Source organism: Cydia amplana, chromosome 21 (genome assembly GCF_948474715.1).
Source record: "Cydia amplana chromosome 21, ilCydAmpl1.1, whole genome shotgun sequence".
Taxonomy (NCBI): Eukaryota; Metazoa; Arthropoda; class Insecta; order Lepidoptera; family Tortricidae; genus Cydia; species Cydia amplana.
In genome coordinates, this window is record NC_086089.1 from 9,787,565 (window position 1) to 10,000,000 (window position 212,436).

Genomic DNA, 212,436 nt, shown 5'->3' on the forward strand with positions numbered 1-212,436 from the left:
AATATCTTTTATCTTTTATCTTTATCTTTTATCTTTATGAAACTTTTTGTACGTGTCGAAGTACCTACCCATCTAATAACGAAGGGTCGTAGGAGTAAGAGAGTGAGAGCACGTAAGAACGTCTTCATCGTAGGCATTTGATTTGATCATACACGGAGGCCCTCAAGCTCATGGCCAAAAAATCTTGCTGTCGGGCTTGCGGCCAGCCGAATTTTTCGACATAGATTACCGATTATAAAGCGAATTTTGCTCTCTTGCACGCCAGATTTGTCGGCCTGGCCGAGTTGGTGCATAGCCGGGATCCTGCGACCTAATTGTCAAAGTGTTATAAGGGGCCCCGCGAAAGCCGAAAACTAAAAGCATCCTATCAAGTTGCGCTTTCGAGTGATTCCAAAGAGCGAGCACTAGGAAGGAGAGTCGTGATTAGATAGATTATAGATTCGTTTTCAAGCCACTCTTTTGCAGTTCGGCGTTATGTCTTATGCGAGGCCTTCCACCTCACACCTGATCCAAATCCAAGCTTTCCTCTCTAGTAGCTTGGCTTTCTGCCTTGCTCACACTTCGTCATTGATTGTAAGTATGATAACGTACCGTGGTCGGACGCTCGGGACGTCCAGCCTTATGCGGTGCTAGGCCTTAGGCCTCATCCAGTAAAAATGTACAATTGTCTATCGAATTGCGTTTTTTCTATCGAAAAAATTTCGCGCTCGCTACGCTCGCGTTTTCAATATCATTTTAAAGGTTACTAGCGACCCGCCCGCCCGGATTCGCACGAGTTAACAAATATATCTACATAAACCTTCCTCTTGTCTCCCTACATCAAAATCCGTTGCGTAGTTTTAAAGATCTAAGCATACTAGATATGAGCGCCGATAGGCATATAGCCGGCGGCGGCGCGCCGGTCAAAATTGGTCGGCGGCGGCGGCGAATCGGCGGCGTGGCCTTGAAACACCTTCGATTAATGAAAAAAGAATTCAAACCAAAATTTTACCGAAAAAACATGTTTTTGCTGTAAGAAAGTTATGAAATAAATGCATTTTTTTATTTTCAAGGATAATTTATTGAATAATGGTACGAAAAAAATTGATATCGTATAAACTGTGGATAAGCGGTATCGCGCGGCATCAGAGGCGGTCTTAATCATGGCGAGGCTTTGGCCGGAAGATCTTAGGCCTCGGCCTTTATCTTTTGTGCTAAGTTAAAAATTGCCGATTGACTGTATCAGGGAAACGTCTTGTCGACAGTCCAAAAAAAAACGAGCTCCGTCATTAACCAATATCGACCCAACAAAACCGATTTATGTCAAAAAGTGAGGCCCTACGCCGAGCTCCATGTAACACTGAAGACTTTATTTCGACGCCTCCCAATGCGAGGCCAGAGGATGAGCTGCAGGTAAGCATACAGCTAAGAATCGAACGCCAAGTGTAAGCTTGGCTGACGGCTGAACGCCTGGAGCGCCGATTGCGGCGCGCTTCTGTGCGAGGCCGAGCTGCAAGAGAGCAGAGCGACGGTGCAGGCCGATAAAAACTGAAGCCATAGTGTTAAAGATCTGGAGCTTTCCTGCGGGCGCATTCGTGCGACGCCAAAGGCCGAGCTGAAATGGAGCTAAGATCGGATAAGGACCAATGCTCAAGCGTTTTAAAACAGACCGAAAGTTGAGCTCCAAACAGGGCCAAGAACTTGCAGGTTCAGATAGCGGCTTAATTCCATGCGAGCGATGCAAGGCCAAAGATTAAGCTGCGAGAGAGCAAAGCTTGAAATTTCAACAGTGGCCAAGTTTAATTGAGACCCGATTCCGACGCCCTTCCGTGCGAAGCCAACGGCCGGACATTTGGACGTGGAACCGCTTAATATCTCAAAATTAACCCAATTTTATACCTTTTAAAGACGTTTAACCACAGAACAAGTAGAATGGCGATGCGAGTAGGGTACGTGTCGCCGCCGGTTATGAGCAAACGCTCGCATGCTAGTTCTCGCCCGCGCTGACCGAAAAACGTAAACATGCCTTTTGCGCCACAATAACGTTCAGATTAAGAAGCCAGACATCAAATCTGTCTAAAGGAGGCGTATCCATTCACCAGACACAAGTTTTTACTACCGTTGCGCGAGAAATGTGGAAATGTGGAGAGGAACGAGCGGCGACACCGGTTCCGATACTAACTGCGCGCGATAGCCGTTCTAACCTCTTTAATATGTTTTGTGCGTTTAACCATGCTTGCAATGGTTAAATTCGCGGTAAATGACGGATGGTTAGCTGGCAAAATTAGTTATGCATTGGATCGGTAATCCAAAGATGTCGGTTCGAGTCTCACGTGAGCCAGAGTTGATCACAGTAAATTTGTTCATTGTGATTGACATGTCTAGTGTATATATACAATCTATAAATTGTAATGTGGAACGTTCCACAATAAAAATGGAAGGAAATCAGTATGTTTATTACAAGCATATTGATGTTAAAATTGATATTAAATAATTTCGTTTCCCCAAGACTAGTAGCGCGGTTACTAGACAGATAAGTTTGCATTTGCCTTCGATATTTTTGAATTATATGGGCCTAAAATACCTTTTGAATGCCTATAAACTATTCGAAGTGGCGCCGTTAATGATCTAAACTCGATTAAAAATATATTATCTGATTCTGAAAGTAGTAGTAACTACCAAGGTCACGCCGATGCCACGCCGATAGAGCAGCGTCGGCGGCGGCGGCGCGAAAATTTTGTCGGCGGCGGCGGCGCGCCGGCGCGGCGCTCATATCTAAAGCATACATAGGGACAGACAGACAATGGGAAGCTATTTTGTTTTATACTATGAGTGCAGCCAACTTTGAGAGGGGTGACATTCGGATGACGACTGCAGCAGCATTCCTGTTGCAAAGTTACTGCTGCAGCACTGTCAATTTCCGTGATAAAATGATGTGACGGATTGAAAATGACCGCGTCACTCAATTTACCAAGAAAATTCAATGTAATCTTTATGACCCTAGGGAGAGGGGGCACCATGGTCTAGAAATGCTTAGGGCACCAAAATATCTTAATCCGGCACTGTATTTAGCTGACTACTGAGGCACAGGGGAGCGATTTTTGAATTTCGATCGCTCGATTTCGTCTCTCGAAAATCGGTGGAAAACGGTGAAATGCTAATTTTTGAAATACGAGTGATAGAAATTTTGAATCGAGTGGTATCGACCACTCGTTTTCAATTCTATTAGTAGAATTTAAAGTCTATTTTTTAATTCGGTAGACTGAAATGACAGTTGATAGTATGAAATGACATTTTATGTTCATACTATGAACTGTCATTTCAGTCTACCGAATTAAAAAATAGACTTTATATGCCTAGTACCTAGTGGAGATATTACTGAACGAAATACACGAAATCGAGTGGTCGAAATTCAGAAATCGGCCTCCAGGGCGGACACGCCATACATCAAAAATCATTTGCGTTTATATGTGTGCGCTACACGTCTGTACAGTACGCGTCATTGTGTATGTGTGGGTAAGTCGCTTTACTGAGAGGACGCTAGAAGTACGGCAGCCAGTCGCGGGGCGAGGTAATGCGCGTCGGGGCGGGGCGGGGCGGTGCGTGGCCGTTCTGTATGATAATACTATTACTTATTCTGTGCCTGAGGCTAGTAAATACAGAATGATTTGTTTGTATGTCATGTATGAGGGTACATTGCTATTATTTTCATGTGTAAGTATGTACCTATATAACGGGATCACGGAGCACGCGTTTGCGCTTCGACGTAATTGCTCATACAAAAACTACAGGCGCTATAAGAGAGTCAGTAAATATCTCTAAAAAAATACCGAGAAAATCTATTTAGGTATTAATAAACAAAAAATGAGGAAAACAATCAATCTTTATTCAACAACAAAACAATTCAACGATATCTTTGGTTTTTACAAAATACAGCACAAACTGAAACAGCGCCATCTATACAACCAAGCAGAAACTAAAATTAAATCGAGGTTTCACTAAACTAAACTATAATCTAATCTATTGATACTTATATAATAATAATAATAATAAATGTTTATTTATTTAGACAACAAGATCCATCTTATGATCCAGATCTTATGTTTCCTTTAATTTAACTTAATTATACTAGTCATACAAATGTACGTCTATAATTAATTACCTATCATAAAAAATGTTTATGGTAGTTATGGTTCAAGTAGAGTCCAGAGCTGGGCAAATCGACCGACTTGATCAGGAAAATAATTGGCGCCAATCTCATCTACCGTCCACGCGTACACAAATTTAAAATCACCAATTTGCATTCCATAGATACTAACTACGAAAATTGGCATTTTTGTGTCCGCACCCGCTGATTTGACCGGGGAATCAAATTGGCGTTTTCGTCCGCACGGCCTGATTCCATCGGACAATTGCATCAGATTGGCGAAAAATTGTCTCGTCAGTCAAAATTGTGTCTGGACTCCACTTCACGATTCACGTACCACACGTACTAACTAGTAGCGCCATCTAGCGCTAATCGTCGGAAGGCTGCTTGACCCAAAAGCCCCATGGTGCGTATCCGTCGTGCTTGGTGGGTCCTCTGTAAACCTTTATTTGTACTCGAGCTACGTCATCTGTTGAAAAATTAATTAAATTAGTAAATAATTATACCGGAAATACAAAAAGGAAACGAAATCGAAGTGGAACTGCCCGGAAATAGTCTCCAAGGGAGATTAATGGGGTTGGCAACTGTCAAAGGTTTGCGTAGATGGCGCCATCATTGCTTGCCCCCTTTTCATTTAGCTATGACATAGAGAAAAAAATACATAGAGTGCTCACTCCATACATCAGTTTTAGTACCTACCAAAAAGACTATTAGCATCTAGCATCGAGTAGCGGAACTATCAGTACTGCTACTTTATTTTATTTTATTTTATTTTCTTTATTGGGGAAAAAAACAGACATAGGCAGATAATACAAAAATAGGACATAGGTTTATACATTAATAGGTGCAACCTACATCCTGGGACAATTCCCACTGAGATTTATAAACTAAGAATATTTAAGTGGCATTGTCTTCGGATTGAGGTATAAATTGTGTGGTATAATAGATACTAAATTAATATTGGTACATTGTTGATAATAATAGTAATTACAGTACTTGAGAATAGATGTAGTACCGACCGGAAAGTCTTACGCTGTTGAGATAAGACTTTCCGGTCGGTGCTACATCTATTGTCAAGTAGCAGTACTGATAGTTCCGCTACTCGATTCTAGATGTAGACACTGAAATTAATAGTCTGAACTGATGTATGGAGTGAACACTCTTGTCTTACTATATTTCTCTATGGCTATGAGATTTGGCTTAAACGGCGACATCCAGGGCATTAAAAAAATACTACAATAATGTTTATTTTACCTTTTTTCTCTTCAGCTTGGCTATGGTCCTCATCTTCATCAAACTCCTGTGGTCTCGCAGCGGAGAGGACGACCAGGGACAGCAATAATAAAATACATAAGCGTTTCTGCAATAACAATGAAATAGTTGACTTAAAATTCTGCTACTGGTCACTAGATGGCGGTGAGAGTCAGGATGGCGAGTGTAACTAAATAAAGGAACATACCAAATGTTTGTACCTAATTTATACTGTTTAGTACCACCTTAAATTGTACCTCCCCATACTTAAAGTAAGGTACATCTTATGTTCTTTTTCTGTCAGTCAGAATGGTGGGTGAATTCTAACAGTAAGTTTGGGAATCAATATGACTACATGAAACTGAATTACACAGAAATCAATTGGTTTATTAGAAACATTGTCCCTCTAATGAGTGCGCCACTGGACAGTAGCAGGCGTGGCTCACACCGCGATTTCGTCGCTTTGCTACAGGTAGCTAAAAGTACATCCGTTCCACACCAATTTTGGTGGCTAGCCATAAGCCGTGCGTGGCACTGTCGCCACCTAGCAGCCATATCTGTGCTGATCGTAACAGACGGGTTTTGTTAGAGAGTGAGTCTTCTGTAGTACGTAGTACTATTATTTATTCTGTGACAGTAGGCACACATCTTACCTATGACGAGAAAATTAGTGAAATGAAACAAGGCTCTTCACTTAATACTAATTTATTTAAAGGGAATCATTAACTTTACAAGCAGTCCAATAACCACAATCTTAAATATGTATCAACTTAATTAAATGTTACAAATATCAATATACAACAGTGGCAGTGTCTTTAGAACTCAATTCCCACCAGCATGCCTAATTTTCAGCTAGATGAGTACTTTTAGTATAGCAAATCCTTCATGAGTATTTTGACACGCCACTAAAGTCCATTTTTTTATTCGGTAGACTAAAATGACATTTCATAGTATGAAATGACATTTTATGTTCATACTATGAACTGTCATTTCAGTCTACCGAATAAAAAATAGACTATACTCATACACAGTTAAATCTACACTTTACTGCTTTCCGAGACCTTGTCCGACTCATTCCCACTGTCCGTAGACACAGTCTGCACCGGGCTTTTCCTTTCCTCTTCTTCCTCGTCTTCACTTAACGAAGAACAGTCTGACAACTCCGCGTCTATCCATAGCTTCTTCTTTTTGGCCTTAGTTTTTTCTTCTACAAGCTTTCTTTTCTGGCCAGTCTCATTTGATGACCCTGCCGCTTGCCAGCCAGCATCTAAAGCCGCGCTTACACGCTCCGGCAGCTCCTGACGCTCGCGTTCGTAGCTAGGATGCAAATTCACGTCAATCTTAGGCTCGGCTATAAGACGTTCTAATTTCTTTTGCTTTCTCTCGGCCGCTTCTTTTTCTCTCTCATCCTGCCCTTCCAACCACTTCCTGAGACGTTTTTCTTCGTTAATATCTCTCAAACGACGCCCTGATAGATCGCGGCAAGCTTCACGATTTGTGGTTTTCTCAATTTGGGCCCCGATAGCACGTAACATTGACCCAAAACCACCTTTGCCTCCGACGAGTTTTGTGAAGACTCTGACCACATTATCAATGTTTTCTAATGTGGAATCACTTGAAGCAGCCTTTCCATTGATAGTCACGAATAGATCTTCACTTGGAATATCATATTTTTGAGAAATATTGCACTTCAATGACGCCACATCGTGGACATTGTTCATATCCGTTACGACGGTGTCCTCGAAGTAAATCTGGCACGGCATTTTGATGAAACAATTATTTAATGACTACTTTTAATTAAACTTATTGGTGATATTTAGAAAATGTGTACAAAACGAAATGAGAATCGAAAAACACAACGTAGCTCTTGTGCAAACACAAAGAATAAATCATATTGTCATTTTGACATAGAATTGGTTGAAGGAAAAATCCATAGTTGAATGAATGAATGACAATAAATCGTATCCAGACGAGCTGGGCAAATCGACCGATTTGATTAGGAAAATAGTTGGCCCCAATCTCATCTAGCCTCCACAATTTAATCACCAATTTGCATTCCATAGATACTAACTTCGAAAATTGGCATTTTTGTGTCCGCACCTGCTGATTTGATCGGGGAATCAAATTGGCGTTTGCGTCCGCACGGCCTCATTCGATCGGACAATTTCATCAGATTGGCGAAAAATTGTCTCGTTTGGACTCCACTTTATGCATATTTTTTAAAACAGTATTGCCAGATCCAGCATACCGTACCATATAACAAAATAACTAAAAAATAACGATAACGGCGACATTGTCCTTTTTAGGGTTCCGTAGCCAAATGGCAAAAAACGGAACCCTTATAGATTCGTCATGTCTGTCTGTCTGTCTGTCTGTCCGTCTGTCCGTCCGTATGTCACAGCCACTTTTTTCCGAAACTATAAGAACTATACTGTTTAGTGTTGAGTCGCTCACTCGTGAGGCACCTCATTTGTACCACTCATTTTGTTAATTTGTCGCAGTACTTCGTACCGCAAAAATGTCTTACTTCACTCCTCTATTCATTTTACTTGATTCTAAAATTATCTTTCTCCTAAAAGTTCTATTCTTAACCTCCAGAATTGCACTCCAATTAAATGTTACTATTTATTTATTTATAAAGGAAGTTATGAATACATAAATATGTATATACATTAAATATTTTTGTCGCCGTTGGAATTAATGGAATAGTCGACGCTGAAAATATGCTAGTACCTCACCTCATTTGAAGTAAGACATTGTAACACCTCATTTTAGAAAATGAGGTACTCATACAAACTCATTTTAAATTGATGTCCTACCCATCACTAATACTGTTGAAACTTGGTAAGTAGATGTATTCTGTGAACCGCATTAAGATTTTCACACAAAAATAGAAAAAAAATTTTTTTTTGGGGGTTCCCCATAGAACTGAAACTCAAAAAAATTTTTTTCATCAAACCCATACGTGTGGGGTATCTATGGATAGGTCTTCAAAAATGATATTGAGGTTTCTAATATCATTTTTTTCTAAACTGAATAGTTTGCGCGAGAGACACTTCCAAAGTGGTAAAATGTGTGTCCCCCCCCCCCCCTGTAACTTCTAAAATAAGAGAATGATAAAACTAAAAAAAATATATGATGTACATTACCATGCAAACTTCCACCGAAAATTGGTTTGAACAAGATCTAGTAAGTAGTTTTTTTTTAATACGTCATACATCCCCTAAATACGGAACCCTTCATGGGCGAGTCCGACTCGCACTTGGCCGCTTTTTGCGTCAATGAGTTTCAAAAGCACGAATACTAAATATTAAACCGGATAACTGAAAATAAATATATGAACATTATTTACAAAATACTCACTTCCATAATTATTGTGGAGTTAGCTACCTACGACGAAATCTTTATTGTTACTGAACTCTACAATGATTGGAAGGTCTTAAATAGACAACCGTTTTTTGTTAAATAATAAGAACCCTGCTCTCTTTTTTCACGCTTCAATGAACATCTAATAGTCGGAAGAAAGTGAAAGCACAAAGTAATTGTGCAAAAAGAAAGGCCCGAACAAATCCAATCTTGGATGTAATCGAAACTTTATTTATGCTTAATTAGGTATTTGACATGATTACTTGGCAACGAACAACGAATACATTATTACATATAAAATGTAATTTATGTAATCCTACATTGCATAACGCGTTATCTAGTAAAATAACAACAAAATAACAATTAACGTTGAAACTGCTTTACCATGAAGTCCCAAAGATACCATAGATGGCGCCAAAAATTTGTTACGTTGATTGACGCCATTACAGTCTCCTGTCAAATGAGCAATTTGATTGGAGCTTTTTCAAATTAACAGGAAGTCGCCTGTCGCCTTTTATAACAGAAAATTGGAGACACCTGATTTTGTTGCTCGTGTTATTATGGCTCAAAATATCAATCCACACTACGCTTCATCGTCAAATCCGGCTAAACAGAATGAGGATACAATAAAACTGAAGGACAATCACGCAGTAAGCAAACGGTAAGTTTTGGAAACAAAGCGTTCGATTTTCTGTTTTCTCCCAAGGCTTTGGTCACGAACGAGTGGTTTTCCGTGTTTCAGATTGCAGAAAGAGTTGATGGAGCTGATGCGCTGCGCGGACAAGGGAATATCCGCGTTCCCAGAAAGCGAGAACCTGTTTAAATGGATCGGTACGATTAACGGACCCCTGGAAACCGTTTACGCGGGACACAAGTACAAGTTGTCTCTGGAGTTCCCTAATTCGTACCCGTACGCGCCTCCCGTGGTGAAGTTCGTGACGCCGTGCTTCCACCCGAACGTGGATACTTGTGGGTTAATATGTTTAGATATTTTAAAAGACAAGTGGACGGCTTTGTACGATGTTCGCACGATATTACTGTCCATCCAGAGCTTGTTAGCGGAGCCCAACACGCAGAGTCCTCTGAACCAGCAAGCATCATTCCTCTGGCCCAACCAGCCCGCCTATAAGAAACATTTAGACGATTTCTATAGTAAACACAAAGACTCTTAGTTTATTTAATGATCACGGTTTGATTTGCGTTGTATTTTGTGTTGTGAATGTTTGTGCGTATGCCGAATGGAGTTGACGGGAGCTTTTGTTTTAAGTTTTTCTGTTTGTGATTATTTTCTATAAGTTGTTAACAAAAATCTCGTATAAGTTTTCTGACCGGGGCTGTTTCTATAGCATTCCTTATGTTTTAGTTTTCATCAAGTTATTCTTTTTATTTTGTAAACTGTTATATGACGCGAGTAACTTTCTTTAAATAGTAATTATCTTTAACTTCTCTAATTGTGTAGCTAACATTATTTATTTTTGTCAATAAGCCCGTCTCTTCAATTGTGGTTTTATTCCGAAGAATTAATTAAATGTATATTGAAAGATCATTGACAAATATAATTCTTTAGTGCAATTCACTATTTGCTTTTTCTTTATTCCTAGCTGTCCAAATAATACTACAGAGTTGTTCATAGTATGATATTATCATTAGACATCTTAAAAAATTCCAGATACTTATCTAACTCTTAGAAAAAATTATAAAAAGAAAATTAGGTCATTCTTTCAATCCTTTCATGACTAGTATTAGGTGAACATTAGGACTGCACCATGTTTGAACCCCAAGCCAAGAGGATAGAGAAATTAGTTTTGTAAAAAAAGCGGCCAAGTGCGAGTCGGACTCGCCCATGAAGGGTTCCGTATTTAGGCGATTTATGACGTATAAAAAAAAACTACTTACTAGATCTCGTTCAAACCAATTTTCGGTGGAAGTTTACATGGTAATGTACATCATATATTTTTTTTAGTTTTATCATTCTCTTATTTTAGAAGTTACAGGGGGGGGACACACATTTTACCACTTTGGAAGTGTCTCTCGCGCAAACTATTCAGTTTAGAAAAAAATGATATTAGAAACCTCAATATCATTTTTGAAGACCTATCCATAGATACCCCACACGTATGGGTTTGATGAAAAAAAAAATTTTGAGTTTCAGTTCGAAGTATGGGGAACCCCAAAAATTTATTGTTTTTTTTCTATTTTTGTGTGAAAATCTTAATGCGGTTTACAGAATACATCTACGTACCAAGTTTCAACAGTATAGTTCTTATAGTTTCGGAGAAAAGTGGCTGTGACATACGGACGGACAGACAGACAGACATGACGAATCTATAAGGGTTCCGTTTTTTGCCATTTGGCTACGGAACCCTAAAAAACTACACATTCTATTTTCTCTGCACCTATAACAATTTTAAGCAATGGAAACTAGTACCTATATGTTTAAAATGTTCATACCAAGTTTCTTGTAATTTAAGCATGGTGTTTTAAAATGAGTGTAACCAGGCGTGTCTCACTCCGCGATTTCGTCGCTTTGCTACAGGTAGCTAAAAGTACATCCGTTCGGCCCCAATTTTGGGGAAAGCCATAAGCCGCGCGTGGCGCTGTCGCCACCTAGCGGTCATATCTGTGCTGATCCTAACAGACGCGTTTTGTTAGAGAGTGAGTCTTCTGTACTTAGTACTATTATTTATTCTGTGGTGTAACTTCAATTCGACTCAACACTATTGACGCTCTATGCTATATGGCACTCCCAAGTACGTAGGTATGTGGGTAAGCCAATGTTGATTAAAATATTGTTGTGGGTAAGTTTTGTAAATTTTAGTGAATAAATATATGTAGGTACTTTTTCACTATTGACAATAAACTAGTGATAGTTCGGGTTCGGGCCCACAATTGCCCACTAAGAACTATTATATTATCTGTGTTTTAGGTAGGTATATATTCACTTTTAGTAGGTAGTTAGTTGTTAATTTCTTTCATTTAATTAGCATTTGTGGTAGTATTAAAATAGTATGAAATAAGAGTAGGTATTTGTTATCATGTTATCAATTTCATATATTTTCATTTTTATGTCACTTAATATAAATAAATGAACAAATCGCAACATATATGTACAGCTATTTACAAACAACATACAAGTTTAAGGTTTTCCATATTCGAACGCAGACAAAATACAGAAATAATTAGGTACAGTCACCTGCAATATTATGTTACACAACAAAGGCCGCAAAAATATCTGACACGATCTTATTTGTAAAGCCATAAGAGCGTGTCACATATTTATGCGGCCTTTGGAGAGTAACATATTATTGCAGGTGACTATACCTACAGGAAGTTTAGTTTTAGCAAAGACTTTTGACAGCTAAATTAGATGGCGCTTTACGGCTAACCCGTTAACCCAGTGTCAAATTGTACTGGTAACTCGAAGTTTAACCGGTTAACCCCGGGTTAATGAATGGTGTAGCCCTAAGAATCCTAAACGCATACACATACAACATATTACTGACTTCATTTTGTTTACTATGACAAGGTTTTACTTTACAGTATCTATATCTATATATTTTTTTGTAATTTGTGACAATAAATAAAATAAAGACATAAATTGAACATTTTACAATATTATAATATATTCACAGATTCACACACATTGGCACACTTATACAATCACCACATCCCAGAATATTTTCGGCTAGAATAGAATCATTTAGAAACATCTTTGACTCGATTATTTTTATAAATTAAGTATCTTTTTATCTCACTGGTGAAAATATGGCAAAAATAAAACCTATTCGTTATTTTCACCTTCACCATAAAATTTAAAACTATACGAATATTTAGGCGATATCTATAAAAATAGTTTAATATATACTTAGTCAACCAGATCTTGACAGTAGAAAAAGGCGGCAAATTTGAAAAATGTAGGCGCGAAGGGATATCGTCCCATAGAATCCTTGAATTTCGCGCCTTTTTCTACTGACAAGATTTGGTTGACCAGCTACAGATGATCAAGCAAATTTAGAAGGCGCGAAATGGGACGATATCCCTTCGCGCCTACTGTTTTCAAATTTGCCGCCTTTTCTACTGACAAAATTTGCTTGACCATCTACAAAAAAATAATACAAAACTTAAATGCATTTTTGGGTCTTGCCGCCAAATATTACCGTAACTAAAGTAAGGACCCCAAGCACGAAGAATTTCGTACATGACCCCGGCACGCACAGTGTGTAAGTGTCATTACCTACGTTATATTTACATAGAAATTGTACGTTTAAACGACATTCCCACACTTTGTCATTGTCCCTACAGTCAGCTTGGTCTGCCTTAAGGCCCCAGTACACAATGGGCCGTCGCCATGCGGTAGAATGAGATAGCAATATCACTTGCTCCCTCTAACGCATAAATGCGTCCCTTGGAGTGGCCGGCGATGGCCCATTGTGTACTGGGGCCTTTACAGAAAAACGCAAAATCACGTATCGCATAATTTTTTTTTTTACTTGGGTTCCTTATTATGGTATTTTTTGGCAAGAAAATTAAATTTTATAAGTAATTAGTATATCAATTAAATACATGACAGCTTAAGTAAAGACTAGAAGTCACGTGCGAGATTTAATACACGATAATTTTGCAGAAATAAATTTTTGATTAAAATAGATAGTTGACACCAAAAGTTAAATTGAAGGTATCTTTCCAACCCAATTATAACTATTAAACATTTACAGTCAGGTTGGGATGAAACCTTAATAAAATACCTACAGGGTTAAAAATAAAAACATATTAACAATTTAAAAGGATACTTAAATAGGAATGATTTTGTTAAAATTTAAATAACTCAAGTGCTAAGCCTATCTACTTAAATTACTCCGATCAACAAGGTCTCAAGGTCAAAATATATACTTATCTGCGTATTATTTTAAATGTGTACACTCTAATGTAATTTCAAAGATAATGGACGAGAAATTAATAAAATATTACAAACAAACAAAAAGTGTTGGTTAGGGTATATTTAAATATTTATTTAGAATTTAACTACGTAATATAAGGCAATGTTGAACCTTGAATTTGTCAGTGCCTATAAACTTTAAAAACAAATCTATGTGAGTACTTTTTACATGAATTATGTTTATCATGAATATTTTGACAAAGTAATTTAATTATTGACTTGCACAATAAAGTGGAATAATTAATGATTTATTTATACTAACTTTGAAAGACAATTTGTAACAATAGCTGGTAATAACTTTTTGTCAAAGATTTCATTTTTGATACAAGGTTTTATCGCTGACTGTACTTTTCATTTAACAGGCAACTAATACTCATAGAGACAATTCTAACAAACCCAAACACAGTTATGTTGTGCTGTTTCACCACAGAGTTCCTATGGCCACCTCCTGTCTCCATCATCAGATCAGCTCGATGGTACCATAATATTGCATAATCACCCAACTTACATATGTATGTGAAGTTCCAGCTCAATCGAATAATGGAAAGTGGCGTCAACGCAAGCTCCTGATGACACTACTCGGTACTGAGTGAAACATGTCGAGCGTTTTCGACTTAAAATACGTGAGTGACCCGTTTTTAATATATTTAATGTCTGTGTCTCACGGGAGTTTTGTTATTAAAATGGAAAGTGGGTCTAAGTCAGCTTGCAAGATTTGAGCTGAACATACAAACATTACAAGTTAAATAAAAGCTTGTATAACATAATAAGTTTTTGGCAAAAATTTCATTTTTGGTACAAGCTTTTATCGCTGACTGTACTTTTCTTACGACAGACAACTAATACTCACCGAGACAATTCTAAAAACCCCTAACACAATTAGGTTGCGTTGTTTCATCACAGAGCTCCTATGGCCACCTCCTGTCTCCATCATCAGATCAGCTCTATGTCATAATAATATTGCATTGTCATCCGATTTATACGCATGCAAAATTTCAGCTCAATCGGAAACCGGGAAGTGGATCAAATTTAACTTGCAAGACTTGGTTACAGACCGACAGACAGACAGACAATGGGACAGGTGAAGTTAAATAAAAGCTTGTAATAAATAATGTAAAAAGCACTCCCAACAACAAAATTAAAACAACAACTAACTCTTAACAATAATCAACAACACCACCAAAATTATAATCACCACCGCTAAAACTAATATACAATGCATTTTCCTATTCTTCCGCTGATACCGCTCCGCCTTTTGCAACTGCTTATAACCTTCCTGCACTTGCACTTGAGTAACTTCAATATTATAATCAATCCTATCTAAAATAGTTCCCTGTTCATGTACCATTTGACCTAAATCTTTGAAAATCTCATTCAAATCGACTATAGACCGAACAATTTTATTCACCTCCTGTTCTCTCTCGGCTACCATTCTAGTATTTTCTTCCTGCATTAGTAACAACTGTTTTTGGTTAAGCGAAGGCTTTTCAAAATCATTCGGCTGCTCATAATCATCCATGAAATTATTTTTCTGCGTACCCGAAGTGCTGGGTAGTGAGAAAAGTAAGTCCGTTTGGTTGCTCGTCAGATCTGGTAGTAGGTTGTCGTCTTCAAGACTTAGTTCTTCGAAGTTGGGTAGGTCAAAGTAGGCGTTTGATCGTTCTTCTCTGGAAGTTAGGGATTTTAAGTAGTTGGACTGGGCGGTCCGGAATGTGACACTTAGCTCTTGGAGTGTGGTTACTAGTGCTAATACTACGTTGGTTGCTAGTTTTTGCTCCGTTTTGTTACCTGAAAAGAATTTGGAATATTTTAATTCATTAAATTATTCAACCTTAGAGTACCTATAGTTCGTTTTTTAGACGGAACCCTAAAAACGGGTACCCAAAGGGTAAAAACGGGACCCTATTACTAAGACTCCGCTGTCCGTCCGTCCGTCTGTCACCAGGCTGTATCTCACGAACCGTGATAGCTAGACAGTTGAAATTTTTACAAATGATGTATTTCTGTTGCCGCTATAACAACAAATACTAAAAACAGAATAAAATAAGATTTATGTGGGGCTCCCATACAACAAACGTGATTTTTGACCGAAGTTAAGCAACGTCGGGCGGGGTCAGCACTTGGATGGGTGACCGTTTTTTTGTTTGTTTTGCGAGTCCGACTCGCACTTGGCGGGTTTTTTAGCATTAGAAAGAAAGTAAGCAATCTTGGGGTGTCTTTTAATTGAAAAATTATTTTAAAAATCAGTAACTATTACTTATGAAAGCATTAAGGGGCCCACTGATTAACAGTCCGCCGGACGGTTTCGGTCTGTCAGTTAGAACAAAATTTTGACAGCTCCGAACAACTGACAGGCCGATACCGTCCGGCGGACTGTTAATTAGTGGGCCCCTTTAGAATGTAAATACTCGTATACGAGTATGATTCATAATTGTTATATATTTGCCGTGACTTATTTTTCAAAAGTGTTTTTCAATAATAAGACACGTCAAGATTGTTTACTTTTTTCTAATGCTAAAAAAAACAAACTATACTGTACACAACACATAGGTAGGTGTTGGCAAGTTTAAGTAATGACTAGGCCAATCTTTCCTTTCTTTTCCGCAGAATTGAATACATATAATATTAGGTACATACCATGTCTGACTTGAGCCTTGATGAGTCCATTGTGAGTCTGTCTGTTCTCCCGTGTCTAACACTGTAGCTCGGATCTGACAGTCAATAGAATGTACATACCATGTCTGACTTGAGCCTTGATAGCCGTAAGATGAGTGTAGGCGTGTGTGAAATGCCGGCCGATCTCCGTTGGTGAGTCTGTCTGCCTGTTCTCCCGTGTCTAATACTCTAGCTCGGATCTAACAGTCAATAGAATGTACGTACCATGTCTGACTTGAGCCTTGATAGCCGTAAGATGTGTGTGAAGTGCCGGTCGATCTCCATGGTGAGTCTGTCTGTCTGTTCTCCCGTGTCTAACACTCTAGCTCGGATCTGACAGTCAATAGAATGTACATACCATGTCTGACTTGAGCCTTGATAGCCGTAAGATGTGTGTGAAGTGCCGGTCGATCTCCATGGTGAGTCTGTCTGTCTGTTCTCCCGTGTCTAACACTCTAGCTCGGATCTGACAGTCAATAGAATGTACATACCATGTCTGACTTGAGCCTTGATAGCCGTAAGATGTGTGTGAAGTGCCGGTCGATCTCCATGGTGAGTCTGTCTGTCTGTTCTCCCGTGTCTAACACTCTAGCTCGGATCTGACAGTCAATAGAATGTACATACCATGTCTGACTTGAGCCTTGATAGCCGTAAGATGTGTGTGAAGTGCCGGTCGATCTCCATGGTGAGTCTGTCTGTCTGTTCTCCCGTGTCTAACACTCTAGCTCGGATCTGACAGTCAATAGAATGTACATACCATGTCTGACTTGAGCCTTGATAGCTGTAAGATGTGTGTAGGCGTGTGTAAAGTGCCGGCCGATCTCCGTGGTGAGTCTGCCTATGTGTTCCTGTTCCCCCGTGTCATCTAACGCCGGTCTTCGGATCTGGCGCGAGTGACAGGATTGCAGTTCCGATAGTTTTGTTCTTAGCCTGAAGTTATACGGAATTATGATTTTTATCCCTTAAGTTAAGGTATGGCATCAGAATAGGGCTGCCATCTCTATTAATAAATTCGCCGAATCCGGACAAAAACTTTAAAAACCCTTTAAAAATAATATTATTAAAAAAACAATCGCTTTATTTTTCATTTCAAATCCCCCTCAGACGGCCTTCAAACTAGACTAGTCCATTTACAATAAATATAATGTACGAACCTAGTGATAATATAATGGGCCTCCTCTAAGGCGTCTGTCCAGGGCGGTGGTGTGGTCTCTGACCGTATCTCCAGCCCCGCCTCCATGTCATTAGAGCTGCTCCGCATGAGCCTGACCCGTTCTGACTCATTCTGTAAATTATAACATTCATTTACTAATTGTTTTCATCTTTATTTTTCTTGACTTCTACTGGCTAATTTTGTCCAAATGATATCTGGAAGGTAGTGATCGTTTACATAAATTAATAACTTCAATTTAGCTTTTTTCACTTAGCAGAAGCAATGGTTAACACACTCATTGCACAAAAATTTCTTCATATAAAGGTGTAGTACCATGATCCCGACTATTGAGTGGTCCGGCCTGGGAACGAAATCATAAAATACCCGATAGTTGGGTCGGGTTTTCGGCACTGAATGTGTTAAGCTTCTTTTCACTTAGCAGAAGCAATGGTTAAAAAACAGATCACATCAAATAGTAAAATAAAAAAATAAGAAAATAAGAAACTGTTTACCTTTGTTTTCCACTTTTCAGTATACATAGCTTTAAATGGTGTATACGCAAACCAGTAATAAACAAGTAAACTGCTGATAGGAGATGATGCAAGCTACAGCTACATCATATAACTAGGTATAACTTTGCTTACTAAGTCATTGTAACAAACATCTAGACATTAAATTAAGGTCCTACTTACTTTATCACCTTCAGAAACATTCTAACACTACTTAGATCTTGCATTTGACCGAGTTATTGTAAATAGAGCTTACTTAATCGTCATTTTAATCAATAAAATATGTACCTGTTCCGAAAACAATTGTCGACTGTGGATAGCATTGTTGCGCATTAGCACGAAGACTTCGGTGAGACTTCGCGACACCATTTTAATAATAATTCACTACTATATTCGCTAATAAATAGGAATTATTCGTTTATTTCACTTTATGTCTGACACAGATCGGTGCTGACATTTTGGTGAATGGGTTTTATTTGACAGCGGGCAGTTGTATTTTAATTTTGTACCTCAACTTTGTCGATCCTAATTGGACTATTAAACTCATGTTATTTTATATTTATTTATAAGGATTTTATGAGAGCTTTGGTGCATTTTTATTTGTCATTCATATTATTTTTATAATACTCTATAAACTTATGGTTTAAATTAAAAATAAGACTTTGTAAAATAGAATAACCACAACTACTAAGACCATGTGATAGAAATTTTAACATTTACTATTTGGACCAACATACTAAAAAGTGAAAAACTGATAGAAAAATAGATCTGTATATTGTCATCTGTCACTATACAATGGTGTTTACAAAGTTTGATATAGTTTTATACAATTTCTTTTGAAGAATTTAAGTAGAGGATAAACAATAACTATATTGTGTAGAAGTACTTGAGTATATAAAAAACTATAATACTATTTACTAAAATATGTGGTTTAGTAAAACTTTCATCAGAAAACTTTAAAAATATTGCTGCACTAATAGCAAAAAAAAAACACTAAACGCTCGATTGACAGATATAATTTTAGGTTAGAATACTTAGAATAGTCAATAGAATTGTTTATTCGTTCGACAAGCAGATTGATTTTAAGAAGAATTTCAATGCAAAGTGGTATTCGTATTCCTTTAAAGTTATTACAGCGTATGTTCAATTAACGAACAGCCTAACTTTATTTCAAAATGAGTATGCCATCGCACGACCCCGGCCCAGAGCAGTTCCACCAATTTCCATCCAACAGGATCATCGTAATCCACCCCGGATCCCTCTATGTCCGCATCGGGCGAGCCTCCGACCTCCTACCAGTGAAGCAACTCCACTGCATCGCGAGAAAACGTCGACCCGGAGGCAAAATCTATCGCGATCCTTTCGTACCGCCAAGCGTGCCGAAAACGAAAGAATTGATTGAGGAACTAGAAGAATGCCGCCTACAAATATCGCATACGTTGCAGTCTTGCATGCAGTCCAACGGGGCGCGGCGATACGCTACACCTCCACAGCAAATCGCGGCTTTTAATCGTAGATCTCTACCGGAAACAGTCAGTGACGGAGAACCTTGGGCCCAAGTGGAGTGTGACATCGTCGTCGGCGACCTAGTGTTAGATATAGACCCAGATTTACCTTTCAACATACATTTCCCGTATAGAAGAGGAGATTTTAACATACACTCTGAAGTTGGAGGCTCAATATCCTCCGTACTCAATGATTTATACATCATTTGGAGTTCCATAATAGAACACAAGCTCGGGATACCTTTAATAGAACTCGTAAAGTACCGATGTGTACTTTTAATACCCGATTTATATTCTAGGAGCCATTTGAAATACCTAATGTCTCTGTTATTGAAAGATTTGGGATTCGGTCACTGCTTTTTGGTTCAAGAAAGTGTTGGTGCAACTTTCGGGGCGGGAATCGGATCAGCATGTGTAGTTGACATCGGTGACCAAAAAACTGCCATATCCTGTGTCGAAGATGGTATTTCTCATAAAACCACAAGACTGCGGATGGATTATGGGGCTGGTGATATATGCCAAGCGTTATCTTGGATGTTTCATAAAAGTGCATTCCCTTATAAGGATTGGAACGAAAATATACCAAGAGACGTCGTTCTAATGAGGAATTTGTATGAGAACTTCTGTCATGTAAACTTAGATGTCTGTGGTCCGTTAGAAAAATCATTTCTAGTTGATCATCCAGGAGATATTGTCAATAAATATACACTGCAAGTTGGGGACGAATGCATCATATCTCCTTTATCAATGTTTTACACGGACCTGCTTAAGATAACAGGCTTGAAAGCCACTAAAATACAGAACCGACAGCCTAGTGACCCGGAAGATCCGTTTGACGCTGAATTTTTAAGGGAGACTGGCAGAAAGAGGGAAACAGCTGACCCCAGTGCGAATGAGAGTCAGCAGTTCGAAGCTGTTAACGAAAGTCAGCTAGCAACGAACCCCGATGAAGATATTGTGGTAGATACTTTAGAAGTTGGTCCCGGAGATGCCGTCTTAGCTCCCGGTCAAGTTTTAGCTTTAGACGCAGCTATATTGCAAAGTATAGACCGAGCTAGCAGCGAGGAATTGAAACGTAAAATGTACAGCAGTATTCTAATAGTTGGTGGAGGTGTTAAAATTCACGGATTATCCATGTGGTTGCAGAATAGACTAGCATTACAAATACCTTACGCTTACAAGACTGAACAGCTAGAAATTGTGACATCACCGAAAGATATAGATCCTGCGAGTACAGTATGGAAAGGTGCCGCAGTTATGTCATGTTTGGAGTCTGCCATGGAGCTGTGGATTAATCAGACGGAGTGGAATAAGTTTGGTTTAAGGATACTGAGAGAAAGAGCACCGTTTATTTGGTAGCCTCAGATATAAATACTTATATAAAAAGGATTATCCTGTTGTTTTCTTATGTCCCTAACAGAATAAATAATAGTACTAGGTACAGAACTCTCTAAGTGTAAGGCCCGAGTGGACGCTCGAGTTGGGCGTGCAGCGGGGCGGGGCGTGCGGCGTGCATGTTAAACAAATGCAAGCGTATAGGAGCGGCCTTAGTGCACGCTGGTCAAATCACTTGTGAGCCCGACGCCACGCTGCACGCCCCGCCGAACGCTCCGCTCCGAGCGTCCACTCAGGCCTCTAACAAAACGCGTCTATTACGACAAATATGGCCGCTGGGTGGCCCAGGCGCGAGCAGGCGTCCGTTCCGTAGCGGTGCGCGGCAACTACTATGGCTAGACACCAAAATTGGTGTGGGCCGCATGTACATGTAGCGACGCGACGAAATCCCGGAGTGAGCCACGCCCGCTATATGGAATGGTAATTGTAATGTAATAAAACATTGTTTTAAAAAGTACAAAAATAATTTATTACGCAAAATACTGTAAATTTGGCAATATTAACTAAGATATTAAGTACTTACAATTTAAAAACACTAGTAATACCTATGCTTTTGGCATAATTAGCAACATTCATTAACATCGGAAATAATTAATTAAATAATAACCTTTTACAGTGAGTTGAAAATGTATCCAATCTAAGAACTATCTAGAATTCTAGACAGACAACATGTTCGATTAAAAAATACTAAATTTTAGAGAATACCACTTTTATTACTTATCGTTATTCATATGTTTAGAAACACAGCTCACAATTATCACTCTAAAGTGTCATTCAATAGAACTTGCTAACTATGTAAACAAACCGCCATACTAAAATTGACACTGAATGTCAATTTACTAGTAACTTTTGTTTACATAGTTAGCAAGTTCTATTGAATGACACTTTAAAGGCCACTTGCACCATTCCCTAACCCGGGGTTAACCGGTTAAACCTGGAGTTACCATGGTTACCAGTACAATGACAATGGGTTAATGGTTTAACCGCTTAGCCCCGGGTTAGTGGGATGGTGCAAGTGGCTAAGTCTATGCGTATAAAAGACACCATCAAAATACTCTTGTCATTGGCGCCTGAAGTGGCCAGTGGCCACAAGTGTTCAGTGCCACTTACAGCTAACTCTCAAGTCTTCTCTCTTTTGCAATAGTTTGGTTATGTATTGCATATTGGCACACCATGTTAGAACAGCATTTTAATATTAACCTTTTGGACGCCAATGACCGATATATACGCACCGCAGGTCCAACGCCAAAGACGGATTAATCGGTCATAGACCACAGAGCAACATAGACCTAGGTGCATATGCATAAAGTTCAATTTCAGTTTTGACACTTCGGTGACGTGGCGTCTGAGTGACAGCTTTTGTGTTTGATACGGCGTCGAAAAGGTTAAGTATAGGTACTTATTTTATTATGTTGTAAGTGTAATATTTTAATAGCAAACTACCTACGCAAATTTACAAAAAAACTGTGTATTTTTCTAAAACTTTTTATGGCAGCTAATGGTAATTTTTCATTCATATTATGTAACTTAATAATAATTACGAGTATATATTACCTTAAAATATAAGTTTTAAAAGATTACTAATAATTAAATACAAAAAATAATACCAAATGCATTGAGATTTGAGATTCATTGATTTACAAAAAATTGAGCATTACCTACAATAATTTGTTGACACATTTTTTCACTTTAAAATTTAGGTACTTACTACAATAGTAGTTTATGCAACAGCGATATAATAAGGGTTCTTAAAATTCAAGGGTCGAAGTTACAAAACGAGACGTAGTCGAGTTTTGTAAAAAAAGACCCGAGAATTTTAAGAACCAATTATGAGCTGTTGCATACATTACTTTTTCTATGACAGCTGCAGCAAAAAAAAGAAAAAAAAAAAAAAAAAAAAAAAAAAGAGATTATTAAAAAAAAGAGTTATTATTAAAAAAAAAGAGTTATTATTTAAAAAAAATTGAGTTATTATTTAAAAAAAAAAGAGTTATTATTTAAAAAAAAAAAGAGTTATTATTTAAAAAAAAAAGAGTTATTATTGTAAATGAAAACATACCTCTTTCAATCAAGATGATCGGAACTTGTATCTTTAAAAAAAATAAAGCAGTTGTATTATACTGCTAGCAGTCATCTTATGAGCCTATAGACAAAGCATTCAAATGACATTGCTTTAGATATCACTGTCAGTCATTTAATTGACACATTTAAGTGCTGGAGTAGAAAAAAGATAAATATGTTTACATATAATAAGAACTAGTGATGTACCGACTATGGTTTTGGGCGACTAGCCAACTAGTCGACTATTCGGCGCTCGGATGGCCGATTAGTCGGCCGACTAGTCGGCTAGTCGGCCAAGTTCATAATCGTTACTTCCCGATTTACATTCGTATGGCAACTGTAGTAGCTTTATCCAAGTTCATTAGAAACACATTGTTTTGTTCCTTGCGTCGTCGCGCTTTCAATATCAACTGAAAAATGTTCTGTGCTACTGCGACGATACACCCACATAATTACCTATACCTACATGAATTGAATATGAACACAAGTTCATTTTGTACCCTAAATACGTATTTGAGTAAAATAGGCATGTAACATTTGATTAATCTTGGCTTTTTATTTTATTTATGTCCTGTTTTCTGTAATTAATAATAGGCTAAATAGGCCGACTTATCGGCCTTTTTTGCCGACTACAAATGTGGCCGGATAGTCGGCTTTCCCGACTAGTTGGTACATCCCTAATAAGAACACATTTTAAGGTACTTGATATGGGCAATTTGCTTTGAAATAATAAGAAAGAGAAAAGTCATACTAAAGTAAAGACGCTAGGCACGAAGAATGTCGTAAGTTGACCCGCCATTACCTATCTCTATCGCACGCGAATACCTTTTTTTGTATTCAATGTATAAAAAACTGTTTATCAAAAAGTAGCTACTTATGTACCTAATTAGAACACATCTCATGATATGATATAGAACCATTTGAAACTTAAATATTACTTCGAGACACTTTGCTCATAAGAAAAAATATCATGTACCTAGATTGTACCTCAAAATAGAAATACATAGTTAAATTAAATATCCTAGACCAGCGGTCGGCAACCCGCGGCCCGTGAACCCGTCACTTGAGGCCCGCGAGCCTCCCTGGCTATTTTGTATGTAATATTGACAAACGACAACGTTTTATAAAGTCATAAATATTAATAAAGTACGGCCCGCGTCAACTTCGTTAACTACTATGTGGTCCTTGGCTGCTAAAGGTTGCCGACCGCTGTCCTAGACAATCACATAGTTTCAATAAAAACATATATAACATTGTTCATATTTAAAACCCGTTCGTAATAAATAACGTGACAAAGATATAACAGTATAAAAAACATTCAAAATATATTGTTTATCGACGAAATAGGCATTCGTCTCTTTCTATCGAGCACATAAATATGAGAAGGACAAAACTATTTAATCTAATACAGTTAGAAGAGGATAGAAACAGTTGAATCAACTAATAATATCTAAACAATACCATTAGCCAGGCGAGAACAAAAACTCATAACCACAGGTTACCAAAATAAGGTTAATATATATTTTTTGCAATTAAGTATTGAGTTCTGGTTGTCACCTAACGATATCAACTATTTCATTTAAAAATAGTTTGCTAATTATTGTACTGAATTAATTATTATCACTTTAAAATATAAAATGCCAAATGCAAAAAAAAATGTCTCCAAAATGCTAACTAAGTTGAACTTCAGACAACTCTTCATTAACTTTAAAAGTCACATTCATATCTTTACTCTCCCTTCTTAATTTAGGATGGAAAAAAGAATAATAAACCACCATTAATATCAAACCAATCACATATGGCACTATGGTAAGAATCAACGCAGGTAAAAATATTACCGAATCCCTCATACTATCAGACGCATATAAAAACCAAAGTATACCACAAACAACATTCTGTATAAAACATACAGTGTAATAAACAGCGAATCTATATCTAGTCTTACCTTCAATCGGTAGAATGTAAGTGAAAAGATACACAGCACCTAAAGCGAGCGAGAATGACAGTTCGGCCATTTTGTTTTGTGCACAAAATGGCGACCGGTCGAAGAGTTGGAGCCACGTGGTCATGGTTAGGATGTGGATGGCGCAGGCGAGGATCGTCCAATAAGGGAAGAGGTACGCAATCATTGATATTGACATAACTCTGCTCACTGAAACAAAAAAATGTACATATTGATGCAAGCGCGCAAGGCAAGTATGTTTAAAAAAGTTTTTGGTACAAGCTTTTATCGCTGACTGTACTTTTCTTACGACAGACAACTAATACTCATCGAGACAATTCTAAAAACCCCTAACACAATTAGGTTGCGTTGTTTCATCACAGAGTTCCTATGGCCACCTCCTGTCTCCATCATCAGATCAATTGAACAGTACCATATTATTGTATTGTCATCAGAACTACATACAGCTGCCAATTTTCATGACGCTACGATCCTTGCAAGATGGTTAAATTAGTTACCTTAGATTACATTACATAGTTACATACTGGTCAATCTGATAAAAGTATGTTAAAAACCAGGGTCCACATCTATGCAGGTCTATATGCAGAAGCGGTAGATTAGAGCAGGTGCATCCTAAGAGCGTTTTAACATTGTCGGTCTAATCTGATGTCGGAAGGAAGTAAAATGTAAGATATATATGTATATGTGTTTCTCTGTATTTATATATGCATTTAATTATTAATTATTACTAAATAAACGATAAATAACACAAAAAAGGCGGACTGGATGCCATATAGCAATCTCCTGCAGCTGTTTTTCTGTTCGTTCTATCGCGGGGTAAGTAAAAACATATACCAGCGACGACTGTTCTATCAACCTCTCAGCCGCTTCGTTCTAATGCGGGGTAAGTAAAATCATACAACTGTAATACTGTAAAACTTAAGTGTAACTAGGAAATGCCAGTGTCTGCTGTATGGAGCCGATCCTACTCACGTTCTCATCTTGTTGGTAAAAAGTAAAAACATATACCAGCGATGACTGTTCCATGAACCTCTCAGCCTGTCCGTTTTATTGCGGGGTAAGTAAAATCATACAACTGTAATACTGTAAAACTTACGTGTAACTAGGAAATGCTAGAGTATCTGCAGTATACAGCCGGTCTAACTCACGTTCTTATCTTGTTGGATTAAAGTAAAAAAATACAGCAGTGACGACTGTTGCGGGGTAAGTAAAATCATACAACTGTAACTATTGTAAAACTTACGTGTAACTAGGAAATGCCAGTGTCTGCAGTATAGAGCCGGTCCAACTCACATTCTACTCATCTGGTTGGTAAAAAGTAAAAACATACACCAGCGTCTGTTGCGGGGTAAGTAAAATCATACAACTGTAACTACTGTAAAACTTACGTGTAACTAGGAAATGCCAGAGGGTCTGCAGTATGGAGCCGGTCCTACTCACCTTCTCATCTTGTTGGTAAAAAATAAAAACATATACCAGAGATGACTGTTCTATCAACCTCTCAGCCTGTCGGTTCATTTGCAGGGTAAGTAAAATCATACACCAGCAACATTGCAAAACTTACGTGTAACTAGGAAATGCCAGAGGGTCTGCAGTATGGAGCCAGTCCAACTCAATCTTGTTGGTAAAAAGTAAAAACATACTCCAGCGAAGACTGTTGCGGGGTAAGTAAAATCATACACATACATACAGTACATACATTATTAATATCAGGAGTCTATAATGTCCCACTGCTGGGCAAAGGCCTCCCCCCACTTTTACCAGTCCTCCCGATCCTGTGCAATCTCTGGCCATTCCTTTAAAAAGGAGTCTAGCTCGTCTCGCCATCGCCGACGTGATTTGCCAACTCCTCGTTTTGAGCTGGGCCACAGAATAACTAATAGTACTACCGTACAGAAAATTCACTCCTTCACAAAAGTCAGATTTAGGTATAAAATTACACCTATATCGACGCCTGCAAGCAAAATTGAAACTTATAACCGTGCACGAACCGTGAATCTCCTTTGGGCGCCGGAGTTTTATGACCGAGCTGTAAGTGTCGGCACGGGGTTATCACTTGACAAGTTTTTATACCTAGTCAATTTTTTTATTCGGTAGACTAAAATGACATTTCATAGTATGAACATCATGTGTCATTTCATACTATGAAATGTCATTTTAGTCTACGGAATAAAAAAATAGACTTTATACCCACTGATTTATTATTTTTAAGATAAATATGTAGGAATTACAAACGTTGATTATGTAAACATACATTTTTTATCCGGAGATAGTATGTCTGATTCTCACGGAAGTAAGTTTCGAAGTCATTGTGTATTTTCAATTTTGCGCGAGCGCCACGTGACACGACTATCGTGCACGCCGAGCGGCACCCCACTGCCATACGCCTGTCCGATGGGCGCGCCGGCCAAATGTACCTAAACTGTGGAGTGACACCCCCCTGGCTGGGCTGCCACTCTGTGGCGATCTTGGCCCACAGCTCACTCGGCATTCGGCAGACATGACCGGCCCAGTCCCACTTTAGCTTGGCCGCTTTCCGAGCTACGTCGACTAGATACTTTTGTTCTGGAGCGCAGCGTGGTGTCCCGGATACGATCCATTAATGTCACTATATGCTGCGCTCCATAGCTCGCTGGCAAAACCCTAGTTTAATACATACATACAGTAGTAAAACTTACGTGTAACTAGGAAATGCCAGAGGGTCTGCAGTATGGTGCCGGTCCAGCTCATGTTTTCCTTGTCTTGTTGGGCGAAGCGCACGGCGCGCTGGTACGCGGCCAAGCACCAGCCCATACCGATGATAGATGAGCAGATCGACAGGATTTGGTGCACTGGAAATAAAGTTAATATCCTTTATTGCTCAATTTAGACGTTAATATCTGGGAGACCGAGCTTTGCTCGGAAAACATATAAAAACTCGAAAGTGCGCGTTTTCACAGAGGTTTAATTATTTATTTATTTATTGTGAGCCTATTGTGTCCCACTGCTGAGCAAAGGCCTCTCCCCTCTTCTTCCATTCATCCCGGTTTTGAGCTATACCTGGCGAAATTAGACTCGAGCAAAACAAGCTAATTGCTTGCTACAATTAGATATGCTCAAGAAACTCCTTACCTCTAAACTGGTTGGCCATAGCAAACAGCAAACTGGTCTGGAGCACCTGCTGCGGAGCGGCCTCCAGAAAGCACTCGAAGATCCTCAGTAGGGCTGCATCGGCGTCCTCTTTTAACATCAGCTTGTAATAGTGGCGCTGCGAGGCGTGGTCGCGTTTCCTCTCGGCTTTGCGAGACTTTATAGCGTAGCTGAGACAGAAAGACAAAAAGAAAGTTCAATAAATTGTGCCTCCAAATAAATTTCGACAAAACAAAACAGTGAAGTGCGAGTCGGACCGCGCCCCAAGGAATCCGTAATTCCGTACTTTGCACAAATAAAAAATATAGTTTTTCGTAAAATGTAGTCACATTTGCTATAACTTTTAAAATTTTAGGACAGCCTTAAAAATCTCCCTCGATTTTTTAAAATAATAATATGAATTTCGCACAATTTTTTGACAATTGATTCTGATTCTGATTCAGTATGGTAGACCCTTCTTTTAGGTTACTACTTATACTGATCATTGATCAATACTAGATTCAAATTTGATTCTAGATTGATTATAAATATGTAATTGTTTCACTCTATCCTACATCTACTTTAGAAATTTAATAATCATAAGCTCTTTATGTATTTTGTTCATAACTTTTTTCAATACAAGTAGCAAGCAAAGTTAAACAAATAATACTTACACTAAAGCATCAATGAATCTGAGTATGGGAGCCATCTGCAGCACCAGAATGAAGATCCGGAGCCAGTGACGCTTGGTCACCTCGTTGCTGATGGAGTCTTGCTGCTTGTCTTGAGCATACCTGATTATTAACGGGGAAGTTTAAAATGAAACTAAATTTAAGTTTTGACTCATGTATTTGTTCAAGCATTCATTTCAATAATAAATAATATAAATAACCTTAAGACTAATTGACTAAGTCCCACAATAAGCTCAAGAACTCTTGTGCTGTAGGTACTCAGATGTCAATACATAATATTTGTGCTCATCACACAAAGGTAAAAGTTGACAATATGGACCGTCGATTTTGGACTCCAGAGGCAAACAAACTTTAACAATGGATATCTCCATAACCATGGGGTTCCGCGACATGGGGGTTAGACTGGGGGATAGCCCCTTTCCTCTCATCATCTAATTGGCCTTTGCATAGCAGTGAAATACAAAATCACTGCGATACAGTACAAAAAAGCTTAAAAAGTATACCTACATTCTTATTGATACTGCGGTATTTACGAACGCTGGTAAAAGTATGAAAGCGAGCGTCCATCCGAATTCCATCATATGGCCGGCCAAGGAATACTGTACAGCCACATTAATATCCACTCCCAAGTCCACCAAGTGCCCAACAATCGCCACAACGTACATAATAATATCGAGATTGGTTATTGTGATGTTATCAGGCATTCGGTCCGTTTCGTCGTAAGAATTCCCATTTTGAAAAATTTCACGCATTGCTTTAGGCATTTTGAGAGCATGTACGTATCGGAAACGAAAAGATTTTAATAGGAAATATAGTTTTTGCTAAGAAACAAAGAATGGGCGCGTGTTTTGCAGATATCAACACAAACAACAAAATGAGACATTGAGTTGAGACGTGAAATTTGACGTAAAATTGAACGAATGGAAAGAACAAATGAATAGTGATGTACTGCGATTTTGATTTAGCAACAATTCAGACAGCAAGCACGAAAATATTATTGCGAATTAAAAATGTTACCACACTATATTAGAACACTGTTGTAAAAGTGATAACACACTATCCGCACAGCACCGCGACCTTGGAGCGTCGCACCCATAAGTGAGAGCGAGAAAGAGATATCTGTTTGTGGCGGTGCGGCGCGATTTGCGCACGAGTGTGGAGGCGGCAAAAAAAAAAACAATCTGACATCCGTTCAAGGCCAATCCAGACGGGACAACTTTTCACCAAACTGATTAGTTGTCCGATCAAATCAGGCCGTGCGTCCGCAAAGGCCAATTTGGCTCTCCGAAACCCCTAAACGTATGGCGTAATCAATGTATGATCCCTAATACTGCTCCTGCTGACCCATGCCAGCCTATTATGGATAGCTTTATCCATCTTTATCCACGTGATAAAATAACTGTCACTGTTTAACACCGTGGGAAAGAAAGTGACGGACACTGTTTTATCACGCTGTCACGTAGACAAGAACGACCATCATATCCGTAATGGTTCTACTTAGGTAGTTCGGTTAAATTTAAATCATTTTCAATAAGAACTGAGATTCATTTTGCTTTATTTAATTTAATATAAAAAATTTGAACAAAGTAAAAGCGTAGTTAAAATCACTGGACTTGTATCGATATGTCTAGGGCTTGCAATAGACAGGCTTTAGACACATGTATCCTACCTAAATTTAGTGTCGTCAACCACCTGCGCAATTGTTACTACTTGCGTAGTTATACTCGTTATATCTACAATCACACACGACATAAATACTACAATCGGAAATTATGGCCATGCGTAGCACAAAACTAATCAAAAAAGCTATAAAATTGCGATTATTAGTATCCACATGTACTATACGTCTACTTAATTTTATTATTTTACTACTCGTCACATACACGACTCCCGAAACCTATGTCATTGTTCAAGCATTAAGCACCATTTTGAATCATTCAAAATAACTTAAAGTCAAACCTAGATAAGTTGTTTTTGTAACGTAATAAAAATAGGTAGTATCTAGATTTATTTTACGTTAGGTACTTATATCTTGTTAAAGTACTCTTTGTTTATGATGATGTGGAGGAAAATGTGTTACGTCGCACTAGTTTTAATTTTGTACGTGTATAAAGTGAGTATTTTATTAATAACTATATTTTAATTTAGTATCTGCCTGATCACTGGGTTACGCTTCGTGATTGTTACGCCATTTAGAATTATAGCTAAATTAGACATTCCGTAGCGTAAGTATGGAACAACCAATTTAGCTAGGGCTAGGACCCTAAATGGTCCCGTGTGGTGACTGTAGGTACATTTAATATCTGTATTCCACAGTAAAAGTAATAATAATTAGGGTGGAGGTTTTTTATTTTTCACACCATCACCACCTCGGAAAAGAGCTTTTTCTTCCCTGCTAGGAGGGATCAAAGTAACACTTTTCTGTTCTAGATAGCACACTATTTTTGCATTTTTTGCACATTAATTTTTTAGCTTAAATTATCTGTTTAAGCATCAGATTATTATTATTATTATTATTCTATAAGCAGGCAGGCAGTTGTGACAACTGATATTGCCTGTATCCAGTAATCATTGATAGTTGTCATTGACAAGTAGATGTATAGGTGTGCTTGTCTAGTTGATTTTTAAATTGGTTCACATTTTGTGCTGAGACCACATCTTCAGGAAGTTTGTTCCAAGCCCTCACTACTCGGTTGCTCAAAAAGTGTTTGTATGGGTTACTGTGGGACTTATGCCTTTCTAACTTTAAGTGATGACCTCTCAGACGGGTGTTGTTGTTGCGCTTGAACATTTCATGAAAATCCTTGAGGTCATAGTGCCCAGAGAGTATTTTATACGTCTCTATTAGGTCTCCACGTTCTCTGCGGTGCTTAAGAGTAGTGAGCTTCAGTTCCTTCAGTCTCTCCTCATATGGTTTGTTCTTAAGTTGCCTTGGTAATTTCGTGAAACTCCGTTGCACCTTCTCCAGCATATCTATGTCCTTGGCAAAGTAAGGGCTCCAGGCTTGAAAAGCATACTCCAGTATGGGTCTGACGTACATTTTGTAAATTTTTAACATCATTTCTGGTGTCAAGGTTTTGAAAGCTTTTCTAATGAGGTATATGAGGCTTCTGGCTTTTTTTACCATTGTAGAGATGTGCTCTTCCCACTTTAAATCCTCTGAGATCCTAACGCCTAGGTCAGTTTGTGTTTTTACAGCCGTTAGTGGGGTGCCATCCAAGTTGTAAGTCAGGCGGGGGTTCCGATTTCCTATGTGAAGTATAGTACATTTGGCAGAGTTCAGATTGATTAGCCATTCTTTAGACCAGCTTGCTAATGCATCCAAATCATCTTGTAGATGGCTGTAGTCTACGAGTGGGTTAACAAATAACTTGGTGTCATCCGCAAAGGCACTAATACTGCATTTTAGGCGACACGGAAGATCAACAGTATAGATTGTGTCAACACTGAGATTTTTTTTATTCTCCTCGTAGTTGATGTGAAAAGCAGTATGTGTCACACGGTATCAAAATTATTTCGTCTTGGTCGTTAACACTTGAATCCCTCATTACGCTCAGGATTCAATGTACGCCCTTGACGGAAATATATCATTTTGATCCCTTGTAACACAAACTAGTATTCATTTATAATTATGTACCTAGTCCATCGCCTGGGGGCCATACACTTATTACGTCGCACATTTATTAAAGTCTGATGTCATAAGTTAAAAGATCTGATATCAAGCGACTTTTGTACGATTGTATTTTTACCAAATAAAAAAATGTTTCAGAGCTCGCAACTATCGTACGGCGATATCGACAAAAAACATTACCTCGTATCAGAGGCCCACAACTTGTCCAAAATGATCTTCAACCGAGGGAGAAATAGTTATAACGAGCTCAAGCAAAAGTCCTTAGATACGATCGACACATTCTTAGACTTGGTGAAGATTATGAACGACATAATGGGACGTGAGTTGAGGGGCGCCATTGTGAAGTTTTATAAAATAAAATATTTTCACGATTTCACGAATTATATGATATCGATGGAGGAGGTGAGCATAAGTTTTTCACTGCTAAGCTACGCTCAGAAATATGAAGCATTAGTACCTAAATCTTATACCTCGAGCAATTCTTGTATATATTTATTTCGGGGATTTCGGAAATGGCTCTAACGTTTTTGAAGTTTGCTATATGGGGGTTTTCGGGGGCGAAAAATCGATCTAGTTAGGTCTTAATATTTTTTGATAGCAAAAACGTCATCCCGAGGATACTCTTCATGGGTTACGTATCTTTTGCACTTGTATGAAAACATTTTTTTTACAGATAGTAAACATTACGGAACATTGTCTAATAGAGCCTCTGGAAAAGCTGGCAGACCTCAGAGACCAGTTTCACGATGTCATCAAGAACTTTGAGGATGTCCGCAACTTTGACTCGGTCAATAAGTGCAATGACCAGTTGCCCGATGAGGTTGCTACAGCACATTGTATTCTTCACCAAGCTGTGTTGTAAGTATTAAGGCCCCTCCAGACTATGTGCGTGAATCGCGCGCGAAGACGCGAAAGCGTGGAGTCGATTTCACTGTCTGCGAAAATCGACTCAACACTCGCGCACGCGTGTGGAGGGCCTTTATGAAATTAATGAGAAATTAAGGCCTGTCCAGACGAAGACAATTTTTCGCCAATCTGATTAAATTGTCCGATCAAATCAGGTCATGCGGACACAAACGCCAATTTGGCTCGCCGAATTCGACCGCCGATTATGACCGATACCACCACGGTACTACCGATAAAATGGGGTGCGGACGCAATAATACCAATTTGTGACGCTAGTTAGGGGCATTTATTTCATATAGAGCGGTCAAATATCACCATAAAAATAAAATTGGCGAAAGTGGCCAAATTGGCGTTTGCGTCCGCCGCACCACCTGATTTGGTCGGACAATTTTATTAAACAGGTTGAAAAACGTCAAGTTTAGACGTTAAAATACCTTTGTGTATATTATACTTGGTCAACCAGATCTTGACAGTAGAAAAAGGCGGCAAATTTGAAAAATGTAGGCGCGAAAGGATATTGATCGTCCCATAGAAAATTTGAATTTCGCGCCTTCTTTTACTGACAAGATTTGGTTGACCAGCTATATATAACGTATTAATTTTATAAAAATAAGCATAGAAGAATTTTGAGATCTGTTTTTCTGGACCTACATCTACAGTGGCGCCAACTGGTGAGCATAAAAATGAAAAACGGTAGCCCTCATTTAAATATTCCAGATTTAACGAGGTAATGCAGCAGAGCCTGGGCACCATAGTGACCGTGAAGACCCGACAACACGCCCAAGACATGAACGAGTCCATTTACAACGTACAAACTTGCCTCAACAACTTCGTGCCAAAGTTTTTCGACCAACTCCTGGTCGACGTTTACACAGACGAATGCGAGTATTTAAAGGCGAGTTGATATCCGTTGTATCTACCTGTAATGGCTGTATTTAATGATACTTAAACATAGTAGTAGTAGTAGTAGTTATTTGAATTCTCATCTACTCGAAGGTTAGCTGGAAGAGATCCCTTACAGGGATAAGTTCGCCTTTGTACATTTATTTCTGTCAATATTATGTAAACCTGTGTTGTGTACAATAAAGTGATTACTACTACTACTACTACTAGTACAATCAAATAGAAAAAAAAACTATATTAAATAAGGTCAATGTGGCTAATTCTGTCATAGGGGCTTTCCGTCTAAAAGCGTTTTTCTCGTATAAAGGACAAATTGATATTATTTATTTCTGGCACAAATCCCATATATATAGTGTTAGTACAAAATTGATAATTTCATCGACAAAGCAGCATTGCTTTTAGTTTCAGCAATCAAAAGCAGATGGATTCTTTTCCTACGATGGAAAATCAAAGAAATATACGCTCGCGGACGAAATAGACCCTATGACGGCATTAGCCACATTGGCCTTAACTATACTTGGTCAACCAGATCTTGACAGTAGAAAAAGGCGGCAAATATGAAAAATGTAGGCGCGAAGGGATATCGTCCCATAGAAAATTTGAATTTCGCGCCTTTTTCTACTGACAAGATTTGGTTGACCAGCTATAACTATGAACATATTTCTGGGGTGATTCCACGAACCGAGGATCTCGACCTCTAAATTTTTGGTATCAGCGTAATTCGTCCCATTCGTTTTTCGTTCATTTCTTATGTCCGTCTCATTCTGTGTTAGTCACTCATTCTTTATTCGTCTCGATCGCTATATGTCCCTATCGTCTTAAGTACAATTATGTAACCTGTCTCTTTCTTAACAAGTCTTTTTCGTTTTTCGTCACGGTCTTCCTAGGACTCATTCTTTCTTATTCCCTTTCGATTTTTGTCTCATTCACTTATTCGTCTCATTTTTTTTCATGCATTCGTTATTAGTCACATTCGTGATTAGTCTCATTCATTTTCAGTCTAATTCTAAGTTCGTTACATTCGTTTTGCGTCTCGGTCACTATTTGTAACTATGAATGCAGTTATTCTTATTTTTTCATATGAAATAATGTTTATCTTGAGAAAAATTAACTATCTTAAGTATCTTAAGTCCCAGACCCTTCAGGGCCCTCATTTTTTTCCGTTCTGTATATGTACGGGACATATAAACTTCAATTTGTTTATGAATTCCGATCCGGAGGACATATGAATAGCAACTAAGACCTACTAGTACGGGACGATTAGCGAACGTGCCCAAAAAAGAACGGAACGAGTTACCATTAAAGACAAAAAAAGAGTGAGACGAATAACGAAAGTGACTAAAGATAAAGTGCGAATGATACCAAAAAAGAGAGACACAAACAAAGACATAGTCCTAGGAAGACCGTGACGAAAAACGAAAAAGACTTGTTAAGAAAGAGACAGGTTACATAATTGTACTTAAGACGATAGGGACATATAGCGATCGAGACGAATAAAGAATGAGTGACGAACACAGAATGAGACGGACATAAGAAATGAACGAAAAACGAATGGGACGAATTACGCTGATACCAAATTTTTTTTATGCATCTGCAGGTGGTGAACGCATCAATCACGGACTTGATGAAAGATAAAGCCAACGTGACTCACTTCCCGAGCAAGTGGAAGCCTTTAACGGATCTGCTTAAAGCAAAGTAAGTTCTGCAATCAAAATTCATAAAAAAACCCTCGGAATCCTCCCATGGGATGGGGTTGGCAACTGTCAAAGGTTTGCATAGATGGCGCCGTCATAGCTTGCCTCTTTTTCTATGAGATTTTACCATGATTTTATTTAAAGGGCTGGTATCCAATTCCATAAAAAAAAATTACACAATACTAGGGATTGACAGGGCAAGCTTGGGGCAAGGTATGATGGCATGGCGCCATCTGCTAAATACTTTAGTATTGCCCTAGAGCAGAAACGTATCATTTTTTCACCACACTAGCTCGGAAGGGCTTACTTTGCACTTCAAAACCTGATAGCAAAGTTGCATTTTATTCACATGTGAGGCAAAGTAATCAAATGCAAATTTTAAGTTGTTTTCTTATGTTTTCTTGTAGAATTGACTTTTAAATGATGATTTTGGATGATAAATATTCAAAAAAAATTATTTGGATTTGATTTGGTTTGATATTTTACATTTAATATTTGCTTTTGGAATCTTTCGCTTGCTCGGATATCAATATTAGCACGAGCGGTTAACACTGACTTAATATAAAAGAAATAGACACACAAAGCAGAACAAAAACGTCAAGAAATGTGGATCCCAATGACGTTTCGCACCATTTGCATTGATGATAAAAACGCTTACGTAAATTTTGAGTCAAGATAAATGTTTCGTACAGAAAAGAGCTTAATGTCGTAAGCATTAAGTGTCAAATTTGCAAACATAAGTACCAACACTGTTAAAAAATTTAGTCCGATGGCACTTTAGTAACGTATTTACGTCAAACAACGTCAAACGAGAATAATGAACGAATGGAGTCACTTTGGTACACTTTAATATGTATTACCGTACAGGAAAACCAATTGAAGTAATAAATAAAACAAATTTAATTTAATCGGGAGCTCAAATAAAATTAATTCGTGGTTCAAATTCAAACAAATTAAATTTTTAATTCGTAAGTATACGTCTTTAAATACTAATTTCCTTGAAATAAATTCTACTTATTAAATAACTGTGTATCTAAGATCTACATTTACTCATAGCGCGGGTGTACGGGGACATTTAGATACTGATTGGATTTTTTTTATAAAGTCTACCTATACTTTATAAAAAAAATCCTGTGGTTGTCACTGTGTTCCGACAGGTTTAGCATTTACAGTTAGTCGATATAAGCCCTTATTGGTGGTGTATATGTCGGAAACAGGGAAATGGCCCGAACACACAAGTGCCGTTTTGCCTTGTTTAAAACTGCATCACCCCTATCTCTTGCTATAATTAAATAGCAGTCCACTTTGCACGTCGCATAGGTTTTCTTGGAAATCTTGAATTTAAACATAATATTATTTCTTATGAATTCCATATAAAAATATAAAAAAATATTGACCTCACATCGACTCATTAGATTTTTGTTCCTTAACATCCCTTCTTTGGTACTAACAAATTAATTTATTCAAAACCATAAAATTACCACCAGATTACATAAATTATGTAATGCTATCCAAAGAACTAACCGAAAGAAATACATTCCATCCTTTTTCCTTGTTTTATCATTGTTATTTTTACATATTTTAACGGCACATTTCGTAATTGTTGACAACTTCACATTTGAGCGTTTCAAACAAGACTAAACGAAAAAGTAATGCATGATCTGTTTTGACATCACTTTTGTGGGGCCATTTTTGGCGGCTGATTGGGTATCCAGTTCTTTATACTATATCAATGGCGGTTAAACAACAACTTTGCCCCCTTGTAAAACAAATAACTATTGCACACTTCGTAGATATTAGGTACTTTATGATGTATTTTCGCTTTTCAGACTTAAATCCCCGAGCCACGTGTTGAACCAGCCAATTTTTGCAACGATATTCGCCATCGTCAATAACACAAGTGACGATGCAACGAGAAGAGTTTTACACTAGAGGGCGCCTGTAGTTTCTTAGGTTACCCATTAACAGTCCGCCTGCAGTCTCTGGTCCTATCAGGCGGCCTGCCGTCCTAGGCCAATAACGTCTAGTCTAGACAGATAAGCGATTATTGACTGTCGGCAATGGCCTGCTGGCACCTCTGCCTCTACAGACTAGCAGTTGGGACTGTTGAGTCGCCAGTTTTCGCCCCAATACCACGACTTATATCATCCAGCGAACTGGTATATCTGTGGGTCCCGTTAGGGAACTGATTGGAATTAAATTGAAAATACTTGCCTATTTGTGTAAAGAGCAAAGCTGGTTTTTGCTACGAGTGCTAATCTTTGAGTCCTGAGCGAATGATTCTATATATAATAGAATCACGAAGCGATAAAAAAGTGTATGATTTCAGATTTAATTTATTTTTATATGTAATGTGTAGGTACATCTTAGTTTAAAACACCAGAATAAATCTTTTGTATATATGATGTTTTTACTTTAGAATTCGGATAATACCAAAGAATACGAAGAACCCTCATCTACACGAAGGTTAGCTGGAAGAGATCCCTTAAAGGGATAAGTTCGCTTTCAATTTTACCTCTATTTCTGTAATCTTTATGTAAACTTGTGTAAAATAAAGTGATTACTACTACTATTACTATTACCCAAAACAGACAATGAAATATCAATTTTATTTTATTAGCTACTAAATAAAACAAAAACTATCCGGTTTATGAATTTTAATCTAAAATCACTTAAGAATCTTATAAACACATGGTATTGTCGATATATTATAAGGTATTTTAATACGTAACTGAAGTATTTAATATATGTAGGGTGCATTGGGGTAAATCCGAAGGCGGGGTAATTTTGAAAATGGCATATAAATATCTACTAAACTAGAAACACTTTCTACTGTAGCAACAGTACGCAAGATGCCATGTAAGCGTTGCAGTGGCGTAAGCGTTGTTAAAGTATGAAATGTTTTTAGTTTATTTGCCATTCTCTAAATTACCCCGCTTTCGGATTTACCTCAATGCACCCTATACAATTATACATTCATATTAAATTACTAATCGATTAATAAAACGCTTAACAATTGTCTTAGGGCATATTACGTTTAAATCAAAAAATAAAACAACGTAAATTTAAGAGCACTCCTTAAAATTTTGCACATCCAAAAAAAATACATTTAGTATATTATATAACCTTTTTCTAATCACTACACCTTATAAAACAAAGTGCGCCGCGTCTGTCTGTTTGTGTGTTTGTATGTTCGCGATAAACTCAAAAACTACTGAACGGATTTTCATGCGGTTTTCACCTATCGATATAGTGATTCTTGAGGAAGGTTTATGTATAATTTGTTAACCCGTGCGAAGCCGGGGCGGGTCGCTAGTACTAAATAAACGTAAACGAGTGTAATTTTAAAACTTATTAACATAGCGATTATTTAATCGGTGCCCATTTCTTTACATTGTATAATGTATATAATAATTATAAGTATAGATATAATGTATAAGTATAGATATAGTGAACATACATACACAACACTTTTGAGCCCCGTGAGATATCTGGAACAAAGAATAATCATATGTTTCTGTTGTTTAATGTCTGATCATATTAGTATTTATTTATTTTCACCACACCAGCTCGGAAAGGCTTACTTTGCACTTCAAAAACTGATAGCAAAGTTGCATTTTATTCACATGTGAGGCAAAGTAGTCAAATGCAAATTTTGAGTTGTTTTCTTGTTTGCTGGTAGAATTGACTTTTAAATGATTTGGATTTGATTTGGTTTGATTTTGTTTGATATTTTACATTTAATATTTGCTTCGGGTTGGTGTGGTGAATTTTTTTGTAATAATAACTATTACTGTTGCCCAACCCTAAACAGTGAAAGGAGGCAGTGAGATGTTTATAGGTTAGTTTCAATTTTGATTTGACAAAGTACATATCATTTTCCATGCGTTGTCCCGGCATTTTGCCACGGCTCATGGGAGCCTGGGGTCCGCTTGGCAACTAATCCAAGGAATCGGCGTGGGCACTAGTTTTTACGAAACCGACTGCCATCTGACCTTCCAACTCAGAGGGTAAACAGGCCATATTGGGATTAGTTCGGTTTCCTCACGATGTTTTCTTTCATCGAAAAGCGACTGGTAAATATCGAATGATATTTCTTACATAAGTTTCGAAAAATTGGTACGAGCCGGGGTTTGAACCCTCGACCTCCGGATTGCAAGTAGCACGCTCTTACCACTAGGCCACGAGCTCTTCGATTTGACAAAGTACAGTATATAAATTGAGGGGTGATTAGAATTTGTTTTTAATGAATTTCCTACTAACTAGATATTTCCTAGATATTTAATTTTAATTAAGTTAGCACTTTTTTATCCACTGCTCATTGTTCGGTTTTGCTATCCTGTCCTATGTGTAATAGTGTAAATGTTTCTACTGTCCTTAGCTAGATATAAATACGGCTGTGGCAGAATAACAGCTTCCGTTGCTGGAAGTCTTTAGGGCCGCTGTGCCCCGGAGTCTTTTGGCACAGACATTAGCTGAGCCACCTTCCCTTTCAATTAGTTTGTAAGCATTATTGTGTACTTTTATTATGTACCTATGTTCAAACTCTTTGAATAAACGTCTTTTATTATTATTTCCTTTATTCATTTAATTTCTCAGAGCACTCCTTAAAATTTTGCACATCCAAAAACAAAAAACAAAGTCAGTCAGTCTTTTTGTCATTTTCCATTCTTTTTTTTTTTTCTTTATTATTATTATTATTAACTTACATAGTAGTTTCAGTCCTTGTGCAGGAACTTGTTGAAGGCCTGGTAGGAAGACTCCAGGTCGAAGATGAGCTGTCTCCCCTGGGCCTCGGACAGCTCGTCGGAGGCCGACATCTCTGACAGCTTGTCCAGCCATTCCTGGACCTGCGCAGAGTTAAATATCACCTTAGTGTAAGGCCTGAGTGGACGCTCGCTCGGCGGGGCGTGCAGCGTGGCTGTGGGCTCACGCGTGATGTGAGCAGCGTGCACTAAGGCCGCTCCTATACGTGCGCATTTGTTTAACATGCACGCCCCGCTGCACGCACAACTCGAGCGTCCACTCAGGCCTTACACTTAGGCCCAAGATACCCGATCCCTTTGATATAATGATTGAGTCATAATATAATGATTGTCAGATCATCATTAGTCATAATTCCCCACCGCAAATTATATTCACTAACCTTCAGTTTCCCCTCAAAGTCCTCCGGCAGCATCATGAGACGGTCCATGGTGTCTCGCAGGTCCCGGAGCTCGGGCTGGATCATGTCCATGGCACGGAACTACAGACGAAGCTGGTCCATCAGGGACCCAAGTGTCTGACACCACTGACCTTCAGTTTCCCCTCAAAGTCCTCCGGCAGCATCATGAGACGGTCCATGGTGTCTCGCAGGTCCCGGAGCTCGGGCTGGATCATGTCCATGGCACGGAACTACAGGCGGGGCTGGTCCATCAGGGACCCAAGTGTCTGACACCACTGACCTTCAGTTTCCCCTCAAAGTCCTCCGGCAGCATCATGAGACGGTCCATGGTGTCTCGCAGGTCCCGGAGCTCGGGCTGGATCATGTCCATGGCACAGAACTACAGGCGGGGCTGGTCCATCAGGGACCCAAGTGTCTGACACCACTGACCTTCAGTTTCCCCTCAAAGTCCTCCGGCAGCATCATGAGACGGTCCATGGTGTCTCGCAGGTCCCGGAGCTCGGGCTGGATCATGTCCATGGCACGGAACTCCAGGCGGAGCTTGTCCATCAGGGTGATGAATAGCTGGAATCATATAAACAATTCATTAGTTCACTTATCTTATCTTAAGACACACAATTAAATACACATGGAATGTTAAATAAGCTTAAAAATAATAATACAAAAAATCTATAAATAAACTTAAAATAAATGCCCTATAAATAAAATTATTAAATTCATTAGAAATTACTAAAGAGAATATGAAATGGAGGCGAATTGTCAAAGTAAATTATGTAGCCAAAGTAAAACTGCCATCTTTTGACAGAAGATTACAACTTTTAGAATGCCATCTGATTTTGATCCTTATTCTTTCACTGATGTGTGTTAAATATCAAAAAGTGTCGCCATCTACTCGAGACTAGGCCAAGGGTATGGTGCAATCTTTTCGAGCGATGGCGACACTTTACCTTTTGATATTTAACAAATTTAGTTTCCTTGGTGAAAACTTTTGTGTGAAATTTCCGAGTACTTTTCCAATGTATTGGAAAGTTTCTGTAACATGCATAAGTATCTTTATCCTACTTAACAAACCAGAGGGCCAGAGGAAACCTCGAACAAGATGGGAGGATGAACTCAAACTTACAGCGGGCCCGAACTGGAGATGTCAGACCCCAATGGAAAGAGCTGGAGGAGGCCTTTGCCAAGCGGCACACATGAGTTAAGAGACGTACTCTAACTCAGAATAAAAGGGCTTAATAGATAGATAGACTTAACAAACTACAGGCCAGTTTAATACTCACCGAAACAATCTCGGCGATGTATTTGTTGGTGTTGCCCTTGTCATCCTTGACCAGGTTGGGCTTGTTCTCTCTTATACGCTCCAGCGCTGCCGGGCAGTCTAACTGGAAATATTAACCATAGATATGAGCATAATGGAGTAAGATCGTAACGGATTGGTACCCAAGAGGTTGCACACGGAGTCAGAAGAAACCTCGAACAAGATGGGAGGATGAACTCAATCTCACAGCGGGCCCGAAATGGAGAAGAGTGGCCCACGACAGACCCCAATGGAAAGAGCTAGAGGAGGCCTTTGCCAAGCGGCACACTGAGCTTAGAGGCATACTCTAACTCAGAACAAAAGGGCTTAATAGATAGATAGATGAGCATAAGTAAAGAAATAGTGGTAACTCACTCCATATATCAGTTTTCTTACCAAAACGCGAGTTATTTTGTAGGTAAAGAACTATTTTGTGTATTTCTTTCAAAAACTTAACCCCAGTAGTTTCGGAGATAAAGGGGGGGAATGGTCGGACAGACAGACAGATGCACGAGAGATCCTAAAAGGGCTCCGTTTTTTCTTTTGAGGTATGGAACCCTAAAAAGTGATCACATAAACAGGTATGGTTGCTGATATTGCACAATTCTACATAATTTTACTGGTTTACAACTGTAATGATAAAAATTCAATCCTATTCTTTAAAACAAATTTAAGTATTAAGGTAGTAACTTTGCATTACTTAATTATTTATTGAAAAACATACAACTGAATTGATAACCTCCTTTTGAGATTTGAAAGTTGGTTAAAATTACCGAACATTACAAAGGAAGTAAAACTGTAAAAAAGGTCTGTGAAATACTTACTCTGAACTTTGTAATGAAGGCCTCAATATTAGGGAACTCTGTGCCTTGCACCTGCTTGAACGCGACCTTGTACTGCACTAGCAGGCGGCTACACGCCGCAGTATACTCTTGAGCCCGCACCAAGTCCCTCATATAGGCTTTCTCGAGGTGCTGTAGTGTACTAACTACAGCATATAACTCTGCCATGTTATCATGCCTGAAATTAGTTAAAAATATCATAAACCTGTTTGTAAATGACTAAAAAGGCTTAAATAACAGTATAAAGCTAGTAAATGAGCTAATAATTGATAATTTTAAGCTATAGACAAATATTGACTATGATTCGTTCGTTTGAGAAATTAAGAGGTTTTCAGATAAAATACTCACTTTTCACGCTCTCTGGCGTTGCGATAGAGCTTAACTTCCTCGTATAACTCAGGTCTTGTGTCTGTAAAAGTGGTAAAGTGCTGATAATTGGTAAAAACAAAGGATAAAATAAAATTAAATATTAGATCACAAAGTACAAACCTTGCATTGTGAACGTATCTCGGGGGTGATAAAACGTAAGGCAAGCTTAGAAGGGTAATAATTGAGTGGAACACGCACTAATTTTAAGGAGAACAAATTGAAAACAATATTTATTTTACTAAGACGATGACAAATCCATTCGCCCTTTAATCGAGTTTTGACGTATAATTGAACGAATGAAAATATTGATGACTGATAGTGAATAGTGATGTCCTTAAATTTTGCTGTTGCAATAAATTTATTTCTTGCTCAAAAAACGCGGCGTGCGAAACGTTCGTGTGTTTAGGCCATTGAGTTCGTCCCTTTACACCATGGCAACACTGGTATACTGGCAAGATGACGTAATTGTCCAATATGGCGGATGACGCGCGCACACCCTGCCGCCCGCGCCCGTAGTATCTTCGGCAACTGCCATTCGTCTCAAACGATTTCACCTTGCTATGAATAAAAACGGTGAATAACTCGTGTACGAAATTGTTCAAGTAACAATCTGATTGTTGGACCTCAAAAGTGCGTTGTGAAACTGCGTTTGTAAAGGTGGATTCGTGGTTGGTGTTGTATTTACCAGTTCTGTCTTTATTTTGTTGAAACTGAAGTGTTTACGTGCTAAAACCGGAGTATTGTGAGTTAACATAGCGGTGCTCGGGCTTCGCACTTGCCGTTTAATGGGATCTTGTTGATTATCAGGTCAGTATTTTTGAATTACGATTGTAAACTGAAAATTCTTAAGTTAGCCGTTCTTATCTGACTGTTTTCATACATATTTTGGGCTAATTTTGAATTGAAAAGTATTGTAAAAGGAGTAAAACACGTAATATGACGTTACTATAGTATTTGTATAGTAGTAAATAGTTTTATTCTTATTGGAATGTACTCGGACCGAGCGTGTAGGGCGCGGTGCCGGTCGTCCTAGATTTCTTTCAAGTACATCCACACGGGCAGTTTGGCACGTAGGCTGGTCCGAAGGCAACGCTTTTATGGTCAGTTTTTGTCACGAAAATGTTATTGTGTGGCTTTAGTCGCGTGCTGAATTAACGACGTTTTTTTGAGCAGTCTTTAACTTAAATAGTTAGAACATAATAGTCACGTTACATTAATCAAATACACAGTCAGATAGAGTTGTTTCGTATATGTTATTTGTAACAAAAATAGTTTGCACAGTAGTTACAAATCATATGATATAAATAAAACAACAAAATTCATTTAAAATGTAATATTTTCTGTACAATTTTATTCTTAGTAACAGTTTCATCTCAATATCTTTACCTGACTTTGGTAAAAACTTTTCTTATTAGTTGCTTGTAAGTTTCGGTTTAAGTATACATTCAATCATAACAAATCTAAAATGCTAAAATTATCTAATTGTCCTTAAATATTATCTAATTGTCATTTGGAACCCAGTTACATGTCAATGTAATTTATAGAATAGAATAGAATACATTTATTCAGAAAGCTCTTCAATTTAAGTATTACATGAGATAAAAATGGCTTGGCATATCACGATCGATGACATTAGCGAAGCTGATATTCGAACAGCTATCAACCGCCTACGTCCCAAATATACTCAAGGCCCTGACGGAATACCCCAATTCCTAATCAAGGACTGTCGCGAAGCATTTATCCAACCGCTAAAATATATATTTAACCTCGCATTAAAAAACAAAACGTACCCATCCATCTGGAAAACCTCCAAAGTTCTGCCAATATATAAATCTGGCTCCAAATCTGACGTCCGTAACTACAGACCGAGCGCTGTATTATCAATTTTTGGGAAAGTCTTTGAATCTGTAATTTACGCCAAAATATATAAACAGCTCAATGGCTGGTTCCGCGACGAACAGCACGGGTTTTTACCGAGGCGCTCAACAACATCTAACTTAATAAATGTGTCTCGTTAATATCTAATAATCTGGACCAGCGACGACAAGTAGATATTGCCTATTTTGATTTCCAAAAGGCATTTGATAAAGTCGATAATGATGTGCTGCTCAAGAAGCTGTCAATCGCGGGATTCAGCACCCACCTACTAGAATTGCTGGCCAACTACCTGTCGGAAAGAAATCAATTCGTTCAGTACGACGGCGCGCGTTCCTCTACGTTCTTGGTCACGTCAGGTATTGGGCAAGGAAGTAGTCTCGGACCCCTCCTATTTCTTATCCTCGTTAATGACTTACCATCAGTACTCAGCCATTCAACGTGCCTTTTATTTGCCGACGACCTGAAACTGGCATTACCAATTAACAGCATTGAAGATTCTTCTCTACTGCAACTAGATATCGATAATGTTTCTGCCTGGGCTTGTAATAATAGTCTGACGCTGAACATTGAAAAATGCTCAGTTATTACGTATACGCGTAATCGACATCCCGTAAATCACCCCTATACATTAGAAGGTAAAACCCTGAAACGCGTCACTGAAATCAAGGATCTTGGTACATGGTTTGATACACAGCTCACGTTCAACCAGCACATTACGAAGACCTGTAACGATGCCCGAAGATGCTTAGGGTTTGTCATACGCCAAGCCAAGTTGTTCACCAACAGACACGCACTAACCGCCCTATACAACTCGTTCGTCCGGTCCAAGCTAGAAACAAATGCGATTATTTGGAATCCCCACGAAAAACATTACACGCTTCTAGTGGAAAGAGTCCAAAAATCCTTCGTTAGGTTCCTATATAAGAAATTATACGGGTATTATCCTCTTCTGTATCCAACATTATTCGTGTTGGGTATGGTAGACTACACATCCCTCGAAACCCGCAGGAGTATATATCTAGTCAAATATTTCTTCCAACTAATACGAGGGACAATAACTAACTCCCAATTACTGTCACAAATAGCAATTCGTGTTCCCCGACTCACTGCTAAAGTGCTACGTCCTCGACGCCGCGGTCTCTTCGCTGTCCCTACAACTCGAACTCGCTTGCTTGCTAACTCTCCTCTTTACCAAGCACAGACGCTACTGAACGACATATTAGACAGCGACGACCAACTCGATATCTTCAATACAACCGAGACCAAATTCCTAGCCGCATCATGTCGTTATATCGAGAAAATCGTAACCACTAGCTCCATTATTTACGAATGAGTGCATTATTAGGTATAAATCAGTTATGTGCCTATTTATTATGTATAAATGAATTTAATATTAATCCTATTAGAGTAAATTGTGACATATTTTTAAAAATGAAAATAGTAATATTTATTTTATTTGATTTTAATCTTCTTATATAGGTACATATCATTTAAATTATTATCATTATTTTATTTAGACGATTTTGACATTAATATTGTTCCTAATTCCATAATTATTCGGTATTGTACATATAATTTAAGTTTTGATTTAATCCGATTGTATTTTATTGTATTTATTGCAGTTAATGCATGCTAGACACTAAGCAATGTAATGCCAATTAGCACGTAAGGTTCATCTGTAAGTGCTGATTGATTGAAGTGAATAAATGAAATGAAAATGAAAAAAAAATCCGAACACTTAACTTACTACATACAAATTTTGTTTTGTTTTATTTTATTTATTATACAAAAGGCTTAAGATAAGTTTTTTGTGTTTACTTTATTTAATCTGTCTTGAGCAATGCACAATTTAGACATGACAGTCCCCTACATGACATAATCCCTGACTTCCTTTTATTAACCAATGCCTAAAATAAGAATGACTAACAGACAGACAGATAAGTGACAATTCTGACTCCAGTGCTCCTGGTGACATCATGCTAGTAAAATACTGTTTTATGTTATCAACAAGTTATTTATTTGATATTAGCCAATTCCTGGTGTCATTTTTGTTAATTATTAAATTAATTGCATGCAAAAAATAACCAGCATTGTAATTATTTAGCAGATTAGCAAAGCAATATTTGGGGCATTATCTATGAAAAGGGACCTTATTGTCGATGGCGCTTACGCCGCACAGCGTCGCGCGGCATTGTATTTGTATCGGAGCATTGTTAATAGTGGCGTAACCACCATCGACAATAAGGTCCCTTTTCATAGATAACCTCACATTTTTGTTTCAGTATCCTTAGCCACAATATTATTCTGAATTTATTTGTGAACCATAGATATTCAAATTTATTCATATGGTTGTGTGTCTGATGGCTCATTTAATGAGATGAACTCAATTCTGTCCTATTTTTATGCCTTTACCGATATGCTTCCAAATATCTGTCATAAAATAAAGCTATGAAAATAAACTAAGAATCAATCAAAAAATATACAACACCCGATCAACCTATATTTCACAACTTCCTTCCTAAATTTATATCTGAAATGCCAGATGTCTTGGGTGGTCCATGTTTTCTATTTCTCACCATCATCACATGCAAAAAACGGATACATAGCATAATGTACAAGTCGCAAAATGAGCACTAGTGCAAATCGCAGAAGGTGCAGGTAGTAAAACGAGCAGGTCGCAAAATGTGCAAGTCGTAAACAGTGCAGGTCGCAAAATGTGCAAATCGTAAGAAGTGCAGGTCGCATAATGTGCAAATCGTAAAAAGTGCAGGTCGCAATATGTGCAAATCGTAAAAAGTGCAGGTCGTGAAAGGTGCATATCGTTATATCGTTTGCTTTGTGTGTCGTCCATAGTTTAAGTGCATGGTTGAAAGGCCGATGGGCATATTTCAAAGCACTGCCTCATAAATTATTTACTCATAAAACAAGTTTACGATAAGGGATCAAAATAAAAAATAAAAATACCAGACTTGTTTCAAAATATTTTAAAATTCGGTAATCAACAGAAGCCTTTTTGGCAACGATGACGCTTTTTGGAACTGTAGTATCCGAGCTCTATTTCAAAATCTACACATTTTACGACCTGCTCATTATGAGAGTTGCTTGCACATTTTGAGATCTGCTCATTATGAGATCTGCGCATTATGCGATCTGCTCCTTATGAGATATGCACATTTTGCGATCTGCTCATTATGAGATATGCACATTTTGCGATCTGCTCATTATGAGATCTGCACATTTTGCGATCTGCTCATTATGAGATCTGCACATTTTGCGATCTGCTCATTTTACGTAGCCTGCACATTTTGCGACTTGGACATTATGCTATGTATCCATAAATAATTATAGTTAATTTTTGTCTGGAATCAATTTCTTATTGAATTGTTTCTGTAAGTTGTGTCACAGAATAAATATTAGTACTAGGTACAGAAGACTCACTCTCTAACAAAACGCGTCTGTTACGATCAGCACAGATATGGCCGCTAGGTGGCGACAGCGCCACGCGCGGCTTATGGCTACCCACCAAAATTGGTGTGGAACGGATGTACTTTTAGCTACCTGTAGCAAAGCGACCGAATCGCGGAGTGAGCCACGCCTGTCAATGGCTCAAAATGTAACAAAACGTGCAAGATACAAAGTGCATAGAGGCCTGTCAGTAAACGGCGCCCAAGGCAGAGTCCGCTTAATCTTGAGCTCGTAAATTGCTTTAATTGTCATTGGCTCGTGATGGATGGTGTCACCTCCATTTATACCAGGCTGTATCTCATGAACCGTGATAGCTTGACATTTGAAGTTTTCACACATGATGTATTTCAACAACAACAAAATATACTAAAAACCGGCCAAGTGCGAGTCGGACTCGCGTTCCAAGGGTTCCGTACATTAAGTCCGACTCACGCTTGACTGCACATTTCTAATAGGTTTTCCTGTCATCTATAGGTAAAGAACTATTTTGTGTATTTTGTTCAAACTTTTAGACCCAGTAGTTTCGGAGATAAAGGGGGATTACTGTCAATTTTTGGCTATTTTTTTAAATAACTTCTAACCTATGTGTTTTAAAATTATAAATTTATATTTGATTTGGGTCATTAATGTGTACACAATACACATATGTATGTAAACAAATTTCAACTTAATTGGTCCAGTAGTTTCCGAGAAAATAGGCTGTGACAGACGGTCAGACAGACGCACGAGTGATCCTATAGGGGTTCCGTTTTTTCCTTTTGAGGTACGGAACCCTCGGTGGGCGAGTCCGACTCGCACTTGTCCGGTTATTTTGTTTCTTTTCAGAGCTCCTGTTGCCTTTTAGTCGACAAATGTGACGTCACTTGCCTTGCATGCTCGTTAGGTTATTATTTGGCGGACCCCTTAACAAGGTCTCAACCTCGAGGGCCTCTAGACCCCACAAAAGAAGCTTTTGAATATAGTGAACTAGATACGAGTAATGTTATGCCATCTCAGTCACACATTATATAATGATAGGGGAGGGTAGTCGGACTTTAGGTTGTGGAAAATGTTGAAATACCTGTTAGACAACCCTGGGCTAAAGTCTCCAGCTCTACCTATCAAATTAATCGAGTAAATATCAGATGACAATATTTAATTATTTTTTTGATATGAAAAAAAAGTAATGTCTCAAATCTTACGAGTATTATACGCTCAAGATAGATAGTAGAAGTATGTGTATAGTAGTAGTAGTAGTTCTCACTGTATTGTACAAAAATACATAGGTTTACATGAAATTTACATAAATTTAGGTACAAATGCGAACTTATTCCTATAAGGAATATAGATAGAAGAAAAACGATTAAAGATAGAGGCAGACAACAGGCGGTCTTATCGCTAAAGAGCGATATCTATGTAAATTGTTTCTGACTAAGATGTAAATAGCAGTCCTCGCTCTCGCTCGTCCGTAGAAACTCCTCTCCAGAGTCTCCAGGAGATAACTCAAATATTTAGCCAAATTGAGCAACGTTACAAATATAGAGATAAAGATAACCTACTAACCCAATACCTCAGTAGATCATTGTTTTAAAGATTACTACAATCACCTTGAGAACAATATTTATGTTTACATAAACATAACTAATCTTATCTTAACTAACAGGCCAATCCGCGTTTTAGTTATTCGATCCTTTTCCGATGTGATACTGATCTGTTAGTGAAGAGCGAGTGATATTTCTTCAACGAAAAACGTCACTTGACACTGACAGATCAGTATCTTATCGGAAGAAGATAGAATAACTAAAACTCGAATTGGCCATCATGTATGCACACAAATACGGTCCTTATGACTGAAGTGTTTAGTTCTAGAATCGTGTGGTACTTACGGCGGTATCTAATACAAAGTTTCATCAATGAAGCCATAACAGCGTAATAGGTTCTGGTGAGTCATTATTGTCTGGCTTTTGACGATGCCGTAAGTGTTTACTACACTTGAGCAGAACTTGAGTTGTGGAAAATATTGATTTTGTATATAAACTTACAAACTTGCCTTATTTAGGTATACTTACTAGAGATGCCCCGGATAGTGATTTTGGCCGAATACCGAATATTCGGCCCCTCTCTCGGCCGAAGCGCCGAATATTCGGCATGACATTCGAACATTTTGAGTCACAATTACCTATTATGAAAACTGTTCGGCATCAAAGCACAACGTGTGCCAAGATACATTTTTGTTGAACAGAATTAATGAATGTAGTTTAGAGTCAATCAAATCAGACCCATGAAAAAAAATTTAGGCAAAAAATTTTTTGTTATTTTCATTGTGTACTTTTTCTTTTTAGGTAGGGTGGTGCAACAGATATTCGGTATTCGGCCGAATACTAGGCAACATTCAGCCGAATACCAAATATTCGGCAAAGTGGCCGAATAGGCCGAATACCGAATAGTTACCGAATATTCGTGGCATCTCTAATACTTACCCAATTACTTAGCTAATTATATTGACTGTTTGAGCGACAGTGGCGTACGTAGGAGAACTTATGTACCTAGTCACTTTTAAAATAGAACATCAAACAGTATGAAAAGTTCAATATTTTGAGCACTAAATTACCACTTAACTTACGAAACTCTTAAGAGGAAAGCGGACGTTTCTCTTCTCCATATACCAAACAAACGTGGGATACGTTAGCCAGAGTTGATCATTGTTATTAGTGTTCCGTACAAAAATGTGTTCACGGAATACTTGAGGGGCCCACTGATTAACAGTCTGCCGGACAGTATCGGCCTGTCAGTTCGGAGCTGTCAACTTTTTATTCTAACTGACAGGCCGTTACCGTCCGGCGGACTGATAAATCTGTGGGCCCCTTAAGGTAAACTTGCGTAAAATTGACACTTAATTAAAATGAAGATATTCGCCACGACAAGGTGTTGTTTATCCAATCTGGGGGCACGGTAGTGCCCCCGCCAAGTCGAGCAAAACAAAGAGGCACGGCCGTACCATCCTTTTCTCGAACCGATTCAGGCCATTTTCGACGTATCACGTAGTCATTATACGTATTACAAATTAAAGATATCTTATTGATACGGTTTTAACACCCCCTGGCACTGATTAAAATAACCGACTTGGTTTCACATTACATCTCAAAACTTTTTTGTAGTAGAAGCGTTGCGAGACTTGCACCTTTTTACATGTAATGTTTTTGATGGGATTACATTTACGCCACAGCACCCAATTTACGCAAGTTTTTTAATTAGGAGTCGTCTGTGCGTAAAGCGCGCTTTTTTACTTATTCACGGCATAGCTTTCACTTAACCAAAACCAGGCGTGTCTCACTCCGCGATTTCGTCGCTTTGCTACAGGTAGCTAAAAGTACCTCCGTTCGGCCCCAATTTTGGGGAAAGCCATAAGCCGTGCGTGGCGCTGTCGCCACCTAGCGGCCATATCTGTGCTGATCGTAACAGACGCGTTTTGTTAGAGAGTGAGTCTTCTGTACTTAGTACTATTATTTATTCTGTGCCAAAACATTATTGTGCAAATAATGCCTAAATGAAGTAGCTATAAATACGGCATATATTTGCAACGTGCCGTATTTATAGTTTACTAGCGACCCGCCCCGGCTTCGCACGGGTTAACAAATTACACATAATCCTTCCTCTTGAATCAGAGTCTATCTATTAAAAAAACCGCGTTAAAATTACTTAAAATCCGTTGCGTAGTTTTAAAGATCTAAGCATACACACAGACAGATAGCGGGAAGCGACTTTGTTTTATACTATGTAGTGATTTGTGTTATTGTTACTTATTCTGCTTAGCTCTCTCTAACAAATAACTGCGTCCCTTTCCAACCAACCAGTGTGTATAAGTATAATAGCGTATAAATCATCAATGGTGTCGCAGCGAACTAGTTCCGACGGTACATCCGTTCAGTACCCAGTTGAGCCTTCGGCAATTAAAACTCCAACCTGTTTGTGTACATTTCACCGTTGACTGTCGCTTCCGTTGTGTACATTAGACAACTGTACGCATTCCAAAAAAGTAGATTATCCAAATAAATCGTAAGGAATTGGCATGTTGGCTACGCGGCCTGGACATATGTGTAAGAACTGTGTGTAACGCGAGAAATATGTGTAAAGCCACAAATGATTTTCAGAACATATCTTACGCCGGCGAAGTCGCGGGCACTCCCTAGTAGCCCTTATCTTATGTAATCTTACGATCTGACTTGTTGCCCACATTACAACCGTCCCATAGAAAATGGACCAGCCAAAATGTATGAAACTGCCAAATTTTTTTTTCGCGATTCGGGGTTGGTCCCATAGTAAAAGTTGCTCAGTATAATCCCAAAACTTCCCTGGCAACGGGAATGCAGTTATTTTTTAGCCATCGTGTAGAAGGTATAATTAGAGAGTTCTGTTTGTCTGTCAATCCATTTAGGCTATAGAGCGTCATATCGTCTAGCTAGACAAATAGACACACACCTTCTTCTCCAAAAAGTGTAAACAGTAAGTCTGCAAATAAACGAAATCAGGTCAAAGTTTCAACGAGTTCATATAATTAAACATCATGTTAACAGAAAGGTTTAATGTCAAGGAGTGCAACTACTGAATGCAAGTCGATGGCCTTGCATTTAAGGTCAATATGGGAATAAGGAACGCGGTAATGTGGACGACAAGTCAGATCGTAAGATTACATAAGATAAGGGCTACTAGGGAGTGCCCGCGACTTCGCCGGCGTAAGATATGTTCTGAAAATAATTTGTGGCTTTACACATATTTCTCGCGTTACACACAGTTCTTACACATATGTCCAGGCCGCGTAGCCAACATGCCAATTCCTTACGATTTATTTGGATAATCTACTTTTTTGGAATGCGTACAGTTGACTAATGTACACAACGGAAGCGACAGTCAACGGTGAAATGTACACAAACAGGTTGGAGTTTTAATTGCCGAAGGCTCAACTGGGTACTGAACGGATGTACCGTCGGAACTAGTTCGCTGGCTTCGCTGCGACACCATTGATGATTTATACGCTATTATACTTATACACACTGGTTGGTTGGAAAGGGACGCAGTTATTTGTTAGAGAGAGCTAAGCAGAATAAGTAACAATAACACAAGTCACTACATAGTATAAAACAAAGTCGCTGTCTGTCTGTATGTATGCTTAGATCTTTAAAACTACGCAACGGATTTTGATGCGGTTTTTTTAATAGATAGAGTGATTCAAGAGGAAGGTTTATGTATAATTTGTTAACCCATGCGAAGCCGGGGCGGGTCGCTAGTATAATATATACTCTTAGGAGTTGAACGTATATGTATATGTACGTATTCTCTTCGTCCGGGGGTCGTAAAGATGTTTAAGACCACTAACTCAGAAAATGTGCATTTTAAAATGGCATAGGTAAGTATGCGAAGCTTATACATATCTGAAAATCAGAACGTCCTAAGTCCATAAAAATTTTTCCCGCAGTTTTAGGTCTTAAGATTAAGCGGTAAGAACTATAATCGCGTGTGTATTTATTCCTGGGAATGTTGTGTTGCGGTAGGAAAGTAGTTTGCATTTTAATAGCTTTAACGAAGTGTTTAACATAAACACGCATAAGATTTAATGTTGCGTTAGGTTACTGGTTAAGTGAGGTTATGTCAGGCCGGCCATTTGTTATTTCTGCAAATATCGTTAAAGTTGAAGAAGAAGTTAAAAGGAACAATAACAAAAGAATATCTAGACAATCTAAAGAAGTAAATAAAACCATATAAGGTCTAAATTCACTACATAGTGTAAAACAAAGTCGCTTCCCGCTGTCTGTCCCTATGTAATATGCTTAGATCTTTAAAACTACGTGCGAAGCCGGGGCGGATCTCTAGTTAGAAAAACATTAAGCCAAACATTAAAAAAATGTCATATAGATGCCTATTGATAGTTGGAACGGTATATTTAGCATTGCCTATAAAATCAGCCCTTATAACGAATTCATAGAGCTTGGCGCGTCCAATTATGTGCCGTTGTCAATATAAGCGACGTTTCCTTTTCATATACAGTTAATAGTTACGTATATGGTCATCACAGAGCTGAATAACATTCACAAGTCCTGCTTTAGAACTTTCAACCTTCACGACACGAAGAAATAAATCTTAGTTCTGCAAAGGACTGTGCATCAAAATGGTCCAAAAACCAACAGAGTTGAGAATTAGGTCATTAGATAGGTATTTCTATGAATTTCATTTCGTTCTATGGACACCAAGCGGAATTCCATTGCAGAACTGAGATATTGGTATTTTAGTCAAAATTTCTTCACCCTTATTACATAGACAATAGAGTCCACCGCCCGGCATTCTGCACCTAACTCTCATTTTATGATTGTATACAAAGTATACATATATGGTTAATATGGTCTTCACAGTTAGTTGCATCAAATTAAAGCATGGACAGGATATGCTAGACGTTTCGATGTTAAGGACTTAAATAAAACTTAGTCATACATACATTTAAGATGAGGAAAAATTATAGATGGCTGAATGTAGTGATATAGCTAGTCAAACTTCTGGTTATATTTAGAATTCTAACTTTGCCCTTGCCCTATAATATAAAATATAGAATAATTTCAATGTCATGCAAGTAGGTATTGCTAACGTTTTCCTTGTTTTGTGGTTTGCTATACCCACGAGTCGCAATCATACTATTTTAGTAGTAGTAATCACCAGGTTTACATAAAATTTCCTGGCAATAGGCGAGTTTTTGAGTCGTTCATCCATTTTCTAACATATTTGTGGTTTTCTGCCCAAGTCAGATACATAATTCCTAGATCTATGCTTGGAAGAAGAAAGAAGCAAGAAATATTTTAGGCTACCTGCCATTGCTATCTGTTTCAAAGGAAGATATAATATATTTAGACATGTAGACCTATCAGGCCAAATTTCTTGAATGAATAGAATACTTCCGTAGTAGACGAACGTTAATTTTGAAGAAGGAAGTTTTAGGCGTTCTTACAATGACATAAGGCCTACTATTGGATGTGAATGATTTAGACCGCCTCCAACTTACGTGGACGCCATGGTCTAGGCAATCAAGTCTGATAGGGTAATGCTCCTTGCTTACATGAGATTTACAATTCATACCTATTGAAATCCTTACAGAAGATTGTGTTTTTGTGGTTTTCAGTGAGATTGAGATATGTACATCTGTAATTGGAGCTGAGCTACCTGCTCCGATTATGAGCAAGAAATGGTAAAAAATCCAAAACAAGAAGAAGAATGGTAAAACGTAGGAAGAACCACAATCCGTTACTTGCAAGAACTTAACAGCCGGAGTGAGTTGACGCTAATAGGAATAACACATTGACTACGATTCTGGCATAAAAACATGCAATAAGCTATTTTTTACCTCCCTGAGAAGTAGTTTCGCCTTCTTGATCATAAATTGTTCATAATTGCTCATAAAGAGATTGTCCAGTCTTCCTAGCTTCACAAAATTGTTTGACTTCTATTCAGTCTTTAATGCAAGTATAACATGGAAAGAGCGTGACTTCTAGGTTATTAAATTAAGTAGCAGCGTTATAAATACAGCAGTTTTCTGAACTGATTTGCATTCTGAGTCACCAATGACATAATGCAAGAGGTCACCGTTATGACGTGACCGTATGAGGCTTAAACTAAAAATAGGAGGTGACAAAAGAAATACTTTTTGTTAGTTGTGGATGTAAACAAATTAATGTATATAATTACGTCATTTGTAAACAAAATGTTTGGGATGGAATTTTTAGTTTTATTTGTTTAGGTACTGCCGCAAAGTATTTTGTTTTTGTAAAATGGAAATTGCGAGAAAATTATACAGCTACAATGTTCGATCTGTTTTATGTTACTTAGGGTTCTTGGCGTACGAGAAATGTACGACACATGCAGTTTATGCAGTTCTCAAACTTATCAGTGCTAGGACCTTTCGTTTACTATTTACTCTTTGTTAACAACTTGAGCGTGCTTTTTTTGGTTCGGTAATTAAAACGTGGTGTCCTTCAAGGGTCAGGATAAGGACCTCTACTCTTTAAACGATATTCCAATCATTTTATAGGTTTGCAACGACCGTTCCTCAACATCGATTTGAGAAATGTCTCAACGGCAACCTCAGTTATAAAATGATAGGTCTGGACCGTAAGACATTTAGCTAGAGGCTAGATGGCCTGGTTCGATGAACAGTTTGATCTCTAATTAGATACCGTTAACGTCTAGTCGTAGTTAGCCATCGTGATGTTCTTTTAAAAAAATCTGTGCTACAAGATTCTGAACTAGGCTTCTTACTATTTTAGCTATTTATTTTGGTGTCCCACAAGGGACTGTACTAGGCAGTGTTGGCCGTAATGTGTAATTCTAATTAACAATTAATCATTTCCATTAACCATTAAATCCGCAATTAGTCAATTGCATTACGCATCAATTTAAATTAAGTTAATTAGAATTGAATTTTGAGACGTTTAATTACATTGATTGTCAATCTAAATTAACGTTTAATGCAATTAAATCAATTTTTTCATAAACTAATAATTAATGTTACTATTGCTTAGAAATTTGGAGCTAGTATTAAAATTAAAAATAAGCATATGAATACAAGCTTCAGTGAATTATCAGGTCGTGATATTTTAAAATGAGACAACAAAATGACCCTGAAACCTGGCAGTAGGTACCTACTGGAACTCAGGTTTGGTGCAACATAGACACACGCCGTTTAGGCTATTCGACTCGTCACAATGAGCACTTGGGAGAGCAGTACCCAAGATGGAGCTGATGCTGAACCTTGGCTGTACCTAGTGGAACTCAGGTTTGGTGCAACATAGACACACGCCGTTTTGGTCATCCGACTCGTCTTGATGAGCACTTGGGAGAGCAGTACCCAAGATTGAGCTGATGCTGAACCCTGGCAGTACCTAATGGAACTCAGGTTTGGTGCAACATAGACAAACCCCGTTTTAGTCATCCGACTCGTCTTGATGAGCACTTGGGAGAGCAGTACCCAAGATAGAGCTGATGCTGAACCCTGGCAGTACCTAATGGAACTCAGGTTTGGTGCAACATAGACAAACGCCGTTTTGGTCATCCGACTCGTCTTGATGAGCACTTGGGAGAGCAGTACCCAAGATAGAGCTGATGCTGAACCCTGGCAGTACCTAATGGAACTCAGGTCTGGTGCAACATAGACAAACGCCGTTTTGGTCATCCGACTCGTCTTGATGAGCACTTGGGAGAGCAGTACCCAAGATAGAGCTGATGCTGAACCCTGGCAGTACCTAATGGAACTCAGGTTTGGTGCAACATAGACAAACGCCGGTTTGGTCATCCGACTCGTCTTGATGAGCACTTGGGAGAGCAGTACCCAAGATAGAGCTGATGCTGAACCCTGGCAGTACCTAATGGAACTCAGGTTTGGTGCAACATAGACAAACGCCGTTTTGGTCATCCGACTCGTCTTGATGAGCACTTGGGAGAGCAGTACCCAAGATTGAGCTGATGCTGAACCCTGGCAGTACCTAATGGAACTCAGGTTTGGTGCAACATAGACAAACGCCGTTTTGGTCATCCGACTCGTCTTGATGAGCACTTGGGAGAGCAGTGCCCAAGATAGAGCTGATGCTAAACCCTGGCAGTACCTAATGGAACTCAGGTCTGGTGCAACATAGACAAACGCCGTATTGGTCATCCTACTCGTCTTGATGAGCACTTGGGAGAGCAGTGCCCAAGATAGAGCTGATGCTAAACCCTGGCAGTACCTAATGGAACTCAGGTCTGGTGCAACATAGACAAACGCCGTTTTGGTCATCCGACTCGTCTTGATGAGCACTTGGGAGAGCAGTACCCAAGATAGAGCTGATGCTGAACCCTGGCAGTACCTAGTGGAACTCAGGTTTGATGCAACATAGACACACGCCGTATTGGTCATCCTACTCGTCTTAATGAGCACTTGGGAGAGCAGTACCCAAGATAGAGCTGATGCTGAACCCTGGCAGTACCTAGTGGAACTCAGGTTTGGTGCAACATAGACACACGCCGTTTTAGTCATCCGACTCGTCTTGATGAGCACTTGGGAGAGCAGTACCCAAGATTGAGCTGATGCTGAACTCTGGCAGTACCTAATGGAACTCAGGTTTGGTGCAACATAGACAAACGCCGTTTTGGTCATCCGACTCGTCTTGATGAGCACTTGGGAGAGCAGTGCCCAAGATAGAGCTGATGCTAAACCCTGGCAGTACCTAATGGAACTCAGGTCTGGTGCAACATAGACAAACGCCGTTTTGGTCATCCGACTCGTCTTGATGAGCACTTGGGAGAGCAGTACCCAAGATACAGCTGATGCTGAACCCTGGCAGTACCTAATGGAACTCAGGTTTGGTGCAACATAGACAAACGCCGTTTTGGTCATCCGACTCGTCTTGATGAGCACTTGGGAGAGCAGTACCCAAGATTGAGCTCATGCTGAACCCTGGCAGTACCTAATGGAACTCAGGTTTGGTGCAACATAGACAAACGCCGTTTTGGTCATCCGACTCGTCTTGATGAGCACTTGGGAGAGCAGTGCCCAAGAAAGAGCTGATGCTAAACCCTGGCAGTACCTAATGGAACTCAGGTCTGGTGCAACATAGACAAACGCCGTTTTGGTCATCCGACTCGTCTTGATGAGCACTTGGGAGAGCAGTACCCAAGATAGAGCTGATGCTGAACCCTGGCAGTACCTAGTGGAACTCAGGTTTGATGCAACATAGACACACGCCGTATTGGTCATCCTACTCGTCTTGATGAGCACTTGGGAGAGCAGTACCCAAGATAGAGCTGATGCTGAACCCTGGCAGTACCTAGTGGAACTCAGGTTTGGTGCAACATAGACACACGCCGTTTTGGTCATCCGACTCGTCTTGATGAGCACTTGGGAGAGCAGTACCCAAGATTGAGCTGATGCTGAACCCTGGCAGTACCTAATGGAACTCAGGTTTGGTGCAACATAGACAAACGCCGTTTTGGTCATCCGACTCGTCTTGATGAGCACTTGGGAGAGCAGTGCCCAAGATAGAGCTGATGCTAAACCCTGGCAGTCAGGGAGCGGAACCGCTTACCCTGAAGAGGGTTTTACCCCGGGTTAATGATAGAGTGGTTTTTAAAAACCCTATCAATTCGGAAAGCACATCATTGACTTACCCAAACGAAAAAATTACCAAATTGAATACAGTTAACTCGGGTAAGCGCTTACCAAAACCAAAAACCCTTTATTAAAGTTTCCCTATGAAGTGGGTTTCAAATGCGATCAAGCTATTTTAATCTCTGTGACCAAGGCTTTCGGCTGATTATTGCAGCAACATCCAAGCGCATGGTTGACAATAGGTACAAGTATGGCGGCACGAGCGAGCCTACACACACAAATAAACAGACTTTATGCATTAGCCGTAGCGCTTACGCCTTTGATCAAGATGCTATTATTGCTTGTCCGTGCGCGAAAATATCGTTGTGATTTGCCGGGCGGCGGCGGCGAACAAGTCCGAGCTTGCTGTTTGTGTTTCTAGAATTGTTCGGACGGAGCTCGTAATAGTGCGTTGCGGTCGGCGGAAATTTAAATTGCAAAATATTGTGAATACTTACTTCACTTGGTGGTTATATATATATTCTACGTTAGCTTAGAACATTATGCAGCAAAAGATTGCAGTAGGACGGTTAATCAGTTGTTAATTATTAATATTATACAACGCATGAGACTTGTCTTTCACAACTAGGGTTGCCAACCGTACTATATTATATAGTATTGTACTATATTTTGGCTCTCTGTACTATATACTTTTGGAAAAATATATAGTACGCTATAATACTATATTTCTGATTAAACGTATGTTACACTTATGTTTAGTATTTTATCTAAAAGTACCATATTTTTTTGAAATGTACTATATTTTTGATGCCCTATTCTGGAAAATACTATATTCTACCAAAAAATAGTTGGCAACCCTATTCACAACCTACGAAGTTTCAAGCCCCTAAGGTAGGGTTGCCATACGTCCCGGTTCGCCGGGACATGTCCCGGTTTGAAGCACGGTGTCCCGGCGTCCCGGCCGATAAGGAAATTGTCCCGGCTTAAAAATCATAGTTATTTAGTAGGGGGCTGGACTTAGTAAATAATAAAATACCTACATTTCTACGTTTCATATGGCCAAAATAAAAAAAAATGTTTTTTCTACTCCCGTACTTTTATTTGTCATTTAAAGGGTCGTACACACACCTTTAAACCCCTCTCTTATAGTTGTCAAGACAAGTCTTTAGTCTATTCCCCAAAAAAGTATTTGTGCATACACGCAGTATCTTTTTGGCACTTTTACGATACTTCGTGTAATCACCACTTAAAAAATATTGTATGGAATACATTGTTGGCAACCTAATTTTAATTGTCATTTCTGACAGATGAGTGAACCATAGACATGTTTTGGTTAATCATCATCATCATCATCAGTTTTCATCTTTATAGGGCTGTATCTCCTAAACCGTGCGTCGTAGCGCAAAAATAATCAAATTTTCGTTCCCCTTTGAAACCCGTCAGTAACATTTAAAAAACACAAAAAAACTAAAAAAAAATTAAAAAAAAGAAAGAAAAATGTTTATGGGTTGTATCTCCTAAACCGTGCGTCGTAACGCAAAAATAATAAAATGTTTATTCCTGTGTAAGAAACCCCTAATTAATATAAAAAAATAAAAAAAAACAAAAAAGAAATAATAAAAAACAAAAAAAAAAACTTTATAATGCTGTATCTCCTAAACCGTGCGTCGTAGCGCAAAAATAATCAAATTTTCGTTCCCCTTTGAATCCCGTAAGTAATATTTAAAAAACACGAAAAACAAAAAAAGAAATTAAAAAAAAGAAAGAAAAATGTTTATGGGTTGTTGGGTCTCCTAAACCGTGCGTCGTAGCGCAAAAATATTAAAATGTTCATTCCTCTGTAGGAAGCCCCTAATTAATATTTAAAAAAAAAAGAGAAGTAAAAAAAAACAAAAAAAAAACTTTATAATGCTGTATCTCCTAAACCGTGCGTCGTAGCGCAAAAATAATCAAATTTTCGTTCCCCTTTGAAACTCTTAAATAATATTTAAAAAACACCAAAAACAAAAAAAAAATTCAACCCCGTTTTCACCACCTCGGGGGATGAATTATCAAAAACTCTGAAATTAGTTTTATTTTGATAAAATACCTTTTTACGAAATTTCAACTTTGTAGCTTTAAATAAAATTTGAACCCTATAAAATTTTCAACCCCCCTTCGACCCTTTAAGAGACGAATTTTTAAAAACGCTGACATGACTTTTCTCGTATTTTAATAATATGCCATTTTACAAAGATTCAAGTCGCGCACTTAAAAAAATGTCTGACTTCCATACAAATCTTCAACCCCTTTTTCATCACCTTAACTTAAAGGATGAATTTTAGAAAAATGCTGAGATAGGTTTTCTTCTTTTTTAATGAAATAACTTTTTACGAAGTTACAAATTCATAGCTTAAAATAAAATTTGAACCCCAAACAAACTTTCAACCCCCGCCTTTTTAACCCTTTTTAACTGACGAAAAAACGGAGGAGGTTCTCAAGTCGACGCGTATTTTTTTTTTATGTATGATCACATTTTTTTTTTACAGAGTAGTTCGATTTTGATAATTATTTTTTTATTGGATTTGGTATACCCCGAAGTTGGTCCCATATAAATTTGGAAAAAAAAATCCAACCTTAAGGGTAGGAAAATAGGGGATGATTGATTTTTCACTCACCGATTGTAACGTATGACCACGCATAACTTTTTACAGAGTAGTCCGATTTTTTTCATTCTAGTGTCGCGCTATTAACAATGCGTTAAAACTAAAAATGGAAAAATAAAAACTTTTTACAAAAAAAATTAAACCGACTTCAAAAAGAATGAAATAAAATATTATCCTTTTTGAAGTATATGCGTTACCAACTGATATGTTTGAAGTCGGTGCCAAGCCAAGTAGTAACAATACCATACCAGTCAAAATAATCAGCTTTACGGCTATAAATCCCATTTTTAACTGGTATTGTTACTACTTGGCTTGGCACCGACTTCAAACATATCAGTTGGTAACGCATAGACTTCAAAAAGGATAATATTTTATTTCATCCTTTTTGAAGTCGGTTTTATTTTTTTTGTAAAAAGTTTTTAAAGGATGAATTTTTAAAAACGCTGAAATTGCTTTTCTTGTTATCTAATAATATGCCTTTATACAAGGATTCAAGCCCCGCAGTCACAAAAATGTTTGATCTCCATACAAACTTTCAACCCCTTTTTAACCCTTATAAAGGAAGAATTTTTTAGAAACGCTGAAATTACTTTTCTTGTACTCTAATAATATGCCTCTGTACAAAGATTCAAGCCCCGCACTCACAAAAATGTTTGATCTTCATACAAACTTTCAACTCCTTTTTCACCACCTTAGGGGATGAATTTTCAAAAACGCTTAAAGTGGTTTTTTGCCGTTTTGAAATAATACCCTTTTAGGAAGTTTCAAGTTCCTCGCTTAAAATAAAATTTAAACCCCATACAAACTTTCAAAACCTTTTTAACCCTGTTAGGGGATGAATTTTAAAAAACGTTGAAATTACTTTTCCTGTCTTCTAATAATATCCCCAATACAAAGGTTCAAGTCCCGCACTCAAACAAATGTTTGATATCCATACAAATTTTCAACCCCTTTCTCACCACCTTAGGGGATGAATTTTCAAAAACGCTGAAACAAGTTTTCTTGTATTTTAACTTAATACCTTTTTGCGAAGTTTCAAGTTCCTAGCTTAAAATAAAATTCGCACCCCAAGACGAATTTTCATCCCCTTTTTAACCCACTTAGGGGTTGAATTTCCAAAACCGTTGCAATTACTTTTTTTTTGTAATCGGCAATTATGCCTTTCTAAGAAGTTTCAAAGCATTTGTAATGGATTCAAACTTTCAACCCCTTTTTAACCCTGTTAGGGGATGAATTTTACAAAACGCTGAAATTGCTTTTCCTGTCTTTTAATAATATCCCCAAATACAAAGATTCAAGTCCCGCGTTCGAAAAAATGTTTGATATCCATACAAACTCTCAACCCCTTTTTCACCACCTTAGGGGATAAATTTTCAAAACCGCTGAAATTAGTTTTCTTGTATTATAATAATATATCTTTTTACGAAGTTTCAAATTCTTAGCTTAAAATAAAACTTGAACCCCATACAAACTTTCCTCCCCTTTTTAACCCCCTTAGGGGTTGAATTTCTCAAAATCACTTCTTATCTCTTGTACACTTTATAAATGTAATCTGGTGTGTAAATTTCAACTTTCTATCTTTTGTAGTTTCGGCTCTGCGTTGATGAATCAGTCAGTCCGTCCGGACACTTGCATTTATACAGGATGGATTTTCTTTTTGGGTCAGTGAGGGCAGCTACCAGATCCCGTCCTGCTACGAGAAAACGGTCTAAGACCTTCCCTCGATTTCAAATTAATGAAGATTGGCTTTTACAGATTTTGGAAAAAACATACAGGGTGCGAGAAAAAGATCATTTTTGACAAACTTTTTTTTTATGCCAATCGATCCCATTCCTATTGAGGATCAAAAGCTTGTATGGAACCAAAAACATATCCATAGTAAATGTATGGAAAGAGTATTTATTAATTTGTGGCTTTTTAGTACATTACCGTAAGTTGACCCCTAGGAAACGAATGATACTGGATAGGAATGGAATCGATTGGCATACAAAAATAGCATCTGAAAAATAAAAGTTTTCATTTTCATACAAATTGTATGGGAAAAGTTTTCCTAAATTTGTGGCTTTTCTAGCCGGAAATTTTTTTTTTGGTTCCATACAAGCTTTTGATCCTTAATGGGAATTGGATCGATTGGCATCAAAAAAAAAGTTTGTCAAAAATGACCTTTTCCTCTCACCCTGTATGTTTTTTCCAAAACCTGTAAAAGCCAATCTTCATTAATTTGAAATCGAGGGAAGGTCTTCTTAGACCGTTTTCTCGTAGCAGCACGGGATCTGGTAGCTGCCCTCACTGACCCAAAAAGAAAATCCATCCTGTATATTCCATGACGTCGTGTCACCAAACTCAGGACGCGAGTAACACGAGTAATTAGAGAGGATTCCAGAATGTGATGTGACTGCTCCAATTCACTCCACTTGTTTCGCTTTTGCGGCTGCCGCCCCCCCGCCCCCCGCCTACCTATCTCTATCTATCCTGTTCTGTTCAATGAGAAAGGTAGAATCGCCGCCTACGTAGAAAAGAGACGGAAAAAGGGTTACCCTATGAAGGGGTACGCGGTAAATATTATAGGCTTAACTACCTTATCTACACCCTATTTGATTTGGTAACCACATCTAATATGATTAATCATATTCAAAATGGTTTCCATAACGATAGGGTAAGCCAAACGATAGGGTAACCATGACCTCTGGGTAAGCATTTAATAGGGTTACTTTATCGATACGATTAATCTTTAAAAGGGGTTTTCCGGTCCCTGCTGGCAGTACCTAATGGAACTCAGGTCTGGTGCAACATAGACAAACGCCGTTTTGGTCATCCGACTCGTCTTGATGAGCACTTGGGAGAGCAGTACCCAAGATAGAGCTGATGCTGAACCCTGGCAGTACCTAATGGAACTCAGGTCTGGTGCAACATAGACAAACGCCGTTTTGGTCATCCGACTCGTCTTGATGAGCACTTGGGAGAGCAGTGCCCAAGATAGAGCTGATGCTAAACCCTGGCAGTACCTAATGGAACTCAGGTCTGGTGCAACATAGACAAACGCCGTTTTGGTCATCCGACTCGTCTTGATGAGCACTTGGGAGAGCAGTACCCAAGATAGAGCTGATGCTGAACCCTGGCAGTACCTAGTGGAACTCAGGTTTGATGCAACATAGACACACGCCGTATTGGTCATCCTACTCGTCTTGACGAGCACTTGGGAGAGCAGTACCCAAAATAGAGCTGATGCTGAACCCTGGCAGTACCTGCAGGTTCAAGATGTGACGGATGACCTAAATAGCGTGGGCCTATGTTGCACCAAACCTGAGTTCCACTAGGTATAGCCAGGGTTCAGCATCAGCTCTATCTTGGGTACTGCTCTCCCAAGTGCTCATCAAGACGAGTCGGATGACCAAAACGGCGTTTGTCTATGTTGCACCAAACCTGAGGTCCATTAGGTACTGCCAGGGTTCAGCATCAGCTCTATCTTGGGTACTGCTCTCCCAAGTGCTCATCAAGACAAGTCGGATGACCAAAACGACGTGTGTCTATGTTGCACCAAACCTGAGTTCCACTAGGTACAGCCAGGGTTCAGCATCAGCTCTATCTTGGGTACTGCTCTCCCAAGTGCTCATCAAGACGAGTCGGATGACCAAAACGGCGTGTTTATATGTTGCACCAAACCTGAGTTCCATTAGGTACTGCCAGGGTTCAGCATCAGCTCAATCTTGGGTACTGCTCTCCCAAGTGCTCATCAAGATGAGTCGGATGACCAAAACGGCGTGTGTCTATGTTGCACCAAACCTGAGTTCCACTAGGTACTGCCAGGGTTCAGCATCAGCTCTATCTTGGGTACTGCTCTCCCAAGTGCTCATCAAGACGAGTCGGATGACCAAAACGGCGTTTGTCTATGTTGCACCAAACCTGAGTTCCATTAGGTACTGCCAGGGTTCAGCATCAGCTCTATCTTGGGTACTGCTCTCCCAAGTGCTCACCAAGACGAGTCGGATGACCAAAACGGCGTTTGTCTATGTTGCACCAAACCTGAGTTCCACTAGGTACAGCCAAGGTTCAGCATCAGCTCCATCTTGGGTACTGCTCTCCCAAGTGCTCATTGTGACGAGTCGAATAGCCTAAACGGCGTGTGTCTATGTTGCACCAAACCTGAGTTCCACTAGGTACAGCCAGGGTTCAGCATCAGCTCTATCTTGGGTACTGCTCTCCCAAGTGCTCACCAAGACGAGTCGGATGACCAAAACGGCGTTTGTCTATGTTGCACCAAACCTGAGTTCCACTAGGTACAGCCAAGGTTCAGCATCAGCTCCATCTTGGGTACTGCTCTCCCAAGTGCTCATTGTGACGAGTCGAATAGCCTAAACGGCGTGTGTCTATGTTGCACCAAACCTGAGTTCCACTAGGTACAGCCAGGGTTCAGCATCAGCTCTATCTTGGGTACTGCTCTCCTAAGTGCTCACCAAGACGAGTCGGATGACCAAAACGGCGTTTGTCTATGTTGCACCAAACCTGAGTTCCATTAGGTACTGCCAGGGTTCAGCATCAGCTCTATCTTGGGTACTGCTCTCCCAAGTGCTCACCAAGACGAGTCGGATGACCAAAACGGCGTTTGTCTATGTTGCACCAAACCTGAGTTCCACTAGGTACAGCCAAGGTTCAGCATCAGCTCCATCTTGGGTACTGCTCTCCCAAGTGCTCATTGTGACGAGTCGAATAGCCTAAACGGCGTGTGTCTATGTTGCACCAAACCTGAGTTCCACTAGGTACAGCCAGGGTTCAGCATCAGCTTTATCTTGGGTACTGCTCTCCTAAGTGCTCACCAAGACGAGTCGGATGACCAAAACGGCGTTTGTCTATGTTGCACCAAACCTGAGTTCCATTAGGTACTGCCAGGGTTCAGCATCAGCTCTATCTTGGGTACTGCTCTCCCAAGTGCTCACCAAGACGAGTCGGATGACCAAAACGGCGTTTGTCTATGTTGCACCAAACCTGAGTTCCACTAGGTACAGCCAAGGTTCAGCATCAGCTCCATCTTGGGTACTGCTCTCCCAAGTGCTCATTGTGACGAGTCGAATAGCCTAAACGGCGTGTGTCTATGTTGCACCAAACCTGAGTTCCACTAGGTACAGCCAGGGTTCAGCATCAGCTTTATCTTGGGTACTGCTCTCCTAAGTGCTCACCAAGACGAGTCGGATGACCAAAACGGCGTTTGTCTATGTTGCACCAAACCTGAGTTCCACTAGGTACAGCCAGGGTTCAGCATCAGCTCTATCTTGGGTACTGCTCTCCTAAGTGCTCACCAAGACGAGTCGGATGACCAAAACGGCGTTTGTCTATGTTGCACCAAACCTGAGTTCCTCTAGGTACAGCCAAGGTTCAGCATCAGCTCCATCTTGGGTACTGCTCTCCCAAGTGCTCATTGTGACGAGTCGAATAGCCTAAACGGCGTGTGTCTATGTTGCACCAAACCTGAGTTCCACTAGGTACAGCCAGGGTTCAGCATCAGCTTTATCTTGGGTACTGCTCTCCTAAGTGCTCACCAAGACGAGTCGGATGACCAAAACGGCGTTTGTCTATGTTGCACCAAACCTGAGTTCCATTAGGTACTGCCAGGGTTCAGCATGAGCTCTATCTTGGGTACTGCTCTCCCAAGTGCTCACCAAGACGAGTCGGATGACCAAAACGGCGTTTGTCTATGTTGCACCAAACCTGAGTTCCACTAGGTACAGCCAAGGTTCAGCATCAGCTCCATCTTGGGTACTGCTCTCCCAAGTGCTCATTGTGACGAGTCGAATAGCCTAAACGGCGTGTGTCTATGTTGCACCAAACCTGAGTTCCACTAGGTACAGCCAGGGTTCAGCATCAGCTCCATCTTGGGTACTGCTCGCCCAAGTGCTCATTGTGACGAGTCGAATAGCCTAAACGGCGTGTGTGTATGTTGCACCAAACCTGAATTCCACTAGGTACACCCAGGGTTCAGCATCAGCTCTATCTTGGGTACTGGTCTCCCAAGTGCTCATCAAGACGAGTCGGATGACCAAACGGCGTGTTTCTATGTTGCACCAAACCTGAGGTCCACTAGCTAGATAAAAATTACGGGCGCCTTTATAAAATTACGATATATTTTTGTTAATTGATAATTATCAATAATATTTTTAATTGTCATTAAAAATTGATTTAATTTTTAATGGTTTGTGAAGCATTAACCATTAATTCTTTTTAATTTTTAATGGTTCGAAATAAATTAATATTAATGCAAATTGATGTTAATGCGAATTGACAATTAATTTTCCTTCAATGGTTAATGGTTAATTCGAATTAACCTTTTCAATGGTTAATTTTTAATGGTAATTGGGATTAACGTTCGGCCAACACTGGTACTAGGACCCCTAATATTCAGGTTTTAACTAGCCTTTAAAAAGACCAGCAGGCGCGGCGTGTGCTGGGAGGCTTCCTACTATTTTAACAATTTATTTTGGTGTCCCACAAGGGACTGTACTAGGACCCCTAATGTTCAGGTTTTTACTAGCCTTTAAAATTAATCCTAAATATTGCTCAAGTTATAATATAAAATGATAGGTCTAGTTAGACCGGCAGGCATTTAGCTAGATTACCTGGTTCGATGAACCGTCTGATCGCTAATTCGATCCCGTTAACGTCTGGTCGCGGTTAAGGTTATGTTCACTGATGCACATTGGTTTTACTACCTCGTTATTCTTGAGATACAGACTGGAGCCCTATTCAAACATTTCTATATTGGATGTTCACATTTAATATGTTTGTAAGTCAATGACGAAGGTTTTTTTACGATTTCAACAATATTTACAAATATGAGCTTAAAATAGACCCTAGTTTATTCTACATTTTCTAGTTAATAATGTTGATATGTTGGTCAGATATTTGTTAAATATTGTAATCATAACTGCAGTAAATAATCAAGAAAACTGCAGCAAGACTTAAAGTAGGAATTGTGTTTAAAATTGTTTTTATAATTTCATTCACATTTCTCTTGTTTACTTGCCAAGAGATATTATAGTTGCTGTATATTCTCGATTAATAAAGAAAAGGAAAACTTGAAGAAAGTTTCCTTTAAGCAAACGACCACGAATTCCGTCTATAAATGGTGTATTTGCAAACTAAAGTGGGTAAATAAAAAGTTTTCTCTCGAGGGAATAAAGGAAAACAAAGTGGGCGGTGATTTTCTGTATTCGTTTCTATTGGATTACTTCAATGGCTTTGTATTCTATGTCATGGACAAGTTTTGAACTTTTGTGGTGTTTTTGTATTCTTGTTGTGTCATGATTTCATGAAAATATAACTAAACCACAACTACCTAGCACAAAGCCTTTAGTTGTTTATTTAAAACTTCATGACTGGCATTCTCTACTAATCAACCACAGGGCATATAATATTAGGCCATATTTATTATTATTAGTCTCAAGGCTGTGCCCTCCGTCTTCATTAACCTAAAGGTCAATTGGTCAATAGAATAAGTATAAAGAGGGCCGCCCACTACCCGCCTACGCTTGGGCATATAACAATGGCTTTTTCCTTAACTTATGTTGTGTTCGTATTAAGATGCAGTTGGATAATGGGTAAATCCAATGCGTATTTTTAGCCCAAAATCTTTCCTTCATGAACTTCTTTACAAGATTGAAGTCTTTAACAAATTTAAAGAAATCATTTTCGCTTTCGACCACGTTTACATAACGAATCCAAAAAAACTGAGTTGTGTTTTGTGTTCCAAAGTTTATCTGAAGTCAATTGTTTAATCTGTTATTCCGCGGTAGTTTAGTTTCCAGTATTAGTGTGTGAATCTTCTCATCTTGTGCTCAACTGTCTTCATGCTTTTGCCCTAAATCTAATCGTAACGATCATTGCAATAAAGTAGCCGCGAAGACTACCTACCAACGCCCACATTGTTAACTGACTATTTTAAACTTTATTACATAGGCATAAGGTCCACCAATGGCTAGAGTTTCATTGTTACTACGTCTTCTAATTCAGAATGAAATAGTTCCCGTTGTCATTGTAGTGGACGGACCAGGCCCCTATTTCACCAAGCTGACAGGTACGACAATTGTCAAAAAAATGACAGACCTTTGTTTCACCACGCCGACATTTGTCAGTGACATATGTCGAGTGACAATTGTCAAGTGACAGGTGACAGATGACAATTTCGTAAATTGTTTTGTATAGAACTTCATATAAACATGACAGGTAGTTTAGTACAATTGTCCATCTTAAATTTAATGACAATTATTTTGTGAAACAAGGGTAATGTTTACTAGTCGACATATTTGTCAATTCTTCACAAGAGATCGTTAATTGCTTTCGATGTGCCGTGTTGTCATCACTAACATGATATTGATTGAGATCCCATCTGTGTCCCGACTCCATTTAATGCAGCGTATACCTACATTATATGATGAGAGAAACCTTGGATAAGTGGACAAGAGACCTTGTAGAGTGGTGCCCTAGATATAATAAAAGAAAGAGTGGCCCACAAAAGTTTAGATGGTCGAATGATTTAACAAGAATAGGAGGTAAATGGATGCAAACAGCAAAAGAAAGAAACAAATGGAAAGCTATGGAGGAGGCCTACGCCAAAGGACGAGTTGAAGCTAAAGTTGATAAATCAAATTAATATATGTTATGTACCAGCTTCAATAATAAAGGCTAATTACAATTACAATACCTACATTATTTGTTGACTAGGCGTCAAAGCATTATTTTTTTGTTCGTTTTAAGTATTTTTTTCTGCAAATGCAAAGTCAGTGACGTCAAAGTAGGAATCTATTCGTACTTTATATATTCCCTTGTATAAGAATATCACCACTATTGCTTTCGCGGAGATTCATTTTCTAACTAACCAAAACCCTAACTTTACTGTTAGTGCCCAACTTCGCCCAAATAAATTATTAAAAAAACAATAAGATAAGATAAGATAAGATAATTTATTCCATAACAATTTTACAATCATGTCGGAAATTTAACTTACAATACCTATCTAAACATACCTAATTTCGCTACCGGTCCCCAACTTCGCATTATATATATTTTTTTATTATGAAAACTATACTGAGACTTATTCCAAATCCTAAATGTTGAATTACTAAACGCCTTCATAGGCAACAATTACAATTTATAATGGAATTATGATTTAATGCTAGTTAAGAAGAATTTAAAAGCGATTTAAAGCGATTTTTATTTGTACCCTAAAGGCGAAATTAGGGTACACAGTTTTGCGAACGTTTATTTTCAATGAACTGCAACGATGATAACGGGGTTTGCTAACAACGAAAACACTACAATTGTCACCCAAGCCTGACACAGCTCCGATCTCATGTCAAGAATTACCGACAAATTCACAAATATGTCGACTTATAAAAACTACTCTTGTTTCACCAAATCATTGTCAATTGGACAATTGTAACTAAATGCCTGTCATGTTTATAAGCACTTCTATACAAAAACAGTTTACGAAGTTGTCACTTGTCACCTGTCACTTGACAATTGTCACCCGACATATGTCACTGACAAATGTCGGCGTGGTGAAATTGGGGCCAGAGGTCATCACATTTAGTCGTGATTTATGATGTCAATTGCTACAAATTACTATCCCGTTACACAACGCACTTGAGAATGAAAGTGTCCATCATAATAATGAAAGTATCGGTGTTCTAGTTCTGAACCTTCAAAACCTCAAAACAGTGAGAAAATTGTGGACAATGGTAAATCAGATGTTACAAATTATATGGTGGTTTTCGAAATCGCACTAATGTATTGCTGTACTGTACTTAAAAACTTTCTATACGTTTTAAAGAACTGTTTAAACTTAGTAAAAAAATTGAGTTCATTTTTAGTTCGACTTGGGTAAAAGATAATATTATCCGATAGCTTTTCTAGTCTAAATATAAAATTTTCCTTTGACCCTCTCTCCCTAAACTTGATGTGGTCCAGTTATAGTGCGACATAAAATAGTAGAAATTAAATAAAATGGAACTAAAAAAATTCCATACTAAATTGTTGCCATGTTTTACGCATTTTACGTCAAAAATGTGACACTAACGTAGGAAGTGGCGCCCTCATTTATTCTCTACAATTTCTTGTCGGACTATAAATGATACTTTTGATGATCATGAAGATTTCCTTATCGCTCTAAAAACTCTATATATTATGTTTTTCATCACCGTAACATTCCGAAAAATTTTCCAAGTGTACTGACAGTTAGTACTGACAGTTCGTAAACCTTATTACAAAAGGCATAAGGTCCACCGATGGACAGGTTGCTGTTTGTCCGATAAGAAACCATTTAAAACATGATCTTGTTGACATTTGGAACTTTTATTGAAAAACTACAAGATATCAGTGTCGACCTGTCGACACTTGTACGACTTTTATTAGACCCTTATCTCCTCTCTATAAGGTTTAAAATCTGTTCGTTAACAGTGTCTTGGTTTGTTTGAAATATCCTTTAGAATAGCGATTCCCAAACTTTTCTGACGACCCCTTTTTCCACAAGCCAACTTAAATTTGATTTTAGGTACCAAAAAACAAATTAGGTTTCCACTTATAAAACTTAGCAAACGTCTGTTAGATTTTATCTCTTTCTAATTAATACAAAATGCGAGACGCGGGACAGGTTATCAACAGTTACATTTGACAAAACGTTTCTGAATAACGTCATTTGATATGGGAATGTTATATCATTACACGTTTGTACATCTGTATAACTGATCCCATTTGAAATATAGGTTTCCATCACGTTTCCATCATCTTCGTCATAATTTATAACTATAAGTCATTGACGGATCCCTACTATTCCTACTTTTATATGTTACTTCGGTACAAGGACCCTTATAAATATTGTTTATTTCGGTGTATGGCAAATGACGATACTCCTATCGCTACGGTTTATGCTCTACCCTAGTGTTCTGCAAGGATCAACACTAGGATCCCTACCATTTATACTCTTAAACATTTATTTGGTGTGCCACAAGGGTCAGTACTAGGTTCCCTATTATTCTCAAACATATTTTTTACGGTACACTTTGAGAATAGCTTAAACGCTGTGCATCCCGCGCCGGTTGGCTGACATCATCGTACCTAAATACAGGCGTCGCCAACCGGTTCCGCCTGCAGCGAGTTTGGCCGGTGGCTTTAAACTGTGCGATTTGTTGCTATTTCTCCATGTCCTCTTTATACACAGGTATAAAGAGATGTACCGCTATACGTTGACTCAAATCTTATATTTGTAATTAACTGGCGTTACAAGCTGTCAGATGTAGCGGAGCGGACAAGATGCTATAAAATACCTGTACTTGAATTTTAACTTCTTGACGATAGAGGCTTTGTTCAGATATTATTGAGCACATAGGCCGCTTCGCTATACAAGTTGTTGTTTAATGACCTGCAAAAATTTACGATGGGAATATACTATATAAAGTTTCTCAACTTTAACTATGTGTTCACCCCGAAATTATGAAACAAGCAACAACGGTTGCACTCCGGGAGTGCCGATAGGAGTGAAAACTCACCTCACTATGTTACCGACGCCCGGTAACACGATACATACGTTTAGCGGAGGTATTCTATTTATTTATTATACTTATATTATTATCATTCTAAAATAAGATCACACTTTTTCATTGACATGTTTATTTACATACTGCCATGACAACGTCATTATTTGAACATAGGTAAAGAGTCTTGAAAGGGAGTCCGCAACATAAATGTCAAATAACATTGAGTTTTTCTTTATTGATTTAAATGCCATCTAAATTATGTGTGGCCATCTAAACCCTACGCCCCTTACGGTCACGTGATCGCCTTACGCTGTCTCGAGTTTATCATTTTTTCCCCACCTCAAAAAGTGTCCAGCGCCGCTAAAGAAGTTTTCACTTCAAAAAACAATTTGTACATCGATCTGGTCTAGATTGCAGGAAAATTTTGATGACGGTTATCGGAGAGATTTGTTTGATAAAATAAAATGATGATAAATAACAAAATAACATAGATAAATGAATAATTTGTTAATGCAAATGTCTGTTTACTGACCATGCAGCCGTCCTCCAGACTTTTTAATGACATTCACGTTTTTATAACCTATAAAAACACTACACCACCGCAAAAATGCACTCAACAAGTTTAGAAACAATGGTACAGCAAAAAACGGCGCGATTCAAACGTAACGTATCTAACCGCCCATTCAGAACTCCAAACACAACCCGACCGAATTCAAAATCCATCCACATACAGGTATATACCTACAGATGTAGTGCATAATCCTTTGCCATCGTATTTTCTCGGAAACGTTCGTATTTAGCATGTCAACCTCAGTACTGTACCACTTATCTCAGGCGGTTGATAAAGAAGTTTTGCAGTGATTTTCTAGTAGAAGGTTATATTATATCAGCTTCATACATTCAAGCCTTCTTAAAGTTCTTAACTCACCATGACTTGATCAAAAAATTCGGACTTCGCGAATCAGTCGTGGTATTTGGCAATAAATACGCACGACCGGTTGTGTGTTTTTGCGGATTGCAAGGCTTAGCCGAAAGGGTCTATTGAACTTTAGTTTCTCTTGTATTTATTGTATTTTTTATACGAGACTACGAGTAGATATGTATTGTTAGTACAGTGCAATGCGAGTTATAATGGCAGGATTCGTTGTTTGTTCTTGCTCGACTAATTAGCAATTATGCGATTGTTTATTTCAAAATCTACAGCCTCAACAGGAAAACCGTTTTATGGTTCTAAACATGTATGTATGTATGTATAAACTCTTTATTGTACAAAACACAAAACACAAATTTATGGCACAGGATAGGCAGTACAAAGGCGAACTTATCCCTTTAAGGGATTTCTTCCAGTTAACCTTTGAGTAGATGAGAATTGATAAAGAACCCTGCTAATGTGATGTAATGTGATGTGTACCTGCTAATAATATTATACACAACGAAGACCGCAAAAATATCTGACACGACCTTATTTGTAGAGCCATAAGAGCGTGTTACATATTTTTGCGGCATTTGAAGAGTGACATATTATTGGACAGTCGATGTCAAAGATATGTTTACATTTTTCGTCTTATTACAAAGGAGTGAGGTCCGAAAGTGTAAACATATATTTGACGTCGACTGTACAAGAAACAATTTTAAACGTCAAACTTAACACTTGCACAGTCTGTGCTATCAAAATCGTTGCAGAGTTATCTCGGTCTAACTCTAACGAAATTTAGATTTTCGATATCCGCGGGAGGCTGAGCCACTGCCAGATGACAAATTTTGATTTTGCCAAAATCAATCATCAATAAAAATGTTATCGAATCAGAAATTATGAATATTATGATAGATAAGATTTATCTAAATGATTTTCACCTACATTATTCTATTCAGGTCTGTTTGCCTGAAAGAAAACTTTTTTCAACCTTAAATCAATTCAGATTAGAATTAATGAATAAATTTATTTCCATTTGAATTTGTAAGTCGTCAAAGAAATTACCTTTAGAATTTAGTCATTATGGAGGCTAATTTCGTAGTAATTCTATGCTAATCGCTGTACTATAGGTAATAAGGTCTATTGTTTTTGGATCCTGAACATAATTAAACGATTGAACATAATTAATAATTATAAGTATTATAACCAATTATTGTAAATAAAATCTATATATATAAATGCACGTGTCCTGACTGATTGACTGACTGACTGACTGACTGACTGACTGACTCATCAACGCAGAGCCGAAACTACAAATGCTAGAAGGTTGAAATTTGCACACTAGGTTGAATTTATAAAGTGTACAAGAGCTAAGAAGCGATTTTGAAAAATTCAACCCCTAAGGGGGTTAAAAAGGGGATGAAAGGTTGTATGGGGTACAAGTTTTATTTTAAGCTAGGAATTGTAAACTTTGTAAAAATGTATTATATTAAAAAACAAGAAAACTAATTTCAGCGTTTTTGAAAATTTATCCCCCAAGGTGGTGAAAAAGGGGTTAAAAGTTTCTATGGAGATTAAATATTTTTGTGAGTGTGGGACTTGAAACTTTGTATATGGGGATATTATTATATGACGGGAAAAGTAATTTCAGCGTTTTTGAAAATTCATCCCCCAACAGGGTTAAAAAGGGGTTGAAAATTTGAATCCATTACAAATGCTTTGAAACTTCTTAGAAAGGCATAATAGCCGATTACAAAAAAAAAAGGAATTGCAACATTTTTGGAAATTCAACCCCTAAGGGGGTTAAAAAGGGGATGAAAGTTCGTCATAGGGTGCAAATTTTATTTTAATCTAGGAACATGAAACTTTGCAAAACGCTATTAAATTAAAGTACAAGAAAACTAATTTCAGCGTTTTTGAAAATTCATCCCCTAAGGTGGTGGAAAAGGGGTTGAAAGTTTGTATGGATATCAAACATTTTTTCGAGCGCGGGACTTGAATCTTTTTATTTGGGGATATTATTAGAAGACAGGAAAAGTAATTTCAGCGTTTTGTAAAATTCATCCCCTAACAGGGTTAAAAAGGGGTTGAAAGTTCGTATAGGGTTCAGATTTTATTTTAAGGTAGGAACTTGAAACTTTGCAAAAATATATTAAATTAAAAAATAAGAAAACTGATTTCAGCGTTTTCGAAAATTCATCCCCCAAGGTGGTGAAAAAGGGGTTGAAAGTTTGTATGGAGCACAAATATTTTTGTGAGTGTGTGACTTTAAACTTTGTATATGGGTATATTATTATAAGACAGGAAAAGTAATTTCAGCGTTTTTGAAAATTCATCCCCTAACACCCTGTTATGGGATGGGATAAAAAGGGGTTGAAAGTTTGAATCCATTACAAATGCTTTGAAACTTCTTAGAAAGGCATAATAGCCGATTACAAAAAAAAGTAATTGCGACGTTTTAGGAAATTCAACCCCTAAGGGGTAAAAAGGGGATGAAACTTTGTCTTGGGGTGCAAATTTTATTTTAAGCTAGGACTTTGAAACTTTGCAAAAAGGTGTTAAATTAAAAAACAAGAAAACTAATTTCAGTGTTTGTAAAAATTCATCCCCCGAGGTGGTGAAAAAGGGGTTGAAAGTTTGTATGGAGATCAAATATTATTGAGAGTGCGGGACTTGAGTCTTTGTATAAAGCCATATTATTAAAACTCAAGAAAAGTAATTTCAGCGTTTTTAAAAATTCATCCCTTAAAAGGGTTAAAAAGGGGATGAAAGGTTGTATGGGGTTCAAGATTTATTTCAAGCTAGGAATTTGAAACTTTGTAAAAATGTATTATATTAAAAAATAAGAAAACTAATTTCAGCGTTTTCGAAAATTCATCCCCCAAGGTGGTGAAAAAGAGGTTGAAAGTTTGTATGGAGATCAAATATTTTTGTGAGTGTGTGACTTTAAACTTTGTATATGAGTATATTATTATAAGACAGGAAAAGTAATTTCAGCGTTTTTAAAAATTCATCCCCGAACAGGGTTAAAAAGGGGTTGAAAGTTTGAATCCATTACAAATGCTTTAAAACTTTTTAGAAAGGCATAATAGCCGATTGCAAAAAAAAGGAATTGCGACGTTTTAGGAACTTCAACCCCTAAGGGGGTAAAAAAGGGGATGAAACTTTGTCTTGGGGTGCAAATTTTATTTTAAGCTAGGACCTTGAAACTTCGCAAAAAGGTATTAAATTAAAAAACAACAAAACAAATTTCAGTGTTTTTAAAAATTCATCCCCCGAGGTGGTGAAAAAGGGATTGAAAGTTTGTACGGAGATCAAATATTTTTTAGAGTGCGGTACTTGAATCTTTGTATAAAACCATATTATTAATTATCAAGAAAAGTAATATCAGCGTTTTCAAAAATTCATCCCTTAAAAGGGTTATAAAGGGGTTGAAAGATTGTATAGGGTTTAAATTTTATTTTAAGCTACGAATTTGTAACTTCGTAAAAAGTTATTTCATTAAAAGAGAAGAAAACTAATGTTAGCGTTTTTCAAAATTCAACATTTAAGGTGGTGAAAAAGGGGTTGAAAATTTGTATGGAGGTCAATATTTTTTGTAAGTACGGGACTTGAATCTTTGTATAATGACATATTATTAGAATACGATAAAAGTAATTTCAGCGTTTTCAAAAATTCATACCCTATAAGGGTCCAAAAGGGGTTGAAAGTTTGTATAGGGTTCAAATTTTATTTAAAGCTAGGAACTTGAAACTTCGTAAAAAGGTGTTTTATTAAAAAACAAAAAAACCTATTCAGCGTTTTTAAAAATTTATCCCCCGAGGAGGTGAAAAAGGGGTTGAAAGTTTGTATGGAGATCAAATATTTTTGAGAGTGCGAGACTTAAATCTTTGTATAAAGCCATAGTATTAGAACACAAGAAAACTTATTTCAGCGTTTTTAAAAATTCATCCCATAACAGGGTTAAAAAGGGGTTGAAAGATTGTATAGGTTATAATTTTATTTACAGCTAGGAACTTGAAGCTTCGTAAAAAGGTATTTTATTGAGAGAAAAGAAAACTAATTTCAGAGTCTTTGATAATTCATCCCCCAAGGTGGTGAAGGGGGTCGAAAATTTGTATGGAACCCAAATATTTATTGGAGTGCGGGACTTGAATCGTTGTATAAAGGCATATTATTACAATACAAGAAAAGTAATCTCAGCGTTTTTAAAAATTCATCCCCTAAAAGTTTAAACAGGGGTTGAGAGTTGGTAGAGGGTTCAAATTTTATTTAAAGCTAGGAACTTCAAACTTCGTAAATAGGTAGTTAGGTAGTAGGTTTTATTAAATAGTGGACTTGAAAATCTTCTGGGGGTTGAGAGAGATTATATCGAGATTATCGAGAACAATTTTATTCAGTTAGGGGCTTGAAACTTCGTAGCCAGGTTGTGAAAGACAAATCTTATGCGTTGTATAATAATTAACAAATGATTAACCGTCCCTACTGCTATCTTTTGCTGCATAATGTTCTAAGCTAATGTAGAATTTATAACCACCAATATACAAATCCACGCGTACGAAGTCGCGGGCAACAGCTAGTAAATAATATTTGTGACTTGGGTGCTAACTGGCTTTGATGATAGCTTTTTTAAGTATGATAGGAATAGGAAGGATTTTAGCGATTTTTCACTTATCTTGTTTTATTTTTTGCAGGTATAGCTTTCCGTGCCAAGATCTTTATCTTTAAAAACTGAAACTGTAAGTTGTAATTACTGTAAGGTACTTATAGGTCTGGTTATTGCATTGCGAACCTACATACATTCAATACAGCAGTATAAGAAGCTAAGCCGTCGAGGCGTTCAAAATTCAACAACATTTTACAACGCCTTCAGGGTGCTGTTGCGTCTGCCACACTTCTGCAGCGCGTCAGGCATGTTCGCGGACGCGCAGGTAGACAGTTTCTCTGCTACAATAAGAAAGCGTGCAGCCGCGACGGTTCTGGCCGGACATTTGGAAAATTGGACATTCGAGGCCAGAACCGCCGCGGTTCTGGCCTCGAATGTCCAATTCCTTAAATGTCCATTTTCCTCGAATGTCTAATTTCCCGAATGTCCATTTGCTCGAAGGTCCAATTCCCGGAATGTCCATTTGCTCAAAGGTCCAATTCCCGGAATGTACATTTGCTCGAAGGTCCAATTCCCGGAATGTCCATATCACCATGGAAATAGATCTACGGCTACAACAACGGGTACTGGGTTTCACGGAGTCGGATCGGACGTAGTGCGAAACTACTCTAACGGTACCGTTTCAAAAATATACATAGTATTGAATTTTATTCATTTGTGTACCCATTACCAACGGATACCTTTTTAGTTGATACCTTTATTTTACTTACCGTAAAACGGGGTGAGTAGGTTTCGCGGGGAGAGGTGGGTTATGGATGGGGAGAGAAGGTTTGAGAGGGGGGTGAGAAGGGATTTTAAGGCTACTGCTACAAAAATAATGTATTCCAATTTAAAATGGAGCTATAGTAATACGCATAATAAAAAAACATCGATCCAACAATCTTCCAAAATCACCTTTGTATGAAAACCCCTCTAACCCCAAATACGAGGCACTACGGGGTGAGGTGGGTTTTCCTCTTTATCGCCAAAGTTATGAAATGGAACTACCCAAAATAAAATAAAAACTAAAATACAAACGTCCGGAACACTTATTATATACACCATTCAGTTTTCATATGTAAAAATAAAATGTTATCGAGGTTTGAATTTCAGTTTTGACCCTACTCACCCCATTTTACGGTACTTCACGGTCTTATGCGTTCATGGAAATGTAAATTTACCACTCATTTAACTTACTTTTTATCTTACTGATCATTAGAATAGCGATAAGAATTGCATGTCGGGTACGACTCTTACCTATTAATATATGCAGGTATAACTATTATTAGTGCGTCTGCTTGATATGTGATTCTATACACAGCAATATTTTCGTATCAGTTTGAGCCATGCCACAAAATAATGCGACAGTAAGCTGCCCGGGCAGCTGGGCCCCACTTTTTTGGGCCGATTGTGTATCCTGTTCTCTTATTCTATATCAATGCTTTGAAAAAATGCATCTACTTATTATAAAAATTCAGAAAATAAAGTTAAAAGCCATGTTTTATTTTCGTAAAAATATTTTATTTCTTAATTTTCTACAATTTCGTAAATAAACGGTTTTTAGTGTCACCTGAATAGTAGGCCAACAATATGTGGCGAATTTCGTAGGCAAACGGACTATTTGTTACTCTACTAGACGTCCAGCCGGGTTCTGATGTTTCATCACAGACGAAACGGTCAATTGGGTCATTAGACATACAAAGATTGGACGTACAGGGAATCAGATATTAGACATTCGGGTAATTGGACGTACGAGGAGGAGGCATTCAAGGAATTGGACATACGGGGATTGGACGTTCAGGTAATTAGACATACGGGGATTGGTCGTTCAAGGAATTGGACGCACGGGGACTGGACATTTGGAAAATTGGACATTCGAGGCCAGAACCGCCGCGACGCGTCGCAGAGTGCTTGACAGTAGCAACAGTATCCTGAGTGTGATAGCGGGTAGGCTCGATAGTAGCTATATGCAGCACTGGTCGAACCTGCACCGTTCCTTAGCTCCCTATGAAATGTAGTAGGTAGATAGGGTAATAAGTTAATTTTAAATACTAACATAGTCTAATTTACAAGCTCCTGCATGTACATGTTCGACTAACATATTATGGATTTTTTGTGGTCCGAAATAAATGATTTTTATTTTTTTTTAAATTTTTTTTTTAATTAGCTTAAGATGCATATCGTTATGAACACCTAAGAACACCTATACGGCTACCATCAGTACGGTTACCATCAGTTTGTCACTGACATAAACGCCGTCGAGAACGTAATTTACTTTCTATACATCCCGTTTGCACTAATATGCGAGTGCGAGCGAGATGTATAGAAAGTAAATTACGTTCTCGACGGCGTTTATGTCAGTGACAAACTGATGGTAATCGTACAGTTTGGCACTGACATAAACGCTATCGAGAACGTAATTTACTTTCTATACATCTCGCTCGTACTCGCATATTAGTGCGAACGAGATGTATAGAAAGTAAATTACGTTCTCGATAGCGTATATGTCAGTTTTGACACTGTCAGTGACTCATGGTACGGGTTCTAGTCTGCTTAGCCGTTTCTGCTTTTGACTGTACAGTCAGCAGCAGAAGTTCCTAAGCGGGCGAGGTTTTCATAATTACCTTGACGCGCTCTTATTCTCTTAAGTCTTAAGAATAAAGTCGCGTCAAGATTATTTTGAACACCTCGCCCGCTTAGCTACTATTGCTGCTGACTGTACATTGCCCATAACAGAACCAATCAGCGTTTTTATTTTCAATTGATAAATTCTAAACTACGTCTTATTAGGGCATTCCTTTCAATTGACAAACAGGGGTCACAGTTGTGTCCTCCATTGTTGAGAAATAAAAAAGGGCTCGATAAATTGAACTGATTGAAGGTCCGTAACGCTCTATTGGTCATTGCAAGGCTGCTCTTTAGGGTTCCGTACCCAAAGGGTAAAAGGGGAGCTTATTACTAATGGGGCCCACTGTTAGAACAAAAAGTTGACAGCTCCGAACAACTGACAGGCCGATATCGTCCGGCGGACTGGTAATCAGTGGGGTTAAGACTCCGCTGTCCGTCCGTCCGTCCGTCTGTCACCAGGCTGTATCCCATGAACCGTGATAGCTAGGCAGTTGAAATTTTTTAGCCTCTTTCGCCCTCCACTTTTCCGATGGAAGACACTATTCTATCCTCTTCATGTGACACGCTAAACGCGAAGTGAAACCACACAAAGAACCGATAAAAACGATCCGCACCTCATTACAATGTTAAATACGAGAACGTCAAAATTTTGAATGCAGCCATCAATACTAACAAAGGCATGTTAAAATGGACCTTACTGCACGCTATCAAGGTTTAAAATCCCATGTATGAACTGAACAACGCTATGAATTTTTGATGACGGATTTGTATCGCCGATTATTTTCGCAAGCTCGCATTTCGTACTCACATGCCATTGGATTCCTAATCTTGCCACATTGATATAAGATTCAAGTTCCTATAGTTCACAAATGTGTGATACAGCCTGACTATTTAGGGTCAGAGGCGGCCAACATTCCGTCACGGTACGGTAATGGCGTGTCATTAATTGTTTATGTCCCATGCATGCATTGTAAACCTTTTTATTCGGGTTCGCATTCCATTTGTTTAGGGCACCGTATGACGAAACAGGTTTCTGTTTCAAAATTCAATTTTGTACGAAATCTGGGGGCACGGCAGTGCCCCCGCCAAGTCGAGCGCGAATTTTATTGTCAACATTTCTTTTCAAGGAGACTAATACTTGTACAAAATCACTCAAAGTAATACAAGGTACATGAGAGAGTTGAACGGGCCGGCCGCGCGATGACACAATAACGACATCATAACTGCGGGCGGATATTTTTATACCCGGCCCTGCTACTGGGCTTTGACTGTTGCTACGAAACCCTGCCAGAGTTAAAGTATAGAGTAGTCCATCTTTAACATCAGCCTAATAGTAAATACAAAGGTCATGATCGTGAAATTTGACAGAGACGTAACAGTTCATATTTTATCATCTTCCTCGCTTTGTCCCGGCATTATGCCACGGCTCATGGGAGCCTGGGGTCCGCTTGGCAACTAATCCCAGTAATTGGCATGGGCACTAGTTTTTACGAAAGCGACTGCCATCTGACCTTCCAACCCAGAGGGTAAACTAGGCCCTTATTGGGATTAGTCCGGTTTTCTCACGATGTTTTCCTTCACCGAAAAGCGACTGGTAAATATCAAATGATATTTCGTACATAAGTTCCGAAAAACTCATTGGTACGAGCCGGGGTCCGAACCCGCGACCTCCGGATTGCAAGTCGCACGCTCTTTCTTACCGCTAGGCCACCAGTGCTTTTTATGAAAAGAAAGTTCATATTTATGAAAAGAATAAATAGTTAAATACAATTTTTAAGTTCAAACTTGAGGATTTACCTCAGGGGTAGTGTTTGAGGGATCAGAATGTATACATGCGGCGAGGTCTAGGGGCGAACTAGAGTAGGTCCAAGTTAACTCTGCATACCTTTTGAAATGACAAATTTTGGTATGTCATTATTAATGTACATTTTTTTATGAAAATATGTCATTCTATCACTTTGTCATGTTCAAGTCAGTGCACAGTTAGCATAGACGGACCACTATAGTTCTCTTTAGCATTAGAAAAAGACTAACCGATCTTCACGTCTTTTAATTGAAATACGCTTTAGGGGCTATTCATAAATGACGTCATTTCGAATTAGGCGGGGGTCTGGATATCGGATGATGGTAGCATGACATAGGAGGAAACGGGGTCATTAGAAGCATGATTTTTGGATGATTTTAGAGGAGGGGGGGTCGTCAAAAATAGATGTCGTAATAAAAATCGTCAAAAATAGATGACGTAATTTATGAACAGCCCCTTATAACAATCAGTAACTATTTCTTATGAAAGCAAAAGAATGTAAATAATCGCATATGATTCATAGTTGTTCCATATTTGCCGTGACTTATTTTTCAAAAGTGTTTTTGTGATTGTTTACCTTTTTTCTAATGCTAAAAAAACGAATTGTAGTATAGGTTTACAGTAAAATAGTTATGCCTTCAGTTAATACGGTGTCTACTTTCGTCTTAACCTTAAGTCGTAAAAATGCGGTGCCAGACAGTCGGGCTTCATCGAGAAAGTGTCGAGACGGTTCCATTCGGTCGTATCAGTCGGCAAACATTGAAGTCTTAGAAGTATTCAAACAAACTAAATTATTTACAGAAAAAAAATTTTTTTAAGTAGAAACACTACTATATCTTTCTAATCTATATTATACCTTTAAACGAGTAATTCTTGTTTATTAATTTTATATCTCGGGAACGGCTCTAAGGATTTCGATCAAATTATACTATATGAGGGTTAGGGGGGAAATCGATCTAGGTCTTATCTCTGGAAAAACACGCATTTTTTGAGTTTTTATGTTTTCCGAGCAAAGCTCGGTCTCCCAGATATTAAATTATAAACTGAAATAAATGTCATATACTCAGAAAAAGTGACCAAGGCCTCCAGTGCCCCAGGCTTTCTTTTTTCTTCTGAGTATATGACATTTATTTCAGTTTCAATATTGAAGTATTTCAATGGCAGATGACTTCACCCGTTGGTCATTTAGCCATCCAAGGCCAGTCCCAGTCTTTTGCTGCCGACCCATTATCACCAGTAAAAGTTTTATTACTCGTTTTACTACTCCATTAGGGCCAACATACTCTGGCTTGAAAATTTTAATGAGAAAAAACTAAAGCCAATCAAGCATAATTTCTGTCTCCGAGATGTCTCCATTTCACTTGAATTACGCGTACTGTTTTATACTTCCACGGATATGATTATATCATGTACAGTCACCTGCAATCATATGTTACTCTTCGAAGGCCGCAAAAATATGTGACACGCTCTTATGGCTCTACAAACAAGTTCGTGTCAGATATTTTTGCGGCCTTCGTTGTGTAACATATTATTGCAGGTGACTGTACTTAATTATCTTTCTGCGAACAGTGAATGAAGATACATGTTATGTAACTATGAGCTTCAAACCTCATCACATAATTACCTCCTCTCTCGTTGAATAAACTAATTACTCCATACACGGCGATAGTCAATTTAGAATTTAACTATCGCTCAACACAGCTACCGAACGCTTCGATAAATTGTTTCCAAATATCATTAGTCTGGCACCGGAAACCCTAACTATGTAACGTATAGATACATCACTTCATACTCTGACTTATTGCCTAGCCAATAGGGTTGACACCGCTGCACATGGCGTTGCTAGGGCTGCAAACGGGGTTGCAAATTGATTGCAAATCGGGTTAGGCTGGCATCAAAAGTTACTGATGTGTCTGTGTTTAGATAGAGGAATAGTTAATTACATATTATCGCCTACAAAGTTGATTAAGGTTGTCGGCGTTGTCGCTAACGCTATGGTTGAGAGCTATACAATTTTGATGTAATTAATGGAAAGAAACACAGTAGGGATAATAGATGTCTCTATTTTGCTTAGAAACCGATTTTAATGAATCGCAGCCCACTGGCTCCAGATCCTTAGTAGTTATTAGCTTGGGTTACATGTTATTGCGTACAGATGTGTCTGGCGGACAAATCTGTAATGTTAAACCGGAATAAGACACATATGTGTATGCGGAGAGATCTCCGGTAGACACGTCTCGCCTGTGTCTCTCTGCCTATATCCCTAGCTATAAATTAAACTATTGTACCCGTTACGTAAACACCGCTCAAATGTTTTCCGATGGCATTGAACCTCCATTTGATCTTTCACTCCACTCTTATCTTATCTCTTACATAACGACTAGATAATATTCGTATCGTGACAACCCTAGTGAGGCTGTTAATGGGCCCGATGAGTCATTGACGCGTCGATAATAGACTGTTGATCCCAATCAACTGCCCTGCGAACTTAGTGCACCTAACTGTCTACTCAGTCTAGTACTCTAGCCAGTCATTGATGGTCCTTTCAAGCCAGAAGCGGAATTTGAACTAAGTAAATATGATACTAATTTGTCGTTTTTAGTGTTCCGTACCTCAAAAGGAAAAAAAGCGGCCAAGTGCGAGTCGGACTCGCCCATGAAGGGTTCCGTATTTAGGCGATTTATGACGTATAAAAAAAAACTACTTACTAGATCTCGTTCAAACCAATTTTCGGTGGAAGTTTACATGGTAATGTACATCATATATTTTTTTTAGTTTTATCATTCTCATGTACTACGGAACCCTTGGAACGCGAGTTCGACTCGCACTTGGCCGGTTTTGTAAAGTGTCCATGCCGCTTACCTTTATGTGTATATGACCTAAGATGTGATACAACGGAAAAGTTAGTCTTCAATTTGAAATTTTTGACTGCTAGGCTAGAGGTCGAGGAATTATGAAAGACGTAGCATGCTAGCATGGAGAAATCTTCAAGAAGTTTACAAAGTTGACCCAAGTTCGGTTTAAAAGACGTAGCGTGAGAAGACCCTCACCCTCAACAGTGGACCAAAAACCAGATGAAGATCTTTTAACCCTCGGATAAGGGCAGCACGGTCTTTTGGACTTTGGATATTCCTAAAAATCCATCCATCCATCAGTTTTTTAGTTAAAATATCTCAGAAACTGCTACATATCTGAAAATAATAACGTTATCATATCATAACATATGTAAATTATAACCCCTGAACCTTTGTCTGTAAGATAACGGTTATTTATGGGACTGACTCAGATTGTTTACATTTAGATAAACATACTCTTTGTTATTCCATTGATAGATGATGTTATTCATATGTATTGAGAAAGCTCATGTACTTATATGGTATCCAGGCCACTGTTTTCACCACGCTGACAATTGTCGCCTGACATTGACAATTCAGCGTATACATACTCATAAATATGTCCCATAGCTCTTATGCCAGCGGATTAAGAACTATGGGACATATTTTATATGTACCCATGTTTTACACTTGACTGTACATGATAATGCAATATTGAATGAATTAGTAAATGAGTTAAAATGACGAATCCTATCACGGCCACTTATTTGTGATGTGATTATGAAGGAAAGTTTGTGTAACACGAATATTTGGCCCAATACCAGACGTGGCTCACTCCGCAATTTCCCCGCGTCGCTACAAGTACATGCGGCCCACACCAATTTTGGTGTCTAGCCATAGTAGTTGCCGCGCACCGCTACGGAACGGACGCCTGCTCGCGCTTGCGCCACCTAGCGGTCATATCTGTCGCAATAGACGCGTTTTGTTAGAGAGTGTATCTTCTGTACCTAGTACTAGGTATTATTTATTCTGTCCCAATACGTAGGTGTTTTGCCAACATAAGGAAGTCCCGTCTGTTTCAATGGCCGGCTAAATATAGTGACCATTAAAAGTTAAATCCGTAGCAACGGGAATAAAAGCGTCTTTATAACTCATTACGCTAGTATTGCGTAAGTGCGTTCGGTCGGCGGTTTATTTTTGTGTTTCTGCCCTATTTACACTACATAAATGCCGTTTTGTCGGATTGTTTGGAACGTTGCATTGCATTGCATAAGAGCCATACGTCCTAAATATTTCATTATCATAGCTCATATCAGTCGACGTCATTTCAGAACTTTTTCCCTCCTACTTTGTGTTATACAGCTGGGCAAAGACCTTAATCAGGTTTTAAAGAGTGACCCAGGAGAACGTAACCATGGCAACGAGTGAAAAAACTTGATTCACCCATAGAACACAACACCTGCTGAACACCGGTGTAAAAAATTGAAGCCCTGAAGTCCCATTATTCGCACAATTACTGGACCAGCTTGGTATGTTTTTCTGGACACGCACAGGGACAGTTTGATGTGCTTTTTGTGTCTAGCCCAAACCAATTAGAGAATTTCCGCAATAATATAACTAGTTCTAATTCGCCGTGTTATTTAACTTCAGCAATTATCGACCATGCATTTTGATTCCACTTCGCTTCTCTCCCTCATTTGGTTATGAGGATATGATCGGTTCCGAAGCGTGAACTCGCTTAAAACTTGTAATAGAGCTTTGAACGCGCCACGCGAGAAAACAATTAATTTTCTACCTCGTAGGGTGAAAATTATAACTAAAATAGTTATAAAGTTGTTATCATAACAGGACAGGATAACAGACAGAACTTACCCTTATTAATTTTAATACTTTATCATACATTTTCAAGCACATTTTCCACACGTGCAGTGTACAGCATACTTAATTGCGACCATCAGAGATTACCCGACGGCCGAGTTATAGGTTATTCCTTTAGGTTTATTTAATCCAGATATCCCACCTCATACTATTTAAGTATGTACATTATTTTTGTTTTGTACTATATATAGACGCATGTTCGGCATGTTCCCAAACAATAATAGCGTTGTTATGCGAATGATCTTTCACAACACAAAACTTTCTACGCATGTCGGCTACAACTTCACAAACTAACTTCTCAGTATAGCTGATCTACTTAAACTTACCCCAACTTCCCCTATTTCCAATCTCCCCTTCCGTCTCACCCCCAATTCCCGTTCGGAGAGCACGCAACTTTGTTTGGAAAACATTGGCTTGCCTTCTTGTTTGTGTACTTTGATGTCCTTCGAATTTGAATTCTGTATCTTTAGGATTAGGTCGTTTTTCTATTGATAATAACATGCTAGGTTTGTCTATATTGATGGTATTGCAATATGAATTGTACGTGATACTGTCATAAGGTTGGTTTTCAATAAGTTTTGAGGTATATTTATTTATAGGATGCTTTTAGTTCTGCCCAGGGGATTTTAAAAGGTTTGCAAAGTCAAGCATTGTTGGTTAAGTAATATGATAGAAGGAGGAAACATTTTATACTTATAATATTTGTGTTTCCTTATATCCTTGACATTCAAAGCACTAGTATTATCAGTGCAACTAAATACCTACTTTATAATCAACGCTTCCTTTGTATAATAAATATAAATTATAGTATAAATCAAACGTGTTTTACGTAAAATACCATTTACGTTAATTTGGTCTTCTCCTAATTCAGACATACGCGTAGGTGTCAAAAATATATACCTACTTACTTCTTATTATCATAATAAAATGCAAACATTATTGTTAAAAATAGGCCCCCAATTTCCCTCTTACACACACAAATAATAAAGCCAAGTAAAATCACAGTGTCCCCAAACATCGAAGCCATAATCATGAAACAATCTGAACTACGCATAGTACTCATTCCTTGACGAATGCTATGATATTCTTCCCTAGCGTCGACAACGCAATTGATAAAACAACTCATTTTCATACAAATATGTAAATAACACGTCAGTTACGTTATTTTGACTAAAAAGGCTCTAAGGCTCAAATTTATTAAACACATGCAAAACAGAACTTTGTGTTTAAAGTACAAAGTTCAAAATCAAATGGCAAAAAGAAGGGGGAAGATGATTGCGGTCGCTTTGTTTTATTGTTTATGATAGAAAACGCTTCTTAGTAAAGAAAGGAAGTATGTGATATTAAAGTTCCTTAAACTTGCTTCCTTTTGACGAAGGGATAGCTTCCCCTCTAACTTTACGGAGTAGAAACTGCGCTTACAAACTTTCCCCTAATATCGTATGAGCACGCATTTCTACCCAACAATAGTGACGATCTATATAAAAGCGTTCGCTGTTCTATATTGTAGGCATATAGGAATAAGTAACATAATCGCATGCACGTTACTAAGAGACTTCTTCTTCTCTTTCTTTTTTCGTCTTTTTGAGATTCGTGTAGAGATTTCCTAAAAAAACCGGCTAAGTGCGAGTCGGACTTGCGCACGGAGGGTTCCACACCATCAACAAAAAACAAGCAAAAAAACGGTCACCCATCCAAGTACTGACCCCGCCCAACGTTGCTTAACTTCGGTCAAAAATCACGTTTGTTGTATGGGAGCCCCACTTAAATCTTTATTTTATTCTGTTTTTAGTATTACTTAAATCTTTTTTCTATTCTGTTTTTAAATCTTTATTTTATTCTGTTTTTAGTATTTGTTGTTATATAGCGGCAACAGAAATACATCATCTCAATTTTTCAACTGTCTAGCTATCACGGTTCGTGAGATACAGCCTGGTGACAGACGGACGGACGGACGGACAGCGGAGTCTTAGTAATAGGGTCCCGTTTTTATCCTTTGGGTACGGAACCCTAAAAATTATGTGGAAAGTTAGTGTTTAGAATCAGGGATGTTGCGGATGCCGATTTTTTGACATCCGCGGATGCGGATGCGGATGTCAAGATAGTACCATAAAAAACGTCAAATATTACATTTTAGTATTTTTTATTTCAAAAAACCGGCCAAGTGCGAGTCGGACTCGCGTTCCAAGGGTTCCGTACATTAAGTCCTACTCACGCTTGACTGCTCATTTCTAATAGGTTTTTTGGTTAATGACTAAATTACCTAGCAGTCTAGCACTTACGCCGATGCTAAGACGTTCCTGTACCGACCTGTTCCACATCCGCATCCGCATTAAATCCGCATCGATTTTATGCGGATGCGGATGCGGATGTTGAAAATAATGCGGAAGTTCCGCGGTTGCGGATGTGGATATTCGCAACATCCCTGTTTAGAATGTTGTATGTAGTGTCGTATGTAGAACGAATCCTGATTTTTTTGTAAGTGTGTTTGTGTGGAGCAGGGATGTTGCGGATGCAGATTTTTTGACATCCGCGGATGCGGATGCGGATGCGGATATTTGAAGGCTCACATCCGCGGATGCGGATGCGGATGTCAAGATTAGGTACTTAGAAAACGTCAAATATTACATTTTTAGTATTTTTTTATAAAAAAAAAAACGAAACTCAGTATTTGAGCAAGAATATAGGTGCGTTATATTTAATAAACAATAACTTCGCCGACTTTTCTGGATCTAGACGATTTCATTATAGGTAATGACGAATTTACCTAGCACTTACGCCGCCGCTAAGACGTTCCTGTACCGACTTGTTCGACATCCGCATCCGCATAAGCTCCGCATCGATTTTATGCGGATGCGGATGCAGATGCGGATGTTGAAAATAATGCGGAAGTTCCGCGGTTGCGGATGCGGATGCGGATGTTCGCAACATCCCTGGTGTGGAGTTGATTTTCCATTCGTCAGCTCTTGCAGGACTCCGCAGGCGCGTGCGGACATTGTTTTAGCGTCATCTTGACCAAACAATAATAAGAATTCCTAATTCCGTCTTATTTAAATACTTTAAATAGTGTTTCGGTAGACTAAGCTCTTTCAAACCAGACTTATGTGTTGGCAGTTGGGTATTGGGTAGGTAAAAATTTCAATTTCAGTGTCTGAAACAGAGCTTAAACTCTGGTCTACCACATATCCCGTGCGCCCATGATAAATAAAATGTATAAAAATTGGCATTTTATTAATATGCGCGTCAGATGAGTTAAAACCGGAATCAGGCCTGAAGGGAATTAGGGTAGGGCTCCACAGCTGTTCGATCGACCCGCCCGGGTTCGGATCGGAACTGGGTCAGATGATCGAATTAGACAGAGGTTAGTCGGTGTCCGTGCACCTATTCTTGCCAGCTGAATTCCTGACCGGAAAACCGGCACTGATTAGATTACCACATTCGTAACTTCAACCAGTAGAGACTTGTCACCTTGCGGTCTAACATGAGTTGCGTTACTTCTTGCGCGACTTCAAGTATGGAGTCGCGCGCGAGAACGCAACTCATGCTAGACCGCCTGAAAATGATAATTCACTTATCAATCTACTCTGTAGCTGAGTAATTTTATATGGTACCTGTGCCTGGTCCTTGTTTGATGACCACGTAAATAATTATTACCTGACACTGACAAACTCAATTAATTTTTTAACCTTACGCTATTTCTTTCTTTTTTGGACTAGCAACTTACAACGAATTGTCACCTAACAATATAAATTCACTGCACATTGCTAGTCCAACATGTAAACATTGATGATAGAGTCTGGCTAATGAAAGTTGAGCCTGAGATAACGCGGAAATTTCAATAAAAACCGCACCTGGCAATAAAATTACTATGAAATTAAATGACAGCTTGAAACGGACAGCTTATTTGATAGGAAAAAAAGTTGCCATATAAAAAGTTTTAAATAAATCTCAGGGTCAACTTTCATTAGCCAGACTCTACCTAGACATCATCGCTGTGTTGTTCAAATGTTAATCCTATTGGTTCCATCAAAATATTCCATTGTTGCTTTCTAAATATTTTTCCACTTTCGTCAATTTATCACCGCCATGTAGTGATATCGTTAACCGGTTCGCGTCGCCAGTCCTCGTGTTTTTCCGACGTCCGTCGCCATTCCAGCACACTTTCCATTTCCCTTTTGCTCCTCAATAGGAATGGGATCGATTGGCATCAAAAAAAAAGTTTGTCAAAAATGACCTTTTGTATGTTTTTATCGCACCCTGTATGTTTTTTCCAAAATCTGTAAAAGCCAATCTTCATTAATTTAAATTCGAGGGAAGGTCTTCTAAGACCATTTTCTCTTAGCAGCACGGGATCTGGTAGCTGCCCTCACTGACCCAAAAAGAAAATCCACCCTGTATATTTATAATAGTACTCTACAATACTTTATAATAGTATAAGTCCGCAATGTGTCCCGCACACTCCGCTGGCTCCACAGAAAACCAGCGCCGTTGACCACTCTAGTCGTGCCAGCTGCATTGCTGAGTGGAGACCATTTCGGCTTCACGTCTCTATTTCCACTGCTTTGTTTATCTTTGCCTTGTACATATTTGCTATATATGTGTTATTTGTATTGATGTGTTGTCTGAATAAATGATTTCTGTTCTATTCAATAGGTGTGATATCTTGCTTCCTTCGGCAGAGAAGAGAGAGTCTCTTCTCTCGTATTATTCTCATAGGTTATGCCCCTGAAGTGGAAGAATACGGGTGCAAGGATCACGGAGCTCACTTTTTAAAGTCATCTGCAACATTAGGAGTTTGCTAACCTTACTGCTGGTAGGACAGGGTTGGCGAGAGCATTACCGACTACCCGTCACGTAAAATAGGCGCACTTGAGATAAACTAGCCCGTGTCATACCACAGAATAAATAATAGTACTAGGTACAGAAGATTCACTCTGTAACAAAACGTGTCTAGATATGACCGCTAGGTGGCTCAAGCGCGAGCAGGCCGTCCGTTCCGTAGCGGTGCGCGGCAAACACCTATGGCTAGTCACCAAAATTGGTGTGGACCGCATGTACTTGTAGCGACGCGACGAAATCGCGGAGTGAGACACGCCTGGTTATACCCCTTTTTAGCCGTATTCTGCGGAGTTTCATACATTTCAGTCGGGTCGCTTTAACATTGTTCGCGATTTTGGGATTCGCGATTGGTCCCAATCATAATAAAATATCAGTCGTTTTCCAGTATGACCTACATCAGATCTCGTTTAGCAAAGGGTTGAAAACACCTAATGAAATTAACCCCTCGTTCACATTACAATTGCAAAGGTTAACAGGGTTCGCCAATTATACCGAGTTACACTGACTCTGTGACATCACACAGCGAGACAATGCGATTTGCATTCGCAATGTCAATGCCCCGTGCCGATTATGCGGCGTGCCTACGCGTTTTTAAATTTCCATCTTGACTTTTATTATTTCTTGATAATTGAATAATTATGAAGATTGCGGGTCACTTCTGGATGAGATTAGCTCAGGACCGGGACAAGTGGCGTAATAGAAGAGAGGCCTATGCTCAGCAGTGGGCGATAAAGGGCTCATATGATGATAATGATGATGATGATGTCTTCTTAAAGTTTGTAAAATCTCAAGGAATTTGACTTGATAAGTTGATACCAACATATTTGGTTCAAGGCACTACCTATTCTGTTTAGGTTTTGATGGAGATAGAGTTTCTTGTTTATTAAGTTAGGCTAGCTATTGTTCACGAAGTAGTAATTCGATTTATTTGAATCAAAATTAACGAATTCATAAATTAGAGTATAACTTAGTTTTCGAAGGGTCATACGGAAGATTCAATAACTAGTAGTTGCAGATTCTTTCTAGGACACTGCTGAGGCAGCATATTGCTGTTATCGCTAAACAGTAAAATTAACCTGTTTTAAGTTGTCTGTGTCATAACAATTGTTTTTTTGAGCAAAGTTTGGCATGGTAGGCAATGTTGAGTATACGGTCCATTTGATAATGAGTTAGGAATAAGTCGATAACCAGTATCAGTACTTCGTTCCGGTTGAATGCTTCGTACAGCGCTAACATGATAATTTGCACCATTGTAAACATGCGTTCACATGACTTTACTTCCCCTGTTATTTAAGTAACGGTCTAGATCTAGACACTAGTCTAGGCTAAATACAGACAGACAACGGTACAATGTAAGCTTTTTATTAGGAATATTTAAGTGCGGAGATACATAACATGCGATTCATACAGAATATTGACGATGGAAATTGTGTTATCTTTCCAGATTAAGCGGTTTGCACATACAATTTAGTGTTTATTTAGTTAGACGGTAGGAGAACTCGCACGCAAGTTTCATTAAAGGCATTATTGTATTTAATCATCAGCGTTTGCAAGTCAACATTGACACCAGTTTCACTTCGAACACAAACTCTTATCTTCTTAGCGTCTGGCAAACGACAAGACGTATCGTATTCCCAACACGTGATAAGCCTTACAAGCCCGAGACTGTAAATACTTCTACCACAACAGGTAAAGCGATTAACGATCCGCACTTCGCTTCGGTGTGTGAGCGAGCGCTGTGCACGTTATGTAGCGATGTTTCATCCGCACGCCGGCTCCGGCGTGAAGACTGTCTAACGGCTCGGCCACGACATTGAGCGACTAGCGACGGCGGCAGCGACAACCATAGGTGGGAACGAAAGGTCCGATCGCTGTGTCTTGCTGATTTATACTTACCTATGGTTATCGCTGCCGCCGTCGCAAGTCGCTCAATGTCGTGGCCGAGCCGTAGCCAAACGAGCTGAAGACGTTTGTATTGTACGTACGGCTGTAAACACTTATACCACAACAGGTAAAGCGATTAAGTGTCGTGAACCCGAGCAATTGATTCGGCGGGCTGGCGGGCCGCCAGACGTTGTGACTGCTAGTACAGTTGCCACCAGGCGCTTGTTTCACCAACATGACAATTGAATCGTTGTAAAATTTCCTGTACATTTCTGGGACGGTGCGTAGCGTCAATGTTTAATTGATGGACCAGCGATCTGTAAATTGTCAATGTCAGGCAACAATTGTCAGCGTGGTGAAATAGAGGCCAGTTTATTGGAGCACCCAAGGTGCAAACCTTACCGCTCTGATATCTGATGGCTATGAATGTATTTGTATTGCAGTGCTAAAATGGAAGCTTAGAATTTTGCCAAAAATGCGCAATAAAATGCGAATGTGATGTTGAAATACTTGAAATGCGCTCGGCAGTGATGTCGCCTGGGGCCTTTGGGACACATTTATTATTTAACAGATGACGTGGTGGGTAATATGCTTTCGCTGTATCATGATCATGTATCGTGATCATCAATCTACTTCGCCAAAAAAAGTCCTTCCATCCGTTATTTTGAATATGTTTACTGTCAAATCAAATGGAATTTGTATCGTTGCTTTTGGTTTGTGTGCGGCGGATGTTTAGAGGAAAAGTTGAAGCAGTATAATTTCCATTATGTTTACTTTAAATCCGACCATTTTCGGATGAGTCTTGTGTTATTTACCCATATCTCCGATGGCATTTTGCTAGGACGTCAGTCACCCGTGACCACAGCTGGTGCAACCCAGCTGAAACGTTGGATTTATGTTTAAAATAATGACATTATATACCACGGCACGAATTGGCTCGCCTTTCCTGTGGGATAAGACAGTGAAGCCGAGAGGGTAATGCAGGTGCTGGGCGTCCCTGCGTTTCCTAATTCCGTCCCAGGCGGTGTAATGTCTTACACCATAAATCGTCTGCAATAGACGCTAAGGCCAACAATGATATCGCGGTAGACCCGTACATATCACTAAACACGTGTAGAAAACGCGAGAGTTTAGTATTATAATCTGAAACAGGCCGTGTGATGAACCGAACCTAATTTACCAAAGAGATATAAACAGTTAAGCGTGACGCAATCCGGAAATTGCGATTCTAAAATAATTAGCGATACCAAAGTGGCCAATTAGCGTGTTCCTTTCGGCTTGTAATTAGTAATTACCTGTTACGACCTAGACAAGTGCGATAAACACTTGCTTTGAAAGGACGTTCCCAATTCTTGTACTGTCAGCAGTTGTAGCTATAAGCAGGCGAGGTATTCAATATAATCTATACAAAACAATATTATTAAGAGAGTAAGAGCTTGTGTATTCTGAATAGCCGATTTGCTGTTAGAGTTTTTTTTAATCAGGTAATGTTTGGCAATGTTGAGTTAAATTACAAATACCCCTTGTACCAATAAAGCTACATTAAGATAATGGAAGGGCGGTGAACTTAATAAAAAGAGACACCAACTAGCATATATTGTAAAACTGTTTGGTTTACTGAATCAAATATATTTATTACAGTATGTACTTTAGGGACCCAAATCATGATATGCATAGAAAAAGCGCTGATATTTGTATGTATAAAAAAGCTTAAATTGTATCTAATATTTTTTATTTTCTTTTCAGGTAGGGTGAAAACTCCTCGGGATCGCTATCGCATATCCGATGAGAAATACCAGATTATATTAATGGAAGCCTTCTTTCGGTGAGGTCAAATTTAACGCTATTAAGAATATTAATGTGCGTATCGATTACATCCGGCAGATTAAGGTCCGGTTTTGATCTGTCTGATTTTGATCTTTTTATTAAATTACGTACCTACAATTGTTTAATTCTAGTACTTGGCTTGGTTTACAATCTCAGCTTCTAAGAACACTCTCTGAACTCCTAGTGTAAATTTCATTCCATAGCGTGACGTGCGTTCGCGTTTGCATTATGTCTATCTTTGGATGGGATTTTGAACGGCGCGCCAAGCGGGATGTTTTGGAAACTCAAAATCTCATACAAAGTGACACTTAACGCAAACGCGTGCGTCACGTCACGCTATCAAATTAAATTTAAACTAGGGGCACAGAATAATAGTACTAAGTACAGAATACTCACTCTCTAACCAAACGCGTCTGTTTCGATCAGCACAGATATGGCCGCTAGGTGGCGACAGCGCCACGCGCGGCTTATGGCTTTCCCCAAAATTGGGGCCAAACGGATGTACTTTTAGCTACCTGTAGCAAAGCGATGAAATCGCGGAGTGAGACACGCCTGCTAGGGGTACAGAGGGGCTAGGGGTCATCCATTAATTATGTCACACGAATTTCTAGGTTTTTTGACCCCTCCCTCCCCTAGTGTGACGTCACATTTTTCTACGAAATCGCCAAATCGAATTAAGTACCTAAGTATTATTAATATTATATCAAAATATTTTTGACGATATAAATATTAGTAATTTTATAACCCAAAACTGCTTAGGAAAGAAAATTAAACGAATAAAAAGCGGCCAAGTGCGAGTCGGACTCGCCCATGAAGGGTTCCGTATTTAGGCGATTTAAGACGTATAAAAAAAAACTACTTACTAGATCTCGTTCAAACCAATTTTCGGTGGAAGTTTACATGGTAATGTACATCATATATTTTTTTTAGTTTTATCATTCTCTTATTTTAGAAGTTACAGGGGGGGGGACACACATTTTACCACTTTGGAAGTGTCTCTCGCGCAAACTATTCAGTTTAGAAAAAAATGATATTAGAAACCTCAATATCATTTTTGAAGACCTATCCATAGATACCCCACACGTATGGGTTTGATGAAAAAAAATTTGTTGAGTTTCAGTTCGAAGTATGGGGAACCCCAAAAATGTATTTTTTTTTTCTATTTTTGTGTGAAAATCTTAATGCGGTTCACAGAATACATCTACTTACCAAGTTTCAACAGTATAGTTCTTATAGTTTCGGAGAAAAGTGGCTGTGACATACGGACGGACAGACATACGGACGGACAGACAGACAGACAGACATGACGAATCTATAAGGGTTCCGTTTTTTGCCATTTGGCTACGGAACCCTAAAAACCGGCCAAGTGCGAGTCGGACTCGCGCACGGAGGTTTCCGCACCATCAACAAAAAATAGAGCAAAACAAGCAAAAAAACGGTCACCCATCCAAGTACTGACCCCGCCCGACGTTGCTTAACTTCGGTTAAAAATCACGTTTGTTGTATGGGAGCCCCACTTAAATCTTTATTCTATTCTGTTTTTAGTATTTGTTGTTATAGCGGTAACAGAAATACATCATCTGTAAAAATTTCAACTGTCTAGCTATCACGGTTCGTGAGATACAGCCTGGTGACAGACGGACGGACGGACGGACAGCGGAGTCTTAGTAATAGGGTCCCGTTTTTACCCTTTGGGTACGGAACCCTAAAAACGATTATCGTTTTAAAAACTTGTTATTTACATGTACAGCGAATAAAATAATTTAAATACATTTTCGGTTACTGATGAAGTTAAAGTGACGTTACAAAGTTTGTGTCTCCCCCCTCCCCCATGTCACATTATGTCACATTTTCTTGACCCCCTCCCTCCCCCTAAACGTGTGATGTAATTAATGGATGACCCCCTACCGCAAAAACCGGGATTCGCAAATTGCGGGCAAAAAATCTTTTACTCCAATGAAGGCGTAATTACAGTGACTGAGAAAAATGCCCGCAATTTACGAACTTCGATTTTCGCAGTTAGGTATAGCCCAGAAAAAGTTTTAAAGAGTATAGCGTTCGATCGCTACTGATAGAAATCGAATCAAAGTCGAAGTCGATATCGACACAGTAGATTTCATTCCATAATATATCAGTATCACTGCAAAAAGTCGCTGTATGCGATGATATTGAGCCATAAGAAGTGCGATAAGAACCAATCCTTATCCCTTTCGGAATACCAAGATGAAAGCTCGAACAATGGCCTGTGTGAACAAATTTGTAAGGCGCCATTGTTATTAACTTATTGTGTGCTAATGCAGTGGAAAATTCGGTTTCTATTTGCTTAGAGTATTGAGATGTTTAGTGTTAAGCTTTCTGTGCCGTTCTACAACTCATTTAACCGTTGGTAGAAGTAGAACTATGATATTACTTAGACCGGGACAACAAACATCTCACGGTAAAAACGAAAATGCTTATTTACCAAGCATGTGTCCTGAGCACACTTCTGTATGGAGCGGAATCCTGGACGACTTACGCAAAACAAGAACGCCGGCTGAACACCTTTCATATGCGCTGTCTGCGGAGCATACTTGGCATCACATGGAGGGATCGCATGACAAATGAGTCTGTTCTTAGCGAGGCACAGCTCCCTAGTATCACAGCCACACTGAAGAAGAGACGATTGAGGTGGCTTGGGCGCATGTGTATCGAATGGAACGGACTCGTTTGCCACGCCAAATCTTGCTAGGAGAGGTTGCGGACGCAAAAAGACCGGTCGGGCGGCCAATACTGCGCTTTAAAGATTGCGCGAAACGTGACATGGTTGCTTTTAACATCTCATGCAACCAATGGCAGAAACTGGCTGAAGACCGACCCATGTGGCGTCGTGCTATTCATGATGGTCAATCCAAGCACGACGATGCCTGGTTTTCCTCATTAAAAGAAAAACGCATGAAGCGCCACGAGCAGGCCTCCAACCCCCGCCCACCTGTGTGTGGCCGAGGGGTCCTCTCTCGTATAGGGCTTTACAGCCACGAACACAAGTGTCGTAACCGGGATGCTGCTTAAACATCTGACACAGATGATAAAGGCCTATTATATATAGTATGTATGCAGTTTTCGTAAGACTTTAAATTTTTATCAAGATCTTTTCATTTAGGTATATAATCCTACTGTATGCGATAACTATGATAGAAGAGTTTTTACACACAACGATAAAAACTACTACGCTAGTAAAACGTGTAAAAACTTATCCGATGACCATTACGCCATCAACACCGTAACTAAATCTTTCTAAAAGTCTTATATCATCCGTAACAACACGTCTAAATTCAACTTTAAGATTTCAATAATAAGGTTTACTTTCACAAATCAGAAAGAGAATTAACCCACCTTTGGAAAGTAACTGGTCTTGACGTGGCGGTCTTTCCAAAAGTCTTATATCATCCTTAATACCACTTCTAAGTTCAACCTTAAAAATTAAAAAGTTAAGGTTTACTTTCACACAACAGAAATAATATTAAATTCCCTTCAAAAAGTGGTAGATCGTTGAGTTGACGGTTACAAATGAGTCACCGTCTGTTCGTGATTTAGAGATAGACGCATGATAATAATTATGCGTAGTGATTTTACGCTTATACTGTTATTATTTGAAAGCTTCTGAATCTCTACATTATACATTACTAGCGACGCGCCCCGGCTTCACACGGGTTAACAAATTATACATAAACCTTCCTGTTGAATCAGTCTATCTAGTTTTAAAGATCTAAGCATACATGTTTTAAACAAGCAATTCCTGTGTATTTATATATTTCGGGGATCTCGGAAACGGCTCTATAATCTTATATCTTTCAAATGGGGGTTTTCGGGGGCGGAAAATCGATCTATATGTTTTCCGAGCTCGGTCTCCCAGGTATTTACAATAATAATTATTACATAGAATAGAAAGAAATCCTTAAAAGTCCCGTCTTAAATATATTAAAATTTCATACGTTAAAGAACCTTAATTGAGACTAAGATCTCTTAAAATATTAAAGATACCTAATTTAAATTTATAGGCTGATTGTTAATAGATTAATAGCTATTTTCATCAGATCTTATTTTCTTGACATTTGGGCGAGTCATTGATGGTCACTGAAAACAGTAAATGTTTACATCTTTATGATCACGAATGAATGAATATCCTGCGTTGTGGTCCACGAGAGGACACCACTAGCAGAGTCGTTGTATAGTTGAAACCTGTCAGTTGTCCGTGTTTCATTGGTGTTTAACCACCTTTATGACTTGTTTGTTACATACTATGATCATCGTACAGTTTAACGCTACCTTACTCTTATTGTTGAGCGTACAGTCGCCATCAGATATATCAGACCGGCCGAGGTACTCAAAAATATCTGAACACGCACTAACCACTAACGCCTTGACAATAGAGGTGTTGTTCAGATATTTGTGAGCGCTTTGGCCGCTGTACGTTTGTACCTCCATTAGAGTATTTCGGCGTGAGCGGATGCGGCTTGGCTGTAGGTACTCGGTTCCGTGAATACAAATGAGGATGAGGCCCTTTGGCCATTACCGCCACTTTTACATTTCACGTTTTATTCGGTTTGAGTATTTGTGCAGTAGTCAATCGCTATTTGGTCCTAGCGTTGACTGAGTGCATGTCATTTGCTGTAATGCCTTGTTTTTTGTGCAATAAAGGTTAAATAAGTTAATACTCTAAAATAATTAAACAATTCCACATACATTCAATATCAGACTAACTAATAGTTTGTTAAGTTAGTCTTTCTTTGAGACCACCGGAACAATGCCGTCCTCGAAACAGGGACTTTTGAAACTTACGCGATTACTCGTAAGGGCCCGGTTTCGTAAATAAGTAATAAGGAATAAGTTAGTCACAGTACAAGAGATAGTTTACTGACCTAAAAAAATAAATCAATTAGCGAGACAACGCTATGCTCATCAATACATAGTATTAAAACAAAGTCACTTCCCGCTGTCTGTCTGTCTATATGTATGCTTATATCTTTAAAACTACGCAACGGATTTTGATGCGGTTTCTTTTAATAGATAGTGATTCAAGAGGAAGGTTTATGTATAATTTGTTAACCCGTGCGAAGCCGGGGTGGGTCGCTATTGCTCATATAATGCGATGTCCACACCACAGCGGCGTTGAGCCCACAGGCCTCTTATCTTTGTGGAGCGCATACAAAAGTGAATATTATTCGCGAGCACATTTAAACTTATCATCACGTAGTACTACTTATTATTGTTGACACGAACAACTGTTTACAGACTTGTTCCACTTATTAGTTTAGTTTCAAAAGTTATAAAGCAACGCTAAACAAAACTAATAACATAACAGACAGGAATGACAACAATAACAGTCGCATGACATCATTGTTATGAGTTATGACAATTCTTTGTGTCGTCCGGTTTTGTTTGTTATAAATAAATTGAATTTGTTACGTGAAAGTATATCGGCCATTAGTAAGGGTTTCGACTAGCGTCTAGTGAATTCGATTTCGAACCTCTATATTTTTGAATTGGGCCGGCGAATTGCCGAATCTTATCTTTATGTTTTAATTTTCCTTCTAGGAATTTCAGTGAGGCAGAGAGTCTGTGTATATTTTTTTAATGCCCCTATTCGTCCAAGTCTGCAAGTCAGGTTATGTGCTAAATACGCCTTAATTAATTATAAATATCCGTGCTCCTATACAATTAGTATGGCTATTAATAGTTAGGGCACTTACTGTAAGTTACATACAAAAAGTTTCTGATTCACGAAGAAATAATTAATACCTAATCATTAGAAATACCTGTGACTACTGACTAGTGAGTATAGTAAATACCTGACCCGTTACTAAGCCGAGTATTTTTACACGATGAACTCACAATATGATGTCAGATGTAGGGCAGACTTGTTCATAATGTGCTGAAATTGTATTTATTTAAACTCTCTTGGTCCCTGGGAAAATACACCTTATGTTTGTTTTAGATAAGGTCGATTTTTCGGGGAATGTTTTATTACAGTTGCTTTTTGTGAGAAAACGTGATGGTTATGAAGTGATTAATAATGAAATCTTTATAGGATATTTAAATTGATGGATGCCATCCCCTTGCAAAATTACTAAGTGTATCGTATTATAGGTAATGTTGGCAGATATTGTCATTATCACCATATTACGTAGACAAATGCGACAATGTTATTCGTAATGGTGTTTTAATAGTAGTTTATGCAACAGTGATATAATAAGGGTTCTTAAAATTCAAGGGTCGAAGTTACAAAACGAGACGTAATCGAGTTTTGTAAAAACAGACCCGAGAATTTTAAGAACCAATTATGAGCTGTTGCATACATTATTTTTTCTATGACAGCTGCACCCGACACAAAACAGTTGAGACTAAGAAAATGGGTTACTTTGTATGAATTATTATGCACACAGCAAAACATGGAGCCAAAAATAAAAAGTTATTATTGTAAATGAAAACATACCTCTTTCAATCAAGATGATCGGAAGTTGTATCTTTAACAAAAATTAAGCAGTTGTATTTTGTAAGCCTATAGACAAATCATTCAAATGACATTGCTTTAGATATCACTGTCAGTCATTTAATTGACACATTTAAGTGCTGGAATAGAAAAAAGTAATTAGTTAGATATCTTTTATTTATTATGTGTTACTGACACTAACTACTGTTACCACTAAAGTGTCATTCAATAGAACTTGCTAACTATGTAAACAAAAGTTACTAGTAAATTGACATTCAGTGACAATTTTAGTATGGCGGTTTGTTTACATAGTTAGCAAGTTCTATTGAATGACACTTTACCTACACTAACATGTTCAGAATCCTAAATAAATATATATTCGCACAAGTCATTTAATGTGAGAGTTGGTAGGTCAATTTATTACTCGTCAAAAAACTTGAGAAATTAACAATGCAAAAGTCAAGTCATTTAACACGTTTCATCGTTTTTATCACACTTTTCCCACGCATATTTGACAAGTTTACTAGACACATATGACACAGTTTATGTAAACACATGTTTGAAGAAAGTAACAACACAAGTAATTTCATTTCGCGGAATTTTACAAATGCTTACGCAACGGTATATGTCACATCTAGTTTCAATTCCTGTTTTCTTTGAAGCGTTTTTTTTAGGGTTCCGTACCCAAAGAGTAAAAGCGGGACCCTAAAAATAAAGTCGTGACAGATAGTTTTATGCAAGATATGTATTTCGACTGTCTTATTGACAGAAGAAAAATCCGTATTTTACCTATTTTCGTTATTTTTGCGTATATCAATAATAGTCAATTTTTCTACCGCAAAATACACTCCCAACCTTCCTCCACCGTCCTAATAACCACAACCTTTATATCATAGACCATAAGATCTACCTACATGACTGCGTGCCGGGGTCATTGCCCCCGCCTGATGACGTCACACCTAACTGTGCCAGGGGGCCTGACACTGTTGATATTATTGCGAGTTGAACTTGTGGACCATGGTTGAATTACTGGACTATAGTTCATATGGTTGGGTGGTTTACAGTAGCTTCTATCATTTTAGCTGCGCTTTAACGTTACCCTCCCATCGTTAGCCAGCGGAACATCTTTGTAGACAACACAATGGACCCTGTTCGACCTTCAACGGTTTCTGATTTCACGAAACTAATGACAACGAGGGTTACGAGGGTGCTCAAAATGATCTGAACTAAGCGTTAAAGTAAATCATATTAGAAACCTCGCTTTTCTTTAATAGTTACTTCTGATGTTGGCTAATGCATCTATATGCATTTACCGATGTAAATCGCAATTGAGATTTATGAATTGGAATCTTTTTACTGTAATATGCTCAAGCGTGTCTAAAGCTTTAGTGAGATCGGGAGAGATTCGAGTTGGAAGTGAAGACAGTGGCATAGAGGTTTACAAAAAACGGTGACCTTTTACATCTTTTAATGCCAAATTAAAGAAAAAGCGACGGCAGCATGCCGCTAATGTAACCTTTCAGCTTCCCCAGTCTATGAGTTGACATATTAAGCATTAAGTTCAAGTTACCAAAAAAGGTCTCAATGTTTAGTGAGGGTGATAGACAATGTTTTCTAAACAAGCTCTTTACAAATGTTCACTGAACTGTAACGCTTAGTGTTTTGCTTTTTGGGGCGTAGTAGTCGACAAGTTTATTTTTTGTATATACCTATTCGCATTTTAGATATCTGCTCGGCTACAAGAGAAGGTTGCATTCTGTCTTTTCTGATAACCTTAGCTGACGCTTGAAAAGGTAAACTAAGTAGACATTCTGAGACTAGGTTTCTAATGAGTGGGATTTGGGCAGCTTTCTATATTTTGAATTGTCACCCACATTGTAAGCGTGAATGACAACCGTTATGCTACACAGCTACTGCATCGCATGCGCACATTGTCCCGAATAATTCATATTGTTATTCGGATGTTATGACATGCGTGGTATGCAGGCTACGCAAGTCACATAACTGACATGACGTTTACACGCACGCTCACGGGGCAGTGGCAAATGCTTTGACATAGGTACTGTGCGTTCTTTGCGTCAAATTTCATATGTCCGATCTTTTTACAATCCGCCAACCAATTTCGAGATTGACCTAAACGGCCTCAACCTTCCGTCACAGTCAAATGCTGAATGTGTCTTTAAGTAGTGTCAAATTACTGGTCGGGTCTCTTGAGCTTTAGGGCGGTCTACGCTTCCCTGTCATATAATGCGATCTTCAGTCTAAATTCTAATTTTGCTAACTGCCATCTTTGATTCCAATTTTGCTACCGTTCTCAACCAACCACTGTAGTCCATCCGCCGTACCTCTACGAACGACGACATTTTCAGTCTTATTGCCCAGATAGGTTACCCTTATAGGTTTTCCTCATCTAGCCATATGATTTACCGTAGCCTGTGCTATTTATACAAGCTCAAACCTGGTTACCACTCCAGAACTCTACAGAAGCACGTCGGTTTTAAGAGACATGACCATCAATGTCATCAATAATATGTAAATTCATGCATCTTGCACTTAATTGGTGGTGATCATTAGGCATTAGGGTCAACTACTCGTAACTAGTAACTGTGTGGTTACTGCATGGTTGATGAATACAGAAAAAGCTGCAATTTCGCTAAAAACGCCTTTAACATACATAATATCCTTGTGACCTATATTCAAGTTATGCTATTACGTTGACGTAAACAGGGGTGCGGTACAGACCGCTAAAGGGCGTGAGCTGTCAGCTAGGTGTGAGCTTTAGTTTTTAATTAATTGGCTTTGAATGACCCTTCAAGGACGCAAGGTGCGTCCTTATGTCAGGTTAATAATTAAATTTACGCCAATGTTGCTACTAAATTACTGTGCATGGTATGGACATGCTCACACTCTTCTGAAAGTATCAGACCTGGGTTCTTAACTTCTTATTCACAAACATAGCTACTTTAGTGTACTTTCGGTGTGTTCCGTTTATTTTCCGTTCTGATACAATTTAACGACAATGATTGTCGTGTCGTGTCAAATTCCCAGCGAACAATTTAGCCACGAATAAATACCGAAATTGCGTGCGTGCACGCGACAAGAAATCGGGAGGGGCTCCCGAGTTTTCTATTGCTAACGATTGTAGCATTTATTTCAATGATACAATTTGAAATACAGTAAAATCCGCTTAAGAAGATTCGGAGGGTCCATGCCAAATACGCTTTTTATGCGGAATAGCGTAAACGTGAAATAAAAATATCGAGTTGATGATGGCGCTAGTGTATAATGGCATGACTTAACGGCCAGACTACTGCGGAAGATATAATTATTCATGTGATAAAATATGTAGGTAATTGGCTCTCCTGGCCAAACTGCTATTACAGGTTTTAATCACGAATTGTCGTTAGATTCATCTCACTTGAGTTTTCTACTTATTTATTCCTAATTTAACATATTTATTTTAAATGCCAATACAAATTGAACCCGAACGCAGCGATAAGCCAGGCAAATATTTATATATCGGTGACACACCTCGGCGATAACGATAACGTACTGATTTGAGGTCTATATGCAGGTTCAACGTTTTGACTCGATTATTTGCAGGCACTGATTTATATTTACTACTTTACGCAGGCAGATGAAAGTTGGGCAAAGCAATAAAAAATTGATTATGGCCGAGGGTAGCTCGGATTGGAATCGTACCGACCTGTCTGACCGATGTTTCTGAATTGCCAATCAAGTCGGCTTACCGCCACGCTCACACCACAAATAAATTTTCAGTGTGCTATTTGGGGTAGACACAAGTTAGTTGCCCGATTGTAATATTTACGGTGTAACACAAACATAATCAAACATGCAAATCTTCTTTTAAACTGATTTAAAGACAGGTAAACCGTTTACAAACGAACTCGTAAATTACTATTGACATTGATGGAGCAATTGTAAATGAACGACCACACTGATTTACACCGTTTACGTTTCATCTAAACCATTCTAGCAGTAATTCAAACAGAACACGAGTGATATACTATAATGACAGTAATAAAACAAACGTGTCGAAGTATAGGATAACAAACTATATTTGGAAGTGTTCGGAAGCCGTATATGTTTTAGGCGAGGCGTTTGAGTAGTCCTTAACGGCATTGTGTAAATAGAATACACTTCTATTACTCATAGTTACTGTTTATATCGCATATGTTAGTGACGTTACTGTGTCGAACGAAGCAAAGCATTCGATACTATTATGACGACATAATACTAGGAATCCTAAAGGTTCTATACTAAGCCTTATAAGCTTAATGTTGATTGTTGACGTGCCTAAACAATTTAAATTAGAAAACTCCAGTATTAAACACAAATTAGTGCAATTAATTATCTCATCGTTCAACAATGACTAAAATAACTTTAGCAGAACACCAGATGTTTCGTACGACATTACCGTGGCGTTTGACAACACGCCGGTGTTCTGCGCCATAATAATATGGCTGCCAACGTAAACAAAGATCTAACCCACATTTACGGGAAACCCGGAGTTGTATCGTAAAACTGGCATTTTTATAAGCGTTTGATTGTTCTAAAATATGTATGGTTTTAATAGTTTTGGAAAACTATCCTGGAAGTGTGACGCTTCAAAATGAGACGCGAAATTAAAGTCAGAAACTTGTCATTCTTCGTGACATTTGACTAGTTGTTTATTGTTAATTGTGAAGAGTTCGACAATCCTCTACGGAACAACAGATGTCTGCTTCAGTTTTAATTTTAGCTACTCCGTTAAAACTGGCTAATTAAGAGTAAGGTAGGTGCCTAGACCGAAGATCTTATGTTGTTCTTGCTGAAATCTTCCGCGATATTGATTGAAACCATAAACACTATAAATAGAATAGTATATTAAGACAAAAATAACCACAAAAACGAATTCCAACGAAATTGAATCAATAACAATTCCATTTGACTAATACACGTTCTAAAACAACAACGTCCACTTGAGACAGACGTCTGCTGGGTGCTGGCCGAATATATAAACATAATATATAACCGAATACAGACGTATATATTATTCACTGCCTCTTCAAAACACCGTTCGAGTGTTCTTGGGCTAAGCCATTCACCTAGCCACAGAGAGTTTACTAGTTCAGAAATAAGTCTAGTACATTTCGTTTAGTACCATAGCCCACACTGTTAACTGACAGTTGGTAAACCTTATTACAAAAGGCATAAGGTCCACCGATGGACAGTTAAGAGTGTTGCTGTTTGTACCTAACCGAAGGTAATATTGCCAAGTTTGACTGTACGTTAAAACAGTTAAAAGCAGGATCAATGAAAAGGCAACTGAAATTCATAATCCCAAATGCAAAAGCTCGATTCGTTGAAGGGATGGAACAGAATAAATGCAAAGTGCAAAGAAATCGATAGGGGACATTCTGTACTGTTCAATAGCTGTTGGGGTGTAAGGGAAATTCAGCGACCATAATGAATTCTGGCATTATTGATTGGACAGTTATTACTTATGTACATAAATTCCAAAGGGAAATGACTGGGGTGGGAAGCGTTCGATTTGGTGTATGAGTAGATATTGTTATTGTTAATACAGACTGTTAAAAAAATCAAATATTTTCTTGTTAAAAGTTTGGCGTTCGAATATCTTAACGCCACAGCCAACGTCCAGTCAAACCACATTACATTGTGAGTAACATTTTCTTCCGGCTTCGTCGTCCCGCTATGTTAAAAAAAAAACTTGAGGAGTTTCCTTCTCAATGAATGAGAATAGTAACAAAAACGCCTCACTAACCGTAACTCAAACTTCTGCATTATTATAGCGTCTGTGCTATCGGATAATAGAAACCCCGTCTAGGCTCATGGCTCAGACGCCTCAGACTATTCCTCGCCCGAAGCTATTGCCAAAGTTTTAACAGCAACTTGATCCTTAAGCCATTGTAATACGGTTCACAAATGATCATTTAACTGTGTCCACCGTAGACTTAAGGATTCATTTTTGCGTCCAACAATGGGGTATTGGGTACGGTCTGGTGCTTCAAAATGCAATAGGGACCTGGTGAATGAAAAAACCGGTTACAAAATTCGGAATATTCTGATGTTACGTTACGAGGCGGGTGCAGCGTTGCGTGTCGTCCGCGGTCACCCCTAAATCAAAAGTGCGCATTTAAACTAAATAGTAGGTACCTATTTCGGATTTGAATAACCAACCAGCGACGCGTACATTTTTAGAGGCGAAATTGCTTTTAAAACTGATGATATTTTGCCTCAACAACGCGGGAAAGTGCATTTGGCATCGTAAAGTTTCATAATTTATTATGAAACTCCCAGAATGCATAAATAAAAAAGATTAATTTTACCCCTGCCCTTGTTTACCCTAAAATCAAAACTGTGATTTTAAACTTAAGATAGATAAGATAAGATAAATTCTCTGTCCGCACAGACTCGAGAACCAGCGATGCAAGCGTTTTTAGAGGTTTCAAGAACAAAAGCCTTAAAAAACGTCGTCTTTTCATTCAAAAACACAAGAAGAAGATGCGTTTAGCGTCGTTGAAGTTTCATCATTTACCTACTTATAATAATATCGTTAGAAACGATTTGAATAATAAATTTGAATGTAGCTCCGGAATAGTTAACACGATTCAAAGCCTCATTGCTCCTTAAAATCCTAAAAATTATGTATAAGAAAAAAAGATGATATTGTAGTGTAGTTATACTTGCCATAATATAATTTATAAGTGTGGTATATAGGGCTTCCAAATACCGGACTTCTCACAATACCGGTATTAATACCGAAACTGTCTTCATCAATACCGGGATCCCGGGATCCCGGTATTGGATATGAATCGCTTAAAAATATATAGTTTTATTAAAAAGGGGAATTAGAAAGGCTCACTGGATTACCAGATATGTCCTTAAAAGCTATTACAACAATAAACAATCAATGCCGCCATCTGCAATAATTTTATTTCACACTCCAGGTTGGCAATAATTTTATCCAATTTGTTGACTTCACCTCACCAGTCACATTTGTAGTCCAACTTAACCAACCAGACAACATTTTTTCAAATTTCCGTCAAAATTGGTTTGCCATTATTACAGTTATCCTTGCTTTTTCGTTTTATTTTTTGATAAAATTATAAGAACTAATTATGTTAATGTTAATGTCACTATCATCATATTCATCACTCACATAACTTCAGGATTCATCCACCACCAACCACCAAATATTTATCTGACGCATTAGGCAACGATCTTGTTTCAATAATAAAATGCGGGCTAGAGACCAGTTAGAGTTAGACCAAGTAAAGTCTGCAACGATTTTGATAGCATACGCAGTACGCAGTGCAAGTGTTATTTGTACGTCATAATTTCATAGAAGTTTGACGTTTAATATAACACTTGCACCGCGCGTGCTATCAAAATCGTTGCAGACTTTTCTTGGTCTAACTCTAGATGCGTCTGACGTTTAGTAAGCTTTTTGATACAGCCGAATATAATGGATTTAAAGGGTTTATACTGCTCATTTCCCTCATTTTTTAAAATACCGGGATCCCGGTATTGCCTTTAAAAATACCGGTATTGAAAAATGCGTTTAAAACGACGGGATCCCGGGATCCCGAAATACCGGGATCCCGGTATTGGAAGCCCTAGTGGTATAAAGGGTACAATCCAACAATTGAACATCCATGGACGTAGTCTACGGGAAATTTGTTTAGGCTAGTCTTTTTTTTTTATTTACACAAAAGGTACATGCTCACAAACAAAATTTATGATATCGCCAAACTGTAACCAGTTTGTTGGCGAATGAAGCGCTCACTTAACTAATCGAATCATGCACCTAAACAAAACACGTAAATAGGGGTGGGATAATTAATTAGGATTAGCTTGGTTTACTCCGGGGGTCGGATTAAGGTATCCCTTCTCGGGTGGAATTTATGGACACAATAGCGGCAGTGAGGAAGACTGAGATTAAAGGCAAACAAGGCGGATATTATGAACCGATTGGTATATCTTTTATAGTTGGCATCAAAAGTAGGGATCTGACTAAGGGCCAGTTGCACCAGCCACATTTGACAGACAGATCAACGTCAGCCGGCGCGCCTCGGCGCTTTACTATGAAACTTTCCATACATCAAAATTTAGCGAACTCTTTAACGATACGAACAGTTTGGTGCAACCCATGAACCGACCCTAAGAGTCAAAAAATGTACAACATTCTCTAGCAGCTTAACAAAAACAGATGTCTCTGTATGTAGAACAGTAAGACAGTAAAAGTGGCTCCGTTGACTCAGCTGGTCTTGTGTTGGATTGGGCAGTTTGCCCGGAACCTCCGAACCACAACACCCTTCGGCCAGAAGTCGGCGCACTCGATGGTCTCCTGCAGCGGCCGCGGCACGTACACAAAAGAGTTTAAACTGCACGTAGGATTTGTGGACTGTGCACTGTATTCGCGAAATAATGTATAAAACCTCACACTCCACATTTGTGCAAATATGCGCACATTTACAAAAGTATGAATGTGAATATTGTTGAATGTCCCCGGAAAAGCTGACAAATTGCTGACTTTTTGTCACATATTTATGACAGCAAATAAATCAACGATGACAAGTGGAATGCATACCGAAAAACAAACGAATAACACATGAAACTGTTTGAACATTCCGCCACGTAGTCATCTATCAACAGACAGAGTGTCTGGAGAATCAATAACAGTATTGAGGTAATGAGGTATTTGGTATTTGGCGCGGAATCCTAATTATCCTAGACTAGACTATGATGTCATAGGTTCACGTCGATTAAGTTTTATTATACGATTTGCTCATATAGGAACTCTATACAGTACTCGTATACGCGTGTGTTCATTTAAGTATTTAAGTATTTAGGTATAAGAATGGCAATTCTAGAACTTTAGAACGAACACAAAGTTTCTCCGTTTCTCCGGCTTATAAATATCTAATCCAGCGGGCCTACCGCGAAAACTGAAATTCGCAAATTGCACCAGATACCAATCTTACTCTTTTAATCCAATGAAGGCATAATTAGAGGGACAGTGAAAGATGCCCGGAATTTGCGAACTTCGGGTTTCGCGGTTATAGCCCTGGGGTTCCATTGTTTTCAGAGGTTTCAACGTACAATTATAATTTGCAACGTGCTTTGATGTCAGTTTATGATATAAGACGAAGACAAGGCCAATTTTTTTTTTAATATAGCCGTCATCTCCTCCTGACTGTAAATTTTGTGCATTTAGTAAAGTTCTTAATATCCTAAATAATACATTCCCACAATTAAAAGGACAAACACCGTCAGATGTTTCTAGACATGCATCCAGCTCTCCACCCGGCCGGTCACAATGATGTCATCTAGGACAAGGCCCACTAAATATAAATACTCACAACTGATAGAATGGTGGAATTATGCGGCCTTACGGCAAGTTGTTTCAAAGTCAATAATTTCCGAACCGGTTTTTGGCCAATTGACTTGACCAGAGATAAAATAATGGCGAGGCGTTTATGTTCTTGGCTAATTTTAAGCTGAAGTTTAATTAGCAGGAAAAATAAGTGTAACGCAAAAAGATGCTGGAAGTATTTTGTTAGTCGTTATTGGTTAAAGTGTGGTCAGGTGTGCGAGTGGGACATCGCCACGGCATAGCGTTGTCTCGCTCACACACCGGAGCGGGTCCCCATCGGTGTGATAACCCCGATACGACTGAAGCCATGCGGCAATAATTCGTTGCGACATGTATCCGTCAGTGATCCCGGCGCCAAATTGCCGAATTAAGGTCACCCAGAGGCCTCGGGACACACGGAGCGGAGATAAAGACGGCGCCTGTGACAATGAATGAAAATTGTTATTTGTTTCACAAAGGAGCAGAGTTGCTTCCTCTTTGTCCTAATACCCGACAACCCGACCTAACCTACCATCCCTACTACCGACCGAAAAAAGTAAGCGAAAGATTCTAAAATTGAACGCAGCTGCCGGCCTAGCCAAGCTGACAATCGCTATCGCTTCGACTACGACGCGCTTTGTGTCTCTCTTTCACTCTTATTAGTGCGACAGTGACAGTTGTGTTTCGATCTCTACGGAGCGTAAGCGATTGGTACGTTGGCTGGTTCAATTGTAGAATTATGACATGTGGTATTGCGATATCGTAATTCTTCCTTTAAATCCACAGTCGCTTAAATCGTTCCAAGAGGGTTTCAATTGTTTCAAAACACTTTGATGCCGATTGCCGGGTGAAACACAAAATTTTTCATTACACCGAGATACGAGGAAGAATACTAGCTGTAACACATTACAGATCTAAACTTGAATTACTTGAAAACCTGTTTTACTACCTAATAATACTGGTTGATTTTGGGGTCGTGATTCTGAATGTCAAAAATGTATTAAGATGGTCATATTGAATAAGGTCTCCCAGCATGGAACCGATATGAAAATCGTAAACCCTACTCTGCCGCATCATACCCTGGCCTTCGGACCCTCAAGGGTGTTCCGTTAGGTACTTTTCATGATTTTGGGGTTAGTCTACACATTTTTCAGGATCACAACCTTAAAATCACCCGGTATGTATGATATAAATGTATGGCAATGAATTTAAGGGATTTTATTAAAATGTTTGTTTCACGTGTTATGGCAAGAGTCCTTCCGCATTGCGGTGGCGTTTCCAGCAGTTTCCGGTTGATCTCGTCCCACAGAGATAAATAGAACCGACTGAGTTCATAAACTTTTATAGAGCATAGTGAACTCTGCGAAATTACTAAACATTATTCTTTATTTAGAGCCAAACTTGGGAAAATGCAATAAAAATGGAATTAAAATACGCGTCATACTCGTGAACGGGTGCTGTTTGTGGAGACTGGTCTATTTAAGCTAACACTAGCTATTACTATTATATTTAGTAACTTTATTTTTGAGGATAATTACATGGACACAGACACACCTCATTCGGTTCTCGTATGCTATTTTATTATCATTTTCTTTCTTAATGAATGTTTTAATTAGGTATACAGGATTTTGACTCTTGGAGACGCTATACATCTCTAATGATAATTTGATTAACTACTATATATTGTAATCTTTTAGTTATGATGACACTTAGAGACATTTACATCTCTAAATAATTTTAGATTATAGTTTTGTATCTTTGTGTTCTTTTTTTCAATACTATTGTTATAGCGTTTTTTTTTGTAATTCGACATTTAGAGACTTTATACATCTCTATGTAATACTTTAGTTTGATTTTATATTTGCGGCTAGTTGTATTTTATTTATAATTGTTGATGTGTTTTTTTTTTGCTGTATGTAAATTCCATGTTGACGTGTAAAAGTGCCCTTGTGGCCTATTTGCTGAATAAATGTTGATGTTTGAAAAAAGTTAGATACAGACTAGGCCTGACTAGGGAATTTGATATGTTCCCCTATTTATTTAAAAAAGTTCAATAAAAGCTTCAAATTCACTGCTCGTGCTTGCAATACAGGTTAATTCTACTAGAAATGAAGTTATACGCATACATACGCCCAAAGCTCTACGCAAACGGCGCTGTAGCTGACAACAGAAAGAGCGGAAATAAGCATGACCCCCCCCCCCCCCTGTTGCTGAATATGTGGAAGAACCCCATAGGCTAACGGATCTGTCGAACGGACCCTTTCCCAAGGCTTTTAGTGAACAATTTGTAGTTTTTTTAACTCCATCCATTCTCTTGTAGTTTTTCGCAGCCGTATTTGCTGGAATATAACATGGACTTTCATTATCTACTCTGGTTTAGTGTAACCAAATTTATTCATAGAAAACCGGCTACGTCCATCTCGTATGTCTATCAATTGAATTCGTTACGTATCTGTCCTTGACCGTACAACGGCTATGACATCACCCACGCTGTAATGTCCCCCTGTTGATATGCGAAAACTTGCGCGAATGACATTATCTGTACGGTTCTCATGCTTGCTATGCGCTCGAACAAGCCTATTTATTATAATCATCCTAATTATAGATAGGTTGATGTTGCGTGTCCAGAAACATTAACAAAACAGACTGGCTTTTTCATATTATAACATGTATATTTGTCGAAAAAAAAAACTGTAGTTCATCTTTTTTTGGATAAATGATATAAAAGTGAAAACGTTTATTAAAATATGAGATCATCAAAAAAATTAAGAAATAACAATTCAAGTAAACATAGCTATGTATCATAATAAAATGTGTACTGTTGTATCTCTATCTAATGGTCATTATTTCATTGCGATAGTAATAAATCTGTGAACAGTATCAAAACTAAGATATTTAAAGTAGCACTTTATAGGCTTCGCCAAGTTTCAGGGTTGACCCAGCAAATTGTCACTACGCTTTGCCGGAGAGGCCCTGTCCCAGCTTTGAGGGACCTAACATTTATTTCGAAACCAGAGGACGGCGTGGTGAGGCTCATCCGAAGATTTTCGGCCCTCAGATGTATACTTAGTTACGCCACTGAGTGCTGTAGGGCTAAGATGGTCGGTTTTTTATCATCTGTCATCGTGCCTGTCACGTTCTAACAAGTATGTAAGTGCGAAAGTGACGCATGACATGACAACTTGACAAGTGATAAAAAGGCGACCATGATACCGCCGCTGGCCTGCTCTTTATAGGCTATGCCCGATGGATATTAAAGAGTATTCTCCGTTCTTACCATGATTATGACTAAAGATTAATTCTGTGTAATATGCCCTGGCGCATGTCCAAAACGCTAGATCGATAGCAAATGATTTATATGCCCGTTTAGCTCGAACCGTGTCTTGATCAGTATTACTCACAACGGCAGATATCTGGCATGCGCCCAGTGATACAGGCATTAGTGTCGATGGTAGACATACTGGTGAAACTGATGGGCTGATGAGTAATGTGTCTATATTGTCTGTGATAAGGTCAATCATGTGTATCAAACTAATGTAACGCCAGTGATACAAGCGTTAGTATTTGTCGATGGTAGACGTAATGCTGATAGTGATACTGATTAGTAGATGAGTAATGTATCAATATTGTTTGTGTATTGGCCCCGATAACCTTGAAAGATTAATTAAACTCGAGTTTTGACCGGTACAGCCGTGACTCCGGTGGCCTAGTGGTTTTGTCATCTGCAGAAGGCGCTGTTTCATTCAATTCCAGCGCTGAGCACTGGAAGCCCTAGTTTTTCGTTCTGATATGGCATCTATTTCAGTTTATTGTAGAGCAAATAATAATTATGAAATATAAATAAGTGGAATAAACGCAGTTTGAGCAAAAAACTAATAATTCATAAATAATTTGTCACACGGGACCGGTAAAATTGCATGTCCCATGTTTCAGTGTCACACGCACAATTTCCGCAAATAGGTCTACAACTCTACATCATTATCGTATGAGACATTGAGGAAAGAAGTTACACGAATACATATTTCGGCATAAACGGCCACCTACATTTCCGGCATCTTCATCACGTTTAATACATTTTCTGGCTTTAGAAACTCTTAAAGAATCTTGTTAAGCGGGTTCTAATGTACCTAAACCCTACTCTAAAGTATTTAAACATACACACAGACGTCTGAAAATAGTAGCATGATCAGATATTAGTGAGCACCTTGGCCGCTCCCATTTATCTGAAGGCAACTGTACTTCAATCATATTGTAATATAATCAATCTGGAGTTGCCTCAAATCTTCAATGTTGTTATTCGTAACTTAATACAAACAAAACACTATCGTAACTAGTCTAAGATCTAACTTAAAGCTTAATGACTCAGTCGGAATCACGTAGGCGTACCGGCACCGGCTACTGTCATTTAATGACAGACGATGACGGTAACACAATCTCAAGGTGTCAGCTCCGATAGCAAGTTCCTGTGACAGTGATGTCACGAATTGGGGTCTCGGATACGTCTATTTTAGATCTAGAGGTCAAGTGGGAATGATTGCAATAAGTACCTATCAACATTTAGAACCCGACTCGTTATGTCCTAGCGTTGTCTCGACATTTTTGCCACGGCTAGCATAGGGAGCCTGGGGTCTGTTGTTCGACAACCTTATTCACTAGGCACTAGTTTTTCCGAAAGCGACTGCCATTTGACCTTGCAATCTAGAGGGACGACTAGTACAGGAAGACATTACTCGGGCGATGTGTTAACAAGAAGCAAGTAATGGAAAGATGCGTCGAGTTCGAGCAGGCTTCAGTATGACATTATCTCAATGGGGTTGGCCGATCGAAGTGTTTTACAGATTGGCGCCAGCATAGCTTTTACCTATCAACAGTATGAGTAGTGTCCATTCTTGTTTTTTGGTATATTACGGCCCTTTAAATAACAACAAATACAAATAACATGGACCAAAACTAAAGACAGGTAAAACCTGTGCTGGTGCATAAAACATTTGACTGTTGTCAATCCCATTGGGTAGATTCCGTAGACTAATGCCGCTGATATCCCAGAAGGCTACAAATTAGAATCTTGTTGAAGACGATTCTTTCCGGTTATTATTTTTAAAACTCTTGTTTTGCTGATATTTCGCAAACCAGTCTGGGCATGTAATGAATATGTTAGTCAATCGCTAAATCGCTATTCGCTTCCGATGGCCTTTGTTGCTCCAGCGGACAGCGCATAATGCATGTTGCATTATCCTAGATGTACTTAGATATGGGTAACAATAGTTCATTTATACGCCTAGAGGTCAGCCTAGGTTTGAATCAGATCTGAGTAGGTATTATACGCGTATAAAAAGTTGCACCCTTTTGCGATCTGGCTTTTCGTAAATGTATTTTTTCTGATAGTCTGTTTAAGTACTCCACTGCTGGACAAAGATTTAGCCGCTTTTCTCCACTCGACCCTATTGGTTCGAACTTTTGACTATGTACCCTACATAATTATTTCCGCCATCTCTTTTTTGGTTTTGCTCTGCCCAGCTATCTTGTGGGATAAACTCTGTATCATTTTGGCCCACATTTCCGGATCTTGAAAGATTTCAGATTTTAGAATAATTTTGGAAGGATCGCATATTTAACCGATAAAAGACTTGGTCAAATTGTATCCATAAGGTGCGAAGCGTGAATCTCCAGACTTCAAAATCTGTATTGGCTTGTCATTTCCTTATTAACAGCTACCGTTAATTTATTGTTTACTGAAATAGCAATCCGTTGTGAATAATAGCAAATATGACATTAAAACATATCGAAATTAACAGCCTGAGTCGAAATTGGCCTAAATGACACAAGAACAACCTACTTCAATGCACTGGAACGCTTATGTGTTTATAATTACAAGTCTCCGTCACGGTCGGATCAATTACTTAAATAGAGCCAACATGTGGCAGTTTGTGTACTGTTACACCCACTTACGCACACGTTTTTTTGTCCATTTTAACTATTAATACTTAGCATGTTTCGTTAGTTTGTCAACGAACATTTTTTTCTAAAAAGTTTACTAAAAAATCTCCTTTTACAGGGTCCAAAACGTAGCCTATGTTACACCTTCCATCTTAGCGTCGGAGCTATTGAACCGAAATGTCATAAATGAGGTGAATCGTTTCGTCTTCAATCAATACACCCAATAACACAGTATTGAATGTAAACTCTTCTACTGATAGTAATACCAGTGTTGGACGCTGATAGGATAAAACTGAACATCGAATCTTTATTTACAAAAGGTAAATTCCTCATAATTAGTTGCTCACACCAAAGTCACGTTTCTCGAACAATGGACAGGTGGAAGTTCCCACGTGGTGGCACTATAGTGATTTATACCTCTATTGTGATGTCCGCTGCAGTTGCAGAGGTCATGCCATTGTGGGCATTACTCATAGGTGTTTTGTGAAGAGATGTCAGATAACATGCGGTGGCTTGAGCACTAAATAGATAACGGTAGAGGTGGACATAGACTCTCGAAGACAACCTATGTTCACATCTAAAGACGCAATCATAAACTATATAAACATATTGGAACTTATACTCGTATATGGTTAGTTGGGGCGCACAGTTTAGTTCTCGAGTAACATTGAAGAAGACTAGGATATCTATAATAGATTAGAATCGGTAGCGTTAAGTTATCAATATATTTTCAAATTCAGCGATGACCTCAAGGCATTTGTGTCACTTGAACTCAATTGTTTAATAAATCTAGTACGCTCAGATCTGACGATTGCGCCGGCACGCCTAATTAGAGTAACTCATGCAAGGCTCGCGTCAAGTGCGCAATCTACAGCAAACATGCTTGCACATTCGCTGGTCATTGAATGTACATAAATTATATATTAAACCGTCTCTCTTTCTTTCCAGGTGTTGAAGAGCCGGCAAGATGCCGGAGGGAGTGGCCAAAGAGGCCAAAGATGAAAAGAAGTCCAAGGAGTCGCCCCGGCGGCGGCCCGCGGGCAACACCGCCCATGTCCGAGTGGACCTACTCGACGGGTCCACCATGACATTGGACGTTGAAGTGAGTATCCTGACTGTTTCTGCTTGCCTGGTACTTAAGGCCACATTTACACCATCTGAAGGAGGTGTAAACAGGGTCAAAGATGACCAAAAATGAAAAGAAGTCCAAGGAGTCGCCTATACTATGTAAAAGGGACTAAACTCTAAATTCATGTCCAAAGATGAAACGGAGTCCAAGGAATCGCCCCGGCGGCGGAAGGCGGGCATCACCGCCCATAGCCTACTCGACGGATCCACCATTAGACCTTGAAGTCCTTAGTTTCTTACTGGTTCTAATTGCCTGGTACCCCCATGCAAAGATATTACACCTGTATTATATAGCATTATCTAAGAATTGTCTGCCATAGATTTTTAACTTATTTCCATCACTTTTCAGAGAAAAATCCGCGGCCACGAGCTCCTCGGCAAAGTCTGCGACAGTCTGAACCTCGTGGAGAAGGATTACTTCGGGCTGTTGTACTCTGACCGTGGCGATAACAGAGTATGGATCGAACTTGACAAGCGCGTTTCCAAGATGCTCAAACGTAAGTAACAGATTCCCTATTGGCACTGTACTCATTATTAGATTGCTGTTAAGTAGCTTCGGGTAAACGCAAGGGTGGTTGACAAAATCTATGATACTAGGACGTCCAACGCCACCTGTCTGCAACCATCATACCTGCGTCGGAGGAGCTTGAACTGGCAAACTGCGCTGAACGTGGGTTGTATAATTATAACTCAAAACAAATAACATAGTTTTGCAAATCACGCTCGAGCCTCCATGAACGCAAAAATGTGTCAGTGTCTAGTCTCAATGTGTCAGGTGTCTGCGTCGTTAGTTACGACTGGGAGAACATCGTCATCATTATTGTTTGTGTACAATTATGCCGCAGCGTGCGATTTGACTTCCTTCACCAATAACTTTACATTCTAGACGACAATAATTATCCATAATTAATTTAGATGATAATTACTTATCCATAGTTAGTTTTCTCAAAAGATTTGATTGTCCTTTATCTTAAAAGAAACTATATATTTTCAGATGAGCCCTGGCAGGTGCGTTTCGCGGTGAAGTTCTACCCGCCTGAGCCCGCGCAACTTCAAGAGGAGCTCACGAGATACCAACTCGTGCTTGCTGTCAGGAAAGACCTTCTGGAAGGTGAGCGTTTCCCGTATGGTGGTTATTTCCAAATTCATTTGATCAAGTGGCAACTTTATTGTGAAAAATTGGTTGGCAAGTGAAAATCGTACAATAAAACTTCGATGAAAAGGCAGAACACAAAATATCAGAAATATCTTATCTTTTTCCAGGTCGCCTGCCATGCTCAACGGTGACACACGCGCTCCTAGCCAGCTACCTCCTCCAATCAGAGATGGGCGATTTTGAAGAGTCCGAAGTAGGCGCCGGCCGCTGTAAGCAGCTGAAGCTAGCCCCGCCCTCGGCCTGCACTCCCGAACTTGAAGAGAAGGTGGTGGAACTGCATAAGACGCACCGGTGAGTTCAGTACATCCTCAATACAGATGCTGGTCCACAGCTACCTTCAGGAATGGGTGGCTGAAGAGTCTGAAGTAGGCGCCGGGCGCTGTAAGCAGCTGAAGCTAGCCCCGCCCCCAGCCTGCACTCCCGAACTTGAAGAGAAGGTGGTGGAACTGCATAAGACGCACCGGTGAGTTCAGTGCATCCTCAATACTGATGCTGGTCCACAGCTACCTTCAGGAATGGGTGACTGAAGAGTCTGAAGTAGGCGCCGGCCGCTGTAAGCAGCTGAAGCTAGCCCCGCCCTCGGCCTGCACTCCCGAACTTGAAGAGAAGGTGGTGGAACTGCATAAGACGCACCGGTGAGTTCAGTACATCCTCAATACTGATGCTGGTCCACAGCTGCCTCCAGGAATGGGTGACTGAAGAGTCTGAAGTAGTCTGAAATAAGCAGCTGAAGCTAGCCCCGCCCTCCGCCTGCACTTCTGAACTTGAACTTGTGGAACTGCATAAGACCGGTAAGTAAAATACTTGTAGGACTCTCTTTCGCTCAAATCTCAGAGTTTAATCTGCATGTGTCTGCAGCTACTGATTCGGAGACTAGGGAACGCATTCCAGCTTTTTCTCCACCACTACGCATGGTTTTCGGCTTCCTCTTGCGAGACCATTGGCGAGTATGCCACCTCTTGCAACGTTTAGCCTGCACCTCCAAGGCTTTCCTCATTTATAGGGCCCAGGCGGAAGCGGTATAGCAGTCTATTTTTATCCAATACCTTAAATACCTACAAAGGTATACAAAGAACTCTCATCCAGAGTATAGAATCGCGATCTGAAAGTTCCCTTTCCATCTAGCACATTTATATTGTAGTGTAGAATCTTGGCTAAATTCCAGTAGCACTTGTTGACCGCAAACATTTATTTCTTGCCCCTGTCTGGTTTGCGGTTTGACACTGCGTTTACTTCAGGCTGCGATTTCATTGCAGAATTGTTGTAAAACATTTAGACTTGCATATAGAAAAATAGGCTATTTCACGCAGTTTCATATTTTGTTTAATCTGTTATTTCGCATTCTAATTTTTTTTTTTAACAGAGGTCAGACCCCCGCGGAAGCCGAGCTCAACTACCTCGAGAACGCCAAAAAGCTGGCCATGTACGGAGTCGACCTTCATCCCGCCAAGGATTCCGAAAACGTCGACATTACTCTAGGAGTCTGCTCTTCTGGTCTCCTGGTACATAGAGAGAAGTAAGTACACACACTTAAATAGAAGCCAGGTTCCACACACACACACACACAAACAGGGGCCAGAACCCCGGAGACAAGAAGCTGGCCATGTACGGAGTCGACCTTCACCCCGCCAAGGATTCCGAAAACGTCGACATTACTCTAGGAGTCTGGTCTTCTGGTGCATAGAGAGAAGTAAGTACATACACTTAAATTTAAGCCAGGTTACACACACACACACAAACACACAAACAGGGGCCAGAACCCTATAGACAAGAAGCTGGCCATGTACGGAGTCGACCTTCATCCCGCCAAGGATTCCGAAAACGTCGACATTACTCTAGGAGTGTGCACTTCTGGTGCATAGAGAGAAGTACTCACACTTCACCAACAAAAGCCAAATTTCCCAGTATCCATATACATACTACAGAGGCAAGACCTTGTAAATTACGAAATGCTGGCTATTTACGGAGTTTACCATCTCCTTGTCAAGGATTTATAGAGAAAACTCAATTCAACACAACATACTTCATGAACAGAAGTCAAACTCAACTAACTACCTTGAGAAGCCCAAACTGACTACCTATGTACGGATTGTACTGAGACCGCCCTGTCTAGTACTCCCTGAACGTAAAGTGAGTATTATGTGGCTACTGATTTAACTTTCATTATCAAACAAAAGTAAGTATGTTTATTAATAATAACCCCATTAGATATAATTATAACTTCTTTTTTTTTCAGACTACGCATCAACCGCTTCGCCTGGCCGAAGATCCTTAAGATCAGCTACAAGCGGCACAACTTCTACGTGAAACTGAGGCCAGGGGAGTTCGAACAGTTTGAATCCACTGTCGGGTTCAAGCTTGTCAACCACCGCGCTGCTAAGAAGCTTTGGAAGACTTGTGTTGAACACCATACGTTCTTTAGGTAAGATTTAGACACTACTAAGACCACCCTTAGACCAAACATAGATAAATACTTGTATAGTGTAAAAGAAAATGTAAAATGTATACGTCAGGAATAAAGGCTATTTCAATTCAATTCAATTCAAAAGACCACCCCTCCATTCATGGACATGGGGTCCACCCATGGACAGATCAGAGTGTTACAATTAGTACTTCTATATGAAACTGAGGCCAGGGGAGTTCGAACAGTTTGAATCCACTGTTGGTTTCAAGCTTGTCAATTACCGCGCTGCCAAGAAGCTTTGGAAGACTCGTGTTGAACACCATACGTTCTTTAGGTAAGATTTAGACACAAGTACCATCGTCACTTATTACTAAGACCACCCATCCATCGACATGGGATCCACCCATGGACAGTTCAGAGTGTTACAATTAGTAGTTCTACGTGAAACTGAGGCCTGGAGAGTTCGAACAGTTTGAATCCACTGTCGAATTCAAGCTTGTCAACCACAGGGCTGCTAAGAAACTTTGGAAGACTTGTGTCGAACACCATACGTTCTTTAGGTAAGATTTAGACACAAGTACCATCATCACTTATTACTAAAACCACCCTTCCATCCACATGGGGTTCACCCATGGACAGTTCAGAGTGTTACAATTAGTACTTCTATGTGAAACTGAGGTGTGGAGAGTTTTGAACAGTTTGAATCCATTGTTGGTTTCAAGCTTGTCAATCACCGTGCTGCTAAGAAGGTCGTCCCAAGGTCGTCCGTTTAAAACGAATCCCCAGCCAGCAAGTAGCTACTTCCGAGCCTCGACAATAATGTATTATTTTTTGTAGGTTGATGTCCCCCGAGCCGCCACCAAAAGGAACCCTGTTCCCTCGTCTGGGCTCCAAGTACCGCTACTCGGGGCGCACGCTGTACCAGACGCACGGCGCGGCGCCGCAGCGCACGCAGCCGCACTTCGCGCGCACGCTTTCCTCCCGGCAGCTCTCCTCTCGGAGCATGGACGGTCAGTGCACGCTTAAGACGAAACAGGAGCTGAGATTTAAATATTTTGGGTAAATATACCCGTCTCGCTAACGGAAGCGGCTCCTAAAACTAGTGCGATAAGGACAAGGCGAAAAATCCTGCGTAAAAATCTCAAAAATCGAGGTTTCGTACTCGACTGTTTCCTCCTCCAAAACTTAACCAATCGTAACCAAATTTGGAAATCTAAATGATTATGAAATTATCTGTGTCGGACCGTTTTGTTTTTTTGGCTAATTGATATCAGTTTTGAATACCACGCCTCTCATTGCGGCATATTCAATTAGGCCATTTTGGTCATTTTTGAAGGGCTCTAGCGCCTTAAAAAACAAAAATATCAAAAAAAGCAAAACGGTCCGACACAGATATTGACAATATTAATCTGTGTTGAAAAAAATATTGCTCTAGCTTCAAAACCCACGGAGGAAACAGTCGAGTACGTTTGTAATGACCACTCCTATTGGCTCTTAACCATAGACAAATATAAGGGGTCCCGTTGTTTCCCATAAAGTTTTAAGTCATAATGCACAGACAAGACATCCTCTAGACTGAGCATAGTAGCGCTACCCCCTCTGCCACAAATATACGGTAGTTTTGCTCCATCTTCGAGTCAAGTGTCAGAATCCCGTGCCGTGATTGGTCCGTGTCTTTGAGCGGACCAATCACGGCACGGGACTCGCTCACCTCGTCCCCCGCACTCCAGTATTTTTGGCAGCATCGGTTTCATGAAATAATTGCTCTAAACTCCGTCTAGAGGATTCCTAGTCTGTCATAATGTATTGTTTGTCATATTATCATTAGTCATAAAACTGAAACCGTTAACATTTCAATTTTCGTTAGGTTATCCTATAGACAGGTTAGGTTAAGGTTAGGTTTGTTTTATGGCAATCCTGAAAAGTGACGCGTTTCTGAACCAAATGAATTATGACTAACAGAAATCCGGGCAAACAATACATTATGGCTTAAAACTATTTGGGAAACAATAGAGACCCCAAATATAACTAAAGAAAGAGTGGTAACTCCATACATCAGTTTTTCTTACCAAAACGCGAGTTATTTCGCAGTCGACATCTAACGTCAAGTAGTGGATATCAGTACTGCTACTTGACACCAGATGTCACAAGTGTCGCAACTGACGAAAAATGTACTATTTAAACAATTTACAACTAATATTATAAGCAGAAGGACTTGAAAATAGACCTCCGGTGCATCCGGTTATAATAATAGATGAAAATTGTTGAGCATTAAAGTTTTACTTTGCCGCGACATCTAGTGTCAACTAGCAGAACTGATAATGTCCTCTACTTGACGCTAGATGTCGACTACGAAATAACTCGCGTTTTGGTAAGAAATCTAATGTATGGAGTTACCACTCTTTTTTTACTTATATTTCTCTATGCTTTTAACCGACTATTTAACCTTATGGACGCTTTATGTCATTAAGAAAACCGGCCAAGTGCGAGTCGGACTCGATGTTTTATTACTACTTTCTATTACAAAAGTGTTTCACGTCACACTATGGCAAAGATAGAAGTCTTAAATTTGCCTAACCTGCAAGAAAACGTTATGTATCAGAGATTACCCATTCTCAGTGCCTTGGACTATAGTTATTATATCGGAGATCTTAATAGTACAGAAAATTAGGTCACAGACGCGCAGAATATAGCTGCAAGACTTTGACGACCGGTCAGGCCTAGTGGGTAGTGACCCTGCCTGTGAAGCCGCGGTCCTGGGTTCGAATCCCAGTAAGGGCATTTATTTGTGTGATGAGCACAGATATTTGTTCCTGAGTCATGGTTGTTTTCTATGTATTTAAGTATTTGTATATTATATATATCGTTGTCTGAGTACTCACAACACAAGCTTTCTTGAGCTTACCGTGGGGCTTAGTCAATTTGTGTAATAATGTCCTATAATATTTATTTATTTATAAAAAAAAAAAAAAATAACATCGTGCAGATAATGTAAACACTCTCAACGTAGTACTATACCCTTTATTACTCTGTTGCCAAATTGCAACACCTACATGTTTATATCCAAGGCTCGGAAAAACGCCCGTCATTTTGAAAACAAATCATAAGTACTCATTTAGACGATGCGAGAACTCGCATGCGAGTTTTATTACATTGCGGGTTTTGATCCATCGATTGAATTGGACGTAACCAACATTCCGCAATGTAACTAAATCAGCCCTAATTATGATTCATTTAGGAGTCGAAAGTGTTCGTTTACGGTCTACGGATGTCATTGGGGCATATTTTAATCGTTGACATTGGTATAAAGAAGTCTCAAATCTGTGTTGTACGGAACAGGGTATTTTTAAAATGACGGGCGTTTCCGAGCCTTGTTTATATCTGTACCTTCGTATAATGCAATAATGTGTCGATCCGAGGAAAATGGCTCGTAGCGCATAGGCGTCCTACCACAATAAAAAAAAAACACCATTTCGCCGCTATACTTACTCAACCTCGTATCTGCAACACTCATTTGATGACAAAAACACCCGTATTTCGAATGAAAGAAAAGCGACATTTCCATCAAATGATTGTTGCAGATATGAGGTTGAGTAAGTATAGCGACAATTTGTGACTCGAAATAGTTTTAAAATCTGGTGTATACAGAGTTACGGCCTTTCAGCTTTCAGTAGCAGTGTGAGACGAGATTATTATTTCAAAGTAGTGGCGACACCTTATACCTTTTATAGTTTTTATGTCTGGTGAATAAGATTCATATTTGTATATTTTCATATGTCCATTCGATAGCGTAAATCAATGCATCATTACCGCACATTCGTTTATTACATCATACTGTAAACAATGTGAACGGATTCTGTGAATAAGTAGTCATTTGTTCTGAGAAATGCTTCTGTGGCTGTCTGTTTACAAGTCTAGTTATGTTGTAGCGTTTAGAAAAAAGTTAGTTTAGGAACGGCGTTATGCAACAATTTGAAGGCAGAATTAGTGTAATAATCAAAATGATTTGTAACTTGTGTAAAGTTACACGTTCGTTTACATAAGCGTTAGGCATAGTTGAGGCGAATCTATCCTATAATACTCGATCGGATTAAAATCGGCATCGATAAGCCTTATATTAGCATCCGTAAGATTTTAACATATCTCGTTGGTGGCTCAAGTGCGAGGCAGCAATGTAAATATTAGGAACCTTTTCCTTTTTGTGTCAGGCTATTAATATGACTGGATATTGGCTCTGACATGAGTGACAGGCGACATCATATAATAAAATCTCGCTTTCATCATCTGCGACCGCAACATGATTACATTTTTATCGCCTGTCACTGTTCCTGTCACTTTCGTACTTACATACTTGTTAGAACGTGACAGGTATGTTGACAACGATAAAAATGCGACCGTGCTACCGCCGCTGTTTCGCTGCACTCGACGCGCCGTGTCGTTAGTGACGTCACACATCACAAATAAAATAAGCTCAACCACATCATAATTAGACTAATGATATCATCCTGCTTTCCCCGAAACTGCGCGACGCGACGCGACCTTGGCTGCGCGGGTCGCCGGTGACGTTTGGCGTTTGCGATAAGTGAATTTTAGCACTACCGTATATTACTCATACTAATAAAATTGTCACCTTGCCAGCCAGATGAATTATAGGATGGTGTTATGCGATAACGCGCATATATTTGTACTCTATATTCTAAAGTTGTATACACAGACATCACATTAACTGCATGGTTATTATTCACTGTTTCTACGGCGTGTTTTTTATTCATATTATTATTATTATATATTTATATATATTATTCTTATTATCATCAAACATTTACGATAAACGAAAGATATCTAGTAGATGCATAGTTCACATTTTATGTAAGTTAATATTTTCCTAAATATTTTCATCACGATTATTACTAAGGTCAAGTGAGGTAATTGCAACTATGGGATTATTGCGTCTCTCCGTTCTTTCTCGAATACGATTGGTCGAAACGCCCTCTACTATGCAACGTTTCATGCCTGAGCTACTTGGAAATGAAACGTTGCATAGTAGAGGGCGTTTCGACCAATCGTATTCGAGAAAGAACGGAGAGACGCAATAACCCCATAGTTGCATTTACCTCACTTGACCTTAGTAATAATCGTGATGAAAATATTGGAGGAAATAGCTCATCATCCCCACTATAGAAAAGTTACGAAATTGCTCAATAATCAGATTGTTAAACCTTATTAGGTTTTTACTGCTGACTAAAACTTAGTAGTGTACCTAATTTTCATGATAAATCAGCTTACACGACTTACGTCCCTTTGTCCACAAAATGCCTCTTTCTTATTGGTTCTCTCTCGCAGCACGCGCTCCAAACATCAGAGCACTATAGTGAAGTAGGCGATATTAATAACATTATTTACTCAACCGGCGTTATGCGTAACGTACACAGTACGGCCCAGACTCTCGACGGTGTAGTATCGGTCAGTGAAAAAGACCTAATTATAGATCACAGTGAAAGTGCAAGTGAAAATGGTTTTCCTGGATTGCTGTCGGGCGCGTTAGTATTTTGGTTATATTTACAAGCTTTTATTTAACTTGCAATGTACCTATCTATGTATATTTGTACGGGTGAAATCTTGCAAGTTCCACTTCCCGACTTCCAATGAACTGTAAATTTGCATACATGTGTAAGTCGGGTGTCAATGCAATATTATGGTACCATCGGGCTGGTCTGATGATGGAGACAGGAGGTGGCCATAGGAACTCCGTGATAAAACAACGAAACCTAATTGTGTTTGGGGTTTATTGAATTCTCTCGATGAGTATTAGTTGCCTATGTAAAGAAAAGTACAGTCAGCGCTAAAAGCTTGAGCCAAAAACGAAATTTTTGCCTAAAACGTTTTTTATCCGTATTTTGGTTTAAAAGTCATATGTTAAAGTGCGTTATAACGTGCGTCTCCTGAAGCTACGGTTGTGGGTTCGATCCTCAGCTCAAAGCGATGCATTTTGTGGAGGTTTTGAAATTCATACATTTACAAAACATGTTTCAGTGAAAAAACATCCTTGTCACATAAAAAATAGACTTCACTTCAGCTTGGGCATAAATGCTTTCGTATGTTCGGCTATTCTCTTCTACAAGTCGCATAAAAATCCCCTAGGTACAGTCAGCAGCAGAAGTTGCTAAGCGGGCGAGGTGTTCGAAATGATCTTGACGCGACTTTATTGTTAAGGGAATAAGAGCGTGTCAACGGTCAAGGTAATTGTGCATACCTCGCCCGCTTAGCAACTTCTGCTGCTGACTGTACATCTCGTGAAATGTTGCGAGCATGTTCGATAATTATGTTTTTAGGGTTCCGTACCCAAAGGGTAGAAACGGGACCCTATTACTAAGACTCCACTCTCCGTCGGTCTGTCATCAGGCTGTATCTCATCTCATGAACGGTGATAGCTAGATAGTTGAAATTTTCACAGATGATGTATTTCTGTTGCCGCTATAACAACAAAGGAACCCTCGGTGGGCGACTCCGATTCGCACTTGTCTGTTTTTTTTTTAATTTCCTTTTTATTTTTGTTTTCAAAATGGCGGAGCAATAGAGGTTCGCAAGGTTAGCTCACAGACCTACTAGTTTCATCAACTAAAGAACCGCAATAAAACTATCAGCCACAACGACATCTATAAAGTAAACAAGGATGTATTAATAAGCTATTAAATAATGTTGTTTATTTTAAGCGTAATTGCCTCTCATTGCCGTGAACCCATTAACTAGATAGCGTTATGTTTATACTAGTTGAGTGGTTAAAATATCACAGCTGGAAATAAATGTGTTATTTTAAGCTACTAGTTGATTTTTAGGTACTTTTATTCATGACTAGCGACCCGCCCGGGCTTCGCACGAGTTAACAAATTATACATAAACCTTTCTCTTGAATCACTCTTATCTATTTAAAACAAACCACATAAAAATCCAATGCGTAGTTTTAAAGATCTAAGCATATATAGGGACAGACAGCGGGAAGCGACTTTGTTTTATACTATGTAGTGATATACTTTATGATTGGATTCCTAGTGTATTGATAAATTTAGATGTTTGTGGTGTGCAATATTATCTGAACTAGGCCGCGCTGCCAATTGCAATTGAGTTATTACCCTCGCCAATCGCTTGAGCAATATGGAATGCGATATTCTATTGAGATAAGTTGGTCGATTCCGTCGATTCATTCATTGATGTAAATAGATTTTATCTACATTAGTGCCACTTTAAATTAATTACTATTTTATATAGTAAACATGGTAGGCAGGTATTTTACATCTGCGAAGAAATTCAAAGTTGTATGTGAAGTCTCCAATCCGCATTGGGCTAGCGTGGGGACTATAGCCCAAGCCCTCTCGCGCATGAGAGGAGGCCTGTGCCTAGCAGTGGGACGTATATAGGCTCAAATTATTATTATATATTATATAGTAAAGATGTAGGGACAATGTTTTTAACGGTCAGGCGATGCTTATTATAAGAGCGGAAAATGTTGACCAATTTCAGTTTTTCTCGAAGGAATACAAAGGGTTACGTAGCCAAAATTTGGAATAGAAAAGGGCCAGGCCAGATTTAAAACAGGAACGGTCTATTCGACTTCAAAATTTCGACTCTCGTTTGCGGTAGACCCTTAGACTGTGACGAATTGTGGAAGTGCCGCCAGCAGACATTTGCGTAAAAATCTATATCTTAATCTAACTTTTCTATCTCTCTCTATTCCAGCGCTGGCCGCCGAAGAGAAAGCGAGCACGCTGCCACCGGAGGCGGCGAAGAGACACACCATGCCGCCGCAGCCGGTGCCGCGGCCCCCGGCTAAGGACAAGGTAGAGTGAACCTTCGGCTATGGTGTTAAGGTTTAATTTTAACTGATTATTTTCAAGTAAATGTTTTAGACACAGTAAGATAATTACTATACTAAAAGAGCTTCTGCCATTGAAATAAGGTTTGATTTAATCTGGCACGTGGAAAGCTTTTCACCAGTTCTCTACGCACATTAAAATGAGGAAGTTGGAAAGTGTCTACGCACCAATCTGCCAGTTTACAATATTGTCTCGGAAAGTGAATTTTTGTCTCAATATTGGCAAAAAATTATAAATATGATAGATTCACTGAGGGTCGAGTGAACATCGATAGCTCAGTCGATCAGAGAGATCAGACCGGTGTTTCGAAAGATCGCAAGTTCGGTTCGCAAGAGCTCGTCTGGGTGATTTTTTCAAATTTATTTTATAAAATTATATACAGAACAATACAATTAAGAATGTACATTGTAGAACAAGAAATACAATTAGGAATGTACATTGTAGTTACACAATAATTTGGTTTTAGTATTACATCTCATGGTATTTACGAGATATGCATGAGACAGCTTCTTAGGGAGGACAAATGTCATTCACTGTCATTATTAATGCAGCCATTTCAATAATGACAGGGTTTTCCCTATATTTGGTGTAATCGTGTCACTAAGTCAATACACAGTAGTTCAAAAATCTTAGAAGCAATAGGGGGTATTACTGCAATGTTCTTCTGCCAGAGTGCAGCACTAGCACCCATTGTAAACCATAGAGTAACTTATACATACTGTGCCTTAAACTGTTTTTGACAAGTTTTCACAGACAATAAAATATGACATATACATCAAGGCGGTTTGTTTACAAAGGGCCTACCGGGAAACGCGAAAACCGAAACTCAGCTATCTGCCTCTTTATCGCTCGAATATGCAAGAGTGATGATAGAGAGGTTAGATAACAAAATTTCGACTCTCTCGTTTGCGGTAGACCCTCAGATTATGAGTAATTGTGGTAGTTGCGCCCCCTACCACAGAATAAATAATAGTACTAAGTACAGAAGACTCACTCTCTAACAAAACGCGTCTGTTACGATCAGCACAGATATGGCCGCTATGTGGCGACAGCGCTACGCGCGGCTTATGGCTTTCCCCAAAATTGGGGCCGAACGAATGTACTTTTAGCTACCTGTAGCAAAGCGACGAAATCGCGGAGTGAGACACGCCTGCCCCTACGCAGAGTTTCGCGTTATATTTCCTATTAGGAACGATTTGATTGGTTACGAACGGCGGGCAATGATGATTTTACTGTATATTTAACGTGAACGAACTATAGATTTATTTGAATGTACCTACATCCTCCATATTGCTTCTAAGACACTGATAATACCCGTAACAGTATCGTTATTAGAACTCACATAGTGAGCATGTCGCATTACTAACCATTTTGGCGTAGGAGATAAGCACATTTGAGGAATAGCTTTTGTTCATGTCTTGTATTACAAATTAATTGGTTATTAGTACTGATTATTCATGATATCAAATCACAGTAACGATCGATTCAAAAACGATATAAATCTGGGTCGTAGCGTAATTTTTATAACGAAATTTGACGGTCAGTGTTCAGGGTTGTTTATGTACAGTACAGTACGATGCATCGCGGCGTTGTCCTAAGGGCGTCACCAGGGTTCGAAATTATCCAGATAATTATAGTCTTTGATAATTATCCGATAAATACCGGATAATTATCCCAGGTATAGATATTCTTTGATAGTAAAAAATAATGATTGGGGAGTTTTTTTAATATTTTCGGTTTTATGTTTTAGGTTATTATACTTATTAACAAATCGATAATTATCAGACAAAAATCACGATAATTATCAGGATAACTGTCATTGATAATTATCCTATCGAACCCTGGGCGTCACGTCACGCTATTTAAAAGTTTTAGAGATGCATATAGGTATTTTCTTAACAAGGAACTCTCCTACTGAAACCTATATTCGCAACCATGACTTGTAATCGCGTAATTATTCATCATCGACGCCCGGCATCGTTTTTCAAACCCATACGCTTTTACCATCATTAATATTTTGTTTCAAAATGGTTTAAAAAGGGTGAAAATATGGATAAAAAAAATTGTCTTGTCAATCCGGTGCGAAGGACCATTCCTAACTGTTTATCTCCTACGCCCACCTATACTATTGCTATACCGTGGCGTTTCTCGCACGCCGCCCGGAAGCTACGCCGCGCCTCCAAGGGGACGGTCAGCGTCTCCTCTGCCAGCTCCATCGAGGGGGAGTATCTGGCTGATAGAGGGGAGAAGGTGGGCACATTACGCTGGTCGCTGAGAATAGCCTCCTAAGGCCCACAATACAGGGTCATTTTTGGACCGTTAGCCATATTGAAAATTGAAATTGAAATCGTTTATTTCAGGCATATAACCCATAGTGTTAGTACAAAATATACAATTTAACTACCTATATCTATGTTAGTGTATAATATGTAAAAGAATAAATACCTAAAACTACTTAATACTATTTATTTTGATGATGCGTTGGGTTCGTGCAACTGATTCCAACGCCTCATCAGTGGGCAGTCTACTCTGTCGACAAATGCGCTTAGGAGACTAGATATTGTGCGAGGTGATTAGGTAGGTCATACTGAACAACTTCTTCTATGGGACCAACCCCGAAATCCCAAAAAAAAATTGGCCTTCCCATAGAAAACGTCGACATCCACTCGACCAAAATGTACGGCCAAAAAATAAGTGCCCATACAAAAAGTTGTTCAGTATGGCCTACCTAATCACCTCGCACAATATGGCTAACGGGCCAAAAATGACCCTGTATAATAAAAATTGGCAGTTGAATTTAAAAGCAATAGCGAGGGAAATATACCTACTTAATTAAATTTTTGAAATTGATCGAGACAAAATTATAGATAGGAGCGTGGGCCTTAGGAGGATAGTTAGTATTATTTTAAATGTGAATATCTGCTATTAAGTTTGGATTTTTATCTCGGATTACGTAACAGCGATCATGATGAAACTAGTCAAATTGTAGTTCTTCAACTATAACACAAATGAAAAATGATCTCTATAGTTGTAGCCCAAGAATCTTAACAACTCCATCTACATATACCACTTCCTTGTTTTATTGAAATCAAAACAATCTCAGTTGTACGAAAAAAGTTTAACTAATTCGTTTTAAGTAAATAGTTAAATATAAACTTTTGTCTTTCACATCTGTCATCACTAACGTGTTCACAGTAACTTGTACAATTTGCACTAGTCTCGTAGAGTAGAACTTATTTGTCTTGGTATAACAGAAACACTCTTAATTAATTATTGGTGTACCTTACGTGTTCGCAATAAGGTTTACGAATTGTCAATAAAGTAAGGAAGCTGAGCACGAAGAATCTCGTACATTGACGCGCCATTTCCTATCCTTATCGCACGTGCATATTTATAATGCTTTCCCGCTTTGACAGCGTCATTGACCGCTGGTATCATCGGCGGAACAGCAATATAATTCAGGGACCGAATACCGGTATATGTCTCATACAAATATACCGGTATTCAATTTTGGTATATCGGTTGTTTACCTTTGTATATTTTTGCATTTCAATCAGCTAATCTGATAACTCATTGTCCTTACCTAAATATTATTCTAGAAAATCTAGAATATCAGAGAAAGATTGTGAATGCTATGTGTTATTTTGATTTCTAGTTATACCGGTAACGGTCCCTGATATATACTTGGTCAACCAGCCAGCCTATTATGGATAGCTTTATCCATCTTTATCCACGTGATAAAATAACTGTCACTGTTTAACACCGTGGGAAAGAAAGTGACGGACACCGTTTTATCACGCTGTCACGTAGACAAGAACGACCATCATATCCGTACAGATCTTGTCCGTAGAAAAAGGCGGCAAATTTGAAAAAATGTAGGCGCGAAGGGATATCGACTCATAGAAAATTTGAATTTCGCGCCTTTTTCTAATGACAAGATTTGGTCGACCATCTATCTACAATTATCCACGTGCGATAGAGATAGAAACAGGCGGGTCAGTGCACGATATTCTTCGTGCTCGGCGTCCTGACTTTAGAAGTTTAGATGGAATCATTAGTTATTTTTAATATGATAAGTATTGCTTGCAGAAACCACCCCCTGGTGCTGTGAAGGTAATGCCGACCCCCGAGAAAAAGGAAGAGAAGAAGGTGGTTGAGAGTAAACCCGCTGAAAATGGTAAGTACAATTATGTTACTATAGTTTGTCAAGCCATTTCCGTCAGTAGAAAAAGGCGCCAAATTAAAAAAAAACGGATGAGAAAGGGATGTACTCCCACAGAAAATTTGCTCAACTCCCACTGATAATTCCACTACTTGACGTTAGATGTTAACTACGAAATAACTCGCGTTTTGGTAAGAAAACTGATATATGGAGTTACCACTCTTTCTTTACTTATATTTCTCTATGCCGAAATATGTCGCGCGAGTGACCCAAAATACCTGAATTTAAGCCACAGAACAAGTAAAATGGCCGCCGCGGGGTTTTGAGCAAACGCTCGCATGCTACTCGCCCGCGCTGACCGAAAATGAAGTAAACATGCCTTTTTGCGCCACAATAACGTTCAGATTAAAAGAAGCCAGACATCAAATCTGTCTAAAGGAGGCGTATCCATTCACCAGGCACACAAGTTTTTACTACCGTTGCGCGAGTGTTAGTAAATGTGGAGAGGAACGAGCGGCGACACCGGTTCCGATACTAACTGTGCGCGATAGCCATTCTAACCTCTTTAATATGTTCTGTGGTTTAAGCCGTAAGATTAGTTTAAAGTCAATAATCTCGAAAACGTGTTCGTTCCAGGAACGGACACTGCCAGCGATCCGGGTGTCACCAATAACGTGGACACCACTCCAAAGAAAAACAAGGTAAGTCCATATGTGACGTTATCTATGCAAAGGGACCTTATTGTCGATGGCGCTTACGCCATGATTAACGATGCTCCGATATAAATACGCGGCCACGCGACGCCGTGCGGCGTAAGCGCCATCGACAATAAGGTCCCTTTTCATAGATAATGCCCCATTATCTAATTAAGTGAGCAACTGTCCATATTCACACGATTTCGTAACTTTTGTAAGATCCGTAGAAGCATCTTGGTAAACATTTGGATGTCTCGGAAAATATTTTGTACAGAATTTGCAATGTAAATATTTAATGGTAGAAGCGAATAGAGAGGCATGCATATCTATTGCAATTTTATCATTTGCTGTGCGACATTTTATAAGGTACCGTAGTAAACGCAAAAGCTTATATTGTCACACATTGTCGCATTTGTATTTTTTATAATTTTTTTAATTATTATTTTTTTGTTCCTCTCCTCATCCTATCCTACCATAGAGCGGAGGTTTTGGCCTATTCGGTAGTAAAAGAGAGAAATCGCCTAAAGAAGACAAATCCCCCAAGGACAAGTCTCCCAAACAAAAATCTCCTAAAGATAAAGATTCTAAGAGCAAAGATCCCAAAGGCAAAGTGGCGGTGCTCGATACATCTAACGAGAGCTCAAATCTCGATACCTCAAATGAAAAGAGTCCAGAAAAAGAAAAACCGGGCTTCACAAAACCTTACGAATACACGGACACTGAAAAGAGCCCATCTCGTACCAAACCCAAGCTCCAAGGAGCTTTCAGTTACGAAAAAGAACCTATTACAGACGAAAGACAGAGACAGCTTAACGACAGTCAAAGTCCGACGACGAGGAAAGCTGGACTCGCTTTCAATTATGCTCCCGGAGAAGATAAGAAGGTCGCTGAAAGCGCTGAGAAGAGAAAGACACCAGAAGACCCAAGCAAACTTAAAACTCCAGGCATTGACTATGTCCAGTCAGCAGCGCTTAAAGAACAAGCTAAAGCTAACGTCATCGATCCCACTTTAGCGCTATTAGATTCAGAAAGGGCACATCATGAAGTAGGCGCGCCTTTAGCTACTGTAATCCCAGCTGCCGCTCCTAAACCAGAAAACGAAATACAAGTCGTCATTATTACTGGAAGATACAATTCCAAGAACAAGAAACTTGACGATGCCAATGGTACAGTTCTTGTCGTCAAAGGAACGCTCGATAAAACTACAGGAAAAATCCAGACTGAAAGAGAAGTTATCGATACTAAGTCAGGACAAATTACATACACGAATCCTGCGACTGGTAAACAGGAGAGCAAAAATGGTCACGTTGATTCCAAGACTGGACATATCTTGTTTACTTCTAATGTCATTGATCCTAAAACTGGCAAACTTGACCCAACATTGGCTCAGCAATATTGCTTTGCTGAACAGGCTGCCGACAAAGTTGGAGCTAAACCAGGAAGAGAGGTCAACTTGGTCGTAATCACAAGCAAATATGACGGCAAGCACAAGAAACTAGATGCCGCGCACGGACACGTAGACGTTTCAAGAGCAGTAGTAGGCCCAGATGGCAAAGTTAGCTCCAATTATGGCATCATCGACTCGCGCACAGGCAAAATCGATTACATCGATCCGAAAACAGGGAAACAAGAACCTAAACAGGCGTACGTTGACCAGAAAACAGGCAATATCCTAGTCACGACAGGTGTTGCAGATCCTAAATCTGGTAAAGTCGATTCATCGCTTGGACAACAGTTCAGCATTGTTGAGAAAGATGCCACTAAGGCCAACAGGGAAGTCAGACTAGTTGTTATTACAAGCAAATATGATCTTAAGAGCAAGAAACTAGACCCCAACTTCGCTCACGTTGACGCAGTTAAAGGCGTGCTAAGCGGTACCGACGGTAAGATTTACACTGACTACGGCATTATTGACCCAAGAACGGGCGATATTCAGGTCACTGACCCTAAGACTGGCAAACAAGAAACCAAACACGCCGTAGTCGATCCCAAGACAGGCAATATCCTTCTTCTATCGGGTGTGGTTGATCCTCGCACAGGACAACTTGATACGACTCTAGGACAACAATACAGCATTGTTGACAAACCTACTGACACATTCGCCTCATGCCCTGGAAAGGAGGTCCAGCTCGTTGCTGTCACAGCCAAATACGACTCTAAGAACAAGAAGTTAGACACACCTAACGGATTCGTGGAAACCTCGCGAGCTATCATCAGCGACAAAGACGGAAAAGTACATACCAATTTCGGTATTCTCGACCCTAACACCGGCAAAGTTCACTATACTGACCAGAAAACAGGCAAGCCGGAATCGAAACAAGCTGTCATTGATGCTAAGACAGGCAGCTTCATTGTAACCTCAGGCGTTATCGACCCGAAGACAGGCAAAACTGATTCATCTCTCGCCCAGCAACTTACAGTTGTCGATAAAGACGCACCTAAAGGCATCCCTGAGAGGCATGTTAACTTGGTCATTATCACCACCAAATATGACCCGAAGAACAAGAAACTAGACCTAACCAATGCTCATGTCGACAGCATACCTGGAACTGTCGGTACTGATGACAAAGTTCACACAGCGTTTGCTGTTGTCGATCCTAACACTGGTGAAATAACTGTAACTGATCCAGTGACAGGCAAACAAGAAGTTAAGAAGGCGTCTGTGGACCCGAAGACAGGCAATTTACTGCTTACTTCAGGAGTTGTGGATCCCAAGACAGGACAAATTGATCCTTCTTTGGGACAACAGATCAGCATTGTGGACAAGCCTAAAGACAAATTCGCTTCAGTGCCCGGCAAGGAAGTCCAGTTAGTCGTTGTCACGAGCAAATATGACTCCAAATACAAGAAACTAGACCACCCCAACGGTCACGTAGAAACGTCCAGAGGAATAATGACTTCAGATGGCAAGGTCCACACTAACTTCGGCGTGATTGATCCTAGGAGCGGAAAGATTGAACATGTTGACCCTAAGACAGGCAAACAAGAGATAAAACAAGCAGTCGCTGATCCCAAAACAGGACACCTACTTATCACATCCGGTGTCGTTGATCCAAGAACAGGCAAGACTGATTCGTCTCTCGCTCAACAACTCACTATCGTCGACAAAGACGCTAAGCCGCAAGAAAGAGAAGTCCGTTTAGTCATTATCACTTCCAAATATGATCCCAAGACTAAGAAATTAGACCCTAACGGTTATGTTGATTCAGTGAATGGCACTCTAGGTCCTGATGGTAAAGTTCATACATCGTTTGGTGTTGTCGACCCAGCTACTGGCGAAGTGGTCACCATCGATCCAGTGACGGGCAAACAGGACGTTAAGAAAGCCACCATTGATCCCAAAACTGGTAATCTACTGGTCACATCAGGAGTTTCTGACCCGAAGACTGGTCATGTCGATCCTACATTAGGACAGCAAATAAGCGTTGTGAACAAACCTAAAGACACGTTCACATCTGTGCCAGGAAAGGAAGTTCAATTGGTTGTCATCACTAGCAAATATGATCCTAAGACCAAGACTCTTGATAACAGCAACGGACATATTGACTCATCAAGAGGTATCAAAGCCGCTGATGGCAGAATCCATACTAATTACGGCATTATTGATCCCAAGACAGGAAAGATTGAGTGCGTCGATCCAAAAACAGGCAAGACAGAACTCAAACACGCAACTTTCGATCCGAAGACAGGGCATCTCCTGCTTACATCGGGCGTGGTCGATCCGAAAACCGGAAAAGCAGATGCGTCACTCGCTCAACAGCTTAGCATTGTGGACAAGGATGTTAAACCACTAGAAAGGGAAATCCACTTGGTTATCATCACTACCAAATATGACCCGAAGACCAAGAAGATTGATCCTAGCCAAGGATACGTAGACACTGTCAGCGGAACTATCGGGCCTGATGGCAAAATCCGTACGGCTATCGGTGTCGTGGACCCGGCTACTGGAGAAATCGTCGTGACTAACCCGGCGACTGGCAAGCAGGAGGTCAAGAAAGCGCAGGTGGACCCCTCAACAGGCCATATGCTCGTCACTAGTCAAGTATTTGACCCAAGGACAGGCAAAGTCGACCCGACTTTGGCGCAGCAATTCAGCATCGTCAACAAGACGGTTACGCCTCATACGAAACCAGCGTCGGTCGGTGAGATCCGCCTAGTAATCGTGACGAGCAAATATGACCCAAGGACCAAGACAGTGGATGCTGGTGCTGGGACTATTGACGCCTCAAAGGGTTACGTCAGCGCCGAGGACGGAAAGATACACACCGACTTCGGTATCATAGACCCACGATCTGGACAGATACTCTACAGAGATCCCCTTACCGGCAAGCAAGAGCTGAAACAGGCAGACATCGACCCGAAAACGGGCAACTTCATCGTGACCACCGCGGTTGTAGACCCGAAGACAGGCAAGGTAGACCCCTCATTCGCTCAACAGTTGACGATTGTTGATAAGCAGAATGTGTTGGCTAAAGCACCACTAAGCGTTTCCCCCATGAGGCAAACCCCATCACCAGTCAAGACTCCTGCTTCCACGCCAGTCCATACACCGTTACAATCGCCCGTATCGAAATCCTCGCCAATCATCAGCCAAGTGCAAAGGACATCACCTACGGTTGCAACTATTCCTAAGACACCACCAGCTAAACCGACTACAGCTCCGCCGGCTCCTCCTCGAAGGAAGATTGTTAAGATCATGGTCATCTTCACCAGGATCGATCCTAAGACCAAGAAACCAGACTTACACACAGCTGAGGTTGAACACCTCACTGGTATTTTGGACCCTAACGGTGTGGTCGAGACTAAATATGGTGTTATTGACATTAACAAAGGCACCATCGTCGCTACTGATTCCGCTGGACAGCAACAACAAAGAAATGGCGTTATCCTACCCGAGACAGGACAAATCTTCATCAACTCTGGCGCGATTGATCCTAAAACCGGCAAAGTTGACCCCAACTTAGGTATGATTTTAAGCGTCACGAAACAAGATGACCCAGTTGTAGACATTACGGCCATCACTGGCCCTATCGACCCTGCTACACGCAAAGTAGATATTGACAACAGCACAGTTGAACTCACTAAGGGCAAAGTTGACGCTGAAACCGGTCACATCTCCACTAAATACGGAGTCATCGATCCATCTAATGAGGTTATCTTCGTTACGGACACTTTGGGAGGACAGGATAAGAAATCTATTAGTATTGATGAAAACACTGGTCTTATCACCTTAACTGGAGTTGCAGATCCGAAAACAGGCAAAGTAGATCCAAAACTGGGTCAACTCATTGTCGTTGGAACACATATCGACCCCGTTGTAGAAGTCACGACATTTGTTGGTAAGGTTGATTCGAAGAAAGGCCTCATTGAACCCAAACATTCCGTCATCGAAAGCACAACCGGTCAATTTAATCCCGACACTAACAAGATTGACACAAAATACGGTCAAATCGATCTGGTTAAAGGCACCGTCACATATAACGATCCCAAGACAGGCAAGCTGGAAAGCAAGGAAGTTAAAGTTGATCCTGTTACCGGCCAACTTTTACTACGCAGTGGACAAGTCAACCCCAAATCTGGAAAGCCAGATAAGGACATCGGCAGGCTTATTTGCCTGAGGATAATCCAAACTAAAGTCGACCCAGTCTCAGGCAAGCAAATCGTATCCAACGAACCCAAGAACGTTAAGGTTGATCCCAAAACCAACCAGATCTGGACCGCTGGGCCGAAAGACCCTACAACTGGAGATATTATGTACACCGCTGGACAAATCGACCCCGTCACCGGTTATATCATCACGATCTACGGTCGTCTGGACCCGAAGACTGGAAACATAGTGAGGGCACATGAAATCGACAGGTCGCTTATCAAGGTCGATCCGATTAGTGGACAAATCTATACTGCTACCGGTCAAGTCGATGAAGACAACCAACCTTTGTATTCCGCTTCTCAAGTAGATCCATCCACAGGAGAAATCTACACGAAAGTCAGCAAAATCGATCCGAAGACCGGCAGGTTGGTAATAGTGAAGATTTACATCATAACGCAGAAAGACGAGAAAGGACGCGTCAAGGAAGTCGATCCTAAAGAATGCACCATTGATGAAACAACAGGCAGAATCATTACAACAAAGACTGTCTACTTGTATCAAATCATTGACCCGATCACTGGCGAAACAATCGACGTAGACCCAGACGATCCAAGACTCAAAGGCGCAAGAACCACTGTCACGCAAACCATGACGTTATCAGGCAAGATAGATCCAGTCACCGGCAGAATCAAGACGGAATACGGAGATATCGACCCAGATACGGGAGATATAGACCCGAGCACCGCCGTCAGAGACCCGGTTACCGGACAACTAATATTACATTACTCACAAATAGATCCCTCGCACTTCGAAGACAAGAGCGGTAACTACACGATAGAAAAGGAAACTCAAGATCTCCCAGCCACTATTGATATCCAGAAAGTCAATACCCATAAATTCTCAACGTTCGGCAAAGACGAAAGCCCTGTGAGAGGTGACGAGCCCAAGACATTCACAGAGTTCACAACGAGCGAGCATATAACGCACCAAGGCTACGTGTCGTCAAACACCCCTCTATCCTCAAAGATCCCCGTCTCGCAGCGAGCCAAGAAGACCCCCACCCCGCCCGTCGTCGTCAAGACCACCACCAAACAGCTCCTGACCAAGAATGACGATGGCGTCACGCATAATGTCGAGCAAGAGGTCGAGAACCTTGGCACCGGCGAGGTCACATTCTCCACACACACCAATAAGGTTCGTTTATGATTTTGTACCCTCATTTTCTCATACCAGGCCAGACGCCATTTTTAATCAAGTCTCATTTCATCGTTTTGTTGTCATTGTCACGTGTGGCCTATTTAATTTACTTTTTAATTTTCCCCCCTTTTTTCAAGCTTAGAGAAGCCTGTCTTAGTAAATGTGTTCAATAATTGTGTAAATAGTTTTGATGCATGCTAGTCTAACCCTTAACTTTAGGCGGAAAGCCTAGAGCCGATGGAGACCGGAAAGAGCCCGTACGTCACGGCGAGGGCCGTCACCACCAGGACGGCGACGACGCACCACGATCTCGACACCAAGGCGAAGACCCAGCAGATGGAAGAGAAAACAGTAGCACATACCCTAACTTCGTCAGCCACCAGGCAAGAACAGCGAGTTTTGACGCAGGAAGTCAAAACTATGGTCACTACTGGCGATAAGGTAATTGACAACCCTAATTGACACTACCATTGGACGGTTCTTGCATGCGTTTGTATCATATTGTTTCTGATTTGTTTTTAATATCATTTGAATTCAGTTACGATTTAATTTTGTCATCATTGTGACTGCTCTTTCATAAAATTTAAAGGATCGATCTTATGAAAGCTTAAAGCTGAAAGAACTTACGAAGTTTGTTTACATCTAGTAAATGGTTTTCAAATGTCTAAAGTCAGCTATAATTTAAACGTTTCTTTCGAATGTCTAAAGTCAACTATACTTTTAATTTAAACTTTTCTCATAGGAAAATGTTTACAAGTTTTGGTATGCTCGGTCCTTGAGTCTGTTTTTGGTTAACATCATTGAAACAGCATTCTTGCACGACATTTATTTTGTTCTAATTTTCGTTTTTTTATTTTTTTTCCATCTCAAATCAACTCCGACCGGTTAACGCACGATCCTGAATGAAAACTGAATGGTCTTGATTTTCACTCCGAACCTAACCTGAACACTTCGTAATTGTGATAACTCCATCCATTTCGCCACAACGGCACAATTTTTCCACCACATCGGTGTTTTAAACATCACATCCTCGGTGTTTTACATCCTAATGTTTCAAACATTTTCATTCTGGGTGTTTCACAACACGAACCTTACACTAAACTCGAATGATTCCAAAAAAATCTTAAACACTTCATTGTAACGGTGAATCACAAACTCTTGATACCCGTGATCCTTCATTAACCATCCCGAATATCTCCCAACGTGCCCGAATCCCCCCGAATGGAATGCCTAACATCGCGTGGCTTGCAACAGCATCAGATAACACGACGCGGCTCAGAGAGCTCAATCTCTAGCGGAGATTCCGGCACACCCATCGATTTCGAAGAAGGCGCCGGGGAAGGTCACTACTACACCACCGTAAGTTCTAGCGCATAAGGTTTAGTTTCCAACTACACAGTGTAGAGTCATATGTAGAGTCTACACCAGTAAGGTACCTTTTTGAAGCATGGTTTGAAGTGCATGATCTTTCAATAGAGTAACAGTAGAAATGTGTTCTCTTGTGAGCTTTCAATCAGTTTTTGCATTAGAGTTTGATTTTGCACTGCACTATAATAGGTATAAAATATGTGTGGTTTAGTCACAGATGACGAAATACTGAAACCAGGTAAGAAAAAGAAGGTACTGCGATCGTATGGTGTTGATAGAATCCTAGTTTCACCGGCTTATTTTGTGAATTAGTTACCCACTCAAGTAAAGGACATGATGATTGATTGTACCTGATTTTTTCTGGCGAGATTATAAAAAAAAAAGAATTTCATATGCCATTGTCATCAGAACCTATGTTAGACAAATTCCAACTCAATGTAACTCCAAAATAGGTCAAAATTAACCTAGATTTAGTATAAAAATATATTTTATACAGCTTCAAGTGATTGAGGATGAAGATTTTAATATGTCGTTATGGTTCAGGAACCCGGATCGTATAGGACAACCACCACGACCAGCGTAATGGGCAACGCTCCGTTCGGCAGCATGGTCCACGGGGCCACCACAAAGGTAAGAATGTTAAATACACTCTGAGCTATCAGCCGTTTCAATATCTAATACATGACGTATCTTATTGTTCGAATACGGCTGTACAAATCTCTATTTAAAACGGATCAGTTACGTAATTATTATATATATTCAACTGAGTCATAAATAACATTATACAGATGAAGTGCATAATTGTTTTCCATCGTATTTTCTCGGAAACGTTCGTGTTTGTCATGCTAGTTCAGTCAATGTCAGTACTTTTTAGGGTTCCGTAGCCAAATGGCAAAAAACGGAACCCTTATAGATTAGTCATGTCTGTCTGTCTGTTTGTCTGTCCGTCTGTCCGTCCGTATGTCACAGTCACTTTTCTCCGAAACTATAAGAACTATACTGTTGAAACTTGGTAAGTAGATGTATTCTGTGAACCGCATAAATAAACAACACACACACACAAAAATAGAAAAAAAAAACAATAAATTTTTGGGGTTCCCCATACTTAGAACTGAAACTCAAATTTTTTTTTTTTCATTAGACCCATACGTGTGGGGTATCTATGGATAGGTCTTCAAAAATGATATTGAGGTTTTTAATATCATTTTTTTCTAAACTGAATAGTTTGCGCGAGAGACACTTCCAAAGTGGTAAAATGTGTGTCCCCCCCCCTGTAACTTCTAAAATAACAGAATGATAAAACTAAAAAAAATATATGATGTACATTACCATGTAAACTTCCACCGAAAATTGGTTTGAACGAGATCTAGTAAGTAGTTTTTTTTAATACGTCATAAATCGCCTAAATACGGAACCCTTCATGGGCGAGTCCGACTCGCACTTGGCCGCTTTTTGTACCGAGACTGACTGAAACAGCAAGACACGTTCGTAAGTTTCCGTGAAAATACGAATCTGTAGTACTTTTCGATACAAATGCGAAAAGTAGGAAATTCGCAACGAGTGGCGATAAATTCAAACACGAACGAAGGGAGTGTTATAAATCAACACGAGTCGAATTAGCTATTCGCACATGTATCTTACAACGTTTTACAGTACATATGTATGGCGCTTTAAATTTTCGACATAGTGTTGTAATGTGCTAATTATCGCACTAGTGCGGTAAAGTAGCACCAAATGTACCTTGGAGGATATAACCAAACGGAGACGCCTTGTCTGTAATTTTCTGTACAAAACAGTCTGCGGATTTTTGCGGGGGAGGGGCGAGTCAAATGTCTACTTAACGTAAACATAGCCATGTCATATAAACGTCCAGTCTATACATTGTGTATGACCATTGGCCGCCTATTTTCAACAGACGCATGTTAATGGCTACTCCTTTGGTTATATCCTCTAAGATATGTAAGTACATACTGTAAAATAATATTAAAAAATTGTGTGTTTAATTCCAGACAACAACAAGCGCAGGCGAGCCTGAAGAGACGACTATCAATGAGGATGGCGAGATTGTGTCCTCGCAAACTATCAGCTCCAAGACGCGCACCGTCGAGACCATCACCGTAAGTCCTTTCACAGACGCCATTATACCATAGAGAAACTCGATGCTAGATCGACTACGAAAATAACAGTCTTTTTGGTATCAAAACTGATGTATGGAGCAGGGATGTTGCGGATGCAGATTTTTTGACATCCGCGGATGCGGATGCGGATGCGGATATTTAAAGGCTCACATCCGCGGATGCGGATGCGGATGCGGATGTCAAGATTAGGTACTTAGAAAACGTCAAATATTACATTTTTAGTATTCTTTTATTAAAAAAAAACGAAACGTTTAGTATTTGAGCAAGAATATAGGTGCGTTATATTTAATAAACAGTAACTACGCCGACTTTTCTGGATCTAGACGATTTCGTTATAGGTAATGACGAAATTACCTAGCACTTACGCCGCCGCTAAGACGTTCCTGTACCAACTTGTTCGACATCCGCATCCGCATAAGCTCCGCATCGATTTTATGCGGATGCGGATGCAGATGCGGATGTTGAAAATAATGCGGATGTTCCGCGTTTGCGGATGCGGATGCGGATGTTCGCAACATCCCTGGTATGGAGTGAGCACTCTATTCTTACTATATTTCTCTATGATTATTATTATTACTAGGGAATGCAAATTGCAAATCGGTATCTGTTATAACCGTAACCGAAATTAAACGATTATTTTGAAGAAAATTCATAACTGATTATTGGAAACTCGAATAACCGGTTACGGTTACTTTCGGTTATTTATTTATGACTTAAATTCTATGAATTGATCTTGTAATGACTACAAAATCCTGTCTTTTTTGGCTGTGACGCCTGTGACTATAGCTTTTGTCATTCGTGTACTTTAATAACGAAATTTACCTAATTTACTTGCCTTATTTATGAAATATTTTGATTGAATATTGTACCACGTCCAAGGTCATATTCTCACTTTTTTTTTCAGTACAAGACGGAGCGAAATGGAGTAGTAGAGACGCGCGTAGAACAAAAGATCACCATCCAGTCCGACGGAGACCCGATAGACCATGACCGAGCGCTCGCCGAGGCCATACAGGTATTTATTTATTACAAGCTTTTATTTAGCTTTTATTTTTGAAGCGCTGGTGGCCTAGCGGTAAGAGCGTGCGACTTGCAATCCGGAGGTCTCGGGTTCGAACCCCGGCTCGTACCAATGAGTTTTTCGGAACTTATGTACGAAATATCATTTGATATTTACCAGTCGCTTTTCGGTGAAGGAAAACATCGTGAGGAAACCGGACTAATCCCAATACGGGCCTAGTTTCCCCTCTGGGTTTGAAGGTCAGATGGCAATCGCTTTCGTAAAAACTAGTGCCCACGCCAATTACTGGGATTAGTTGCCAAGCGGACCCCAGGCTCTCATGAGCCGTGGCAAAATGCCGGGACAACGCGAGGAAGATGATGACAAGCTTTTATTTACAGGTGAAAGCCTGTGCCTGTGCCGTTGTCTGTCAGTCTGTAATCAAATCTTGCAAGTTAAATTTGATCCACTTTCCGGTTTCCGATTGAGCTGAAATTTTGCATGCATGTATAAATCGGATGACAATGCAATATTATTATGACAGAGCTGATCTGATGATGGAGACAGGAGGTGGCCATGGGAACTCTGTGATGAAACAACGCAACCTAATTGTGTTAGGGGTTTTTAGAATTGTCTCGATGAGTATTAGTTGTCTGTCGTAAGAAAAGTACAGTCAGCGATAAAAGCTTGTACCAAAAATGAAATGTTTGCCAAAAACTTATTTTTTTTATAAAGTTGCGAAGGTGACTCAATTCTTGGTAAAATACACTTCGAACACAATATTTTGACAAGTTAGTAACACGACAAATAAACAACAAAAAAGATTAACCAAGAATAACCTCAAACTTTATATTACATTTTGGACCTGTAATAAACTTGTTTAATCAAGTCGAAAACCATGATTGCCTGCAGAACTGTATGGCTCTATACTATATGATTGGTGGTAAGATAGTCAAACATCGACTTTTGACAACCAACATCTAGATAATCAGCCAAATTCTAAGCACGAAGTTGTCATAGACTCACCAATCGTCTTCAATCAATGAATATTTGGTTTGAAGTAGAAAAATTAAAAACTTAACCATATATTTTTGTTTCGCAGGAGGCAACGGCGATGAACCCGGACATGACGGTCGAGAAGATAGAGATCCAACAACAGAGCACGCAGCCGTAACACCACACCGAGTCGCCAACCCGCACCGACAGCGCGTGAACTGCTACACTAGTCAACCATACAACCCCCCCCCCCCCCTTTTTATGTAAAAACTATGGTTGTTGTACTTGGTAGTCTTTCCACCCTTGTCGAACCTCATGAGGTGGAAAAGGACGTCATTCAAAGCTTTTAGGTTAAATTTTACCCCTTTTTTAAATGTATTTTAGTCAAAATTAGTTTCGTTTTACGAATAACAAACTAATTTTACCTGAAATAACTCTTTAAGGGACATTTTTATAACATTTTTAATCTCTGGTATGGTTGACTAGTGAAAAACGGTTTTAATACAATAAGAACGACTAGTGCAATCCAATCAAGATGGCGGAACTCCACAAAATGGCCGCCACGTTTCTTAAACTTGTATGTAAACTCTACATACGATAGTTGTAAGCGACTACACTGCGAATATTAATTTAAGTTACGCTATACTATTATTAATTAATTAATTATGAAAGTTAATTAATCTTTTATTGGATGTTGTGACGTCGAAACGCACCTACGATTTATTTTATCTTGCAATTTTATTTGTATAAATAAATGTAAGTTTGGCAATGATATTCAAGCATTTTTATAAGGATACGTTCGCTTAGGATACGTTCAACGCATTTCATACAACCAGTTATATCAGACGCGAGAAATTTCTTTGCCTCTCTTTCGCTCGAATACGCTAGAATGAAAAAGATGCGAATAACGAAACTTCGATTTTCGCGGTAGATTATCAGGCTTTGTAGAAATAAATGTTGCCATAGTAAAAAAAAGTGTTCGTGTATTAAAAATATAATAACGTTTCAATATTAATAATGTTTTCAATATGGGATAGCTTTAATACACTGTCACACGAGGTAAACCACCGTTTTTTAGATTATAAAAAATGATATTTTCTCTCTCTTGATTATAACACTACAATGTAATGCGGGACTAATAATAAATTGTTTAAAGCTCGACTTTCGTTACTACAACAATAAAAAAAAAACGCTAATAAATTGCCAACCCTAAAAATTACAAAGCACTGGTAATACCAATGTGCCATTTTCAATCAAAAGGGTACTTTTTCTCAGTTGTCAATAAGGCGCTATTTCCATATAGCTTCAATTTGAAATCAACCTTATCGACAACCGACAATGTGGTACATTTTGGTTGAAAAAGTCACATTTAAAAAGTGAGGTTTTAACAAAACGGCAAACCAGAAGAACGCAAAGTCGGGCACTTCAAAAATTATATGTTAAATTAAATATATAATATATGACGTGTTGCTACAACTTCTAATATATTTCACTACTTAGGTGCTACTATTTAGTCAATAGGATCAGAGGTCGGGCACGTTCAGTCGAAGCGAGTGCAATTAGGGACTCTAGTGCCTTTACGATAACACTCATTATCGCTTAACTTTAAAACGCAACGTGAACATTGGATAGCCAATACGCGGCGTGGGAATCGTCCGACCAATCAGCGATCTCGATTTTAAACCAATCAGAGAGCTGCATGTTCGGCGATTGCTTAGGGTTGTCAAAAAGCCCGGTGTAATATTTTCATTGGAAATATTAACGCATTCGTTTTGACTGATCGTTTTCGACCGCCTCCGTAACTTGTCTCGTCTCGTGTTTGTTTACGAAATAATGCGAAATTGATTTTAATAATGACGATAAATAGTGGTCAATGTTTAGGATTAAGGTTAGGGCCAGTTGAGCATTTTTTTTCTATGCATGCACAATAAAAATGACAACCGTGGAAGGGTCCGCGGCGGAACAAAAATGAACCTCATTACAATGTACATAAGGTACTATTTTAGTGGACCCATTATAAAGCAGCTATATAGCTTGAAGCTCATTAATGTCGTGTACCGTAACTCCATTTTATAAACGTTATATAACTCATATAAGTCATAATTCCGGACATTCCAGTATACCTGATATATCACAAAATCGTATAGTAGCTTTACGCTAGAACATGACAGTTTCTTTTTATTATTTTAATCACAAACTCTGCGGGTAAATTTGAAATATGACAGTTACGTAAATATCTGTCAAAACTGCCGTTCGAAAATATACCCTGTAGTAGGTGAATGAGATTGATTTTTGAACGACAGTTAAGTGGAATAAGATCTTGCGAAAATAATAAATCAATTATACTTTGCTTTTTATTACATACACAATCCCAGTTATCTTTATAATGTAAATGAGTATGTGACAAAAATACCCGTAGAGTAATCAGAATTCATAAATACGAGCAGTAGTTTAATTTCTGAATGACGACACATTTATTGCAAAAAAGTGTTGGTTGATTTTTTACGAAGTGGCAACCCTATATTCGTAATTAGATGTTGAACTACTGCTTTTATTTATTTACTGTGGCATCAGGTAAGTCATAGATACTGATATTGTACAATTATTATTAATATATTTCTTACACGCTAGACGTAATGTTTTGTATTAGTATAAGTTTATATTATGAAGTTGACTCTGATTTTAAATCAGATTAAGTGTAATATTTTTTCTGTATACTTTTTTATCAATTTGACTTATTAATCTTCAATGTGTCACAATGCGATGCCTACCTTAGATTTCATATTTCGATATATCTCTTCCATACTATATTAGACTTTGCAACATATGTACCTAACAATCTTCCTAAATCCGATACATTTGTATAAATATTTAAGAAACTTTAAAAAATAAACCCCATTGTGACATATTGAAAATTATTGACTAAATACGGTCTTTAGGAAAAAATATCATACAATTTATTTTTAGTCTTTAAAATATCTGCAACTTTTTGAATAAATAAAGACCTTATGTGCTCTATTACAGAGTTGAAAATAGAGTGACAGATATATATTTCCCGCATACGGCGCTTCAAACATGTGTTCTATTTTCGATAAGTAAGACTGACATTCGATTGTAATTTTAGAACCGTCAGTCTAGTAAAGCGTTAAAATATCTGCAACTTTTTGAATGAGTAAATAAAGACCTTATGTGCTCTATTTCAGAGTAGGAAATGGAGTGACAGATATTCTTAAGGCACATGTGATATTTTCCCCTAAAGTCCGCCTTAGACTTGTGTTGTCGTATATTTATTGAAGATGTTTATTTTTCTAAGAGTCCCATCTCCGTATTATTTTGTATTTAACGAGAAGTTATGGAATAAATTACAATAAAGATGCTTTGTTTTAAAACTTGCATTTTATTTCGTCATATCAAAGTCAGACCACAGGTTTTTTTCACAAGTCTTTAAAAGGGAGAGGAAATATATACTTGGTCAAGCAAATCTTGTCAGTAGAAAAAGGCGGCAATTAGAAAAATCGCGGGTTAGCAACACTACGTTTGAATTGTTCGAAAATAGCGTGTCATTTATATATTGAACTGTTACATTTCATCGTTGTGCGATGTACATTGCTGCTTTTTGTTCGTTTCCTAGGGATACCATACATTAGTTTGCTTTACATTGCTACTGACATATCCGGCTTGACATACTGTATTTCCCACCTGATTTTGAACTTTATTTCAAAGTCATAGGGTTCAATTGTGCATTAAGCTTATTCTCGCAAGTATTTTATTTTTAGATGTTTTAGTAATCCGGACTAAGGACATTATTTAAAACGAATAAATATAAAAATAAAACAAAATTCATTTTGTTATTTGTATTCGATGTTCGTACAAATATTATTCATAATATCACAATTCATGTACTTACTATACCTATTGAATCTCTATTGAGGTATTGTTCTACAGTTTAAAATTATTTAACTAACTAACGTGTCAAACTTAACAAACACAAATCTGGTTTCAATACAATACGAGTTATAAATTAAATAAAAGTAATCTGATAGAACATAATCACAACTTGCTACGTACTCATCATCATCACATCAGAGCCCGTATACCAATAGTCACTGACATTGTCAAAACTGACATTTACGCAATCGAGAACGTAATTTACTTTCTATACATCTCGTTTGCACTAATATGCGAGTACGAGCGAGATGTAAAGAAAGTAAATTACGTTCTCGACGGCGTTTATGTCAGTGCCAAACTGATGGTAGCCGTACAGTTTTCTTACCAAAACGAAAGTTATTTCGAAGTCGACATCTAACGTCAAGTAGCGGACATTATCAGTTCTGCTAGTTGTCAATAGATGTAGCGGCAAACAAAAACTCTAATGCTCGACAATTTTCAGCTAATATTATAACCGGATTAACCGGAACTATATTTTCAACTCCTTTTGCTTATAATATTAGTTATAAATTGTTTTTAGGAAATTTTTCGTCAGTACCGAAATTTATGCCATCTGGTGTCAAGTAGCGGTACTGATAGTTCCACTACCTTGAAGTCAGATGTCGACTACGAAATAACTCGCGTTTTGGTAAGAAAACGGATTTATGGATATACCACTCTTATCTTTACTTATATTTCTCTGTGACCGTACAGTCAGCAGCAGAAGTTGCTAAGCGGGCCAGGTGTTCAAAATGATCTTGACGCGACTTTATTGTTAAGAGAATAAGAGCGTGTCAGGGTTATTTTGAACACCTCGCCCGCTTAGCAACTTCTGCTGCTGACTGTACGTACTAGGTATTTTATCTTATAGTCCAGCGGTCGGCAACCCGCAGCCCGCGGGCCGCAAGCGGCCCGTGAACCTGTCACTTGCGGCTCGCGAGCCCCCCTAGTTATTTTGTATGTAATATTGACAAACAACAATGTCTGATAAAGTCATCAATATTAACAAAGTACGGCCCGCGTCAACTTCGTTAACTACTATGTGGCCCTTGGCTGCTAAAAGGTTGCCGACCGCTGCTATAGTCTAATTAACCGAACAAGTTGGACACTTTCGCCCCGATGTTCCTCACAATTCCCTCATTATTTTTCCACATCAACCCCTGCTTGCCGAGGCCGTACGGGCTGTCTTCGCCGGTCTGCAGGTAGTAGCGGCCGGTAGTACCAGGCTTCGAGGCGAATCCCATGGGGCTGGAGAAAGAATAGAGTTAGACAAAGGTAAGTGCCGTGATGCCGGGGTGCCTCATGTTGCCGTGAGGTGAAGTAGGTACCTACGCATGCTGACCGTACAGTGTTACAAACCGGTCTTGTTGAATTATTATATATTATGCATGGTAACTTTAGATTTAACTTAACCTAAGAATAGTATATATATATACAGTTTGCTCTGTACTCTGTAGGTATAACGCATAAAGTACATACTTATAAACATAATCGAGAGCGCACTATTCGCCAACAAACTGTCTACAGTTTGGCGAAACTTTTGTATACCTAGACATAAGTATTTTTTGAAAAAAAAAAAAAAAAAAAAGTTTTGATAGCCCCTGTGCAAGTGTTATTTAAACGTCATAATTTCCATAGAATTAATATGACTAGAACAACTGTCAATCTTCAAAAGTGCGACCAAAAATGAAATGCAAGTGTGTGCGTAAATTGTCTATGTGAGATCGAAAATAGTGATATCATGTTACAACATATTAATAATCTGTCGATGTTTGATTGCTTTATCGACTACTTTTTCAAATGTGTTATTTTAAACGTTAAAATTCTACGACATTATGACGTATAAATAACACTTGCACTGTGTGTACTATCAAAATCGTTGCAGACTTATCTTAATGTAACTCTTACTGTGTTGGAAAGTGAAGTTTAAATTTACCGCTAAACATGAGCACCTTCAAAAAGGTATAACAATCGTTATTATTTGAAGTCGGTTATAAAAGCTAATATCTTAATGATGTCTTGTGAAGAAATAATTACATAGCTATTAATATACCGACAAGTTATCGATACTGTCATATGAACATTTTGTCAAGCCCTAGCGTAAAGTAACAGGTTATGTTTTTACACAAAATATTTTAAATTATAGGCTAATATGATAAAATATTAGCACACAAATGAAGAAAAACTTATAATGAACTTTATAAACCGGCTTCTTACACTTTTTACGCTGTTAATTTGACAAAATATCGTTATGAAAATTTCGCTAGGAATATCATAAATCCTCTGAAATTAGTGTTTGCTTGGATTATTTGGCACTGTAACACTGAAATCCGGCACACTACAAGACACAATCTTCACTGAATTACTTTATTTAATACTTTTCGTCCTAATCCGTGTATATTTTTCAATTTGAAAATTACTGTGATACGCTCTTGGCCGTCCGCGGCCGTCGTCAAAGTCAAAAGTGGTCACGTTTTCTCATTGGTAGTCTGACTCTTTCGCACTCATGGTATGTTCATATACGTGATGGCTTCCCTTTCGCACACTTCAGCTGTCTGTCAAGCGCGAGCGCGAAAATGACAAGTCTGTGATAATTTCATAGAAGTTTGACGTTCAAAATAACACTTGGACTGGACTATCAAAATCGCTGCCAACTTTGAAGCCCCCTCCAGACTATGTGCGTGAGTCGCGGCTTCGCGCCGCGATTTGCGCACGAGTGTGGAGGGCCCTTGAAGTTTATAACAGTGAAGGTTGCAAGTCGGATGAAATTCGACTTTCAGCGTGCTCCTGGGCTATAACTGCGAAAATCGAAGTTTCGCAAATTGCGGGCATCTGTCTCTGTCACTCTAATTACGCCTTCCTTGGAGTAAAAAAGAAAGATCCTCGCAATTTGCGAATATCGGTTTTCGCGGTAGCCCCTCTGTACTGGGGTTCTAGCCAAGATGACAATCGTTGATAGAAAACGTCAATCAAAGGAAATAGTCACGTGACTTCGTAGCATCTGTCACCCCGATACATTTTTTCTGTTCGTTTGTCGATTTTCGATTGGCATCTTGGCTAGGCATGAGAGGGTTTAAGCTTAAAACTACCGAAACTAGTCATTTCAGGAAACCACTTCAGTTGAAGTCCTACTACCTAAGTAGCTATCAGTCAGGGCTGGGGCTTCAGGGTCTGTTACCACGATTGTGAGAGTGGGCCATGAAACGACAGGCGATAAATGTGCGACCAACCTATCCGTACCGGATTTCACTTTTACCTGATATCACTATCGCACTGGGCCTTCTTGAACGCGTCATAATCCTTGCACCTCCGCGCGGGGAACGCGTCAGGATCACTGACTCCGCGAAGTACACCCACGCGCGGCTGTGTAACGCAGTTGTGCTGCTCTGAGCCGCTGTATAAGTATTTACCTGACATCACTCTCGCACTGGGCCTTCTTGAACGCGTCGTAATCCTTGCACCTCCGCGCGGGGAACGCGTCAGGGTCACTGAATCCGCGAAGTACACCCACGCGCGGCTGTGTAACGCAGTTGTGCTGCTCTGAGCCGCTGTATAAGTATTTACCTGACATCACTCTCGCACTGGGCCTTCTTGAACGCGTCGTAATCCTTGCACCTCCGCGCGGGGAACGCGTCAGGGTCACAGAATCCGCGAAGTACACCCACGCGCGGCTGTGTAACGCAGTTGTGCTGCTCTGAGCCGCTGTATAAGTATTTACCTGACATCACTCTCGCACTGGGCCTTCTTGAACGCGTCGTAATCCTTGCACCTCCGCGCGGGGAACGCGTCAGGGTCACTGAATCCGCGAAGTACACCCACGCGCGGCTGTGTAACGCAGTTGTGCTGCTCTGAGCCGCTGTATAAGTATTTACCTGACATCACTCTCGCACTGGGCCTTCTTGAACGCGTCGTAATCCTTGCACCTCCGCGCGGGGAACGCGTCAGGGTCACTGAATCCGCGAAGTACACCCACGCGCGGCTGTGTAACGCAGTTGTGCTGCTCTGAGCCGCTGTATAAGTATTTACCTGACATCACTCTCGCACTGGGCCTTCTTGAACGCGTCGTAATCCTTGCACCTCCGCGCGGGGAACGCGTCAGGGTCACTGAATCCGCGAAGTACACCCACGCGCGGCTGTGTAACGCAGTTGTGCTGCTCTGAGCCGCTGTATAAGTATTTACCTGACATCACTCTCGCACTGGGCCTTCTTGAACGCGTCGTAATCCTTGCACCTCCGCGCGGGGAACGCGTCAGGGTCACTGAATCCGCGAAGTACACCCACGCGCGGCTGTGTAACGCAGTTGTGCTGCTCTGAGCCGCTGTATAAGTATTTACCTGACATCACTCTCGCACTGGGCCTTCTTGAACGCGTCGTAATCCTTGCACCTCCGCGCGGGGAACGCGTCAGGGTCACTGAATCCGCGAAGTACACCCACGCGCGGCTATGTAACCAGCAGTTGGGTTGCTCTGAGCCGCTGTATAAGTATTTACCTGACATCACTGTCGCACTGGGCCTTCTTGAACGCATCGTAATCCTTGCACCTCCGCGCGGGGAACGCTTCAGGGGTCTTGACTGACTCCGCGAAGTACACCCACGCGCGGCTGTGGCTACACGTCTGGAACAGGCAGTTGGGCTGCTGAGAGCCGCTATTCGGGAAGTAGTCCACTTGACCTGGGAAATGAAATAATAATGTGAACTTAAGCACAGAATAAAAAATAGTACTAGGTACAGAAGATTCACTCTCTAACAAAACGCGTCTTTTACGGAAGATATGGCCGCTAGGTGGCGCAGGCGCGAGCAAGCGTCCGTTCCGTAGCGGTGCAACAACTATGGCTAGACACCTCACACCAAAATTGGTGTGGACCACATGTACTTGTAGCGACGCGACGAAACCGTGGAGTGAGCCACGCCTGACTTAAGTACATGTTAAGAGTGGGAACTAGGGGAAAGTGGGGTAAGATAAGTTAGAGAACAGTGAGAGGTTAGACCCCGGCTAAAGATGAAAGATCTCAGGGACAAAGTGTCCTGGCAATGACACTACGTAAATATAAGCTTTTAACATTCGACAAATAAATCGAATAGGAACTTATAAAAGTTAGGTCCCTAGGTACCGAAGATTAACGCTACGGCTTACGCTGTGGGGGTCCTTTTTTCGTCTGTTCTTTTTATAACCTGTCTTACAAATGTAACTAGCCATGATGAGCAGTAAATAAATGTATTCTATTCTATTCTAAAGTAACTCTGGGTATCATTTAAGTACTACTAACTACCAAACCCATTCGAACTTACCAACAGGATCCTTCAATCCATAGACCCCCGCGTCCGTATGTATAACATCCACATAGTCCGCATCCGTGGCCTTGAGCCGCAACTCGGGTTCCACGTGGCTGAAGCACGGTCCGGCCGGGTCAAGCCCGGTTATTCGGCCCACCCGGTGGCCGGTCAGGTTGGCGAAGGTTTTGCCGGTGAAGCCGGATATGTGGGCGCCCAGGCTGTGTCCGATGATGTGTATGCCGGAGGGGTTGTGGCCCTCTGCGGATTTAAAGGGTTGCTTAGGTTAGAATAGTGCAGTAACATATATTAAAACAGAGATTAAATAACAAATGATCATAAATCTAAACCTAAATTAGCCTGAGGCATTGTTCCCAGGACACTGGCCGTTCCCCCTCTGCACAGTGAGGCTGAGTTTTTGGTAAGAATTACAGATTCATTGAAATGATTGTATAAGACACATGACGTAACCAAGTTTGGGCTAGGAGGCAATTGATAATGGTCGTTGGCCAAGGGGAGAGGGAGGGGCATACATTTAGTTACAAATTTTATTTTCTTCATGGGGGCAGCTCTACTCCTCCCCCCGACGCCCTTGCTAGTACGTGCTTGAAATTGGATGCAGATGGCAGATTTTAAACGCGATCGGACAATAAATAATAAAAATCTTTGTCACATAATAACTGAAATAAGTTTATTTTTACCCTAAGAAATGAGTAATCATTTTTCTGGATAACACTTTGATCATCACTAAAACAATACAATGAAAAATTGGATTTTCCTACGATCAAAGCGATTGCGTGTCAACAATAAGGAGGTATTATAGGTATCTATGTAGTTTACATGACGCTAAGTGGTAGTTATAAACAGATTTATATAGCAGCAGTACTAGTAATAGTAGTATAACAAGCCTGTTTTATAATCGACCTCAAGAGTATCATTTGCTTGTGCGTAATTTACTTCCTAGTATGTTCGTAGTACCATAGAGAAATATAGTAAGACAAGAGTGCTCACTCCATACATCAGTTCAGACTATTAATTTCAGTGTCTACATCTAGCATCGAGTAGCGGAATTATCAGTACTGCTACTTGACAATAGATGTAGCACCGACCGGAAAGTCTTATCTCAACAGCATAAGACTTTCCGGTCGGTGCTACAACTATTGTCAAGTAGCAGTACTGATAGTTCCGCTACTCGATGCTAGATGCTAATAGTCTTTTTGGTACTAAAACTGATGTATGGAGTGAGCACTCTGTACCTATGCAAATTGTGGGACAATACGAAAATAACTAATGTTTAAATAACAAACTGCTAGTAAACTACATGTTTCCCTATAAAAGCTCTGGAATTGCTGGCGTCCATAGGCTACGGAGACTGCTTACAATCAGGTGGGCCGTATGCTTGTTTGCCACGTAGTGTAAAAAAACTGCAAACACTCATAATTAAGGCAACGGTGTCCATCAACAACTAAACAGGCCGTCTTCGTTTGACACCACCTAGGTACCTATTCGTGAATTAGATCATTAGGTATAGGTACCTATATAACAAAAAATATACACCTACCTAAGTTGTAGGTAGGAAAATGTCATTTGAGACTGATGAAATCTTCGCCTGAGCAAAAAACCACTACGATGAAAAAATGAATATGTAAAAAATAGTGGTTTTATGGCACTTGAATTCTAAGTAGCTACATACTTTAATAGTATTACCTAAACCGGAGATTGAGATGGATATTTTTTTTTGATGCGTGTTGTGATTAAATCAATCAATCAAATACCTATACTTTATTCATGTAGGCCTAGCAACAAGCACTTATTATGAATAGTAGCTACTTTACTTATTATGTAATAATTATATTATCTTAAGCTAATTTTCAGAGCAATTTATTGATGTAAATATAATTCATAATAGGTAGTATTGAATTATTATGCAGATCAACTTTAATACTAATAAATTCACAAAAAGATCGTCAAAACATAAAAAAATAATGTATTAAAAAATGAGTCATCCTATTAAGTTTTGCTTATCGCAGGCAGATTTGTATGTAAAACATCTCTTAATAAGGATATCTTGCTAACTGGTGGAAAATACCATAACAAGCCAGAAACATGCAGTTAAATATGATAAACAAGCACATATACGGTTTAGAATCATTTCAATGTGAAGAATAATTAATAATAATTATGCTAACTCGTTCCGGAAGACCTTGGCTATAAATAATGACCATAATTAATTAATCTGCTATTAATAAAATTATAAACACGGTCAATTAATAGCTTAATAGAGACCGAATTGGAGAATTTTATGGAAGAGGATCGTGCTGTGAAGAGAGCGTACTTGGGACAACCAAATGGGAGACGCCCGATTGGACGTCCTATTAGGTACCAGGGATGTTGCGGATGCAGATTTTTTGACATCCGCGGATGCGGATATTTAAAGCCTCACATTCGCGGATGCGGATGCGGATGTCAAGATTTGGTACTTAAAAAACGTCAAATATTTCATTTTTAGTAATTTTTATTTAAAAAAAACGAAACGTTTAGTAAGTATTTGAGCACGAATATAGGTGCGTTTTATTTAATAAACAGTAACTTGGTCGACTTTTTGGGATCTAGACGATTTCGTTATTATATAATGCCGAAATTACCTAGCCTTACGCCGCCGCTAAGACGTTCCTGTTACCGACTTGGTCGACATCCGCATCCGCATGAGCTCCGCATCGATTTTATGCGGATGCGGATGCAGATGTGGATGTTGAAAATAATGCGGATGTTCCGCGGATGCGGATGCGAATATTCGCAACATCCCTGTTAGGTACCTCTGGAACGACGTAGTAGCTTCAAGACCTACTCAAACTCGGCCATGGCGACTGGTAAGACCTATCGCAAGACCGAGCATGGCGTGATCCGGTGTCGTAGGCCAGGACTCACTTTGGGTCGTTGCGTCACCGTAGTAAGTAAGTAAGTCAAAACCAGTAATTACTTTACATGAGGCTTCCATACCGAATTCGTAGGTTTAAAGCTCAGTTCGGTAAAAACGGGACCCCTATTACTAAGACTCCGCTGTCAGTCTGTCTGTCACTAGGCTGTATCTCATGAACCGTTGAAATTTTCACAGATGATGTATTTCTGTTGCCGCTAAAAAGTACGGAACCCTTGTTGGGCGAGTCCGACTCGCACTTGGCCGGTTTTTTTCCTTGAAGCGACGATTTCCGAAACTATTCCTAGTTGACTACGGAACCCTAAAAGGTCTACTCGCCATTCTGACGTCAGGACATTAAATATGTTACTTACTGACTACTGTTTAGACGACAACGGTTTCACTCACTTGAATTTTTAGTCGCTATTGGCAACATGTTTCGGGCCCGTCCGGGGTCCACAGTTTAAAATATGTCTCACGAAAGTTTAATCTCCATTAATGTTACTTACTGTTAACCATGGCGGCGAGAACTTCTCCGAGCCTCTCTCCTATAAACCGCACGTAGGTCGAGGAGCGCAGGTACAGCCATTTAATCAGGGCGCTGGCGTCCAGGGCCAGAACATTGGATTCACCTGGAACACGAAATAGTAGATTGTTAACCAAGGGATGAAAGGCACTCATTTCTGCCGAGGTAGTTAGTCCGAGGCTGAAAATATGCCTTTCACCCGAGTTGAACACTAACAGACAGGAACAAATATCTGTGCCCATCACACAAATACATGCCGTTACCGGGATTCAAACCCAGGAGCGCGGCTTAACAGGTCACTACCCACTAGGCCAGGGAATTCCTGTCAAAATATCACACATGTGTGTTGCTCTCATTAAAAATGAATCAATGTTAACAATCTCCTACTTAACAATTGAATAGGCCTATTCAGGTACTCAATCATAAATTGCCTTACCACATTGTTGCTATGCTCATTATAATTCTATTGCAGCCTATAAATATCTGCAATTACCATAATTATCTTATCAAACGGTATTGTGTTATTCTATTGTTTCGCGTAAAACAAGATACAAACTTGTTTTTATTTTGATATTATACAAGTTAAGTTCGTTATGACGGTTATCTATTAAAATAAAAACAATTTAAGCTACTTACGACTTTGTTTACGACTTCCTTTGCTGGGATCATCAGTGAAACCATGGATGAAGATATACAGTTTCTGCCCGAGGTTGAATTGTCACTCAAGTGGGGTTGAAAAGTACACTACCTTGGCTCAGTAACGCTTCACTGATAGCAGTAGCACTGTAGCTTGCTTTGCTGGGGTCATCAGTGAAACCTTGGATGAAGATGTACAGTTTCTGCGCGGGGTTGAATTGTCACCCAAGTGGGGTTGAAAAGTCTTATAAGGTGAGTTCGACTAAGATCGGACACCGGGTAAGATCGTATGATTCAAATTTCTGCCTGTTGCGGGGCTTTTTTTTAATGCTGGCAAGGTGATGCAATGCCCGGGACAAAACAGCGCATTGCATCACCTTGCCAGCATTAAAAAAAAAGCCCCGCAACAGGCAGAAATTTGAATCATACGATCTTACCCGGTGTCCGATCTTAGTCGAACTCACCTTACTTATTCCGAAAATATGTACTACCTTGGCTCAGCAACGCTTCACTGATAGCACTATAGCTTCTTTTGCTGGGGTAATCAGTGAAACCATGGATGAAGATATAGTTTCTGCGCGAGGTTGAATTGACACTCAAGTGGGGCTGAAAAGTACACTACCTTGGCTCAGCAACGCTTCACTGATAGCACTATAGCTTCCTTTGCTGGGGTCGTCAGTGAAACCATGTATGAAGATATACAGTTTCTGCGCGGGGTTGAATTCTCGGGCCTCGGGGATGCGCGCCGCCGCGCTGCTGATGTTGTATATCGTGCGGATGCCACTGTGGAATTATAAAAGGAAAAAATATCTAGAATAACTAGATAATTATCTATACCTGTAAGCCATTAGCCACCTCTTCAAACAAATCTGCTTTTAAATTAATACGTAGCTAATAAATAGGAAAGTAGTTGTAATTTTAACAGCTTAACTGTGGAATGAACTGTCGCCTGCGGTATTTCCGGACCGATACGACCTTCAAACCTTCAAGAAAAGAGCGTACTCCCATCTTAAAGGCCGGCAACGCACTTACAACCCCTCTGGTGTTGCGGGTGTCTATGGGCGGCGGTAATCCCTTACCATCAGGTGATCCGTCTCCTCATTTGCCTCCTATATCATTAAAAAATTGCGTTGACGGTTTTTTTATTTGATTAAACTTACGGATCTCTGTACTCTAGAGTCAGTCTGTCTAGTTGAGGCTCGTCATCTCCCTCGTAGTTCTCGTACGCTACTCCGAAGATCTTCTTCACATTTGTACCTGTACACAAACAAGCGTCATCGATAAACTGAAACGGATGTCATATATGAATCTTGTGCGTTGCGAGTTCGTAAAAACTAGTGCCCACGCCAATTACTGGGATTAGTTGCCTAGCGGACCCCAGGCTCCCATGAGCCGTGGCAAAATGCCGGGACAACGCGAGGAAGAAGAATAATCAAAAGCAGATGTTTTTTCCTACGATTGAAAATCAAAGAAATATACGCTCGTGGACGGAATGTATGACGGAATTTGCCACATTGACCTTATAATGTAAACATTATAATCAAATCATCACATAAAAATCAATTCCACCAGCCAACATGAGAAACAACTCAAAAATTACTTTGCCACTCAGATTTTGGAGAATACGATTAAAGAGCTCTTTTATGAGCTGGTGTGGTGGAAAGATACTTACATTGGCTAGACCCGATGAAAGCAATAGTTTCATCTATAGGCTGTTTAACAGCAGCTATCTCTTTCTGCACGCCCCTCCCAAAGCTGCCGGCCGCGTCCGAAACGTTCCCTGTCACTGCGTCGCGCACTTTCACCGCATCATTCACGGATGGCACTGAGGGAGTGGAGACTGAGGGGAGGGCTTTCTTCAGCTCTGAGAGGGGGTTGTCGGCCGAACACATGACGAGGGAGGCTATAAGGAGAGGTAGTAAACCCGCCATTTTTCTGAAAAAAGAAAAAAAAAGTGTGATTTTTTTACGGTTTTATGCTAATAGCCGCACGGTACCACTAATTATTTAATGAAATTTTACGGTACCACAGTACAATTACTTTAATGTCATTTAATGGTACCATAGTAATAATTACATTAAATGTAATTTACACCATTCGTCAACTGGAACAGAGTTGCATTTATTATTTCGTACGTAAATTTATATGCAACCATATTTTGCAGGTATGTCTGCGAATTCCTACTGATATTATTAATGCGTAAGTAAAAATATGTCTGTATGTCCCGATGTGAGTTCTGAGATAAAAACTATCCTTTATCCTTCCTTCCCCGGGACTCAAACTCTCTTTATACTAAATTTCAATAAATCGGTTTAGCGGTTTAAGTGTGAAGAGGTATATACTTATACCTAACAGACAGATACTTACACTTTCGCATTTATAATATTAATATGGATTTAATCTACCAAACCTAATCTATATATATAAATGCACGTGTCCTGACTGATTGACTGACTGACTGACTGACTGACTGACTGACTGACTGACTGACTCATCAACGCAGAGCCGAAACTACAAATGCTAGAAGGTTGAAATTTGCACACTAGGTTGAATTTATAAAGTGTACAAGAGCTAAGAAGCGATTTTGAAAAATTCAACCCCTAAGGTGGTGAAAAAGGGGTTGAAAGTTCCTATGGAGATTAAATATTTTTGTGAGTGTGGGACTTGAAACTTTGTATATGGGGATATTATTATATGACGGGAAAAGTAATTTCAGCGTTTTTGAAAATTCATCCCCCAACAGGGTTAAAAAGGGGTTGAAAATTTGAATCCATTACAAATGCTTTGAAACTTCTTAGAAAGGCATAATAGCCGATTACAAAAAAAAAGGAATTGCAACATTTTTGGAAATTCAACCCCTAAGGGGGTTAAAAAGGGGATGAAAGTTCGTCATAGGGTGCAAATTTTATTTTAATCTAGGAACATGAAACTTTGCAAAACGCTATTAAATTAAAGTACAAGAAAACTAATTTCAGCGTTTTTGAAAATTCATCCCCTAAGGTGGTGGAAAAGGGGTTGAAAGTTTGTATGGATATCAAACATTTTTTCGAGCGCGGGACTTGAATCTTTTTATTTGGGGATATTATTAGAAGACAGGAAAAGTAATTTCAGCGTTTTGTAAAATTCATCCCCTAACAGGGTTAAAAAGGGGTTGAAAGTTCGTATAGGGTTCAGATTTTATTTTAAGGTAGGAACTTGAAACTTTGCAAAAATATATTAAATTAAAAAATAAGAAAACTGATTTCAGCGTTTTCGAAAATTCATCCCCCAAGGTGGTGAAAAAGGGGTTGAAAGTTTGTATGGAGCACAAATATTTTTGTGAGTGTGTGACTTTAAACTTTGTATATGGGTATATTATTATAAGACAGGAAAAGTAATTTCAGCGTTTTTGAAAATTCATCCCCTAACACCCTGTTATGGGATGGGATAAAAAGGGGTTGAAAGTTTGAATCCATTACAAATGCTTTGAAACTTCTTAGAAAGGCATAATAGCCGATTACAAAAAAAAGTAATTGCGACGTTTTAGGAAATTCAACCCCTAAGGGGTAAAAAAGGGGATGAAACTTTGTCTTGGGGTGCAAATTTTATTTTAAGCTAGGACTTTGAAACTTTGCAAAAAGGTGTTAAATTAAAAAACAAGAAAACTAATTTCAGTGTTTGTAAAAATTCATCCCCCGAGGTGGTGAAAAAGGGGTTGAAAGTTTGTATGGAGATCAAATATTATTGAGAGTGCGGGACTTGAGTCTTTGTATAAAGCCATATTATTAAAACTCAAGAAAAGTAATTTCAGAGTTTTTAAAAATTCATCCCTTAAAAGGGTTAAAAAGGGGATGAAAGGTTGTATGGGGTTCAAGATTTATTTCAAGCTAGGAATTTGAAACTTTGTAAAAATGTATTATATTAAAAAATAAGAAAACTAATTTCAGCGTTTTCGAAAATTCATCCCCCAAGGTGGTGAAAAAGAGGTTGAAAGTTTGTATGGAGATCAAATATTTTTGTGAGTGTGTGACTTTAAACTTTGTATATGAGTATATTATTATAAGACAGGAAAAGTAATTTCAGCGTTTTTAAAAATTCATCCCCGAACAGGGTTAAAAAGGGGTTGAAAGTTTGAATCCATTACAAATGCTTTAAAACTTTTTAGAAAGGCATAATAGCCGATTGCAAAAAAAAGGAATTGCGACGTTTTAGGAACTTCAACCCCTAAGGGGGTAAAAAAGGGGATGAAACTTTGTCTTGGGGTGCAAATTTTATTTTAAGCTAGGACCTTGAAACTTCGCAAAAAGGTATTAAATTAAAAAACAACAAAACAAATTTCAGTGTTTTTAAAAATTCATCCCCCGAGGTGGTGAAAAAGGGATTGAAAGTTTGTACGGAGATCAAATATTTTTTAGAGTGCGGTACTTGAATCTTTGTATAAAACCATATTATTAATTATCAAGAAAAGTAATATCAGCGTTTTCAAAAATTCATCCCTTAAAAGGGTTATAAAGGGGTTGAAAGATTGTATAGGGTTTAAATTTTATTTTAAGCTACGAATTTGTAACTTCGTAAAAAGTTATTTCATTAAAAGAGAAGAAAACTAATGTTAGCGTTTTTCAAAATTCAACATTTAAGGTGGTGAAAAAGGGGTTGAAAATTTGTATGGAGGTCAATATTTTTTGTAAGTACGGGACTTGAATCTTTGTATAATGACATATTATTAGAATACGATAAAAGTAATTTCAGCGTTTTCAAAAATTCATACCCTATAAGGGTCCAAAAGGGGTTGAAAGTTTGTATAGGGTTCAAATTTTATTTAAAGCTAGGAACTTGAAACTTCGTAAAAAGGTGTTTTATTAAAAAACAAAAAAACCTATTCAGCGTTTTTAAAAATTTATCCCCCGAGGAGGTGAAAAAGGGGTTGAAAGTTTGTATGGAGATCAAATATTTTTGAGAGTGCGAGACTTAAATCTTTGTATAAAGCCATAGTATTAGAACACAAGAAAACTTATTTCAGCGTTTTTAAAAATTCATCCCATAACAGGGTTAAAAAGGGGTTGAAAGATTGTATAGGTTATAATTTTATTTACAGCTAGGAACTTGAAGCTTCGTAAAAAGGTATTTTATTGAGAGAAAAGAAAACTAATTTCAGAGTCTTTGATAATTCATCCCCCAAGGTGGTGAAGGGGGTCGAAAATTTGTATGGAACCCAAATATTTATTGGAGTGCAGGACTTGAATCGTTGTATAAAGGCATATTATTACAATACAAGAAAAGTAATCTCAGCGTTTTTAAAAATTCATCCCCTAAAAGTTTAAACAGGGGTTGAGAGTTGGTAGAGGGTTCAAATTTTATTTAAAGCTAGGAACTTCAAACTTCGTAAATAGGTAGTTAGGTAGTAGGTTTTATTAAATAGTGGACTTGAAAATCTTCTGGGGGTTGAGAGAGATTATATCGAGATTATCGAGAACAATTTTATTCAGTTAGGGGCTTGAAACTTCGTAGCCAGGTTGTGAAAGACAAATCTTATGCGTTGTATAATAATTAACAAATGATTAACCGTCCCTACTGCTATCTTTTGCTGCATAATGTTCTAAGCTAATGTAGAATTTATAACCACCAATATACAAATCCACGCGTACGAAGTCGCGGGCAACAGCTAGTTAATTCATATGTATATTTGATCTAGGATTGATTATTTAACAAGAAATTAAACAAGTACATAGTTTCACCTAATATATAGGTACAATTATATTATGTATACTGTAAGGGCAACGCATGTAAACAAGAATTAACGATAAGATAAGCAAATGCATAATGATTACTTAATATTTGTATATTTTATGTACCTAATACATAATATTTGTACATCCTAATTTACTATTGATAATAGCTACTGTCTTATTGCAGGACTATATTGAACTATAGTTGGGTGATTTTACGGTAGTTAAGATTATTAAGCTTAGCCGCTGGCGGACAGACAGACGGACATGAAACTATTTGCCTAGGGAACCTTAAAAAACCGGTCGTACCTTATTTGATGCAAGGTGAAATGTACAATTCGATACATTACCGAGGAATATCGTATACCTAATTTAATTTAACCGAACACTCATCGGCCTCGGCCTTATCTTGAATTATTTTTATTCACTCAACGATTGGAAAGGTTACTTGAAAATTGGAAATGCATTGTGATATTTGTTATAGGTAAGAAAGTTTATTCACCGAGCGAGCTCGAAGCGCGAGCGTAGTGCTTCCGAAAGTGTGTCTGTCTGTTTGTCTGTTACCTCTTCACGCTTAAACCGCTGAACTGATTTAGTTGAAATTTGGCATAGAGATAGTGTGAGTCCCGGGGAAGGACAGCATAGGATAGTTTTTAAGTCGGAAATTATCCCTGAAGAGAGTGCAAAGGGTGGAATTGAAAGAGTTAAGGTCTATATTATATTTAATATTCTTATACCTTTAAACGAGCAATTCTTGTTTATTTATTTATATATTTCGGTGATCTCGGAAACGGCTCTAACGTTTCGATGAAATTTGCTATATAGGGGTTTTCAGAGGCGAAAAAACGATCTAGCTAGGTTTTATCTCTGGGAAAACGCGCATTTTTGTGTTATAAATTTTCCGAGCAAAGCTCGGTCTCCCAGATATTATAGATTTAAATCACAGCCAAGGACTGGCTGACTATACAAAATATAAATAATTTTAATTTTTAGCAAGCAGAAACGTCTGTGATGTGAACGATGCAAGTCTCACTCAAGACAGTAATTTTTCCACTTTTAAATTAAATTGATAATTAATCTTTATTTATCTTTATTGTATTATACAAAAGGTTAATGGTATATAAAAAAATCATACAAAAATAACTTAAATATATCTAAATATATATTAAAATATTTTAATCTAAAAGACCTCCGCGAGTTGTACCGGGTGCAAAGGTGAATTAAATTAAATTAAATTTATTTCATGCTAATATACATAATTGTGTTGATATATTTAAAATAGTAAAGGTCGGTAATGCTAAAACAATGAATTTTGACCTGATAAAATATATAAGTGCTTTAATTTGAAATTATATATTTAAATCTTAAATATTATTATATAAAATTTTATTCAAAATCAAATACAAATCCACCACGTGAGTAATCTTAAATTGAGTTCCGAAAAATAATAAAATAAGTTTTTTTTTATGATGCAAAACATTATATAGATACCTACCCTTAATATTTTGAAATTATAAGTATCTTTTTCATTTGGAATATTTTTTTCACATTCATTTTGACAATTTGAAACGAAATGAAAAATAAAACTTTTTTCCCCGCTAATCTAAAATAATAATAAAAAATTAAATACTGACCTTAAATAAATTAATCCTAAGTAAATTCCCCCTCTTCACAATGCCACTACCGGTACTTCCGACTTGCGACCGAAGACTGACATAATCGCCGTTCCGCCTTCCTATATAAAACCATGTGGACGCAAACAAATTTCATTTTGTTTAAGTTCTTGGAATTTTTATTAAATATTTAAAGAAAATGTATTAAAAAAATTCGTTGTTTTAATTTATAGTTTCAATCAAAATTAAAGCTATTGTTGAATTAGATACCTGATTTTTAATGCTTTGATGCTACTATAGTTTACTTAAAAAATGAACTTCATCACTACAATAGTATAAAACAAAGTCGCTTCCCCCTGTCTGTCTGTCCCTATGTATGCTTAGATTTTTAAAACTAGGTACCTACTGTAAAATGGGGTGAGTAGGGTTCGCGGTGAGAGTTGGGTTATGAATGGGGAGAGAAGGGACGAAAGGGGGGTGAGATGGGATTTTAAGGCTACTGCTACAAAAATGGGGCATTATCTATGAAAAGGGACCTTATTGTCGATGGCGCTTACGCCCCACGGCGTCGCGTGGCCGCGTATTTATATGGGAGCATCGTTAATTATGGCGTAAGCGTCATCGACAATAAGGTCCCTTTTCATAGATAACGTCACAAATAATGTATTCCAATTTAAAATGGAGCTATAGTAATACTCATAATAAAAAAAATCGATCCAACAATCTTCCAAAATCACGTTTGTATGAAATCCCGAGTATGAGGGACTACGGGGTGAGGTCGGATTTCCTGTTTATCGTTAAGTCCTGTTTATAGTTATGAAATGGAACTACCCAAAATAAAATAAAAACTAAAATACAAACGTCCGGAACACTTATTACCACCACTTACCATTCAGTTTGCATATGAAAAAATAAAATGTTATCGAGATTTGAATGTCAGTTTTGCCCCTACTCACCACATTTTACGGTACGCAACGGATTTAGATGCGGTTTATTAACTTCGTATTACATTTCAAAGGTTTTAATCTGTCACACAATCATTCGCGGAACGTTAGTAGGTGTTCAATAGGGTTTGCTCCCGGGAAATACCGGTACCGAAAGTACCGGGAATTCCCGGGATTTAGAGCCAAGCAAAGAACCGGGATTTCAAAATTAAAATCCCGGTACTCCCGGGATTTTCGGTACAATATTTGACTGCTTCCTGTTACTTAGCATGAAATATCATGTTTTATAAGAAAAATAAATATATTTTATCAATCTAAGGCTGATGGTAATACTTTTACGGCTGACCACTACATTAAAATAAATTTAAAAAAATGTCAATGGGTTTGACAAAGCCGACAATATAAAATTGCGTAATTTGATACTTTAAGGGCATAAATGATAAATGTTTGTACGATAAATAATTTTATACGATCAATTAGTTATTTCATATTTGTTTACTAACTAGAAGCAAAAATAGAGACTATTTTGTAATTAATAAAATACTACTTTTAATTCAAATTCAAACACGGTATAAGAAACTCACATATGATATTGTAAATGAATTAATAATTCTGGCTGAATAATTTCTTGATTTGTCGTATTGATAGTTCTGTTATTATATGTTCGAAGGTCCACAGCCCATTTTGAACGCATGCGAAAATTATCAATTTTTTTATCCTTTTTCACAAAAAGTCTTACATATTTAAAAAAAAACGATGATATTACTGAGCCACAATTCAGTTTTTGCCATTCAACAAAGATAGTAATAATATCATGTAGTTCAGAAAAAAAAAACAAATTATATTAATGATTGTGTGACAAAGACACATATTATGGTACAAAACAAGTGTGTACCTTCACTGTGCTACTTTTTTATTGTTTTAAAAAAGATTCGTGGTCGTTTTACGCTTTTTTTTTTACTGAAAATTGATGTGAAAACTAATTTTTGAAGGCAGTCCCGAAAGTACCGAAAATACCGGGAAATCCCGGTTCCATTTTTGCCCGGTACCGAAAATCCCGGTTCTTTTAAACAGTACCGGTTCTGCAATCCCTAGTGTTCAACCTTCACCTTTTATTAATTTACAATAATATTTTCCTTAACAATTCCTATGAACTTTAAATTGGAGTAAGCCGAATTTAAAAGTTCAGTGTATTTTCTGAGTGTCACTTATCGAGAATTTAATATACTTACTTATACCTTTGTATATGTATAGTTGTGTTATGTGTATGTTAATAATACTAGTAATCTTTTAATAGAAGTCGGAAGTCGGAAATCCCTACTAATATTATATTATCATATATCATAATTCAACTATTTTATTAAGAGCCTGTTGAAAAACTTCCTTACGAACTTCATTTAGCTAATAAATCATAAAATACATTGTAGCCTGAATTACAAACTTACATTTGCAGTTCATAGCGACAAAATCATAATCACTCTTCATACGTCCTGACATGTAGGTGCATCGATCGCATTGTTTGCCGACTGTATGTCTAGTTGGTATTTAATGATATATGATATGAAATATGGCTGTATTTAGCTTCCGCGGGTATAAAAAGTCGGAAGGCACATATCTGCGGGTAGGCCGGGTAGATATGTATGGAATAGCAACAGTGCTATATATATATATAGCAACAAGAAAAATGAATCATTTATAATTAAAATTCCGTACACGTATGACTTCTGTTGATCTTTACGCAAAAATGCGTTCATACATAACCATAATAATGGAACCCGGTCCAGCGTTTTACTTTTATTTAATTTATTTGCACACTCTTATTTAGCTTGACTCCGTATTAGAGATGCCACGAATATTCGGCAACTATTCGGTATTCGGTCTATTCGGCCACTGTGCCGAATATTCGGTTTTCGGCAGAATGTTGCCTATTATTAGCTAATACCGAAGTCTAAATCTAAAAAGAAAAAAGCCGGCCAAGTGCGAGTCGGACTCGCGTACGGAGGGTTCCGCACCATCAACAAAAAATAGAGCAAAACAAGCAAAAAAACGGTCACCCATCCAAGTACTGACCCCGCCCGACGTTGCTTAACTTCGGTCAAAAATCACGTTTGTTGTATGGGAGCCCCACTTAAATCTTTATTTTATTCTGTTTTTAGTATTTGTTGTTATAGCGGCAACAGAAATATATCATGTGTGAAAATTTCAACTGTCTAGCTATAACGGTTCGTGAGATACAGCCTGGTGACAGACGGACGGACGGACGGACGGACAGCGGAGTCTTAGTAATAGGGTCCCGTTTTTACCCTTTGGGTACGGAACCCTAAAAAATGACACATTAGTTGTTAAATACGACGATCCTTTTTTGAGCATTTGTTGATTAAAAAATATTTTATTTTTTTCATGGGTCTGATTTGATTGACTCTAACTTCATTCATTAATTAAGTTACTTACCTTTTATTAAGTTCCTCGTAGACATCTAGATTCGAACAAGGTGACATATAATTATTTCCTAACGGCTGTACAATACAGGGTGCTTCCTGTAACAGGAGCAATAAATTAAACTAAAGGCTGTACTCCTCAAACTGACCAACATTGTTCAGCAACTTTTAAAAATTATGAATCCTTAGACTTCCTCTTTTTCATACAAAATAAATATTGCCTTCAATGTACGCTGACATCAGTGTGTTTGACGTTGCTTGTCACGCTTTAAACTTAACAAAATTTGCCATACATTGCGGTTTAGAATAAACTTTAAAGTGTAACAAAAATCAAAACATGAGTTATTTTCAAAAGTTGCTGAACAAATGCTGGTCAGTTTGAGGAGTACAGCCTACAGTTTAATTTATTGCTCCTGTTACAGGAAACACCCTGTATATTCTAGTTCACCGTGAAAGAAGCCACTTTAAGTCCTTGCCTTATTCTGTTTAATTGTAAAACTGGCTCAGTGACCCAGAGTCGATCTTGGCCTTAGACAGAAAAGCTATCGGAAAATGGAATCTATATTTTAATTATCTATGCAACTGACGTTTTCTTGATTAAGTAGGTACCTAATTATGGTAAATAGAGACAGCAAGACGCTTAATTTTACTCCAAGTAATCTGTAGTAGGTTAGGTAAAATCTAATATTTATAACTTTTTTTGAACTTTTTTTGTATGAAAAAGGTCTCACAATTTTGTAAGAGTAAAATTTGTAAGAGAAAAATGTATAATGGAATAATTCCTTTTTTTAATTTCCCATAAATTTCTGAGAGCTACCTACCTACGCACATCTTACGTGACTTAGACATTTGCTGTGTTTTATTTATTATATTTATAAAACATAAAAATATAAAAACTGAAATAATATCTTACTTATTTTCCTTTTTTTTAAGTAGTAGTTTTAGTTTTGTAGGTAGTTTTATTTTATTTAAGTTACTATATACTTATGTTGTTGTTCAATAAAGGTACAGATCAATATCTACTAAATTAAATAAACTAAAAATATATTATTCACTCACATTTTTATTTATTAGGCTCAGCCTGACATCCAAGCCCTTTCAATTTCATTTAGGTGTGTATGTACCTAAATATATTAATTTTATGAACAATAATAAGAATATTGTAAGGAAGGGAAACGAAACGGCTATTATATTCTAAAGAATTCATGGAAAAATTGTATGTAGGTACCTACTCATATTGAAATTCGCACAATAAAATTCGAGCCCCTTTTTGAAAATTAAAAATATTTGTACTAACAATTTAGGCAAATAATGAAATGTTAAAAATTTGCGTCACAATACTCACAATATAGTGCGTCAAGCAAATCTTGTCAGTAGCAATGTACTGCAAATTAATGTAGGGTAACACTCAAAGAGCAGAATTGCGCTAAGAAAAGCAGCAATGTACATCGAATCAAAACGTGTTTATTTTTCCGCCCTTCATACGTCAGTTCGAGTGAATTATCATAACCTCAAATCTTAGTAATGTTTACCGTCAACGAGCATGATTGTACATTGTAGGCACCTTAGCTTTGCTTGAGATCATGCATAATCTTGGTATTTAATGGTGATAGCAGAAATTTCTCTTGAAATATAAACGATTCAGAATGTAAACAATAAGATGATGGCTGTCATTCACGATCCACATTCCACAGATAACACACAGATGACACGCGATTTTGGAATTATTCGAACACAGTGTTGCTAACCCGCGATTTTTCAAATTTGCCGCCTTTTACTACTGACAAGATTTGGTTGATCCAGTATACCTACCTATAACTGGTCAAACATGACCTATGGAATTCATGGAAAAATTGTGTGTACTCACATTGAAATTCGCACATTAAAAATTGAGCCCTTTTGTGTCAATTAAAAACATGTGTATATACTAACAATTTAGGCAAATAATGAAATGTTAAAAATTTGCGTCACAATTAATACCTACAACTGGTCAAACATGACCTATGGAATTCATGGAAAAACAGTGTGTACTCATATTGAAATCCGCACATTAAAAATTGAGCCCTTTTGTGTCAATTAAAAACATTTGTACTAACAATTTAGGCAAATAATGAAATGTTAAAAATTTGCGTCGCAATTAATACCTACAACTGGTCAAACATGGTCTATGGACTGATTGCTGGCAGGGCTTACAAGGATCGAATACGTTAAACTACTATAAAATTGGTAAAAATAAGTTTTTGTCTAAAATTCATTTTTGATACAAGCTTTTAGCGCTGACTGTACTTTTCTTACGACAGAGAACTACTCATTAGACAATTCTAAAACCCCCAAACACAATTAGGTTGCGTTGTTTCATCACAGAGTTAGTACGGCCACCTCCTGTCTCCATCATCAGATCAGCTCGATGGTACCATAATATTGCATTGTCACTCGATTTATATGTATGCAAATTTTTACACGACTGCCCAAAAAAAAGAGTGTATTGTTTTCAGCGTTCATGTTTTTGTATGTATATATGTATGTGAGTTTCTTTATTCCACGATAACTTCAGAATGCCTTAACCGATTTAGATGTATGATATATCATTAGAATCCTTACATCATCCCGGGTGACATAGGCTATGTGACGTCATTACAAAATCAATATGGCGGACTTAATACGCCATATTAAGTACGCAACCTTAAGAAAAAAATATCTTGCAAGCCTATCGAGTAGGGTATCAAAATGTAGAGCTTTGAAAGACGAGTAATAATATATACGCAACATTGGTTTAAGTTTAATTTTGAGAAAGTAAGAATTTTCAAAATATGTTAAGAAAAGCAAATCCCATGAAACCAACAATTATTATTGAATCGAATATTAAAAGGAAGGTTTTGACCGCCGATCATAAAAAAATATATAATAGTACATATTACATTATACTACTTTAAGTTTTTAACACATCTTTTAAAAGCAGCCAATACCTAAATATGTTCCAAATTGCGGTAATGGAATCGAAATGTGTACAAATAACTTATATTTATTAATCGATACGATTGTAGAGTCCGTCTAAGCTAACTCTGCACCGACTTTGACAGAAAAAAATGTGAAAGTGTCATTATAATAACCTATTTTTTTGGAAAAATCTACATTTTTTCAAAGCCCCCAGCGTAAGACAGACCCGGTGCGCGCTTTATACAAGGGTCAATTTCACCAAACGAGCATTTTTGTCTAATTCCCATGGAATTTTGAAATACTAACATTACACAAAAAAAATTATGCTGATAATTTGATAAAAAATATAATAAACATTAATTTTCTTATGGGGTAAAAATATTCATAAAACTATAAAAGTTATTTCAATTTAAAATTTTGGTCAGGGCACGGGAATTAGTGTGTCCATGGGAATTAGATTTTACTAGCACGGAAATTAGAACATGGCACAGGAATTGTTTTCTTAACTTATTTTGGTAGTTAAAACTATTATTTATGTATATTTTTATCTACAATAATGTACTTTAACCATACTGAAGCGGCATCGAACATATTTACCTTCTTTAATTTTAGTTTCGGACGACAAATCTACGAAAGTATGATACACTAAAAACTACGTATTTGACTAATCGTTTCCTTGATTTTAATGGCAACTAATCTCTCTTTCTTAGTAAAATGTACATATTTCAAAACAATACCTACTTACATACATACATACATACAAAACTATTCATTAAATTAAAAAGTGTCATGATGTATCTGCATGTAGATAGGTACAAGGTGTATGATATATATGGTATATGGCCGTATAGGAAATGATACTAAGAAATAAGTAAATAGGGGCACAGTGAGAAGAAGTTATTGTGTAAGTTAATCTGAAGAAATCGAATATGCTGCCTTCATAAATTCATAACACAAAAAATTGTTTGACCACATATGAGGTAAGGTGGGGTAAGACTATCACAGACAGACAGACAGACATGACGAATCCATAAGGGTTCCGTTTTTTGCCATTTGGCTACGGAACCCTAATAAGGTATCTAATAGTATTACGATTTTAATACCCCCTGGCACTGACTAAAATAACCGACTTGGTTTCCCATTACATCTCAAAACTTTTTTGTAGTAGAAGAACTGCGTTGCGACTTGCATCTTTTTACATGTAATGTTTTTGATAGGATCCCATCTCTTTTTGTAGGCTGTCCTTCTTTTCAGGTAATCATACCCATACCATACTGATACTATGTATACACATCTTTATTCATACTTACATCGTACGTCGTAGTGTACCTTTACTTTCCCTACTAATTGTAAGAACTAAAAGGTAACGTTGTTATCGCATATATTTCTATGGGATTACAAACTTATTTATGCAGTTATTAGATCTTTAGAACGTGACTAATATTGCAGTATTATTAGATTTTTATTGGCTTAAAAAGCTAAAACCAAATTACGTTTCAAATTTGGGTATGCTAGAAGTACCTTAAAATAATGATGATCGTGAGTGATTGTGTCAGTGACAAAACTAAGGGATTGTAAAGTGCATTAAATGTTATTTTGATAGAATGTTATTGAGATTTGATGGTACGGCCGTGCCACTTTGTTTTGCTCGACTTGGCGGCGGCACTGCCGTGCCCCCAGATCCTTTGTCCTTCCCCGGGCCTCAAACTATCTCCATGCCAAATATCATCAAGATGATATTGGTTCAAGACAAGACAAGACAAGACAAATTATTTATTTGTAAACATAGGTAACAGTGTTGGATAGGTACAAAAAGTATTTGAGAACGCTATGTTTCGCCGGCCGGCATACAAATTTGAAATTAGGTATACACATACCAATTAAATTACATTATTACAAGCAAATATACTTAACTAAAGAAAATAATCAATTATACAATAACTTAATCATAATTGCGCGTATTACAAATTCATAATTATTTATTAAAATCTATTCATATTTTTATGTCAAAAAAGTCATGCATATATACAATACTTCCATTCACCAATTACTTACAAGCTAATTTAAAGTGTCACCAAGAAACTCTGGGAACGAATAATAGCACTTAGAAATTAATAAATTATTCAGGTCATTTTTAAACAAGCGGTTTTCAGCGGTTTAAGCGTGACGAGATAACAGACAGACAGACAGAGATACTTTCGCATTTATAATATAGTAAGAATAGGATATATATTTATTTTTTCTTGTATTAGAAAAGCTAATTTATAACAACTAATCTATTAAACGAGCAATTCTTGTATATATTTCGGGGATCTCGGAAACGGCTCTAACGATTTCGAATGAAATTTGATCATATATGAGGGTTTTTTGGGGTGAAAAATCGATCTAGCTAGGTGTTATCTCTGGGAAAACGCGCATTTTTGAGTTTTTAGATAGGTATATGTTTTCCAAGCAAAGCTCGGTCTCCCAGATATTTAAACTTTATACGGTATACGCTGTCAGCTGTCAAATTTACAAAAAAAAAAACATTGCAAATTTGATTCATTTTGTTTCATGTAACCTTAGGTACAGGTATTATAATATATAATAATTCCAGAAATAGTTTTATGTTTATATAATATTTTAATTTTATAATATGATCAATGAATAAGGTAAGGTGGGGCAAGACTAACAGTACAAGGATTCCATACAAGTGATAGTCTTACCCCGGTGTCGTCTTACCCCACCGTACCTTACGTATTAAAATTGCCCGGGTTATTCGGGTCCACCCTGTATGTACTCATAAAGTAAGTATAGTATAGAGTAGTCGGCCCATACAAGCCTCGCTTAGTTCCACAAAAATTCAAGAGATGTCACTCAGAGCACCATTGGGCCTAAATATATATTTGTGTTATTTCAAATCTTGCCAATTTTTAAATTAACATGTATAGTTCTAATTTATTTAGCATATTACAACAAAAACCTTTTAAAACATCCATTTACACATAGTAAATCGACGCAGAAAAAAATTAATAAATAATGGCATGCACTATTCTAAGCGCCATCTATCGCATTACTAGACAGTTAGTTTCTTGCCGTTGTAACACACTAAATAGCTCGATTGTTTGAGAAAGACTATCAATAGATGTCACTGTAGTAAATCGTCATACTTTATGATCATATCAACATTATTAAGTAATAATATAATTTATCTCAAAAATGGACGGCAAAGTCGACGTTGCCGGTTAAAAAATAGGTCGCGAAGTGTGTAGTTTATGGTCATTCTAAAAATTAAAAACATTGCAGTCTCGATTTCGGGACTGCAATAATTATTAAGTGTAAAAAAGGAAAAATAATTATTAAGTAATAAATAATATAATTTTTCTCAAAAATGGACGGCAAAGTCGACATTGCAGTCTCGATTTCGGGACTGCAATGTTGCATACAAATTCCATTATTAAACGAGTTCCAAACTTTTTAAAACTTTAAATGGCCATATCAAATGAAGGCATAGGTCCATTAAACAGCCAAACAGATGATCAGCACTTATTATTAATATAATGTTGGTACCGCGACTATTTAGGTGTCTCAAATACGTTGGCGTGAGGTTGGCGTATTTTCAGCAGAAAAATACACTTCTATTTTTTTTAAAGGCGGCAAGCAAATCTTTTTAATGGTTTTACTTTTCTCTGTGAAAATTAGAACGTTGCTTCTGTAAAATATCTCTTGCACCATTTTTGAGAAAAGCACTATATATGACTCGGCTGGAAGGCTACTTGCTGGCTTCGGATTCAATTAAACGGACTCCCAAGGTCGTCCGTTTAAAACGAATCCTCAGCTTGCAAGTAGCTACTTCCGAACCTCGACAATAATGTACTATTGTTCTTAGAAACGTGATAATAATTAAAATATATTAAACCTACATGGTATCATCAGCCACACTGTTAAGTGTTAACTGTACCGATGTAGGTACAGTTAGGAGTGTTGCTGTTTGTATATTAATTTACTTAACCTTACGCATTACAAAATTGTCCTCATATAGCTATACATATATTTTAGGACCGTCTTACACTAATCGACCTACTTGGTAACAAAACATTGTAAATTCTTGAGCAGTTTGAATAGCAGGGCAGGTGACAAAAACTTGCTCAAAAGCATAGAAGGTAGCATCCTATAGAAGTGGTGTACGCGTGCCTCCGTGAGGGACAAAACATATAAATTCGACCAATCATAGCGTCGCATTGCGCCGCTATGATTGGTCGAATTTATTTGTTATGGTGGGCAACAAATGAATTCGACCAATCACGGTGGTCAATTTACGGTGGGGAATAAAACAAGATGTGAGACTGTGACAAGGACAAACAATAATAGCGCTTTCGCTGCTACTCCTACTGAAAGATACATAAGACTATCCCGTTCTGTCAGTTATCCCCTGCTTCTATTCATGCTCAAAAGAGAAGAGACATCCGACATTTAAAAAAATATCCCTATATGTATGAGAGCAATAATACAATGTCTAAATATAAATACATACATATCTTATATTTTATGATCATATCAAAGCTGGAAGTCCTAGGTTCGGATCCCCCTAAAAGTGTATTAATATGGTGTCCCATGGTGGTGGCCCATTTGTCCCCGCCGCCATACAAGAGGTGTGGACAGATGGGAATAGATATAGACCATTAATATATACACACACAATTAAAAAACAAATAAATGTCCTATGAGGATTTGAACCCAGGACCTCCTACTTCATAGCACATAGCAGAGCAGGGTCACTGTCACTACTGACTAGCTAGGAGGCCGTAGAAATAATATACAATTTATATATATTTAAATTAAGTACAGTCAGCGTCGTATAGTAGGTCGCATCCAAAGTATTCAAATAGTTCAGTACGCCATACAAATAATATGGTGTACCGAACTATTTGAATACTTTGGATGACCTACTATATGACGCTGACTGTACTTATATAACAATTAACAAATCAGACTGGTAGCCACAGTTTAATGGCTAATCTAGGATTAAAACTTTTTAGTGGCTTGCTATTATGTTCAAAACATTTAGCTTCATACCACATCAAATATTTAAGTTTACCGCCATTGCCCGCCAGCATTGAACAAATTGGTTGTTAGTGGGTAGACAAAATAAAGTCATTATCATGTTAAACATTGAATTTATTAATTGTATTTTATTATTTTTAAGAGAATCTTCATAGCATGTATTGTGTCTGTCCGTTGAAACAGGAATCAATCTCAACCATCTTCCACTCAAAATATTTTACTTGTGGTACAGTCGCCATCAGATATATCGGAGCGGCCAAGGCGCTCACAAATATCTGAACACGCCTCTATTGTCAGGGCGTTAGAGTGCGTGTTCAGATATTGTGAACACCTTGGCCGTTCCGATATATCTGATGGCGACTGTACAGAGATGCATTGACTATTTCATCTTCACTCTCTTGTTGCATACATTGTAACTTCTAGTGGCTAGAGGCTGGGTCCTGAAATCAGAAACATATTTTTTGTATATAAAATGTAATAATATCACAATAAAGTTTAATACACATTGCCTTCACATTGGAGTCTGTTTGCAAACACTAACCATTGTATAGATTTAGACCAAGAAAAGTATGCAGCGATATTGATCGCCTGCGCAGTACATGTGTTATTTTAAATGTCAAACATCTTTGAAATTATGACGTACCTTTCTTCTTTCTTGCTCTAACTCTAAATACTTTGGAATCTTTCGCTTGCTCGGGTATCAATGGGGGGTTAAAATAAAACTTGACAATAGTTATTAGTGGGCAAGGGGGCAAAGCAGTTGTTTAACCGCTCATGCTAATGTTGATTCCAGAGCAAGCAGAAGATTTGAACTATGAGCGTAGCGAGTGGTTCGAGAAGTGGAATCTTGAGCGTTGTGAGAATTCAAGGCACGAGGGTTAAACAAACATTGCCACCTAATGAAACACAGAATTTATCACCATGCCAACGCAGGGAAAATACCAACTATAAAATACCAAAAAAATCAAATCCACATGAACATTATAAAGAATTTATAATTCAAAATCATCATTTAAAAGTAAATTCTACCAGCTAACATAAGGAAACTCAAAATTTAGATCTGATTACTTTGCCCCACATGTGGGAAAAATTCAATTTTCTCATTAGTATTTGAACAATCAAGGGGGCCTTTACCAGTTGGTGTGGTGATAAATTATTTAATTAACCTTTGTATTCAAAACAAACTTACCTGAAGTGTTATTTTTTTTTCATTTATTGGCAAACAGTAGACACTGTCAGATTAATATGTAGGTTTTACCATTAGTAGTGTTCCGTTACTACATCGGCAATTCACGTCATCATCACAGGTCTTTTCGTCTATTGCAGACGATTTATGCATTGCTGTTTAGACAACGGGTTTGGTGATTGTGGAGGCCGATGCGTGAGCGGCACGACCTCCCACATTTTGGGCACATGTCACGCTTAGCACAGTCTTTAAAGCGCCACATCGGTCTTCCAACTTTCCTTTTAGCATACCTACGCAACTGCACCAAGCAAGACACGTCTAGGTATTCTATTCACGTACTTGTACTATAGTTCAAATGAAGCTATAATATGAAATTAATAAGTTTGTATAAACAGAAACAAAGCAAAGGCAACAAACGCGGTGCCGCTTTGTGGCGACTTGACTATTTGACAGTTTATTTTTAGTGTTGCTGTGCAGGATTGGGGCTGATGGCAGCAAACAAAACAACCCTGTACACAGTAAATGAAGTATATTAATAAAAAATGTAAAAATAGAGGCGCTTGATGCGCGGACGCGACATGGTGTCATGCCGGTCGTTCGTAGAGTGTGAGTGGGGAGACAGCGGCCGCGCCGCTCCGGCGCCGGTGCCCGCCGCCCGCGCCCCGCAGCCCGGAATCGTCCTCCGGTCTTGTCGTCACGCAGTGGTGGCGTGAACAGTTGCCGTTGAAAGTTCATTCTTGTCCCTAAATAGAGCTTTTGTGATTTATTATTATACAATATTATTAGTTCAAATAAAATATGATATTCTAAAAGACTACAAATAATATTATATAGTACTTAAATTCCAAAATAATGATAATTATGCCTCAGTGTCCATTTCTGCTTTTTTAAGGAACAGGCGTATAACATTACCCTGAAGTAGGGGACTAATTTTAAAATAGCAATAATCATTACTTGATGCCGCTTTTGACGTTTCTGTGCACGCTGTTGTCTGTCTATACTTATAGGTCACATAATTAGTGATACAAACACCTGCCTGGTCAATATACGCAAAATTAGATATATTTATTCTAATTATAACAGAAAAAGTTTATTAAAACAAACATTAAATGCTTTTGTGTAATAATTTCAGGTTTGATAGGTACGGGTTTTGCCATGGGAGAAGTTGAAAAGGAACGTTATGAAAACATATCTTTGTATGTATAGGTACTAAGATGGTACAAATCATGTACAAATCTGTTGCTTAAAAATAAAAGCACGACGCGACGTTGCCAAACTGCTATGAGTTACTGCGAAGCCAATTTAACTCGACAACGTCGCATCGTATTGTTACAATAGGGTATTTTCGTACTAGTCAAATCAGTTACTTTTTTATAGTTATTGCAATGCAACTTGTATCGTAAATTTTTAGAAGGCACGATAAGAGTGAATTGAGCATGAATTGAGGTATTTTATCTCATTAGGATCGAAAGAGCTCGTGAATTTGAGTACAAATAACACAAAAGTGGCAAAAAAGATCACAATATAAAAAATGGCAAAAAATAGTAGTTTTCGATATAAGTGCGAGAAGTATGTCATTTTGCACGAGTACCGAGCTTTCGATTTTTCCGGTAATATACTGAGGGGCTACCGCCAAAACCGAAATTCGCAAATTGCGGGGATCTTTCTCTTTTACTCCAGTGCAGGCGTAATTAGAGTGACAGAGAAAAATGCCCGCAATTTGCGAAATTCGATTTTCGCGGTTATAGCCCTGTCACTTACAACGGATGCCTTTGCTTTGATATCTGGTGGCGTTAAATTAACTCCAAAATCGTCTGAATCACTCATTTTTATTTAATAACTTATGCTTTCTTGGCAATTACTTACAAACATAAATCACTTTAAATGTTGAATAAAAAAGGCGGGAAGGGAATAAAAAAGTTTTACTTTTAATTGCCATTTTTTTCATTGTGGATTCTGTTGTCACTGTTGTCAGCATTATGCCAATTGAAGAGAAATTGTATTATTAAAATTAATAAAATTAATTTTCAGAACATATAATTATACATGGTCAACCAGATCTTGACAGTAGAAAAAGGCGGCAAATTTGAAAAATGTAGGCGCGAAAGGATATCGTCCCATAGAAAATTTGAATTTCGCGCCTTTATTTTACTGACAAGATTTGGTTGACCAGCTATATGTAAAAAAACATGAATCTTTTGTTATTTCATTATATTGATATACATATATCTAATTAATTACATTTATATTAAGTGTATAAAGTGTATTGTACGAACGTCAGCTTCATTCAGTCGCGCGTTGTTCAAGTAATACTATTGGGTCTCGAATGATACTCCTTTATGCCCAATCGCGCGTTGTTCAGGTGGGTCATTTATAAGCGGGTCTCGCATAATACTCATTTATTTAAAATGTATCAATCAGATTACTTTTTAGCACTAGTGTAAAAAAATCAAACTTTACGCACGATTTGCAGCTACAAAAACTAAACTTTTTGAGCAATTGGATTAAAAAAATATAAAGAAACGCTCAAGTACCAGTGGCATGGTGGCATATAGACGGACTTACGCCAGTAGTAATGTCTAATCCTTTTGCCATGCACCAATGGTAGCATGCGCAAAATTATTATGACAGGTATTTATTTTCAGCCGGTTTCAATAGTTTCGGCAAGACTTATGTAGCATTCTTATAATATATAAATATTATCATCACCACAGTATCGTTTTCCGAAATTACTTTATGGTTATACCGTTCGGCTACGCTATTTCTCTGTACCCTGCCTCTCCCTTCCCTCCCTGTACTCCTTAAGTGCCCGAACTCTCTTTACTCCTACTGAAAGATACATAAGACTATCCTGTTCGGTCATTTCCTTCCACCCCTCATGCTTGATCCAGTTTTAAACTAGATTCATGATTTATTCAATACGCTATAAAGCGACATCTGTTGATTACTTCTAATCGTTGGCAACGACATATGTCTACTAACTTTCAATGAAGACGTATAGATGTCGTTAGGAATTCTATGATTTGGATGTGACACAGCGCCATCTTGTATCCATGATAGGCAACAGTGCATTTTCAGTGACGCCATCTAGTAATGATGCGCTTTTAGGCGGTCACATTTGAATGTATGGGATAGCAGCGTCTGTATATATGTAGTCTGTGATGTACTATAGTACTTATACTAAAAAACCGTTCACAAATTTTTGTGCATTCTTTAAGATTTCCTTAAATGCAAAATAGAAAGATATACGTCATATTATTATTACATATAATATATATTCAATGCCAATATACATAAATGTAATAATAATATGACGTAAACATTGCCAATTAACTTAAAGTGCCCCCAATAAAAGATTTGTTGACAATAAATGTAATACTTTCTAATTCCCGTGCCACTTAATCAGCTGTTTTAGGTAAATTTGCTATGGGAATTAGGGCACGGAAATTCGAATTCGTAATAAAAAAATTCGCCAAAAATTTAAATCGTGTTTGACCAAACTGTTATGTTATCGCTTACATAAAGATACATAAAGGGCTCCTAAATATGACAATTGTTATTGAAAAGCTATGTGGAAAATAAAATTTATAAGGGGCATCGAAATTAGAAAAAAATTGTCGCCCACCCGGATTCCGAAATACTTACGCGATTTGCTCAAACACGCCACGGCTTGACGTACATCCGTTTGCTTTGAAAGACAGCCGAATACTGCCAGTACAGGTGAGGCGGGACACGAGGCGGTTCAAATACAGACGTCGGCTGTCAGAGCCCTGTGAGTTTTGCCGACGAAATTGTACTCGCGCGCTCGGACAAAATTTAAACATCGATCACGAGTTATTTACCACAATGAAGTTAATAGTGTATGTGCTCAGTGATAGTAAATATCATCTAGTTTAAGTATTTGACACTAAATTAGTGATACTAATGTAGAATTTTTCGTAGGATTTTTCATTATGCTCAAAAGTAGATTCCGGACAGGGCACGGGAGCAGTAATTTGAGCCTTTAGGTATTTTTAAGTGTACTCTAAAAACCAATTAATCAGTGAATTCATATGGAACTCGGTGTGAAAGTGTGACTTCTTTATGTAAAAAAAAATGGTAAGTATTATCTGATGCTAACCCGCGATTTTCATCACGGACAGAAAAAAAATCGTGTTCAGAAATTGACCCACAACATCCCTAATTATTCTAATTGCAAAGGCCGAAAGCCAAGCTCCTCGGAGGGCCGAAGGACTGGAGCGTAAGGCAGGTGCGTGTGTTTTGTATCTTCCCCAAGTTTCTTAATTGCGAAGGCCGAAGGCCGAGCTCCGCGTAGGGCCCAAAGCCCTTAGCCAGGCTCAGTGCGCGCTTCCAACTTCCCCAAGCATCTTAAATTCGAAGGCCGAGCACCGCGTAGGGCCGTAAGGCCCGGAGCGTAAGCCAGGTGCGTGCTTTTTGTAAGTTCCTCAATTTTCATAATTGCGAAGGCCGAAGACCGAGCTCTGCGTAGGGCCGAAGGCCCGGAGCCAGGCTCGGTGCGTGCTTCCAACTTCCCTAAGCATCTTAATTCCGAAGGCCGAGCTCCGCGTAGGGCCGTAAGGCCCGGAGCGTAAGCCAGGTGCCTGCTTTTTGTAAGATCCCCAAGTTTCTTAATTGCGAAGGCCGAAAGCCGAGCTCCGCGTAGGGCCGAAGGCCCTTAGCCAGGCTCGGTGCGCGCTTCCAACTACCCCAAGCATGTTAATTCCGAAGGCCGAAATCCGCGTAGGGCCGTAAGGCCCGGAGCGTATATAAGCCAGGTGCGCGCTTTTTGTATCTTCCCCAAGTTTCTTAATTGCGAAGGCCGAAGGCCCGGAACCAGGCTCGGTGCGCGCTTTCAACTTCCCCAAGCATCTTAATTCCGAAGGCCGAGCTCCGTAAGCCAGCTGCGTGCTTTATGTATCTTCCCCAAGTTTCTTAATTGTGAAGGCCGAAGGCCAAAGCTCCAACTAGGGGCCGACGGCTCGAAGCGTCCGAGAGAGGATCGTTTCCACGCAAGCTCGCGTCCATGCTTACTAGTTCTTCAAACCAAGCACAAGTACAAGTATCTAAATGATAAACTTTTACAGCTCGCTATAAGCCCACATATTTTATGCTTGTACTATTAACCTAAATCGCAGTAATATTTTATTCGATTGATTGCAGTCGGGGACCTTTTAAATGGGAAAATTTTAATACATCAAGGTTCCCGACTGGAATTGAAATAAAATATGCAGGTACAGTCACGATCCTAAATGAGCCTAAACTTTTGCAATTTTGCTGTTTATGACCCTGCCTGAACATTTATATTCTAATTTACATTCATTAAGTTGAGTAACTAACATAACTAAAATTATTTTTAGCTTTTCAGTTCGCTTTTAAACTGCAGTTGTGTTTTTTAATTTTTAATTAATTATTTTTTCAGTTAATAGGGTCCCGTTTTTACCCTTTGAGTACGGAACCCTAAAAAATAAAATAAACCGGCCAAATACGAGCCGGCTCGTGTTCCAAGGGTTTCGTGTATATTAGGTACCTACACAATTTCTAACAATGTATTTTTTATGTGAAAAGTGAATGAAAATGTCTAAAAAACCCGTAGGGGTCGCATCAAAAACTAAGTAATTAAGTCCGACTCACGCTTGACTGCACATTTCTAATAGGTTTTCTTGCCATCTATAAAGAACAATTTTGTGTACCTACCTATATTTTTCATATTTTTACTCAGTGTGGGTGATATGGTCGACTTTCTACGTAACTGTCACATTTTTGACGTACCTATAGATTTTTTTTATTTCCGTTTTTTTAATTTCTAGTATTTTATGTCGCTATCACTTATACATAAAAGGCATTTTTTGCCATAACTGCGATTATTAAATACCTATTTTAATTGAATAGTTATTTGTTTGTTATTTTAATACTTCCCCTTGATTTACTTACCTAGGTAATTATTTTAACATACATATTATTTGTAGCAAAGCGATTTTATGTCGTTTACGAGCAATTTGTCTCGTTAAGTCGTTACCAATGACGTCATCAGATCTACGGTCGCCATCTTTAACTCGTACAGTCAGGAAGAACACGCACCAACAGTTTTTAGGGTTCCGTACCCAAAGGGTAAAAACGGGACCCTATTACTAAGACTCCGCTGTCCGTCCGTCCGTCTGTCACCAGGCTGTACGTCCGTCCGTCCGTCCGTCCGTCCATCCGTCCGTCTGTCACCAGGCTGTATCTCATGAACCGCGATAGCTAGACAGTTGAATGTTCACAAATGATGTATCTCTGTTGCCGCTATAACAACAAATACTAAAAATAAAATAAATATTTAAGGGGGGCTCCCATACAACAAACACGATTTTTTTGCTCAATTTTTGTTGATGGTGCGCGTAAATGTGGAATTCAATTGTTGACGCCACGCCACGCTTCGGCAGCTTTCCGGGGCAGCTATAGCTATACGGCCTCAAAATGTTGGAATAACGTGCCGCCGCCAATGGGGAACCTGCAAAGTATTTATAGTTTTAAAACGAAGCTTAAACAGTACATGCTTAGCCACCAACTTAGCCAGGAAACCTGCTTACACGATACAAGCTGCCTGTAGTTTCTGCTTGTACTTACCACTTAGATTACGTTCCCTTTGCATTGCCATGGCAAATTACGTTAGAAATTGCCATCAGTTGTCTGTTTGTACGTAGTTAAATCTGTGAGATCGATAAAATATTGATGTTGCTCATGAAATCGACCTGTCTTCTTCATTTAGTTTTTAGTTTAGTCTGCATAGTTGCCGCATGGCGCTAGCTGTCAGGCGTAATGTACGGCCAAGACGGGTTCGACCCAACATTGTACATAGTAATTTATTGTAATGTATTTTATCTTTTTGCTGTCTTTGTCTTTTGTATGTTATATATTAATTTTGTTTTGTATTCATGTTACCTGTCGTGATTGTTTCACCGGATGGTCTCATCGGAAGATCAGCGCTGGAAGTCGCCAGCAACATGCTGAGATGAGACCATTTCGTGGCACTTTATCCTTTTATTCTCTGTTATATCTCTTGTCATCTCTTGTTATATCTCTGTTATATCTGTTATATCTGTTTCTATTTTGTGTTTGTGCTCACGAATAAAATTATTTCTATTCTATTCTATTCTAAAAGGTGTGCAGAAAGTGACGTTTCTGTACTAGAGCATTTTACGTTCCAAGTACGATTTTTTTCATTTTTTTAAGATAAACAATAGAAATTTGGTTTTAAATAGATTTGTTATACAATTTCCATTCAGATTTTTAACTCCCCATTTCATAAATAACGATTCTTCTACCTAAATTGTTATTTGAAAGTATCCTCGAGAAACATTATAAAAATTTATACTCAGTCACGTTTTTTTAAAAATCATATGCATTTTACTTTCCTCGTATTAGAAATGAAAAGTAGAGTGTTTAACTCGGGCGAAAGGCATCATTTCAGCCTCGGACTATTGGCGCTCTCACTACGTTCGAGCACCAAACTACCTCGGCAGGAATGTGTGCCTTTCACCCCTATGGTTAACAATCTACTATAGTTTAAGTAGATTAAAGACTTCCGAGCAGGATTGTCTCCGAGTGAGCCATTTTCGAATTGCGTCAGCAGCATGTATGCTAAACATCCCACTTACTATTCTCGTATGCGAGCTATTTAAATTATCTTGTTGGGAATCTTCAGTTAGTCATGTGCTTCCTAGAATGGAATTAAAGCACGTTTTTAGGGTTCCGTACCTCAAAAGGAAACCTGATGTGACCTGTAATATGTAGAGTCCCATTATACTATTATGTAATATGTGATTTTTTTTATTATTGACTCTCGTTCATTTGCACTCGGGATCATTTTGTCTGATGATGAAGACCGAAAAACGATTTTAAACGATTTTTGAAGTGAAAACTTCTTTAGCGGCGCTGGGCACTTTTTGAGGTGGGGAAAAAATGATAAACTCGAGACAGCGTAAGGCGATCACGTGACCGTAAGCCCCGTAAGGTGGCCACTCTTAATTTAAATGGCATTTAAATCAATAAAGAAAAACTCAATGTTATTTGACATTTATGTTTCGGACTCCTTTTCAAGACTCTTTACCTATGTTCACCCTATGTTCAAATAATTTGACGTTGTCATGGCAGTATGTAAATAAACATGTCAATGAAAAAGTGTGATCTTATTTGAGAATGATAATAATATACAGGTAATAAATAAACAGAATACCTACCTCCGGTAAACGTATGTATCGTGTTACCGGGCGTCGGTAACATGGTGAGGTGAGTTTTCACTTCTATCGGCACTCCCGGAATGCAACCGTTGTTGCTTTGATTTATTTTAGTTTTCTATCGATGTAGCGTTTAAAAATAGGTACTGTTTGTTTACTTGAAGTTTACCTACACAAGGAGCTGAGAAAAATACGGCGTTTTTTTAAGAACATTTATTATATTTACTTATACAGCATCGTTAACACACATTACTTATTTCAGTGAACATTCCTTTTATTAAAATAATTAAGTAGGTACTTAATTACCTAGAAATTCGACGATCTGTATACATGGCACTTAAATATTCATTTTTATAATTTTATCATAATTATTATACAATATATCTAATGATTTACTATCTGTAGGTTTTAAAATATAAATTACTTAGCCATGAATTATTAACTACATATTGTCTTCGGTTCCCGCGATAGTTAGGTACTGATGAAATAAAACTATTAAAACAGATTATATCGCGTATGTTGAATTTTGAACGTCGGGATGTAGTATAAATTCAATATAAGCGATCTGTCGTTTTATTAGTTTTATTTCAAAAAATAATATTATTTATTAAGTAACATGATAATTTGATATTATTAATCATCCATACTTAACATGCTTACAATTATTCAGGCTTAAAATAGGTTTTGGAATAACCCCACGTGACGGTTCGTGAAAGAGTACTAAGGCAATTCCAAAAATCGACTATAATCAGTTAACACACCTTACCACCACTACCACTACCACACCAACCATTCACACACCTATGTACCAGTATGTGTGTGTGTGTCTGGTACCCTGCTACTGGAAACCATGGTAACTTCGGTTAACCCCGGGTTAGTGGAATGGTGCAAGTGGCGCTAAGTGTTCTTGGGTGTTTTCTCGCGTTCTTCAGACATTTATTCCTGGCAGTTATCGCAAGTTCTTTGATACACATACTTGGTCTTTATCTCAGGCAGGCGTGGCTCACTCCGGGATTTCGTCGCGTCGCTACAAGTACATGCGGCCCACACCAATTTTGGTGTCTAGCCATAGTAGTTGCCGCGCACCGCTACGGGACGGACGCCTCGTGCTTGCGCCACCTAGCGGTCATATCTGTCGTAATAGACGCGTTTTATTAGACAGTGAATCTTCTGTACCTACTTATTACTATTATTTATTCTATAGATGTGTCAGGGTTCATGAGGCAGTGATCTCTCTCGGTAGATCTCGCATCTGTCGTAGCGTGCGGCGGCAGGACAGGCGCCGCGAGCCGAGGCGCGGGAACCCGGCGATGCGCTCCACGGGCACGGGGGCGGCCCTCCTGTATCAAATAGCATTGAAAATAAGTGTTAGTGTAAGGCCTGAGTGGACGCTCGAGTTGGGCGTGTAGCGGGGCGGGTGCGGCGTGCATGTTAAACAAATGCGCACGTATAGGAGCGGCCTTAGTGCACGCTGCTCACATCACAAGTGAGCCCACAGCCACGCTGCACGCCCCGCCGAGCGAGCGTCCACTCAGGCCTTACACTAAGGCACGAATATAGATAGGTAGGTACGTGCCTTAAATTGTAGTGTGTGCTAAGTAAGCCTCACCCACACATATATAAAGAGTACACGGAAAGAACATGTCAAGTCACTTTTTTGAAAAATGAGATTTTAATCTCAAAATGTAGAGCTCTCAATTAATTATTAGAGCTACGCGCTTATTATAGTTTACCTGAAGAACATATGGTGCTCGACAGAGCAGCGCCACAGTTTCTTCCCAGCGCGTGTAGAAGCCAGATTGAAGCCGAGATGTGTCTCAAACTGGTCGAACTCGCTGGCGCGCAGTCGGAGCGTGTATACGCGCTTGTTGTAGCTGATCTTACTGATCTTGGCCCAGGGGAAGCGGTTCATCAGGACGCTGGAATCATGGAGAATGTTTTATTAGAAGCCAACGTCATTTACATTGTCCTGCGACCAAATGCAAAATCAATAACTTGGCAGTCCCCTACAGGCAGCGAAAAACAACCAGCGATCAAAAATTCTCGCACAAGATATAGGTGAACCAGGATCTATTGAGGGTGCGCCATGTTGCGGAATTTCACTGGAACTAATTTTTTCATACTACACTGAATTGTCACCCTATACATGAGAATAACAGCGCCCTCTTGACAATTATCATATATTACTGGTCAGGCTATACATGGCTCGGCCACGACATTGAGCGACTTGCGACGGCGGCAGCGACAACCATAGGTGGGAATGAAAGGTCTGATCGCTGTGCCTCGCTCCAACCTACGAGTATGGTTATCACTGCCGCCGTCGCAAGTCGCTCAATGACGTGGCCGAGCCGTTAGGTTCATCATCATCATCATCATCATCACAATTTTAAGAGCCTGGCTCTTGTCGGTGGAGTAATCGCCATTCTGTTCTTCTCTCTGCCACTGTTTTGAGCTCCTGATAGGTCACTACGTTGATTTTCTCTTTGGCTTGGTCCAGAAACGCACGTCGCAGCCTTCCTCTGCCTCTCTTTTTTTCTATTCTTCCTTCAATTATAGTCTTTATGTAAGTATCGTGCCGTATCAGGTGCCCCAACATGCTTCCCCTTCTGTTCTCAATCGTTTTCAGCAAGGATCTCTTTTCCCGTTAGGTCCATGCATATATTTATCGTTTAATGCACAAATAAAACACTCACTTATTAATAAGAACGCTTGGCGTTGATCGCCGCTGGTTCGACAGCTGCTTAAACTACGTATTGCTGCTATTCGATTTTACGTATCAGGCGAATATCGATGATAACCATAGAAGGTAGCATCCTATAGAAGTGGTATACGCGTGCCTCCTTGAGGGACAAAACATACGCAATGCTACATTACGATTGGTCGAATTTATTTGTTGCCCACCATAATCCATACTAAATTTACGGTGGGGAACAAAAAATATGTGAGACTGTGATAAGGACAAACAATAATAGCGCTTTCGCTGCTACTCCTACTGAAAGATACATAAGACTGTCCCGTTCTGTCAGTTATCCCCACCACTCATGCTCAATCCAGTTTAACACTAGATTCATGATGATAACGAACACCACAAACCCGTCTCTGTAAACAGCGATGCCACCAGCCCCAACTGCCAGCACCAGATCCACATCCTCGGAATCCCTGACGCAGTGTAGTTCTGCTCCGTACAGGGGCAGTTTTTTGGCGTTCTCCAGATAGCATAGCTCCGCCTCCGCTGGGGTCTGGCCTCTGAAATAGATGATCCATATCAGCACCTTCCTTATTTGGATGTTAAAATGTTTGTTGCTCTATCATGCAAAATTATATTTCCTAGCTTCATTCTTAGCGATTTGTTTACATATTGTAGCTGAGCTCCACATCACAGCCTTGCACGGATATTTAAAGTAGGGAGATTTTAAAATCCCCTACTGGCAACACTCAACAACACCCTGCACCGTACCCCTGGTCCGATCTTCATTCTGTGCTTCCGTGCTCATAGCCTTCGCACGTCACACGATTTTAAATAAATTATTTCAAGCACTGTTCTCAACCATGTCGAAACGAAAAAGTTGTGAAAATGACAGTATCAAAAGGAAGATTGCATTACTGGAATTACAATTACTGCGAAATTCCAAGCGAAAAAGAATAGTTTATTCTGATCATGAAAATGAAGGTGAGTTTATTTCTTTTATTGTTCCTTATTTTATAAAACGCCAGACATTTCAAGCATTAACAAAAATAAATCGGTTTAAAATACAACGCAATCTTGTGTCAACCTACCCTCAAAAAATATTTTTTTCTTTTTATCCGTGGTGATACCTTCATAATGGTGATATTTTATTTTCCATATTTATTATACATTTCGTATAATATCATTTGTAATGATCTTGTGATGCGAGACGTCAAATGGGCTATCTCTTTCACGTATTTTAGTAGCTCGCAAGCTACGATATTAAGACTGGTAATATTATTTTGTGATGCGAGACGCCAACTGGGCTATCTCTTTCACGCAACGTAGACAGGTTTACCAACTTGCGATATTAATTATGATGCGAGACGCCAACAGGGCTATCTCTGTCATATATTTTAAGTGAAGAGTACTCTCAGAACACTTCGTATGTGTGATGCGAGACGCCAACAGGGCTATCTCTTTCACAAAATACATACAAAAAACCTGATGACTTTCATATATTTCCACACGTATTAAGTAAGCTAAATTGTTTTAGGATCAGATACCGATACCGATATGTCGTCAGAACAGCTCGATCGAGATGATTCATGTACATTAGCATCACCGTCACGCGTCGCACAGGCCCCGGAGCCAGCACCGGTACCGAAACAAGCACCGGCACCAGCAATTGTTACTAATGCGCCCTCGACTTCTGACCCTACGATAGCGTCTTTGATCACACAAGACACTATTTCTACAGAACTTGATGATGAGATTCTAGAAGTATTAGGTGACGCACCAAAATCAGAAATCAAAATGGGAAAACCGACACATAAAGATTTAGCATCGAGATGGCAAGAAATCCTAGATAAAGGATTAGTCAAAGAGACGAAAGATAAATTAACCGAAGCCTATCTTATTCCTGAAAACTGTGATTTACTAGTTGCGCCGTTATTGAATCCTGAGGTAAAGGCAGCTTTAGCGGATAATTTGGTGAAACGTGATAACGCTATTATGGCAAAACAACATCAGATTGCCATAGCAATTGCGGCTCTGAATCAAGCAGCCGAGTTGATAATTGCTAAAGAACAACACACCAAGATTTTGAAACCAATTAGCGATGCGTGCAGGCTTTTATGTGACAGCCATTGTTCGGATACGAAAACAAGGCGTGGGTTCGTCATTTCAGCGATTAATCCTGATATGAAGGATGTGCTTAGCGAAACCAAACGCAACAAGTTTTTGTTTGGAGACAATGTATCAGAAAAATTAAAATCTGCAAAAACAATAAAACTGTCTGGATCCGACCTTAAACAAGCAAAAACTTATCGTTCTAACAAATTTCATATAAACAACTTCGTAAAAACGAATCGCAACAACGGAAATAATCGTTTAAACTGGAAGACGATGCCTCGGAAGATAACACCGAAAGCAGACTACTACGGGAGGAGTCGCCAGTCACAACGCAGCGAACCACGTCACGGCTCTCAACGAAGGGGGACAGCGGAGCGACCAGCGGAGCGATCAACGGCCTGGAGGAGCAGGAGACGATAGATGTAGAGGTAGCCTATGCCGGCCGTCTTAAATATTTTTTGCCACAGTGGGAACAAATTACTGACGACGAGACCGTTTTGTCGTGGTTGCAAGGATATAAGATTCCATTTACTTGTACACCTTCTCGTCCTGATGCTCCAAGTGTGTACCCGAAGTCAGAGATTGAGCATACTGAATTTTCAAATGCAATAACTTCGTTGTTAAATATGAAAGCTATCTCAGAATGTAATCACGTAGATAACGAATTTTTATCAAACATATTTCTCGTGCCTAAACCAAATGGTGACAAAAGGTTTATTTTAAATTTAAAATGTTTGAATAAATTTATAAAACCTCAACATTTTAAAATGGAGGATTATAGGACAGCCTCAAAACTAATAACCAAAAATTGTTTCATGGCATCAATTGATTTGAAAGACGCTTATTTTTTAATCCCAGTCCATGAAGATTATCAACGGTTTCTTCGGTTTAAATATAATAACACATTATATAAATTTAATGTATTACCTTTTGGTTTATGCACAGCACCATATGTATTCACAAAACTGCTTAAACCTGTAATTGAAAATTTGAGATCAAATGGTTATATGTCGGTAATTTACCTGGACGATATACTTTGTTTTGGTAGAACTTATTTAGAATGTCAGCAAAATATCACATTTACTAAAAATTTGATTCAAAAGCTTGGGTTCATAATTAATGTAGATAAAAGCTGTTTAATACCGAAACAGCAATGCAAATTCTTAGGTTTTATATTTGATTCAGTCAATATGGCACTTAGTCTCCCTGAGAATAAAAAATCTAAAATATTTGATCAATTAATTAAATTTAAATCACTTACGAAATGCAAATTACGCGACTTTGCCGCATTTATTGGACTTTTAACATCTGCCTGTCCAGCCGTCCAATATGGATGGCTGTACACTAAACAATTTGAAAGGCATAAATATCTTTGTCTTTTAGAAAACCCTAATTATGATCAAATAATTTCATTGCCTAGTAAATTTAAGGATGATTTTAATTGGTGGATTGACAACATAGGCTCCAACAATCCTTTTAAATTTAATAAATTTAGATTAGAGATATTTTCAGACGCTTCTTCAAGCGGGTTTGGAGCATTTTGTAATGGTCAGGAAGTACACGGTTTTTGGAAAGAAAATGAAAAAGATATGCATATAAATAGCTTAGAATTAATAGCTGCTTTTTTAGGTTTGAAAACCTTTGCAAAACATGTGTCAAATTGTGAATTGTTACTAAGGATTGATAATGTTACTGCTATTTCTTGTATCAATCGTATGGGGAGCATTCAATACCCACACTTAAATCGCATATCTCGTGACATATGGCAATGGTGCGAAGACCGAAAAATAATACTGTTTGCATCATACATAAATACTCATGAAAATATAGAGGCAGACCACCTTTCGCGTAAAAAGTTTACTGATACCGAATGGGAGTTGTGTGATGAAGCTTTTCAAGTGATTGTAAATACTTATGGCAATCCTACAATAGATTTGTTTGCAAGTCGTAGTAACGCTAAGTGCTCCAGGTACGTGTCATGGAAGAATGACCCGGAAGCCTGGGCAGTAGATGCATTTACAATCACATGGAAAGGTACGTTCTTTTACGCATTTCCACCTTTTTCTATCATATTAAAAACCTTACAAAAAATTATATTGGATAAAGCCGTAGGAATTTTAGTTGTGCCATATTGGCCTACTCAGCCGTGGTTCCCAGTGTTGCGAAAAATTGCCATTTCCAATTTTATACATTTTGAACCAAATTCTAACTTGTTAAAATCTCCTTTCAGATTGTCCCACAACTTGAACAAGACCCTTACATTGGTTGCCGTGAAATTGTCCGGAAATCGTTATCACAAAAATCATTAAATGATAAATCTATAGAGATTATAATGTCATCACTTTCAGAAAAAACTTACAAGCAATATGATAGTTGCTTAAGAAATTGGTTAAATTACTCTAAAGATCATGGTATAGATTATCTGAAACCAACTATTCCCGATATAATAAATTTCTTAGCATTTATTTATGAAAATGGTGCTCAATATGGCACAATAAATTCGCATAAGTCCGCGGTTTCTTTATTGATAGGTACGTCATATCTTAGAGACGAGCGAATTAAAAGATTCATGAAAGGAGTATTTCGTCTTAGACCAACGGGCCCGAAATATGATTTAACGTGGGATCCTGGTATTGTTTTACGTTACCTGTCTAATAAATGGCCCAATGATTCACTTGATTTAGAAAGCTTATCAAAAAAGTTGTCAACATTATTGGCACTCGTAACTGCACATAGAGTGCAAACTTTAACTTTGATTAAATTAAATAATATTAATATTGTAGAGAATGCAGAGGTCTTAATTAAGATACCAGATCCAATAAAAACATCCCGGTTAAATTCAACACAACCTTTATTAAAATTGCCATTTTATGATCAAAATCCGAGTATATGTCCAGCGAGATGTTTGATTTCTTATATTAATAAAACCAGGTCTTTGCGGTCAGGCGATCATAACAACTTATTCATAAGTTACAGGAAACCTTACTCAAAATTATCGTCCCAGCGTTTAAGCCATTGGATTAAAGATACATTAAAACAAAGTGGTTTAGATACTGCCATATTTGGTACACATAGTACCAGGCATGCGGCTACATCCAAAGCCAATTCTCTCGGCGTAAGCTTAGATGTGATACGTAAAACCGCGGGTTGGAGTGCGTCATCCTCCGTGTTTGCCAGATTCTATAATCGGGAAATTGTAATCGATCACAAAAATCAATTTGCTCAAGCAATTCTCTCCTGCACATCCAATACCACTTTACATTGATTAATAAATTTAATAATGTTAAATGTGAAGTTAGACCTTTTTTCGTTTCGTAATAAAATTTTAAAATGTTTTTTCTTTTTCTTTTGTCTTAATATTTTTCTCTCAACATCCTACAATATGTAAACAAATCGCTAAGAATGAAGCTAGGAAATATAATTAATGATCAAACGAACTTACCTGTACGTGAAGTTCGATCATAATTATATGAGTAGCTTCATTCGACGCGATTAATAATAACCCTCCCAAATATCCCTTCCCTATATATATAAAAAAAAAAAAAAAAAAGCTTTAAACGAATATGAAGATCGGACCAGGGGTACGGTGCAGGGTGTTGTTGAGTGTTGCCAGTAGGGGATTTTAAAATCTCCCTACTTTAAATATCCGTGCAAGGCTGTGATGTGGAGCTCAGCTACAATATGTAAACAAATCGCGTCGAATGAAGCTACTCATATAATTATGATCGAACTTCACGTACAGGTAAGTTCGTTTGATCATTAAATATCTAGGCATTTGTATTTGGATGAAATTTGGCTTACAGAGAGTTTAAGAACTTCTCTATTCATATGTTAGTTGTAGCATAGAGAAATATACTAAGACAAGAGTGCTCAGCACTCCATACATCTCATCTTATGCTCTGAGCATAAGACTTTCCGGTCGGTGCTACATCTATCGTCAAGTAGCAGTACTGATAATTCCGCTACTCGATGCTAGATGCCGACACTGAAAATAATAGCCTTTTTGGTACCAAAACTGATGTATGGAGTGAGCAATCTATGTATTTTTTTCTCTATGGTTGTAGGTAGATAGATAGATAGATAGATTTATTTATTTCATAATACAGATTACATTATAAATTGCAGGCATGTCAATCTACAAGAATTCATATTATGATCGTCAAAACAAGGATGTCACCAGAATATAATCAATAAAATATTAAATTAAAAATAAAATAATTACAGAATGATAAGATTTTAAAATAATGTCAAGATAGTATCTCCTGTGGCGGATCGTCAAAATCTATACATCATTCATAAATTCGCTAACAGAGTACAACGGTTTATCCAACAAAAAATCTCTTAATCGGCGTTTAAATGCTTGATCACACAGTTCACTTCTTATAACGGCCGGAAGTCGTTCATAATAGGTAGGTCCTATGACACGTGGGTTTTTCTGAGCCAGGGCCATACGGCGAGGAACCGTTCTTAGCCGTCCCGTGGAACGGACGTTTATACCCTCAACATGAACTCGTTTGAATTCGGATATATTATTTCTTACGTACATTATGATTTCAAAAAGATATAAGGAAAAGTGCGTCATAATGCGATATTCTACGAACAGATCCCTACACGAGTATCTAGTATTCACTCCCGCCAAAATGCGTAGCGCGCGTTTTTGGATAATTAAAACTCGTTTTGCATCTGTCGAGTTTCCCCATATTATTGTACCGTACGATATTAATGAGTGGAAATGTGCATAGTATACAGATCTTAAGGCGTCCTGGGATATAAGGGGTTTTAGTTTTCGCAGTGCAAAAACGGCACCACTCAATCTGGCGTAGAGTTTATCCACGTGACATTTCCAGTTCAAGTTGGAATCTATCATGAACCCCAGAAACCGGTTTTCGTCACACATTGTCATTGGTGTATTTGCAAAACAAGGAGGTACTTCAACATGACGTCCCGAGAAAAGCATAATGTTAGACTTAGTTATGTTCAAGAGTAACCCATTTGCAGAGAACCACTGCTGCAGCTGCACACACGTCTCATTCACCCTTACAATTCGTTCTTCGTATGTCTGAGCACTAGCAATAACTGTGGTATCATCTGCAAACAGCACCGGTAGGCCTGTCGTAATGGCAGTTGGAAGGTCATTAACGAAAAGCAGAAATAAGGTGTTGCCGAGTGATGAGCCTTGAGGGATACCAATATCAGCAGTTCCAACGTCAGAATCGTATCGTTTACCACTTGCATTTAACTTGACAGCTTGTATTCTGTTGGTTAAAAAAGATTTTATTAAATTGTAGGTGTTATTAGTGATTCCATAACGGTATAATTTGGTTAAAAGTAGTTTATGATTAATAACGTCGAACGCCTTAGACAGATCGCAAAATATACCAGCCATCTTTTGTTTTTCATCTAAGCCAGTGACAATTTGGTCAAATATATTAATGGCTGCCGAGGTGGTGGACATTTTCTTTCTGTAGGCATACTGGTTCTTCGTTAATAGTCCATTCGATTCTAAGTAGTCCATTAGACTAGATGAAATTATTGACTCCACCAATTTAGAGATGGTTGGTACAATTGCGATCGGTCTATAGTTGTTGACATCATCGGTATCACCCTTCCCCTTAAATACGGGACATATTCTTGTGTTCTTCAACACCTGAGGATATGCACCTACCTCAAACATATTGTTAATAAGGGCTAATAATATATCAGCTATTACTGGCCAGATACATAAAAGTATGTTTAATGATATATCATATGTATCAACAGTTGCACGCGTTTTTAACAATGACTGTATTACACAGTAACAATGCATCTTGGAAATCAAAACTTAAGACGGTCTAGTTCTGCTTGGAGTAAGTACCTAGGAGAGCGTGAGTTATCATAGAGCAGGAGAGGCGATCTGAAAGTAATTTGCCTTACTTGTGTTTCATATAAAGTTCCTTTATATGGTCGTCCAACTCTTCCGTCCTGACGCTAGGTGGCGCCGCGCTGTGCGCAGCTATGACGGGAGGAGCCACGTGACCAGTTTCGTAGTCTCTTAGCTCTGCTTGTAGTACGTAGGATACTAGAAGCGCGTGAGTTATCATAGAGCAGGAGAGGCGACCTGAAAGTAATTTGCCTTACTTGTGTTTCATATAAAGTTCCTTTATATGGTCGTCCAACTCCTCTGTCCTGACGCTAGGTGGCGCCGCGCTGTGCGCAGCTATGACGGGAAGAGCCACGTGACCAGTTTTGTAGTCTCCTAGCTCTGCTTGTAGTACGTAGGATGCTAGAAGCGCGTGGGTTATCATAGAGCAGGAGAGGTGACCTGAAAGTAATTTGCCTTACTTGTGCTTCATATAAAGTTCCTTTATATGGTCGTCCAACTCCTCAGTCCTGACGCAAGGTGGCGCCGCGCTGTGGGCAGCTATGACGGGAGGCGCCACGTGACCTGGCTCGTAGTCGCCTAGCTCTGCTTGGAGTACGTAGGATGCTAGAAGCGCGTGGGTTATCATAGAGCAGGAGAGGCGACCTGAAAGTAATCTGCCTTACTTGTGTTTCATATAAAGTTCCTTTATATGGTCGTCCAACTCCTCCGTCCTGACGCAAGGTGGCGCCGCGCTGTGCGCAGCTATGACGGGAGGCGCCACGTGACCTGGCTCGTAGTCGCCTAGCTCTGCTTGGAGTACGTAGGATGCTAGAAGCGCGTGGGTTATCATAGAGCAGGAGAGGTGACCTGAAAGTAATTTGCCTTACTTGTGCTTCATATAAAGTTCCTTTATATGGTCGTCCAACTCCTCAGTCCTGACGCAAGGTGGCGCCGCGCTGTGCGCAGCTATGACGGGAGGCGCCACGTGACCTGGCTCGTAGTCGCCTAGCTCTGCTTGCAGTACGTAGGATGCTAGAAGCGCGTGGGTTATCATAGAGCAGGAGAGGTGACCTGAAAGTAATTTGCCTTACTTGTGCTTCATATAAAGTTCCTTTATATGGTCGTCCAACTCCTCAGTCCTGACGCTAGGTGGCGCCGCGCTGTGCGCAGCTATGACGGGAGGAGCCACGTGACCTGGTTCGTAGTCGCCTAGCTCTGCTTGGAGTACGTAGGATGCTAGGAGGGCGTGGGTTATTATGGAGCAGGAAAGGCGACCTGTAATAAACGGAAATTTAGGGAATAAGTGATTATAAAGTGCCTTTTAAAAATAAAAACCGTCCAAGTGCGAGTCGGACTCGCCCACCGAGCCCGTGATACAGCAACTTTTTTTTTACACGACTGCCCAAACAAAAAGAGTGTATTGTTTTTGCATTTTTTTTAGGTTTGAGATTTTTCCCTGTATTTGTAGTGTAAGACGATATTATACTTGCCAAATTTTATACTTCTAGGTCGACGGCAAATACCCACCTGCACCAATACTTCCACACGTTCCCGAGATAAAGGGTATTGACAGACAGACGGACGGACAACAAAGTGATCCTATAAGGGTTCCGTTTTTCCTTTTAGAATAGAATAGAATAGAGAGCGTTTATTCGTGACAAAAAATAAAAGAATACAACAGAGGTAACACAACAACATAATAGCACGAAATGATCCCGACTCAGCATGTTGCTAGCCTGATGGCTAGGCTAGCGTTGGTCTTCCGTCGGAGCCATGATCTTTTACAGCACGAACTGCATGAAGTAATTATAAAAAAGAGAAAGGAATGGAACCCTATTAAAAACAGTTCAAATCAATCCAGTCACGGTTCATGCAGCGGTGACCCTCTGACCTACCTTCCATAAGGTCCCTCCTGACGGCCAAAGCGAGCTGGTTGCGGGTCTCATCGTCATTTAGTTCAGAGGGCTCGGGAGGATAGAACTTGACGGCAAAACGCATGTCCCAGGGCTCATCTGAAATAAATAAGTATAAATAATTACTACGAGTAACAGATCCTTGGTTATGCTGTTGGCAAGCCGGAACTCATTTGCTGCATATCATTTTCGATATCTATTAGTACACAGACACACATACATACATATGCTCACGCCTATTTCCCGGAGGAGTAGGCAGAGACCACCGATTTCCACTTGCTACGATTCTGATACCATACCTACCTACCTCTTTCGCTTCCGTTACTTTCATAACATTCCTCATACACGCTCGCCGGTTTAGGGTGCTCTTGACCAGGCCTTTCTTCAGGATCCACCCATGTCCTCTGGTCTCCTCTTTGCGCGTGCAGTAGACTTTTCAGTAAGAAATCAACGAATACTTACTTTTGAAAGTCTTGGAGAGTCTTTTCCCCAAATCCACCCACGTCCTAGGGTCTCCTCTCTGGACGTGCAGTAGACCAAAGTAGTCCCTCTCTGTTAGCTGAAGCTCGTCGCATATTCGGTCCAGTAGGTCGCCTCCCTTCGCCTTGCGCTGGAAACGAAAGAATGAAAAGTTAAACCAGAACAGAAGACAGTGAACCTAATGTCCATGTTGGGATGAGTAAAAATGTTCCAAAAAACGGGTGTCTTTAGGGGTCATTTAGACGGTGCGAGAACTCGCATGCGTTGTTTCAATACATTGCGTCATTTGATCGGTCGGCTGAATTGTAACTAAAATCGCATGCGAGTCCGCGCGCCCTCTAAATCTAAATATAAATTTGGGTATATATTCTTCTAATACTTTTATAATACCTACGGCTTTTAAGAAGCAAAAACTTTGAACCTTGAACATAAGGGTTCAGCAGAAAATTTGGCTTTACAGGTCATTGTGGATAGATCACCGGCAAATAGACCTACATAGCTTTTATTAACTGTTGGTCGATGGTGCATAGCAGTGACGCACCTACCTAATAAGATGATGATTATACAATTTAACTGTGTTCGGGTTATATGCAGAACTCCTGAGCTCGTAAATATATTTAATGTGAGTACCAGTAATAAAACAAACTGAGCTGCAACAACAACAAACGTCCAGCGAGATTGATTTATCGAGGACGAGCTATTTTGAAGCAGATTGAGATGTTTTGAAGATTGATCCGATGAAATTTGGTGAAAAACTTTAGCATGTAGTGGGGAAAGTGTTCGCATCGTTCTATAAGTATTTGAAATTCGTACTTAGCTAAAGGACCACTTATGCACTTGCACTTTCCAGGGTTAGCCAACTAACTCGAATTTAACCGTTTATACAGTACCTACATACGCTATGCATAGCGTGGGAGTCAGTATAAATGTAAGTAACACTGTTATTTTTCTATTTCAGAAATAAAGAATTTGTATAGCATCTATCGCAGACGTTTCTGCTTGTTAAAAATTAAAATAAAGAATTTATATTTTTATTTGAAAAATTTGCTGTTAATTTCAAGTTTAAACGGTTAACTCCGAGTTAGTTGGCTAACTCTGGAACGTGCAGGTGGCCCTAAGATATTTGCCTACTTGTAACCTATCCACTTACCGAAGGAAGTGAGGTCTTGGAGCGTGTTCACATTGTCCGATCCGATATCAAATGATAGTCCTCCTCATCGTTTTCGATGACGGCGACCCTAAATAAATATTATGGACGTTGTCTAGCGTAAGCCCTATTAATGTGGCTGGCGAGGCCGAACTTGCTCTTAAATACTCTGTTGCACGCGTGGTAATAAAAAATAGTGCTTGAAGATAACCGCCTACGCCATTACGCCAGTTACGAAAAGATAGACCTAAGCCCTCCTACGTGTACACGCGCGGTCAACGCAGCTGGCCAACTTTATTGTTAATCTCTATACCTAGATAATGGATCGCAGTGACATACCTATCTATAAGATGATGGATGAGTCACGTCGACATCAACTATGATGTGTTTCCCGTTGAGTAGTTCTATGCGCGCGCGCCGCTCGTTCCCCATTGGTCGATCTCCTTATAAGCAAGTGTATATGAATATGTACTCACGTCGACATCAACATTGATGTGTTCGCCGTTGAATAGTTCTATGCGCGCGCGCCGCTCGTGCCCCATCGGTCGATCTCCGTATAAGTATGAGTATGAATATGTACTCACGTCGACATCAACATTGATGTGTTCCCCGTTGAGTAGTTCTATGCGCGCGCGCCGCTCGTGCCCCATCGGTCGATCTCCGTATAAGTATGAGTATGAATATGTACTCACGTCGACATCAACATTGATGTGTTCCCGTTGAGTAGTTCTATGCGCGCGCGCCGCTCGTTCCCCATTGGTCGATCTCCGCATAAGTATGAGTATGAATATGTACTCACGTCGACATCAACATTGATGTGTTCCCCGTTGAGTAGTTCTATGCGCGCTCGCCGCTCGTTCCCCATTGGTCGATCTCCGCATAAGTATGAGTATGAATATGTACTCACGTCGACATCAACATTGATGTGTTCCCCGTTGTACTTAGTTCTATGCGCGCGCGCCGCTCGTTCCCCATTGGTCGATCTCCGCATAAGTATGAGTATGAATATGTACTCACGTCGACATCAACATTGATGTGTTCCCCGTTGAGTAGTTCTATGCGCGCGCGCCGCTCGTTCCCCATTGGTCGATCTCCGCATAAGTATGAGTATGAATATGTACTCACGTCGACATCAACATTGATGTGTTCCCCGTTGAGTAGTTCTATGCGCGCGCGCCGCTCGTTCCCCATTGGTCGATCTCCGTCCTCCGAGGCCAGCCGGCGAAGGCTCTCGCGCATTATGCCACCTGAAAAAGGAATAGTTCGTCACTACATAGTATAAAACAAAGTCGCTTCCCGCTGTCTGTCTGTCCCTACGCAACGGATTTTGATGCGTTTTTTTTTATAGATAGAGTGATTTGAGAGAAAGGTTTATAAATAATTTGTTAACCCGTGCGAAGCCGGGGCGGGTCGCTAGTAATAAATAAAATTATCCAAGACCAAAATTAATCTTGACTTCCGAAAATATTAGTACACGCCACTTGTGTTTCTTAGGGCCTCCCCACATCTATCGACGAGGAATCGGCAAAGGCCGGCTCGGCACGGCCATCGCTCATTGCGTAGACATAAAGCTTCTTCCTATCAGAATGCCTTTTTAGGTTAATTAAAAAAACAATTTTTTCTGTGTTTATGACAACGCAGATCGAGCCAATGTTTTGTTATAGTTTGGGATGCATTGATGTAAAATTGTGAAGAGGACCTAAGTATTCATTACGTGCCAAATTCTCAAAATTAAGAGCTCCAAAAAACGTCGACTATCGCTCCAGTTCAGCCAGCAATTCTTCTTGATTAAGACAAACCTTCTCTCGTTGACAGAGTGTGGAATTGTCGCCATAAATGTTAAATTCTTTATTTTAATATTTACCTATTAATAAGTAGTGTCGCAGGGCCGGATCTAGGGTAGAGCGAGTGGAGCGGCCGCTCTAGGCGCCGGATGGCAAGGGGGGCGCCAAAATGGCAAATGAGAAAAAAAAGTTTTAAAAGACGCGAGTGTCGCGAGGGGAGGGGGGGGGGGGGGTGGAAAATACGCTTGAAAACTCCAACGAAGGGCGCGGGCGCCAAAACCCGATTTCGCTCTACCCTGATCAAGGGCTCGGGCCGGCACTGAGTAGTGGCATTACCACACTTTATAACTTAGACGTACTCTTAAATCCTAAATCGGTTAAAGTAGTTTATATACTTATTATGGACTACAAAATTATGCGCGACCACTCGCATTCTTAAAAATCTTGTTAAAGTGTGCGCTGAATCTATAATGTGGGGTCAAAGACTTATTTAAATGATGTTATAGCAAGTTTCGGTCGATCGGGCGCGGTAACTGCAATGGGGGCCCGATTCTGATTTTGAAATAGACATCTACTAAGATACGATAACGATATTTTTAAGATATAACTAGTCAAATTTGACATATCCGCGACTCTGGATATACTCTTGAACGAATTTCACAATGTCTAAAACGTCTCGTTATGTATTTTTAGATCTCAAAACGATTTTGAAACGATCTTAAAACGATAATTTAACGTAAAAGTGACATTGGTTGCCCGAATTGAGCTACAAAAGATATCTAGTTGAAATCTTAACTAGTTGGTACTTATCTAGTACATATCGTATCGTTCTCTTCTCTAGAACGGATCTTGTTTTCCGAATACCGCGGTGGGAAGACATGCTTGAGTTGAGATGATGATGATGCTTTCTCTGTTTACTGGGTCGTGTCGGAACATCTTGGTTAGGTATGATTGTAATTACCTACTTTGCATTATTTAACTTCCTTTGGTACGGAATCATAATCTTCTACCTTTAAACGAGCAATTCGTGTATATTTATATCATATATACCATATACCTATACATATTTATATATTTCGGGGATCTCGGAAACGGCTCTAACGATTACGATGAAATTTGCTATATGGGGTTTTTTAGAGGCGAAAAATCGGCCTAGCTCGTCTTATAACGCGCATTTTTAAGTGTTTATATATTTTCCAAGCAAAGCTCGGTCACCCAGATATTTTCATATTATTTAAATTGTTTAAAGTCACTTTAAAACACGTTAAAAAGTATTAATACACTTATTATGGACGATGAATTATAAATATGTTACTCGGCTACGATTTTTTTATTTCATAGGTACGTTCTCGTACATAATAAATTGTGTTGATAGAAGAAGCTAATTTAAATACATAACGCATATATTTATTTTAAATAGGAAGGCGTCGCGTCGTTGTTATGATATGACGTGGCCTTACTTGATATGGATTGCATTATGTTCCTGACAATAGGTGTCATAGGTTTTATTTAAATGCATAATATCTGGGAGACCAAGCTTTGCTCGGAAAACATATAAAAACTCAAAAATGTGCGTTTTTCCAGAGATAAGACCTAGTCAGATCGATATTTCGCCCCCAAAAATCCCCATAAGTATATATACCACATCAAAATCGTTAGAGCCGTTTCCAAGTATATACAAGAATGGCTTGTTTAAAGGTAGGTAGGTACCTATATGATAGAGTCAGACATGATTCAAACCTCTATCTATTTCTTTGTCGACTTTGCAAGAAAAGTTAGGTACTTACTAGTATTTCGACGTATTCGCCTAAACAACTTCTAGTAGGTAAACAATTTACAGTATGCCAGCATTCATAGTTTCTGGCAAAAGGCCCAGATTACATTTACAAACTGTTCCATAATTGGATTTATAATCCTGAACGCTGTTATGATTTTAATATCCTATATATGTACCTACATACATACGGAGCTTCTACCTATATTACTTATACATTACTTATAGATTATATACATATGTATATAATCTGTGTTTATGCATTTCAGACAAGACTGTATATTAAGGTTAACAAGGGGGGAGGGGGGAGTGTTATCTAAACAACTCTGAAAATATACATACATATTTACATAATTTTGCTCATGACTCGTGAGCTCCTCGGCACAGAATAAATAATAGTACTAGGTACAGAAGAATCACTCTCTAACAAAACGCGTCTGTTACGATCAGCACAGATATGGCCGCTAGGTGGCGACAGCGCGGCTTATGGCTAGCCACCAAAATTGGTGTGGAACCGATGTACTTTTAGCTACCTGTAGCAAAGCCACGCAAAGCGACGAAATCGCGGAGTGAGCCACGCCTGCCCTCGGCTATCAGCTGCTAATATGATGCAGGGAACGATATACTTAAATAAAACCGAAAATAAATGAAATTTATCTAGTTATATCCTTTAATAAAATTGGATTCGATCTTGAGGTGCAATAATAACAATGTCACAACGTTGAATGCATGTTGCACAAGTATAAGTGCAATGTACAATAGGTACCTAACAACAAGGACAACACGTTCTTTTGGCGGTAAACACCAATACTTTTATGAAAATATTTTTAACTTTTTTTACGTAAGTAACACGTTAATCGTAAAATCGGGTTTTGCTAAAGATGTTCTTTCGTTAAGAAGAATGATGAGAAGAAGCCTTATTTGGAAGGACCGGCGTTTAAAACAAAAACAAAATGGTGGATTGGGAAGGAATTCTTTATAGTCTTGCGGCTCGTGGTACCTACAATTAGCTTTTTCTTAAAGGCAGCATCCTTAATCATCATCGATTTTTTTATATGTCAAAATAAAAATTCAAATACAATGGAAATTAATTCCTTTTTATAGGCCTCTGAGCAGCTAGATTACAGAAGTTAAGAGCCCAGCCGGCCTAGCCAAGCTGACAATCGCTATCGCTTCGACAACGAAACGCTTTGTGTCTATCACTTTTCCATATTAGTGCGACAGTGACAGTTGCGTTTCGATCGCTACGGAGCGTAAGCGATTGGCACGTTGGCTACGCGGCCAGAGCGCCTACCGCGAACCACGTTCGATGTGTTGCCTCTCTGTCGCACTTGTAAATTCGTACGTAAGTGTGACAGGGAGTTAACACGTCGAACGTGGTTCGCGGTAGGCCCTCAGCTCCCAGCTCTTGTCGGTTGTATATGACACCGTAAGATTGTGAACCCGTTAGTTTATAATCTAACGTAGGTTAGGTTAGGTTAGGTTTTGTCACACTAATATGGAAGAGTGATAGAGAGACACAAAGCGATTCGATGGCGAAGCGCAAGCGATCGTCACCTTGGCTAGGCCGCCAGTAGACAACATGCCAATTGCTAACGCTACGTAGCGAATTAAACGCAACTATCACTGTCACACTAATGTGGAAGAGTGATACAGAGACACAAAGCGATTCGATGGCGAAGCGATAGCGATTGTCACCTTGGCTAGACCGCCTGATCTATAGGTGAGCATTTCTCAAATAAATTATACCTACATTTCGATCACATCTTAGATTTCTATAAAAATTGGTATGCTGGTAAAGTACATGAAGCTGAACAATTTCCACCATATTTCCCAAAATGTCCAAGAAAGTTTGTATGAAACATTCCTTTTTTGTTACCAAATGTGTAAGGAAATCTGGTAACAAAAAAGGAATGTGAGAGTGAGTCTTCTGTACTTAGTACTATTATTTATTCTGTGTCACTACTGAAGAGAACTTCCGGACATACGAAGGCTTTTTGCCTAAGCTGAAACGGAGACCTTCGCTAACGCTACGTCAATTATTATTTTAATTCTGCAGTCATACTTACAGGCGCACATTTCAAGTAACTAATAATTATATACAAATTACGATTTAAAATAAATAACACGACACGAGCAAAGAAATGTCCAACAAACAGTATCCATTTTTCAGCACAAGTTCAGAACTGTCCAATATCGAAGGCCAGAACACAAAAGAACAGATTTTAGGAGTCCGGTGTTCATTGGGAGTAATTGAGATAATTACGTTAAATGGTGGCTAAATGATGGTGAGAATTGCTCTGTTTACGTACGTTGAAACAAAAGACGGCTAGAACATACCTTACTTACAGTGTGACTACAAACAACTCTAATAAGCTTGCGTGCCAAAACAATTTATTACATTTTGTCATTCGTTCTACATGTAGTTTCTTGTTTGATTTTAACTGAGAATTGGAAAGGTTTTTAGGGTTCCGTGCCCAAAGGGTAAAAACGGGACCCTATTACTAAGACTCCACTGTCCGTCTGTCTGTCTGTCTGTCTGCCACCTGGCTGTATCTCATGAATCCTGATAGCTAGTAGCTAGACAGTTGAAATTTTCACACATGATCTGATGCCGCTATAACAAAAAATACTAAAAAGTACGGAACCCTCGGTGGGCGAGACCGACTCGCACTCGGTTTGTTTATGTTTATTCGTGTGAGTTTATTTCTAAATTTGAGCCACGAAGGGGAGTCTATTTCCGTTCTTGGCGAGTTAATGAACCCTATTATTAACATAATAAAGAAACAAACAAACTTGCATGTTAAAGTGCCTACATAATTGTTACACAAAATGTAAAAAGTTGTCTCAAATTTGACAGGCCTCCGGGGATCTGGCAGGCCTCGTCGGCGTGGCGGGATAACTTGGACTCCTTTTTGAGAGGCTGGCCACATATAGCACTAAACAGAGACGATCGGAAAAAGAGGGGGCCTTTGCCCAGCTGTGGGCTCTGAGTAGTACCTAGTTAATTAAACCGAAAATATGAGTTCTCTTAGAAACCACAGAAGCGATACCTAGTTGATCCGCCTTACACAATGCATATTGGTTGCTGTACCTAACCACATATTGTGATGCTTGCACACTTGGATGAATTTAAGAATAATTAAGACCAAAAAAGTTGATTGTCTACTTACTACGTTTTTATTTAGAGTTCTGTAGACAATTTAAAATAGTGCTGGTGGCCGAGGGATAAGAGCGTGCGACTTGCAATCCGGAGGTCGCGGGTTTCGAACCCCGGCTTGTATCGTACCAATGAGTTTTTCGGAACTTATGTACGAAATATCATTTGATATTTACCAGTCGCTTTTCGGTGAGCAAATCGGACTAATCCCAATACGGGCCTAGTTTACCCTCTGGGTTGGAAGGTCAGATGGCAGTCGCTTTCGTAAAAACTAGTGCCCACGCCAATTACTGGGATTAGTTGCCAAGCGGACCCCAGGCTCCCATGAGCCGTGGCAAAATGACGGGACAACGCGTGGAAGATGATGAGACAAAATAGCAAAAACAGACTCAGTTTTATCCGCCCGTTCGTCTGTCTGTCCGTATGTCACAGGTTTTTACGCGAAAACGCTACCACAGAACCATAAAGCGCCATCTACTTTTGTTATGTAGACCACGGCCGTTCAAAACAATGTTGTAAACTCGTATAGCGATACTTATTTGTGTTCATTAAATGAACGACAATCCTATCAGGATCAATTTAAAACAAAGTGATGTGAGTAAGCGCCGTGTTGCGCGGATTGTTTTCAATAAATAAATTGTAGATGACAGTAACATTTATTAGTAGAGATACGCAGGTGCCCCATGTTTTTATACTTAAGTAACTTTAAGTTAAATCATGCCAGGTGGAGTAATGATGATTCACGTTAGACCGGGCCCTGTCCGGGCCGGAGCTTCTGGAGCTTCGTTTTGTATGGAAAGCATCACGTGATCACCCGTCATCTGTCATAGAAAAGTAAGCGCCCGAAGCTCCGGCCCGGACACGGCCCGGTTTAACGTGAGTCATCCTTAAGTATGCTCGATGAGTAGACAGTGTGACTTATGTGACAGCTGACATATAATTCCAAACATTACAACCGGCTGATGCACGTGTCGCGAGGAGCTAGAGTTAGTCCAAGATAAGTCTGCAACGATTGTGATAGCACACACAGTGCAAGTGTTATTTTAAACGTCAAACTTCTATGAAATTATTTGCACTGCGTGTGCTATCAAAATCGTTGCAGACGTATCTTTATCTATCTGTAGAGCTTTGCTGAATACGCATTTGGTGTGTATTCTCCTTTATCTAATCTATGTTGCTACACTTGGAGTGGCAGACTTAATCCATCTTTATTTTTTAATTCAATTGTAAGTGTTTTATAGATGACAATGCAATATTAAGATGACATGGAGCTGCTCTGATCATGTAGACAGGAGGT

General features: G+C 38.9%; 11 protein-coding genes and 1 long non-coding RNA gene across 21 annotated transcripts in view; 5 read left to right on the top strand and 7 right to left on the bottom strand.

Annotated features, from left to right (window-relative positions):
* Positions 1 to 4,471: 4,471 nt before the first annotated feature.
* Positions 4,472 to 8,764, bottom strand: LOC134657980 (uncharacterized). The gene is made up of 3 exons (XR_010097659.1): positions 8,741 to 8,764; positions 5,381 to 5,486; positions 4,472 to 4,595 (listed from the first exon to the last, which is right to left on the bottom strand). It is a non-coding gene; the product is annotated as an uncharacterized LOC134657980 (long non-coding RNA).
* LOC134658075 (splicing regulator SDE2) lies at positions 6,403 to 7,221 on the bottom strand. The gene has a single exon (XM_063513675.1). It carries the CDS (start codon positions 7,138 to 7,140, stop codon positions 6,415 to 6,417), a length of 726 nt encoding a protein of 241 aa, XP_063369745.1. The 5' UTR covers positions 7,141 to 7,221; the 3' UTR covers positions 6,403 to 6,414.
* A 392-nt stretch (positions 8,765 to 9,156) lies between the features above and the next one.
* Positions 9,157 to 10,320, top strand: LOC134657792 (ubiquitin-conjugating enzyme E2 C). The gene is made up of 2 exons (XM_063513339.1): positions 9,157 to 9,404; positions 9,486 to 10,320. The coding sequence occupies exons 1-2, from the start codon at positions 9,304 to 9,306 to the stop codon at positions 9,913 to 9,915; spliced, it is 531 nt and encodes a 176-aa protein (XP_063369409.1). The 5' UTR covers positions 9,157 to 9,303; the 3' UTR covers positions 9,916 to 10,320.
* Positions 10,321 to 14,790: 4,470 nt separating this feature from the next.
* LOC134658098 (syntaxin-16) lies at positions 14,791 to 18,474 on the bottom strand. Its single transcript, XM_063513705.1, has 4 exons — positions 18,285 to 18,474; positions 17,489 to 17,619; positions 17,092 to 17,264; positions 14,791 to 15,467 (listed from the first exon to the last, which is right to left on the bottom strand). The coding sequence occupies exons 1-4, from the start codon at positions 18,363 to 18,365 to the stop codon at positions 14,830 to 14,832; spliced, it is 1,023 nt and encodes a 340-aa protein (XP_063369775.1). The 5' UTR covers positions 18,366 to 18,474; the 3' UTR covers positions 14,791 to 14,829.
* Positions 18,475 to 19,036: 562 nt separating this feature from the next.
* LOC134658172 (actin-related protein 8) lies at positions 19,037 to 20,887 on the top strand. The gene has a single exon (XM_063513780.1). It carries the CDS (start codon positions 19,172 to 19,174, stop codon positions 20,858 to 20,860), a length of 1,689 nt encoding a protein of 562 aa, XP_063369850.1. The 5' UTR covers positions 19,037 to 19,171; the 3' UTR covers positions 20,861 to 20,887.
* A 3,740-nt stretch (positions 20,888 to 24,627) lies between these two features.
* On the bottom strand, positions 24,628 to 29,590 carry LOC134658219 (XK-related protein 6). The gene is made up of 5 exons (XM_063513829.1): positions 29,228 to 29,590; positions 28,703 to 28,822; positions 28,032 to 28,219; positions 27,599 to 27,751; positions 24,628 to 25,109 (listed from the first exon to the last, which is right to left on the bottom strand). Exons 1-5 carry the CDS (start codon positions 29,482 to 29,484, stop codon positions 24,628 to 24,630), a joined length of 1,200 nt encoding a protein of 399 aa, XP_063369899.1. The 5' UTR covers positions 29,485 to 29,590.
* Positions 29,591 to 30,744: 1,154 nt separating this feature from the next.
* Positions 30,745 to 37,802, top strand: LOC134657791 (uncharacterized). The gene is made up of 6 exons (XM_063513338.1): positions 30,745 to 30,833; positions 32,490 to 32,753; positions 33,025 to 33,209; positions 33,975 to 34,152; positions 35,758 to 35,855; positions 37,684 to 37,802. The coding sequence occupies exons 1-6, from the start codon at positions 30,774 to 30,776 to the stop codon at positions 37,784 to 37,786; spliced, it is 888 nt and encodes a 295-aa protein (XP_063369408.1). The 5' UTR covers positions 30,745 to 30,773; the 3' UTR covers positions 37,787 to 37,802.
* Positions 37,803 to 40,569: 2,767 nt separating this feature from the next.
* On the bottom strand, positions 40,570 to 43,813 carry LOC134657977 (vacuolar protein sorting-associated protein 28 homolog). The gene is made up of 6 exons (XM_063513583.1): positions 43,647 to 43,813; positions 43,506 to 43,566; positions 43,140 to 43,335; positions 42,299 to 42,400; positions 41,448 to 41,582; positions 40,570 to 40,704 (listed from the first exon to the last, which is right to left on the bottom strand). The coding sequence occupies exons 1-6, from the start codon at positions 43,651 to 43,653 to the stop codon at positions 40,573 to 40,575; spliced, it is 633 nt and encodes a 210-aa protein (XP_063369653.1). The 5' UTR covers positions 43,654 to 43,813; the 3' UTR covers positions 40,570 to 40,572.
* A 207-nt stretch (positions 43,814 to 44,020) lies between these two features.
* LOC134657934 (protein 4.1 homolog) lies at positions 44,021 to 149,120 on the top strand. Of its 10 annotated transcripts, XM_063513529.1 has the most exons (19): positions 44,021 to 44,333; positions 120,123 to 120,276; positions 120,652 to 120,799; positions 121,297 to 121,413; positions 121,566 to 121,749; positions 122,822 to 122,974; positions 123,695 to 123,880; positions 124,700 to 124,872; positions 131,597 to 131,697; positions 133,900 to 133,983; positions 135,823 to 135,910; positions 136,532 to 136,596; positions 137,069 to 143,374; positions 143,597 to 143,818; positions 144,632 to 144,736; positions 145,289 to 145,375; positions 146,755 to 146,862; positions 147,788 to 147,898; positions 148,986 to 149,120. In XM_063513529.1, the coding sequence occupies exons 2-19, from the start codon at positions 120,142 to 120,144 to the stop codon at positions 149,055 to 149,057; spliced, it is 8,445 nt and encodes a 2,814-aa protein (XP_063369599.1). In that variant the 5' UTR covers positions 44,021 to 44,333; positions 120,123 to 120,141; the 3' UTR covers positions 149,058 to 149,120. The 10 variants fall into 10 exon arrangements, with proteins under 10 accessions (XP_063369599.1, XP_063369596.1, XP_063369598.1 ...); XM_063513526.1 differs by lacking the exons at positions 44,021 to 44,333; positions 120,123 to 120,276; positions 120,652 to 120,799; positions 121,297 to 121,413; positions 121,566 to 121,749 and adding an exon at positions 121,989 to 122,093; XM_063513528.1 differs by lacking the exons at positions 44,021 to 44,333; positions 120,123 to 120,276; positions 120,652 to 120,799; ... (1 more) ...; positions 121,566 to 121,749; positions 133,900 to 133,983 and adding an exon at positions 121,989 to 122,093.
* A 4,774-nt stretch (positions 149,121 to 153,894) lies between these two features.
* LOC134658061 (phospholipase A1-like) lies at positions 153,895 to 164,097 on the bottom strand. The gene is made up of 7 exons (XM_063513663.1): positions 163,829 to 164,097; positions 163,317 to 163,413; positions 162,779 to 162,939; positions 161,504 to 161,626; positions 158,096 to 158,338; positions 157,297 to 157,477; positions 153,895 to 154,054 (listed from the first exon to the last, which is right to left on the bottom strand). The coding sequence occupies exons 1-7, from the start codon at positions 164,085 to 164,087 to the stop codon at positions 153,895 to 153,897; spliced, it is 1,224 nt and encodes a 407-aa protein (XP_063369733.1). The 5' UTR covers positions 164,088 to 164,097.
* A 27,350-nt stretch (positions 164,098 to 191,447) lies between these two features.
* The window catches only part of LOC134657975 (protein 4.1 homolog), a 24,642-nt gene continuing 3,653 nt past the window's right edge, over positions 191,448 to 212,436 (bottom strand). Inside the window, exons 2-8 of the mRNA XM_063513580.1 lie at positions 205,547 to 205,668; positions 203,257 to 203,404; positions 202,777 to 202,893; positions 201,973 to 202,156; positions 193,332 to 193,484; positions 191,972 to 192,157; positions 191,448 to 191,578 (exon numbers count right to left, since the gene is read on the bottom strand). Of these exons, the coding sequence (XP_063369650.1) occupies positions 191,455 to 191,578; positions 191,972 to 192,157; positions 193,332 to 193,484; positions 201,973 to 202,156; positions 202,777 to 202,893; positions 203,257 to 203,404; positions 205,547 to 205,660 (1,026 nt within the window). The 5' untranslated portion in view covers positions 205,661 to 205,668 and the 3' untranslated portion in view covers positions 191,448 to 191,454. The remainder of the gene's footprint in view (positions 191,579 to 191,971; positions 192,158 to 193,331; positions 193,485 to 201,972; positions 202,157 to 202,776; positions 202,894 to 203,256; positions 203,405 to 205,546; positions 205,669 to 212,436) is intronic.
* Positions 207,823 to 212,436, top strand: part of LOC134657945 (uncharacterized) — a 138,644-nt gene continuing 134,030 nt past the window's right edge. Inside the window, exon 1 of the mRNA XM_063513544.1 lies at positions 207,823 to 207,837. The gene's annotated coding sequence lies outside the window, so the exon portion shown is untranslated. The remainder of the gene's footprint in view (positions 207,838 to 212,436) is intronic.

Excerpts from the sequence above, each read along its gene's own strand:
- LOC134658075 (XM_063513675.1), bottom strand. The coding sequence starts at position 7,140 with ATGCCGTGCCAGATTTACTTCGAGGACACCGTCGTAACGGATATGAAC.
- LOC134657792 (XM_063513339.1), top strand. The coding sequence starts at position 9,304 with ATGGCTCAAAATATCAATCCACACTACGCTTCATCGTCAAATCCGGCT. Across the intron at positions 9,405-9,485 it reads AATCACGCAGTAAGCAAACG|ATTGCAGAAAGAGTTGATGG; the intron begins GTAAGTTTTGGA and ends TCCGTGTTTCAG.
- LOC134658098 (XM_063513705.1), bottom strand. The coding sequence starts at position 18,365 with ATGGTGTCGCGAAGTCTCACCGAAGTCTTCGTGCTAATGCGCAACAAT. Across the intron at positions 17,620-18,284 it reads GACAATTGTTTTCGGAACAG|AATGAGTCAGAACGGGTCAG; the intron begins GTACATATTTTA and ends TATAATTTACAG. Across the intron at positions 15,468-17,091 it reads CAAGGCTCAAGTCAGACATG|GTAACAAAACGGAGCAAAAA; the intron begins GTATGTACATTC and ends AATTCTTTTCAG.
- LOC134658172 (XM_063513780.1), top strand. The coding sequence starts at position 19,172 with ATGAGTATGCCATCGCACGACCCCGGCCCAGAGCAGTTCCACCAATTT.
- LOC134658219 (XM_063513829.1), bottom strand. The coding sequence starts at position 29,484 with ATGCCTAAAGCAATGCGTGAAATTTTTCAAAATGGGAATTCTTACGAC. Across the intron at positions 28,823-29,227 it reads ACCGCAGTATCAATAAGAAT|GTATGCTCAAGACAAGCAGC; the intron begins GTAGGTATACTT and ends GTTAATAATCAG. Across the intron at positions 25,110-27,598 it reads CTGGCATTTCCTAGTTACAC|TGAGCAGAGTTATGTCAATA; the intron begins GTAAGTTTTACT and ends TTTTTGTTTCAG.
- LOC134657791 (XM_063513338.1), top strand. The coding sequence starts at position 30,774 with ATGATGATGTGGAGGAAAATGTGTTACGTCGCACTAGTTTTAATTTTG. Across the intron at positions 30,834-32,489 it reads TAATTTTGTACGTGTATAAA|AGCTCGCAACTATCGTACGG; the intron begins GTGAGTATTTTA and ends AAAATGTTTCAG. Across the intron at positions 35,856-37,683 it reads ACGGATCTGCTTAAAGCAAA|ACTTAAATCCCCGAGCCACG; the intron begins GTAAGTTCTGCA and ends TTCGCTTTTCAG.
- LOC134657977 (XM_063513583.1), bottom strand. Across the intron at positions 43,336-43,505 it reads AACGCCAGAGAGCGTGAAAA|GCATGATAACATGGCAGAGT; the intron begins GTGAGTATTTTA and ends AACTAATTTCAG. Across the intron at positions 42,401-43,139 it reads CCTTCATTACAAAGTTCAGA|TTAGACTGCCCGGCAGCGCT; the intron begins GTAAGTATTTCA and ends TAATATTTCCAG.
- LOC134657934 (XM_063513529.1), top strand. The coding sequence starts at position 120,142 with ATGCCGGAGGGAGTGGCCAAAGAGGCCAAAGATGAAAAGAAGTCCAAG. Across the intron at positions 120,800-121,296 it reads CGTTTCCAAGATGCTCAAAC|ATGAGCCCTGGCAGGTGCGT; the intron begins GTAAGTAACAGA and ends ATATATTTTCAG. Across the intron at positions 121,750-122,821 it reads GAACTGCATAAGACGCACCG|AGGTCAGACCCCCGCGGAAG; the intron begins GTGAGTTCAGTA and ends TTTTTTTAACAG.
- LOC134658061 (XM_063513663.1), bottom strand. The coding sequence starts at position 164,087 with ATGGCGGGTTTACTACCTCTCCTTATAGCCTCCCTCGTCATGTGTTCG. Across the intron at positions 161,627-162,778 it reads TGAAGCGTTGCTGAGCCAAG|GTGAATCCAATGTTCTGGCC; the intron begins GTAGTGTACTTT and ends TTCGTGTTCCAG. Across the intron at positions 157,478-158,095 it reads TGGATTGAAGGATCCTGTTG|GTCAAGTGGACTACTTCCCG; the intron begins GTAAGTTCGAAT and ends TTCATTTCCCAG.